At 48.8% G+C, this 288,358-nt stretch overlaps 5 protein-coding genes across 10 annotated transcripts in view; 4 read left to right on the forward strand and 1 right to left on the reverse strand.

The window, feature by feature from the left end:
- RBM48 (RNA binding motif protein 48) overlaps window positions 1–52,316 on the reverse strand; it is a 115,167-nt gene extending 62,851 nt beyond the window's left edge. The window contains exon 1 of the mRNA XM_075315655.1: window positions 52,173–52,316. The gene's annotated coding sequence lies outside the window, so the exon portion shown is untranslated. The remainder of the gene's footprint in view (window positions 1–52,172) is intronic.
- Window positions 1–62,981, forward strand: part of PEX1 (peroxisomal biogenesis factor 1) — a 95,044-nt gene extending 32,063 nt beyond the window's left edge. Inside the window, exons 6-24 of one of the 2 annotated variants that reach the window (XM_075315653.1) lie at window positions 5,413–5,532; window positions 7,018–7,141; window positions 8,985–9,088; window positions 9,390–9,478; window positions 12,933–13,065; window positions 13,500–13,596; window positions 14,255–14,425; window positions 16,049–16,203; window positions 25,161–25,350; window positions 25,512–25,678; window positions 28,676–28,810; window positions 28,922–28,986; window positions 32,800–32,942; window positions 34,811–34,914; window positions 36,615–36,791; window positions 37,021–37,248; window positions 41,685–41,861; window positions 52,195–52,322; window positions 62,815–62,981. In XM_075315653.1, the coding sequence (XP_075171768.1) occupies window positions 5,413–5,532; window positions 7,018–7,141; window positions 8,985–9,088; window positions 9,390–9,478; window positions 12,933–13,065; window positions 13,500–13,596; window positions 14,255–14,425; window positions 16,049–16,203; window positions 25,161–25,350; window positions 25,512–25,678; window positions 28,676–28,810; window positions 28,922–28,986; window positions 32,800–32,942; window positions 34,811–34,914; window positions 36,615–36,791; window positions 37,021–37,248; window positions 41,685–41,861; window positions 52,195–52,322; window positions 62,815–62,890 (2,583 nt within the window). In that variant the 3' untranslated portion in view covers window positions 62,891–62,981. The remainder of the gene's footprint in view (window positions 1–5,412; window positions 5,533–7,017; window positions 7,142–8,984; window positions 9,089–9,389; window positions 9,479–12,932; window positions 13,066–13,499; window positions 13,597–14,254; window positions 14,426–16,048; window positions 16,204–25,160; window positions 25,351–25,511; window positions 25,679–28,675; window positions 28,811–28,921; window positions 28,987–32,799; window positions 32,943–34,810; window positions 34,915–36,614; window positions 36,792–37,020; window positions 37,249–41,684; window positions 41,862–52,194; window positions 52,323–62,814) is intronic. The other variant, XM_075315654.1, reaches the window with a different exon arrangement.
- Window positions 62,982–78,134: 15,153 nt separating this feature from the next.
- Window positions 78,135–82,276, forward strand: LOC142243589 (E3 ubiquitin-protein ligase UHRF1-like). Its single transcript, XM_075315657.1, has one exon. The coding sequence runs from the start codon at window positions 78,204–78,206 to the stop codon at window positions 80,439–80,441; it is 2,238 nt and encodes a 745-aa protein (XP_075171772.1). The 5' UTR covers window positions 78,135–78,203; the 3' UTR covers window positions 80,442–82,276.
- A 27,527-nt stretch (window positions 82,277–109,803) lies between these two features.
- Window positions 109,804–220,993, forward strand: LOC142244593 (1-aminocyclopropane-1-carboxylate synthase-like protein 1). Of its 5 annotated transcripts, XM_075316845.1 has the most exons (16): window positions 119,763–119,824; window positions 156,225–156,396; window positions 157,324–157,438; window positions 160,255–160,314; window positions 173,147–173,217; window positions 178,936–179,005; window positions 181,256–181,322; window positions 185,953–186,050; window positions 194,223–194,300; window positions 194,645–194,745; window positions 196,230–196,313; window positions 202,459–202,504; window positions 202,860–203,001; window positions 205,731–205,873; window positions 207,314–207,467; window positions 220,877–220,993. In XM_075316845.1, exons 3-16 carry the CDS (start codon window positions 157,328–157,330, stop codon window positions 220,933–220,935), a joined length of 1,284 nt encoding a protein of 427 aa, XP_075172960.1. In that variant the 5' UTR covers window positions 119,763–119,824; window positions 156,225–156,396; window positions 157,324–157,327; the 3' UTR covers window positions 220,936–220,993. The 5 variants fall into 5 exon arrangements, with proteins under 5 accessions (XP_075172963.1, XP_075172959.1, XP_075172964.1 ...); XM_075316848.1 differs by lacking the exons at window positions 119,763–119,824; window positions 156,225–156,396 and adding an exon at window positions 109,804–109,989; XM_075316844.1 differs by lacking the exon at window positions 156,225–156,396 and having other exon boundaries at window positions 119,725–119,824.
- A 14,270-nt stretch (window positions 220,994–235,263) lies between these two features.
- Window positions 235,264–250,434, forward strand: LOC142244594 (protein lifeguard 2-like). Its single transcript, XM_075316850.1, has 10 exons — window positions 235,264–235,328; window positions 237,366–237,744; window positions 239,956–240,034; window positions 240,536–240,589; window positions 245,840–245,930; window positions 246,163–246,200; window positions 247,721–247,808; window positions 249,646–249,735; window positions 249,870–249,917; window positions 250,007–250,434. Exons 2-10 carry the CDS (start codon window positions 237,378–237,380, stop codon window positions 250,154–250,156), a joined length of 1,005 nt encoding a protein of 334 aa, XP_075172965.1. The 5' UTR covers window positions 235,264–235,328; window positions 237,366–237,377; the 3' UTR covers window positions 250,157–250,434.
- Window positions 250,435–288,358: the final 37,924 nt, after the last annotated feature.

Here is a 288,358-nt window from a genome sequence, read left to right on the forward strand (position 1 = left end):
ATTTCACACTGCAGCGCGACTGGGAATGTTACTACGCCGGGGACTACCGCGCCGACCGCGCTCATACGCCGGCCGCGCTTATAACTTTAGTCCCCGGCTTTTGCGGCCTAGTCTCACTTTTTTCCCGCCCCCAGGCCTGCCAGTCAGGGGAAGGGCGGGACGCTGTACAGGACGTCAGCACTGGGGCTGGAACATGCTTTTGCATACTCCACCCCCCTCACTGTGCACAGTGGGGCACCAGATTCCCGCACTTTCTAGGGCACGCCCACGGCCCCCTCCTCTCCTCAGGACGCCGGCAGCCATTCTTGTCAGCTCTTCTGACGCTGGAGAGGGGAGACAAGCTCAGGGAGACCCAGGCAGGGATTCTGGTGACCACACAACCGCTTTGAGCGGGCGGTAAGCAGCACCTGAGGTGCTGGCCCCACTAGTGCAGAAGTGTACTTATAGATTATATGATTATAGGCTATACTTTACACTGTATGGTGCACGGTTGATTTTTGGCTATATACCCTCCTGGATTGCTCAGAGGAGACAACAGCATGTCGTCCACAAGAAGCAAGGGTGCCAAAGCACAGGCTTACTATGCTGCCTGCGCCGCATGTACGGCTATACTGCCGGCAGGTTCCACTGACCCTCATTGTGTGCAATGCTCGGCCCCTGTGGCACTTACTCAGCCGGAGCCTCTGCTAAGGGTGGCCCAGGAGGAACCACCTGCTAACACTGTCCAGGTGACAGGGACAGAGTTTGCAGTTTTTCTGAGACTATGGCTAAGATATTAGAAGCTTTGCAGTCCAGACCAGTACCTCAGGCCATGGGCACTGGGGAATCATTGCTCCCTTGTCCCCCTCATTCGGAACAACAATGTTCTTCCGGGGTGTCTCATAGATCCCAGGGTGAGGTCTCTGACACGGACCGCAGCCCCAGACCGCCTAAGCGAGCTCGCTGGGAATTTCCCTCGACATCATCACATTGTTCAGGGTCTCAGCGAGAGGACTCTCTGTATGATGAAGCGGAGGTAGCTGATCAGGATTCTGATCCTGAGGCCGCTCTCAACCTTGATACTCCTGATGGGGACGCCATAGTGAATGATCTTATCGCGTCCATCAATCAAATGTTGGATATTTCTCCCTCAGCTCCTCCAGTAGAGGAGTCAGCTTCTCAGCAGGAGAAATTCCGTTTCAGGTTTCCCAAGCGTACAACGAGTATGTTTCTGGACCACTCTGACTTCAGAGAGGCAGTCCAGAAACACCGAGCTTGTCCAGATAAGCGTTTTTCCAAGCGCCTTAAGGATACACGTTACCCTTTCCCCCCTGACGTGGTCAAGGGCTGGACTCAGTGTCCCAAGGTGGATCCTCCAATCTCCAGACTGGCGGCTAGATCCATAGTTGCAGTTGAAGATGGGGCTTCACTCAAGGATGCCACTGACAGACAGATGGAGCTCTGGTTGAAATCCATCTATGAAGCTATCGGCGCGTCTTTTGCTCCAGCATTCGCAGCCGTATGGGCACTCCAAGCTATCTCTGCGGGTCAAGCGCAAATTGACGCACTCACACGTACGTCTACGCCGCAGGTGGCATCCATAACCTCTCAAACATCGGCATTTGCGTCCTACGCGATTAATGCTGTCCTGGACTCTGCGAGCCGTACGGCGGTAGCATCCGCCAATTCGGTGGCAATACGCAGGGCCTTGTGGCTACGGGAATGGAAGGCAGATTCTGCTTCCAAAAAGTGCTTAACCGGTTTGCCATTGTCTGGCGACCGTTTGTTTGGTGAGAGATTGGATGAAATCATCAAACAATCCAAGGGAAAGGAAACATCCTTACCCCAGGCCAAACCAAACACATCCCAACAGAGGAGGGGACAGTCGAGGTTTCGGTCCTTTCGGGGTGCGGGCAGGTCCCAATTCTCCTCGTCCAAAAGGCCCCAGAAGGATCAAAGGAACTCCGATTCATGGCGGTCTAAGTCACGCCCTAAAAAGACCGCCGGAGGTGCCGCTACCAAGGCGGCTTCCTCATGACTTACGGCCTCCTCACACCGCATCCTCGGTCGGTGGCAGGCTCTCCCGCTTTTGCGACACCTGGCTGCCACAGGTAAAAGACCGTTGGGTGAGAGACATTTTGTCTCACGGTTACAGGATAGAGTTCAGCTCTCGTCCTCCGACTCGATTCTTCAGAACATCTCCGCCTCCCGAGCGAGCCGATGCTCTTCTGCAGGCGGTGGGCACTCTGAAGGCAGAAGGAGTGGTGGTCCCGGTTCCTCATCAGCAACAGGGTCACGGTTTTTACTCCAACCTGTTTGTGGTTCCAAAGAAGGACGGATCTTTCCGTCCTGTTCTGGACCTAAAACTGCTCAACAAACACGTAAAGACCAGGCGGTTCCGGATGGAATCCCTCCGCTCCGTCATCGCCTCAATGTCCCAAGGAGATTTCCTTGCATCGATCGATATCAAAGATGCTTATCTCCACGTACCGATTGCTCCAGAGCATCAGCGCTTCCTGCGCTTCGCCATGGGAGACGAACACCTTCAGTTCACGGCACTGCCGTTCGGCCTGGCGACAGCCCCAAGGGTTTTCACCAAGGTCATGGCTACAGTAGTTGCGGTCCTCCACTCTCAGGATCACTCGGTGATACCTTACTTAGACGATCTGCTGGTCAAGGCACCCTCTCAAGAGGCATGCCAACACAGCCTCAACGTTACTCTGGAGACTCTCCAGAGTTTCGGGTGGATCATCAATTTTCCAAAGTCAAATCTGACACCGGTCCAATCGCTGACATATCTTGGCATGGAGTTTCATACTCTCTCAGTGATAGTGAAGCTTCCGCTGAACAAACAGCGGTCACTGCAGACAGGGGTGCAATCTCTCCTTCAAGGTCAGTCACACCCCTTGAGGCGCCTCATGCACTTCCTGGGGAAGATGGTGGCAGCAATGGAGGCAGTCCCTTTCGCGCAGTTTCACCTGCGTCCTCTTCAATGGGACATCCTACGTAAATGGGACAGGAAGCCGACGTCCCTAGACAGGAACGTCTCCCTCTCTCAGGCAACCAAAGCTTCCCTTCGGTGGTGGCTTCTTCCCACTTCATTATGGAAGGGGAAATCCTTCCTACCCCCATCCTGGGCGGTGGTCACGACGGACGCGAGTCTGTCAGGGTGGGGAGCAGTCTTCCTCCACCACAGGGCTCAGGGTACGTGGACTCAGCAAGAGTCCTCACTTCAGATCAATGTTCTGGAGATCAGGGCAGTGTATCTTGCCCTAAAAGCGTTCCAGCAGTGGCTGGAAGGCAAGCAGATCCGAATTCAGTCGGACAACTCCACAGCGGTGGCTTACATCAACCACCAAGGTGGAACACGCAGTCGGCAAGCCTTCCAGGAAGCCACGGCTTCCACCATCTCCGCAGTTCACATCCCGGGCGTGGAAAACTGGGAAGCAGACTTTCTCAGTCGCCAGGGCATGGACGCAGGGGAATGGTCCCTTCACCCGGATGTGTTTCAGGAGATCTGTTGCCGCTGGGGGATGCCGGACGTCGACCTAATGGCGTCCCGGCACAACAACAAGGTCACGGCATTCATGGCACGATCTCACGATCACAGAGCTCTGGCGGCAGACGCCTTAGTTCAGGATTGGTCGCAGTTTCAACTCCCTTATGTGTTTCCTCCTCTGGCACTGTTGCCCAGAGTGTTACGCAAGATCAGGGCCGACTGCCGCCGCGCCATCCTCGTCGCTCCAGACTGGCCGAGGAGGTCGTGGTACCCGGATCTGTGGCATCTCACGGTCGGCCAACCGTGGGCACTACCAGACCGACCAGACTTGCTGTCTCAAGGGCCGTTTTTCCATCTGAATTCTGCGGCCCTCAACCTGACTGTGTGGCCATTGAGTCCTGGATCTTAGCGTCTTCAGGATTATCTCAAGAGGTCATTGCCACTATGAGACAGGCTAGGAAACCAACATCCGCCAAGATCTACCACAGGACGTGGAAAATATTCCTGTCGTGGTGCTCTGCTCAGGGTTTTTCTCCCTGGCCATTTGCCTTGCCCACTTTTCTGTCCTTTCTTCAATCCGGATTGGAAAAGGGTTTGTCGCTCGGCTCCCTTAAGGGACAAGTTTCTGCGCTCTCTGTGTTTTTTCAGAAGCGCCTGGCCAGACTTCCACAGGTACGCACATTCCTGCAAGGGGTTTGTCACATCGTCCCTCCTTACAAGCGTCCGTTAGAACCCTGGGATCTGAACAGGGTGCTGATGGTTCTTCAGAAACCACCGTTCGAGCCAATGAGGGATATTTCTCTCGCACGCCTTTCGCAGAAAGTGGTTTTCCTAGTAGCAGTCACTTCACTTCGGAGAGTGTCTGAGCTAGCAGCGTTGTCTTGCAAAGCTCCTTTCCTGGTGTTTCACCAGGACAAGGTGGTTCTGCGTCCGGTTCCGGAATTCCTCCCTAAGGTGGTATCCCCTTTTCATCTCAATCAGGATATCTCCTTACCTTCTTTTTGCCCTCATCCAGTTCACCAGTGTGAAAAGGATTTGCACTTGTTAGATCTGGTGAGAGCACTCAGAGTCTACATTTCTCGTACGGCGCCCCTGCGCCGCTCGGATGCACTCTTTGTCCTTGTCGCTGGCCAGCGTAAAGGGACACAAGCTTCCAAATCAACCCTGGCTCGGTGGATCAAGGAACCAATTCTCGAAGCTTATCGTTCCTCGGGGCTTCCGGTTCCCTCAGGGCTGAAGGCCCATTCTACCAGGGCCGTGGGAGCGTCCTGGGCCTTGCGACACCAGGCTACGGCTCAGCAGGTGTGTCAGGCAGCTACCTGGTCAAGCCTGCACACTTTCACGAAACACTATCAGGTGCATACCTATGCTTCGGCAGATGCCAGCCTAGGTAGGCAAGTCCTTCAGGCGGCGGTTGCACATGGAATTAATGGTGCTCTATAAATAAATAATAATAATAATAATAATAATTATGAGGTATTATTTACCCACCCAGGGACTGCTTTTGGACGTCCCAATTGTCTGGGTCTCCCAATGGAGCGACAAAGAAGAAGGGAATTTTGTTTACTTACCGTAAATTCCTTTTCTTCTAGCTCCAATTGGGAGACCCAGCTCCCGCCCCTGTTTTTTTGTGTACACATGTTGTTCATGTTGAATGGTTTCAGTTCTCCGATATTCCTTCGGATTGAATTTACTTTAAACCAGTTTATAATTTTTTCCTCCTTCTTGCTTTTGCACCAAAACTGAGGAGCCCGTGGGAGCACGGGGGGTGTATAGGCAGAAGGGGAGGGGCTTTACACTTTTAGTGTAATACTTTGTGTGGCCTCCGGAGGCATAGCTATACACCCAATTGTCTGGGTCTCCCAATTGGAGCTAGAAGAAAAGGAATTTACGGTAAGTAAACAAAATTCCCTTCATTTGTCGTCTTCATACAGATTCCTGAGAGATTAAGAAAGAACTTGAACGTTAATATATCCTCCGCTGTCAGGATACAGTCAATGGAAACCCAGCCCAAAATCCCAGCATCGATCACACTGCAGCCGAGGCAGTGCCTAGTGAGTGACTGGAGCACAGATTTAGTTGTTATTCCCCTGTTTGTCTCACCTCCCCCCGTGTTGTATTAGTACAGTGGTGGGTGTACCTTACCTTCCCACTCACTAGCAAGGACTATTGTAGGGTCTTTTCAGGGCTTCAGGTTCCTGCTCGACGACCGGTGCGGAACCTGTATAGGGTCTGGCTAGGTGTGAATGGAACAGCAGCAGGTAAGGGCAGGAGGTGTCCCATCTACCCTCTCCCTAGTGCCAGGGCTCACCGTTGTTGTTGTTTTCCTGGTGTCCTCCTTGTTTGTGGTGTGTTTTTGTTGTGTATAAGACATCAGTTAGTCTGAACGCGGATGCCACGTCTAAATGCGTAACAGATGAGTCCTTATCACTTCCTGGCCTCTGTGGGGGCCGACCCTCATGTTTAGGCCTCTGTGGGGGCGGATCATCATTTCTAGGGCTCTGTGGGGGTCGGATCATCATTTCCAGGGATCTGTGGGGGCCATAACATCATCTCCAGGGCTCTGCGTTGGCCGGATCGCCACCTCCAGGGCTCTGCGTTGGCCGGATCGCCACCTCCAGGGCTCTGCGTTGGCCGGATCGTCATCTCCAGGGCTCTGCGTTGGCCGGATCGTCACCTCCAGGGCTCTGCGTTGGCCGGATCGCCACCTCCAGGGCTCTGCGTTGGCCGGATCGTCACCTCCAGGGCTCTGCGTTGGCCGGATCGTCACCTCCAGGGCTCTGCGTTGGCCGGATCGCCACCTCCAGGGCTCTGCGTTGGCCGGATCGCCACCTCCAGGGCTCTGCGTTGGCCGGATCGCCACCTCCAGGGCTCTGCGTTGGCCGGATCGCCACCTCCAGGGCTCTGCGTTGGCCGGATCGTCACCTCCAGGGCTCTGCGTTGGCCGGATCGTCACCTCCAGGGCTCTGCGTTGGCCGGATCGCCACCTCCAGGGCTCTGCGTTGGCCGGATTGCCACCTCCAGGGCTCTGCGTTGGCCGGATTGCCACCTCCAGGGCTCTGCGTTTTCCGGACTGCCACCTCCAGGGCTCTGCGTTTTCCGGATTGCCACCTCCAGGGCTCTGCGTTTTCCGGATTGCCACCTCCAGGGCTCTGCGTTTTCCGGATTGCCACCTCCAGGGCTCTGCGTTGGCCGGATTGCCACCTCCAGGGCTCTGCGTTGGCCGGATTGCCACCTCCAGGGCTCTGCGTTGGCCGGATTGCCACCTCCAGGGCTCTGCGTTGGCCGGATCGCCACCTCCAGGGCTCTGCGGGAGCGGGATTGCCACCTCCAGGGCTCTGCGGGAGCGGGATTGCCACCTCCAGGGCTTTGCGGGGGCGGGATTGCCACTTCACCACACTGAAGATAATTCTTAATGACAAGATAAGTGGCTGGATGTTTGTGGTTGTTGTCCTTCTGCAGAATAAATATGGAGTAAATCAGATTGTATATAAAAAAAATGGTATAACCTAAAATCAGTTTAATTGTTGTGTTTGAAGGATAAAGACATTAGAGCGGAAGATATAAAAGCTGCGTTCAGCTCGTGGCTGCAGTCACACAGTACCTCATCCTCTCCTTGGATTTCAGGGAAAATAGATACTGCACAGCTCTCTCTCGGTGAAGGCAAGTCATAAAATAATGTTTTTAATTTACTGACATAAATATCTGTAACTTAACTTGTTTCACTGGACAACCCCTTTAACACCTCCTGGCAGGACAGGTGATAGCTTGCAGATTGCGGTGGAGGTGTCCAGTTTCAGGGACTCGCACAGTTTGGCAGAATATTGAATTCATATCCCCGATTAGGCACTTACATAATTTTGGATAGGTCGTAGCTTGTTTTTATATTGGACAACCCCCTTAATTAGACAAAGGGTTATGTATTATTAAACTTTCTGGATGACCTGATTTATAAGGAAATTACACTTCTCTATTTCATATATGGAGGATATGCTTATATAAAGGATTTGAGTCAGGACCACATTAAGGTCTGTAAAGGCTCCTTAGCAAGCCATTGTGTACAATCTACCTCTCCCAGAACATACAGTGCAAACTGAATAAATGCTTCCACACAGGTCCCACATAATAATGTAAAGTAGTGTCCAAATATTACAGATTTACAATGTTCCCATATTGCTACCATACAGTGCCCAAATAATGCCTCCGTACAGTGCTCAAATACATTTTCAAATAATTCCTCCATACAGTGTTTAAATAATGCTCCATACAGTGATCAAATAATGTTCCATATAGTGCTAAAATAATGCTCCATACAGTGCCAAATAATACTTCCATATAGTGTTCAAATAATACCTTTATGCAGTACCAGATATCTTCATTCGGTGTTCAAATAATACCTTTATACAGTGCCAAATAATACCTCCATACAGTGTTCAAATATTACCTCAAAATAATGCCAAATAATACTTCTATACAGTGCCAAATAATAATATTTCTATACTGTGTTCAAATAATACCTCCATATAGTGCCAAATAAAAATACCTCCGTACAGTGTTTAAATAATACCTCCATAGGTGTTCCAATAATACCTCCATACAGTGCCAAATAATACCTCCATACAGTACGAAATAATACCTGCAGACAATGCCAAATAATACCTGCAGACAATGCCAAATAATACCTGCAGACAATGCCAAATAAAAATACCTCCATAAAGTGGTCAAATAATACCTCCGTGCCAAATAAAAATACTTCTGTACAGTGTTTAAATAGTACCCCCATACAGTGTTCCAATAACACCTCTGTACAGTGTTTAAATAATACCTCTACACAGTGTTCCAATAATACCGCCATACAGTGCCAAATAATACATCCATACAGTGCCAAATAATACCTGCAGACAATGCCAAATAAAAATACCTCCATACAGTGTTCAAATAATACCTCCATACCGTGCCAAATAAAAATACCTCTGTACAGTGTTTAAATAGTACCTCCATACAGTATCCCAATAATACCTCCATACAGTGCCAAATAATACATCCAGACAATGCCAAATAATATCTCCAGACAATGCAAAAAAAAAACAACCCCTCCATACAGTGTTCAAATAATACCTCCATACCGTGCGAAATAATACCTCCATACAGTGTTCCAATAATACCTCCGTACAGTGCCAAATATCTCCATGCGATGTTCAAATAATACCTCCATACAGTGTTCAAATAATGCTCCATATAGTGCTCAAATAATTCCTAAAGACAAGGATGGGGTACACAGGATCGGTTGTTACACTACAGGGAGTTGGAAATTAAAAAAGTGATAACTCCTTTAGGTGTTCCCTTTCCATGCAGTGCCACCCCAGGGTAACTGGAGCACCACACATTGCCCATTCACATTAATACTCTACCCAATAGGGCAGGTACATACAGTATATGTATATATAATATTCATTGAAGCATAGATGCAATCTATATGTAATCTATCTATATCATGTTTTAACAGAAATTGCAGAATTCTCATTTAGTCCCCACGATTCTTCAGAATCAGCGAGCCCGGATGAAATATTCATGCTATGTCAAGATTTCCTCCAGAAGACTAAAATTCATGTAAATATCAAGTAAGATCATTTATTAGAGAAGTTGTGCCCTGTACTGGTAATGAGGGGCTCAGTACAACGGGGGGACGGGGAAGACATCTCTCATCAGTGTCGTGAATTACCATGTTGTTCTAGGATCGTTTTTTTAGTAAAGGGCGGCCGTGATGAGATTTTTTCGGCAGTCGTTCAGTGTGTTAATTGCTCAGGGCTCAGTGATCTATTTAGATTTTTTAGTTTCTAGTGGTCGTTTTATGTATAGGTCCTTGTCTACTATTACCGGTCATACTAAAGTGTCTTTTATCTCCATGTAGGTGGATTTAGAATTCACTCCTGCAGATAGTCCTCCCGTTCTCCAGCAGCCTGATCAAAGCCTCCCTCACCTGCAGATGGACAGATTGGGGTATGAAGAAGAAACTAAGAGCTTCCTACATACAGATTTATATATCTAGCAAAATTAAGCACTTTCTATCATCCGCCGTGCATCTATTTTTTTGGGAGGAGATGTATGGATTGGGTGTCATGCTGGGGTGAGGGAACGTCAAGCGCAACACTGAGGGAAAACCAGAGGTTATGTTTATGGAAGACTCTGGCGACACCTTTGACTGATCCTTGCACACCGTAACGTCCCTAGACGCATCCCCCCCCCACCCCCACCATGCGCCGTCACATGCCTAGGCCCTTGCTGACCCTGAATTTACCATGACTAGTGAGTAGGACAGTGATACACTAGTCCCATTACTACAATAAGACAACATGAGGAAGGTACAACAAACGGGTGGGGAAAGACACAACAATAGCACTTCTTGGTTTCTCAGTCAGGAAATTTCTCAGCTGCAACAGAAATGACACCACAGCTTTTCCAGACACCATCTCCTTCAAAATGGACAGTATAGAATTCATTCTATCACCGGCGTGGAGTAAAGATAGGAGTGGGTAAATATAGCGGAAGGGCATGATGACAAGATGCTGCAGCTATAATAAGGCTATGAGTAATCTAAGCCACAAGGGAAAAAGTCCTTAACCCTTTCAGCATCAACAGAACCTAAATCCAGTCCAATATAAGATGTAACTTGCAGACGCGACACACTTGTGACTCTGGGCTAATAAATCAAGACTGCTCTATATATTGCTGACTCCGATCTGCAATTACCATGATCAGAGATGACTATGATCACAATTTTGTGATGTCTTGGATGCAGCAGTCATTGTGATCACAGCATCTAAACGGTTAGAATGATGAATGGGGCCCCTACTGTCACACCATGCTCCACTCCGCACTGCAGTCTGGATTGTCACGACAGCAATGAGTGTAATGAAGGTCCCTGCTGGGTTGTCCACTTTTGAGGATATTTATTTAATCAAATTTATACACGTATTTGGGGTTTGTAATCATTTTTGCAATTAGGTTTCATTAATCATTTTGCACAGTTTGGCTTTTACCGGCCCTTTGATTCCTTCTATGGTCATTAATCAACTGTGGGGAGCTCGGGAAAAAACAGATAAAAGAGTTACAAACTCCTTGTCTGACCATCATACCGGGCTGACTGACGGATTCTCAGTTAACTCATCTGCAGACTGCAATAGACAGTTCAGCACAGAGGATATAGAAGGCAAACTGTGCAAAATTTTTAATGGAACCCAATTGTCAAAATAATTATTAGCCCAAAATACATGCATTTAAGTGGCTTCAAGCACCAGTATTTACAGGTAGGTGTGTGGTGAGCTCCCCCTAGTGGTGGCTTCAAGCACCAGTCTTTACAGGTAGGTGTGTGGTGAGCTCCCCCTAGTGGTGGCTTCAAGCACCAGTCTTTACAGGTAGGTGTGTGGTGAGCTCCCCCTAGTGGTGGCTTCAAGCACCAGTCTTTACAGGTAGGTGTGTGGTGAGCTCCCCCTAGTGGTGGCTTCAAGCACCAGTCTGTACAGGTAGGTGTGTGGTGAGCTCCCCCTAGTGGTGGCGTCAAGCACCAGTCTTTACAGGTAGATGTGTGGTGAGCTCCCCCTAGTGGTGGCGTCAAGCACCAGTCTTTACAGGTAGGTGTGTGGTGAGCTCCCCCTAGTGGTGGCTTCAAGCACCAGCCTTTACAGGTAGCTGTGTGGTGAGCTCCCCCTAGTGGTGACTTCAAGCACCAGTCTGCACAGGTAGGTGTGTGGTGAGCTCCCCCTAGTGGTGGCGTCAAGCACCAGCCTTTACAGGTAGCTGTGTGGTGAGCTCCCCCTAGTGGTGGCGTCAAGCACCAGTCTTTACAGGTAGAAGTGTGGTGAGCTCCCCCTAGTGGTGGCTTCAAGCACCAGTCTTTACAGGTAGATGTGGGGTGAGCTCCCCCTACTGGTGGCTTCAAGCACCAGTCTTTACAGGTAGATGTGTGGTGAGCTCCCCCTAGTGGTGGCTTCAAGCACCAGTCTTTACAGGTAGATGTGTGGTGAGCTCCCCCTAGTGGTGGCGTCAAGCACCAGTCTTTACAGGTAGGTGTGTGGTGAGCTTCTCCTAGTGGTGGCTTCAAGCACCAGTCTTTACAGGTAGGTGTGTGGTGAGCTCCCCCTAGTGGTGGCTTCAAGCACCAGTCTGTACAGGTAGGTGTGTGGTGAGCTCCCCCTAGTGGTGGCTTCAAGCACCAGTCTGTACAGGTAGGTGTGTGGTGAGCTCCCCCTAGTGGTGGCGTCAAGCACCAGCCTTTACAGGTAGATGTGTGGTGAGCTCCCCCTAGTGGTGGTGTCAAGCACCAGTCTTTACAGGTAGATGTGTGGTGAGCTCCCCCTAGTGGTGGCGTCAAGCACCAGTCTTTACAGGTAGGTGTGTGGTGAGCTCCCCCTAGTGGTGGCGTCAAGCACCAGTCTTTACAGGTAGATGTGTGGTGAGCTTCTCCTAGTGGTGGCTTCAAGCACCAGTCTTTACAGGTAGGTGTGTGGTGAGCTCCCCCTAGTGGTGGCGTCAAGCACCAGTCTTTACAGGTAGATGTGTGGTGAGCTCCCCCTAGTGGTGGCGTCAAGCACCAGTCTTTACAGGTAGATGTGTGGTGAGCTTCTCCTAGTGGTGGCTTCAAGCACCAGTCTTTACAGGTAGGTGTGTGGTGAGCTCCCCCTAGTGGTGGCTTCAAGCACCAGCCTTTACAGGTAGCTGTGTGGTGAGCTCCCCCTAGTGGTGACTTCAAGCACCAGTCTGTACAGGTAGGTGTGTGGTGAGCTCCCCCTAGTGGTGGCGTCAAGCACCAGCCTTTACAGGTAGCTGTGTGGTGAGCTCCCCCTAGTGGTGGCGTCAAGCACCAGCCTTTACAGGTAGCTGTGTGGTGAGCTCCCCCTAGTGGTGGCGTCAAGCACCAGTCTTTACAGGTAGATGTGTGGTGAGCTCCCCCTAGTGGTGGCATCAAGCACCAGTCTTTACAGGTAGATGTGGGGTGAGCTCCCCCTAGTGGTGGCGTCAAGCACCAGTCTTTACAGGTAGGTGTGTGGTGAGCTCCCCCTACTGGTGGCTTCAAGCACCAGTCTTTACAGGTAGATGTGTGGTGAGCTCCCCCTAGTGGTGGCGTCAAGCACCAGTCTTTACAGGTAGGTGTGTGGTGAGCTTCTCCTAGTGGTGGCTTCAAGCACCAGTCTTTACAGGTAGCTGTGCGGTAAGCTCCCCCTAGTGGTGGCGTCAAGCACTAGTCTTTACAGGTAGCTGTGCAGTGAGCTCCCCCTAGTGGTGACTTCAAGCACAACACTTGTTATCATATAGGCACATACATCTGTGTGGCAGCTTCACCCGGACTCTGGTCGTCCTACATGCATGCAACTTTTCAATTTCTAGACTTGTAGCTGCTTTTATACAAAAGGAGGAATCAATTGTGCATTTATATACAGGTACTTTTCTATTACAGCGGTGTTGATGGCTTACTGACAACCTGCTACGACCACATTGTTCACTGTCTAATGGGACGTCCATTATGCAGACAGTTTGTCTCCACGGCATCTGGACTTCGCAGCGGAGCCATCCTCCTGTCCGGACCCAAGGTATCAACATCCGAGTGCTGTCGGCTCGTATCCATGTGAAACAACAGGCAATTAAAGGGATGTTACCTCTTAAAGGGTCATTTCCATCGATTGGGCATCACTTTAATTGACAACCAAAATTAGGAGGAAATTAGCAAATGAAGTCTTCATGGTCCTCCGGGTGCCACAGTGGCCATGCGATGGCGAGACGGGAGAGAAGGGGAAGCGCAGTACATTTAAAGAAGAACATTTTAAGGGACACTATACAGATATTTTGACTATTAAAATGTCGTTTTTGAAAAAATGACTCCAGGACGATTGATGCCATACAGTGTATATACAGAGTAACACAAATGTTTATTTTTAATAATGGGATCCTATGATTACAGGTGCCACTGTATGGTATATATCGGAGGAATGTTCCCGGTGTTTATGTATGTTTTTGTTTATTTCAGGGCTGTGGAAAGTCCACCGTGGCCAGAGCATTGTGTAAAGAAGCGTTTAACAACCTCGAAGCTTATGTGGAAGAAATCGACTGTAAATTATTAAAAGGTACATGCATAGCTCTGTGCCAGGAAGAACTACTGAGGAAATGTTCAGCTGATACTCCCATAGACATAAGCATCATCTGCCACACTCCTCCAGTAGCAGCTTATTTCCTGCTTGAACAAAAGGATCAGACATGTTAGAATCCAACATGCCTGATCCTTCATTACTACTACATCTGCCATAGGGAAAAGATTGGATGCTCCCCAATACAGTATTTTAGACAGTCCCCCTGAAATTGGTAGGTTCAAGCAATGCGTGGCGGCCTTAAAGGGGTTGTCCAGTGCCAATCACATCCGCATCGGCAGTGGCAGGACCCGTGCATGATCACCACACGGTTTCGCACCATCTGTAGTGTAGTACCAGGTATTATAGCTCAGTCCCATTCACTTGAATGAGACTGAGCTACAGCCACTCCCAAAAGGTGACCCCCTCCATAGTCAGGTAATAGTCAGGGTGCTGTTAATAGTGTTATGACAGACAATTCTTAGCAGTATCGGTAAATATCACTCATCAGACATTTGCAACTTTCGCCTTGTAAGGAAGGACTTATTGTCCTGCTCATCCTGAGCCTCCTGGTTCATAACACTGATTCTATGGACAGATATTGGTGCTGTAATAGCCAGCATTTGTGGTAATCCTTTCCTATGTGCTGACATTTCAGGGAAGACTCTAGAAAGCTTATGCCAGACTCTAGAAGAAGGATTTGCGGAGGTGGCGTGGAGGCAACCTGCTGTGCTTTTACTGGATGACCTGGATCAGATCGCTGGTGTGCCGGCAACACCGGAACAGGAGCATAGCCCCGAGGCCGTGCGCAGCAAGCAAGTGTCCTATGGTAAGTCTATATTTATATGCTCTCTGGTCTGCTCTGTAGTTAGCACTGCGGTCCAACATTCAGCACCCCTGTACCACGACGTCAGTACGGTTCTGGTCGAGGTACATGACTTGGACTCAAGTCCTCAATTAAATAATTCCATCACTGGTTTGCTCTGTAGTGAGCACTGGGGTCCAGCATTCAGCACCCTCCTCTGTTACAATTTTGGTTCGGTTCTGGTTGAGGTACATGGACTTCAATGGGAGATATGGTTGCATAGGATAACAGCCGTAGACCTCCAGAAATGAAATGTAATGAACCTACACAGTTAGGCTATGTGCCCACGGGACATTGTATCCACGGATATATCCGCAGGTATGTCCGCAGGTTTCCCGCAGCTGATCCCCGAGATCTGCAGCTATCCATTGCTGCGGGATTCCAGCGAAATAGCTGCGGTAAACCTGCGGACATTCGTGCGACTTACCTGCGGAAGTCCCGCCCTGTATCTCCATAGTGGAGGAGCGGGATTTCCGCAGGAATAATTGACATGCAGTTATGTGTGACTGCGGGGCATCCGCAGCGTATTCTGCAGCCGCACATTATCCTATGGGACATGGGGAGTGCTGTGTCCATGCACTCCCCATGTCCCATAGGATAACATGGGGAGTGTCTGTACTTGCTTAAACCTGTGGATTTAACTAGAAAATCCCAGGTTTTCCACGGCAAAATCCGCGGGTACAGAGTCTCGTGGGCACATAGCCTAAGGGATCATGAGCAGAGTTGGTCGTGCAGTGCAGACGCGGTGTCAGGAGAGTAGTCGGGCTATACAAGGTTAATTAGTGGCAATGTAGAAGAGTTGGGCATGCGGTACAGAGCCCGGTCCGAAAAGAAGTATTCAGAGAACAATCTGGGTACAACAGTTTTGTTTCAGATTAAGTACAAACCCATAAAGCAAACCAAGAGAAAACAAAAGCAAGGAGATCAATGTGTTTCCTCTGCAATCCCATACCACATAGTGTCACAGTCATGGTGAAGTTTAATAAACTTGAATTTGCAATAAAGTTTATCTGTCAGCAGGTTTTTGCTACCTCATCTGAAGTAGGCAAAGAGACCCTGAATCCAATGACGTATCACTTAGATTACTGGGTGAAATGGTTCTGAGACAAACAGAGTTCTAGATTTAGCAATGCAGCAGAGCTGAGAAAGCTGCCCCCGCCCACTCTAGGCTCTCTATGTGCAATGTCTATAGACAGTGAGATGCCAATCCCAGTAGGGGGCATGCCAGACTACCAAGCACAAGCCAATGTAGTCCAGCAATGATAATCTCCTGGTGCTAAAACAAACATAGCAGAAACCTTGATAACAGAAGCATCACTGAAATCTGAGTTTTAACGCCTACAGCATGCTGTCTTCAGATTACATAGCAAGATTCGCTGTAACTAAATAAATGATGAAAGAAAAAGTTAAAAAGAAAGCAAAAAAAACAAAAAGCAAAACAGAAACCTTTTATGCATAATAAAGTAATCCTGTACCATAAATAACAAAAAAATGGCAATATTATAGGTGTTTCCATCCCCCAATAAAAAAAACATACAAACTATGTGTACCCCATAAAGAGTACCATTTATGGTTTGTGTATTTCAGTTCTGAAGGATCTAATGAAGGAAATAATCCGGATGGAGACACAGATCACCGTCATCGCAACGAGCCAGTCTGAGCACTCACTAAATCCCATCCTGATTTCATCGCAGGGAGTTCATCTTTTCCAGTGCCTTAAATCCATCCAGCCACCAGGACAGGTAACCATAGTGGTCACTGAGCTCCGCGCCTGGTGGGAGTAACTCTGTTTCGTGCAGTCAGCCTGTATACATTATGTATATATTATTCTGCTATATCAGGCAGAAGAATATATCTTTAGGATATGACTGGGCACTGTGTTAGGTAACGAGCAGCAGTGACACGCACACGTCTGCCCTGCTGAAACCCCAAATGATCCGCTGGAATCTAATATATAAAGCTGAGTGTATGTGTGTGGTGTCCGCTAAAGGAATCCGCACCGTCTCATTTACAATCATGAAATTTTGCACAGACGCCTCATGTGACTCAGGGAACGTCGTAGACTATGTTTTGACAGGAAAATTTAACCCCGCGCTTTACAGTTACGTTCCAAAAAACCAGCCTCCACTAAAGTGAATGGAGCCTGGAACTACAGGTTATTATTAGCAGCTGTGATTGTTTGCTATAGGAACAAAATAAACTGTTAGTATAAGAAGCTTTATATGTGAGGTAATAAGATGTCGGTGGAAGACTGATAAACAGAGCCAGAAAGAGACAGACAGAGAGAAAGACAGACAGAGAGACAGACAGGGAAAGAGACAAATAGACAGACGGTGAAAGAGACAGACGGTGAAAGAGACAGACGGTGAAAGAGACAGACGGTGAAAGAGACAGACGGTGAAAGAGACAGACGGTGAAAGAGACAGATTGGGGAAAGAGACAGACGGTGAAAGAGACAGATTGGGGAAAGAGACAGATTGGGGAAAGAGACAGATTGGGGAAAGAGACAGATTGGGGAAAGAGACAGATTGGGGAAAGAGACAGATTGGGGAAAGAGACAGATTGGGGAAAGAGACAGATTGGGGAAAGAGACAGACGGTGAAAGAGACAGATTGGGGAAAGAGACAGACGGTGAAAGAGACAGATTGGGGAAAGAGACAGACGGTGAAAGAGACAGACGGTGAAAGAGACAGACGGTGAAAGAGACAGACGGTGAAAGAGACAGACGGTGAAAGAGACAGACGGTGAAAGAGATAGACGGTGAAAGAGACAGATTGGGGAAAGAGACAGACGGTGAAAGAGACAGATTGGGGAAAGAGACAGGCAGACAGGGAGAGAGAGACAGACAAAGACAGATGGGAAAAGAGACAGACCTTGATACAGACAAACGGGGAAAGAGATAGAGAAATAGACACCAACAAGGAAAGAGACATACAGAGACAGGCAGACAGGGACAGAGAGACAGACGAAGGCGGATGGGAAAAGAGACAGAGAAATAGACACCGACAAGGAAAGAGACATACAGAGACAGGCAGACAGGGAAAGAGACAGATCGGAAAAGACACAGTAAAGAAATGGAAAGAGACCGACGGGGAAAGAGACCGACGGGGAAAGAGACCGACGGGGAAAGAGACCGACGGGGAAAGAGACCGACGGGGAAAGAGACCGACGGGGAAAGAGACCGACGGGGAAAGAGACAGACACACAGAGATAGAGAGACAGACTGATACAAAGACAGACAGAAAGATAGAAACAGACAGAGACATAGACACAGACAGACAAGGAAAGAGACAGACAGACAGCGACTGGGAGAGAGACAGTTACTATCCCGGGCAACGCCCAGGTACTACAGCTAGTCTGTTATAAAACCTGGTAGTAAGTCTTACATTTCCCTACAGCACCCCCACAGGAGAAATGAAGTATTACATTGTGCTCATTCATATCAATGGGATTTCAGTATAATTCTGGATAGAACAGATCATCCAGCGTGAGAGGCGCTCGCTATAGCCTCTCGGGATTGTCCAGGGAATATAAATTACTCTGTAAATGCCCAAGACTCATTATAAAATTGCTGAGCGAGCATTTTTGGTGTGTCAAGGATGGTAAAAGGAAACACAAACCATCACAGAACGGGAGCCGCGGAGATCAGTGCAGGCGAATATCACACATTTCTATTCTCTTGAACACCTTTCATAATTCTTTGTTACGGTATAAGACAATGGGGTTGTAAAAAATGATATACAGTGCATGCTAGTTGCCACAGGACAAATTGGGACTTAAAAGATATGCACACCTTTGAGACTTTTTTTTTAACTTAAATCACTGTATTTTGGGCTAAAATTAATTTTTGTAATTGTATTCCATCCAAAATTTTGCACTGTTTGGCTTATACAAGCTCTTTGTTTTCTTTGTCGCTCCATTGGGAGACCCAGACAATTGGGTGTATAGCTTCTGCCTCCGGAGGCCACACAAAGTATTACACTTTAAAAAGTGTAACCCCTCCCCTCTGCTATACACCCTCCCATGCATCACGGGCCCATCAGTTTTTATGCTTTGTGTTGAAGGAGGCACACATGCACGCAAGCTCCACAAGTTAGTCGGCAGCAGCTGCTGACTATATCGGATGGAAGAAAAGAGGGCCCATTACAGGGCCCCCAGCATGCTCCCTTCTCACCCCACTCTGAGTCGGCGGTGCTGTTAAGGTTGAGGTACCCATTGCGGGTACACAGGCAGGAGCCACATGCCGTTTTCCTTCCCCATCCCTTACAGGGCTCTGGGTGAAGTGGGATCCTAAACGGTCTCCAGGCACTGGGACCGCGCTCCCTCCGCAGCCCCTGGGGGAATCTGCTGGACAGGAGCCCGGGTATCGTCAGGGACATGGACCTGCTACTCTGAGGTACTCTGTGTCCCCTTGGGGACGGCGCATAGAGCGCCTGTTTGATACACGCTGCAGCAGCTGCTGGGTGTGTTGGTGCGCCGGGACTACCGCGCTGGCCGCGCTTGTTTGCCGGCCGCGCTTATAACTCGAGTCCCCGGCTTTTGCGGCCTAGTGCCGCATATTCCCGCCCCCGGGCCTGCCAGTCAGGAGTAAGGGCAGGACGCTGCACGGAACGTCAGCGCTGAGGGCAGGAGCATACTTTGTATCCTCCTCCCCCCTCACTGTGCACAGTGGGGCACCAGATTCCCGCACTTTTTAGTGCACGCCCACGGCTCCCTCTTCCTCACAGAACGCTAGCAGCCATTACTAGCAGCAGGCTGACGCTGGGGATCTTCAGAGACGAGCTCCAACAGCGCTGGGAGCCCAGGCAGGGAATCTGGTGGTCACACAAACGCTGAGGGCGGTCGGTAAGCAGCACCTGTTACGAGGTGCTTGCTCCCCTGGGTGCAGAAGTGTATATTTATATCCATATTTTGTATACATTTACTCTGTACGGCCGCACGGTTGCCTTGGCTATATACCCTCTCTGATTGCTCTAAAAGGAGACAACAGCATGTCGTCCGAAAAAAGCAAGGGTGCCAGGGCACAGGTTTACTTTGCAACCTGTACCTCATGTGCGGCTATGCTACCTGCAGGTTCCATCTATCCTCATTGTGTGCAATGCTCGGCCCCTGTGACACTCACTCAGCCGGAGCCTTTGCCACTAGTGGGACCCTCGGCCCAGGTGGAACAATCGGCTGCCACCGTCCAGGTGACAGGGACAGAGTTTGCAGTATTTGCTGACAAACTTTCTGAGTCTATGGATAGATGGTCTGCTAAGATTCTAGAGGCTTTGCAGTCCAGACTAGTAATACAGATCCCGGGCACTGTTGAATCATTGTCCCTCAGGCCCCCCTAGGTTGGAGCAGCAAAGTGCTCCTGGGGCGACTCATAGCTCCCACGGTGAGGACTATGACACGGACCGCAGTCCCAGGCCAGCTAAGCGGGCTCGCCGGGAGCGTCCCTCGACTTCATCACAGTGTTCAGGGGCTCAGCATGAGGAATCTCTGGAAGATGAAGCGGAGGTGGCAGATCAGGGCTCTGATTCTGACGCCGCTCTCAACCTTGATACACCTGAAGGGGACGCCATAGTGAACGACCTTATAGCGTCCATCAATCAGGTGTTAGATCTTTCTCCTCCAACTCCTCAGATTGAGGAGTCAGCTTCTCAGCAGGAGAAATTCCATTTTAGGTTTCCTAAACGAGCACGGAGTGCATTTCTTGATCACTCCGACTTCAGAGATACAGTCCAGAAACACCGAGCTTTTCCAGATAAGCGCTTTACTAAGCGCCTTAATGACACACGTTATCCCTTTCCCCCTGACGTAGTCAAGGGTTGGGCTCAGTGTCCCAAGGTGGATCCTCCAGTCTCCAGACTGGCGGCTAGATCCATAGTTCCAGTGGCAGATGGTGCATCACTCAAGGATGCCACTGACAGGCAGATAGAGCTCCTGATGAAATCCATCTATGAGGCTATAGGCGCGTCTTTTGCTCCGGCATTTGCAGCCGTATGGGCACTCCAAGCTATCTCAGCTTGTCAGTCTGAGATTAATGCAGTTACGCGTGCCTCTACTCCACAGGTTGTGTCCTTAACCTCTCAGGCGTCGGCATTTGCGTCCTACGCCATGAATGCTGTCCTGGACTCTGCGAGCCGTACGGCGGTAGCATCTGCCAATTCGGTGGCAGTCCGCAGGGCTATGTGGCTACGTGAATGGAAGGCAGACTCTGCTTCCAAGAAGTTCTTAACCGGTTTGCCATTTTCTTGCGACCGCCTGTTTGGCGAGCAATTGGATGAAATCATTAAACAATCCAAGGGAAAGGAATCGTCCTTGCCCCAGTCCAAACCCAACAGACCTCCACAAAGGAAGGTACAATCGAGATTTCGGTCCTTTCGGACCTCAGCCAAGTCTCAATTCTCCTCGTCCAACAGGCCACAGAAGGGTCAGAGGAACTCTGACTCATGGCGGTCTAAGTCACGGCCTAAAAAGACCGCCGGAGGAACCGCTCCCAAAGCGGCCTCCTCATGACTTTCGGCCTCCCCAAACCGCATCCTCGGTCGGTGGCAGGCTCTCCCGCTTTTGCGACGCCTGGTTGCCACATGTCCAAGACCGATGGGTGAGAGACATTCTGTCTCACGGTTACAGGATAGAATTCCGCTCTCGTCCTCCGACTCGTTTCTTCAGAACATCTCCGCCCCCCGAGCGAGCCGATGCTCTTCTTCAGGCAGTGAGCACTCTGAAAACAGAAGGAGTGGTGATCCCGGTTCCCCTTCAGCAATGGGGTCAAGGTTTCTACTCCAACTTGTTTGTAGTGCCAAAAAAGGACGGATCTTTCCGTCCCGTCCTGGACCTCAAGCTGCTCAACAAACATGTGAACGCCAGGCGGTTCCGGATGGAATCCCTCCGCTCCGTCATCGCCTCGATGTCCCAAGGAGACTTCCTAGCATCAATCGACATCAGAGATGCTTATCTCCACGTGCCGATTGCACCAGAGCATCAGCGCTTCCTGCGTTTCGCCATCGGGGACGAACACTTTCAGTTCGTGGCGCTGCCCTTTGGCCTGGCGACAGCCCCTCGGGTCTTCACCAAGGTCATGGCAACAGTGGTAGCGGTCCTGCACTCGCAGGGACACTCGGTGATCCCTTACTTAGACGATCTCCTGGTCAAGGCCCCCTCTCAGGTGGCATGCCAACACAGCCTGAACATTGCTCTGGAGACTCTCCAGAGATTCGGGTGGATCATCAATTTCCCAAAGTCAAAATTGACTCCGACCCAATCGCTGACATATCTCGGGATGGAGTTTCACACTCTCGCAGCAATAGTGAAACTTCCGCTGGACAAACAACATTCACTACGGACAGGGGTGCAATCTCTCCTTCGAGCCCAGTCGCACCCCTTGAGACGCCTCATGCACTTCCTAGGGAAGATGGTGGCGGCAATGGAGGCAGTCCCATTTGCGCAGTTTCATCTGCGTCCACTTCAATGGGACATTCTCCGAAAATGGGACAGGAAGTCGACGTCTCTCGACAGGAACGTCTCCCTGTCTCGGACAGCCAAGGCCTCTCTTCAGTGGTGGCTTCTTCCCACGTCTTTGTCGAAGGGGAAATCATTTCTGCCCCCATCCTGGGCGGTGGTCACGACGGATGCGAGTCTGTCAGGGTGGGGAGCGGTCTTCCTCCACCACAGGGCTCAGGGTACCTGGACTCAGCCAGAGTCCTCCCTGCAGATCAATGTTCTGGAGATAAGGGCAGTGTATCTAGCCCTAAAGGCCTTCCAGCCATGGTTGGAGGGCAGTCAGATCCGAATTCAGTCGGACAACGCCACGGCAGTGGCATACATCAACCACCAAGGCGGCACACGCAGTCGGCAAGCCTTCCAGGAAGTTCGGCGGATTCTGCTGTGGGTGGAAGCCACAGCCTCCACCATCTCCGCAGTTCACATCCCGGGCGTAGAAAACTGGGAAGCAGACTTTCTCAGTCGCCAGGGCATGGATGCAGGGGAATGGTCTCTTCACCCAGAAGTGTTTCAAGAGATCTGTTGCCGCTGGGGAAAGCCGGACGTCGACCTAATGGCGTCACGGCACAACAACAAGGTCCCGGCATTCATGGCACGGTCTCAAGATCACAAAGCTCTGGCAGCAGACGCCTTAGTTCAGGATTGGTCGCAGTTTCGACTGCCTTATGTATTTCCTCCTCTGGCCCTACTGCCCAGAGTATTACGCAAGATCAGGTCCGACTGCAGCCGCGCCATCCTCATCGCCCCAGACTGGCCGAGGAGGTCGTGGTACCCAGATCTGTGGCATCTCACGGTGGGTCAACCGTGGGCACTGCCAGACCGTCCAGACTTACTGTCTCAAGGGCCATTTTTCCATCTGAATTCTGCGGCCCTCAACCTGACTGTGTGGCCATTGAGTCCTGGATCCTAGCGTCTTCAGGGTTATCTCAAGAGGTCATTGCCACTATGAGACAGGCCAGGAAACCAACGTCCGCCAAGATCTACCACAGGACGTGGAGAATCTTCTTATCCTGGTGCTCTGATCAGGGTTTTTCTCCCTGGCCATTTGCCTTGCCCACTTTTCTGTCCTTCCTTCAATCCGGATTGGAAAAGGTTTGTCGCTCGGCTCCCTTAAGGGACAAGTATCGGCGCTATCTGTGTTTTTTCAAAAGCGTCTAGCCAGGCTTCCGCAGGTCCGCACGTTCCTGCAGGGAGTTTGTCACATAGTCCCTCCTTACAAGCGTCCGCTAGAACCTTGGGATCTGAACAGGGTGCTAACGGCTCTTCAGAAACCACCTTTCGAGCCAATGAGAGAGATTTCTCTTTCACGCCTTTCGCAAAAGGTGGTCTTCCTAGTGGCAGTCACATCACTTCGGAGAGTGTCGGAACTGGCTGCACTGTCATGCAAAGCCCCCTTCCTGGTGTTCCACCAGGACAAGGTGGTTCTGCGTCCGGTTCCGGAATTTCTCCCTAAGGTGGTATCCCCTTTTCATCTTAATCAGGATATCTCCTTACCTTCTTTTTGCCCTCATCCAGTTCACCAATGTGAAAAGGATTTGCACTTGTTAGATCTCGTGACAGCACTCAGGCTCTACATTTCAAGCACGGCGCCCCTGCGCCGTTCTGATGCGCTCTTTGTCCTTGTTGCTGGCCAGCGTAAAGGGTCGCAGGCTTCCAAGTCAACCTTGGCTAGATGGATCAAGGAACCGATTCTTGAAGCCTACCGTTCCTCTGGGCTTCCGATTCCTTCAGGGCTGAAAGCCCATTCTACCAGAGCCGTAGGTGCGTCCTGGGCATTGCGGCACCAGGCTACGGCTCAGCAGGTGTGTCAGGCGGCTACCTGGTCGAGTCTGCACACTTTTACAAAACACTATCAGGTGCATGCATATGCTTCGGCAGACGCCAGCCTAGGTAGGCGAGTCCTTCAGGCGGCAGTTGCACACCTGTAAGAAGAGGCCGTTTTTTCGGCTCTTTTTATCGAGGTATTCTTTTACCCACCCAGGGATTGCTTTTGGACATCCCAATTGTCTGGGTCTCCCAATGGAGCGACAAAGAAGAAGGGAATTTTGTTTACTTACCGTAAATTCCTTTTCTTCTAGCTCCTATTGGGAGACCCAGCACCCGCCCCTGTTCCCTTCGGGCTGGTTGTTCTTTTGTGTACACATGTTGTTCATGTTCATTGTTCTTTGGTTCATGGTTCAGTTCTCCGAACATCCTTCGGATTTAATTTACCTTAGACCAATTTATAAGTTTCCTCCTTCCTGCTTTGGCACCAAAACTGAGGGGCCCGTGATGCACGGGAGGGTGTATAGCAGAGGGGAGGGGTTACACTTTTTAAAGTGTAATACTTTGTGTGGCCTCCGGAGGCAGAAGCTATACACCCAATTGTCTGGGTCTCCCAATAGGAGCTAGAAGAAAAGGAATTTACGGTAAGTAAACAAAATTCCCTTCTTCTTGCAAATTGCTGGATGCAGAATGAGTTAACTGAGGATCCATCAGTGAGCTCATTCTGACAAGGAGTTTTGTAATAATATAATAGTTTTTATTCACTTATATAGCGCTATTAATTCCATAGCACTTTACGTACATCAGCAGCAATCTTTATATTTATATAGCGCCAACATATTCTGCAGCGCTTTACATACATTGGCATCACTGTCCCCATTGGAGCTCACAATCTAAATTCCCCATTTGTATGTCTTTGCAGTGTGGGAGGAAATCCATAGAAACAGTGCGAGAAAATACAAACTCCATGCAGATGTTGTCCTTGGTGGGATTTGAATCCAGGACCCCAGCGCTGCAAGACTGCAGTGCTAACCACTGAGCCACCGTGCTGCCCACTGCACTTTTAACTTCTTTTTTAACTGTTCTGTGCTGATGTGTGACCACAGACCGCATCAAAATTGAGCTGAGCATTGATGTGGTCATAAACCATCACAGAGGAGGTCAGAAATGACAGATTATATAGTTACAAGTACCCGCCAGAACAAGCTCACTGATTGATCCTCAGTTTACTCATTCTGCAGCTAGCAATTTGCAGCCTATAAAAGCTAAACGATGCCAAATTTGTAACAGAACTCATATGTAAAAATTTAATTTTAGCCCAAAATGCATGCATTTAAATAAAAAAAATAGGTGTCCATATATTTTTAGTTGGGTAAATGTAAATTGCAGATGATCTCCTAGATTTATTGTTTCTAATTCTGTACATGACATGTTTGTTCTCCAGAAGGAGAGATCAGACGTCTTGCGCTGCATTGTGGAGAACAGACTTTCATGCGAAATCTCTCGGTTTAAAGACCTCGATCTCCAGCACCTCGGAAAGGAAACGGAAAGTTTTGTGGCCAAAGACTTTGTCATGCTCGTGGAACGAGCCATAGAATCCAGCGTGGCTACAAGAAAGATCTACACTAAGCGAGGTGACGTGGCCCTTCTCTTCTGCTTCATCCCCGCCATCTTCGTTCGGATTCTTACACATTTATTGAATATATAACCTAATATAAACCTACCCCTAATGTACCGTACTTCTCACATTTTATATCTTTTCCTTATTAATTGCTTTTTTTATTGGATATTTTAGATTTAATTTTGGCAACGTCAGATTTCCAAAAAGCTCTTAAAGGCTTCACCCCCATATCCCTGAAGAACGCCAGATTGCACAAGCCAAAGGACCACGGCTGGAACATGGTGGGAGGGTTGCACGACGTACGACAGGTTCTCAAGGACAACATCGAGTTACCAGCCAAGGTGCAGTCACAGAATTGTAACATATCACGCATGTCTTTCTTTATGTAACAGTGGGCTTTTTCACATGTATGCAAAAAATATATTTAATCGGTCACTACCTGTCACGGTTGACAGACAACCTTATGGTGTCCGGCTGCAAAAGGTCGCTGCGTTAATGGACTTTTGTGTGTCTTCTCTGTTAGGGGTTACTCTTTCCCCTTTAGGACCCTGCCTATATCTTTTCCTTTCAGCTTCTAATCATTATCCCTCTGTGTCTTTACATACCTGCATTTCCCCTTGGTATGTTGCTGGTGATAGCGTTAGTTTCTATATGGTCCTGATGGCAAGCAGTCAGCTTGTAATCATATGGAAAAACGTTGTATGAGGCTGTTCCTCTCCCCAACTCATCTTGGAGATGAGTTATTAGTTTGCTTTCAACAGTTTGTTTTCCCTTTGTCTTCTTTGGGACTCAGTGGTGTTGACTAGTGCTCATTCCGCCCGTTCATTACCTAGGGCCCAGCTCAGGGTCAGCCAGGACCAGGTATCGCACAGGTGCGTAACTTATCTAGGGACGCTCACAGAGCCAGGGTCAAGTGGAAGGTTTTGTTAGGAATCACTATCTCCCCCTCCCCTAGGCATTGGCTTTCCCTCTTCCTATCCCTCCCTTTTCGCTGGTCTCTCTGTATTTCCTCATACCTAGCCTGACACTGCGCTTTAACCAACTTTGCATAAAACAACACTATAAGTGAAGATAAGAAATTTAGGAATTAGAAAAATCTGCTTCTTTTTCGACTTATGAGCCTCTTCTTCTCTCCCCACCTCCTAAACTCATTATTGACTCTGAAATACAGCTAAAACAAGTCAGACTGTCATCTTACTGAGGGATCAGATTACAGCTTATGGAGAGGGAGGGATGGGAGAGGAGGGAGGAGTAAAGTGAGAAAAGTAAGGGTAACACAGAGGTACAATAACACACAAATTATGTGACTGCGTTCCAGTAAGTGTTTTATCTCACATTATTACTGGATTCACTGCTAGACTGCTTAGTGTTGCTGTATGTATGTCCATTATGCTTCTGCTGAATGTTGCTAAATAGAGACAATAGAGAATGGGCAGATACTTGGCAAATGAGATTTAATGTTGATAAATGTAAAGTAATGCACCTAGGACGGAGTAATCCTATAGCTGCGTATACATTAAATGGAAGTAAACTCGGGACTACAGAACAGGAGAAGGACTTGGGTATTCTCATTACAAATAAGCTGAGCAGCAGCACTCAATGTCAGGCAGCAGCTGCTAAAGCAAACAAGATTCTAGGGTGTATAACAAGAGAGATCAGATCCCGTGATCCCAACGTATTGTTACCCCTCTATAAATCACTTGTAAGGCCACATCTGGAATATGGGATCCAGTTTTGGGCTCCACATTTTAAAAAGGACATTCAGAAGTTAGAGTCAGTTCAAAGGCGGGTAACTAGACTACTACAAGGAATGGAGGCCGCCGGTATGATGAGTAATGGAGGCCGCCGGTATGATGAGTAATGGAGGCCGCCCGTATGATGAGTAATGGAGGCCGCCCGTATGATGAGAGGAGGAAAAAGTTAGATATGTTTAGCTTAGAAAAAAGACGTCTCAGAGGAGATCTCATTTATATGTATAAATACATGTGTGGTCAATATAAAGGACTGGCACATGACTTATTCCTCCCAAAGACAATACTAAGGACCAGGGGGCACTCACTGTAAGTGGAAGAAAAGCGATTCCGGCAGCTAAATAGGAAAGGGTTCTTTACAGTTAGAGCAGTCAGACTGTGGAATGTCGACCACAAGAGGTAGTAATGGCAGATACTATAACAGCTTTTATATCAGGGCTGGAGGATTTCCTCAGTACACAACATTGTTGGTTATAAATGACTTTGTGACCAAATTTAGAACTGGTGGAGGAAGGGTGAACTAGATGGACCTAGGTCTTTTTTCAACCTTAGTAACTATGTAATTATGTAACAAGAAAGCAGGAATTCCTCATGTCAGTGTGTGCTGTGTATGTGAGACATCATGGCAGGTAGCCTCATTCCAGAACTGGATTCACAGCTACACAACTCAATACTGCTGTATATTGTGCTGCTGCGTCTTAATATGAGGTACATAGATAGAAGAGAACAGGAATCCCTCATGTCTGCATGTGCTGTGTATAGGAGACATCATAGCAGCTAGTCTGACTCCAGAGCTGGAGGCACAGCTACACAGCTCAGTACTGCTGTATATTGTGCTGCTGCTTCTGAACATAAGCTACATAGAGAGAAGAGAGCAGGAATCCCCCATGTCAGTGTGTGTGCTGTGTATAGGAGACATCATGGCAGCTAGTCTCACTCCAGAGCTGGAGGCACAGCTACACAGCTCAATACTGCTCTATATTGTGCTGCTGCTTCTGATCATAAGCTACATAGAGAGAAGAGAGCAGGAATCCCCCATGTCAGTGTGTGTGCTGTGTATAGGAGACATCATGGCAGCTAGTCTCACTCCAGAGCTGGAGGCACAGCTACACAGCTCAATACTGCTCTATATTGTGCTGCTACTTCTGATCATAAGCTACATAGAGAGAAGAGAGCAGGAATCCCCCATGTCAGTGTGTGTGCTGTGTATAGGAGACATCATGGCAGCTAGTCTCACTCCAGAGCTGGAGGTACAGCTACACAGCTCAATACTGCTCTATATTGTGCTGCTGCTTCTGATCATGAGTTACTTAGAGTCATGAGAGCAGGAATCCCCCATGTCTGTATGTGTGCAGAGTATGGGAGACATCATAGCAGATAATCTGCACACACCAGCTCAGAGACAACTGAAAATTACAGAGAGAGGCTGCAGAGGAGAAAAGTCCAGGATACAAGTGATCTAATGGACAGGAATTCTGTTATTTTTCATGTACACACGAGAGATAATTGTGTATGTACAGTTGAATTTATAGGTATGCTTTAAAAAAAATATTCTCAGAAATGTAAATTACTTTTTTTTTTTTATAGTATCCAGAATTATTTGCAAACCTTCCAATCCGACACCGATCGGGGGTGTTGCTGTATGGGGCACCGGGCACTGGGAAGACACTGCTGGCTGGTGTTATCGCTCATGAAAGTGGGATGAATTTCATCAGCATTAAGGTAATCACTGTGTTTTGTGGCATAAACCCCGAGCATTGCACGCCACTGTAATGTCACATATCGGCTCTGTCTATGGGAGCAAGTCAAGACATTTCATTCTGTGTCCTCTAGGGTCCTGAACTTCTCAGTAAATATATTGGAGCCAGTGAGCAGGCGGTGCGGGATGTCTTTACAAGGTAATATTATCTATATGATGATTTTTTTACAATGCAGTGTAATGGGAAATTACTATTCTGTATGAAGGGCTATGTGGGGCCCATTATTCTGTATGGAGGGCTATGTGGGGCTCATTATTCTGTATGGAGGGCTATGTGGGGCCCATTATTCTGTATGGAGGGCTATGTGGGGTCCATTATTCTGTATGGAGGGCTATGTGGGGCTCATTATTCTGTATGGAGGGCTATGTGGGGCCCATTATTCTGTATGGAGGGCTATGTGGTGCCCATTATTCTGTATGGAGGGCTATGTGGGGCCCATTATTCTGTATGGAGGGCTATGTGGGGCTCATTATTCTGTATGGAGGGCTATGTGGGGCCTATTATTCTGTATGGAGGGCTATGTGGGGTCCATTATTCTGTATGGAGGGCTATGTGGGGCTCATTATTCTGTATGGAGGGCTATGTGGGGCCCATTATTCTGTATGGAGGGCTATGTGGTGCCCATTATTCTGTATGGAGGGCTATGTGGGGCCCATTATTCTGTATGGAGGGCTATGTGGGGTCCATTATTCTGTATGGAGGGCTATGTGGGGCTCATTATTCTGTATGGAGGGCTATGTGGGGCCCATTCTTCTGTATGGAGGGCTATGTGGGGCTCATTATTCTGTATGGAGGGCTATGTGGGGCCCATTATTCTGTATGGAGGGCTATGTGGGGTCCATTATTCTGTATGGAGGGCTATGTGGGGCTCATTATTCTGTATGGAGGGCTATGTGGGGCCCATTATTCTGTATGGAGGGCTATGTGGGGCTCATTATTCTGTATGGAGGGCTATGGGGCCCATTATTCTGTATGGAGGGCTATGTGGGGCCCATTATTCTGTATGGAGGGCTATGTGGGGCCCATTATTCTGTATGGAGGACTATGTGAGGCAAATTATTCTGTATGGAGGGCTATGTGGGGCCCATTATTCTGTATGGAGGGCTATGTGGGGCCCATTATTCTGTATGGAGGACTATGTGGTGCCCATTATTCTGTATGGAGGGCTATGTGGGGCCCATTATTCTGTATGGAGGGCTATGTGGGGTCCATTATTCTGTATGGAGGGATATGTGGGACCCATTATTCTGTATGGAGGGCTATGTGGGGCCCATTATTCTGTATGGAGGGCTATGTGGGGCCCATTATTCTGTATGGAGGACTATGTGGGGCCATTATTCTTTATGGAGGACTATGTGGGGCTCATTATTCTGTATGGAGAACTATGTGGAGCCATTATTCTGTATGGAGGGCTATGTGGGGCTCATTATTCTGTATGGAGGGCTATGTGGGGCCATTATTCTGTATGGAGGGCTATGTGGGCCCATTATTCTGTCTGGAGGGCTATGTGGAGCCCATTATTCTGTATGGAGGACTATGTGGGGCACATTATTCTGTATGGAGGACTATGTGGGGCCATTATTCTGTATGGAGGGTTATGTGGGGTCCATTATTCTGTATGGAGGGCTATGTGGGGCCCATTATTCTGTATGGAGGACTATGTGGAGCACATTATTCTGTATGGAGGGCTATGTGGTGCCCATTATTCTGTATGGAGGGCTATGTGGGGCCCATTATTCTGTATGGAGGGCTATGTGGGGTCCATTATTCTGTATGGAGGGCTATGTGGGGCTCATTATTCTGTATGGAGGGCTATGTGGGGCCCATTCTTCTGTATGGAGGGCTATGTGGGGCTCATTATTCTGTATGGAGGGCTATGTGGGGCCCATTATTCTGTATGGAGGGCTATGTGGGGTCCATTATTCTGTACGGAGGGCTATGTGGGGCTCATTATTCTGTACGGAGGGCTATGTGGGGCCCATTATTCTGTATGGAGGGCTATGTTGGGCTCATTATTCTGTATGGAGGGCTATGTGGGGCCCATTATTCTGTATGGAGGGCTATGTGGGGCCCATTATTCTGTATGGAGGGATATGTGGGACCCATTATTCTGTATGGAGGGTTATGTGGGGCCCATTATTCTGTATGGAGGGCTATGTGGGGCCCATTATTCTGTATGGAGGACTATGTGAGGCAAATTATTCTGTATGGAGGGCTATGTGGGGCCCATTATTCTGTATGGAGGGCTATGTGGGGCCCATTATTCTGTATGGAGGGCTATGTGGGGCCCATTATTCTGTATGGAGGGCTATGTGGGGCCCATTATTCTGTATGGAGGGCTATGTGGGGTCCATTATTCTGTACGGAGGGCTATGTGGGGCTCATTATTCTGTACGGAGGGCTATGTGGGGCCCATTATTCTGTATGGAGGGCTATGTTGGGCTCATTATTCTGTATGGAGGGCTATGTGGGGCCCATTATTCTGTATGGAGGGCTATGTGGGGCCCATTATTCTGTATGGAGGGATATGTGGGACCCATTATTCTGTATGGAGGGTTATGTGGGGCCCATTATTCTGTATGGAGGGCTATGTGGGGCCCATTATTCTGTATGGAGGACTATGTGAGGCAAATTATTCTGTATGGAGGGCTATGTGGGGCCCATTATTCTGTATGGAGGGCTATGTGGGGCCCATTATTCTGTATGGAGGGCTATGTGGGGCCCATTATTCTGTATGGAGGGCTATGTGGGGCCCATTATTCTGTATGGAGGGCTATGTGGGACACATTATTCTGTATGGAGGACTATGTGGACCCCATTATTCTGTATGGAGGGCTATGTGGACCCCATTATTCTGTATGGAGGACTATGTGGGACCCATTATTCTGTATGGAGGACTATGTGGGGCCCATTATTCTGTATGGAGGACTATGTGGGGCACATTATTCTGTATGGAGGACTATGTGGACCCCATTATTCTGTATGGAGGGCTATGTGGACCCCATTATTCTGTATGGAGGACTATGTGGGGCACATTATTCTGTATGGAGGGCTATGTGGGGCCCATTATTCTGTATGGAGGACTATGTGGGGCCCATTATTCTGTATGGAGGGTTATGTGGAGCCCATTATTCTGTATGGAGGGTTATGTGGGGCCCATTATTCTGTATGGAGGACTATGTGGGGCCCATTATTCTGTATGGAGGGCTATGTGGGGCCCATTATTCTGTTTGGAGGGCTATGTGGGGCCCATTATTCTGTTTGGAGGGCTATGTGGGACCATTATTCTGTATGGAGGACTATGTGTGTGGGGCCCATTATTCTGTATGGAGGGCTATGTGGGGCCCATTATTCTGTATGGAGGGCTATGTGGGGCCCATTATTCTGTTTGGAGGGCTATGTGGGGCCCATTATTCTGTTTGGAGGGCTATGTGGGACCATTATTCTGTATGGAGGACTATGTGTGTGGGGCCCATTATTCTGTATGGAGGGCTACGTGGCGCCATTATTCTGTATGGAGGGCTATGTGGAGCCCATTATTCTGTATGGAGGGCTATGTGGGGCACATTATTCTGTATGGAGGGCTATGTGGGGCCCCTCATTCTGTATGGAGGGCTACGTGGCAAAATTATTCTGTATGGAGGGCTATGTGGGGTCCATTATTTGGTCCTTTGTGTATCTGAGTTTGACATGCCTGTCTTAAAGTGATGATATATTGCAAGTTCTACAATGTAAGAATGTCTGTGGGTCTGGCGGATTTCAGCCACTCTTATTGTAGCCCACCGTGTAATATTATATTTTCCCTGCATCATCCTCAGTAATTTCTGCTGTGTGCCAGGAGCGCAGGGAGCCGGCACAACTGATCACTATGGCAGCTGCATTTACACAGGATTTGTCACCGATGGGGCCAAAGTGCTATTGAAGTTTCCTTCTTATGCCCTATACTTGCAGAGCGCAGGCTGCCAAGCCTTGCATCCTGTTCTTTGACGAGTTTGATTCCATCGCGCCACGAAGGGGACACGATAATACGGGGGTCACCGACAGGGTGGTCAATCAGATGCTGACACAGCTGGATGGTGTGGAGGGGTTACAAGGTAAAAGCCTCATTGCATGGGGTCCTGTTCATAACATATACATATACAGTTAGGTCCAGAAATATTTGGACAGTGACACAAGTTTTGTTATTTTAGCTGTTTACAAAAACATGTTCAGAAATACAATTATATATATAATATGGGCTGAAAGTGCACACTCCCAGCTGCAATATGAGAGTTTTCACATCCAAATCGGAGAAAGGGTTTAGGAATCATAGCTCTGTAATGCATAGCCTCGTCTTTTTCAAGGGACCAAAAGTAATTGGACAAGGGACTCTAAGGGCTGCAATTAACTCTGAAGTCGTCTCCCTCGTTAACCTGTAATCAATGAAGTAGTTAAAAGGTCTGGGGTTGATTACAGGTGTGTGGTTTTGCATTTGGAAGCTGTTGCTGTGACCAGACAACATGCGGTCTAAGGAACTCTCAATTGAGGTGAAGCAGAACATCCTGAGGCTGAAAAAAAAGAAAAAATCCATCAGAGAGATAGCAGACATGCTTGGAGTAGCAAAATCAACAGTCGGGTACAGTCTGAGAAAAAAGGAATTGACTGGTGAGCTTGGGAACTCAAAAAGGCCTGGGCGTCCACGGATGACAACAGTGGTGGATGATCGCCGCATACATTCTTTGGTGAAGAAGAACCCGTTCACAACATCAACTGAAGTCCAGAACACTCTCAGTGAAGTAGGTGTATCTGTCTCTAAGTCAACAGTAAAGAGAAGACTCCATGAAAGTAAATACAAAGGGTTCACATCTAGATGCAAACCATTCATCAATTCCAAAAATAGACAGGCCAGAGTTAAATTTGCTGAAAAACACCTCATGAAGCCAGCTCAGTTCTGGAAAAGTATTCTATGGACAGATGAGACAAAGATCAACCTGTACCAGAATGATGGGAAGAAAAAAGTTTGGAGAAGAAAGGGAACGGCACATGATCCAAGGCACACCACATCCTCTGTAAAACATGGTGGAGGCAACGTGATGGCATGGGCATGCATGGCTTTCAATGGCACTGGGTCACTTGTGTTTATTGATGACATAACAGCAGACAAGAGTAGCCGGATGAATTCTGAAGTGTACCGGGATATACTTTCAGCCCAGATTCAGCCAAATGCCGCAAAGTTGATCGGACGGCGCTTCATAGTACAGATGGACAATGACCCCAAGCATACAGCCAAAGCTACCCAGGAGTTCATGAGTGCAAAAAAGTGGAACATTCTGCAATGGCCAAGTCAATCACCAGATCTTAACCCAATTGAGCATGCATTTCACTTGCTCAAATCCAGACTTAAGACGGAAAGACCCACAAACAAGCAAGACCTGAAGGCTGCGGCTGTAAAGGCCTGGCAAAGCATTAAGAAGGAGGAAACCCAGCGTTTGGTGATGTCCATGGGTTCCAGACTTAAGGCAGTGATTGCCTCCAAAGGATTCGCAACAAAATATTGAAAATAAAATTTTTTTTTTGGGTTTGGTTTATTTGTCCAATTACTTTTGACCTCCTAAAATGTGGAGTGTTTGTAAAGAAATGTGACAATTCCTACAATTTCTATCAGATATTTTTGTTCAAACCTTCAAATTAAACGTTACAATCTGCACTTGAATTCTGTTGTAGAGGTTTCATTTCAAATCCAATGTGGTGGCATGCAGAGCCCAACTCGCCAAAATTGTGTCACTGTCCAAATATTTCTGGACCTAACTGTGTGTGTGTGTGTGTGTGTGTGTGTGTGTGTGTGTGTGTGTGTGTGTGTGTGTGTGTGTGTGTGTGTGTGTATATGTATATATATATATATATATATATATATATATATATATATAATGTGAGAAAGAGAGATATAGAGAGATATAACTAATTGTTTCATGCATTTTATTAGGAGTTTATGTTGTGGCAGCTACAAGTCGCCCGGATTTGATTGATCCTGCCCTGCTTCGACCTGGTCGCTTGGATGAATGTTTGTATTGTCCACCCCCAGACCAGGTCAGGAATGGTAAAAAAAAAGCATGTCTGGCTATACTTATATCACATTTTATGCCTTTTTTTCCTGTAAATGACTCTGGATACATACACCAAACACATCCATACCCCATGTATGTCAAAACTGATATATTTTTTTTGTCATACATTTAGGAGGTATGTGACAGCGTGTCCATAAGGTAGTAGTATATATAGAAGGCGTAAGAAGTCTTAAAGGGGTTGTCAGGAACTTTAACATTAATGGATCATCTTTAGGATAAGTCATCAATGGGGGGGTGACACACACCACCTCCACTGATCAGTTATTCCCGGGGTGTCGGTGGCCGGAACTGCTCAGTATTGGAGTTGCAGCGGCAACTATACAGCTCTGTCAACTGTATAGTTGCCACTGCTGAATATCGCATATCTGCCTCCTATTCAAATCAATACGGGGTGGATGTGTAGTACCTTGTTTCGGCCACTATTCCATCGATAGAGCTGCGCAGCTCTAATACTGAGTCGTTTCGGTTGGTGGCATAGGCATCAGCTGATTGGCAGGGGTCCTGGGTGTCGTACCCCACTGATCAGATCCTAAGGATATGCCATTAATGTTAAAGTCCCGGACAACCCCTTTTAGGCCCTCAGACACATTAGATGAAAGACAGCCGGAACCACCTATGTCGCCAGGAGCAGCCGACCATCTGATGTGTACGGCGTCCTCTTCACTCTCCCCTGAATCCGGCTACTGGAATTTCAATCTGGAAGGAATTTTCCAGGGACAAAAGCCTCTGCCAGAAGTGTCTGGATGCGGCTATTTCTTCTCCCCCCATTGAAAACTTGAGAGTCTGCCGACAAGTATCTCGTGTGTATGTCCAGCTTTGGACTGCTGCTTTATACTGCAGCTCTGCTCATTCAGATTGGCTGCTGTGTATTTGTACAAGCCCACCATAAATTCACATAAGAGCCGGTCTCTTAGTGAAGATGGCGAGGCTACATAGTACAGGCAGTTCAAGAGCTTTACATTTATAGCATGAATGCAATTGTCGCAAATCCTAGCCCAGCGATCAGGGCCGAGTATTGGAAGATTTTCAGGTAATGGCCCCAAATATTAAAGGTTGCTTTACACGGTACGACCGATTGTGCAATTTCACAATCGATCGTACCCGCCCCCGTCCTTTTTGCGTCACTGGCAAATCGCTGCCCGTGTCGCACAAAGTCAGTAACCCGCGTCACACATACTTACCTCTCGTGCGACCTCGCTGTGGGCGGCGAACGTCCACTTCCTGGAGTGGGAGGGACGTTCGGCGTCACAGCGACGTCACACGGCCGCCGGCCAATGGAAGCGGAGGGGCGGAGATGAGCGGGACGTAAACATCCCGCCCACCTCCTTCCTTCACATAGCCGGCGGCGGCCGCGTGACGCAGGTGAGCTGCTGTTCATCGTTCCCGGGGTGTTACACGGAGCGACGTGTGCTACCCTGGAAACGATGAACAACTAAATTAAACGATATTATGGAACCTAGCGAGCAGTACACGACTCACGATTTGTGAGCGATACTGCGTCGCTAGGAGGTGTCACACAGGCCGGCATCGCCAGCAATGCCGAATGTGCGTCACAAAAACCGTGACCCCGACGATCTATCGCACTATAGATTGTCTGGTGTAAAGCAGCCTTTAGACTCAGTTAGACCCCCTTAAATAGTTGTTTTGGTTTAATTTTTCCAGGCGTCTCGATATGAAATCCTTAAAGGTCTCAGCCGCCTTTTGACGTTGGACGGTGATGTGGATTTTCAGTACATTTCCAGTCGCACTGAGAACTTCACCGGAGCAGATCTGAGGGCCTTGTTATACAATGCACAGCTAGAGGCGATCCATTCCCGCCTCGCACCCAGCGCACCCCAGGTAGGACCAATACGAAGTCAAACATGAACATAACAAATGAAGCCCTTCCGGTCCGGACCCCCATCTGAGCCAGAATAGAGCGCCCCCTTCTGCGGTGGTCTTGGCCCATCCATGCATTATATTGCCATATTCCTCTTTATAAAGGGTTTTCTTTATGACACATCCCATTTCGCTTCTTCTTTGTGAACATTTGTACAGACATTCTGACTATTCACCTTCCGTGTTTCAGGACAGCGGATCTGGATCCGACAGCGACGCCAGTTTATCATCAATGATTTTCTTGAACCAAAGCAGTATATCTGACGAATCTTCAGGAGAACCAGACAGCGCCCTAGAACAGTCTTTTACTTCTCTAGATATGATCAAAATTCCTCCAGATGATACAAAATCCAATATTTGGCGCCTTTATTTCGGGAGCTCCAATGACTCTGACTTGGGGAATGGCAGCTCAGATCAGGTACTGATCCATGCATCATGCTTCATCATCTCAAATCAAAGAAAAGTATAGATCTATATAAAAAAATGAAGAAAAATGCCGGCACATCCATAACATATAAAAACATTCTTCTTTATTTAAGAAATGTGGAACCACTTAGTTCTTGACGCATGTGACACGTTATTTTTTGTTTTTCATTTTTTGTATTTAATACTTTATTATCCAATTTTGTGGATATTTTTTTTTTCTTTATTTGTTTTTTATTTATTTCTTGATTTAAAGTGAACCTGTGAGTTCCAATATGCACCCAGAACCATTAGCAGTTCTGGGTGCATATTAGTGATTCCTGCCTAACCGTCCCTGTATACACTAGCATAAATAAGCAGATCTTTAGAAAAAGCATTTCTAAAGATATTTCTTTTATCGTATGCTAATGAGCGCAGGGAATAGTCACAAGGGCGTTACTTCCCTTGGCTAGTTGGCCCGCATACCATGCTAGAAGGCTCCTGTGGGCGATCTAACATGCTTATGAATGGGCAGCGACACCGCACATACCTCACTCTTAATGGCAGCCGGAGGAGGATGGATGTGCACTGCGCATGATCCGGAGTACCTGAGGCTTCCGATTATGCACACTAACTGATGCCAGGTGTAAGCGTCCTGGCTTCAGTGAGGTATAGTGTACATAACCGGAAGTGCTGAGGACTCCAGATCATGCGCAGTGCACATCCATCCTCCTCCAGCTGCCTTTAAGAGTGAGGCATGTGCGGCGTCGCTGTGCAGTCATTAGCATATTAGTATGCCCACAGTGGCGTGCTTACATGCTAAGGGGGCCGACTAGCCAAGGGAACTAACACCCTTGAGACTAGTCGCTGGCCTCATTAGCATATGATAAAGGATCTTTAGAAATACGTTTTCTAATGATCCCTTTATCTAAGCTACTAGATACATGGACGCAGAACTGCTCGTGGTTCTGGGTGCATATTGCACCTGACAGGTTCCCTTTAATTGTGGCATTCACATGATATGTTTTTCTTTCTTAAATGTGATATTTTTTATTGGTTCCATAGTTCCCTGTACCATCCTATGACTAGAGATGTTTCTCACGTCAGCAACGCCGGGCACTATGTGGTTCCACATTTTTTAACCCATCTAATATATAAAGCTGAATGTGTGTGTGTGTGTGTGTGTGTGTGTGTGTGTATGTGTGTATGTATGTATGTATGTATGTATGTATGTATGTGTGTGTGTATGTCCGGGATTGGCATCTGCACCGTCGCAGCTACAGCCACAAAATTTTGCACACTCACACGTCTGGACCCCGAGAGCGTCATAGGCTATGTTTTGAGGGGAAATTTTAACCTCACGCTTTACAGTTATTCGCCAAAAAACCTGCCTCCATTAAAGCGAATAGATCTGGGAGCCACAGTGCAGCCAGAACTTCAGAAGAATGCGCAGCCATGCCCTTATATGGAATGTTGGCGTGTCACAATGCAGCCAGGGAAAGAGGCAGACACAGACAGGGTAAGAAACAGACATAGACAGGGTAAGAGACAGACACAAAGAGACAGACACAGACAAAGAGACAGACTGACGAAAGACACAGACAAAGAGACAGACACAGACAAACAGACAGGGAAAAAAAGGGAAAGAGACAGACAGGGTAAGAGACAGACAAAGACAGGTAAAGAGACAGACAGAGAGGGAAAGAGACAGACAGGTAAAGAGACAGAGATATATAGACAGACAGGGAAAGAGATTGAGACAGACGGAGAAAGAGACAGTCAGAGACAGACAGGGAAAGAGACAGAAAGACAGACAAAGAGAGAGAGACAGAGAGATATATACAGAAGGGGAGACAGAGAATGGGAGAGAAACAGAGAGACAGTTACTATCCCGGGAGTTAATACATTATATTTTGTTAACAACCGTTATTAACCCGGGCGAAGCCGGGTAGTACAGCTAGTGTCTTAATAAAGAAGTATGTTTTTATATTTTATGGATGTGTCGGCATTTTTTTTTTTTTTTTTATCCAAATCCGCCAGTAATTTGTTTACCAGAGCACTCCTGGATTCTATGCAGTGCGCTTCCATTACAGAACGTGACCAGCTCTTATTTCTTTCTCCTATATTTCTATATATACACCCATCAGCTATGACTTCAAAACCACTCAGCAAGACCCTTGAAGGAATCCTGTGGTTTTTTGCATAAAATCATTAGCAGCAAATACACCTTCATTCAATGATGGTGGACAGCAATTTTCCCGGCCTCCCCACACTCAATCACATTCGGTCCTGGCGAGTGTGCAAGTGGTCCAATTTTGGATTTGAATCCGCCAATTTGCAGTCAATTTGTTTTCTAAAAATTGAATGTCCTTTTATTCTGCTCTTTGATCTGGAGAGACCTCAGAGAATAATAAAGATTACATACTAGGTGTACTTCCCGGCTTTGCCCGGGTTAATAACTGTTGTTAACAAAATAGAATGTATTAACAAAAATTTATTCTGCATACAATATCCGCTGCCCGGGATAGTAACTGTCTCTCTGTTTCTCTCCCATTCTCCGTCTGTCTCCCCCTCTGTATATATCTCTCTGTCTCTCTCTCTATCTCTTTGTCTGCCTGTCTCTTTCCCTGTCTGTCTCTGACTGTCTCTGTCTCTTTCTCGATCTGTCTCAATCTCTTTCCCTGTCTGTCTATCTCTGTCACTTTCCTTGCCTGTCTCTTTCCCTGTCTGTCTCTTTCCCTGTCTGTCTCTTTCCCTCTCTTTCCCTGTGTCTGTCTCTTTGTCTGTCTCTTTACCTGTCTTTGTCTGTCTCTTACCGTCTGTCTCTTTCCCTTTCTTTCCCTGTCTGTCTGTTTCCCTCTGTCTGTCTCTGTCTCTTTGTCTGTGTCTGTCTCTTTGTGTCTGTCTCTTACCCTGTCTATGTCTGTTTCTTTCCCTGCCTGTGTCTGCCTCTTTCCCTGTCTGTGTCTGTCTCTTTCCCTGGCTGCATTGGGACACGCCAACATTCCATATAAGGGCGTGGCTGCGCATTCTTCTGAAGTTCTGGCTGCACTGTGGCTCCCAGCTCCATTCACTTTAATAGAGGCAGGTTTTTTGGCGAATAACTGTAAAGCGCGGGGTTCAAATTTCCCTTCGAAACATAGCCTATGACGCTCTCGGGGTCCAGAAGTGTGAGTGTGCAAAATTTTGTGGCTGTAGCTGCGACGGTGCAGATGCCAATCCCGGACACATACACACACACACACACACACACACACACACACACACACACACACACACACACACACACATACACACACACATATACACACACACACACACACATTCAGCTTTATATATTAGATAGAAAAATAAAAAGCAACCAATACTCACCTCTCCGCTCCCCTCCGCTGCTCACTCTCCCCCATACTGTCGTTGGCGCCTTTCTTATCGCTTCCTCTACTGTTGGTTTTAATGCTATGGCTGATTAGTGTATGGAGAAAGGCAAGAAACTAAATATTAATTGTACTTGTAGTTCCTGGGCAGCGCCATCAATGGGCCGGAGACTCGGAATTGATCAGTGACCTTCTAGTGACATCCTTTTATTATCACTATTGTCCTATCGTCATCTATTCACATCATTAACCACTAACTGATTTATCAATTAATTACTTAAAGAATACGAACACTTTTAAAGGCATTTTTTTTACTTCTATTCATATATTTCAAGCTGAAAATAAATTTTAAACAAAAAGAAAACTTATGGCACATTTTAATGTAATGTGGGTACAACCGTGCAAACAAGTGAAAGCTTTGGGCCCACAACCCACTCCATCTACATTATACCTCACAAAAAAAGCGGAGTTTTTAAAGGTACAAATATAAAATCAATTTTATTTATATAGAAAAGATTAAAAGCGAAAAACAGTGCAACAGATATCGTGTGCTGAAATGTATCTGCAATACATAAATATATATAGACAGTAAATACACATGTTACATAGTTATACAGCAACACCTGAGATGAGAAAAGTCATATAGAGACACCTCTAGAAAGTACAGTGGGTGAGCTTTACATAACGCTGTAAATACTCCACCTCATACCCATTCACAATCTAAGTTCCCTGAAGTAAAAAAGCAGCCATGGCTATAATATGTATCTCAACGAAAAGGGAGAAAAATGGTGCGGCGTATTACCGGTATAGGTGCCAGCACTAGGAAAAGTAAGCCAGTAGGAGAGACTTCCGTGGAGAACCCAACGTACGTTTCGCAGTATTTACGGTAGCTTACTCATGGGTGTCATTACCGTATGTTTAGAGCTAAGGGAGTATGCTGTACACAGGGCAGCCTCCTAAGTGCTCACAGGTGATGTCAAGTGCTCAGCCGTTAACCCTAGAGCTTCGCTTCTGCTGCAGCCGTCACCATTCTTCTGGCCATCACAGGTAACATGTCTTCCTTCAATTGTCTTTACAGACCTGCCACAGCTTATCTGGAAGCAATTCCATTACCTGTGATTTCACTGGCTTGTCTGTAGGAGAATTGGTGACTTCCCAACCTCTAGTGTTCATAACCTCCTCCTCACAAGAAGACCTCCAGGAGCGCTGCCAGAATGCCCCCGCTGAGACCGGTCTTACCACCGACAACAACTTGGTATAACAACCTTATCAATAGCTATCTCGCCTCTTCCTCTACACATGACTTATGATACCTCTATATACAGTAGATAACACAAGATCCACTATCCACAATAGGTGATATCACAGCTCACATCCTCCTCCTCCTCCTGTACAATGACTGATAACACCTCTATATATAGTAGATAACACAAGATCCACTATTCACAATAGGAACTGTTACAGCTCACCTCCTCCTTCTGTACAATGACTAATAACACCTTTATATACAGTAGATAACACAGGATTCACCATTCACAATAGGTGATATCACAGATCACCTCCTCCCCCTCCTGTACAATGACTGATAACACCTCTATATACAGTAGATAACACATGATTCACCATTCACAATAGGTGATAGCACAGCTCACCTCCTCCCCCTCCTGTACAATGACTGAAAACACCTCTATATACAGTAGATAACACAGAATTCACCATTCACAATAGGTGATATCACAGCTCACCTCCTCCCCCTCCTGTACAATGACTAATAGCACCTCTATATACAGTAGATAATAAAGGATCCACTATTGACAATAGGTGATAGCACAGCTCACCTCCTCCCCCTCCTGTACAAGGACTGAAAACACCTCTATATACAGTAGATAACACAGAATTCACCATTCACAATAGGTGATATCACAGCTCACCTCCTCCCCCTCCTGTACAATGACTAATAGCACCTCTATATACAGTAGATAATAAAGGATCCACTATTCACAATAGGTGATAGCACAGCTCACCTCCTCCCCCTCCTGTACAATGACTGAAAACACCTCTATATACAGTAGATAACACATGATACACCATTCTCAATATGTGATGTCACAGCTCACCTCCTCCTGTACAATTACTGATAACACTTCCATATACAGTAGAAAACACATAGTCCGCCATTCACAATAGGTGATATCACAGCTCACCTCCTCCTCCATTCATAGGGGACTTGTCGCTTACCATAAATTTGTATTTTGTTTCCCCTGGTGTAAATGCCGCTGTTCTCCTGAATCCAGGGGTGTTTCTCTTTTGTTCCTGCTCTTCTCCATTCCTGAGACATGGCCCCTTCTTTCCTGTAGGAGAATCTAATCTTTTTAACCAAGTGGGAGTGGTACTCCTCTTCCTATTCTTTTTGAAGACCACGCCCAATTGGCTAACAAGATTTATATACAAGGAATTGGTGCCATATCTCCAGAATGGAGAGGAGTAGGAACAAATCACATCAGAAGGAAGAGAACAGTGGCATTTACCAGGTGAAAAATATTTCTGGCAATGTACGGGTCCTCTGTAACACATAGATGGAAACTGAAACTTTCTATTTACTGCGGAAAAACAACATTTTTAGCTGTCAGAGCAGCATTAAAACTTCTCCCCACAGAAAACCTACTTCACAATGTGTAATTCATATTGATCAGACGATCGTTCCTGGTTCCACGCCCGACGTTCCCAACAAACAGCGCCCACTGCAGGGGAAATATGGTATTACATGGCAGCTATGCAGATGAACACAGGCACGGCTCTAGTCCTCCAGTCCTGCGAATTAGCTTTTCAGTTGGGCTCCTAAAGGAGGACCCCTCGTCTGTGACATCCATATAAGCTAATAGATCTCATGTGGATGGTCTTTTATTCAGGGGACAACCCCTTTAAAACTTACAGGGCTATTCCCATTTTCATAGATGGATATTATTGGATAGTGTTTGTAAAAAAATAAATAAAAAAAACATTTTTGCAGTTTACTACTTATTAATCTGTAGCCGTTCTTCAAATAATAACACTCTTGTTTACAGCTTGTTGCCTAGGAGACCGACCGCCGCTGCTATCAAGCTTGTAAGCTCTGCATTGCAGCTGACCGGGATTAGGAGACAACAGCGAGCTCCAGTGATCCCGGCCAGATTCAGAACCGAACATACAAGCTCTTGTAAGCACTGCGCACGGTCCGCTGTCTCGCTGCGGTGGTCGGTCTCCAAGGCAACGTGCTGTAAACAAAAGAAAAAAAGTGTTTATCTCAAGAACGGTTGAAAATTTTAATAAGTAGTAAATTGCAAAAGTACTTGTTTATACGAGGTCTATCCAACAATATCCATCTATGAAGATGGGAATAACACTTTCCATGTAGAAACTCCCTAAAATAATAGTCTGATCCCAGATTATTATTATTATTTATTATTATAGCGCCATCTATTCCATGGCGCTTTACATAATAGGGACAAGTACAATAATCATAAACAATACAAGGCACAGACTGGTACAGGATAAAGGACCCTGCCCGCGAGGGCTCAGTCTACAAGGGATAGGTGAGGATACAGTAGGTTAGGGTAGAACTGGTTGTGCGGCGCTAGATCACTCTCTACAGCGCCAGATCATTCTCTACAGCGCCTCCACAGGAGAAATGAATTTTCTTTGTCGCTCCATTGGGAGACCCAGACAATTGGGTGTATAGCTACTGCCTCCGGAGGCCACACAAAGTATTACACTCAAAAGTGTAAGGCCCCTCCCCTTCTGGCTATACACCCCCAGTGGGATCACTGGCTCACCAGTTTTGTGCTTTGTGCGAAGGAGGTCAGACATCCACGCATAGCTCCACTGTTTAGTCAGCAGCAGCTGCTGACTATGTCGGATGGAAGAAAAGAGGACCCATACTAGGGTCCCCAGCATGCTCCCTTCTCACCCCACTTTTTGTCGGCGGTGTTTGTAAGGTTGAGGTACCCATTGCGGGTACGGAGGCTGGAGCCCACATGCTGCTTTCCTTCCCCATCCCCTCAGGGCTCTGGGTGAAGTGGGATCATATCGGTCTCCAGGCACTGAGACCGTGCTCCATCCACAGCTCCTGGGAATCTGCTGGAATGGAGCGGAGTATCCTCAGGGACATGGCCCTGCTACGTTGAGGTACTCTGTGTCCCTGTGGGGACCGCGCACGGACACACGGCAGCATTGCTGGGTGTGTTAGTGCGCCAGGGACGGCGGCGCTGCCCGCACTAGTGCCATCGCACACTACAGCTTGCTGGGTGTGTTAGTGTATTAGGGGACTACCGCGCTAACCGCCGTTGCCATTTTTATTTCGGGCGCGGCTGGGACTTGTGGTGCGCCGGGGACTTCCGCGCCGACCAAGGCTTATATGCCGGCCGCGCTTATCACTCGAGTCCCCGGCTTGCGCGGCCTAGTCTCACTTCGTTTCCGCCCACAGACCTGCCAGTCAGGGTAGGGGCGTGACGCTGCACAGCACGGCAGCGCTGAGAGCTGGAGTATGCTTTGCATACTCCACCCCTCTCACTGGATGCACGGTGAATCCGGCAGCGCTGAGAGCTGGAGTATGCTTTGCATACTCCACCCCTCTCACTGTGTACACTGTGAAGCCGGATTCCCGCATTTTCTCAGGCACGCCCACGGCTTCCTCCTCTACACAGGACGCCGGCAGCCATTCTTGTCAGTGTTTTCTGTAGCGACAGAAGAGACAAGTTTGGGAATCCCTGGCAGGGATTCGGATAGTCACACAACCGCTGTGACCAGGCGTTAAGCAGCATCTGTGGGGCTGACTCCACTAGTGCCGAAGTGCACATATACATATATGCTTATTCACTATGCATTGCACTGTTTAGCTGCATTTTTGTATATACCCTCCTTGATTGTGCGGAGGACATAACAGCATATTGTCTGTGTAAAACAGAGGTGCAGAAGCACATGTTTTCTATGCAGCCGGTACAGCATGTACGGCTATATGGCCGGCAGTGTACATAGACCCCCATTGTATACTACGGAGTCTCTGCTAATCGTCAGGACATGGGGACGGAGCCTGCAGTATTTACTGACAGATCTTCTGAGACTATGGCTATGATACTAGAAGCCTTGCAGTCCAGACAAGTCTCTCAAATCCATGGCCACTGTTCATTCATTATCCATGGTCCCCCTCAGTGGGAACAGCTTTGAGCTCCGAGGGTGTCATGTGCTTCCCAGAGTGACGGCTCTGACACGGACGACAGTCCCAGACAGCCTGAGAGGCTCACTATGAGCGGCCCTCGACTTCATCACACTAGTCAGGGTCCCAGCAAGCGGACTCTGTGTGATGTGGCGGAGGTAGCTGCTCAAGATCTAATCCTGAGACCGCTCTCAATCTGGATACACCTGATAGTGACGCCATAGTCAATAATCTCATAGCGTCCATCAATAGAATGTTAGTTATTTCTCCCCCAGCTCCTCCAGTGGAAGAGTCAGCTTCATAGCAGGAGAAATTCCATTCACGTATCCCAAGCGTAAATTAAATACTTTCCTTGGCCACCCTGACTTTACACAGGCAGTCCAGGAACACCACGCTTATCCAGTTAAGCGCTTCTCCAAACGGCTGAGGATACACGTTATCCCTACCCCCTGACGTGGGCAATGGCTGGACCCAGTGTCCCAAGGGGCATCCTCCAATCTCCAGCTTGCAGCTAGATCCATAGTTGCAGTGGAAGATGGGGCTGCACTTAAAGATGCCACTGACAGACAGAGGGATCTCTGGTCGAAATCCATCTATGAGGCTATCGGCGCGCTGTTAGCTCCAGCATTCGCAGCCGTAGAGGCACTCCAAGCTACTTCAGCTTGTCTTACACAGATGGACACGGTCACACGTACATCTGTTCCGCAAGTGTCATCCTTAACCGCTCAAATGTCTGCATTTGCGTCTTATGCGATTAATGCTGTCCTAGACTCTACGACCCGTACGGCAGTGGCGTCCGCTCACTCCGTGGTTTTACGCACGGCCTGGGTGTTAACTGAATGGAAGGCAGATTCTGCTTCCAAAAAAGGGCTTAACCAGTTTGCCTTGTTCTGCTGACCGACTGTTTAGTGTGCGTGAGATGTAATCATTAAACAGTTCAAGAGTAAGGATTCTTCCTTGCCTCAGCCCAGACAAAACAAATCCCAACATACCAAGGGACAGTCGGGGTTTTCGGTCTTTTCAAGGCTCGGGCAGGTCCCATTTCTCCTCGTCCAAAGAGGACTCAAAAGGATCAGAGGAGCTCAGTTTCTTGGCGGGCTCAGTCACGCCCAAAAAAGACAGCCTGAAAACCCGCTTCCAAGAGGCTTCCTCATGACTTGCGGCCTCCTCTCTCCGCATCCTCGGTCGGTAGCAGGCTCTCCCGCCTTGGCGACATTTAGCTGTCACAGGTCAAAGACCGTTGGGTGAGAGACATTCTGTCTCACGGGTACAGGATAGAGTTCAGTTCTCGTCCTCCAACTCAATTCTTCAGAACTTCTCCACCTCCCGACCGAGCCGATGCTCTTCTGCAGGCGGTGGGCACTCTAAAGGCACAACGAGTGGTGACCCCCGTTCCTCTTCAGGAACAAGGTCACGGTTTTTACTCCGAATTATTTGCGGTGCCAAGAAAGGACGAGTATTTTCGTCCCGTTCTGGATCTAACACGGCTCAACCAGCTCGTGAACACCAGGCGGTTCCGGATGTAATCCCCCCGCTCCGTCATCGCCTCAATGTTTCAAGGAAATTTCCTAACATCGATACACGTCAAGGATGCTTATCCCCACGTGCCGATTGATCCAGAGCTCCAGCGTTTCTACGCTTTGTTATAGGACGCGAACACCTTCAGTTCGTAACTCTGCCTTCCGGCTGGCGATAGCCCCACGGGTCTTCGCTAAGGTCATGGCAGCAGTAGTACCAGTCCTGCAATCTCAAGGTCACTCTGTGATCCCGTATTTGGGAGATCTACTTGTCAAGGCACCCTCTTAAGGAACATGCCAACACAGCCGAACGTTGCGCTGGAGACTCTCCAGAGTTCGGGTGGATCATCAACTTTTCAAAGTCAGATCCGACCCCGGGCCAATCACTAACATATCTAGGCATGGAGTTTCATACTCTCTCAGCGATAGTGAAGCTTCCGCTAGACAAACAGCGTTCACTACAGACAAGGCTGCAATCTCTCCTTAGGATCAGTCGCACACATTGAGACGCCGCATGCACTTCTCACGTAAGATGGTAGCAATGGCGGCAGTCCCTTTCGAGCAGTTTCATCTGCGTCCACTACAATGGGACATTCTCCGCCAATGAGACGGGAGGTCGACGCCCATCGACAGAGACGTCTCCCTTTATCAGGCGGCCAAAGAATCTCTACGGTGGTGGCTTCTTCCCACCTCAGGGTCAGAAAAAAGGTCCTTACTACCCCCATCCTGGGCGGTAGTTACGACAGGCACGAGTCTATCAGAGTGGAGAGCAGTTTTCTCTACCACAGGGCTCAAGGTACGTGGATTCAGCAAGAGTCCACCCTTCAGATCAATGTTCTGGAAATCAGAGCAGTGTATCTTGTCCTACAAGCCTTCCAGCAGTGGCTGAAAAGCAAGCACATCCGAATTCAGTCGGATATCTCCACAGCGGTGGCATACATCAACCACCACGGAAGAACACGCAGCCGGCAAGCCTTCCAGGAAGCCGGCGGATTCTGACGTGGGTGGAAGACACGGCATCCACCATATCCGCAGTTCACATCCCAGGCGTGGTAAACTAGGAAGCAGACTTCCTCAGTCGCCAGGGTATGGACGCAGGGGAATGATTTCTTCACCCGGACGGGTTTCAGGAGATCTGTCGCCGCTGCGGGATGCCGGACGTCGACATAATGGCGTCACGGCACAACAACATTGTCCCGGCTTCATAGCACAGTCTCACGATCATCGAGCTCTGGCGGCGGACGCCTCAGTTCAACATTGGTCGCAGTCCCGGCTACCTTATGTGTCCCACCTCTGGCATTGTTGCCCAGAGTGCTGCGCAAGATCAAGTCCGACTGTCGCCGCGCCATCCTCGTCGCTCCAGATTGGCCGAGGAGGTCGGGGTTCCCGGATCTGTGGTACCTCACGGTAGGCCAACCGTGGGCACTACCAGACCGACCAGACTTGCTGTTTCAAGGGCCCTTTTTTCCATCTGAACTTTGCGGCCCTGAACATGACGGTGTAGCCATTGAGTCCTGGATCCTAGCGTCTTCAGGATTATCTCAGGAGTGGTTGTCACCATGACGCAGGCCAAGAAGCCAACGTCCGCCAAGATCTACCACAGCTCGTGGAAGATATTCTTATCTTGGTGCTCTGCTCAAGGAGTTTCTCCCTGGCCATTTGCATCGCCTATTTTTCCTTCCTTCCTACAATCTCGGTTGGAAAATGGTTGGTCGCTCAGCTCCCTTAAAGGACAAGTGTCAGCGCTATCTGTATTTTTTCAGAAACGCCTAGCCGACTTCCGCAGGTACGCACGTTCCTGCAGGGAGTTTGTCTTCTCATCACTCCGTACAAGCGGCCGTTAGAGCTCTGGAGTCTGAACAAGGTTCTAATGACTCTCTTGAAGCCGCCTTTCGAGCCTTTGAAAGTTGTTTCCCTTTTCCGTCTTTCACAGAAAGGGGCCTTTCTAGTAGCGGTCACGTCTCTTCAGAGAGTGTCCGAGCTAGCAGCGCTGTCATGCAAATCTCCATTCCTGGTCTTCACCAGGACAAGGGGGTTCGGCGTCCGATTCCGGACTTTCTCCCTAAGGTGGTATCCCACTTTCATCTCAATCAAGATATCACCTTACCTTCTTTGTGTCCTCATCCAGTCCATCAATTTGAAAAGGATTTGCATCTGTTGGATCTGGTGAGAGCACTCAGGATCTACATTCCCGCACGGCGCTGCTGTGCCGCCCGGATGGACCCTTTGTCCTTGTCGCTGGTCAGCGTAAAGGGTCGCAAGCTTCCAAATCCACCCTGACTCGGTGGATCAAGGAACCAATTCTTGAAACCTACCGTTCTGCTAGGCTCCCGGTTCCCTCAGGGCTGAATGCCCATTCTACCAGAGCCGTGGGTGCGTCCTGGGCATTACGGCACCAGGCTACGGCTCAGCAGGTGTGCCAGGCACCTACCTGGTCGAGTCTGCACACTTTTACCAAGCATTATCAGGTGCATACCTACGCTTCGGCAGACGCCAGCCTAGGTAGACAAGTCCTTCAGGCGGCGGTTGCCCACCTGTACGAAAGGGCTGTTTGACGGCCCTACCACGAGGTATTCTTTTACCCACCCAGGGACTGCTTTTGGACGTCCCAATTGTCTGGGTCTCCCAATGGAGCGACAAAGAAGAAGGGAATTTTGTTTACTTACCGTAAATTCCTTTTCTTCTAGCTCCAATTGGGAGACCCAGCACCCGCCCTGTTTTCTTAGGGTTTTTTTCGGTACACATGTTGTTCATGTGAATGGTTGCAGTTCTCCGATGTTTCTTCGGATTGAATTGGTCTTTAAACCAGTTATTGGCTTTCCTCCTTCTTGCTTTTGCACTAAACTGGTGAGCCAGTGATCCCACTGGGGGTGTATAGCCAGAAGGGGAGGGGCCTTACACTTTTGAGTGTAATACTTTGTGTGGCCTCCGGAGGCAGTAGCTATACACCCAATTGTCTGGGTCTCCCAATTGGAGCTAGAAGAAAAGGAATTTACGGTAAGTAAACAAAATTCCCTTCATTGCATGGTGCCTATTTGACCCCTTCACGACCCATGACGGATATATCCGTCATGGATTGTGTGAGGTTAATCCCCACCCCCTGCCGTGGAGATCCGTGCACATATCAGCTGTTTTTAACAGCTGAAATGTGTGCCTGCATGTTACAAGTGGACACGCTTCCACCTGCAACTTTTAACCCCTTACATCTCGCTGCCAAAGTCTGGCAGCGAGAAGTATATGCGCGCGGCCATTACTTTCACTTACCGCCGCCCCCACCGGAAGTCACGTGCATGATCACGTGACTTTCGGTGGTTGCCATGGTAGCACAGGGTCATGTGATGAATCCTGTAGCTGACCTGAATTACTTTCGGTTTCACTCAGCCCGGAGGCGAGTGAAGCAGAAAGTGAGCATATCTGCTGTTTACAGCTGTGTAGCTGTGATTAGCAGATAGGGCAGAGAGCGATCGAATTGTTGATCCATATAGCCCCCTAGGGAGACTAGTAAAATAAAAAAAAAAGTTTAAAAAAATTAAAAAAAAAAAACCTAAAAGTTCAAATCACCCTCACCCCATTAAAAATTAAAGGGTTAAAAAAAATATACACATATTTGGTATCGCCACATTCAGAAATGCCTGATCTATCAAAATATAAAACCAATTAATCTGATTGGTAAATGGCGTAGCGGCAAAAAAAAATTCCAAACGCCAAAATTACATTTTTTTGGTCGCCGCAAGTTTTGCGCAAAATGCAATAACAGGCGATCAAAACGTAGCATCTGCGCAAAAATGGTGCCATTAAAAACGTCAGCTGAAGACACAAGAAATAAGCCGTCACTGAGCCATAGATCCCGAAAAATGAGAACGCTACGGGTTTCGGAAAATGGCGCAAAACGTACGCCACTTTTATTGGACAAGCTTGTGAAGTTTTTAACCCCTTAGATACAAGTAAACCTACACATGTTTGGTGTCTACAAACTCGCACCGACCTCAGGCATCACATAGATACATCAGTTTTACTATATAGTGAACATGGTGAATAAAATATCCCAAAAACTATTGTGCGATCACACTTTTTTTGCAGTTTTTCCACACTTGGAATTTTTTTTGCTGTTTTCCAGTACACTATATGGTAAAACCTGTGGTTTCATTTAAAAGTACAGCTCGTCCTGCAAAAAACAAGCCCTTATATGGCAAAATTGACAGAAAAAAAGGGGAGCAAAAAAACCCCACAAAACGGAAAACTCCCGGGGGCTGAAGGGGTTCGCCCCATGCTGTAGTTTATATACCAGTCTTATAATTGGAAGACCCCACCTGTGCCTTTTAAGTGATGATTAAAGGCATCTTATGTGTGAGGACGACTATAGGCACACTAATATCCATTGAGGCATCCATTCTCGTAGAAATCCTGAGTCATCGGGTCAAATTTTCCTGGCCCTCTTCCCGAAAACTGCAGCTTTACAAACCATTACTTTGCAAGTGTGCGTGTCCTGAGGGTTATGGGCCACACAGAAGGGCATCGGGTCTCAGCTAGGCACCCCTGTCCTGTATCATAAGTCCGTGCACCCCATTATGATCATCACTATTAACACTTAAAGTACTAACCCCTTCTCAGCTGTCCATAGAATTATATCTGTGACCAAATTCTATATATTAATGGCTTTGAAAATGTATCTTGGCAATATACACATTTTATTCTTTTCTTTTTTTTTACGTTTTTATTTGAAAATTGATCTTTGTGCTTCTTTTGCTTCTCTATTGAAGCCTGTACGGTCACAGGAAAGGAAAATAGCATAAGTCTGTATAAAATCTGTCTCATTTCTATGCATTTTAGTTTTTTTAGATTATTTTCTTTTTAATACCTGTTTATGTTTTATGCATCAGGAGGCGTCCGCTCACTGCCAGGTGGAATCAAAGAAGAAAATGTGCATCGGCCAAAAGCACCTTCTGGCGGCACTCGCCAGTACCAGACCCTCGATAAGTGCGGAAGACTGGAGGTTTTTCAATCGCCTGTAAGACATGAGTAATACATTAAACTTAAAGGGGAATTCCTAGAATCAAAAGTTATCCTCTGTTCGTAGGATAGATAACTGGGCATCTGACTGCTCGGACCTCCTGCCCCGGGAGATACTGAGACCTGAGCTGACTGCTCAAACCTCCCGCCCCGGGAGATACTGAGACCTGAGCTGACTGCTCGGACCTCCTGCCCCGGGAGATACTGAGACCTGAGCTGACTGCTCGGACCTCCCGCCCTGGGAGATACTGAGACCTGAGCTGACTGCTCGGACTTCCCGCCCTGGGAGATACTGAGACCTGAGCTGACTGCTCAAACCTCCCGCCCTGGGAGATACTGAGACCTGAGCTGACTGCTCGGACCTCCCGCCCTGGGAGATACTGAGACCTGAGCTGACTGCTCGGACCTCCCGCCCCGGGAGATACTGAGACCTGAGCTGACTGCTCGGACCTCCCGCCCCGGGAGATACTGAGCTGACTGCTCGGACCTCCCGCCCCGGGAGATACTGAGACCTGAGCTGACTGCTCGGACCTCCCGCCCCGGGAGATACTGAGACCTGAGCTGACTTCTCGGACCTCCCGCCCCGGGAGATACTGAGACCTGAGCTGACTACTCGGACCTTCCGCCCTGGGAGATACTGAGACCTGAGCTGACTGCTCAAACCTCCCGCCCTGGGAGATACTGAGACCCGACCTGACTGCTCTGACCTCCCGCCCCGGGAGATACTGAAACCTGAGCTGACTGCTCGGACCTCCCGCCCTGGGAGATACTGAGACCTGAGCTGACTGCTCTGACCTCCCGCCCCGGGAGATACTGAAACCTGAGCTGACTGCTCGGACTTCCCGCCCTTGGAGATACTGAGACCTGAGCTGACCGCTCAAACCTCCCGCCCTGGGAGATACTGAGACCTGAGCTGACTGCTCTGACCTCCCGCCCCGGGAGATACTGAGACCTGAGCTGACTACTCGGACCTCCCGCCCCGGGAGATACTGAGACCCGAGCTCTGTAAAGCCCCATCTTGTCCTCCAGTCATTGTCTATGGCACTGCATGACATAGTGGTGCTTTATTCTGTCTTTTTGGCATGCTCATATTCAATGGTTGGGGCAGAGAACGATCATACGCACCTCCGCTCTTTTCAAGAAGGGGCTCTGCAGAGTCCAGTTCTCGGGATCCACTGCCTTGTTCTTGGGGCATCACAGCAACTGGTAAGTTATCTAGTATAGATAGGGTTTAAAGGGTTATTCCTATCTCCAAGATCCTATCCCAATTTATAGTAGGTGTAATAATAATATTAGCAAATACATCCAATTAGAAATGTAGTATAGTTCTCCTGATATAGCCATGTCTCTTACCTCATGTGCAGGGCATTGCAGCTTAGGTATCCATGGTTACGGCTACAAGCAACTGTCACTATATGTGCAGATGTAACCATGGATGCTTAAGCTGCAATGCTCTGCAGATGAGAACGGCCCCGTAGAGTAACATTGGCCTGAGTGGAATGCAATTTTTTATCGCATTCCACTCTGACCGTTTTTCTCGCCGTGTGTCCTAGCCTCTCACACCAGCTTCTGCTTCCGTAAAAAACACAATCCTAACTCGGGAACAGGTGCCTGGTGGTTTTTAAATAATCAGTGCTAGAAAATAGCGCCAAAATTGACGCAGCATCAAATGTATGGGTTCAAAAATTCATGCAGAAATATCTATGAAGCGCAGCACAAAAAAAAGGTCCATATACCTCTCATTTTCTCCTGTGACATATTGCAGTGTTCACATACACAGCAGTCAATAATACTGGTCACTGTGAAGTAGCAAATGGGGATCACAGGACCCTGGGTCTTTGGATAGTTGGTCGTCCTCAGAGGTGGGACCCCGGCTCGTCAGTCATTTATGATCTATCCTGTGAATCTGCCAAAAAATATGTAACATAGGAAAACCAGTTGCGAGGGTAGGCCTGGGCTATAGGCCGTTTGTCCAGATGTAATAAGATTATCTGTGTGTGTAAATAATCAAAGTATAGATGTCGTTGCATAATTATCTGAGATTCTATATGACAATCGCATAGAAGCTTCATAATATGATTCCAAGATGTGTATTCCACAGTGTGTTAACAAAGATAATGAAGCCAAAAGGAACAATGAACAAAGAGGTATTCATAATATACTGAGAGAATTCGTAATCAGTTGGTTCACACCATGTGGGATGTTGACTCCTTGTTCTTGCTCAGCAACGAGTTAACAAAGAAGTATTCAGTACCTGGTTCAAACTGGTATTTGGAAGCCAGTAACAGGCTGATGACGTACTATATGGACTTTGGTCAGAGAGCAATCAGGGACAATGTTGAACTGAATAACTGTGTGTATTTTATAATATACGGTTCAGAAGACCATTGATCATCTCCCAGATAGAGGAGACATGTCTCTGTGTGGTCATTTTTCCTCATACATACATCTGCTCAAATTTCATTTGGACTCCGACTCTGTGACCCTGAAGACCCCTTAGCGGTCTCCCCCGACACAGTTACAATAGAAAAACCAGTCAAGTACTCATTTTTTGCATTCTTAGCAAGCAGCTGAGTCAATCCTCTTGGATTTCTCCATCAGGAACCTTCTGCTGCCATTGTTTAGTTTTCGCTCCATTGTGCTTCTTTCTGAATGAATGAGGTACCGCAGAGTCCGAGGGCAGGAAGGAAGTGTCACCAGCGCACACATCAACTATATGGACTTTGCTGTTTATCTCTGACCAATCAGGGACAATGTTGAACTGAATAACTGTGTGTATTTTATAATATACGGTTCAGAAGACCATTGAGCATCTCCCAGATAGAGACATGTCTCTGTGTGGTCATTTTTCCTCATACATACATCTGCGCAGATTTGATTTGGACTCCGACTCTGTGACCCTGAAGACCCCTTAGCGGTCTCCCCCGACACAGTTACAATAGGAAAACCAGTCAAGTACTAATTTTTTGCATTCTTAGCAAGCAGCTGTGTCATTCCTTTTGGATTTCTCCATCAGGAACCTTCTGCTGCCATTGTTTAGTTTTCGCTCCATTGTAATTCTTTCTGAATGAATGAATGAGGCGCCGCAGAGTCCGAGGGCAGGAAGGAAGCGTCACCGCTGCACACATCAACTACACGGGCAGATTCACCTTATATCGCCACATAGGTTATGTACAAGATTCCGTATGTAATAACATGATTGTATTGGATTGTATCATTGAACCCATCAGAGGATGGCGCAGTCCGGTCCCTTAGTGAGGCTGATAAGAATAAAATAATTCTATAAAGATTGTTGAAAGAAAAAAAAAAAAAAGTAAAACGTTTTTAACGTTATAAAATATAACTTTACAATCCATTTTCCCCTTGAAAAATCACATGAAATGCAAAATGAATGGGATTAAAAAAATATATACATGTTTGGTATTGATTTGTTTATGAAAGTGCGAATAATGTAATTAACATGCTATTTATGATGCACAGTGAATGCATCCTGCAAAATACATCCTTTCTTCGGCGCTCCATTGGGAGACCCAGACGATTGGGTGTATAGCACTGCCTCCGGAGGCCACACAAAGCAATTACACTAAAAAGTGTAAGGCCCCTCCCCTTCTGGCTATACACCCCCAGTGGGATCACTGGCTCACCAGTTTTCTGCTTTGTGCGAAGGAGGTCAGACATCCACGCATAGCTCCACTGTTTAGTCAGCAGTAGCTGCTGACTATATCGGATGGAAGAAAAGAGGGCCCATATGGGGCCCCCAGCATGCTCCCTTCTTACCCCACTTGTGGTTTGTAAGGTTGAGGTACCCATTGCGGGTACGGAGGCTGGAGCCCACATGCTGTTTTCCTTCCCCATCCCCCTGAGGGGCTCTGAGGAAGTGGGATCTTACCGGCCACCAAGCCCTGAGGCCGGGCTCCATCCACAGACCCATAGAACCTGCTGGATGTGGAGCGGGAGTGCCGTTCAGGGACAAGGCCCTGCAACTTTCAGGTACTCTGTGTCCCCGTATGGCAGGCCACGCACACCCCAGGCTTGCTGGGTGTGCTAGTGCGCCGGGGACTGTAGCGCTGTGCGCTGGGCTTATAGTCCCCGCAGATTACTGGGGGACTTTGTGTGTGGATCGCCGCGCCGACCGCCCCTGGAGCGGCGGCGCAGCTGCGACTTGTAGTGCGCCGGGGACGCGCCGACCGCGCTTTTACGGCGGCGGCGCTTCTAACTTTAGTCCCCGGTTTTCTGCGGCCTAGCTCCGCTTCGTTAACGCCCCCCACCCTGTCAATCAGGGTAGGGGAGAGACGTTGTTCAATCGGCAGCGCCGAGGGCTGGAGCACGATTTACATGCTCCAGCCCTCTCACTGAGCACAGTAGGACACAGGCTTCGCGCTTTTTCTCTGTGCACGCCCTAGGCCCGCCCCCAGGCTTGCAGCTCCCCAGGACGCCGGCAGCCATTATACACATGCAGTCTGGCTGGAGAACGGACGCAGGCTCTGGGGGACCCAGGCTAGGGGTTTCTGGCGACCACACACCCGCGCTAAGCGGGCGGTAAGCAGCACATACGTGCGGCCCCACTAGTGCCACAGTGTTATATTTTTCGCTGTACCAGATATATTTATATACTGCACTGTAAGGTCGCTTCTTGGCTGTACACCCTATATTGCTTTGAGGAGACAACAGCATGTCATCCGCAAAACGCAAGGGTGCCAAGGCACGGGCTGTATACACGGCTTGTACAGCATGTGGGGCTAATCTACCAGCAGGCTCCAACGACTCTCATTGTGTGCAATGTTCAGTCCCAGTGGCACTTCGTCAGCCAGAGCCTATTGTGGTGGTAGCCCAGGCAGAGACGCCTGTGAACCCTGCCCCGGTGACGGGGACAGAATTTGCAGTCTTTGCTGATAAAATGTCTGTGACTATGACAAAAATCCTGGAGACCTTGCAGTCCAGGCCAGTTGCTCAGACCATAGACACTGCTGTGTCTATGTTCCCCGGTCCCCCTCAGTTGGAACTAATCCGTACTTCAAGGGGGTCCCAGGCATCACAGGCTGAGGGCTCTGACTCCGATGACAGTCCCAGTCCGCCTAAGCGAGCTCGCTGGGAGAGACCCTCCACGTCATCACGCGGATCAGGGTCTCAGCGAGAAGGGTCCCTATATGATGGTTCAGAGGTGGGTGATCAGGAGTCTTGTCCTGACGCCGCACTCAATTTGGATACGCCAGATGGTGACGCCATGGTAAATGACCTTATAGCGGCCATCAATAGGCTGTTGGATATTTCTCCCCCAGCCCCTTCTGCAGAGGAGGCAGCTGCACAGCAGGAGAAATTCCATTTCCTGTATCCCAAGCGTAAATTGAGTACTTTTCTGGACCACTCTGACTTCAGAGAATCCATCCAGAAACACAATACTTATCCGGACAAGCGTTTTTCTAAACGCCTTAAGGATACACGTTATCCTTTTCCCCCTGACGTGGTCAAACGCTGGACCCAGTGTCCAAAAGTGGATCCTCCAATATCCAGGCTTGCAGCTAGATCCATAGTTGCAGTGGAGGATGGGGCTTCACTTAAAGATGCCAATGACAGACAGATGGACCTTTGGTTGAAATCTGTCTATGAAGCTATCGGCGCGTCGTTTGCTCCAGCATTCGCGGCCGTGTGGGCGCTCCAAGCTATTTCAGCTGGTCTGGCACAGGTGGACTCTCTCATACGTCCAGCAGTGCCGCAAGTGGCGTCCCTAACTACGCAAATGTCTGCGTTTGCGACCTACGCTATCAATGCGGTACTGGACTCTACGAGCCGTACCTCAATGGCATCCGCCAACTCTGTAGTTTTGCGCAGGGCCTTGTGGTTAAAGGAATGGAAAGCAGATTCTGCTTCTAAAAAATGTTTAACCAGCTTGCCATTATCTGGAGACAGACTGTTTGGTGAGCAATTGGCGGAAATCATTAAACAGTCCAAAGGTAAGGACTCCTCCTTACCCCAGCCCAGATCAAGCAAACCTCCACAGAGGAAGTGGCAGTCAAAGTTTCGGTCCTTTCGAGGCTCGGGCAAGCCCCAATTCTCCTCGTCCAAAGGGACTCAGAAAGAGCAAAGGAGCTCTGATTCCTGGCGGGCTCACTCACGCCCCAAGAAAGCAACCGGAGGTACCGCTTCCAAGGCGGCTGCCTCATGACTTTCGGCCGCCTCCCTCCGCATCCTCGGTCGGTGGCAGGCTCTCCCGCTTTTGCGACATTTGGCTGCCACAGGTCAAAGACCGGTGGGTAACAGACATTTTGTCTCACGGGTACAGGATAGAGTTCAGTTCTCGGCCTCCGCCTCGGTTCTTCAGAACTTCCCCACATCCCGACCGAGCAGATGCCCTTCTGCAGGCGGTGACTTCTCTAAGAGCAGATGGAGTGGTGGTCCCTGTTCCTCTTCAGGAACAAGGTCAAGGTTTTTACTCCAATCTCTTTGTGGTGCCAAAAAAGGACGGCTCATTCCGTCCTGTTCTGGACCTAAAACTGCTCAACAAGCATGTGAACGCCAGGCGGTTCCGGATGGAATCCCTCCGCTCAGTCATTGCCTCAATGTCTCAAGGAGATTTCCTAGCATCAATAGACATCAAGGATGCTTATCTCCACGTGCCGATTGCTACAGAGCACCAACGCTTTCTACGCTTCGTGATAGGAGACGACCATCTTCAGTTCGTAGCTCTGCCATTTGGTCTCGCGACAGCCCCACGGGTGTTCACCAAGATCATGGCGGCAGTGGTAGCAGTCTTGCACTCTCAGGGACACTCTGTGATCCCTTACTTGGACGATCTACTGGTCAAGGCACCCTCTCAAGAGGCATGCCAACTCAGCTTGACTGTTGCACTGGAGACTCTCCAGACGTTCGGGTGGATCATCAACTTCTCAAAGTCAAATCTGTCACCGACCCAGTTACTAACGTATCTTGGCATGGAGTTTCATACTCTCTCAGCGATAGTGAAGCTTCCGCTGGACAAGCAGCGGTCTCTACAGACTGGGGTGCAGGCTCTCCTTCAAGATCAGTCGCACTCCTTAAGACGCCTCATGCACTTCCTCGGGAAGATGGTGGCGGCAATGGAGGCGGTTCCGTTTGCGCAGTTTCATCTGCGCCCACTTCAATTGGACATTCTCCGCCAATGGGACGGGAAGTCAAAATCCCTGGACAGGAAAGTCTCCCTTTCCCAGACGGCCAAGGACTCTCTGCAGTGGTGGCTTCTTCCCACCTCATTATCACAGGGAAGATCCTTCCTACCACCGTCTTGGGCGGTGGTCACGACAGACGCGAGTCTGTCAGGGTGGGGAGCAGTTTTTCTCCACCACAGGGCTCAGGGTACGTGGACTCAGCAGGAGTCCACCCTTCAGATCAATGTTCTGGAAATCAAAGCACTGTATCTTGCCCTACTAGCCTTCCAGCAGTGGCTGGAAGGAAGGCAGATCCGAATTCAGTCGGACAACTCCACAGCGGTGGCATACATCAACCACCAAGGGGGGACACGCAGTCGGCAAGCCTTCCAGGAAGTCCGGCGGATTCTGATGTGGGTGGAAGCCACGGCCTCCACCATATCCGCAGTTCACATCCCCGGCGTAGAAAACTGGGAAGCAGACTTCCTCAGTCGCCAGGGCATGGACGCAGGGGAATGGTCCCTTCACCCAGACGTGTTTCAGGAAATCTGTCGCCGATGGGGAAGGCCGGACGTCGACCTCATGGCGTCCCGGCACAACAACAAGGTCCCAACCTTCATGGCACGGTCTCGCGATCAAAGAGCGCTGGCGGCAGACGCCCTAGTGCAAGATTGGTCGCAGTTCCGGCTCCCTTATGTGTTTCCACCTCTGGCACTCTTGCCCAGAGTGCTACGCAAGATCAGATCCGATTGCAGCCGCGTCATACTCGTCGCTCCAGACTGGCCGAGGAGGGCGTGGTATCCGGATCTGTGGCAGCTCACGGTCGGCCAACCGTGGGCACTACCAGACCGACCAGACTTACTGTCCCAAGGGCCGTTTTTCCATCGGAATTCTGCGGCCCTGAACCTGACTGTGTGGCCATTGAGTCCTGGATCCTAGCGTCTTCAGGATTATCCCAAGGGGTCGTTTCCACCATGAGACAGGCTAGGAAGCCCACGTCCGCTAAGATCTACCACAGAACGTGGAGGATATTCTTATCCTGGTGCTCTGCTCAGGGAGTGTCTCCCTGGCCATTTGCATTGTCTACCTTTCTTTCTTTCCTGCAATCTGGGTTAGAAAAAGGTTTGTCGCTCGGCTCCCTTAAAGGTCAGGTCTCGGCGCTATCCGTCTTTTTTCAGAGGCGTTTGGCACGCCTTCCTAAGGTGCGCACGTTCCTACAGGGGGTTTGCCATATCGTACCCCCGTACAAGCGGCCGTTAGATCCATGGGATCTGAACAGGGTACTAGTTGCCCTCCAGAAGCCGCCCTTCGAGCCTCTGAGGGAGGTTTCACTTTCTAGACTATCACAGAAAGTGGTTTTTCTGGTAGCGATCACATCTCTTCGGAGAGTGTCTGAGCTGGCAGCGCTATCATGCAAGGCTCCCTTCCTGGTCTTCCACCAGGACAAGGTAGTGCTGCGCCCCATTCAGGAGTTTCTCCCGAAGGTGGTATCCTCTTTTCATCTTAATCAGGATATCTCTTTGCCTTCGTTTTGTCCTCATGCAGTTCATCGGTATGAGAAGGATTTACATTTGTTAGATCTGGTGAGAGCACTCAGAATCTACATTTCCCGCACGGCGCCCCTGCGCCGCTCGGATGCACTCTTTGTCCTTGTCGCTGGCAAGCGCAAAGGGTCGCAGGCTTCCAAAGCCACCCTGGCTCGATGGATCAAAGAACCAATTCTTGAAGCCTACCGTTCTGCTGGGCTTCCGGTTCCATCAGGGCTGAAGGCCCATTCTACCAGAGCCGTGGGTGCGTCCTGGGCATTGCGACACCAGGCTACGGCTCAACAGGTGTGCCAGGCAGCTACCTGGTCGAGTCTGCACACTTTCACCAAACATTATCAGGTGCATACCTACGCTTCGGCGGACGCCAGCCTAGGTAGAAGAGTCCTGCAGGCGGCAGTTGCCTCCCCGTAGGGGAGGGCTGTCTTGCAGCTCTAACATGAGGTATTCTTTACCCACCCAGGGACAGCTTTTGGACGTCCCAATCGTCTGGGTCTCCCAATGGAGCGCCGAAGAAGAAGGGAATTTTGTTACTTACCGTAAATTCCTTTTCTTCTAGCTCCTATTGGGAGACCCAGCACCCGCCCTGTTGTCCTTCGGGATTTTTGGTTGTTTTTCGGGTACACATGTTGTTCATGTTGAACGGTTTTCAGTTCTCCGAGGTTACTTCGGAGTGAATTTGTTTAAACCAGTTATTGGCTTTCCTCCTTCTTGCTTTTGCACTAAAACTGGTGAGCCAGTGATCCCACTGGGGGTGTATAGCCAGAAGGGGAGGGGCCTTACACTTTTTAGTGTAATTGCTTTGTGTGGCCTCCGGAGGCAGTGCTATACACCCAATCGTCTGGGTCTCCCAATAGGAGCTAGAAGAAAAGGAATTTACGGTAAGTAACAAAATTCCCTTCTTATTACACTCCAGAGCAGTACTCACTATTCTGCTGGTGCAGTCACTGTGTACATACATTACATTACTTATCCTGTACTGATCCTGAGTTACATCCTGTATTATCCTCCAGAGCTGCACTCACTATTCTGCTGGTGCAGTCACTGTGTATATACATTGCATTACTTATCCTGTACTGATCCTGAGTTACCTCCTGTATTATACTCCAGAGCTGCACTCACTATTCTGCTGGTGCAGTCACTGTGTACATACATTACATTACTTATCCTGTACTGATCCTGAGTTACATCCTGTATTATACTCCAGAGCTGCACTCAATATTCTGCTGCTGGAGGCACGGTGTACATACATTACATTACTTATCCTGTACTGATCTTGAGTTACATCCTGTATTATGCTCCAGAGCTGCACTCAATATTCTGCTGCTGGAGGCACTGTGTACATATATTACATTACTTATCCTGTACTGATCCTGAGTTACCTCCTGTATTATACTCCAGAGCTGCACTCACTATTCTGCTGGTGCAGTCACGGTGTACATACATTACATTACTTATCCTGTACTGGTCCTGAGTTACCTCCTGTATTATACTCCAGAGCTGCACTCACTTATCTGCTGGTGCAGTCACGGTGTACATGCATTACATTACTTATCCTGTACTGATCCTGAGTTACATCCTGTATTATACTCCAGAGCTGCGCTCACTATTCTGCTGGTGCAGTCACGGTGTACATACATTACATTACTGATCCTGTACTGATCCTGAGTTACATTCTGTATTATGCTCCAGAGCTGCACTCACTATTCTGCTAGTGCAGTAACTGTGCAATTATATTACTTAACTTGTACTGATCTTGAGTTACCTCCTGTGTTCAGAGCTGAATTCACAATTGTCTAATATTATAATAACTGTTTTTTTCCAGCTATGAAAATTTCCAAAATCCGAAGAGCTCCAGTGGACAGACACACGGAAGAGGACAGAAAGTGACTTTAGCCTAATGAATGCAATAGTAACAATCTATCCTGGAGACCTGCTGTAAGAAGGCATGTCGTGTATAATTGGGAACTAATAAATGTCTTTTATTTTTCACTTGCTCCTGATCCTTCTTTCACACAAATGTCATCATTAGGGTCAAATGCAGATAAAGGTGGGGAGTGCACTGGGGGCGTGTCAGTGCACTCGGACAAAGTACACAGACACAGTAACAGTCAGCTTCCTACCTTGCCTATATCTTCTACACTAGATTTCTCTTGACCTTGCAGGGAGTAATGTGGCAGCCCTTATAAATTGCAGGGAGTACTATGGGGCACTTATATATTGTGGAATGCTTTTATACAGTGTGAGAGATAATTTGAGGGTCATTATACAGTGTGGGAGCTAATGCAGGGGCCATTATAAAGTTTGGGGGCTATCATATGATGCGGAGGACATTATACAGTTTGAGGGCTACTATGGGAGGCTGTCATAAACTTTGGGGGCCATTATACGGTGTTGTAACTACTGTGGGGTGGCCGTCATATACTGTGGGGACTACATTGGGGACCATTATATAGTGTGGGAGCTGATGTGTGGGCCAGTATACAGTTTGGGGTCTACTGTGGGGAATATTATACAGTGTGGAGGCTATTATACAGTAAGTGGACCATTGTGCTGTGTTTTTGGTGAACCCTGGTCCCATCATACTATGTATGTGTATAGGGGAACTGTGCACCTATCATACTGTGTATAGGGGAACTGTGCACCTATCATACTGTGTATAGGGGAGCTGTGCACCTATCATACTGTGTATAGGGGAGCTGTGTGCCCATCATACTATGTATAGGGGAGCTCTGGTCCCATCATACTGTGTATAGGGGAGCTGTGGGCCCATCATACTGTGTATAGGGGAGGTGTTGGCCCATCATACTGTGTATAGGGAAGCTGTGGGCCCATCATACTGTGTATAGGGGAGCTGTGGGCCCATCATACTGTGTATATGGAAGCTGTGGGCCCATCATACTGTGTATAGGGGAGCTGTGGGCCCATCATACCGTGTATAGGGGAGCTGTGGGCCCATCTTACCGTGTATAGGGGAGCTGTGGGCCAATCATACTGTGTATAGGGGAGCTGTGGGCCCATCATAGTGTGTGTATAGGGGAGCTGTGCGCCCATCGTACCGTGTATAGGGGAGCTGTGGGCCAATCATACTGTATATAGGGGAGCTGTGGGCCAATCATACTGTATATAGGGGAGCTGTATGCCCATCATACTGTGTATAGGTGCACAGTTCCCCTAATCATACTGTGTATAGGGGAGGTGTGGGCCCATCATACTGTCTATAGGGGAGCTGTGCACCCATCATACTGTGTATAGGGGAGCTGTGGGCCCGTCATACCGTGTATAGGGGAGCTGTGGGCACATCATACCGTGTATAAGGGAGCTGTGGGCCCATCATACCGTGTATAGGGGAGCTGTGGGCCCATCATACCGTGTATAGGGGAGCTGTATGCCCATCATACCGTGTATAGGGGAGCTGTATGCCCATCATACCGTGTATAGGGGAGCTGTATGCCCATCATACCGTGTATAGGGGAGCTGTGGGCCCATCATACCGTGTATAGGGGAGCTGTGGGCACATCATACTGTGTATAGGGGAGCTGTATGCCCATCATACCGTGTATAGGGGAGCTGTATGCCCATCATACTGTGTATAGGGGAGCTGTATGCCCATCATACCGTGTATAGGGGAGCTGTGGGCCCATCATACCGTGTATAGGGGAGCTGTGGGCACATCATACTGTGTATAGGGGAGCTGTGGGCCCATCATACTGTGTATAGGGGAGCTGTGGGCCCATCGTACTGTGTATAGGGGAGCTGTATGCCCATCATACCGTGTATAGGGGAGCTGTATGACCATCATACCATGTATAGGGGAGCTGTGGGCCCATCATACCGTGTATAGGGGAGCTGTGGACCCATCATACCGTGTATAGGGGAGCTGTGGGCCCATCATACTGTGTATAGGGGAGCTGTGGGCCCATCATACTGTGTATAGGGGAGCTGTGGACCCATCATTCTGTGTATAGGGGAGCTGTATCGTGTATCGTGGAGCTCTATCGATCGAATATCGTGCATGCTGAGCACATGTTTGCTCATCACTAATCCTGTTGTATCTGTTTTATCTCCATTACATTTTTGGTGCTGTAGATTATTGGATATTTTAGGAATACTTGGGGTGAGATCACGTTGAGTGGGGGTGCAGCATCTTTGACTTTAGAGTGCCAACCTCCAAGGCAAGGTAGGGATAATTGTGAGGTCTCAGATTTGTCTAGTGGATCCACTACCGTTTCACTTTAGATCCCCTATTTTTCTCTCTTCAATAATGTCACGCTAGGTACGGGGAAGTACCAGGCGACTGGCGAGAGGGAAACCCTGTGTTTAGGGAAAGGGGAGATGGTGACCCTTGACCAAACCTACCGCTGGTCCCTGCGGTCCCTCACCACCCTAGATATGTTCCGCACCTATGCGCCGAGCCGGACACCTGACCCTACGTAAGCACACTAATATGAACCTCCCACTCCCGGATCCAAGACTTCTCCTGTGCTGCACCAATCCTCTGGAATGCTCTACCCCAAGAAACTAGGACAAATCACAACTTACTCCGCTTGAGACGCTCCCTAAAAAAAACATCTTTTTTGGGTGGCCTATCACACTCCCTAATCAAATTCAATTCATATAGCTTCCCTCCATGACTTCTCAGAACATAACTCCCCGCCAAACTCCACCGCACCCGAAAGCATCTCAAAGACTGGCTTACTGCTTCAGGCAATATTTATCTGTCCCCCATTTCTCTGAGATGGCTGGATTGTCATTTTAAATAAGCACTTGTACCTTGTGCCCCACCCCCCACCTCATTGTAGATTGTAAGCTGTCACGAGCAGGGTCGTCTGTTTTGCTCTAATTATTGTATTTTTTTATAACTGTTACTTGTTTGTATATAAACCTCCTAAATTCTAAAGCGCTGCGGAATATGTTGGCGCTATAGAAATAAATATTAATTATTATTATCCTTAATGCTGGACCTTAAATCGGAAATGGGTGGGATGAGCTTTTAGTCAACCTCACTAGACACTGGAGAAGACACAATGAGGACACACGGGGGAAAAAGCATGAACTACTTATCCACAGATGACTCAGGTAGGTTCACCAAAGTTTCAGCAACGATACCACAGAGGAGTACAAGCCACCTGCTTGCAACCAGAGCTAGAATGAGCTGAATAATATCACCAGCACCAGTCCAGGGAAGATGGGAGTATTTAAGCACAAGGGGAATACTGATAATCAGCAGCTAGATGGAAGAACTCCGCTGGGTCCTAAAGGGGAAGAGATGAAAACCCACCAGGAAAGCGACCTAATGCAATGAATACTGACAACAGCAACAATAGAAAGTCAGGGAGCAGTTTGCGCAGCCAAACACTGTGACCTTCTATTGCCAGAAACCACATGACTATCTGTCACGAATGACACACCCGTGACAAATAAAGATTGTATGTATATACAAGAGCATCCCAATAAATTAAAATATTTGCAAAAAGTAATTTATTTCAGTAATTCAATACAAAAAGGGAAACATATATTATATAGAGTCATTACACACAGAGGGATCTATTCCTATATATTATATAGAGTCATTACACACAGAGGGATCTATTCCTATATATTATATAGAGTCATTACACACAGAGGGATCTATTCCTATATATTATATAGAGTCATTACACACAGAGGAATCTATTCCTATATATTATATAGAGTCATTACACACAGAAGGATCTATTTCAAGTGTTTATTTAATGTTGATTATGGCTTACAGCCAATGAAAACCCAAAAGTCATTAGCTCAGAAAAGTAGAATAATTAACAGAAAACACCTGCAAAGCTTCCTTAGGCTATGTGCCCATGGGCTCTCGTACCTGCGGATGTATCCACAGGTACGAGCGCATGTTTCCCGCAGCTGCCCGCCGCCGTCCGCAGCTATTTTTAGCTGCGAGATTCCAGCGGAATAGCAGCGGGAAACTCGCGGACATTCATGCGGCTTACCTGCGGACGTCCCGGCCTCTATCTCCATAGCAGAGGGCCAGGATTTCCGCAGGTATTTCCGCATGAATAATTGACATGCAATTACGTGCGGCTGCGGGACATCCGCAACATGTTCCGCAGCCGCACTTTCCGCAGCGTGGACACAGCACTCCCCATGTCCCATAGGATAACATGGGGAGTGTCTGTACATGCTAAAACCTGCGGATTTATCTGGAAAATACAGAAAAATCTGCAGGTTTTCCGCGGCAAAATCCGCAGAAACAAGCTCATAGCCTAAGTGTTTAAAATGGCCCTAAAGGTGGCTTTACACGCTACGAGATCGCTAAAGCGATGTCATTGGGGTCACTGAATTTGTGACGCACATCCGGTCGCGTTAGCAATGTTGCATGTGACACCTATTAGCGATTTTGAATCGTTGCAAAAACGTTCAAAATCGCTAATCGGTGACATGCCCCCCTGATCTCAATTATCGTTGCTGCTGCAGTAACGATGTTGTTCCTCATTTCTGCGGCAGCACACATCGCTATGTGTGACACAGCAGGAACAAGGAACCTCTCCTTACCTGCGTCACGCCTGCAATGAGGAAGGAAGGAGGTGGGCGGGATGTTCGTCCCGCTCATCTCCGCCCCTCCGCTTTGATTGGGCGGCCGCTTAGTGACGTCGCGGTGACGCCGAACGCACCTCCCCCTTGAAGGAGGGATTGTTCGCCGGTCACAGCGACGTCGCCGACCAGGTATGTGCATGTGACGCAGCCGTAACGATAATGTTCGCTACGGCAGCATCACCACATATAGTTACAACGACGGGGACGGGTACTATCGCGCTCGACATCGCCAGCAAATGCTAGCGATGTCGTAGCGTGTAAAGCGGCTTAGTCTGGTTCAGTAGACTACACAATCATGGGGAAGACTGCTGACTTGACAGATGCCCAGAAGGCAGTCATTCACACACCCCACAAGGAGGGTATGCCACAAAAGGTCATTGCTAAAGAAGCTTCCTGTTCACAGAGTGCTGTATCTAAGCATATTAATAGAAAGTTGAGTTGAAGGAAAAAGTGTGGTAGAAAAAGGTGCACAAGCGACCGGGATAACCGCAGCCTTGATAGGATTGTTAAGAAAAGGCCATTCAAAAATTTGGGGGAGATTCACAAGGAGTGGACGCTGCTGGAGTGAGTGCTTCAAGAGCCACCACACACAGACGTGTCCAGGACATGGACTACAAGTGTCACATTCCTTGTGTCACCACTCATGACCAATAGACAACGCCAGAAGCGTCTTACCTGGACCGAGGAGACAAAGAACTGGACTGTTCTCAGTGTCCAAGGTGTTGTTTTCAGATGAAAGTAAATTTTTTATTTCATTTGGAAATCGCGGTCCCAGAGTCTGGAGGAAGAGTGGAGGCCACAATCCAAGCTGCTGAGGTCTAGTGTGAAGCCTCCACAATCAGTGATGGTTTGGGGAGCCATGTCATCTGCTGGTGAAGCTCCACTGTGTGTTATCAAGACCAAAGTCAGCGCAGCCGTCTACCAGGAAATGTTACAGCACTTCATGCTTCCTTCTGCCAACAAGCTTTTTGGAGATGGAAATGTCATTTAGCAGCAGGACTTGGCCCCTGTCCACACTGCCAAACGTACCAATACCTGGTTTACTAACCACAGTATCACTGTGCTTGATTGGCCAGCAAACTCGCCTGACCTAAACCCCATAGAGAATTTATGAGATACACCAGAGCCAACAATGCAGACGAGCTGAAGGCGGCTATCAAAGCAACCTGACTTCCATAACACCTCAGCAGTGCCACAAGCTGATCGCCTCCATGCCACATTGCCGCATTGATGCAGGAATTCATGCAAAAGGACACGACCAAGTATTGAGCCATTTACTGCACAGACTTTTCAGGAGGCACCAACATTTCTGAGTTTAACATCATTTTTTCAGTTGGTCTTATATAATATTCTAATTTTCTGAGATAGTGACTTTTGGATGTTTGACTGGCTGTAACCCATAATCATCAACATTAACAGAAATAAACACGTGAAATAGATCACTCTGTGTGTAATGACTATATAATATATAGGACCAGATCCCTCTGTGTGTAATGACTCTATATAATATATAGGACTAGATCCCTCTGTGTGTAATGACTCTATATAATATATAGGACTAGATCCCTCTGTGTGTAATGACTATATAATATATAGGACCAGATCCCTCTGTGTGTAATGACTCTATATAATATATAGGACTAGATCCCTCTGTGTGTAATGACTCTATATAATATATAGGACTAGATCCCTCTGTGTGTAATGAATCTATATAATATATAGGAATAGATCCCTCTGTGTGTAATGACTCTATATAATATATAGGAATAGATCCCTCTGTGTGTAATGAATCTATATAATATATAGGAATAGATCCCTCTATGTGTAATGACTCTATATAATATATAGGAATAGATCCCTCTGTGTGTAATGACTCTATATAATAGGAATAGATCCCTCTGTGTGTAATGACTCTATATAATATATAGGAATAGATCCCTCTGTGTGTAATTACTCTATATAATATATAGGAATAGATCCCTCTGTGTGTAATTACTCTATATAATATATAGGAATAGATCCCTATGTGTGTAATGACTCTATATAATAAGAATAAATCCCTCTGTGTGTAATGACTCTATATAATATATAGGAATAGATCCCTCTGTGTGTAATTACTCTATATAATATATAGGAATAGATCCCTCTGTGTGTAATGACTCTATATAATAGGAATAGATCCCTCTGTGTGTAATGACTCTATATAATATATAGGAATAGATCCCTCTGTGTGTAATTACTCTATATAATATATAGGAATAGATCCCTCTGTGTGTAATTACTCTATATAATATATAGGAATAGATCCCTATGTGTGTAATGACTCTATATAATAAGAATAGATCCCTCTGTGTGTAATGACTCTATATAATATATAGGAATAGATCCCTCTGTGTGTAATTACTCTATATAATATATAGGAATAGATCCCTCTGTGTGTAATGACTCTATATAATATATAGGAATAGATCCCTCTGTGTGTAATGACTATATAATATATAGGAATAGATCCCTCTGTGTGTAATGACTATATAATATATAGGAATAGATCCCTCTGTGTGTAATGACTCTATATAATATATAGGAATAGATCCCTCTGTGTGTAATGAATCTATATAATATATAGGAATAGATCCCTCTATGTGTAATGACTCTATATAATATATAGGAATAGATCCCTCTGTGTGTAATGACTCTATATAATATATAGGAATAGATCCCTCTGTGTGTAATGACTATATAATATATAGGAATAGATCCCTCTGTGTGTAATGACTATATAATATATAGGAATAGATGCCTCTGTGTGTAATGACTCTATATAATAGGAATAGATCCCTCTGTGTGTAATGACTCTATATAATATATAGGAATAGATCCCTCTATGTGTAATGACTCTATATAATATATAGGAATAGATCCCTCTGTATGTAATGACTCTATATAATATATAGGAATAGATCCCTCTGTGTGTAATGACTATATAATATATAGGAATAGATCCCTCTGTGTGTAATGACTCTATATAATATATAGGAATAGATCCCTCTGTGTGTAATGACTCTATATAATATATAGGAATAGATCCCTCTGTGTGTAATGACTCTATATAATATATAGGAATAGATCCCTCTATGTGTAATGACTCTATATAATATATAGGAATAGATCCCTCTGTGTGTAATGACTCTATATAATATATAGGAATAGATCCCTCTGTGTGTAATGACTCTATATAATATATAGGAATAGATCCCTCTGTGTGTAATGACTCTCTATAATATATTTGATCCTCTAGCTACACCTCTGGTTCCAAAGAAGTCTTTTTGTGACATTTTTAGAGCAGGAGCGCAAAAATTTGGGGAGGACTTTGGAGAGTTTTTGCTCAAAAAAATGCTGAGTGTGAACACGCTCTTAAGGAAAATCTGCCTGAGAAATCCAAAATGGATTTTGGTGGGGTTGTTTTGCTGGTCTTGTCTATGGATCTTTTTTTTTTTTTTTGCCTCTAATTTATTAAGTGACCAAATATGGCTCTTCTTTTGAAAGGTAAAAACGCATCAAAAGGGACGTTGCCTTTTTTTTAATAGCGTATAATTTCCCATTGAAATCTAAAGATAGCATTTTAATACTGAAAATATGGATGAAAAAAATCTTCTATTAGGTTTTGCATATAGAGCATTGAAAAAAAAAACCCAAAAAAACAGTGACCTAAAAAGAAAACCCAGTGCCGGACGAAATTAAGGTTTTCTTTTATCCAAATAAAGGAACGCATAAATGAAATTGGGGGAAAATGGAGGCCGGGCTTCTCCTTGCTGCTGGATGGAGGTGCAGACTTGCAGAACAGCTTTCTTTATCTCGGGACAAAGATTACATTGGCTGGACGCCCTATGTCCACATATCGCAGCCTCAGGCTGTCACCGCCACTCCAGCTCCTCCTCTGGATTTGCCGCACCAACATAGGCTTTACGGCAAGGTCACTGGTCAGGGGTGTGGAAGGCGCCGGCTGCGTGGCAGGTTCTTGTACTCGGGCAGCCATGAAGGTTACCACAGTGATGTAGTCTGGAGTAATCAGAGGGGGGCAGTATCCCTGGATGCAATATATTTAGGGTCACAAACCTTCACTGGATCAGGGCGAGCGCCACATTGGATGTTACCCATGTCCACATGATGCCGACACAATTGAGTGGAGTGGTAGCGCAGAGCCATAGGCTACCCCTCTGCCCTGTAGGCCGCGGCCCACCGCCTACAAGGCATCGACCTCCTGCCACTCTGTGTGTAAGGAGGAAATCTGCATTAGGAAGATATAAACTTTATATGTGTGGGGTGTCAATTAGTGTTGAGCGGACCCGAACTGTAAAAATCCGGATCCGCGCGGTTTCAGCGTAGGATCCGGGTCTGACCTGGACCCGGGAATCCAGCTGCACCATCCAGATTCGGGTTTTTTTTTTTTTGTTTGTTTGTTTTTTCTCTCTCTCGCTCGCTCGCTCTCTCTCTCTCTCTCTCTCTCTCTGTCTCTCTTTTTTTTCCCGGATTCCACTCCCCTTTGACATATATGGGGCCGAACTCCGGATCGGATCCGGACTTCTTTTTCAACCCGCCGGGTAGCCGCCGGTCCCGGATTTTTCACTATCCGCTCAACTCTAGTGTCAATATTACTTTGGGAGCACCTAAGGGATAATATTATGTATTAAGCGGACCTTTGAGGGGCATCATTATTTCTAAAGATGGCACTAATACTTTGAAAGGGGACATTAGGGGCATTATTACTTTCTAAAGGAGGGGTGCTAAAACTTTTTAAGGGGGTTGTTCGGATATTAATACTTTTTAATGTGCCAGACGGGGTATTAATTCTTTGTAGGGGCATTAATAGTTTCTGAAGGGACCATTATGACTTTTTAGGCTATGTGCGCACGTTGCTTAATTACATGCAGTTACGCTGCGCTTTGTAGCGCAGCGTAACTGCATGCGTCCTGCGTCCCCTGCACAGTCTATGGAGATTGTGCAGGGGCCGTGCGCACGTGGCGTCTTAGAGCACAGCGCTTTGGCTGCTGCCCGAAGCGCTGCGTTCTAAGAAGTGACATGTCACTTCTTCTGTGCGCTTTGCCGGCAGCCCCTGCTCAGTCTATCAGGAGAAAACTGTGGAAGAAACAAGCGCAGAAATAGGGTCTTATCTGATAGATAAGGGGATACACTAGTAGAGACAGGTACTCACCTGTTTTAGTTGTGACAGGCACAACTCCTATGCAAGCATATAGGTAGATCATGCAGCAGTGGTCAGCAGCAGCCCCGAAGCAGGAATAGCAGATAACAGGATGGCTGGGAGAAAACCGGGTTAAATGCTGCGCTAGAAAACCACGATTCCGATGGATAAAATAAATCCTTTCCTTTATTGGCACAAGTCAACGCGTTTCGAAGGCATATCCGCCTTCTTCATCAGGACAAGACAGTACAAGAAAAGAACAGCATCAACGCTGCGTTCTAAGAAGTGACAAGTCACTTCTACTGTGCGCTTTGCCGGCAGCCCCTGCTCAGTCTATGGCAGGGGCTGCAGTCAGAGCGCATGGAATCGGCTTTTTTTTTTTCTCCCTACGGACATTTTCTGCAGCGATTTGAAGCGCACGTGTGCTCTTCAGATCGCTGCTGAAATTTCTGCAGTGACTTACGCAACGTGCGCACATAGCCTTAAACCTACAGTCGAGATATAAATACTTTGTACTTGAACACTGGGGATATTAATACTTTTTACGGGGACAGTCGGGGTTTTAATACTTTGTAAGGGGACAGTAGAGACATTGATACTTTCTAAAGGGGGCACTAATACTTTTTAAAGGGACAGTTGAAGACCTAATGCTTTGTAAGGGGACAGTAGAAGCATTGATACTTTGTAAAGGGGGCACTAATACTTTTCAATGGAACAGTCATGATATTAATACTTTGGTAGGGCTGTTAATACTTTCTGAAAGAAGCACTAATGCTTTTTTTTTTTTATTTAAAGGGACAGTCGTCGGGGTAGGAATACAGTATAAGGGGACTGTAAGGGCATTATTTCTTTATAAAGGGGGCACAAATACTTTTGAAGTAGGTAGTTGGAGTATTAAAACTATTTAAAGGGACAGTCAGAGTATTAATATTTTTCAAGGGGGCAGTAGGGGCATTAATACTTTCAGAAGGGAGCACTAAAACGTTTTAAAGTGACAACTGGGGTATTAATACTTTCTATGGGGCAGTCATGGTATTAATACATTGAAAGGGGACAGTAGGGACATTAATACTTTTTAATGTGACAAGTGTATTAATACTTTGTTAGTACACAGTAGGGATGTGAATACTTTCTGAAAGAAGCGCTAATACTTATTAAAGGGACAGTTGGGGTTTTAGTACTTTATAAAGAGTCAGTAGGGACATTAATACATGTTAAATAAGGCATTAATACTTTCTAAGGGGGCAGTTGGAGTATTTAAAGGGACAGTCAGGGTATTAATACTTTCTCAGGGGGCAGTAGAGACATTAATACTTTCTGGAGGGAGCACTAATACTTTCTAATGTGACAAATGGGGCATTAATACTTTCTATGGGGGTAATCATGATATTAACACATTGTAAGGGGACAGTATGGACATTAATACTTTCTTAAGGAGGGCACTTCTACTTTTAAAGGGAACAGTAGGGGCCTTTAAACTTTCTAAATGGGGCGCTAAAACTTTTTTAAGGGGTTAATTGGGGTACTAATACTTTTTAAAGCGACAACTGGGGCATTAGTACTTTCTATGGGAGCAGCCACGATATTAATACATTGTAAGGCGGACATTAATACTTAATAAAGGGGGGCACTAATACTTTTAAAGAGGACAGTTGATGAATTAATGCTTTTTAAGGGGACAGACAGGCATTGATACTTTCTGAATGGGGCGCTAAAACTTTTTAAGGGAGTAATTGAGGTACTAATACTTTTTTAAAGCGACAGCTGGGGCATTAGCACTTTCTATGGGAGCAGCCACAGTATTAATACATTGTAAGGCGGACATTAATACTTAATAAAGGGGGGCACTAATACTTTTAAAGAGGACAGTTGATGAATTAATGCTTTTTAAGGGGACAGACAGGCATTGATACTTTCTGAATGGGGCGCTAAAACTTTTTAAGGGAGTAATTGAGGTACTAATACTTTTTTAAAGCGACAGCTGGGGCATTAGCACTTTCTATGGGAGCAGCCACAGTATTAATACATTGTAAGGGGACAGTAATACTTTATAAAGGGGGCACTAATACTTTTAAAGGGGACAGTTGGTGAATTAATGCTTTTTAAGGGGACTGAAGGGGCATTAATACTTTCTAAATGGGGCACTAAAACTTTTTCAGGGGGTAATTGGGGTACTAATACTTTTTAAAGTGACATTAGGGGGATTAATACTTTGGAAAGGGGGCACTATTCCCATTTAAAGGGCCAGTTGAGGATTTAATACTTTGTAAGGGGACACCCAGGGTATTAATAATTTGCAATGGCGATTGTAAGTGGATGTTAATACTTTATAAAGGGGACACTGTACTCCCTCCAGCGAGCTTTTTTCGAACCCTCAGGTCCGCACTGATTCAATTTGTCTGGGGACACTCCAGAGCTAGAGTATAATATCAAACGCTTACTCGTTGCACTTCTACGGGGGGTGCTGGACTTCCAGACCTCCGTGGATATCATCGGGCGGCCCTGCTGGTTCGATTATTTGACTGGCATTTCAATGCAAATTCTAAAAAATGGATCACATTGGAACAGGAGAGCTCATCAGTCCCCTTAAAATATTTACCATGGATAGAGTCCCGGGAGGGGGTGGGATTAACTTCTGCAGATTTTTTGATTCGTGCTACATTGAAGGTATGGGATCAAATAAAACAGAAAGGCGGGTTGGTGGGGTGTCCTTTCCTCCTTGCACCAATTTTGTCCAATCCAGAATTCCCTCCGGGAATTGGCTGTTCCAATTTGATGTCCTTTGCAGACATGCAGAATATGGATCCCCCCCAGACCCTATCGTGGATTGAGTATAGGCAATTACTCTCATTTGTTAGTGCTCGATCAAAGGGAGGACGACATTTGGCAATTGCTTCAGCTTTACCCTTTGAGAAATTGTTCATGCAGGAATCGTTGCCCCCCCATCTGATATCAATTGTTTATAAGTTGTTGGGGCGGGCTGTTCCCTCTGCGGACTCAGATCCTAATTTTATGACCAACTGGGAGGAGGAGATGGGGACGACCTTCACAGACGAGCAAAAACAGAAAGTATATATATTTACTCACAAAATGTCTACTGCTGGACACGCAAAAGAGAAAAACTATAAGATTTTGACAAGGTGGTATCAATACCCGGTGAGGCTCCACAGGATTTTTCCATCGGTTTCTGAGATGTGTTGGTGCTGTGAAACTGAACGTGGTACAATGTTACATGTGTGGTGGGACTGTTCTAAAATCAAACCGTTTTGGGAGGCAGTTTTTCAGACATACACGAAAATAACTGGAGCGGTGGTGCCACAGTCCCCTCAAATAGCATTATTATCCATGCTTCCTGGGTCCTTCAAAGCCCAAAAGGGGGGCCTATTACGGTTTTGTCTAACGGCAGCAAGGGCAGTGATACCCAGACATTGGCGATCAATAGAGGTTCCGTCCTTGGGGGAGTGGCAGCAGGAATTTGCATATATCCATCATATGGAGGATCTGTCAGCAGAAGCGGAGGGCAATACGGAAAGGTTCCTGAAAATATGGACGCCATGGATATTATATAAGGATACTAATGATTATCGAACCCTTTTTGACACCCGTCACTCCTAGCTCTCCTTCCCTTCCCCTTGGCCCTTCTTGTGCACCCTTGTAATACTACCCTTCTTTTCTTCAGTTCTTACTTTTTTCTTTTGATCAAAAAATTCAAGTTTGGAAGTGCATATAACCTCAGTGGGGTATTAGGGGTGCTTCACACACAGCGAGCTCGCTGCCGAGATCGCTGCTGAGTCACGCTTTTTGTGACGCAGCAGTGACCTCATTAGCGATCTTGCTGTGTGTGACACTGAGCAGCGATCTGGCCCCTGCTGCGAGATCGCTGCTCGTTACACACAGCCCTGGTTCGTTTTCTTCAAAGCCGCTCTCCCGCTGTGACACACACATCGCTGTGTGTGACAGCGAGAGAGCGACAAATGAAGCGAGCAGGGAGCAGGAGCCGGCGTCTGACAGCTGAGGTAAGCTTGTAACCAAGATAAACATCGGGTAAGCAAGGTGGTTACCCGATATTTACCTTAGTTACCAGCCTCCGCAGCTCTCACGCTGCCTGTGCTGCCGGCTCCGGCTCTCTGCACATGTAGCTGCTGTACACATCGGGTTAATTAACCCGATGTGTATAGCAGCTAGGAGAGCAAGGAGCCAGCGCTAAGCAGTGTGCGCGGCTCCTTGCTCTCTGCACATGTAGCTGCATTACACATCGGGTTAATTAACCCGATGTGTACAGCAGCTAGGAGAGCAAGGAGCCAGCGCTCAGTGTGCGCGGCTCCCTGCTCCCTGCACACAGCGCTGGTAACTAATGTAAACATCGGGTAACCATACCCGATGTTTACCTTAGTTACCAGTCTCCGCAGCTTCCAGTCGGCGGCTCCGTACAAGCGCAGCGTCGCTTGCACGTCGCTGCTGGCTGGGGGCTGTTCAGTGGTCGCTGGTGAGATCTGCCTGTTTGACAGCTCACCAGCGACCATGTAGCGATGCAGCAGCGATCCTGACCAGGTCAGATCGCTGGTCGGATCGCTGCTGCATCGCTAAGTGTGAAGGTACCCTTAGAATTTTTTCAATGTAAAGGTGTGGACACAGAAGAGATTCCCCACATGATGTGAAAAACTGATTTACAACAACTGATATATAAGTATTCCTTCTGTTTCAAATGTAAGAATATATAGTAGTTTTAGCTACAATAAGTTGTTAGTTAATATAGGGCATAATTGTGGCAATAATATGAGGAATACAGGATGAAAATCAATCTAAGTCTGTAACAAGATGTATACGTCATGTTGATGTTACTGATGATCTTTTTCTCTTTCTGTTCTTTGTCTTTTTGTTGTGAATTATTCAATAAAGAAAGATTATACATAAAGAGGACACTGTTCTGAGGGACACTAAGGGGTCTTTAGCACTGGGATAGGGGGGCACAGTGTTTATGACAATGCTCACTAGGCCTGCTGGGCCACAGATAAGGTGGTTTGGTGAGCACGTGCAGACCTGTGCCTGATCCTCACCACGTGCAGTATCCAGCAGAAGGTAAATGCGTCACACTCTTTTGTTTTGGGGGTAAATATTTACGTAAGCGCCGAAAGAATGCTACAGACTCCAACCCCCCCTCACAAATACCGCAAGGGGCTGAAGGGGTTAATGGCGTCCGAATCCCCCGGACAGGAAGAAACACAGATCGGAAATGAACTGATGACGTAAACGTAAGAGGCGGTGATATCTGCCATAACCCCGCCCACAGCGTCGCTTCAGCAGCCAATCAGAGGCGCACGAGTCAGTTTCCCGCCAAACTATAAACCGCGCCAAAGCGAGTCGCGCGGGAGTTTCTCGCACTCTTCTCCGGAGTCTGCAGCGCTCGCACCGCAGCAGCAGCCGCCATCATGTGGATCCAGGTGCGCACCATGGACGGGCGGGAGACTCACCGCATTGACTCCCTGTCTAAGCTGACCAAGGTGGAGGAGCTGCGGGAGCGGATCCAGGAGGCGTTCGGGGCGGAGCAGGACCGGCAGCGGCTCTTCTACCGGGGGAAGCAGATGGAGGACGGACACACGCTCTTTGATTACAGCGTCGGCCTGAATTGCATCGTGCAGCTGCTGCTCCGCCAGCTCCCGCCTCCTCCCGCTCCGGTGCCGGTAACGGCGGAAGAAGCAGAACCGGAGGACGCCCCGATGGCAGAGATTGAGCCTGAGCCGGAAGAAGAGCAGCCCCGCGCCCCCGGCCTGTACCGCATCACGGAGCGGGTGGACGTCCGGGACCTGCACATGGGCGCCTGGTTCGAGGCGGAAGTGGAGAACGTGACCCGGGGCTTCCCCGGAGACCCCGCTGATGACGTCATCTACCATATAAAGTATGAGGACTATCCTGAGAATGGGGTGGTGCAGGTGAGAGGCAAAGACGTGCGCCCCCGGGCCCGGAGCACGCTGTCCTGGGGGGAGCTGAAGGCCGGGCTGGTGGTCATGCTCAACTACAACCCGGACGATCCCAAGGAGAGGGGCTACTGGTACGACGCCGAGATCCTCCGCAAGAGAGAGACCCGGACCGTCAAGGAACTGTACGCCAAAGTCCTACTGGGGGAGGCGGGCGATACCCTCGATGACTGCAGGATCAAATTTGTAGATGAGATATATAAGATTGAGGAGCCCGGTAGCGCTGACCAGTCCGCCGAGCCGCCCCCGAGACGCCAAAACGGTCCAGAATGTAAACAATGCAAGGACAACCCCCGCATAAAGTGCCGCATGTGCGCCTGCCACGTCTGCGGGGGCAAACAAGACCCCGGGGAGCAGCTGCTGTGTGATGAGTGCAACATGGCCTTCCATATCTACTGCCTGGACCCTCCTCTTACCTCCCTGCCCCAAGATGACGAAGACTGGTACTGCCCGGAGTGTCGGAATGATACCAGTGAGGTGGTGTCGGCCGGCGAAAAGCTAAAAAAGAGCAAAAAGAAAGAAAAAATGGCGTCTGCCAGCTCATCGTGCCGGAGAGACTGGGGGAAAGGCATGGCGTGTGTCGGGCGCTCCAGAGAGTGCACCATTGTCCCGTCCAATCACTACGGACCCATACCCGGTGTACCCGTTGGCACCATGTGGAAGTTCAGGCTGCAGGTTAGTGAAGCTGGCGTCCACCGGCCTCATGTGGCGGGCATCCACGGGAGAAGCCACGATGGCTCCTATTCTCTGGTCCTGGCTGGTGGCTATGAGGACGATGTTGATAACGGGACTGAGTTTACCTACACCGGGAGCGGAGGTCGTGACCTCTCGGGCAACAAGCGGACAGCGGAGCAGTCATGTGACCAGAAACTGACCAACACAAACCGGGCCCTGGCGATGAACTGTAACGCCCCCATCAATGAAAAGCAAGGGGCCGTCGCCAAGGACTGGAAAGCGGGTAAACCCGTGCGTGTCGTGCGCAATGCTAAGGGGAGTAAACACAGCAAATTCGCCCCAGAGGAAGGAAACCGATACGATGGCATCTACAAAGTGGTGAAATACTGGCCTGAAAAGGGCAAATCCGGCTTCCTCGTCTGGCGCTACCTGCTAAAAAGAGATGACGAGGAGCCGGCGCCATGGTCCAAGGAGGGCAAAGACCGGATTAAAAAACTGGGTCTCACCATTCAGTACCCAGAGGGATATCTAGAATCTGTGGCCAACAAGGAGAGAGAGAAGGAAAATGCCGGCGTGGAGGAGACACCAAGCAAGGGCAAGAGAAAGAGGACCTCCGAGAACGCCAAAGCTCTGACACCCTCTACTGTAACTCCGAAGAAGACTAAAGTGGAACGCTACAAGCTGACCCCAGAGCAAAAAGATCTGATCAAGAGGGATGAGCTCAACGCCAAGTTGTGGACTGAGGCTATGGCCTATCTAAAGGAGGGGCCCAAATTCATCAACAAGGTGGAGGAGACCTTCCTGTGCATCTGCTGCCAAGAGGTGGTCTACGAGCCCATCACCACTGAGTGTCTGCACAACATCTGCAAGAGCTGCCTGGACCGCTCCTTCAAGGCCTCGGTGTACAGCTGTCCAGCCTGCCGACACGACCTGGGCAAGAACTACGACATGAGGGTCAACAAGTCCCTACAGAGCCTCCTCGGCCAGCTCTTCCCGGGCTACGAGAGTGGCCGGTAGATGGCACCAGTGATTGCGCAGTCCAGGATATGGCCATAAAGTTTCTTGCCCACGTTGGGGCGTAATTCTTCACACTTCCTCCTTCGTCTTTGTCCAGACTTGCTGCTACTCCATTTTTCATAGCTCTTATATATGTTCTTCTGTAGTGCTCATGTCATAATCTATGCATATTCTGGTGATATTTTTCCATAGTTGACTGTTTTTGATTCTGTGCAAGACGTTTTTGCCATCAATTGCACTGATGCCTTTTGTTTTTAGAGGGTTAATCCTGCCGTTAGAGGGGTTAGGCGTGTTGTCCATTATACTGGTCTGCAAAGCTTCAGCTCCGAGGGCTTACCAGGAACTGTAGTTTTGCAACACCTTTTTCTGGAAACTTTCTAGAATGCTGGGTGTTGTAGTTCTGCAACATTTGGAGATCATGTACAGCATTGGTCTACTGCTGAACTACAACACCCAGCATGCTTCTGTAGGAGTTGTAGTGTCACCAAAGTTAGAGAGTTGCAGGTTTTTGTTTAGTTTTTAACATTGCTGCTCTTGTCCCCTGGTTTTGCGGCTGCAATACCAGACTCGCCACGTTGTCAATGGTGGCGCTCTTTCTAGTAAGAAACTTAGAACCCCTTTAGGTTATTCTTAGGGCCGTTTCACACATCCGGCGTTTTGCCAGATCTGGCATGCATGCTGTACAGTACATTCATTTACAGTGGAAGCGCGACACCATGTGGTTGTGTGCTTCATGCACAACCGCATTTGTCCACATGGTGTCGCACTTCCACTGTAAGTGAATGTACTGCATGCGTGCCTGATCCGGTGACATGCCTGGTGTGCAACGGGCCTTACACTCCTGCATCAACTTTTAAAGGGAAATGCATGATTTGTTTTAGGTTCTTAATGGAGAGTTATCATTTGAAAGTGTTGATATATTATGAGCTGCAGCTAGTTGCTGGTCACTGGTGGCGGTCGGCTTAGGAGACATCCATCGATCTCTTAATATTGCTCTTTGGGTCCACACTATGGTCTCACAGCGTGGAGTACGGACCCATAGACTCGGTATTGAGTGATCGGTGGCAGCCTCAGGATCCAAATCGCTATACACTGTAATCAAATGAGTCGCCCTTTTAAGGGGAGGTCCGTACAGCCCAAGCTCTGGCCGCACCCGGAAGGAGGGGGAGGGGAAGCTGTGACCGCGTGATTGTGAAATATATATCCGTGCGGGAAATTAGTCGTATGATTGATTTGAGCAGTGTCCTCTCTAAGCCGTTTGCTCTGGCAAGGAAAGGGTTAAAGAAACATTCTGAAGGAATCCGATGATCTTGGAAAACTTTCGTTTCCAGAGTGCACGGTTTCGAGGGAACAATGGACACGAGAAAGTTCTTCACTTCAGAGGGGGGGACATCAACTTGTACTATGGCCACGCGATTACGAATAGCTGCAGATGACTTAGAAAACTTACAAAAATAGACCTTTTTTTTTTTTTACTGTATTAGTTGAATCCCCCCCACCCAATCCATAATAACTCCGTTTTATGGTCTTTCATGTATTTAAGTCCATTTGTTTCACATCGGCAGAGATGTGATCTACCTCGACCAGACAAGGGCTGTCCAACAAGGCACTGTGATATCTGTTCTTTCTTCAGTCTCAGACCTGATTGGGGGGAGGGGGGATGTGATTTTATCCAAGGAGGGGAGAGAAATTGATCAGCTACGATGGCACATCAGTTTTCGGGTCTGTGCTTTAGAGTGCTATGACTGTTTTATATTTGTACTTTCAGTTATTAGTTGTCGTTATCGGGAAACGATGGATTCCATGTGTTCCAATAAACTTCCAGTTTTATTGTACATGTTGGCGTTATATATTTTATTGCTATAGATTCTTCCCCTGTAAGTTTCCAGTGGTATAGCTCATATATATAAAAATATATATTTATGAAATACACTAAAAATTAAAAAATATTTTATATATATATATATATATATATATATATATATATATATATTATATTTATTAAATAAAATATATATATTTAATAATATATATATATATATATATATATATATATATATATATATATATATATATATATATAATTATTAAATATATATATTTTATTTAAATATATTATATATATATATATTATATACATATAAATTATTTAATAAATATATATCTTTATTTTATATATATATATATATATATATATATATATTTATTAAATAAAATTCTATAAAAAAATATAATTTTTATTTAATAGATATATAATATATATTTTATATAAAAATATATATTTCTCTATATATAGAATTTTTTTATGTAATATATTATTTTTATATATTTTTATTTAATAAATATATATTTTTATTATATATGTCACGTGCAGTTTATTTTTTACTAAAGTAAATACAATTCTCCCAATGTAATATGCATTTTTCTAACTTTTCATGTTGGACAAAAAACAAAAATTATTATAAATGTCTTTTTTTTTTTTTTCGTTTTTTTTTTGTCCGACATAAGTTAAAAAACTGCATATCACATTGGGATAATTGTATTTATTTCGGTAAAAAAATGAACTGCATGTTAAGTGACTTCCAAGCCCCAGCTTTCACAGTCTATGGGTAGGCGCACTTGTTAAAGGGAATTTGTCACCAGGTTTTTGCCACATAATCTGAGAGCAGCATAGCCTAGGGGTAGAGATGCTGATTCCAGCGATGTCACTGGGCTGCTTAGTGTACTTTTGATATAATCACTGATTAATCAGCAGCAGATTATCATTAGAGGACTACTTGGCATGCTGCCGATAGTCCAGCATGTTCAATGAGTGTGGCTATGTTCACACACTGCATCTTTAGGCTATGTTCACACGTGGCATTTTTTTTTTTTTTTTTTTACCACAAAGATGCATTTTTTGTCCCCAAAAAAGCACCAATGCGTTTTTGACACTTTTTTTTTTTACTGCATTTTGCCCAATGTGTTTTTTAAGTAAAATCTATTGACTGGAAGGGCTCAAAAATGCAAAAAAATTGACATGGCTGCATCTTCAAGAATGCAGCCAACAAAAGATGCCCAGTGTGGACATCAAAATCTCACTTTGCTGGGGAAGGAAATGCATGAATTTTGGTGCATCTTTGTGACCTCAAAAACGCAGTAAAAGATGTCCTGTGTGAACATAGCTTTACTGTGTTTTTGGTGCATTTTTAAGGTCACAAAGATGCACCTAAATGCATGCATTTTCTTCTCCCAGCAAAGTATTTCTATTTTGCTGTCTACACTGGGCATCTTTTTTGGGCTGCTTTTTTGAACATGCAGCATGTCAATTCTTTTTGTGTTTTTGCCAGCATTTTTGAGCTTTTCCAGTCAATAGATTTGACTTAAGACGCTTTGGGCAAAAATGCATGTGTTTTTGCCCCGAGTACGTTTTTTGGGGGACCAAAAACGTTGCATCTTTGTGGTTAAGTAAAGATGGTGTGTGAACATAGCCTATGACTGCTAGCTCTGCAGCAGAGAAAACATTGATTTTATCAAAATGACAGCAAACAGCTCAGTAAGTGACAAATCGCTGGAATCAGGATCTCTGTCTCTACATTACGCTGCTCTCAGATGGGGGGAGCAATAATCTGGCAGATTCCCTTTAGTATTTGGTGCGCTATTTCTGCATCTCTTGGCAGAGAAAACGCAGTGTAAAATCTGGCTTTTTGGTGCAGAATATTTTCCATTCATTAGGGGGTGAAATCTGCAGCAAAATCGCTGAAAGAATTGACATACTGCAGATTTAAATCTGCAAGTAAAAAACTAAGCAATTTGCCATGAGACTAAAGGAATATCATTCACTTTTTTGTCATCAGGAAACCTTTCAGATTTTGTAACTGTGCAGAAAAAAAACACAACGTAGCTGCCTTGAAATCAGGGTGTACTCATTTGGAGTACAGATGATGGTAGTGAAAAAGGTCAGCACTTGTCTCCTCCTGAGGGGGGTGTTTATTCCCAGAGGGTCAGCTGACCCTTTCACTGCCATCATCTGTACCCCAAATGAGTATATTCTGCAGGTAAATAAACGGTGAGGGGGAGGTCAGGGCTCTCAGCTACTAACGTTCCATATGTTACCTGCCTGTTGCAAAGAATTGCAGGTCTGTATGTGGCATGAGCGGCTGACTGATGGATTGATCATCACTTTTTGTATTTTGGGGGGGGGGGGGGTGGAATTGGGCTGCAATACCAGACACAAGCCATGGTCTGGGCCCTCCTTAGAGAAAGCAGCCAAGTTTTTCCAATCTGAGGTAATCGTAAAGGATTGTTGGTAAGTGTCTGATCACTGGGGGCTCTCGCTCACCAAAAGTGTACCCCCGTTTTGATGAAAATAGATATTTACAAATCACGCCGCTGCTCCATTTAAGGTCTATACTAATTAATTACAACACTCTCTTTCAATCCTTAGAATGAATGGAGCAGTAGTGGGGTCATGAAACCCCTTGTTAGGCCGGGGCGACACGGGGCACTAGTGCAATGCTCGCATGACACTCGGCTCGCGCTGGCAGCACAGCAGTGTCGGTCCGATTTAGGGCTGAGAAAATAATCGCTCATGTGCGCTGACACACAGGCTAATATTGGTCCGAGGGGAATGCGATGTTTTATCGCACTCCACTCGCACCGATTTTCTCGCCGTATGGCTTAGGCCTTACAAATGATGTCTTTGTTGCCCATGGCAACCAATCATAACGCAGCTTTCATTTTTCAAAGGCGAGATATGAAATGAAAGTTGAGCTGTGATTGGGGCAGATTTGCCGTATATATAAACGGTGTAAGAAAGGACAAAGCTTTGCCCATAGCAACCAATCAGAGCACAGGTTTCATTTTCTGCTCTTGGAGCGAAAATGAAAACTGCTGTGATTGGCTACTGTGGGCAACATACATGTTTCTTACACCTTTCACCTATCATGGAGTTCTAACTGGGTTGCCATGGCAGCCAGGTCCCCTAATCTTTTTATCTGTGGGCTTCATAAGTAATCAATAAAATACATAACTGATGTATTGCTGTATATGGCACAAGCAATCGCAGGATCAAGTCCCCTGACAGGATTACTAAGTTAACTCATTCACGCCATGACAATTTTCCCTTTTTTCCTTTTCGTTTTTCCTCCCTTTTTTCCTAGAGCCATTGCTTTTTATTTCTCCATCAATACAGCCTTATCAGGGCTTGTTTTGCAGGATCAGTTTTACTTTGGAATGACGCCATTAATTTTACCATATTACACACAGTGCAATTCTACTATTTTTTTTTTTTTACATTAACCATGTTCACTATATGGTAAAACTGACCGGTCAATATGATTCTCCAGGTCAGTACGAGTTCATAGATACCAAACATGTATAGGTTTGCGGGGGCTTTTTTTTTTGTAAGTGGTGAATAAAATTCAGAAAAGAGAAAAAAATTTCACCATCTTCAAAGAACCGTAACTTGTTTTTTTTTTTTTTTACTTTTCAGAATCTGAGGCTACGTGCTTTTTTTTATTTATTTTTTTTTTTTATTCCCTGAACTTTTTTTTACTGATATCATTTTTAGGTAGATATGTTTTGATTGCATCTTATTGTATTTTGTTGCAATGCCCCCCCCCCAAAAAAAAACAGAATTGTGGCGTTTTTATTTATTCTTAATTTTTGTTAATTATTTTCATGTTTTGATCAAACATTCATGAACACAGCGATGCCAGATGTGTAAGTTTTAATTGTTTTATTTTAATAGGGTAAAAGTGGGGGGAGTTGAACTTTTTTTAATTATTATTTTTTAACTTTTTACTGGATTTACTAGTCGTCTTGGACTTGAAGCTGTAATCGTCTGATGCATTAGCCCTGCTCTGTACAGTAGAAGTTTCGATCCACTATGAATGTCACTTTCAGCCGGCGTTCACAGGAGGATTGTGATAAGACGCGGGAAATCAATTGACCCTCGGCTGTCATGACCACCGATTGGCGCACTGTGCTCCGCAAATAGAGGCGGAGAATGATATGCTCCCTGTCGGCGCGTGTTAAATCCCACTTTCAGAGATTGACAGTGGGATTTAATTGGTTAAGTGTTCCCCAACTCCAGTCCTCAAGAGCCACCAGCAGTGCATGTTTTCTGGATTTCCTTAGTATTGCACAGGTGTGTTGGAATAATCACCTGTGCAATACTAAGGAAACATGCAGTGCTGGTGACTCTCCAGGACTGGAGCTGGGGAACACTGGACAGGCAGATCTCCAGTCCATCTGCGGCTATCAGATCAGCTGTCATGTGCAGGGAAAGATGCAGGCTCAGTGTGCAAGCCCGCATCAAAGGCATATATCATATGTTGTGAAAGGGTTAAATTATTCAGAAAAAAAGTTTGAATCTTTTTCCAAATAAAAATAATAAAAGAAAATATTTGCAAGTGTAATTGAAATATTAAAATTAAAGAATGTGGTAAGTGCCATAAAGATAAAAAAAAGAAAATGTCGTTTCTTCGGCGCTCCATTGGGAGACCCAGACGATTGGGTGTATAGCACTGCCTCCGGAGGCCACACAAAGCATTACACTAAAAAGTGTAAGGCCCCTCCCCTTCTGGCTATACACCCCCAGTGGGATCACTGGCTCACCAGTTTTCTGCTTTGTGCGAAGGAGGTCAGACATCCACGCATAGCTCCACTGTTTAGTCAGCAGCAGCTGCTGACTATGTCGGATGGAAGAAAAGAGGGCCCATACTAGGGCCCCCAGCATGCTCCCTTCTCACCCCACTTGCGGTTTGTAAGGTTGAGGTACCCATTGCGGGTACGGAGGCGGGAGCCCACATGCTGTTTTCCTTCCCCATCCCCCTGAGGGGCTCTGAGGAAGTGGGATCTTACCGGCCTCCAAGCCCTGAGGCCGGGCTCCGTCCACAGACCCATTGAACCTGCTGGATAAGGAGCCGGGGGTACCGTTCAGGGACAAGGCCCTGCAACATTCAGGTACTCTGTGTCCCCCCATGGACTGGCCGCGCACACTCCAGACTTGCTGGGTGTGCTAGTGCGCCGGGGACAGTAGCGCTGCGCGCTGGGGTTTGAGTCACTGCAGCTTGGCTGAGTGACTTTATGTGTTGGGAACTACCGCGCCGGCCGCTCCGGGAGCGGCGGCGCGGCTGGGACTTGTAGTGCGTCGGGGACTTAGCGCCGACCGTGCTTTTACGACGGCGGCGCTTATAAATCTAGTCCCCGGCTTTTGCGGCCTAGCTCCGCTTCGTTCCCGCCCCCTCCCTGTCAATCAGGGAAGGGGACAGGCGTTGTGCAATCGTCAGCGCCGAGGGCTGGAGCCTTATTTACATGCTCCAGCCCTCTCACTGGGCACAGTGGGATGCAGGTTTCCCGCTTTTTGTCTGAGCACACCCAGGGCCCGCCCCCCCTCCACAGAGACGCCGGCAGCCATTCCTGCATGCAGTCTGGCTGGGGAACGGACACAGGCTCTGGGAGACCCAGACAAGGGATTTCTGGCGACCACACACCCGCGTTAAGCGGGCGGTAAGCAGCACATTCGTGCTGGCCCCACTAGTGCCACAGTGTTATTTGGTGTACTTTTTCCTGTACCAGATATATCTATATATATTGCACTGTAAGGTCGCTTCTTGGCTGTATACCCCTATTGCTCTGAGGAGACGACAACATGTCATCTGCAAAACGCAAGGGTGCCAAGACACAGGCTGTGAACGCTGCTTGTGCCGCTTGTGGGGCTAATCTACCGGCAGGTTACAATGACCCCCATTGTGTGCAATGTTCGGTCCCTGTGCCACTTCGTCAGCCGGAGCCTATGGTGGTAGTGGCCCAGGCAGAGTCGCCGGTGAACCCTGTCCCGGTGACGGGGACAGAGTTTGCTGTTTTTGCTGACAGGATGTCTGTCACTATGACAAAAATCCTAGAGACCTTGCAGGCCAGGCCAGTTACTCAGTCCATGGACACTGCTGCGGCAATGTTCCCCGGTCCCCCTCAGTTGGAGTTAATCAGTGCTTCAAGGGGGTCCCAGGTATCTCAGCCTGACGGCTCTGATTCAGATGACAGTCCCAGGCAGCCTAAGCGTGCTCGCTGGGAGAGACCCCCCCACGTCATCACGCGGATCAGGGTCTCAGCGAGAAGAGTCTCTACATGATGAGACAGAGGAGGGTGATCAGGAGTCTAATCCTGAAACCGCTCTCAATCTGGATACTCCTGATGGTGACGCCATGGTAAATGACCTTATAGCGGCCATCAATAGACTGTTGGATATTTCTCCCCCAGCCCCTTCTGCAGAGGAGGCAGCTGCACAGCAGGAGAAGTTCCATTTCAGGTATCCCAAGCCTAAACTGAGTACTTTTCTGGACCACGCTGACTTCAGAGAATCAGTCCAGAAACACCATGCCTACCCAGATAAGCGTTTCTCCAAACGTCTTAAGGATACACGTTATCCCTTTCCCCCTGACGTGGTCAAACGCTGGACCCAGTGTCCAAAGGTGGATCCCCCAATCTCCAGGCTTGCAGCTAGATCCATAGTTGCAGTGGAAGATGGGGCTTCACTTAAAGATGCCAATGACAGACAGATGGACCTTTGGTTAAAGTCTGTCTATGAAGCTATTGGCGCGTCGTTTGCTCCAGCATTCGCGGCCGTGTGGGCACTCCAAGCTATTTCAGCTGGCCTGGCACAGGTGGACTCTATCATATGTCCAGCAGTGCCGCGAGTAGCGTCCCTAACCTCGCAAATGTCTGCGTTTGCGACTTACGCTATCAACGCTGTCCTGGACTCTACAAGCCGTACCTCAATTGCGTCTGCCAACTCTGTTGTCTTGCGCAGAGCCTTGTGGTTAAAGGAATGGAAAGCGGATTCTGCTTCCAAAAAATGTTTAACCAGCTTGCCGCTATCTGTAGATAGACTGTTTGGTGAACAATTGGCTGAAATCATTAAGCAATCCAAGGGTAAGGACTCCTCCTTACCCCAGCCCAGATCAAGCAAACCTCAACAGAGGAAGTGGCAGTCGAGGTTTCGGTCCTTTCGAGGCTCCAGCAAGACCCATTTCTCCTTGTCCAAAGGGACTCAGAAGGAGCAAAGGAGCTCAGATTCCTGGCGGGCTCAGTCACGCCCCAAGAAAGCAACCGGAGGAACCGCTTCCAAGGCGGCTGCCTCATGACTTTCGGCCTCAGCCCTCCGCATCCTCGGTCGGTGGCAGGCTCTCCCGCTTTTGCGACATTTGGCTGCCACAGGTCAAAGACCGGTGGGTAGCAGACATTTTGTCTCACGGGTACAGGATAGAATTCAGTTCTCGTCCTCCGCCTCGGTTCTTCAGAACCTCCCCACATCCCGACCGAGCAGATGCCCTTCTGCAGGCGGTGTGCTCACTAAAAGCAGAAGGAGTGGTGATCCCTGTTCCTCTGCAGGAACAAGGGCAAGGTTTTTACTCCAATCTCTTCGTGGTTCCAAAAAAGGACGGCTCGTTCCGTCCTGTTCTGGACCTAAAGCTGCTCAACAAGCATGTGAACGCCAGGCGGTTCCGGATGGAATCCCTCCGCTCTGTCATTGCCTCAATGTCTCAAGGAGATTTCCTTGCATCAATAGACATCAAAGATGCTTATCTCCACGTGCCGATTGCTACAGAGCACCAACGTTTCCTACGTTTCGTGATAGGAGACGACCATCTCCAGTTCGTAGCTCTGCCATTTGGTCTGGCGACAGCCCCACGGGTTTTCACCAAGGTCATGGCGGCAGTGGTAGCAGTCTTGCATTCTCAGGGTCATTCGGTGATCCCTTACTTAGACGATCTACTTGTCAAAGCACCCTCTCAAGAGGCATGCCAACAGAGCCTGAATGTTGCGCTGGAGACTCTCCAGACTTTCGGGTGGATCATCAACTTTTCAAAGTCAAACCTGGCACCGACTCAATCACTAACGTATCTTGGCATGGAGTTTCATACTCTCTCAGCGATAGTGAAGCTTCCGCTGGACAAGCAGCGGTCTCTACGGACAGGGGTGCAGTCTCTCCTTCAGGGTCAGTCGCACCCCTTAAGGCGCCTCATGCACTTCCTAGGGAAGATGGTGGCAGCAATGGAGGCAGTCCCGTTCGCGCAGTTTCATCTGCGTCCACTTCAATGGGACATTCTCCGCCAGTGGGACGGGAAGACAACTTCCCTAGACAGGAAAGTCTCCCTTTCTCAGACGGCCAAGGATTCTCTGCTATGGTGGCTCCTTCCCACCTCATTAACGCAGGGAAGATCATTCCTGCCCCCATCCTGGGCAGTGGTCACGACAGACGCGAGTCTGTCAGGGTGGGGAGCAGTTTTTCTCCACCACAGGGCTCAAGGGACGTGGACTCAGCAGGAGTCCACCCTTCAGATCAATGTTCTGGAAATCAGGGCAGTGTATCTTGCCCTATTAGCCTTCCAGCAGTGGCTGGAAGGAAAGCAGATCCGAATTCAGTCGGACAACTCCACAGCGGTGGCATACATCAACCACCAAGGAGGGACACGCAGTCGGCAAGCCTTCCAGGAAGTCAGGCGAATTCTCATGTGGGTAGAGGAAAGAGCTTCCGCCATATCAGCAGTTCACATCCCGGGCGTAGAAAACTGGGAAGCAGACTTCCTCAGTCGCCAGGGCATGGACGCAGGGGAATGGTCCCTTCACCCGGACGTGTTTCAGGAAATCTGCCGCCGCTGGGGGGTGCCGGACGTCGACCTAATGGCGTCTCGGCACAACAACAAGGTCCCGACCTTCATAGCGCGGTCTCGCGATCAAAGAGCTCTGGCGGCAGACGCCTTAGTGCAAGATTGGTCGTAGTTCCGGCTCCCTTATGTGTTTCCACCTCTGGCACTCTTGCCCAGAGTGTTACGCAAGATCAGATCCGATTGCGGCCGCGTCATACTAGTCGCCCCAGACTGGCCGAGGAGGTCGTGGTACCCGGATCTGTGGCATCTCACGGTCGGCCAACCGTGGGCACTACCAGACCGTCCAGACTTACTGTCCCAAGGGCCGTTTTTCCATCGGAATTCTGCGGCCCTGAACCTGACTGTGTGGCCATTGAGTCCTGGATCCTAGCGTCTTCAGGATTATCCCAAGGGGTCGTTGCCACCATGAGACAGGCTAGGAAGTCCACTTCTGCTAAGATCTACCACAGAACGTGGAAGATTTTCTTATCCTGGTGCTCTGCACAAGGAGTATCTCCCTGGCCATTCGCGTTACCTGTCTTTCTTTCCTTCCTGCAATCTGGGTTGGAAAAGGGCTTGTCGCTCGGCTCCCTTAAAGGGCAAGTCTCGGCACTATCCGTGTTTTTTCAGAAGCATCTAGCACGACTTTCTCAGGTGCGCACGTTCCTGCAGGGGGTTTGTCATATCGTACCTCCGTACAGGCGGCCGTTAGATCCGTGGGATCTAAACAAGGTCCTTGTTACTCTCCAGAAGCCGCCCTTCGAGCCTCTGAGGGATGTGTCACTTTCTCGACTCTCACAGAAAGTGGCCTTTCTGGTAGCGGTCACGTCTCTTCGGAGAGTGTCTGAACTAGCAGCGCTGTCATCCAAAGCTCCTTTCCTGGTGTTCCACCAGGACAAGGTAGTGCTGCGCCCCATTCAGGAGTTTCTCCCTAAGGTGGTATCCTCTTTTCATCTTAATCAGGATATCTCCTTGCCTTCCTTTTATCCGCATGCAGTTCATCGGTATGAAAAGGATTTACATTTGTTGGATCTGGTGAGAGCACTCAGAATCTACATTTCCCGCACGGCGCCCCTGCGCCGCTCGGATGCACTCTTTGTCCTTGTCGCTGGTAAGCGCAAAGGGTCGCAGGCTTCCAAAGCCACCCTGGCTCGATGGATCAAAGAACCAATTCTTGAAGCCTACCGTTCTGCTGGGCTTCCGGTTCCATCAGGGCTGAAGGCCCATTCTACCAGAGCCGTGGGTGCGTCCTGGGCATTACGACACCAGGCTACGGCTCAACAGGTGTGCCAGGCAGCTACCTGGTCGAGTCTGCACACTTTCACCAAACATTATCAGGTGCATACCTATGCTTCGGCGGACGCCAGCCTAGGTAGAAGAGTCCTGCAGGCGGCAGTTGCCTCCCCGTAGGGGAGGGCTGTCTTTGCAGCTCTAACATGAGGTATTCTTACCCACCCAGGGACAGCTTTTGGATGTCCCAATCGTCTGGGTCTCCCAATGGAGCGCCGAAGAAGAAGGGAATTTTGTTACTTACCGTAAATTCCTTTTCTTCTAGCTCCTATTGGGAGACCCAGCACCCGCCCTGTTGTCCTTCGGGATTTTTGGTTGTTTTTCGGGTACACATGTTGTTCATGTTGAACGGTTTTCAGTTCTCCGACGTTACTTCGGAGTGAATTTGTTTAAACCAGTTCTTGGCTTTCCTCCTTCTTGCTTTTGCACTAAAACTGGTGAGCCAGTGATCCCACTGGGGGTGTATAGCCAGAAGGGGAGGGGCCTTACACTTTTTAGTGTAATGCTTTGTGTGGCCTCCGGAGGCAGTGCTATACACCCAATCGTCTGGGTCTCCCAATAGGAGCTAGAAGAAAAGGAATTTACGGTAAGTAACAAAATTCCCTTCTTTTCACTCACTGCAGTGTTTCAAAAAAACAGGAAAATATGATCAAACACCGTATGTTCTAACTTTAATTAAATCCCCCCCCCCCCCAAAAAAAATACAAGTTTCAAATCGTCATGATTTTATTGCGAAGGAAAGTCCTGTAATTTCCACCAAGCATGGTAGTGTCCGCTCATCACTAGTTACGAGCACCTGAGCATGGTAGTGTCCGCTCATCACTAGTTATGAACACCTGAGCATGGTAGTGCCCGCTCATCACTAGTTACCAGTACAGAGCACCCGAGCATGGTAGTGCCCGCTCATCACTAGTTACCAGTACAGAGCACCCGAGCATGGTAGTGCCCGCTCATCACTAGTTACAAATACCGAGCACCTGAGCATGGTAGTGCCCGCTCATCACTAGTTACAAATACCGAGCACCTGAGCATGGTAGTGCCCGCTCATCACTAGTTACAAGTACCGAGCAGAGGATTATGGTAGTGACCGCTAATTATTAGATACGAGAACTGAGTACCTGAGTGGGCATGACCATGCTCAAGTGCTCAGTACTTGTAACTAGTGATGAGTGGGCACTACCATGCTTACTAGTTATGAGTACTGAGCACCCAAGCATGGTAGTGCTCACTCATCACTAGATACAAGTACCGAGCACCTGAATATTGTAGTGCTCGCTCATTATTAGTATAGAGTGCTCGAGCATGAATAGTGCCCACTCATCAGTATTAGCGATCTGTTGAAGACCTACGTGCCTGAGGCCAGGCTTCAAATAAGGCTGGATTCACATGATTGTATGGCATTGAATGTGAGATGCTAATGACCCTCAGCTCCCGCTCTGCTGCCAGTGTGAGCTGAGTGTCATGCAACTGAGATCTGGTCACAGCTGCGGAATAGAGGAAAGGATTTATCTCCCCATCTTTTCCATTGTCAGCTGATGCAATAATTGCACTGCACTTAGATATTATCTGAGTGCAGTCCAATGTTTCACTCGCACCCATAGACTTATATGGGTGCGAGTGACATGGCTCTGGCTGACAATTGCAGCATGCTGTGACTTTTCTCTCATCCAGAAACTGGATGAGGAAAAAACTGATCATCTGCCCTCCCTCATTGAATAACATTGGTTCTAGTGCAATGTGAGATTTTCTCGCAGGGCACCCTTCCGATTCATATGCTCTTGTGAGCATACGCTAACTTTTTTTTTCTTGTTTTTTTTATTCTCCTGTTTTCAGCAAAGGTTCAAGTCCCCTAAGGGGACTGAAAAAACAGTCAAAAGTGAAAAAAGTAGCACAACATTTTGAAAAGCTTTTCTTTTATTTGAAAAAAAAAAAAACAACCCTAAACTAATAGGACAAATTGGGGGTTCCCATAGTCATGTTGATGAGGACAATCATGATGCTACATCATTTTTACTACACATTATATGCCATAGAAACAATTCCACCCTCCACCCCCAAATGTGAGAGTGGCAATTTCACCACGCCTGGAACCCCCTCCCCCCATTTTCCCAGTACAATGTGATCAAATGGATTGTGTTATTCAAAAAGTTGATCTCGAACTTGCAGAAAGAGAAGCCCCCTTCACATGTCGGTATAAGACAAGTACGTGAAAAACCAGTACCGGTGTTTTCAGTTTTCCATCCGTGTGTTTCCAGTATGGCTAAAGAAATAATGTTACAAAGCTTCTCTTTCAATCTTGAACACACCAAGCGATCCTTATGCGGTAACACCATAGATTAAAATGGGTACGTGTGGTTGACCAGGTGGGAGGGGCAGACGGTGGAGAGTAGTCAGTGACAGAACAGAGTTGACAGCAGGAGAGCAACGTCCTGACTTGGGTTGACGGTGACCTGGTACCCAGGAGAGGTAGTTGCCGGTGGAATACCCCTGGAACTATGCACTGACTGGGTACAGGACCCTAGGACAGGAAAAAGCTCCAAGCCGACCTGTTAACACCTGCACAACCAAAGGGGACCATCAAGGACCTTGCGGACCCTAAAGAATCCGAAGACTTAGTAGCAACGGGAGAGCCGGGGACAGGACCAGAGACTCCATCCCCACAGGGTTCACGCTACCGTCAAGCAGACAGAAGTGGACAAACCACAGACTGGGGACCCCCAGTGTTCCATACCACGGGGACCCACTTACCAGAGACTGGTGTAGGGGAGGAAGGTACCAGAGAACCAGAATGGTACTGGGACGAAGGGGACCAGGAGGCAAAACCAGCCGGCCTCGAGCAACCAGTTGACACCACAGTGAGTAAACCAGTTGCACGGAATACCTGTCTGGACTCCTTCCGATGTCCACCGCACCATACACCTACTGGGGGTAATACTCTATTGTGGAGGGCCCAAGTCATCAAAGCTGCACATCCAATCAGCCCCAGTAAAATCTGTAGCGGCGGCTCCCTACACTTAGCCGCAACACCGCAAGTGGCGTCACAAATAATTTTTATTCATAAACCCCCTGTAAATATCCCCCATTACAAAAAGGGCCCAGGGCATGGAGCAGGGTAACTGCCATCATCGTGACATTCCCTGCAGAGTACCCCATATCCCTGGGTGCTACAATTATATCCGCAGAGGGGCAGACTCCATATTAACGTCTAATTTAGAATGGGACGTCAGAAAAGCTCCTGTAGGGGGATGTGGAGGGGGGCACATACTTTTGTCCTTTTTAATGTTAATTATGGAATTAATCCTAATGATATAAGGGGATTTACTTGAAGGTTTAATCTAGTTTTGCACATGACACACATCATACATTAACATTTGATTAAACAATTGATTGCGCTCTGATAAGTGTAACGAGGGAGGGAAGGAATCATCCATCAGCAAAAATCAGCTGCTTATACTGACACTAATGGCTTTTTTTTTTCTACATGGGCCGATGATCAGGTGTATGAGTGTTCTTCACTCCCAACCGGTATTTCATGTAAATTTGATCACACTTTCATGCGCAGCCTCAGGGAAACATTGAAGTTCTGCTGATAATAAAACAGACGCTCACCCTCGTGATCGGTCACTTACAATGCAGACGGATGCTCCATGTTAATGGAGGCAAAAAAAGGTGCTCACCTCAGCCAGAAAATCTCCCTGTATAAAAAGACCCTTTCATTGTAACCGCAAGAATGGTCATTGTCATCCCACCTTCTAACCAAGTGCCCACCATGATTAGTGGGATTCCAAGGGCCGAGACCCCATTGATTGCTCAACAAAGAGGCAGCTGTCATGTGAATCCACACATAGCACGAGCCAAGTACAGCCCCGTGAGCGCTTCTGACTTTTATTTTTTTTTCCAGTTGGTGGAGAGTCTCCGTAACTGGATCCCGATTGATCAAAACTTCTAATATTTCAGGTTTCCAAAACGATAGAGGCACCAATCCGAGACCAGTAAAGTCTCCAACCCCTTAATGGAGGAAGCGGAATCCTCTGTCGGGGCTTGTAATGGCGAGGGGGACAGTGTTTTCTATGGTACCTGAGAAAGAACCCCGGGGACATCCATATGTATCTTCATAGAGGCCACATGTTTGTAAATCATGTGCAGGGTGGGCTCCCCAGTATACACCAACACCATGCACCAGGAAAGCGACTCCAGGAAGTTGGATTGATAAATGATTGCTTTACTTTACAAAAACAGAACAATACAAGGCCTCAGGCCGACACCCCTGTGCTGCGCCACCCGTAATGGAGATTTATGTCGCCTTCTCGCCAACTTTTGCCTAACCAAGGTACTGTCTAAACAGTCGCCTAATACCTGGTAATCCCTCTGGGAAGCAGTAGGAAGTGTGTGTGTGTGTGAACACGCTCTACCAGTGCTGCAGCACAAGAGCTTACAACTTATCCACCTAAACATAAACAGATCCCATAAACCCCGTGAATATCCTTAATTGCTGAAACCTCACAGAGAAGGCAGATGGTAAAAGTGGAAAGGCAAACCACACAGCTCAGCAACACAATGGGGAGATAAGGTATGCACACCAGTGACATGCAATACATGAAATAGCAGAAACTGCTGTGTGAATACTGACTTGAAAAATCCAATAGCTATATGTAAAGTGAAAATGTGAAAAATGGAATCTGCATTACTGCCATGAACATATGAATCAAGAGAAATTTAGCTACTGAATTGATCAATGCAATAGAGCCCCAACACTACGCCAAAGTATTTCTCTACGTTGGGGTCCCTAGCTTGTGTGTGTCCTCTCATGCAGTTAACACACAAGCTAGGGACCCCAACGTAGAGAAATACTTTGGCGTAGTGTTGGGGCTCTATTGCATTGATCAATTCAGTAGCTAAATTTCTCTTGATTCATATGTTCATGGCAGTAATGCAGATTCCATTTTTCACATTTTCACTCTTACATATGGCTATTGGATTTTTCAAGTCAGTATTCACACAGCAGTTTCTGCTATTGCATGTATTCCCCTTCCATAGTCACTGGTGTGCATACCTTATCCCCCCATAGTGATGTTTTTTTAGGTTTTTGCACCCAGTTCAGACTTAGAATGGTGTTCCAAACATTATTCCTTATTGATAGCTCAGCAACACAGTCCTGGAAATCTTACAGAGCAACAATCAATGCAACCGTGAGGTGCTGTCCCTTTAAGATTTCTAAATGTAACTGTGAACTGACACAGCAGAGCCGGCAAGTCTTACTGTGTGTGTCTATAGCAGGCCTAACCAGAACAGATGTGGTGTTTTGGTACCAAACATAAAGTGTAGCGTGCACATCGTCCTGGACCCAGCCTATCGTACCCGGGTACTACGGTGTCCAGGTGCTATAACCAGAGACTTGAAGATCCTCTCACAATGAGCCGTATAGCTGGCAACTGCAGAATGGTGACTCCGGCACAGGAAGCCGCTCACACGCGTTGCGGTCCTCCTAGCTAAACTCCAAAAAACAAATTCCTCAATTTACATAAATTTTTCTTCAGCAGCTCCTTCCCGTTACACACACCTCTCGCTTTCCCTGCAGCTCACTCACACCGCCTCCTCAGCCCTCCAAGTCCAGTGGAGAAGTCCGTTGAGATGTTGCTATAGTAACCAGTCGAATGCAGATGCAAAACAGTGGCCTATTGTGGCTGGTCAGTAACCATACATACAATGAACAGTAAATAGGTGTTTTGTAGCATTTCACAGTGGATAAAGGTCACTAATACATTCTCACCCGCTCACATGTTCATGCTGGATGAGGCCCATTTCACATGTCCGTGTTTCCGGTCTCGCAGATACCACACGTACCCATTATAACCTATGGCGCTGCTCACATGCTAATTATTTTCCAGCAGCCCAGATGACAAAGGCTAATACAAGTCTATGGATTCGTCAAAAACACATACAGCACACGGATTGCTTAACACTGACAGTATCGGAGCTTTGTAATATCTATTTGTTAAGCCATACCAGAAAAATACGGATGGAAAATACTGAAGATACCAGTACCGATTTATCACATACGTGTTGTATACACACATGTGCAGAGGGCTTGTCTTTTTGTGTTTTTGCAACTCGAGATCTACTTTTTGACTTACACACCTCTTTATTAAGCCCTACACCCTAGGCAATTTTCTGTTTTTCATTTTTATTTTTACCTTCCCCTTCTTCCAAGAGCCATACTTTTTTTTTTTTTTTCCATCAATATAACTATACAGCGGCTTGTTTTTTTTTGTGGGACGAGTTGTACTCTTGAATGACACCATTCATTCTGCCCCATATTGTACTGGAAAATGGAAAATAATTCCAAGCGTGGCGAAATTGTAAAACCGTGCAATTCCACAACAGTTTTTTTTTGTTTTTATTTATTTACCATGTTCACTATATGGTAAATTTAAATGTTCCACTCGTTTCATTGCAGCCATTTGGTAAATTCAAAAAAGTTCATTTTTTTTCTCATTAATGTACACTCTGCACCCCATCTTGACAGAAAAAAAACAGAAATGTAGATTTTTGCAAATTTATTAAACAAGAAAAACTGAAATATCACATAAGTATTCAGCCCCTTTGCTCAGACACTCATATTTACGTCACATGCTGTCCATTTCCTTGTGATCCTCCTTGAGATGGTTCTATTCCTTCATTGGAGTCCAGATGTGTGTAATTAAACTGATAGGACATGATTTGGAAAGGCGCACACCTCTCTATATAAGACCTCACAGCTCACACTGCATGTCAGACCAAAAGATAATCATGAGGTAAAGGAACTGCTCAAGGAGCTCAGAGACAGAATTGTGGCCAGGCACAGATCTGGCCATGGTTACAAAAGAATGACTGCAGTACTCAACGTTCCTAAGAGCACAATGGCCTCCATAATCCTTAAATGGAAGAAGTTTGGGATCACCAGAACTCTTCCTAGACCTGACCGTCCAGCCAAACTGAGCAATCGTGGGAGAAGAGCCTTGGTGAGAGAGGTAAAGAAGAACCCCAAGATCACTGTGGCTGAGCTCCAGAGATGCAGTAGGGAGATGGCAGAACGTTCCACAAAGTCAGCTATCACTGCAGTGACTCGCCCATCCCAGGGCTATGGGACACCCGGTGCCGGGCCGGACTAGTCCGGGGGGTCGTCAGTGGTGGCGGGGCCCGACTCCGTGACCCTGGCGGGAGTCAAGTAATATGGCTTCAGTGTTGGGGGTGATTAAAGTTTATATTCGTGACGCCACCTGTGGTTTGCGGCTATTAAGCCGCCGCTGCTGTATGGGGCCTCCGGGGCTGATGGAATGGCAGCTTGGATGGTCCTGCTCCCCACAGGTGGAGCGGTACCCCGGGACAACAGTTGGTGCTTGTAAGTGTCGATGTAGTTCCGGCGGAATAACTGAGGCAACTCCAGAGGGTGCAATTTCAAGGTGTTTACTCACAGTTCCTGGTAGGTGCACACTGGTGCCTCTGGACTGCTGAGACCCACTGTCAGGGACCTCCGCCGATCCTGGGTAGATCTGGGGGCAAAAGCCGATACAGCCCTCTATTGTGTCACTTTCTCGGTCGTCTTCTAAGCCTCGCCTTTTATGGATGGACCTGGCTTGGCCTCCACTACAGCCTGCAGGCCAGGGCTTGCCTGTCGGTAGTTTACCCCCTTTCTAGAGGTTCTGCTGTGGGCTGTAGCCCTGGGCGCGTGCAGCTACCCGGGCCGCGGTTTTTGCCTTTGGATCTGACTTTATGTCCTCCAGCTTCTAGGGACCGTCCCCTGTATGCGGCCTGATCCCTCCACCGATGTTTCTGTGGAACAGGCCACTAGCCTGAAAGCTGTCTGTGGCCCTGGAATCCCTTCTGTTCTCTACTTGGTGTCACCTGGACCTACCGAGTCCCAGGGTCTTCACCAGGAAGTGTCGCTTTCTTCTTCTTGCTCCTGACTGACTAGAGCTCTTTCCTACTGTCTCTCCTTCTCCTCTGCCTCCCGCAGACCTCCTCACACTCCTTCCTTCTGACCGACTGCCTAAACTCTGACCTTCCTTGTCGACTCTACACTCGGCTGGCTCCTCCCACCCACCCAGTTGCTAAGCTCTCACCCTATGGGAGCAGGGATGGGTCTTACGGCCCCTCCCAGCATGCAGCATGGGAGGGTTGCTGCCACTGTCCCTGGTCCCTGTGTGTACTCAACAATGGGTGTAGTGCAGATTTTCCTGTGGACCGGCGTTCACTCCTTTCCTTACCCAGGATGGGACATCACACCGCTGGATGGGGTGCAATGTTCCTGTGGCGACGGAAGCCTCAGGGGCACCACAGCAGCCTCCACCAGTCGGGCCTCTATGACAGAGTGTCCTGACGGAAGCCTCTTTTCAGTGCAAGACATATGAAAGCCCAAATAGAGTTTGCAAAAAAACACGTGGACTCCCAGACTATGAGAAATAAGATTCTCTGGTCTGATGAGATGAAGGTAGAACTTTTTGGTGATAATTCTAAGCGGTTTGTGTGGAGAAAACCAGGCACTGCTCATCACGTGCCCAATACAATCCCAACAGTGAAACATGGTGGTGGCAGCATCATGCTATGGGGGTGTGTTTCAGCTGCAGGGACAAGACGACTGGTTACAATTGAAGAATGAATGCGGCCAAATACAGAGAGTGGAGCCAATTATACTGTATGGAACGCTATGTTGGGGCTATTCTAATATTTGGAAGGTTATGTGTGGGCCATTATAATATTTGTATGGCTATAAGGGAGCCTTTATACTTTATGGAGGTCTATTTAAGGACCATATACTGTATGCAAGCAACTGTACAGTGTGAAGGTTTGTGTGAGGTCCATCATACTGTGTGAAGAGTTGTGGGAATCATGGTCGGGGATTATACTGTGTTGGGGCCACCATACTTTGCTGGGGTAGTGGAGTTGGTAGAGAAGGGTCATCATATTGTGCGTCTGCAGGCTACTGTGGAGGACCATACAGTGTTTGTGGGGCACTTTTATTGGCATCCTACTTTATGGGGGCAATGAAAGGAAAATCTAGGGGCTCAGTAGGAGAAAAATTACTTTCTAAGGCTTGTAAAGTTGTGACGTGTTTTCATGTGACCAAGACAGACAAATATAAATGTATAATTTTTCAGGGGGGGGCACTTAGAACTTCTGCTATGAGGCCCCATGTTTTTTATGTACGCCCCTATATCTGACCATTGGGGATTATTAATACAAAGTCTACTGGAACAGCACAGCTCCATTGACTGTAGCGTCCATATCTTGACATTTCAGCTCAATTCATAATTTGTTTATTTTGTTTTCATAATTGGTAAGTGCCGAGATTTGACAACCACCATTACAACAATGCATGGACATTCACACTATAGGTGATATAAAATATATGTAAGAGAACAGAACACTTTGTACAGAGAGACAATTGCTAAACCGGTCATTCGACATTGTACATTTAATGGGAAACACAATGATAGTTGGCATCTATGCCTGTCTAGAAAATGTTATGCTTAATACATTGCAGCATTATCTATAATTAGTCTGGAGGTTTGAGCAATAAGCCCAGGGCCGCACATTGGAATTAATTGGTCTGGAGTCTTGATATCTGTGTAGTACGGTAGTCATGGGCCATTGATTGACTCCGGATGCCACGACATGCTACATAGAATGGCTGGTCCTGGCTGGGTGTGTGGTCTTCGGCCGTGCTGCTACCCATGTAGGCCACATCTTGTTGATGATGTCGTCTGGCCAGGACTGGATGATGAATCGTACTCACAAGGAGACCACGAGTTAATTTGAAACAACGCTTTACCGTACAGTTCATTATCTGGTACAACTTCACGCTCCAGATAGCGGGAACATATCTTCCAGCATGTTACAGCTTTACAAGGCATGTTTAGACACAGTATTAGTTCCCACTGGGTTACTTCAGATCTTACTGGTCCTATGAGTTCCAGCGCAACCCACACCAGCATTACCGTACAGTTTGTGAGGGTCATCGTCCCTTCCTGCAGTCCCACGTCCAGTCTCTTTAAGGGTTCTATCATGATCGGAGTAAAGCATTGCACTCCCTGACGCTTACAGGGAAACCGCTAGGGTAGTCGACTCTATTCACCCGCCATTTAAGATTGACACGTTACCTTGACGGGTAAGGGTCCTGGCCACCGGAGTCCTGTCCTCCGGCTCCTATTGTCTGAGGACACACTGTTCGACGACCAGTCTTTCGTTTCAAAGCTGTTCGCAATCTGTACAAAACAGGAGGTAAAGGAAAGCTTGACACGCCTAATGGAATGAGTCACATCCACGAAGTGCAATGATTCAAAGTCCGCCAGGTGGACTATAATATGAAGAAGAAGGAAAATCGGCACATCCAAAATAAAATATTTCTTCTTTTATTTCCACATAGAATTAAAAAAAGTTCATCTAGAAAATGAAGACTCTTACGCGTTTCCGACGCAAAGACGCGTCCTTAATCATATGCAATCTGTGTCTCTATCAACACTCAAAGTTCACGCTATCTGGTCTCCGGTCTCCTCTTCTTTGTTGTCACAAACCACCCGCTGTATGCGACCTTCACAACTGACCAACTGCATGTCTGAAACTTTCCCTCACTTTGTCTTCACGGAGTCCTGTTGAATAAACCATCACTTTCCCTTTCACTTAACCCCTCCCAATGTGGGCTAGTCCCAACGCTTAACTGTTACTGACCCTATGGCCCTATAGTCTGGCAACGTCCTTTCTAATTTTACAGTCTGGTTTTGCCAAGCCTTGTTTTATTTTGCCACTTATCTTGGTATGAGAGAACAGTATGAGAGGACATTTTTTTCTAATTTCTCAAAATTCGGTCAAGGAAATTCAAAAGTTCCTGGAGATTTGGATCTCTCCTTAACGATAAGAAAGGAGACCCCTCTCTGATTGCTTTCTTTCCACTTGTAACATGTTGCGTTCTAAGCTATCATTGTTTGTTGTGAAGTATCTTGAAGGAGGGCAGTCAGAGAATGGAACAGGTGACCACAGGAGGCAGTGAGGGCAATCAGAGAGTGGAACAGGCAGCCATGATAGGCAGTAAGGGCAGTCAGAGAGTGAAAAAGGTGGCAATGGGAGGCAGTGAGGGCAGTCAGGGAGTGAAACAGGCGGCAATGGGAGGCAGTGAGGGCAGTCAGAGAGTGGAACAGGTGACCACGGGAGGCAGTGAGCCCTTCAACAACGGAAATCTTCAAGCGGAAGCTGGCTAAACATATAACTGGGATGATTTAGGAAAACCTGCACTTGCAGGGGGTTGGACCTGATAGCCCTTGAGGTCCCTTCCAACTCTCCCATTCTATGATTCTATGATATTTCTTAGGGGAAGATTCTCCAGGAAGTTGTGAGCTCCTTTTAATAGATTGGTAGGAACCATCCTCAATGAACATACCAATTATTATTTTTTTGTGGATTACCATTTTCCTAATCTTTCTCTAATATTACGAAGCTGTGACCAGCTTGATAAATGGTTATGCCTATTATGAGTCATTAATAATACATTTATTTAAGCCCCTTGGTATTCAGGGACACACATCATAGTGCTACAATCATCGACTGACTGTCCATTGTTCTAGTACATACTCTCCTTGCGTGTTACATAATTTGACTTTACTAATTCATTTACACATCACCATGAAGCTAATGCTGGCCATATCCATTAGATGGATGTTGGCAAAATTATGCTTCTGCTGATTGTTCGGCCTACGGCCATCACAGCCTACACTGCCATTTACAGAAACACTGTGTTCTCTATGGGAAAGTCACATATTTACCAACCATCAGTTGTCTGGTACACACCAATACTCATTAAACCGTTGGCTGAACCCGTCGATAATGGCAGGTTCAGCTGACGTTAGTCTCATGTGTATGCTTTTAGACACAACAATAACAATATTGTTGAAAAAAGGGGAATTTTTTGGATGGCTAAGGGCCACTTCTAATAATTCTGTAAAGCCATACCAACAACCCATATCTAATTTAGGATGGGGGAGTTTGTGTTGAGAAAGTGAAGCGAATCCAGTAAAAAGTGAGAAACCTTAGATGTCTGTGTGGCAAATTGTACAGATATAAGTCGTGGCTGGAAGAAGTCATCATCATGGTCTGGGCTGGAAGGAGAATAGGAGTAAAGTGAACTGCTGTGAGTCACTGGATGTTATGGTTGTGTATTTTACCTGTGACTACGTCTGGACATGGCTGCATTAAAAATAAATAAAATAAATTAAAAGGTAATATCCATCCAGGGACAGTACTCAGCCATTGTATGTAGGAATTACATGTACATCTTGTCTTTTGGGCCCCTGATCTTCAAATTACTACACCAGTGTTTTCATTATTTCACTAATCATTAGATATCAGTGTGACGCCCTGGACTAGTCAGGTCGTCACAGGGTTCTGCACAATCTCTCCCCATGCAGGGCTCAACCCCTCATGGTTCTGGGTCCCCATCTGGCAGTACTGCCTCCACCAGCATCCACAAATCCTAGTCACACCTCGCACCACACCTGTCAGGCACACCAGTGGGCTGCTTAAAATGGAATAGGGCAGTCTACCTAGGGGTCAGACAGGTTGGTGGGAGGGGGGAAGTCAGCGAGGGAGGAAGTGGAGCACAGAGCAGAGCTGACAGGCAGAACAGTAGTGATGGGCAGTCCGGCTCTTTTTGATGAGCCGGCTCATTCGGCTCGGCTCACCAAAAAGAATCGGCTCTTTCGGCTCAAAAAACGGCTCTTTTTTTTAAAAAAAACCTCTGCTGCACCTTGTGATGATACAGAACCTCCCCTGTACATTGGGAACCTCATTCTACACCCTTGTATGTATCTAGTGAAGCAGTAAAAACAGTTTTTAGCATTATTGTTTCCGTTTCCTCAGATTGTCAGCTCTTCTGGACAGGGCCCTCGCTCCTCTTTTATGTGGTGTTTTTTGTACATGTCCTTTCTACATTAGTCAGTGCTCTGATATGTGTCGCTCCTACAAAAGATTATAATTCCTGAAAATAAAGGCGAGCTGCAATTACTGTGCTGCCTGTCACTATATGTGCAACACACACACTGTACATACTGAACACAAAGGACATACATACATACATACACACATTGTACACACACACTGTACATACTGAACACAAAGGACACACATACATACACACATTGTACACACACACTGTACATACTGAACACAAAGGACACACATACATACACACATTGTACACACACACTGTACATACTGAACACAAAGGACACACATACACACATTGTACACACACACTGTACATACTGGACACACATACATACACACATTGTACACACACTGTACATACTGAACACAAAGGACACACATACATACACACATTGTACACACACTGGACATACTGAACACAAAGGACACACATACATACACACATTGTACACACACACTGTACATACTGAACACAAAGGACACATACATACACACATTGTACACACATACTGTACATACTGAACACAAAGGACACACATACATACACACATTGTACACACACACTGTACATACTGAACACAAAGGACACACATACATACACACATTGTACACACACACTGTACATACTGAACACAAAGGACACACATACATACACACATTGTACACACACACTGTACATACTGGACACACATACATACACACATACACACATTGTACACATACTGTACATACTGAACACAAAGGACACACATACATACACACATTGTACACACACTGTACATACTGGACACACATACATACACACATTGTACACACACTGTACATACTGAACACAAAGGACACACATACATACACACATTGTACACACACTGGACATACTGAACACAAAGGACACACATACATACACACATTGTACACACACTGTACATACTGAACACAAAGGACACACATTGTACACACACACTGTACATACTGGACACACATACATACACACATTGTACACACACTGTACATACTGAACACAAAGGACACACATACACACATTGTACACACACACTGTACATACTGGACACACATACATACACACATTGTACACACACTGTACATACTGAACACAAAGGACACACATGCATACACACATTGTACACACATTGTACACACATACTGTACATACTGAACACAAAGGACACACATACATACACACATTGTACACACACTGGACATACTGAACACAAAGGACACACATACATACACACATTGTACACACACACTGTACATACTGAACACAAAGGACACATACATACACACATTGTACACACATACTGTACATACTGAACACAAAGGACACACATACATACACACATTGTACACACACACTGTACATACTGAACACAAAGGACACACATACATACACACATTGTACACACACACTGTACATACTGAACACAAAGGACACACATACATACACACATTGTACACACACACTGTACATACTGGACACACATACATACACACATACACACATTGTACACATACTGTACATACTGAACACAAAGGACACACATACATACACACATTGTACACACACTGTACATACTGGACACACATACATACACACATTGTACACACACTGTACATACTGAACACAAAGGACACACATACATACACACATTGTACACACACTGGACATACTGAACACAAAGGACACACATACATACAGACATTGTACACACACTGTACATACTGAACACAAAGGACACACATTGTACACACACACTGTACATACTGGACACACATACATACACACATTGTACACACACTGTACATACTGAACACAAAGGACACACATACACACATTGTACACACACACTGTACATACTGGACACACATACATACACACATTGTACACACACTGTACATACTGAACACAAAGGACACACATACATACACACATTGTACACACATTGTACACACATACTGTACATACTGAACACAAAGGACACACATACATACACACATTGTACACACACTGTACATACTGAACACAAAGGACACACATACATACACACATTGTACACACATACTGTACATACTGAACACAAAGGACACACATACATACACACATTGTACACACACTGTACATACTGAACACAAAGGACACACATACATACACACATTGTACACACATACTGTACATACTGAACACAAAGGACACACATACATACACACATTGTACACACACACTGTACATACTGAACACAAAGGACACACATACATACACACATTGTACACAAACACTGTACATACTGAACACAAAGGACACACATACACACATTGTACACACACACTGTACATACTGAACACAAAGGACATACATACATACTGTACATACTGAACACAAAGGACACACATACATACACACATTGTACACAAACACTGTACATACTGAACACAAAGGACACACATACACACATTGTACACACACACTGTACATACTGAACACAAAGGACACACATACATACACACATTGTACACACATACTGTACATACTGAACACAAAGGACACACATACATACACACATTGTACACACATACTGTACATACTGAACACAAAGGACACACATACATACACACATTGTACACAAACACTGTACATACTGAACACAAAGGACACACATACATACACACATTGTACACACATACTGTACATACTGAACACAAAGGACACACATACATACACACATTGTACACAAACACTGTACATACTGAACACAAAGGACACACATACATACACACATTGTACACAAACACTGTACATACTGAACACAAAGGACACACATACATACACACATTGTACACACACACTGTACATACTGAACACAAAGGACACACATACATACACACATTGTACACATACTGTACATACTGAACACAAAGGACACACATACATACACACATTGTACACACATACTGTACGCACACCAAAATATGGAAGCATAGGATACTGAATAGCAAAATCAGTTTATTTCAACACAACCTGGAACAGAAATGTTTAAATGCTAACATAGCATGGGTCCAACTTCTGCTGGAGGTGCACAGCACTACAAATCCCAGCAAGTGGAACACAATATGGCAATGCAACACTAGTTACATACCGACTTTTTTAACAGTTAAGTGACAATAAATGTCATTGAGGTAGTATTGCACATAAAACAAATGTATAGAGGTTGTGTGCAGATGTCAGATCTATTTACATCTAAAAATACCAGGATTTGTTAACAGAAATAGAAAAAAGGGACTGAACACAGTATACAGCCCCGGCTCACAGTATACAGCCCCGGCTCACAGTATACAGCCCCGGCTCATAGTATACAGCCCCGGCTCACAGTATACAGCCCCGGCTCACAGTATATACAGTACCAAACAGCACCAGCTCACAGTATACAGCACCAGCTCACAGTATACAGCACCAGCTCACAGTAAGTATACAGTACCAAACAGCACCAGCTCACAGTATACAGCACCAGCTCACAGTATACAGCACCAGCTCACAGTAAGTATACAGTACCAAACAGCACCAGCTCACAGTATACAGCACCAGCTCACAGTATACAGCACCAGCTCACAGTAAGTATACAGTACCAAACAGCACCAGCTCACAGTATACAGCACCAGCTCACAGTATACAGCACCAGCTCACAGTATACAGCCCCGCTGTGGAGGGGCAGCCCGGCCGCCGTACCCCAGGTCATTACCTCCTGCCTCCGGCACTGAAAGGAAGAACCACTATGTGTGTATAGCTTTAAGTGTCAGCTCCTGCCCAGAGCTTGTGTTTACTTTACTCTTCTCCTTATCTCCTGCTTCCCCCTGAAGCAGTGAAAAAAAAAAAAAAAAAGCGGCTCTTTATGGCTCGTTCACTTTGATGATTCGGCTCATATCGTTCACTTCAAAGAGCCGGCTCAAAGAATCGGCTCGTTCGCGAACGACACATCACTACAGAACAGAAGTAGCTCCCAGAGAGTGAGGAGCTGGGAGTAGCAGCTCCCTGGAGAAGGAGAGTAGCCCTCGAGCTGTGAGGAGCTAGAGGAAGCTGGGAGTTGGAGTTCCCAGGGGAGAAGCAGACTAGGTCGCAGACGGTGGTCTGGACCCGGAGGAGTCGGAGACCCGGTCACGGGAGATTTTGACTGGGTGCTGGGCTAGTCTTGAGGGATAGCCAGCAGCCGCAGTTCAATAGCCGGGCTGGGGCCGAAGGCACATCGGGGTACATGGACCCTAGGTCGGGGAGAAGCTTCAAGAAACCCGGCAATTAACCTGTGGAGGACAGGGCCTATATGGACTGTTCCCACGAAGCTCAGAGATCGGGGCACTAGCGCAATGAGGGGGATAGGGCTCTCCAACCAAAGCAGCCCACTGAAATCCCAAGCGTGAGCTCCTGAGAGCAAGCTGTTCTACTTAGCCACAGTGGGGAGCGGGGCCCAGTAAGCTCCAAGCTTATAGGCCACTTTAGACACTAAATTACTGTGCCAGGAGGCAGGCCACGGACCACCAGGCAGTGCTGCAGGAGACGGGACTTGGACGAGCTCCCCCAAGAGCGCAGCGGCACCCAGAGACTTGGTTTACCACGTTGTCAGCGTCTGCTTTCTTGCTGAGTGAGTACCTGAATAACCCCTGTAACCAGCGAGCCTGCGCTTTCCCCTACACTCCACCCCATCATCCAGAGTCCCGGGGCCTACCCCTACCCGTGGAGGGTAACGTCATCTAGCTCCCAATCACCGCACACCACGGGCGACATTACAAACAATCTATCTCCCCTTTAAATACCCCCTTTTTCATTTGGGTGTGACCCTTTAGCCCCGGGCCCGGAGACCCTCTAGCCTCGAGTAGCGACGTCCGGATCCGAGCGGTTCGACCGCTGCTGGGGCTTTACATAAGCAATGTACAAGATGGCCATAAAATAACCTAAGGTGTTTGGAGCCGTGTGCAGACTGACCCAGTGGACAGAACTGGCTGAAAATTGGTATGTATGCTATTCAAGGCATGGGGAAACGGAAGGCATCTTAAAAAAAATTTAGACCAAAACTTCACTGTGACAGATGATGACACGTTTTGAGACAGTAGGCTTACTGAGCGTTCAGCCAGAGCGCGAGCGACAACCAGAAAGCAGAGAGGTTGTGGAGGACATTGTGTACCACCCTGCGGCCTCGGCTGCGACCGCCGAGCCGCTCGGATCCGTGCTCGTACTGCGGGCGGTGGCTCGAGCCTCTCACGGACCCGGGGGTCACGTCGCTCTGCAAGGGGGGTTGGCGCTACGCGCAGGGGAATGCGGGTGTTTGGTTTTGTGATGATTGTTCATGACGCCACCCACGGGTTGTGGTGATGGTGGACACCACCGCTGCGGTAAAGGTACGGGGACTCCCGGGAGCGATGTAGTTGCGCAGCTAGGTGTTGACCCCTCCGTGGGTAGGGGATGTTGGTCCCGGGGCCCGGTTGGGCGAGGGCCGGGGTGCAGGGCGCAGTGTTGCGGTGCGGTGCCTAAGAGCACAGGTGTACTCACGATTGAACCACACAGAGTCACTGGTAAACCAAACGAGGTGATGAACAGGGCCCGCAGCCGGCTGCAGCTTCCTAGTCAGGTTGGCAATGTCCGCCTTACTCCTGCACCTATGTTTGTAGTGTGACCACTGTGCCTGGGCACTGGTAGTCCGCTCCCCGGCGTGTATGTGTCGTAGGAGCCCCTTTTGCCCGCAGACGCTGGCCCTTGGATCTCTGGCCTCTGGCGGTGGCTCTTATCCGGACGGGTTGGGCTGTTGCCTTCAATCGGGACTTTGGTGGGAATGAACCCCTGAGGTCCAGACCGCAATCAGTTAATTTGACTATGGTGGTGGCGTATAGCCTAGTTCGGGGTCTGAGTACCCTGCCTGGTGCTCCGGTATCCAGTTAGCTCCTCGATTCGGTTCAGGCGGGCCACTACCCTGTCCCAGTTCTTACGGTTCCGCAGTTCGTATTCCCGGTCTCCTGCAGGCGGCCACTGCCGTCTGCCTGCCTGACTGTTTGGGGGGTCCTAGCTCCAACCCAGGCCCCGCGCAGAACTGTACTCCACTACTCTCCACTCCACTGTACTGAACTGTTACTGTTTTCCTGCCTCAGGCAGCAGACTCCTCGGGGGGCGTGTCTTTCCACCTGACTCCGCCCACCTGGTGTGCCTGTCTGACTCTGAGGGAGGCAATCAGGTCTTTGTGGTTGACTGGTGGTACCTTTCTAGTGTGGGGGGTGTGTGGGTGAGTGTAGTGACCTGTGACCCCTGGGTCCAGGGCGTCACAATTGCCACTGCCGTCGTGGAACAGGGCACGGAACAACCCTCCCGGGAACAGCAGTGCACGCCGTGTTTCCAGGCAATTTGGGATCCTGTACAGCACAGTGTAGAAAGTTCTCCGCACCCTGGCTGAACACTCAGTAACCCTTTTGTCTCAAAACGTGTCATCATGAAATTTTTTTAAGATGCCTTCCATTTTCCTATGCCTTGAATAGCATACATACCAATTTTCAGCCCAATTCTGTCCACTGGGTCAGTCTGCACACAGCTCCAAACACCTTAGGTTATTTATGGCCATCTTGTATCTACAGTGCAGGTGTGGCGCCCTGGCCTAGCCAGGTCGTCACAGACAACACACAAACACCCCCACCCCCATTAGACAGGGACACCAGCCAAACAAAAATCCTTGTTGCCTCCCTCCAGTGTCTGATGTCCACACCAAGTGGGGCGGGGCTAAGCGGTTGCTCCACCCACCGAGGAGTTCACAGGCCTGGAGGCGGGAAAAGTGACAGTAGAGAGTTGAGCAGTGAAGTGAGAGGAGTAAGCACTTGGGTGTCTGGGTTTGTGTCCCAGGCACCGACAGCAAGGTGGCAGACGGTGGTGGTCGTCTGCAGGAGTGGTGGAGCAACGCGGAACCGTAGGCCCGGGGACGGGCGACAGCCCGCCGGTACCGACCGGGGAGCGAAGTGAAGCCAGCACACACAGGCAGGGCCATCGGACTCCGACCAGGCTTGGAGCCGCCGACATAGTCAGATCCGAATGTGACTGAAACCCCAGGGGTTTCACAACAGCAAAAGTCCCAATTGAAGGCAACGCCCACACCGCCCACACCGCCTAAGGCTAGAGACCCAAGGGCCAGCACCTGCGGGCAAACGGGCTCCTCCGGTACCTATACACGGGGAGCGAACTACCGTTGGGAATCCATAGTAGTCAGAAGAAGAACATCAAGGTGCAGGGAAAGATAGCCGCCATCACCTGTCCGGGGAGAGACACTGCAGCCGGCTTCGGGACCCGTCTATCCAGCCGTTTGGTTTACCGAGGACTTTGTACCTTTCTTGCTGAGTGAGTACACCCGTGCCATCCAGCACTGCGCCGCGCTGTCCCTGCAACCCTGCACCTCACCGACCCTGCCTCCCCGTCACATCACCGGGCCCCGGGACCACCGACCCTACCACGGAGGGGGAAAACAACATCCTAGCTGCTCCCTACCATCGCTCCGGGATCCCCGTCACCAGCAGCGGTGGTGCCCATCTCACCACGTCCCGTGGGTGTTGTCACGGACTAAATCCCCCAAACCAACCACCCCTTTCACTCACGGGCGAGGAGCGCCGCTCGAGTCCCCGAATCCGGCCTACGCTCGAGCCACCGAGCAGCCATCGCAGCAGCGCCGGATCTGGCTGTTATATATGGCCGGATATTTGCTGCATCATGCAACTGGTTGTACATTTTGCCTGTTAGTAGTAATAAATATTAAAATAGATTTCAGAATGTATGTACAGTGCAGGCATTAACAAGTGAAAAGGGCGGATATGTACAGGGGGTTTAGAAGTTCGTGACGCCAGCCACGGTGCATGGTAAGATGGAGTACCACCGATGCTGTGGGGCGAGCCCGGTGCGGTGGTATGGCAGCAAGGTGTTTAACCCCTCCGTGGGTAGGGGGTTTTGCCCCGGGGCCCGGTGGTGGTGGTAGTGAAGGGGTGCCGGTGGGAGGAAAGGGTTTTCTGCGTACTCCACTCAGTCCAAGAATACTGACACCGACAGCTTGTAAACTAGAATTCTGAGCACCGCTGCAACAGGGAGGGAGCACACGTGGATCCGTGCCCCTTGGCTTGGTGTTGCTTGTTAGCCTGTGACCTTTTCCATGGCACACTCTTCATTATTTGAACCCTGTAGTGTAGAACTAGTCGGGTCCCGCTCACCCCTATGGCTAACAGAGTGAGCTTGCTCTCAGGTTCACGCTTGGGATTTTCTGGACTATGTGTTGGGAAAGTCCTATCCCCTCGTTGCGCTAGTACCCCCGATTTTGGAGCAGGTGGAGGATGAATCTTGAAGACTTTACCCTCGTCAGGTAAATTACCGGGCTGCGTAAAGCTACTTCCCGGCCTAGGGTCCACGTACCCCATCGTGCCGTGGCCCCTGCCCGGAGATGGCACAAGGCCGCCGGCTGCCCTCTTCGGCAGATCTGTACCCCTTGACATGATCCCCTGCGACTGGGGTTCCAGTTCCTACCAAGCCCAGACCAACGTCTGCCACCTAGTAACTGAGGAACCCAGCTCCTAACCTCCTCCGACTAACGTGTGACTTCTCCTCTCGAGAGTCACCACTCAACTGACTACTCCTGACCCTCTTGACCCTCCCTAACCAAACCCCCCAAGTGGGCGGCACTATTCCCCTCAGGCTACCCATTGGTGTGTCTGGTGGGTGTGGTGCAGAGTGTTTCTAGGGTTTTGATTAGCTTGTTCTTAGCAACACCGAAGGACAGGGATCCATAGCCAAGGAGGATGCACATACTGTGCAGAAGGGCAGATTGCACAATACCCTGTGACGACCTGATAGGTCAGGGCATCACACATGCTTCATGACTGCCGTCCTCTGGCGTTTCCTGCAGTGTTCCAGTCGTCTGCTGCATAATGTGACCGCAACTGGGACTAAAGGGGGCTTTACACGCTACGATATTGTTAATGCTTTAGAAAGGAGGCAGATCGCCGGCCATAGCGACGTCGCATGGCAAGTAAGCCATGTGACGGGGGGGCGGGTACGCATGATAGCGATATCGTTACCGATATCGCTACTGTGTAAAGCCCCCTGTACTGCCCACTACATTGGCTTCTGTGTACCTGGAAGTCGCTTTCTCAATTTGAGTCTATGAAACTAAGAACAAGGATCTCGTAGGAAAGAGCTGCTGTCACGTGATGCAGGAGAGGCACCTGAACAGTGCTGGAAACGGCAGACGACGACCGGGTTGAATTTTAATGCACACACTGAACATACAGTGGAACCTTGGATTACGAGCATAATCGGTTTCGGGAGTGCGCTCTTAAACCAAGATACTCTTATATCAAAGCAAATTTCCCATAGGAAATAATTCAAATGCAGACAATTCGTTCCACAACCCAAAAATATTTACAGTATTTATACAAACTTATTACAGTAATACAAAATAATGCACTGTATTCATATAAAATTATTACAGTACAATAATACAAAATACTGTACAGTACAGTAAAAGCATGTAAAACAAATTAAACTGCACGTTAGCTTACAATACATTGTTGGTGTGCGAGGGGTACAGGACAAGTGTGACGCCCTGGACCCCAGGGGTCACAGAGTAACATCACACACACACACCCCCTCCCCTGGTAGGGAACACCCCGTCAACCCAAAAACCCTTGCCTCCCTCCAGGGTCTGATGTCCACACCAGGTGGGGCGGAGCCAGGCGGTTGACCCCACCCACCGAGGAGTTCACAGGCCTGGAGGCGGGAAAAGAGAGAGATCGAAGTAGATCGTGGTAGATGGTAGTAGAGTGTGGAAGAGAGAGGAGGAAAGTCTGTGTGTGTCTGGGTCGGAGCCCAGGCACAATCAGCAAGGTCGGCAGACGTTGGTGGCCGTCTGCAGGAGTTAGTGGACGTCTGCGTAACCGTAGGACCGGGGTCGGGCGGTGGCCCGCCGGTACCGAGCCGGGAAGCGGAGTGAAGCTAAGCACCAAGGCAGGGTACTCAGACCCCGACTAGGCTCGGTAGCCGCCGTAACGGTCAAATTCTCTGATTGCGGTCTGGACCTCAGGGGTTCATTCCCACCCAAGTCCGTCAGAAGGCAACAGCCCAACCCGTCCGGATAAGAGCCACCGCCAAGGGCCAGAGATCCAAGTGCCAGCGCCTGCGGGCAAAACGGGCTCTCCCGACACGTACAAGCCAGGGAGCGGACCGCCCGTGGGAATCCATAGGGGTCAAACACTTACACACAGGTGCAGGGAAAGACAGCCGCCACCAACCCGTCCGGGGAGAGTGAAGAAGCCGCAGCCGACTGTGGGCCCCGTCCATCCAGCCGTTTGGTTTACCAGAGACTCTGTCATTGACTATCTGAGTGAGTACACCAGTGCCATCCGGCACAGCACTGCACCGCTGCCTCGCATCCGCACTGCCTCCCCTCGTCGGTTCCCGCACCTAGCCCCTACCCACCAACATCCAAGCCCCAACCGGGGCCCCGGGACCAACAACCCCTACCCATGGAGGGGCCAACACCTCAGCTGCTCCCCGCCATCGCTCCCGGGAACCCCCGTCACCAGCAGCGGTGGTGCCCACCATCACCACAACCACGTGGGTGGCGTCACAACCGACATCCCATCACCACCAAACCTCCCCCTTTTCACTCGTGGGCGAGGAGGCGCTGCTCGAGCCCCCGTGTCCGGCCCCCGTGCTCGAGCCACCGAGGAGCAGAAGCATCGGACCAGAGCGCCAGAGATCCCCCAGGCGAGCGGCATTCCCCCCCAAAAACCCCTCTCCGCCCGCGACACAAGCAATGTGCTGCACTGGTTATGTAGCGCCCCTGAAGCTATCAGGGTGCTAGAAGGTTCTGCATCCCCACTAGGATGCAGGACCTACCCCATTAGGGACCCAGAAGCCCAGTGCCATTAACACCAAAAACCCAGGTAATCCCAGTTTTCCCCAACAATCCCCCATACAATGATACTTAGCTAGGGTGGGACCAATGGATGGCCGCCTAGAGGTGGAGCCACTCTGGTCCACTAGTTAACCAGGTGGGAGGGGCAGACTGTGGAGAGTAGTCAGTGGAGTTGACAGCAGGAGTGCGAAGGTGTGACTGAGCAACGTCCTGACTCGGGTTGACAGTGACCTGGTACCCAGGAGAGGTGGTTGTGTTGCGGACGGGGGCCAGACCACTGCAAGGGGGTTCTCGGATCCGGGTTCGTTACTGTGGCTCGAGTGGTAGCCAGACCCGGGCTCATGCGGCTGTCCATCCTCACAACCGTAGAAAGGGTGTATTTACAAGGGAAAATTTTGTCAGTGACGCCACCCCGTGGGTTGCGGTGAGAGTTGGTAGCACTGCCGCTGCCTGGATATGGGATGCCCGGGGCTGATGAGTTGGGCAGTAGGATGGTATCCCCTCCTTGGGTAGGGGAGGTGTTGTCCCGGGGCCCAGGTGTACGGGGAAATATGCTGCGGAGAGTGTCATGCAGGGCTGGACCGGGCAAGAAAGGTGTACTCACAGTTCCAAGGAAATTCACACAGAGTCCAGTAGTAAACCAAATTGCCAGTGACCGGTAACCTCCAGCGGTTGTATTCAGGTCCCACACCCTGGTACAGCAAACAGGGGTCCCTTCCTCCTGCACTCAGTGTTTTTGTCTTCAACAGGACAACTCCGCTTGAAACGGTGGAAGTCCACTCCCGGTAACTTTGTATGTTGGGAGCTGTGGCCCGCGCAATCTGACCCGTGGGATCTCTGTGGGTTCTGGCGGACACCCTATCCCCCGCGTTGGGATTCCGTTTCGCTTTCTGGGCTTGCTGGTGGGACAAGACGTGGAATCTTGTCCCCAGCTAGCTAATTGACAAGGGGCTTGAAATCTTCCTCGCCCTAGGGTCCAGGCACCCCGACTGTGCACGGCCTCTGGACCGGATTCCCGCTGTTGGCACCGGCGGGCTACAACCCTGCCTCGGTCCACTTAAGGTCTCCCGCGACCCGATCTCCATCGCCTGTGGTCCTGCCTGCCTTCTGCCACCTAGTCAGTAGTCCGGTAGTCCAGGGGCCCCAACCCTGACTCCGCTGTCACTCCACACTCCTCTCACTTCCACACTCTAAGCTAAACTCGTTGTGTTCCCTCCCAGAACACCTCAGGACCCCTAGGTGGGCGCTCCCATCCGCCTGGTCCCACCCACTGGTGTGTCCCTATTGTCATGGGGGGTGACTAGGCTTTACTGGCTGGTGTTATGTACCTGGGTGTGGGTTTGTGTTGGTATGCCAAGGAGGATGGAGTCCTGCACCTGAAAGACCTGTGCAGTCTCTGTGACAATTTGGTTTTGCCAGGGCATCACAGTTGCCGGTGGAGTACGGTGGAGTTCTCCCAGAACTACGCACCGATGGGGTACAGGACCCTAGGACAGGAAAGAGTTTCAAGCCAACCTGTTAACACCTGCACAGCAAAAGGGATCATCAAGGACCTTGCTGACCCTAAAGAATCTGAAGACTCAGTAGCAAAGGGAGAACCGGGGACAGGACCAGAGGCTCCAACCCCACAGGGTTCACACTACCGTCAGGCGGATAGAAGTGGACAAACCACGGAACGTGGACCCCCAGTGTTCTATACCACGGGGACCCACTTACCAGAGACAGGTGCAGGGGAAGACGGTACCAGAGAACCAGACTGGCACTGGGACGACGGGGACCTGGAGGCAAAACCAGCCGGCCTCGGGCAACCAGTTAACATCTCAAGTGAGTAAACCAGTTGCACTGAATACCTGTCTGGACTCCTCCTTCCAATGCCCACTGCACCATACACCCGCTGGGGCAAAACCCTACTTGCGGAGGGACTACTATACCAGCTGCTCATACCATCAGCCCCAGTAGAGACATTCTGCAGAGGCGGCTCCCTATACTTAACCGCAACACCGCAAGTGGCATCACAAATAAACTTTATTCAACAATACCCTGTAAATATCCCCATTACAAAAAGGGCCCAGGGCTTGGAAACAGGTAACGGCCACCATCGTGACATTCCCAGAACGTACACTGCCCAGAACAGAGTACCCCATATTCCTGGGTGCTACAGTTAGCCAAAAGAGAGCACAATACTGTATCCACATATGCAAATTGATAGACATGTTATACAGTCTATACTGTACCGTGCAATGGTATACTGTATACAGTAAACAGTACATATGGACATAAAGTTACCTCCAGAGCAGGTCAGAATGCAGTGAAAGGACGGAACAGAAAGTGTTCACGGTGGGAATTTGCTCTTATTGCAAATCATTGCTCTTAAACCAAGTTACAGATTTGTAAAAAGCTTTGGCTTGTCTTGCAAAACGCTCTCAAACCAAGTTACTCTTAATCCAAGGTTCCACTGTACATTACTGAAAGATAATGGAATGGGTGGTGAATAAAAAAAAATGCTGAAATGGGAAAAATGGAGCGAAAAAATATAAGATTCAACTTGGTCAAAAAGGCTGCGTGTGACGCTTACACAGTCTGAGGATAAAGTGGGGTTTTGGCATTTTCCTGTGGTTCTGTGATGGAGGCTTAAGGCCGCTTTACACGGTACGAAATATCTAACAATATGTCGCTGGGGTCACATCGTTAGTGACGCACATCCGGCATCGTTTGACATATCGTAGCGTGTAACACAAATGAGCAACTGTGAATGAGCAAAAATACTCACCTTATCGTTGCTCGTTGACACATCGCTCATTTGTAAAAAATCGAACGTCCGGTTGTTCATTGTTCCCGAGGCAGCACACATTGCTCCATGCGACACCCCGGGAATGATGAACACAGCTTACCTGCGTCCCGCCGGCAATGCGGAAGGAAGGAGGTGGGCGGGATGTCATCTCCGCCCCTCTGCTTCTATTGGGCGACCGCTGTGTGATGTCGCTGTGACGCCGAACGTCCCTCCCCCTTCAGGAAGTGGATGTTCGCTGCCCACAGCGAGGTCGTTCTGGAGGTAAGTACGTGTGACGGGGGTTACTCACTTTGTGCGACACGGGCAACAATTTGCCCGTATCGCACAAATGAATGGGGGTGGGTGCGATCGAAATCGACGTGTGTAAAGCAGCCTTTACTTGAGATAATTTGATAATTTGGTTTCTCCGATTCCTCTATATTTATTTTTTTATTCTTGATTAATTTAAACAGTAAATGCTTCAGTATAATAACCATCAATCATTAGTATTGGGGCAGGGAGGCGTTGTCAGATGTATTTTTTTGCCTAATAGGGAGTGGAGAGTTCTGAGAAGCCAAACTCCTGTGAAGATGAAGAATTAATTTTATTTGTAATATATTTTCTGACTAAACAGGCTGCAGCTGGTAATTTTTGGCAAGGTGTGGATTTTTTATTTGCCACATAGCACATGTATATAAGGAAGGTACAAGCTCTAGGAGTATTTGTCAAGAAGAGAGCAACGGGATAAAAGCACAACCAAGACAGAAGAGGCTTACATTGGTGAGTGTCGCGCCTAGGGATATGGGGTACTCGGTCCCGGGCAGTATGTATCTTGGGAATGTCACTGTGGTGGCCGTTGCCCGGTTCCGTGCCCTGGGCCCTTTTTGTAAAGGGGATATTTACAGGGGATTAGTTTAATGTTCATACGTGATGCCACTTGCGGTGTTGCGGCTATATATATGGAGCCGCCACTGCAGAATGTCACTACTGGGGCTGGTGTTAATTGCAGCCTGGATGGTAGACAGGCCTGCGCAAGCATGGTCGGGCCCCAGAGGATGGTGATGTGACGAGCGTCAGAAGAAGGTAGTCCACACAGAGGTTTAGTGAAACTGGTTTTTACTCACTGCTGGTTGGTTTCACCTCCAGGTCCCCTTCGTTCCAGTGCCAGTTTAGTACTCTGGTACCTTCTTCCCCTGCACCTGTCTCTGGTAAATGGGGTCCCCGTGGTGTAGAGCAACTGGGGGTCCCCATCCGGTGGTTTGTCCACTTCTGTCCGCCTGACGGTAGCGTGAGTCCTGTGGGGTTGGAGTCTCTGGTCCTGTCCCCAGTTCTCCCTTTGCTACTGAGTCTTCGGATTTTTAGGGTCAGTAAGATCCTTGATGGTCCCCTCGCTGTGTAGGTGTTAACAGGTTGGCTTGGAGCGCTTTCCTGTCCTAGGGTCCTGTACCCCGTCGGTGCGTAGTTCCGGGAGTACTCCACCGTACTGCACCGGCAACTACTCTCCTGGGTACCAGGTTACTGTTAACCCGAGTCAGAACGTCTCCTCACTTCCACCTTCACTGTCTCCTGCAACTGCGACTGACTACTCTCCACAGTCTGCCCCTCCCACCTGGTCAACTAGTGGACTGGACTAGCTCCACCTCTAGGTGGCCATCCATTGGTCTGACCCTAGCTTTGCACCATTTTATGGGGGATTGTTGGGGAAAACTAGGATTACCTGGCTTCTGGTGTGTTACCGGCACTGGTCTCCTGGGGCCATAGGGGGTAGGCCCTGCATCCTGGTGAGGATGCAAAACCTTGTAGCACCATGTTGGTTTCAGGGGCGCTAAATTCCCCCTTGGTTAATTCCAGCACGTCCTCGTGCTGCAAGTGAAACTGGTTACACTTTTATTTTCAACATGTAAAAACATAACAGGTTTTTCCATGCAGGGAAGATTCATCACTTTAACGTTTCAACTGGAGTACCCCTTGCTGCACCCACCACCCAAAGATCCTGGTCCCAGAACCCTCTAAGGAGGCAGGTCACCGGTTCAGTTAGTGACCAGGTCCAGACCATCTCTGTCCCGAACCTTTCCTGCAACCAGCCTCTCCTTGGTGGCGGTGCTTAAACAGGGTCCACTGGTGGTGTAGGTAGCTGGCTTAGTGATAGAACACAAAGAATGGTTATTAATGGTGCATACTCAGATTGGGCCAGGGTTACTAGTGGGGTACCACAGGGTTCTGTATTGGGCCCCCTACTATTTAATATATTTATTAATGATCTGGTGGATGGCTTACAGAGTAAAATATCAGTATTTTCAGATGATACAAAACTATGTAAGGTAGTTAACACAAAGGAGGACAGTTTGCAACTACAGATGGATTTGAATAAATTGGAGAATTGGGCTGAAAAATGGCAAATGAGGTTTAACACAGATAAGTGTAAGGTTCTGCACATGGGAAGGAGAAACAGATGCTACGATTACTTACTAAACGGGAAACTGCTGGGGAAATCAGACATGGAAAAAGACTTAGGCATCTTAGTCAATAAGAAGCTAAATTGGAGTGGCCAGTGTCAGGCACTCTCATAATGCATTCCATCACCCTATTTGCTGCACCAAAGCAAATAGGGTGATGGAATGCATTAGAAGAGGTCTGGGGGCACGAGATGAAAACATCATTCTCCCTCTGTACAAATCACTCGTCAGACCACACTTGGAGTATTGTGTGCAATTTTGGGCGCCGGTGCTCAAGAAAGACATTACTTAACTTGAAAGGGTTCAGCGGCAGGCAACTAAAATAATAAATGGAGTGGGTGCATTACAATACCCAGAAAGGTTATCAAAATTAGGTCTATTTACTCTAGAAAAGAGAAGACTTAGGGGAGACCTAATAAATATGTCCAAGTATATCAGAGGGTCATACAGAGATCTCTCCCATCATCTGTTTGTACCAAGGACTATGACAAGAACAAGGGGGCATTCTCTTCGTTTGGAGGAAAGAAAATTTCTGCACCAGCATAGAAGAGGGTTCTTCACGGTAAGAGCAGTGAGGCTCTGGAACTCTCTTCCTGAGGAAGTGGTGTTGCACTGTCCGGCGCCTATGATTGGTTGCAGCCAGAGCCGCCCCCACGCTGACTGACGGCTGTCTCACTGCAACCAATCACAGCCGCCGGTGGGCGTGTCTATATCGTGCAGTACAATAAATAAATAATTAAAAAAAACGGCGTGCGGTCCCCCCCCAATTTTAATACCAGCCAGATAAAGCCATACGGCTGAAGGCTGGTATTCTCAGGATGGGGAGCCCCACATTATGGGGAGCCCCCTAGCCTAACAATATCAGCCAGCAGCCGCCCAGAATAGTCGCATCCATTAGATGCGACAGTTCTGGGACTGTACCCGGCTCTTCCCGATTTGCCCTGGTGTGTTGGCAAATCGGGGTAATAAGGAGTTAATGGCAGCCCATAGCTGCCACTAAATCCTAGATTAATCATGTCAGGCGTCTCCCCGAGATACCCTCCATGATTAACCTGTAAGTTAAAGAAAATAAACACACACACCCGAAAAAATCCTTTATTTGGAATAAAAGACAAAAAAAACACCCTCTTTTACCACTTTATTAAAATCCCCAAATACCCCTCCAGGTCCGACGTAATCCAGAGGTCCCGCAACACATCCTGCTCTGCTACATGAAGCTGACAGGAGTGGCAGTAGAACACCGCCGCTCCTGTGAGCTCCACGCAGCAACTGAAGTGAATGGCGCTGTCAGCGGGGACGTCACTGAGGTAATGCCGGTGTGTGTGTGCGGTGATGATGGGTGCGGTAGTGTCGGGATGTGTGCAGGAATGATGAGGGCTGTAGTGTCGGGATGTGTGCGGGGATGTCGGGCTGTGTGCGGGGATGTCGGGCTGTGTGCGGGGATGTCGAGCTGTGTGCGGGGATGTCGGGTTGTGTGCGGGGATGTCGGGCTGTGTGCGGGGATGTCGGGCTGTGTGCGGGGATGTCGGGCTCTGTGCGGGGATGTCGGGCTGTGTGCGGTGATGTCGGGATGTGTGCGGGGATGTTGGGATGTGTGCGGGGATGTCGGGATGTGTGCGGTGATGTCGGGATGTGTGCGGTGATGTCATGGTGTGTGCCGTGAAGATGGGGGTGGTAATGTTGGGATGTGTGCGGTGATGTCGGGGTGTGTGCGGGGATGTCGGGCTGTGTGCGGGGATGTCGGGCTGTGTGCGGGGATGTCGGGCTGTGTGCGGGGATGTCGGGCTGTGTGCGGGGATGTCGGGTTATGTGCGGGGATGTCGGGCTGTGTGCGGTGATGTCGGGATGTGTGCGGGGATGTCGGGCTGTGTGCGGGGATGTCGGGCTGTGTGCGGGGATGTCGGGCTGTGTGCGAGGATGTCTGGCTGTGTGCGGGGATGTCGGGCTGTGTGCGGGGATGTCGGGCTGTGTGCGGGGATGTCGGGGTGTGTGCGGGGATATCGGGGTGTGTGCGGGGATGTCGGGCTGTGTGCGGGGATGTCGGGCTGTGTGCGGGGATGTCGGGCTGTGTGCTGGGGATGTCGGGGTGTGTGCAGGGGATGTCGGGCTCTGTGCGGGGATGTCGGGCTGTGTGCGGGGATGTCGGGCTGTGTGCGGGGATGTCGGGCTGTGTGCGGGGATGTCGGGCTGTGTGCGGGGATGTCGGGGTGTGTGCGGGGGATGTCGGGGGTGTGTGCGGGGATGTCGGGGTGTGTGCGGGGATGTTGGGCTGTGTGCGGGGGATGTCGGGGGTGTGTGCGGGGATGTCGGGGTGTGTGCGGGGATGTCGGGCTGTGTGCGGGGATGTCGGGCTGTGTGCGGGGTTGTCGGGCTGTGTGCGGGGGATGTCGGGCTGTGTGCGGGGATGTCGGGGTGTGTGCGGGGATGTCGGGGGTGTGTGCGGGGATGTCGGGGGTGTGTGCGGGGATGTCGGGCTGTGTGCGGGGATGTCGGGCTGTGTGCGGGGATGTCGGGGTGTGTGCGGGGATGTCGGGGTGTGTGCGGGATGTCGGGGGTGTGTGCGGGGATGTCGGGGTGTGTGCGGGGATGTCGGGGTGTGTGCAGGGATGTCGGGCTGTGTGGCGGGGATGTCGGGCTGTGTGCGGGGATGTCGGGGTGTGTGCAGGGATGTCGGGCTGTGTGCGGGGATGTCGGGCTGTGTGCGGGGATGATGGGTGCTCTCTCTCTCGGCCAAAGAAAACTTAACGCAATGCGTTATTTCACTGGAATCCGTGGCCTTTATTATCACACTTTTTGCAAGGCATCCGTCACATGCGTTACACAACGCAATGTGACGGATGCCGTTCAACGCAAATGTGAAACTAGCCTTAGAAACTATGTTACTATGTTATGTTACTCTGGTGATGCACAACTGGTGCAACTTTTTATAGGTTAAGAGTTTTGGGCTGCTGCCAGACCTGCAGCCTGGGGTCCATTTTATCAAAACATTGACTGGTAACTTTTTCAGGAACAGTTCAACGGTAAACAAAACAAACTAGTATAGCATAACAGGTAACAGTTAACAGGGTCTGGGAAAGGGGCCATCTGCGTCACTTGGCCTCCTGGGATCAGCACTTAGAGTCTGCCTGCACTGGTCCCGTGCACCTGCACTTCCTCCTGGTGGCAGCTGGGAGACTGGTGCTGAAGTGGGAGCGGAGGCTGGCTTTTCAGCGAGGACCTCCACATCAAGGGCATACCACCCCCACTCTCCATAGTGCCGGCTCTAGGCCATTTTGTCACCCACACGCAAATCCCGGTCAGGGTGTCCTCTGGGGAGATGGGGTCTCACCTCCCGGCGGGAGATGAAGACTCCCTCCTTTAAGCCGGGCTCTGCGATGAAACCCCATCCCCTTTTTAAGCTGAAACGCTCCACAACACCCTGGTACTTCAGGCCCTGGGCGCGGTAGGTGGCTAGCCGCAGGCGTTGCTTCTCCTAGAGGTCTCTGGCCTCCGCCTGCGCCCCCCCTGGCCTCTCGTTGCTCCCGCTCCCGGGCCAGCTGGGTGATAATAGCTTGGCAGCCCCCACGGTGTCCTCCTCAACCCGTGCCCGCTCCCAGGTGACAAATGCTGGCTTCCCGCTACCTGGTTCAGGGTAGCTCACTGCTGGGTCCCTGACAGCGACTGGGTTCAGCATCTGGGGACAGTCGTCAGCACTGGTGGTGGCCTCCTCCGTGGCTCCCGATGACGTTATCGCCTGGGCTGCCATCACTGGATCAGGTGCTTGCTCCTTCTCCAACGGAGAAGGTGATGTGACCGCTTCTGGTCTGGCAGGGGAAGCTGGTGCCACTTTGCCCTTCTCCAGCAGAGAAGGTGATGCAATCGCTTCTGGTCTCCCTGGCTCTGGCGGTGACATGGCTTGGTCGAGGATGGATCCCGGTGTCTGGGTCTGTGCAGCCTGGTCAAGCGACACTCCACTCTCTTGAGCCCGCGTGGCTGCCACCATCTCCATCATCTCCGCCTTCCACTCCTCGACTCGCTGCAGGTGTTCCGCTCGCAGAGTCCAGCACAGCCGCTAGACCTACTCCTCTAGCTTTTCCACGGTCCAGGTCACTGGTTGACCTGGTACGCTGGCACGATCCCCTGGAACAGACATGTTGCTGGATACAGTCCTGGAGGCATTCTGGTGCAGGGCATCTGGACTCCCTGCTTCCGGTTTCGTTTCACATTCCGGATACTCCCAGGGGGCAGGGCTTTCTTTTCGCATCTTTTGGTCTGCTGTGGCGCAGTTATTTTTCACAGAAAAATGGTGGCAGTTTTTCAAGTAATAAAGTACAGTCCATAAAGCACAGTCTTTAAGGCACACGTCACCCGCTTTGACCGGGTCCAGTTCAATCCTGACCCAACGTAATGGATTTACATGAGCGATCTCACCGTTACCGCCTAGAAATCCCACATGTGCACACTTCTCATTTGCGCAGCCTTCTTAACCGGGTGCACCTTACAAATATGTCCTTTCCATTTGGTCTTTGGTTCTGCAGTGCACTTGAGCCAGGTTAGAGGTTCCGGTTATGCGCAGAGCGCATCTAAATCCGGCAAACAAACACTCGACACAGTGCATGACCTGGCTCAAGTACACTACGGAACCAAGACCAAACGGAGAGGATATATTTCTAAGGTGCACCCGGCTAAGAAGGCTGTGCGAATGAGAAGCGCGCACGCTCGGGATTTCTAGGCGGTAACAGTGACTTCGCTTATGTAAATCCATAGTATCACACCTACAGGGCGAAGCGACGTCCAGGGGACTAGTCCCTCTGCTCATTTACATAGGGAACATGTAAGTTCTAAAACTTTTTTTATACATTCATTTTAAACAATATGACAACACAGGGATGGGTAGGAAGTGGTTTCTAGGCCACACATCACCCTGCTTGTAGGTTAGAACGCATATGGGACCTGACAGGTTCCCTTTAAATGGTTTTCAAACCGGTAGACCCACCGGTGTCTTGATTAATCAGTTCGGTCCGTAACCTCACACAATATATCCCAATTTAATTCCAGTTGGTAGAGGAGGAGAAAAACAAGCGCAATAGGATCTGATCTGTGGTGGGAAAAGGTGAAGGCTGTAAGATTTTGCTCACCTGGGGAGGTTGTGTCAGATACAACCACTGGAGAAAGCCTTAAATTAGACAGCCCCCCGTATCAAAGATACTTTAATCAGCCAAAGGAATGGAAAGGGTTAAGGCCGCGTTGTTGTGTATGAAGAATGAATGCTGGATTTTTTTATATGTAACTGACGTGCCCACCGGGTCTTGGGGGTTACTCGTCACCGGGCCGGTGTAGGGTTGGGGATGTCACAGTGGCCAGGCCCGGTTCCGTGACCCCGGCGGTGTCAATAAGAGGGTGCAGGGGTTATTTACGGGGGAGAGCGTTTCTATTCGTGACGCCACCTGTGGTATGTGATTAATATAGGAGCCGCCGCTGCGGGAGGGTATCGCCTGGGGCAGATGGTAGCGCAGTTAGGATGGTACAGCTCTCCACAGGCAGAGCTCAGGCCCAGGCATGATGAGAGTCTTAGTCTCTGTGATTTAATGTTGGGGTGCAGGACTGAGGCAGCCGGTAATAACTGGACAACACAGGGGCTGTAGTTTCCTTTACTTTTACTTGCCAGTTATTACAGGCCCGGGAGTCTGGTCCAGAAGATAATGAGGGCCCGGTCAGCCTGGAAGCGATGAGGGGATTCACCTTGCCAGGTGGGTTGGAGGTCTTCCTTGTGGTGCTATGTGTGTGAATCTCTGTGGCTTGGAGCTGCACAGTGACCCTCTTCCTAGTTGTTGTTGTTTGCCCTTTCCCTTATGGCGGGCAGCGCGATCTGGACACGGGTACCACCTGTATAGCTGCATCCCCGGGCTCTATTTTGTTGCTTCACCTTTGGGTGTTCTGGTGGGCCAGGGGACTTAAAATCTCCTGCCCTCCGGGCTTCACTTATGGGGCTTAGCACCCAACAGTCTAGGACCCCGGTGTCCTGCTTGCTGCGCCTGGTCCTGAGAGAGCTAGGTGAGACAGCTCTCTTTCAGCAACCATCCGTACTGCTCGCCTCTGATCGTCTGAGGTGTTTTACTTTCTGTTCCTGTGTGTGTGTGTGTGTGTGTGTGTGTGTGTGTGTAAGGAACCCCTCCTCCAGGCCAGCATGCTTAGAGAAGCTTCCCTCAAAATGGGTCCTTGAGCTCCCCCTACTGGCCTAGAGTTAGGAAATGTGGAATGTTGGTATACCTAACATAGGAGATCCCCCCCCCCTTGCTTCCAGGCATAGCATCACCCCCGGTGAAGAGAGTAACACTACTGTGGCTCCTGGACACTGGGGTGCCACACAACTCTATACTACGAGTTTACCTAAATGTGATGATCCTGATGAAGGTGTTTCACTCCAAAACGCGTAGATTAAAGTCCCATATCAAAGAATCGAGCATTCATTCTTAATGCACAGCAGCTTTAACCTTTTTCATTCCTTTGACTAATTTAATTCCAGTTCACCTCATTTGCTCTTTGTTGTGTTGTCTTATAATCATATATTTGAATGTTGTAGAACAGGTTTTGGGTTGATCACGGATATACATAGGTAAGACAGCAAATTATTTAAATTAATTGTTTCCAAGGTTGGAAGTTTTTCGCGGCGCGGCTTCAGTGTGCTGGTTTATTCCAGAGGAGGCTTCCAAACAGATCTCCTGTTATTTGTGGCTACTTACAAATTTATCATTATAACTAGCTGTAGTACCCGGCATAGCCCGGGATAGGAACTAAGTCTCTCTCTTTCTCTTTCCTTCTCTCTCCCTCTCTCTCTCGCTCTCTCCCTCCCTCTCTCCTTGTCTCTCCCTCCCTCTCTCCCACTCTCCCTCTCTCCTTGTCTCTCCCTCTATCTCCCTCTTTCTCTCGCTCTCTACCACTCTCTCCCTCCCACTCTTCCTTCCTCCCACTCTCTCTCTCCCACTCTCCCTCTTTCCTTGTCTCTCCCTCTCTCCCTTTCTCTCGCTCTCTACCACTCTTCCTTCCTCCCACTCTCTCTCTCTCCCACTCTCCATCTCTCCAACTCTCCTACTCTTCCACTCCACTCTTCTCTCACTCTCCCTCCTTTTTTCTCCTTTTCACCCACTCTCTCCCGCTCTCCGTCTCTCTCTGTTTCTCCCCCTCTCTGAATCTCTCTCTCACTCTTCCTCTCTCCCACTCTCTCCCACTCTCCACCTCTCTCTCCCCCACTTTCTCTCTCTCCCACTCTCTCTCTCCCCCACTCTCTCTCTCCCCCACTCTCTCTCTCCCACTCTCCATCTCTCCCATTCTCTCTCCCCCACTCTCTCTCCTACTCTCCATTTCTCCCATCTGATTATAATCAATGGGTCTGCGCACACAAGCGTATTTTCACATGTACTGTGTGTCCATTTGGACCATACGTGTGTCCATGTGCGCCACACGTAGACATGTCGGTTTTTCTGCGGCAACACGGCTGTTACACAGACTGTTTGGATGTGCTCCTTGTGACATCAGTGTGACACGTACCAGAAAAAAACACGTTTCTGTGAAATAAAATTAATTTCTACACCTGCCTGTCTCCAGCGCTGCTGTCTCTGCCGCTGCTGTCACTTGCATCTGTCACGGGCAGAGGGGCCGCGCTCGCTATGCTCAGGTCCGGGGCTGCTGCTGCTCAGTGGCTCAAGCGGTGGGCCGGACCCGGGGACTCGAGCAGCGCTCCTCGCCCACGAGTGAAAAGGGGTGGTTTGTTTGGGGGGTAGTCCGTGACGCCACCCACGGGTCGTGGTGATAATGGGCATCACCACTGCTGGTGATGGGGATCCCGGGAGCGATGGCAGGGAGCAGCTAGGATGTTGGTTCCCTCTCCGTGGGTAGGGGTTGGTGATCCCGGGGCCCAGTGGTGGTACGGGGAGGCAGGGTAGCCGGGGTGCAGGATTGCAGAGGCAGCGCGGCGCGGTGCCGGATGGCACTGTTGTACTCACTCAGGCACAGATTCACAGAGTCTCTGGTAAACAAAACGGCTGGATGGACGGGTCCTGCAGCCAGCTGCAGTGTCTTTGCTCTCCCCGGACAGGTTGATGGTGGCTGTCTTTCCCTGCCCCACTGTAAGATGTATTGACTCCGATGGTTTCCCAACTGTAGTCTGCTCCCCGGCGTGTATGTACCGAAGGAGCCCGTTTTGCCCGCAGGCGCTGGCCCTTGGATTTCTAGCCTATGGCGGTGGCTCTTTATCCTCACTGTGTGGACGGTTGCCTTCTGTCGGGTCTTGGGTGTTAGGGAACCCCTGGGGTTCCGGTCACTATCGGATTTGACTGTTGTCGGCGGCTCCTAGCCTGGTCGGGGTCTGATGGCCCTGCCTTTGTGCTTGGTGCAGATCTGCTCCCCAGCTCGGTACTGGCGGGCCACCGCCCGTCCCCGGTCCTACGGTTCCGCTGACTTGCACCACCTCCTGCAGACGGCCACCACCATCTGCCGACCTTGCTGACAGTGCCTGGGCTCCTACCCAGACACTAACAGTTTCTCTACTCCACTTCTCCACTGCACTTGAACTCCAAATTCAACTCCTCTCCACTCCAAACTGAACTAACTGCTTTTTCCCGCCTCCAGGCCTGTGAATTCCTCGGTGGGTGGGGCCAACCGCCTGGCTCCGCCCCTCCTGGTGGGGACATCAGACCCTGGAGGAGGCAACAAGGATTTTGTTTAACTGATGTTAACTATCCAGGGAAGGGGGTGTGTGTGTGATGTTATGTCTGTGACTACCTGGCTAGTCCAGGGCGTCACACTTCCGACCCCCGCTCATTATGCTCATGAATATTCACTGCACCGAAGACCGGAAGCAGCAGCAGCGGGGAGTCAGCAGGGTCGGAGACCGCAGAGCGGATGACTTCAGCACCACGGACAGCAGCGCCAGGAACAGGTGAGCATAAAGTTCCCGTTCTCCATGTATTATCTTGGATAGCACACAGAGAACACTCATGTTCCAAAATTACAGCACACGGAGGGCAGTCCCTTCCGCCTGTTTGTCTCATGTTCTTATGCTGGTTTTTCTATAAATTTTTTAAGCTAATTAATAAAGACGTGATTTAGGAAACCGTGTGCAATGTTCCCAATGCATGGAAATAATAACTATTATCAAGATTTTGGGCTTAACTCATGTTTTTGTACACATTGCAATTATTAACTGTAATTAGTGCTAACTTCTGCTTTGTGCTTTTGTGACGTCCTGGACTAGCCAGGTAGTTACAAACATACCAACACACACACCCCCACCCTAGGCAGATACACCAGCCAAACACAAAACCCTTGTTGCCTCCCTCCAGATTCTGATGTCCACACCAGGTGGTGCGGAGCCAGGCGGTTGGCCCCACCCACCGAGGAGTTCACAGGCCTGGAGGCGGGAAAAGTGACAGTCTAGTCTTGGAGGAGAAAGTGAGAGGAGTGAACACTTAGGTGTCTGGGTTGGAGCTCATACACTAAGGCGGGCTTTGCACACTACAACATCGCAGGTGCGATGTCGGTGGGGTCAAATTGAAAATGACGTACTTCCGGCATCGCATGCGACATCGTAGTGTGTAAAGGCTCGATGATACGATTATCGAGCACAAAAGCGTCGTAATCGTATCATCGGTGCAGCGTCGGCGTAATCCATGATTACGCTGACGCGACAGTCCGATGTTGTTCCTCGCTCCTGCGGCAGCACACATCGCTGTGTGTGAAGCCGCAGGAGCGAGGAACATCTCCTACTGTGTCGCCAGGGGTTAAGGGGATACCCAGAACCGGGCCAAAGGGTCGCTTCTGGAAAGGGGATCACGGTGTCGTGACCCGGTCTGTGCTCCCTGGTTCCACAATAAAAAGGGGGGTTATGTTCGTGACGCCACCCGTGGAATGTGATCAGAGATGACCACCGCTGCTGCAGAACCTCCGGGGTGATGGAAGGCAGCTTGAGATGGGACGGCTCCCCACGGGTAGAGCCTTTTCCCCGGGGCAGTGTGATAGTAGTCTATGGGGGGAGTGCAGAACACGAGCACAATAAACAGGCAGACTCACGGTTTTGCAGTTTCGTTGTCTTTTACTGATGATGGTATTCAGCAGAGTACTGTCCACGGAGTCTGTGAGGGGTTCAGGGTTTCTCCCACCCAGCCGGGTCGTTTTGGCTTCCTTGCCTGCACTGTGTGTCTGTGGCCCCGCTGCTAAGTGAACTATGCAGCCGGCTCTGCTCTGCTCTGCTCCTAGGTACCGACCTGACAGGCAACTCGAGTCCTTACTTGTATGTTCCTGAACTCTGCGCTTGTTGCTTGTGTCTGTGGTACAGGTGAAAGATCTGGAATCTTCACTTCTCTGGTGGTAACTATGCAGTATGTAACCTGCAGTCTCGGATCCAGCATCCGTCTGTGTGCTCCACTGGGATGAGCTCAGCAATGCTCTGTCTCCCAGGAATGTTCCTTTGTGTAATCTGTCTCCTTTCCTCAGACCCTCAGCTAGGCCTGGAATTGGTCAGTGGATCCTGAGGTGAGCTAAAGCCAGCTTCCAACCTTCAGATCCTTTCTCCTCAGTGCTCTGCACTGAACTTCCAAACTGAAACTACTCCTGACCATTTCCTCCCCCCAGCAGAATGTACAGGGAAGCAGCTTGGTCTCCCCCTTCTGGCCAGGAGGTCTTGGTGTTGTGTGTGGGGAGTTAACCCTTTGTGTTGTTACTGTGGCAACCCTGGGGTGCCACATTCCCCCTTAGTGAAGAACAGTACTCCGGGACTGTGAAACAAACAAGTTATCACAACAATTATATATATACAGAGTCTCAAAAGGAAAAAGTACAAAAACCTTAAAGCTCAAAAAGAGTCCAAAATGTTCAAAAATATATAAGTGTTCATACAGTATAGTCTCTGTAGGTACTGGGCTTTTGGTCTTAACGTTGCAATTATATAAACATTTCAATCAACAAACACTTCTTAAAGGTGTCTCTACTCTGGTCGTAAGTGCAGTAGACCTCACGGCCCTCGGGCCACCAACATTGTGATCAAGTTGTAACTCTCCATGCTGCCACCTTACACCACTCTTCTCTCACCTTTTCTGTACACTAAACTGTTACGGTTTTTCATATAAACATTATAACATATGTACATTTTATATGCAATTCCACATTAGTCTTTATATCTTGCTGGTATCTGACCCTGAGTACTACGCTGTGACCTGCGTACTGCTGGTGTACTGGGTGTACTTAGCATAATGGTGTGGGTGGAAGTGTACCTATTTGGTGTTTCTGGTACTTGTGAGGATAGTGGACTGACTGTAGGACTGGCAAGCTCACTGGGACCAGGAATCTGTTCTTCCTCTAAGGTTTCGACTTCCAGTTCTTCTTGTCTTGAGACTTCTTGCGGTATGGGTTCTGATGGTGGTTCTGCCACTTGAGGGAAGGCGATCATTGGGACTACTACTGCTCCATAGTAATTTGGCCATGTTTTTGGGAAATCTCCAAAGACTGTAAGGAATACATCTTCTTCCTTCTTGACAGGTTGTACCTGTAAGGGTAAGGTGACATCTGGTGTCTTCAGGGTTTCAGGACACGGTTTGAGTTGATCTCTTGACACGACAGCTGATGTCCTTCCTTCATCCTTACTGATGAGACACACTTTGGGATTATCCATACTGGATGGTAAGACTGTATATGGGGTGGTTTCCCACTGATTATCCAATTTGTTTGTGCGCCGTTTCCTCTTGAGAACTTGGTCACCAGGTTGCAATGGGGTTGCTAGAGCATGCTGGTTGAAGTTTCTCTCCTGTCTTCCCCTAGCTTGTTGGAGACTTTTCTTTACGCACTCTTGTACTTGGCGATACTGCTGCTGACGTAGGGTATCCCAATTGGATTCTTGAACTTCTGCATCTGGCTTCAGAATTCCCATATCTAAATCAATTGGCAGTTTACCGGGCCTTGCACGCATAAGGTAAGCGGGGGTGCAGTTTGTAGAACTCACCGGGACATGATTGTACAAGTCCACCAAGTCTGGCAATTTCTCTGGCCATTGATTTCTTTCTGACTCTGGTAAGGTCTTCAACAGGTCAATCACAATATGGTTCATCTTCTCGCATAAGCCATTTGTTTGGGGATGGTATGCTGTTGTGCGGATCTTTTTACAGCCATACATGTTGCAGAATTCTTGGAAGATCTGTGATTCGAAAGCTGGACCTTGATCTGCAAGGACTTGTTCTGGGTAACCATGGGGTCTGCAAAAGTACGTCTGGAATGCTTTAGCTGCTGTTCTAGCTGTAAGGTCTTTCACGGGTACCACCACTAAGAAGCGTGAGTAATGGTCCACGATGGTTAAGGCATAGACATAGCCGGACCGGCTTGGTGACAACTTGACGTGGTCTAATGCGACTAGCTCGAGTGGTTGCTTGGTTACTATGGACTGGAGTGGAGCTCTCTGGTTCTGTTGATCCTTTCTTCTGAGGTTGCACGGTCCGCATTTTCTACACCAATCTTCAATTGATTTTCTCATGCCAACCCAGTAGAATCTTTCTCTTAAGAGCACTTCCAACTTTTTCCAACCAAAATGACCAGCACCGTCGTGGTAAGCTTCCAGAACCATCTTGACGTCTCTCTTGGGCACGATGATCTGCCAGACCAACTCATGTGTTTTTGGATTGGTGTGCCTTCTACAGAGCTTCCCTTGGTACAGGAACAATTTACCTCTCTCTTTCCAGAGATGTTGTGTCTCAGCTGGGGCATTCTGATTAGGGTATGCACCTTGTTGTGTAAGCAGTTCTTTCACTAGCTTCACAGCTGGATCACTGTCTTGTGTTTCAGCCCATCCGTGGTGTGCCAATGGGTTGAGAGTTGCCTGCTGTTGTTTTTGGTAGACACTCGGTTGATACTGTCCCACCTTAGGACGGTGAAAGGCCGGCAGCTCAATTTCTTCCAGTCCCTCCGGTTCCTCTTCTACGTTCCCCGAGTGTGGCATCCGGGATAAGGCATCTGCATTCCCATTCTTGTGGCCTGCCCTGTACTTGATGACAAAGTTGTAGTTTGACAGTCGGGCTATCCATCGCTGTTCCAGCGCACCTAATTTTGCAGAGTCCAGGTGGGTCAACGGATTGTTGTCAGTGAAGATGGTAAATTCTGCAGCTGCTAGGTAGTGTTTGAAACGCTCTGTTACAGCCCAAACTACTGCCAGTAGTTCTAACTTGAAGGAGCTGTAATTCTCTGGGTTTCTTTCTGTAGGCCGGAGCTTCCTGCTTGCAAAGGCAATAACTTTCTCTTTGCCTTCCTGCTTTTGAGACAATACTGCTCCCAGTCCTACGTTGCTGGCATCCGTGTACAAAATGAAGGGTTGATGGTAATCTGGATATGCCAGGATCTCTTCTCCTGTCAGTGCCCACTTCAACTTCTTAAAGGACTCTTCTCTCTCATCACTCCACTGGAAAGGAGGATTTCGGGCTGCAGACTTCTTTGACTGTCCTACCAGGATGTCTTGTAGGGGAGCTGCTAGCTTCGTGAACCCTTTTATAAATCTTCTATAGTAGCCCACCAGTCCCAGGAATTGCCTCACCTCTTTCACGCTGGTGGGTCTCGGCCAATCTCTTATCACGGTAACTTTTTCAGGATCTGGTGCTACCCCTTCTGAGCTCACGACATGTCCCAGGTACTGTACCCTTGGCTTTAGAAGGTGACACTTGGATGGCTTGATTTTCATGCCGTATCCGGATAAGGCTTCAAACACTTCTGCCAGGTCTTGTAGATGCTGTTCATAGGTCTTGGAGTAGACTATGACGTCATCCAGGTACAGGAGGACAGTTTCAAAGTTCTTATGTCCTAGGCAGCACTCCATCAGTCGCTGGAAGGTTCCAGGTGCGTTGCAGAGTCCAAACGGCATACAATTGAACTCACAGAGGCCCATCGGCGTGGTGAATGCTGTCTTCTCCTTATCAGCCTCTGCCACAGGAACTTGCCAATACCCACTAGTCAGATCTAGGGTGGAAAAGTAAGTAGCGTATTTTAATGCAGCCAATGACTCTTCTATCCTAGGTAATGGGTATGCATCCTTGTGTGTAATGCGGTTGATCCGTCTGTAGTCTACGCACATCCTCATGGTCCCATCTTTTTTCTTAACTAGCACTAGTGGGGCTGCCCAGGGGCTACAACTGTCTCTTATTACCCCTGCTTCTTTCATTTCTTTGAGCATGTCTTTGGCGCATTGGTAGTGAGCTGGTGGTACTGGTCTATACCTCTCCTTTATGGGTGGATGGTTACCTGTGGGTATAGTGTGCTCTACCCCTTTGATCTGCCCAAAGTCTAATGGGTGTTTGCTGAATATTTGTTCATATTCTTTCACTACTCGGTATACTCCATGCTTTTGATGGGAGGGTGTAGAATCGGCACCTACATGTAGCTTTTGGCACCAATCCTCCAGCTTTCCCTCTGAGCCATTGTCCTCCGCCTGATTTGACGGCTTCAAGGGCTCAACGGTGGTGATGGCGTTGTTATCAACCGTATATAGCTTAGCCATGGTAGCATACTTTGGTAGGGTGACCTCATCTTCCCCACAATTTAGAAGGCGTATTGGCACTCTCCCCCTGTGTACCTCAACTATTCCTCTGGCCGTCAATACAGTGGGCCTACTGTCTGAGTACACGGGTTCTACCAGGGCCTGATAGTCTCGCCCTCTGATGCCTATTGCGGCTCTACACCAGACCAGCATTTCTGTTTTGGGAGGAATTACAATAGGTATTGGGTCACTTACCCTTGCACTGCCAATTTCACCTCCTGACATTTCTACCTGCTGCTTCAGCATCAAGGCTTTAATTTCCTTCTGCAGGAGTCTCTGTTGCCCAGGTTTGGCAGTCTCGACGATCTGCTGCAAGACAGTAATTACCTCTGCAAAACAATTTTCAATTACATTCATTCCTAGCAGCATAGTTGGTTCACGTTCTTGTCGGTCAACATCAACAATGATAATACCCTGATTCTGCAATTCTACTCTCCCAATCTTAATGGTCATTTCTCTGAAACCAACCTGTGGTACTAATTCACCATTGCTAGCCCATATATTCAATGCAACATTAGATGGACCACTGCTAACGTCTGAATCAGCCCAGTACCTCTTATAAAGGACATGCGGAATTGATGATATTTGGGAACCAGTGTCCAGCAAGGCGTTGAGCGGAATGCCATCCAGCACGATGGGGATGACTGGACGTCCCCCCACATACTTGTCGTGCCAGGGTGAAGGGCCTTGAGAGTTCATTCCTGAGGAGCGGCCCGCCTCCCCAGGGGATCCCCATTTAAAGCACATTCACGGGCAAAGTGACCTGGCTCATTGCAACGGCGGCAAATGGGCTGTCCATCCGGCTGGTAGCGGTCGCTGGGTCGTCCTCTCGTCGCTTGGTATCTCCTAGGCCTCATCCATGGGACATCCTCCTTGCTGGTCGCCAGCTCAATCTTGGGTGCAGACTTGGATCCACGCAGCTCCTGGACGATTCTAGCCATGGAAGCAACAGTGTCTGTAAGGGCTTCAAGCTTTTGATGGAGAGCCTCATTAGTGATCGGCTCCAGGTGGTTAGCAGCAGCCGCTGACATGGCCGATGTCACCGGCACTACTGGCTGCTGGGGTGCCACTGTAAGGTGTTGAACAGAGTCTATATCCTGCGGCTCCTCCACCTGCTGGAGGCGGATGGCTCTATCCTTTAGCTGGGCAAATGTTAGTCCTGGATCCTGGATCACCATCATGCTCAGTTGTCCCCGGTGGGAAGGGGATGAGAGTCCATCCAGGAATTGGTCTATCAGCAGCTTATCTGCTCCAGGGGCTAAGGCAGGTTCTGCTAATTTAAGTGCTCTGAGCGCCTCCTGCAAGTTTAAGGCAAAGTCTCTTGCGCTCTCTCTAGGTTTTTGCTTGCATCCAAAGAACCTCATTTTAGCCCGGCTGCCAGCAGTGGATTCAAAAGCTGCTTTTAGTCCAGCTATTATATGCTCTACAGTGTCCTTTGCATCGTCCGGCCAGGATGTAGCCTCCCGCTGGGCATTGCCAGTTAACTGTCCCATAAGCATACCAACACGCTGGGCTTCTGTCAGGGGGTACATGCTGTAGTAGATTTTTAGCTTTCCGATAAAGTCATTAAGTGTGTTGGGCTCACCTGAGTACTGCGGCAGCCACACTGCACCCGGGGTGTACGGCATCAGGAACGGCATGATAGGTGCCGCTGCACCGCCGGGTACAACAGCGTCTCCCTGCTGCGACATCTTTGCGCCCCCTTAGTTAATTTCACCAGTCTTCTTGACAGCAAGCCTGGGACACTTTTCTGCGTTTCCGTTCGGGTCGCAGCACCTCCTCTGCAAGCGGTAGGCGGAGTCTTAGTTTAGGCGCGATGTTTTCCCGCGCATAGCAGGTAATGGCGTGATTAAAGATGGCGCCTGGAAAATTTTACCAATGATGTTTTTGGATTTTTCCAGGTATCTTTGCAAAGTTTAAAGTCCGTTCTTTGTTGCAACAATTCACAGTGCAAGTCTTTTATGCGATGCAATAAATAAGTCTTTACAGGCACACGTCACCCGGGTTGCAGCCGGGTCCAGTCCGCATCCTGTTCGTGACGCCAAAGTTGTGTCGCCAGGGGTTAAGGGGATACCCAGAACCGGGCCAAAGGGTCGCTTCTGGAAAGGGGATCACGGTGTCGTGACCCGGTCTGTGCTCCCTGGTTCCACAATAAAAAGGGGGGTTATGTTCGTGACGCCACCCGTGGAATGTGATCAGAGATGACCACCGCTGCTGCAGAACCTCCGGGGTGATGGAAGGCAGCTTGAGATGGGACGGCTCCCCACGGGTAGAGCCTTTTCCCCGGGGCAGTGTGATAGTAGTCTATGGGGGGAGTGCAGAACACGAGCACAATAAACAGGCAGACTCACGGTTTTGCAGTTTCGTTGTCTTTTACTGATGATGGTATTCAGCAGAGTACTGTCCACGGAGTCTGTGAGGGGTTCAGGGTTTCTCCCACCCAGCCGGGTCGTTTTGGCTTCCTTGCCTGCACTGTGTGTCTGTGGCCCCGCTGCTAAGTGAACTATGCAGCCGGCTCTGCTCTGCTCTGCTCCTAGGTACCGACCTGACAGGCAACTCGAGTCCTTACTTGTATGTTCCTGAACTCTGCGCTTGTTGCTTGTGTCTGTGGTACAGGTGAAAGATCTGGAATCTTCACTTCTCTGGTGGTAACTATGCAGTATGTAACCTGCAGTCTCGGATCCAGCATCCGTCTGTGTGCTCCACTGGGATGAGCTCAGCAATGCTCTGCCTCCCAGGAATGTTCCTCTGTGTACTCTTTCTCCTTTCCTCAGACCCTCAGCTAGGCCTGGAATTGGTCAGTGGATCCTGAGGTGAGCTAAAGCCAGCTTCCAACCTTCAGATCCTTTCTCCTCAGTGCTCTGCACTGAACTTCCAAACTGAAACTACTCCTGACCATTTCCTCCCCCCAGCAGAATGTACAGGGAAGCAGCTTGGTCTCCCCCTTCTGGCCAGGAGGTCTTGGTGTTGTGTGTGGGGAGTTAACCCTTTGTGTTGTTACTGTGGCAACCCTGGGGTGCCACACTACCGGCGTCACTGCGGCTTCCGTAGGATATGCGGAAGGAAGGAGGTGGGCGGGATGTTTACATCACGCTCATCTCCGCCCCTCCGCTCCTATTGGCCGCCTGGCGTGTGACGTCGCTATGATGCCGCACGACCCGCCCCCTTAACAAGGAGGCGGGTCGCCGGCCAGAGCGACGGTCGCAGGACAGGTGAGTCCATGTGAAGCTGCTGTAGCGATAATGTTCGCTACGGCAGCTATCACAAGGAAATCGCTGCTGCGACGGGGGCGGGTACTATCGCGCTCGGCATCGCAGCATCGGCCTGCGATGTCGCAGCGTGCAAAGTACCCCTAACAGCAAGGTTGGCAGACGGTGGTGGCCGTCTGCAGGAGTTAGTGGAACTCCGCTGAGCCGTAAGTACCGGGGTCGGGCGACGGCCCGCCGGTACCGGACCGGGGAACGGAGTGAAGCTAAGCACACAGGCAGGGCCATCGGACCCCGACCAGGCTTGGAGCCGCCGTCAATAGTCAAATCCGAATGTGACAGGAACCCCAGGGGTATTCCAACTACCAAGCCCCGATTGAAGGCAACCGTCCACCCAGAGAGGATATACAGCCACCGCCACAGGCTAGAGATCCAAGGGCCAGCGCCTGCGGGCAACATGGGCTCCTACGGCACCTATACGCCGGGGAGAGGACTACCGGTGGGCAACCACAGGAGTCAAGAACTTACTAAAAGGTGCAGGGAAAGACAGCCACCATCAGCCGTCTGGGGAGAGCACAACAACAACACTGCAGCCGGCTGCGGGACCCGTCCATCCAGCCGTTTGGTTTACCAGAGACTCTGTCATTGTCTATCGGAGTGAGTACACCAGAGCCATCCTGCACCGCGCTGCCCCTGCACCCTGCACCCCAGCCATCCGGCCTCCCCGTTACTACCACCGGGCCCCCGGGATCACCAACCCCCCTACCCACGGAGGGGACAACATCTCAGCTGCACCCTACCATCTCTCCCGGGATCCCCGTTATCAGCAGCGGTGGTGCCATCATCACCAATCTCCCTAAACAAACGACCCCTTTTCACTCATGGGTGAGGAGCGCTGCTCGAGTCCCCGGGTCCAGTCCACCGCTCGAGCCACCGAGCAGCAGCAGAAGCCCCGGACCCGAGCGTGGCGAGCGCGTCCCCTCCGCCCGCGACAACTTGGCATCACGAACAGGATAGAACCAATCTACTTACCAGTAGAGGTGTGTCTTGCAGTCTCCGCTGGCGGCGTCCGGCCGAAAAATTGAAAGCGCTGCCATCTTTGGCGTGAAAATCTCCCGCTCGAGCGTCTTTCTCGAGCAGGGAAGGCGCAAAAGTGAAGCCCCGCCCCCAACAAGCGGAAGTGCTAGAAAGAACCAAGGGGGGCGGGTGAAAGCCTGCCTAATGTAGCTGAGGGCATAGGATGCGGGGACGCCAGGACTCTGCAACATACCCGGTTCCTGGAAGCGGCTTGCAACATGTCCGCACCCCCCCCCTCCCCTTGGGTCTCCACCCGCCAGACCTACCATAAGGGCATTGGGCCCAGAAGGTCCACACGCCCCAACCTAGGTCGACCCCCACTTAGGTACAGGGAAACCACCTGAGAGGCCTGAGTTTCCGGAGCCTGCCCCCGGGACGGCGGCGTGGCTGAAAACCCAAGTGATGCTGCTGTGCTGTCGTAACCAAACCCAAGTGATGCTGCTGTGCTGTCGTAACCGGGCCCAAGTACGGGACCTGCTGGATCGCTGGACCGCTGAGATGGAGGAGCTGGCTGCGGTCGTGCGAGCGCATGAAATAGAGGCCATGCTAGAGGAGCTGGTGAGTGACCCACGCCCTTGTGTCCCTGAAGGACCGGCCGCTGCGGCTGAAGGACTCGGTCTACCACTGGCCCCAGCAGGGCCCGCCCCATCGCCTGTGCTGGCCGCCCGCACAGCCCCGCTCAGGACGCCGTCCCCGATGGAGGTGGCAGAGTCCGTGCTGCCCCGCCAGGGCCCGGAGGCCAGAGAGGACGCCAGCCAATCAATAGCTGGAGCGGTTGACTTAGAAGAACCGATGGCGGGCCTCCATACGCAGACCGATGACGGATCGCTTGCCACTGAGGAACCACAAGTGTGGGCTCAGTTAGAAACCATTGCTGTCCTGCCCGGTCCCGTCGTTAGCCCCCTGGAGTCAGATGACAGCGGCTCGGGGGCTGACACAGAGCCTGTCTCGGAGGAGGAGGGAATCTTTGGTCTGTATGACATGGAGGCCACTTACATCCCTCGGAGCGGAAATAATGGACGCCGGGCAGCCCTTCCTCGTCGCACCTGCCATGCGCTGGAGGGGCTGGAACCCGTGTTTCTTCACCTGGAGCCGGGTGGGGAGTACGAAAGCGAGCAATAGTGGCAGCGGTCCTCCGTTGCAACCAAGTTGTCCCCGTTGGGACCCTCAGCATCTTGTTTTTGAATGAGTGAATCAAAATCAACCGAAGTTTCACCTGATTATCTACGTGATTATCCCAGCTGTTGCCGGCAAGTTGTCCCCAGAGGGACTCTATGTGTTCACCACCCACATGAGGAACTGCTCATGGACATGGCCGAGAACTGGCAGGCCACCCACAAACTTGTGAGCCTGTAAATAGTGTTGTGGGCTGGTTTCCGTCCGTGCCGCCTCCGGAGAGGCAGATTGGATGAAGGGCCCGCAGCAGAGCAGGCTGGGGCCCGGCAACCACCAGGACCGGTGGCCATCCTCCGGGGGTCAGGGGTCCCCCCTGGACGTGGGGTTCCCTGAAGTGACAGTCGGGTGCGAGACACCGTACCCGTTCCCGCTCGGGTATCCTGGATCAGGACTGGGGTAAAGGGGTGCTGCCCGTTTCTTAGGGGCAGCATCAAGGATCAGGTTATTTGGGTGAGGGAGCGGATGACCATGAACCCGTCCGTTTCAATAAAGTTGTTCAATATTTGAAACGTTAAAGCAATGCACCTCCCATAAGGGAAGACCTGAATATACATATGTTGAATGTTTTAAATGTTATTTATCTTTTTCAGTTGAGAAAAATAAAACCGGTGATGGACGGGCAGCCCGCGGACGGTCTGCATTTTACCAAGGGGGAATGTGACGCCCTGGACTAGCCAGGTGGTCACAAACATACCAACACACACACACACACCCTAGGCAGATACACCAGCCAAACACAAAACCCTTGTTGCCTCCCTCCAGGGTCTGATGTCCACACCAGGTGGGGCGGAGCCAGGCGGTTGGCCCCACCCACCAAGGAGTTCACAGGCTTGGAGGCGGGAAAAGTGACTGTCTAGTCTTGGAGGAGAAAGTGAGAGGAGTGAACACTTGGGTGTCTGGGTTGGAGCCCAGACACTAACAGCAAGGTTGGCAGACGGTGGTGGCCGTCTGCAGGAGTTAGTGGAACTCCGCTGAGGCGTAAGTTCCGGGGTCGGGCGACGGCCCGCTGGTACCTGACCGGGGAATGGAGTGAAGCTAAGCACACAGGCAGGGCCATCGGACTCCGACCAGGCTTGGAGCCGCCGTCAATAGTCAAATCCGAATGTGACAGGAACCCCAGGGGTTTCCCAACTACCAAGCCCCGATTGAAGGCAACCGTCCACCCAGAGAGGATATACAGCCACCGCCACAGGCTAGAGATCCAAGGGCCAGCGCCTGCGGGCAACACAGGCTCCTACGGCACCTATACGCCGGGGAGCGGACTACCGGTGGGCAACCACAGGAGTCAAGAACTTACTAAAAGGTGCAGGGAAAGACAGCCACCATCAGCCGTCTGGGGAGAGCACAACAACAACACTGCAGCCGGCTGCGGGACCCGTCCATCCAGCCGTTTGGTTTACCAGAGACTCTGTCATTGTCTATCTGAGTGAGTACACCAGAGCCATCCGGCACCGCGCTGCCCCTGCACCCTGCACCCCAGTCATCCGGCCTCCCCGTTACTACCACCGGCCCCCAGGATTACCAACCCTCCTACCCACGGAGGGGACAACATCTCAGCTGCACCCTACCATCTCTCCCGTGATCCCCGTTATCAGCAGCGGTGGTGCCATCATCACCACGTCCCGTGGGTGGCGTCACGAACAATCTCCCTAAACAAACTACCCCTTTTCACTCACGGGTGAGGAGCGCTGCTCGAGTCCCCGGGTCCGGTCCACCGCTCGAGCCACCGAGCAGCAGCAGCAGAAGCCCCGGACCCGAGCGTGGCGAGCGCATCCCCTCCGCCCGTGACACTTTCCATCTTGCACATGACCGGTGGTGGATTATTATAACCAGAGTTTTTTAGAACTTCTTCACATCTATGTTGCATGGAGTCACCACCTTCTGGCTCCTGTCTCCTCCTATTCCAGCCCCACAATTTATTTGCATTTGGTGGCTTTGCCTCAGAAACGGCATTTTTGATGTCACCTCACAAGTGTTCTATTGGATTAAAATCCGGGTATTGGACTGGCCACTCCATAACCCCAATTGTGTTGGACTGGAACCAAGATTTTGCTCGTTTACTGGTGTGTTTAGGGTCGTTGTCTTGTTGAAACACCCATTCTTCATCTTCACCGTAAGGCAACATGGTCTCCTCAAGTATTTTGATATATACAAACTGGTCCATGATCCCTGGTATGCTGTAAATAGGCCCGGCACCATAGTAAGAGAAACATGCCCATACCATGATGCTTGCACCACCAGGCTTCACTGTCTTCAGAGTGTACTGTGGCTTGAATTCAGAGTTTGGGGGTCGTCTGATGAACTGTCTGTGGCCCTTGGACCCAAAAAGAACAATTTTGCTTTCATCTGTCCACAAAATGTTTCTCCATTGCTCTTTAGGCAAGTTCATGTGTTCTTTGTACTGCTTCACTACATGTCTTTTTAACAGTGGGACTTTGCGGGGACTTCTTGCTAATAGATTGGCTTCACACCGTCGTCTTCTAACTGTCATAGTCCTCAAAGGAAATGTCGCGGGCGGAGGAGGGGACGCTGCGCTCTCCCACTGCTCGGGTCCGGCTGCCGCTGCGGATGCGGCCTCTGCTGCTCGGTGGCTCGAGCGATGGGCCGGATCCCGGGTACTCGAGCGGCGCTCCTCGCCCGTGAGTGAAAAGGGGATTGGTTTTGGGGATTTATTGTTGTCTGTGACGCCACCCACGGTTGTGGTGATTGTGTGGACACCACCGCTGCTCTGTATGGGGATCCCGGGAGCGGTGACAGGGAGCAGCAGAGTTGTTAGTTCTCCCCTCCGTGGGTAGGGGTTGGTTGTCCCGGGGCCCAGTGATGGGGTGGAGGATGAGGGATGACAGGCCAGGTGCGGGGCCTGGTGAGGTGCAGGGTCGCGGGGGCAGCGCTGTGCCGCACGGCACGGTGGTACTCACTCAGCCTGAGACGTTGACACAGTTCTCGGTAAAACACACGGCTGGAAAGACGGTTCCCACGGACGGCTGTTGTTGCTTTTCCCCGGTAGTTGGCGGTGACGGTCTCTGTCCCTGCACCTAGTGTACTGTTGGTAGCGATGGATTCCCACCGGTTACCCGCTCCTCGGCTTGGATATGGGCCGGAGGAGCCCCTCTTTGCCCGCAGGCGCTGGCCCTGAGAAACTGGTGCATTGGCGGTGGCGGTGTCTCTCTCTAACGGTTGGACTGTTGCCTTCAATCGGGACTTGGTTGTTGGGAGACCCAGAGGTCCCCTTCACTGTCGGATTTGGCAAATTCATGGCGACTCCTAGCCTTGCCGGGATCCGAAAGGCCCCTGCCAATGGTGCTGGCTTCTCTTCGTATACAGTTCCGGTACCGCCGGGCCACCACCCGTCCACGGTCCTTTCGGCAACCTCCGAGCAGCCTCTCCTGCAGACGGTCACCGCCGTCTGCTGACCTTGCTGTCTCAGTCCGGGGCACACACCCGGACAAACTTCAGGCTTCCTCAACTGTCACTTTCTCTTCCACTTTTACTCCTCTCTCTTGCTCCTTTACCACTTCACTCTCCCTTCAACTCCAAACCTAATCTGCCTGGTTTTCCCGCCTCCAGGGCTGTGAACTCCTCGGTGGGCGGAGCCAACCGCCTGGCCCACCCCCTGGTGTGGACATCAGCCCCTGGAGGAAGGCAACAAGGATTTCTGGTGTAGCTTTGGTGTACCTATCCGGGGTGTAGGGTGTGGTGATGTCATGACCTGTGACCCCTGGCTTGCCCAGGGCGTCACATTCCCCCTTAGCAAAATGCAGACCGTCCGCGGGCTGCTGAAAAGATAAAAAAACACAAGACAAGTATAATAACATCATCCCACAGCGGGAGGCACTTTTCTTAAACGTTACGGTAACATTTTAAACGGTTGCTACTGCCGCTCTCTCCCACCCAAGTAACCTGGCCCTGATGCTGCCTCTAAGAAACAGGCAGCACCCCTTGACCCCAGTCCTGAACCAGTTACCCGAGCGGGATCTGTCCTTCCCCTCCACTGCGGGCCCTCACTCCAACCTGCCTCTCCGGAGGCGGTAACGGTTAGCTGCAACAAACATATTTTTATTTACAAGCCACTAACGTTTGTGGTTGCCCTGCAAGTTCTCGGGCCTGTTCATAGGAGTTCCTATGCAACTAGATGGTCCCTTCGGGGACAACAGTGCCGGCAACGGCCGGTTCCAATCACGGTTGCAGACAATCAGGTTACTGTTCGGTAATCATTTACTTTCATTCTTTAAGAACTTTCAGAACTTTTAAACACACACTGGTGGTCCCAACGGGGACGGTGCAACAGTGCTCCGCTGCCATCATTCTGAGTCCTCGACATCACCTAAGGGAGGGGGCTCGGCGCTCACTAGGGACTCCTGGCTGCCCCTTAACTTGGCATCCAGCGCGAACCACCCCCTCTCCCCACAGTGCCGGGTGTACTGAACTATGTCGCCCGGCATCAGGTTACGACCAGGGTGCTCCTCTGGCAGGTGAGCATTCACATCCCGCCGGGCTATAAACACTTTGGCCTCCAGGCCCGGTTCATAAATAAATCCATAGCCCCGGCGGACATCAAACCGCCTCACCTGCCCTTCATACAGCGGGCCCTGGACCCGGAAGGTAGCTTGTCTCAGGCTCTCCTTCTCCCGGATCGTACGGGCCACCAACTCCGCCTTCTTTCGTTCTCTCTCACCGATTTCCAGGCCTAACGGTACCGGCTCCCTGTCCCAGTACGGCGCTGCTGCGAGCTCCAGTGCATGGGTCGGGTCGGGCCCCGCGGGACCTGCTGGACACTGCCCACCGCTGGTGATCTGGGCGGCAGGTCCCGCGGCGTCTTGGCCTTGGGCGCCGCCTTGCAGCGGCAACCCGGCGCAACCTCAGCCGAGGTGTGGGGGATGGGCACAGGGGCTTTCCTCTGCTGGGCCTTCGGCACAGAGCGGGCTGTCGGCTCCGGCTCGGGGGACTTCTCAGGGGACGCCTCCGGTTCAGACCTCGGGGCTTTCCGCGGCAGCACCTGCGGTCGACTACGGGCTCCGGCTACAGGTCGGCCCGCCGGGGCGGGCATGCTGGGTATCGCTACCGGTTGCGGTGGTAGCGGGCCTAGTGGCGGGGTCACGGCTTCCGAGACGGGTGGCGAGGGAGGCAGCAGGGCGAGAGGGTTTAGACCGGGTCCCGCAGCCACGATGACCGGCCCTTCAAGGGCATCGGGGCGTGAGTCACTCACCCTCCCTTCCTCAGCTTCCTCCTCGCGTCTCCGCACGGCCGCTATAACCTCCGCCATGTCGGTCTCCCACTCCTCCATGAGGAGCTGCATTTTGACCTGCAGCCTCTGGTAGAGCTGCGCGGTCCGGATTTCCACCCACGCCGCGGTTCCAGGCGCGGGGGCCACGGTGCTTCGGGACGGCATCCACATGTTGCTGGCGGCTTCTCCCAGGAACAAGATGGCTGCAGAGTCCTGGCATCTCTGCCTTTATAGCCGCGGCTACATGCGACCAGTCGCCATTTCGTACCCCTTAGCCTCTTTCCGGCCCCTCCTCTATCGGGGCGGGGTTTTGGCCTTCGCGCCTCCGCTACTTGAGAAGACACTCGAGCGGGAACTTTTCGCGCCAAAGATGGCGACTTCCGAAATTTTTCGGCCGGACACCTCCGGCGGTAACAAGGCGCACCTCTACCCAACGGCAGAGCGGTAAGATCCTGTTCGTGACGCCAAGTTGTCGCGGGCGGAGGAGGGGACGCTGCTCTCTCCCACTGCTCGGGTCCGGCTGCCGCTGCTGCTGCGGCCTGCTGCTGCTCGGTGGCTCGAGCGATGGGCCGGATCCCGGGGACTCGAGCGGCGCTCCTCGCCCGTGAGTGAAAGGGGATTGGTTTTTGGGATTGTTTATTGTCCGTGACGCCACCCACGGTTGTGGTGATTGTATGGACACCACCGCTGCTCTGTATGGGGATCCCGAGAGCGGTGACAGGGAGCAGCAAAGTTGTTGGTTCTCCCCTCCGTGGGTAGGGGTGGTCGTCCTGGGGCCTAGTGATGAGTTGGGGGATGATGGATGGCGGGGCCGGTGCAGGGCTTGGTGGGGTGCAGGGACGCGGGGGCAGCGCTGTGCCTCACGACACTGTGGTACTCACTCAGCCTGAGACGGGGACACAGTTCTCGGTAAAACACACGGCTGGAAAGACGGTTCCCACGGACGGCTGCTGTTGCTTTTCCCCAGTAGTTGACGGTGACGGTCCCTTTTCCTGCACCTAAGTCTATGTTGGTAGCGATGGGTTCTCACTGGTAACCCGCTCCCCGGCTTGGATATGGGCCGGAGGAGCCCCTCTTTGCCCGCGGCGCTGGCCCTGAGAAACTGGTGCCTTGGCGGTGGCGGTGTCTCTCTCTAACGGTTGGACTGTTGCCTTCAATCGGGACTTGGTTGTTGGGAGACCCAGAGGTCCCCTTCACTGACGGATTTGGCAAATTCACGGCGACTCCTAGCCTTGCCGGGATCCGAATGGCCCCTGCCAATGGTGCTGGCTTCTCTTCGTATACCGTTCCGGTACCGCCGGGCCACCACCCGTCCACGGTCCTTTCGGCAACCTCCGAGCAGCCTCTCCTGCAGACGGTCACCGCCGTCTGATGACCTTGCTGTCTCAGTCCGGGGCACACACCCGGACCAACTTCAGGTTTCCTCAACTGTCACTTTCTCTTCCACTTTTACTCCTCTCTCTTGCTCCTTTACCACTTCACTCTCCCTTCAACTCCAAACCTAATCTGCCTGGTTTTTCCCGCCTCCAGGGCTGTGAACTCCTCGGTGGGCGGAGCCAACCGCCTGGCCCACCCCCTTGTGTGGACATCAGCCCCTGGAGGAAGGCAACAAGGATTTCTGGTGTAGCTTTGGTGTACCTATCCGGGGTGTAGGGTGTGGTGATGTCATGACCTGTGACCCCTGGCTTGCCCAGGGCGTCACAGAAACTTCAGACATCTTTGATCATCCTGGAGCTGATCATTGGCTGAGACTTTGCCATTCTAGCTATTATTCTATCCATTCGAATGGTCATCTTCCGTCTTCTTCAACGTCTTTCCATTTTAAAGCATTGGAGATCATTTTAGGTGAACAGCCGATCATTGTCTACACTTCTTTATAAGTTTTACCCTCTCCAATCCACCAATCAACATGTTAATCAAAGTCTGCTGTTCTTCTCAACAACGTCTCGAACAACCCATATTTCTCAGGCTTTTAAGGAGAAATGCATGTGTCACAGCCTTGACTTGTGGTGTGGCTCTGCACCAGGACCTTCTGTTAGGTTCTCCTGTGTCCGGTCACATGTTATTCTCTGCCCTGTTAATTGGCTGTTCCCTGCACCGGGTTGTTTGCCAGCTGTGGGAGGGTCTTACTCACACGCGCCGCTTCCAGGCTGTTCTTTATCTGGGGGACTTCATGCCCGAGGTGGCGCCAATCATATTCTCTGGCACAGTTGCGGTAAGCGCCTCTCTGTTGGTTATAGTGACTGATCTTGGTACTTGACCCCAGACTGACCCCTGATTTGCCTCTGTCTACTCCCCTCTGTCTTCTCGTTCCCGTCTGGCTCCTGACCCAGGCCTTCTCCCCTGACTACTCTTTTGTCTTCCCCTTGTGTTTATACTTACTCTCCTGGTACCCGACCTCCGGCTTGTCTGACGACCTCTCTCCTGTCTTCTCCCTGTGTCTCTTCGAGCCCTCTAAATTCTGACCCCAGCCTGCCTGACTTCCCTCAGTCTCTAGGTATCCCCAGTGCCACCTAGTGTCCTGCCTGATTACTGCATCTCTCACTCATCTGTGATAGGAACGTTATAGCATGTATGTGGCGCCCTGGACAAGCCAGGTCGTCACAGGTACTGCAACAACACACCCCACACCCCGAGATAGGCACATCAGTCACACACAAATCCTTGTTGCCTCCCTCCAGGGGCTGATGTCCCCACCAGGTGGGGTGGAGCCAGGCGGTTGGCCCCACCCACTAAGGAGTTCACAGTCCTGGAGGCGGGAAAGGAAGTCAGTGTAGTTAGGGACAGTGAAGGAGCAGGAGTGAAGTGGCAAGTGAGGAGAAAACTGACCGTGTCCGGGTACGTGGCCCGGGCACCGAGAGCAAGGTTGGCAGACGGTGGTGGCCGTCTGCAGGAGAGGCCGATCGACGCGGAACCGTAGGACCGGGGACGGGCGGTGGCCCGCTGGTACCGAACCGGGGAGCGAAGAGAAGCCAGCACATACCGGCATGGCCTACGGACCCCAACCAGGCTGGGAGTCGCCATTAAACAGGTCAAATCCGTTAGCGACCGGAACCGCAACAAAGACCCGACTGAAGGCAACCGTCCAAACCGAGAAAGGGAAATACAACTACCGCCACAGTTAGAATTCCCAGGGCCAGAGCCTGCAGGCAAAAGGGGCTCCTCCGGCCCATATCCAAGCTGGGGAGCGGGTTACCAGTGGGAAGCCATCGGGACCGAAGATACACAACAGGTGCAGGGAAAGGCAGCCACCACCAACCTACCGGGAGTAACCACAGCAGCCGGCTGCGGGACCCGTCCATCCAGCCGTTTGTTTTACCGGAGACTTTTCACTCACGGGCGAGGAGCGCCGCTTGAGTCCCTGGATCCGGACCACCGGACGAGCCACCGAGCAGCCAGGCAGCAGCAGCGCCGGACCCGAGCGCCAGCGAGAGCGCAGCGGAGGCGGCCTCCTCCCCGCCCGCGACATAACTTGGCGTCACAAACAGGATCTTACCGTTCTGCCGGCTGACAGAAGTGCGCCTTGTGTCCCGCCGGTGGTATCCGGCCGAAAAATTTCAAAAGCCGCCATCTTGGGCGCGAAGATTTTCCCGCTCGAGCGTCTTCTTGAGCAGTGGAGGCGCGAAAGCCGAAGCTCCGCCCCTGAAGAGGAGGTGCTGAGAAAAGACCAGGGGGGGCGGATGGCGTCCGGCCGCATGTAAACCGCGGCTGTAAAAACAGGGACGCCAGGACTCTGTCGACAATCCGGTTCCTGGAACTCTGAAGCTGCGATACCATGTCAACCCCGCCTGCACCGCCCGCGGCCCAGCAGCCCACGCCTGGGACCGTGGCGTGGATGAGGGCCCGAGTAACTCAGTCCAACCAACGTCATCGGAATCAGATATGTCTCTTGGCGGAACAGTGGACCACCGAGGTGGAAGCGCTGGTTGCGATTGCCCAGATGCACGAAATGGGAGCCGACGTGACGGAGCTGGTGAGTGACCCAGGTCTCCCTGTCCCACAAGGACCGGCCGCTGCGGCTGGGAGAGCCGGACCGATCCTGGCCCTTGTACCATCCCTGCCACTACCCATGTGGCACCCCAGTGCTAACCTACCTGACCTGCTGCCCCGTGCTACAGCGGTGGGGCCCGAAGTGCTGAGTGCCGGGGGTCCGGATGCTGCCGCGACTGGAGGCAACTCACATGGCGCGGAGGAGAAGAAGGCCCAGGCAGTCCGCCTGGCCCTAGAGGGAGCGCCTGACTGTGAGGGGGTTAGGAGTGATGATTCCGGACCTGATACAGAGCCAGTTTCAGAGTCCGAGGAAGCGGGTGAGAGCCTCCGGGGTTTCCTAGCAACAAAGACCTGACTGAAGGCAACCGTCCAAACCGAGAAGGGGAAATACAACTACCGCCACATTTAGAATTCCCAGGGCCAGAGCCTGCGGGCAAAAGGGGCTCCTCCGGCCCATATCCAAGCTGGGGAGCGGGTTACCGGTGGGAAGCCATCGGGACCGAAGATACACAACAGGTGCAGGGAAAGGCAGCCACCACCAACCTACCGGGAGTAACCACAGCAGCCGGCTGCGGGACCCGTCCATCCAGCCGTTTGTTTTACCGGAGACTCTGTATCCATCATTGGCTGAGTGAGTACCACCGTGCCGTCCGGCACCGCGCTGCCCCCGCGATCCTGCACCTCGCCAACCCTGCCTCCCCCGTCCCACCTCACCGGGCCCCGCGACCACCAAATCCCCTTTCCCACGGAGGGGAAAGAAACATCTCGGCTGCTCCCTGTCATCGCTCCCGGGATCCCCGACCAGAGCAGCGGTGGTGTCCCAACCTCACCACAAACCGTGGGTGGCGTCACGGACCAACTCCCAAACCCAAACCACCCCTTTTCACTCACGGGCAAGGAGCGCCGCTCGAGTCCCCGGATCCGGCCCACCGCTCGAGCCACCGAGCAGCCAGGCAGCAGCAGCGCCGGACCCGAGCGTCAGCGAGAGCGCAGCGGCGGCGGCCTCCTCCCCGCCCGCGACATGTACATGTGCTGGATTCACCCTTAAATAAGGGCCACCTCATTCTGTTTCTTCACAGAATGATTGACCTTACTAATGTAACTCTTCACTGCGATTATTGTGGACACCCTCCTTTAATTAATTATTCAAATACACAAACTAAAAACCTGCGGATCATGAGCCGAATCTGGGGGTTTTCTAAGAATCTACTGCACCCACCGGTAAATTGTCTGACGTGTGGTGATGAGGGGCACTGCAGCCAGAAACTTGAGATGCTGCCCCCTGACTGCTGGCCCCTATGCATGTTTAAATAGAGGTCTCCCCCCTGGAAAGACACTGACCTGCCGCCCCCGCCTTCTGTGGTGTGACTGGCCTAAGCCCCGCCTCCTGGTTACATATCACTGTGTTGCCCAGCTTCCGGCCTCTCTGCTGCAGAACCCGGACCTGTTTGGGCAGCCGGACACAGGGACCCGCTCCTGGAGGCGGTAAGAGAGCTATCAGCAGGGAGGTAAGCGTTTCAGCTCACAGCGCTGTTAGCTGTGAGCGGCTGCCTCTCTGCTGAGGCACAAGCGATATGTGCCGGTGAGCGCGGCGTTCTAAGGGAACTACCCGCCCGCTGGTCCGCTTGTGCTCGCCATTATTTAACACCCTTCCCCCCCTTTCCCCCCCCCCTCCCTCCATCCTCCCCTAAAATCAGCATGGAGGAAAGCGTCCTGCTCACGGCGCTTTTAGCTGTGAGCGGCTCCCTCCATGCTGAGGCACAAGTGACATGTACCGGCGAGCGGCGTTCTGAGGGAACTACCCGCCCGCCGGTCAGCTTGTGCTCGCCGTCAATCTGCCCAAACCACCCTCCCCCCCCCCCCCTTTTCAGCAGGGAGGGAAGCGTGCTGCTCATGGCATTGTTAGCTGTGAGCGGCTCCCTCCCTGCTGAGGCTTAAGTTATGTGTGCCGGCGAGCGGCGTTCTGAGGGAACTGCCCGCCCGCCGGTTAGTTTGAGTTGCTGTTAAATTTAAAAAGGAGCGCTTCGCGCGCTTTTTCTACGGCGCCGCCCGCCCGCCGCCCTATCACTGCCGGCACGGGGGGGGGGGAGTACGGGGGCGATCTGTGGGTTGGTGCGGTCCCTGTTGCAGGGGCAAGTTGGAAGCGCTGCAGCGGTGAGTGCGCTGGCCTGCTGGAGTAATGAGCTCCGCTCCCCTGTACCGGCCCCCCACCACCCCACATCTTCTCATATACCCCATCGTGACACTGTACGCACTGGGGCTGTAGGCAGAACAAACCGCCCCCCCCACCCACACCCCCCCTCCCCCGGGGTTCCGGCGTGGGATGGCGGCGGTTGGGATGACGTTGAACAACGTGCTATGCGGTCATTTGCAGGTACCCCGGCCATTGTGGTAGTCAAAACATGGTGCGGGTAGCTGCGGCGACCGTAGTCAGTCAGCCTCACGATAGCATCGGCGTGGGCATCGGGGCTCTGAGCATCGTCATGGAGGAAGAAGAAAAAAAAAAAGTCACATCGGTAGAGATAGATCCCACCACTGCAGCGGATGGTCGAGGTTGCCGCGTGGCAAACGCATTCTCGTCCTCAGACTAAGTCTGGTGAGGTCCCGCTGCGGGACGAACAGCATCTGGGTACATTGGTCCGGACAGCGGAGTTGCCGTTGGAACCGGGCGTGCAATTTCCAGAAGTAGGGTCTGCTTTTTCCTGCATCTTCTGGTAAGTACCACTATGTGGAATTTGGGTGGGATAAGTGCCCCGGGGGAGGGGTAACGTGATGTCACCAGGCAACAGGATTCCCACCTAATTCTACCGTACATTCTTCTTACTGAGTTATGTATGACCAACACTGTGGATGGACGGTGGAAATCTCACACCCTGATATTAAAGGCAGTTGTAGTATCTGCTGTTACTGAATACTGTGGTCGGCATTCCACAACCTGACTGCTCTAACTGTAAAAAACCCTTTCCTATTTAATTTAAAAAAAAAAGTCTTGTGCCAGTCCTTTATACAAACAGGTATTTATGCATGAAAATGGGATCTCCATTATAACTTAGTACTGTAGCTGAAAAGTTGCAGGTTTGGTACCTTTTCGCTGCTGGTTTGTGCTTCATCTTGACAGACATAAGTGAGCAAGTGATGTGCAAAATTTGCATCTTTATATTTTATTTAATTGCATAATTATGTCCACATGAATATCCCCTCAAAAAAAAAAAAAATAAAAATACTCAATTTTATTTTTTGATCTCAGGTATATAACTGACAAATGGCTATGCAATATTTTACCAGACGGAGATTATTCTAATATTATACGATAGAGGGTGCTGACTAACTATATTATTTGAAGCAATTGTATTATATATATATATATATATATATATATATATATATATATATATATATATATATATATATATATATATATATATATATATAAAAAAACCACACACCTCTTATAGGATTTGCCTCTATTCGGAATGCTTGGCCACATGGAGACAGGTTTATTCACTATTACCCGTTACCTGGACGCTCTACACTCCATCTCTGGGAACCCACAGGGAATACTTTAACTTTGTAAGGTCGTGTCTACAGCATTAGTTTTTCCCATGTGCCTTTACCATGGCTACCAAGGGTATTACTAAGTGGCAGTGTTGGGTGGCCCGGGTTTTTGGTACATGTGTCCAACTTCAGGAGCGGTAAGTTTTAACTTGTGTTCCGTAACATGGAACCAGGATATGGGCGCCCCTAAATGGGGACCTGATGGTGTAGTGTAATTTCTCGTCAAGTGCCAATTGCCAATTTTTAAAAAAAAAAAAACAAAAAAAAAACCGAAACCTTTATTTTATATAGCGCTCACATATTCTGCTGTGCTTTGCATGCGTTGTGGACGCTGTCCCCATTTGGGCTTACGGTCTGGATTCCCTACCTGTGTGTTTTTGGGGGTGTGGGAGGAGGCCGGAGTGCCCGGAGGAGACCCACGCAGACACGGGTAGAACGTGCAGGCTCCTTGCGGATGGTGTCCTGGGTGGGATTTGGGCCCAGGACCCCAGGGCTGCATCTGGCCACTGAGCCATTGTGCCGTGCCATAATAATTTCAAGAGCAGGAACAGACAGATTTGTAGGTGGATTATTTCCGGCGTTGCAGGGCCAGCTGTTTGGGATTATTTGCAATACAATGTGTTTATATAGTTATATATATATAAAAAAAAAAAAAAAAAAAGAGTTCCCTATGCTGGGCCCGGCGGGCATGGTCCGGTAACCTAACTTTGATTGCGCCTTTCCCCCTATTTAGGTTCAGCTAAACAAAAGGGGGGGTAGACTGGGAAATAGGAGGATGACCAGTGGTTCGACGATGCCGGTGGGTAAAAGTCTTAACCAACTACAGCCCCCTCCTCAAATAAGTAATCAGGCTGTTTAGGTTTTTTGTGGCTTGGAATGCTTATGGGTCAACGCAGGGTTGAAGTCAATACAGGCATTTGGTTTCCGGGTTAGTATCGCTCACCCTATTGCAATCCCAATCCCAGGTATTTTGGTAACTCCACCCACCAGCAGGATCAAGGCTGGGAGTGCGCAGCTAGATGGTGGGGTGTTCGGTGAAGTTAGGCTTATGATCGGGGCCCCCATTTTGCATTGACCTGACGGTTCTATGGTACGTTATGCAGCGGGTGTGTTTGGTGGCTGATGTGCGTGACGATTTCCCAAGCCACCCTTTAGTAATACACATCCTGCAGTATTCAGCGAACGTGCACCATTTTCGGTTGCAAGCAACCTGTTACGAGGTCGGTCTTCCCGTTTTTAAATTGTGGAACTTTACTGAAGCGATGTGGGTCTTGTGGGGTGTAAGTTATTTAAGGGTTGGATGATTAGCGGCAAGCGAGTGGATCACAGTAGGTCTATTCTTTTCTAGCCATGGATTATTCCAAAAAAAAAAAAAAAAAAAAGGGTGGGGTTTGGATCGTTCGCCCCATTGCGAATCTATACCTTGATGTTTTGGATCTTTTTCCCTCACTCGGCGGGTGTCCCGACGTTGTCGGTTATGTCTCTTAGGCGAGCGGGCGTGATGGGACTAGTTTTTACCCACGACGACGGCCCTTCATTTTAGCGTCACGGAGTTAGCCTACATTTTGTGGCCTATTTTTGGTTGGTAATGTGACGGTTCCCCGTTATTTTGGTGTTTGCCAGCCGTGGTACCCGGTACGTACTCTACCAGAGTTGGGGCGTTCCAAGGCTTCGGGGGCCAGCATACATGAGCACAGTTTCAGTGGATTTGGTGACTGCAATTGAAATGCATTAAGAGGGACGTCAGGACTGAGTTGGTTTTTGAAATCTGGTTTTATTAGTCATGTAAGAAGATTCAGAACAGCGTACAGGGCTAATGTAAAATGACATGATTGTGATTTGTTTTTTAAAAAAAAAAAAAAAAAAGTTTGTGGGTTTTGCCAGTACCTCCTTGGAGAGAAGAGGTGTTTGATGGTTACGAGAATTCTCTGTTCTGACATTGTTTTCATTTCAGATCCAAGTCGGCCTAGTGACTGGGTCCGAGGTTACGTCCATATATATTGGCTGTGAGGAGAGCGGATCTTCGCCTTGGTGGTCGGTCCTTGGTTCCCTTTACAGTGGATGTAATTGGAGAGGTTGCCGGAGCTTGGCTCAGCTGTGGGTCTATCAGAGGCGATCAAGATTGCGTGAGCTCTCTTTTTCCAACCGACTTGGTGATACACATAGGCTTCAAGTATCTGGTCCAAGGCCGTCTAGCTAGGCCTCTTACCCTTATCCGGACAGAGAAGTACAAGTTTCCCTGTTTTAGTTCGGAGTGTTACAACGATCCGGTCGAAGGTAACCCTCTGGCCCAGGGGGCATGAGCTAAGGAAGAATGTGATAAGGATCTCTCCTGGCGCATGGTCGATCAGGGCCTACCCAAGTTGTGCTGTTAATAAAGTGTTTAAAAAAAAAAAAAAAAAAGAAAGAAAAGTTGTTGGTCTGGCACCGCCAGCTGGACAATATTTGGCTGTCCTTAAGCTTGGATGGGTATATCCCAAATGATGATGTTATGGATATGGTGGTTGCGGAAATGCCTGGGACGGCTCAGGTATTTTTTAGTTTTTGGGGGGGGTTGCAGCTTGCTGGTGCTGTGCTGCTCCTTGGCGGAAGGGGTAGGAAAAGTGGTGGTGAATTACCCGCGCCGGACGGCCGGAAGGCGGTACATTTACCTGAACCCCGTGATGTTGGCAAGTTAATGCCTGGTAAAAAGCTGCGACCAAATTTTATGCCAAAAGATGAGAGTGGTTTTTCCCCATGCCTCTCTCCAAAAAATGGAAAATTCAAATAAAAGTATTTTTAATTTATAAGAGAACGGTGTCGTGTCTTTCTAGGGGGGGAAAATGGTGGTAGTTGGGTCCTGGCAGTCTATAATTTATACCAAAAACAGTGAATAATCTGGTTAGTCATATTGGACTGCTATTATTTGGAACAATACTGTGTGTGTTTTCTATTGACTTCTGTTGATCTTGCTCTGAGCAATCTTTAATGAGCATTATAATTCCTGTGTAAATACTAATATGCACATTTTTAAGGCTTTGAAGCACACATTTTGATCTTCAAAACTCTTTCAGGAACATGGAAAGTCTTTCTGCAAGAGGAAGAGAACTTGTCTCAGAAAGTGACTTTTTGGTACAGGGATTCATGATGGCTTTACAGGATCCATATGAGAAGCAAAGTAACCCTCACGTAAGTGATTCCATCCTTGGCTGCCCATATTGTAGGAAGTGGTTTCCCTTCATAGACTAAGGTCGGTTTCAGGCATCCGTGTTTAATCAGGTACAAGCCACACACATGGGTATGGTCATACGTGTGTCACGCGTGTGACATTAGTGTGACATGTACCGGAAAAAACACGTGTCTTTGAAATAAAAAGATTTTCTATGTTCACCTGTATGCAGTGCTCCTGTCATCGGCTCTGCTGTCTCCCACTTCTGACCCACGCTAATTATGCTTATTGAATATTCACTGCACCTTGGACTAGCCAGGTAGTCACAGTTAGAGCCCCGCACAACACCTGTCCCCTAATAAGGTGTCACCAGCCAACCATTAAAACCCTAGTCACCCCCCTCAGGGCTTGATGGACACACCAGGGGGCGGAGCCAGGCGGTTGGCCACGTCCACCAAGGAGTTCAGAGAGCCTGAGGCGGGAAAACGTCAGTCAGTCAGTGAGTGGAGTGGAGTAGAGGAGTGGAAGCAGGCCTGTGCCCAGGTCTGCAGCAGTCTAACAGGTGCCAGGGTAGGAGCCCGGGCACCTTTGGCTAGGAGGCATACAGAGGCCTCTGCCTTCAGGAGCCGGGAAGACGGCTTGGTGGAACCGTGGTGGACCGGGACAGGGTAGTGGCCCGCCGGTACCGACCCGGGGAACCGACTCGGAAACCGGAGCACAAAGGGGGGTACTCAGACCCTGAAACGAGGTCCAGAAGCCACTGGACTGAGTTAATTAACTGATTGCGGCCAGGACTATAGGTCCTTTCCCACCCAAAGTCCCGACCGAAGACAACAGCCCAACGAGGGGGATAGAAAGCCACCGCCACGACAGAGAGATCCCACGGGCCAGCGTCTGCGGGCAAAGGGCTCCTCCGACATACACAAGCCGGGGAGCGGACTCCTGTATTGCAAGTTCAGGTAGTCCACCATCACAGACAGGTGCAGGAGAAAGGCAGAGACCACCAACCGGGTGGGGAACCAGACTGCAGCCGGCTGCGGGCACCGACCACCATCATATTGGTTTACCAGAGACTTGTGTGTGTTACTAATCGTGAGTACATCAGTGCCCTCTGGCTGTGCACCTCCCTGCACCGCCCAACTACTCCCCCAACGGGTCCCGGGGCCACCATCCCTACCCACGGAGGTGTTAACATCTTGCTGCGCAACATCTCCCCCGGGTGCCCCGTAACCCCAGCGGGTGGCGTCACGAACTTAACCACGGCTCTGGCCATAAACCTACATTCCCCCCAAAATGCCAGCCCCTTTCAGATCGGAGTAACCACAGGGCCCCCGGGTTCGGAGATGCACGAGCCACCCACCAGCGAGCCCGGATCTGAGCGGCTCGGTTGCAGCCGAGCCCGGGGCGGTACAGAAGCAGGGGCATCACCGGGGACAGTATCGCCGGGGACAGTGCCGGGGGGACAGGTGAGTATCCAGCAAGCAGTGTGTGTGTGCAATGACATCCAGGAGGTCATCAGCGTTCCCAATGAACTCTGATGACCTCCTTATGACATCCCCATGACACCCGCACTACAGCGAATGTCACAACGGTGACTTCATGGGTTCATCAGAGTTCATTGGGAACTCGGATGGACTCCTGCACGTCACTGCACACACACTGTTTGCTGGATACTCACCTGTCACCGGCGATGTCACCGGCGATGCTGTCCCAGGCAATGCTGTCCCCTGCGATGCTCTGGCTTCCAGGTCTGAGGTGCAGTGAATATTCAATGAACATAATTAGCAGGGGGTCAGAAGCAGGAGGCAGCAGAGCCGAAGAAAACAGCACTGTATACAGGTGACTATAGAAAATCTTTTTATTTCATAGACACGTGTTTTCTCCGGTGCGTTTCACACTGATGTCACATGGGTCACATCAGTGTGCGATCCTTGTGACAACCATGATGCCGGAGAAAAAACAAACATGTCTCCGCGTGTACGTGCGGGGCCACGCGGGGGTCACACAGTCCATGTGAAAACACTGATGTGTGTGTAACTCCAGAGAATAACATGGGTACGTGTGGAATCCGTTTTAAAAATGGATGTCACATGTACCTGAAACACTGACGTCTAAAATCGGTCTAAAGGCCGCTTTACACGCTGCAATATAGTTACCGATATCGCTAGCGTGCGTACCCGCCCCCATCAGTTGTGCATCATGGGCAAATCGCTGCTCGTGGCGCACAAAATCGCTTGGACCCGTCACACTACTTACCTGCCTAGCGACGTCGCTGTGACTGGCGAACCGCCTCCTTTCTAAGGGGGCGGTTCGTTCGGCGTCACAGCGGCGTCACTAAGCGACCGCCCAATAGAAGCGGAGGGGCGGAGATGAGCGGACCTAACATCCCGCCCACCTCCTTTCTTCCGCATTGCCGGTGGAGGCAGGTAAGGAGATGTTTGTCGATCCTGCGGTGTCACACGTAGCGATGTGTGCTGCCGCAGGAACGACGAACAACATCGTACAAGCAGCAGCAACGATAATTGGGAATAGGGGGGCATGTCACCGATGAGCGATTTTGCACGTTTTTGTGACGATTTAAAATCGCTCATAGGTGTCACACGCAACATCGCTAAAGCAGGCGGATGTGCGTCACAAATTCCGTGACCACAACGAGATCGCTTGAGCGATGTCGTAGCGTGTAAAGCGGCCTCAAGACTGGCAAAAATCAGCACAAAGTCTCTCTAAATTTCCTCTTGACCACCATAGGGATGGCCCAACTTGCCATTGTCTCTCATGGGCTTGGGCGTTCTGTCCTCCCGTCTGATACCAGTACATACGTATGTTTTCTTTTCAGGGCTTTGTCAATTTTGGAACTGCTGAGAACAAGGTCTGCTTCGATTTGCTAAAAGAAAGGGTGAGTAATCCAGATGGAACACAAGTTTCCCATGTAATTAGGAGTAAAACAATGGAATTTTTTTATATGAAAGTGTCTTGTATTTAATTTTAGTTCTGGTCATTGGATTTAGTTATGTAGACAATGATTATTGTGTTTTATATACAGTAAGATGGTTACCGGGAGAGTCCAGGAAGGGAGATATGTATCACCGAGGTGGATAACCTCAGTAAAGTGAGCCCAGAAGCAGGCTCCAGCATGTCAAATGATGAAAGCCTTAATAAGGCATGACAGGGCCGGGTTTACGACCAGTCAGAGAGATGGGTGGGCATGACTGCTCATGTGGCGCCCTGGAATAGCCAGGTCGTCACAGGTACTACAACACGACACCCCCACCCCGAGACACCCCGAGACAGGCACATCAGTCAGACACAAAATCTTTGTTGCCTCCCTCCAGGGGCTGATGTCCACACCAGGTGGTGGGGAGCCAGGCGGTTGGCCCCACCCACTGAGGAGTACACAGTCCTGGAGGCGGGAAAGGAAGTCAGTTCAGTACAGTTAGGGAAGTGAAAGTGAGAAGGAGTGAAGGAGTAGTGGAGGAGCAAACTGACATTGTCCGGGTACGTGGCCCGGGCACTTAGAGCAAGGTTGGCAGACGGTGGTGGCCGTCTGCTGGAGAGGCAGATCAACGCGGAACCGTAGGACCGGGGACGGGCGGTGGCCCGCCGGTACCGAACCGGGGAGCGAAGTGAAGCCAGCACAAACCGGCAGGGCCTGCGGACCCCGACCAAACTTGGTCGCCGTTAATAAGGTCAAATCCGTCAGTGACCGGAACCCCAGGGGTTTCCTAACAGCCAAGACCCGATTAAAGGCAACCGTCCAACCAACAAAAGGAAATACAGCTACCGCCACAGCTAGAGTTCCAAGGGCCAGAGCCTGCGGGCAAAAGGGCTCCTCCGGCATATATACACGCTGGGGAGCGGGTTACCGGTGGGAAGCCATCGGGACTGAACATCCACAAAAGGTGCAGGGAAAGGCAGCCACCACTAACCGTCCAGGAGAAGCCACAGCAGCCGGCTGCGGGACCCGTCCATCCAGCCGTTTGGTTTACCAGAGACTTTGCGTACATTTGTGGCTGAATGAGTACAACTGTGCCGTCTGGCACCGCACTGCGCAGTCCCCGCGACCCTGCACCTTGCCAGCCCTGCCTCCCCGTCACCTCACCGGGCCCCGGGACCACCAACCCCTACCCACGGAGGGGGGAAACAACATCCCAGCTGCTCCCTACCATCGCTCCCAGGATCCCCGTCAATAGCAGCGGTGGTGCCCAACCTCACCACAACCCATGGGTGGCGTCAAATCCCCAAACCAAACTACCCCCTTTCACTCACGGGCGAGGAGCGCCGCTCGAGTCCCCGGATCCGGCCCACCGCTCGAGCCACCGAGCAGCAGCAGCAGCAGTGCCGGACCCGAGCGTGGTGAGCGCGGCGCCCCGCCGCCCGTGACACTCACATAACCCCTTCCTGGTGTATGGTATTTCAAGTAAAATGGTGACCTGTCGTCTCAGTCTGTGTCTGTGTGTGGAGGTGTGCAAATCTCCAGTGGTGTGATTCCTTTTAAAGGAAAACTGTCTCCAGGTTTTTGCTACCTAATCTGAGAGCAGCCTAATGTAGAGATGGAGATTCTGATTCCAGCGATGTGTCACTTACTTGGCTGCTTCATCTTATTTTGATAAAATCACTGATAAACCAGCAGTAGATTATCATTAGAGGACTTCTTGGCAGGCAGGTTATACAGAGCTGATGAATATGCTTGACTACCTAGTCAAGCATATTCATCAGCTCTGTATAACCCTGCCCCCAACACTGATTTACAGCTTTCTGTGTACTCGGTATATGGGCAGAAAGCTGCCAACCAGTGACATGGGAGGGAAATACAACTCTACATTCAAATAACTGCTTGATCTGCAGCAAAGGAAACTGTGATTTTATCAAAATGACAGTAAGCAGCCCAATAAGTGATACATCAGTGGAATCAGGTACTCTGTCTCTGCATTATTCTGCTCTCACATGGGATAGCAAAATCCTACTGACATATTTCCTTTAACCCCATCACGACCCTAGATGTAACTGTACGTCATGGAAATCGGTGCATTCCCAACCTATGACGTACAGTTATGTCCACGATCACCGCCATGTCACCAGCCGATCTTACAGCTCGAACCCGGTTCTCAATGCCAGGAGTGGTCCCCGCGCCGCTCCAGGCAGTTTAACCAATTAAATGCTGGGATCAATGTGATTGCAGCATTCAGGAGGCAGGGAGAGGAATCGCTTACCTCTCCCTGGCGATCGGGTTCCTGTAATGCGATCACAAGGACTCGATCGCTGCCATAGTAACTCAGGGTCATCACCATGACGACCCTGGGTTACTGAGCTACGGATCGCCTCATAGACCATGCCAGCCACAGAGTAGTGCTTCATTAGTGAATGGATCCATTGCGGATTTCACCTGAATCACGTATTTCAGAGATATATATGGAAACCCTGATGTAAGTGCTCAGCATAGAGCACAATATAAATGTGAACTGATCCAAAATGTTCTGTACCAAAATCATCACAAATAGCATTCATCTAAACCCACAAAAAAAAAAGTTCTGGAAAAATGCTATGGCTCCCCCCCTCAAAAAAGAAATCCAGTAATATCGGCGCTCCCAAATTACCCTGACTGCCACCGCACCAGGGCAGGGAAAGACCTGGATAAAGCGGGTAAATCCATTAGATGTGACAAGCTCGGGCAGCTGCAGGCTGCTATTTTTAGGCTGGGAGTGGCCTAAAAACCATAGGCCTCCCCAGTCTGAGATTACCAGTCCCCAGCTGTAGGGCTTTATCATGGCTGGGTATCAAAATTGGGGGGACAGCATAATAGTTTTTTTAAATTATTTATTTAAATAATTTTAGAAAAATAGCCGCATTCAGTTCCTCTTATTATGATACATAGCCAAGATAAGCACAAGGCTAGGGACTGCAGCCTGTAGCCGTGAGCTTTATCTGTCCTGGATATTATAATATGGGGGGACCCTACACCAATTGTTTTCTTTATTTTTATACCACGATACTGACCCACAGAAAGCGCCTGTGATTGGTTGCAGGCAGACGCTGTCACACAGGCTGGGGGTGCATCTGACTGCAACCAATCATAGATGCCAGGACTGACGGTGGGCGGGGAAAGCAGTGCATATGGATGAGCAATGATGAGTGACGCAGGAAGTGAAGGAGCGACCATGGGAGCCTTGGTAAGTATGAAATGCTTGCTTCATTCTTATTTTGTTTATTTTTCCTTTATTTCTTTTTTTAATTTCTTGAGTGCCAGATCCAGATCAAACACCCGGAATCCCGGGCCCGGCATCCAGGCACCTTTGAAACCTCGAGGATCCGGACTTTTACAGTCTGGGTCCGCCCATTAATAATCCTGAATGCAGCAGTCAGTCTTATATTTCTCTCCAACCGTGACACCGATGCCTCTTCCCTGTACCAGTCATTGCACTAGTTACCCATCCTCTGCAGAGTTTAATTTAAACATCACTCTCACCCACTAAGCCCTCCACAGATCTACACCACCCTACATCTCCTCCCTCATCTCTTTCACCCTACCCATGCCCTCTGTCCTACTAATGACCTAAGACTGACATCCTCTACCATCCGAACTTCCCATTCCCGTCTCCAAGACTTCTCGAGAGCTGCGACAATTCTCTGGAATGCACTACTCAGGACAATTTGATTCATTCCCAATACCCAAAGTTTTAAGTATGCCCTCAAACCGCTTTTCTTTAGGCTGGCCTATCACCTCACTTCACTAATATAACCATTCCCTACATGTTTCCCAACATATTGCTGGTTGAGGAATGAGTTAACTGATAATATATCAGTGAGTTGACACAGAGTTTGTGACTGTTTTATGAGTCTTTTACAGATCTTTTCACACCTGATGCTGAGGAATGAGTTAACTGAGAATCTATCAGTGAGCTGACACAGAGTTTGTAACTGTTTTGTCAGTTTTTTACAAAGCTCCTCACGCCTGATATATGACCATGAACCACATCAAAGTTGAGCTAAATTTGATGTGTTCATAAATCAGCGAGAGAAGCCTACAGGACAAAGGAAACAGTTACAAACTCTACTTTAGAATGAGCTCACTGACATTCTCAGTTAACTCATTCTGCAGCCTTCAACGTGCAAGGAAAAAAAGGACCTGTAAAGTCCAAAAGTTGCAACATTAAAGTGCTTCCAATTGTTAGTAAAGCTGTATTTTTCAACAAAATGTACATTAACAGGCCGATCCTATGGCTTAGGAGGGGCCCTGAGAGAGTGGGGGAACCAGCCCTTGTTGGGTTTTGTGTCAGACTTTTATTTTTAGAGAAATTGTTATCTGGCAACTGAGCAAAGATTTTGGCTTGGGTCATAAAAGAGGTTTGTAGGCGAAAAAGTCATGTCCTTTTGTCATTTGTGGCAAATCTATGGTACCAAAGTTGTTTTTGACCACCTTTCCTTTATGGACTCTACTGCACTAAATGTGCATCAAATAATAGAGCATACAGATAGGTACATATGGACATTGATATAATGTTTTAGCACTATTTTGCAAATACCCATAAAGTGCCCTCTCCTGCTGGAATGTCGCCATCCTGGATGCGTGTTTCGGCAGATTGCCTTCATCAGGGGTAACTTGTATACTTTATTTGATGAACATATATATACACTTTTATCATCTACTAGCTGTAGTACCTGGTGTTGCCCAGGATAGTAACTGTCTGTTACGGTTGCTGCGAGCACTGGAGACTAAGTCCAGATTTCTTGCTACTGCACATGTGCGAGCACTGGAGACTAAGTCCAGATTTCTTGCTACTGCACATGTGCGAGCGCTGGAGACTAAGTCCAGATTTCTTGCTACTGCACATGTGCGAGCGCCGGAGACTAAGTCCAATCTTGGAGCCATTGCACATGTGCGGGTGACATCATCGCTGACACGAGGTCACATGTCTCTGACACCTTCTATGCCGATTGGTCGCTGGTCATGTGCTTGTGACGTCTTGCTCGGTGATAGGCCAGCATGACGTCACTCCTGTCGTTCTGGCAGCAGATTGGCTCTGGTGTCCTCCATCTTGGATGAGGCACAGAGTCTATATAAGACCCTGACACACGCCGCATGGTGCTCAGTCCTCTTGGTTCATGCATATGAGTAGACGCTCTGTGCGTGTTCCTCTAGGCATTCCTCTGTCTATGCTAGGTGAGCGCTACCGGCAGGGTAGCGTTCTTATACCTTACAGCTTCGGCTGCTGTCCGTATCCTTACCTCTTAGGGGAGCGGACATAGGCAGGTGCCTGAGGCACATGGTCTGGCTGGGCCTTGTGATTCTACTCGTAGGTGGACGTTGCCGCTAGGGTAACGTTCCTTATACTGCGTCTGGCAGTTGTTCGTATCCTCGCACACTAGGGGAGCGAACAGAGGTAGGAGCTTTGTGCGGCTTACGCTGCTGTTCGTCTCTTTTGCACCACTAGAAGAGCGGACCTAGGCAGGTGCCATATCTAGTGGTTCGTGTCCTCGCACACTAGTGGAGCGAACGCAGGTAGGAGCTTTGTGCGGCTTACGCTGCTGTTCGTCTCTTTTGCACCACTAGAAGAGCGGACCTAGGTAGGTGCCATTTCGCACACATTGCCTTTGTCTCTGTGATTATTAACAGAGATCATTCCACACACCCTCCAAGTAAGGGAGGAATTGCTTTACTTACTTATTATATCCTTCTGTGAGTTAACAGAGGTATTGCACTCTGCCATAGTCTGCAGCAAAGTCTTTGCACGGTGGACCCTGACTGTCTGATACTCCTTTCAGTTATTATCAGACAGCCCCCCGTAACATTAGGACTGAGCCAAGGGTCTGGCAGTTATGGCAGAATATCAGCAGTTACACCGTTACATACAAGTACTTGAGTCACGGCTCAAGAGTATAGAGGATAAACCTCAGACCATGGTGACATCTGCACATGATCCTCGACTTGCTCTGCCAAACAGATATTCTGGCGATGCCAGATCATGTCGTGGTTTCATTAGTCAGTGTCAGATACACCTAGAGGTCAACTCTTCTCGCTTCTCTACGGAGAGGTCCAGAGTAGGCTTTATCATCTCCTTACTTCAGGACAAAGCCTTAGAATGGGCGACTCCCCTATGGGAGCGCTCTGATGTGGTTACTCTGAGACATCAAGACTTTCTTGATGCTCTTAAGGCGGTATTCATGGGTCCGCAGGTTACCCATGATGCGGCCCTGAGACTGTTAGATCTATCTCAGGGTTCGTTATCCACTAGTTCTTATGCCATTGCTTTTAGAACTCTGGTGGCAGAACTAGATTGGCCAGAGAAGGTGTTGATTCCTATCTTCTGGAGAGGGTTGGCAGGCTATGTCAAGGATGCCCTTGCTACTCGTGAGGTCCCTGCTTCTCTGGAGGACTTGATCACAGTAGCAACGAGGATCGATGTACGCCATAAGGAACGTAGACTCGAGGTCTCTTCCTCACGCCCTAAGCATCGGGCTATTCCAGTTGTTGAGGGTCCACTACCATCTTCCTCAGCATCTGAAACATCTCCCACTCCTATGGAGTTAGGTCATACGTCCTCCAGACTACGCAAGTCTGGTCCTCCTATATGTTACGTATGTCGTCAGGCTGGGCACTATGCCAACAAGTGTCCTAGTCGTCAGGGAAACTCCCTGGCCTAGTAACCATTAGAGGGGGGTTACTAGAGACGTCTTCTGCACCCTCTAAGTGTTGTATCCCAGGTCAGCTCTCGTTATCTGAGAATACATGGCCTATTATGGCTTTTGTGGATTCCGGAGCTGACGGGATTTTTGTGTCCTCAGGATTTGTAAAGGGACACAATATTCCCTCTATCATGTTAGAGGCGCCTATTCCTGTCCGTGTTGTTAATGGAACTATGTTGTCTGACTCCATTACATTGAGGACAGTTCCCTTGCGCCTTTCCCTGTCTCAGGGTCACATAGAGGAGATTTCTTTTCTTGTTTTGCCTGAGGGTATAGACGACGTCCTTCTGGGTCTTCCATGGCTTCGGACTCATGCTCCTCACATTGACTGGGAGTCTGACAGAATTATTAGTTGGGGTTCGAAATGTCAGTCCCGATGTCTTCCCTTACCACCTAAGGTCGTTGCGGTTGCATCAACTGATCTCTCTCCCATACCTACACCCTATTTGGATTTCGCTGACGTGTTCTCCAAACAGGGTGCTGAGGTTCTTCCACCCCATAGGCCGTATGACTGTGCCATAGACCTTATCCCAGGTTCGGTTCCACCTAAAGGCAGGGTTTACCCCCTGTCGATACCTGAGTCGGAGGCCATGTCGACCTATATAAGAGAGAGTTTAGAGAAGGGGTTCATTCGTAAGTCTGTCTCTCCCGCGGGAGCTGGGTTTTTCTTTGTTCGGAAGAAAGAGGGTGATTTGCGTCCCTGCATAGATTACAGGGGTCTCAACGCAATCACAATAAAGAACAAATACCCATTACCTTTAATTTCGGAGCTCTTTGACAGACTGAGAGGAGCTCAAGTTTTTACGAAGTTGGATCTGCGGGGTGCGTATAACTTGGTACGAATTCGAAAGGGTGACGAATGGAAGACCGCTTTTAACACCCGAGACGGTCACTATGAATACCTCGTCATGCCTTTTGGGTTATGTAATGCACCCGCAGTATTTCAGGACTTCGTAAACGATGTGTTCAGGGATTTACTGTTATCCTCAGTAGTGGTGTATCTGGACGACATCCTGATTTTTTCTCCTGATCTGGAGACTCATCGTCAGGATGTCGTTCGTGTCCTTTCCCGTTTAAGGGAGCACTCATTGTTTGCTAAACTCGAGAAATGTGTATTCGAGCAGTCCTCATTGCCTTTTTTGGGTTACATTATCTCACAAGAGGGTCTGGCTATGGATCCTGCGAAGCTCTCTGCTGTCCTGCAATGGTCCGAACCTCATTCCTTGAAGGCGGTGCAACGCTTCTTAGGATTCATAAATTATTACAGGCAGTTCATACCCCATTTTTCTACTTTGGTGGCCCCTTTGGTGGCCTTGACTAAGAAAGGTGCTAATCCCAAAGCCTGGTCTACTGAGACATCTCAGGCTTTTGAGGCAGTAAAAAGACACTTTTCAACTGCTCCCGTTCTTCAAAGACCCGATGAGAATAAGCCCTTCCTCTTAGAGGTTGATGCCTCTTCAGTGGGTGCTGGTGCGGTCTTGTATCAAAAGAACGGTGCAGGTAGAAAAAGGCCGTGTTTCTTCTTTGCTAAAACCTTTTCACCGGCAGAGAGAAACTATACCATTGGGGATAGGGAACTGCTCGCCTTGAGATTAGCCTTGGAGGAGTGGCGTCACTTGCTGGAAGGAGCGAAACATCCTTTCCAGGTCTATACAGACCATAAGAATCTGACGTACTTACAAACCGCTCAGCGTCTGAATCCTCGCCAAGCCCGCTGGTCCTTGTTTTTCTCCCGCTTTCACTTCTCCATCAACTATCTGTCTGGGAGTAAGAATAACAAGGCAGACGCCCTGTCTCGCTCTATGCTTTCTACCCAGGAAGAGATTGACGAACCTCGTCTTATCCTTCCCTCCAGGGTTTTTCATACGCTCTCCCCTGTGACGTTAGACCAAATCCCACCGGGCAAGACCTTTGTTCCGCCTGATCGACAGAATGATATACTGTCATGGGCCCACACCTCAAAGGTGGGTGGGCATTTTGGTATTAGGCGGACACGAGAGTTACTGGAGAGGTGGTATTGGTGGCCACACTTAGCCAGCCACGTCAAGAGATATGTCGGTTCCTGCTACTCGTGTGCTCGCAACTGTCCATTACGGCAGAGACCGGCTGGGCTCTTGCATCCTTTACCAGTGCCAGATAGACCATGGGAGGTGGTAGGCATGGACTTTGTGGGTGATCTTCCATGTTCACAGGGACATAGATTTGTGTGGGTCATTACGGACCATTTCTCCCGGATGGTTCATCTCGTACCGTTATCGAGAATCCCATCTTCCAGGGTACTAGCCAAACTATTCCTCAAGCATGTCTTTAGGCTTCACGGGATGCCAGATCGTATCATTTGTGATAGAGGCCCGCAATTTACTTCCCGTTTCTGGCGAGATCTTTGTAGCCTTCTGCAAATTGAGTTGAATCTCTCTTCGGCATACCATCCGGAGACTAATGGTTTGGTTGAACGTACCAATCAATCTATGATTATATACCTTCGACACTTTGTTGCTGAGAACCACGATAACTGGTCCTCCCTCCTACCCTGGGCAGAATTTGCCCTTAACAATTCGCTGGCTGAGGCCACTGGGCAGACACCGTTCGTACTCAATAATGGGCAACACCCTAGGGTACCAGTACCGTTTCCCGCTGCTGCACCTCCTCCTCTTGTGGCCGACTGGGCAACTAATGCCAGAGAGGTTTGGGATCGGACTCAAGAGTCGATCCAAGCAGCTAAGGACCGTATGAAGACGGTGTCCGATCGGTTTCGTCGCCCGGCTCCTGTCTTTTCTCCAGGGGACTTTGTGTGGCTCTCTGCAAAACACGTGAGACTTAGAGTGAGCTCTGTCAAATTTGCTCCTCGCTTCCTGGGTCCTTATGAGGTTCTTCGACAGGTAAATCCTGTAGTCTATCAATTGAAGTTACCTGTCCATCTTAGGATTCATGACAAATTCCATGTCTCACTGCTAAAGCCGGCTATTTTACCTCACGCTCGTGAAGTGCACTCTCCTGCCTCTGATTCCTCTCGCTCTAGCTATGAGGTACGAGCCATAGTTGGTTCTAAGATGGTTAGAGGGCGCAGGTTCTTCTTGATAGATTGGGAGGGCTATGGTCCGGAACATCGCTCTTGGGAGCCTGAGGAGGCTGTCCATGCTCCCGACTTAGTTGCCGATTACCTGCGTCGCCGGGAGGGGGGCCCTTGAGGGGGAGGTACTGTTACGGTTGCTGCGAGCACTGGAGACTAAGTCCAGATTTCTTGCTACTGCACATGTGCGAGCACTGGAGACTAAGTCCAGATTTCTTGCTACTGCACATGTGCGAGCGCTGGAGACTAAGTCCAGATTTCTTGCTACTGCACATGTGCGAGCGCCGGAGACTAAGTCCAATCTTGGAGCCATTGCACATGTGCGGGTGACATCATCGCTGACACGAGGTCACATGTCTCTGACACCTTCTATGCCGATTGGTCGCTGGTCATGTGCTTGTGACGTCTTGCTCGGTGATAGGCCAGCATGACGTCACTCCTGTCGTTCTGGCAGCAGATTGGCTCTGGTGTCCTCCATCTTGGATGAGGCACAGAGTCTATATAAGACCCTGACACACGCCGCATGGTGCTCAGTCCTCTTGGTTCATGCATATGAGTAGACGCTCTGTGCGTGTTCCTCTAGGCATTCCTCTGTCTATGCTAGGTGAGCGCTACCGGCAGGGTAGCGTTCTTATACCTTACAGCTTCGGCTGCTGTCCGTATCCTTACCTCTTAGGGGAGCGGACATAGGCAGGTGCCTGAGGCACATGGTCTGGCTGGGCCTTGTGATTCTACTCGTAGGTGGACGTTGCCGCTAGGGTAACGTTCCTTATACTGCGTCTGGCAGTTGTTCGTATCCTCGCACACTAGGGGAGCGAACAGAGGTAGGAGCTTTGTGCGGCTTACGCTGCTGTTCGTCTCTTTTGCACCACTAGAAGAGCGGACCTAGGCAGGTGCCATATCTAGTGGTTCGTGTCCTCGCACACTAGTGGAGCGAACGCAGGTAGGAGCTTTGTGCGGCTTACGCTGCTGTTCGTCTCTTTTGCACCACTAGAAGAGCGGACCTAGGTAGGTGCCATTTCGCACACATTGCCTTTGTCTCTGTGATTATTAACAGAGATCATTCCACACACCCTCCAAGTAAGGGAGGAATTGCTTTACTTACTTATTATATCCTTCTGTGAGTTAACAGAGGTATTGCACTCTGCCATAGTCTGCAGCAAAGTCTTTGCACGGTGGACCCTGACTGTCTGATACTCCTTTCAGTTATTATCAGACAGCCCCCCGTAACACTGTCTCTCTGTCTTTCTCCCTCTCCCTCTCTCCCACCCTCCCTCTCTGTCTGTCTCCCTCTCTGTTTCTGTCTGCCTCTCTCTCTCTCTGTGTTTCCCTCTTTGTGTGTCTCTGTGTCTCTCTCTGTCTTTGTGTGTCTGTGTCTCTCTGTGTCTCTGTCTCTCTGTGTGTCTCTGTCTGGGTCTCTGTCTTTGTATGTCTCTGTATCTGTGTGTGTCTGTTTGTCTCTGTCTGTCTCTGTCTGTGTCTGTCTGTCTCTGTGTGTCTGTCTATCTCTGCGTCTCTCTGTCTGTCTGTCTATGTCTGTTTGTGTGGGTCTGTGTGTGTGTGGTGTGTGTGTGTGTGTGTCTGTCTCTCTGTGTGTGTGTCAGTCTCTCTGTGTATGTGTGTCTTTCTCTGTGTGTGTATGTCTGTCTCTGTGTGTGTTGGTCTCTCTTTGTAAATGTCTCTGTGTGTCTGTCTGTCTCTGTGTGTCTGTCTCTCTGTGTCTGTCTGTCTCTGATTGTATCTGTCTTTCTCTGTGTGTGTGTGTGTGTCTGTCTCTGTGTGTGCCTGTCTCTCTGCGTGTGTGTGTGTCTGTCTCTCTGTGTGTGTTTGTCTCTGTGTGTTTGTCTCTGTGTGTGTCTGTCTCTGTGTGTGTGTCTCTCTGTGTGTCTCTGTGTGTGTCTCTATCTCTATCAAAATCATATTACCTCACACATAAGCTTCTTATACTGAAAATGTCCTTCGTAGCAACCAATCACAGCCTCCATTAATGACCTGTGGCTCCCAGATCCATAACTTTAATGTAAGCAGTTTTTTGGAGAGTAACTAAAGCGCGGGGTTAAATTTTCCCCTCAAAACATAGTCTATGACGTTCCCTGAGTCAAATGCTGTGCCTGTGCAAAATTTCATGTTTGAATGAGACGGTGCAGACACAGACACACACATACACATACATACACTCAGCTTTATATATTAGATGTAAAATCCCCACTGATAAATATATAAAATGTTCATTATATTTACTTCTTTATAGCCTCTCCTGATGTCTATGTTGCCTTTTTTATTGCTGTGGCCCCTTTGTTGATTTGTTTTGTTATTTGGTTTTATCAATAAAGACTTTTTGATATTAGTATATTCTTTGAAGCTTATTCACATTTCTTTTCTGTTTGATATGTACATTTTTAAATACCCTTGTAGTTAATTCTGCATTAACAGACTGGGCAAATTCAGGATTCTATTAACCATATTGAAGAGTGGCACTTAATGTGTCACTTTTTCTTAATTGTACACCCTAAGGAAGCTTTGGTGCGAAACGTACGTCGGGTGTGTTTTCTTTGATAGGTAAAGTGTACTTCATGCTACTGAGCATTATTATCATTATGTGAATCTTCATGTAATATTATTCTCTCTCTTTTGCACTTGTATGTAGGGCTTTAACTTCCACATTACTTGCTATTTTGCCTTGTACATTTTGAGTATCCGTCTTCAATACTGTGAATGGACTCACTACTGTATAACCCTGCATTGATTTGTATTCAGACAAGGAAGTTTTGTTATTGTCACTTACCTACTTTTAGTATTTATATTTATTGCTCAAAGTTGACAACCTCGTTGACCAACACCATTCATGTGGGAGGAGGAAATCTCAGTACTAAGCAATGTAATCAATAAGATCCAGTGGTATTATGGTATTATCAGATATGACACCTTACATTAGACTGAGCAAGTGACTACGTCTTGTCTTATTTTTATGTCTCAGCTGACGAGACCTGATATGAACTATCTGGAGCCAAAACTGTTGGAATATAATAACCCAGCGGGCATCAAAAGGTAAGATGAGCTGCATCAACCACACTGTATATATAAAATCCAAAAACACAAAACTATCTGTACCATAGAATTCAGTCTAAACATATTTTATTAAGTACATTTTCATAAAATGCATTAAAATTGGGTGAATATACAGAAACAGAATACTTTTCTAGGACACATGAAAAACAAGTGACTGGCCCACAGGTGGACCGGGAAATCCCTTGGTGGGCCTCTCATTAATGATCCTATATAATCTAAGTGAGGTATATGGGCCACATAAAGAAAAAAAAATTTGGGCTGCTGCATTCTTTGAAAACTAAGTGACATTTGTTTTCCCTAAACCTTTTTCATAATATTTTTAGAGCATTTTTTATTTTATTTTTTTTAAATGGCATTCATTCATTATATAGCTTGGTTTGTTACGGATGTGGCGATAATAAATGTGCACTTTTTTGTTTATTTTATACATAAAGCAACATTATTAGTGGCAAAATATTTTTTAATTCTTTATTTTTACATTTGGAGACATTTTTCCCCCCAATTGGCCCCATACTGTAATATTCTCTTAAAATAATCACCATATAGTAATTCTGGTCAATATCTTGTAGTTATGTCCCACTTCCTTGTCCTCCTCTTGTAGTGATGTCCCTATCCTGGTCCCTATCTTGTAGTTATGTCCCCCATAATGTCCTCATCCTGGTCCACATCTTGTAGTAATATCCCCATCCTGGTCCTCATTTAGTGGTAATATCCCCATCCTGGTCCTCATTTTGTAGTAATGTCTTCATCGTGGTCCCTATCTTGTAATAATTTGCCTCATTCTGATACCATTATTGTAGTAATGTCCTGATCCTGGTTTCCTTTTTGTACTAATGTGGGAACATCCTGGGCGCCTTCTTGATGTAATGTCCCGATCCTGGTCCCTCTCTTTTAGTAATGTGCCTATCCTGGTCCCTAACTTGTAGTAATGTCCCCCATCCTTGTCCCTCTCTTGTAGTAATGTCCCCCATCCTTGTCCCCCTCTTGTAGTAATGTCCCCGATCCTGGTCCCTATTTTGAAATAATGAGCCCCTTCCTTTTCCCCCTCTTGTAGTAATGTCCTCATCCTGGTCCTTATCTTGAAATAATGTCCCCCATATTGGTCCCTCTCTTGTACTAATGTGCCCCATCCTGGTCCTTATCTTGTTGTAATGTTTCCCATCCAAGTCCCCCTCTTGTAGTAATGTGCCCCATCCTGCTCCCTATCTTGAAGTAATGTCTCCCATCCTGGTCCACCTCTTGTACTAATGTGCCCCATCCTGGTCCTCATCTTGTTGTAATGTTCCCCATCCTTTTCCCCCTCTTGTAGTTGAAGAGGGGAGCCAGGTGATGGTCGGCAGTTCGTATGGTACTCCCATTGGGGCATGAAGCATTTATGATTACGTCTGGTGGTACCTCCATCTTAACTTGCTGGGTCGTCGTCGTAGACAAGGAGGGTGACATAAAGCACAAACCAGTCTCTTGTAAACAAACAGGAACCATTTTATTGTAGATCACACTTACTTCAGGCCCTTAGGACCACTCGTGCTGTTGTTATTCTCTTGGTGAGGGGGATTTCTATCTCGCTGGCACATGCCCTGGGCACTTCCTCTCCCCGAAACCTTTCCTTGCTGCTGCCGTATCTCACTTGGGCCCTCGGACATCTTTGCAGCTCCCAACCAGTTCAGAGATCCACTGGCAGTTTTGCTATACCCCGACGTCTCACTGTTCTCAGGACACTCAACAGCATGTCCGCAGGGTGAGATCTTGACACATGAGAGGATTCCTCCTTTCCTAGACAGGCCCTAGGTCTGGGCCCTGCCTGTACACGTCAGCTCCTGACGCTTAACTGAACTCTCTTCCCAATGTGTCTATACCTTCTCTGTTCACTTCTCCCTCATTGTGTCCATCTCCTTGGTAACTATTTTGCTGCTCTCCCTGTGTCCCTGTCCTATCCTATTAACTAACTACCACTGACTCCCCACTCCTGCTACTTGTTTCCTTAGTTGCACTAAACTAAGACATCCTATCTATATAAAGTACTTAACTGTCCAGTATTATTATCCTATCTTATTATCCTATATTATTAATACTATAGCAATCCTTAACCCTCTAACTACCGTGTTCCTGGCACCTCACACTACGTCTCTCGCCTAAAACAGCTCGAGGGGCCAGTACTCTACATTACACATTACACAGTATTTACAATAGTCTACAACATACATTATAATCAAATACCTTTCTTACCATAAAACAGAATATACCTGCAGCCTCTAGGAGTCTAGGTGGAACCGAACGACAATGACTTCATACACCGCCACACCAGTTCCGACGTCAGCTACTGGCTGGAATTGGCATTGCAGTGCTGAAAACTGGTCACTGCGCCAAGATACCTTTCAATTAAATGTGTGTTCAAGGATGCATATTCAATTGAAATGCAGCACTGATGTCGATCCCTGGAGTGGGCTGTGATTATCAAGGGGTCTACGGTGCTTGGGAGCCGCATGAAGCAGCTTCAAGGGCTACATGCGGCCCACGGTCTTCGTGTTTGAGCCCCTTAAGTGGGCTTTACACGCTGCGACATCGCTAGCATCGGCTAGCGATGTCGAGCGCGATAGCACCTGCCCCCGCCGTACGTGCGATATTGTGTGATCGCTGCCGTAGCGAACATTATCGCTACAGCAGCGTCACACGCACATACCTGGTCAGTGACGTCGCTCTGGCCGCCGATCCGCCTCCTTTCTAAGGGGGCGGTTCATGCGGCGTCATAGCGACACCACACGGCAGCCGTCCAATAGCAGAGGAGGGGCGGAGATGAGCGGGACATAACATGCAGCCCACCTCCTTCCTTCCGCATTGCCGGTGGACGGAGGTAAGGAGATGTTCGTTGCTCCTGCGGTGTCACACATAGCGATGTGTAATGCTGCAGGAACGAGGAACAACATCGCTAATAAACAGGCAAGAATATTTGGTTTTAGGACGACCTCTCCAAAACCAACGATTTTTGCCTGTTTTGCGATCGTTTAACATCGCTCGTACGTGTCACACGCTGCGATGTCGCTAAGGACGCTGGATATGCGTCACTAACGATGTGACCCCGACGATAAATCATTAGCGATATCGCAGCGTGTAAAGCCCCCTTTAGTCTAATATGTATGTGGGACTGAAAGCAAATATGTCACCAGATTTTGCAATATGATCTTGCTATGTGAGTAAATAGTTCTCTTGTATCTGATGACAGAAAGATCCTTATATTAAAACAAGCATTTTAGGTGTCCCTACAGGGTAGGAAACACTTTCAAAAAAGGATCACCTTTTATTATACTCACAGAGGGCACGGTATGGTCTGATTGGCGTCTCTAGTCTTGATACAACACATCTTCCCTTTTGCGATCGCCATCCTCTGTCCCTGATTCGTGTGGATGACACATCCTACATCATCCACACAGGGTCCTCCATCAGCCTTTTGAGCATGCGTACCTCTCAGTGCTTTTGTGCTGGCTTTTCATACAGGGCATCGGCGTTTTTTGGCCTTTCCCAGTGCATGCGCATTACAGTACAGCGCATGTGCATTACAGTACTTTGCTCTGCCCTCGGCAAGGCAGAAAGAAGTGCGCCTGCGCAAGAGCATGATGGAGGACACTGTGTGGGTGACACATGAAGCAGGGAAGGAGGACGGCGACCGCAAGAAGGGAGGGGGCGCCGATTCAAAATCAGAGACGCCCATCGGACCACACCGCCCTATAAGTGTTTATAGTAAAAGGTCTTTTTTGTGCCTTGCATATGGAATTGGGGACATACAGTTAGGTCCAGAAATCTTTGGCCAGTGACACAATTTTCGCGAGTTGGGATCTGCATGCCACCACATTGGATTTGAAATGAAACCTCTACAACAGAATTCAAGTGCAGATTGTAACGTTTAATTTGAAGGTTTGAACAAAAATATCTGATAGAAATTGTAGGAATTGTCACATTTCTTTACAAACACTCCACATTTTAGGAGGTCAAAAGTAATTGGACAAATAAACCAAACCCAAACAAAATATTTTTATTTTCAATATTTTGTTGCGAATCCTTTGGAGGCAATCACTGCCTTAAGTCTGGAACCCATGGACATCACCAAACGCTGGGTTTCCTCCTTCTTAATGCTTTGCCAGGCCTTTACAGCCACAGCCTTCAGGTCTTGCTTGTTTGTGGGTCTTTCCGTCTTAAGTCTGGATTTGAGCAAGTGAAATGCATGCTCAATTGGGTTAAGATCTAGTGATTGACTTGGCCATTGCAGAATGTTCCACTTTTTTGCACTCATGAACTCCTGGGTAGCTTTGGCTGTATACTTGGGGTCATTGTCCATCTGTACTATGAAGCGCCGTCCGATCAACTTTGCGGCATTTGGCTGAATCTGGGCTGAAAGTATATCCCGGTACACTTCAGAATTCATCCGGCTACTCTTGTCTGCTGTTATGTCATCAATAAACACAAGTGACCCAGTGCCATTGAAAGCCATGCATGCACATGCCATCACGTTGCCTCCACCATGTTTTACAGAGGATGTGGTGTGCCTTGGATCATGTGCCGTTCCCTTTCTTCTCCAAACATTTTTCTTCCCATCATTCTGGTACAGGTTGATCTTTGTCTCATCTGTCCATAGAATACTTTACCAGAACTGAGCTGGCTTCATGAGGTGTTTTTCAGCAAATTTAACTCTGGCCTGTCTATGTTTGGAATTGATGAATGGTTTGCATCTAGATGTGAACCCTTTGTATTTACTTTCATGGAGTCTTCTCTTTACTGTTGACATAGAGACAGATACACCTACTTCACTGAGAGTGTTCTGGACTTCAGTTGATGTTGTGAACGGGTTCTTCTTCACCACAGAAAGTATGTGGCGATCATCCACCACTGTTGTCATCCGTGGACGCCCAGGACTTTTTGAGTTCCCAAGCTCACCAGTCAATTCCTTTTTTCTCAGAATGTACCCGACTGTTGATTTTGCTACTCCAAGCATGTCTGCTATCTCTCTGATGGATTTTTTCTTTTTTTTCAGCCTCAGGATGTTCTGCTTCACCTCAATTGAGAGTTCCTTAGACCGCATGTTGTCTGGTCACAGCAACAGCTTCCAAATGCAAAACCAGACACCTGTAATCAACCCCAGACCTTTTAACTACTTCATTGATTACAGGTTAATGAGGGAGACGCCTTCAGAGTTAATTGCAGCCCTTAGAGTCACTTGTCTAATTACTTTTGGTCCCTTGAAAAAGAGGAGGCTATGCATTACAGAGCTATGATTCCTAAACCCTTTCTCCGATTTGGATGTGAAAACTCTCATATTGCAGCTGGGAGTGTGCACTTTCAGCCCATATTATATATATAATTGTATTTCTGAACATGTTTTTGTAAACAGCTAAAATAACAAAACTTGTGTCACTGTCCAAATATTTCTGGCCCTGACTGTACATACAGTATACTAGAATATTGTATAAAAGGGCTTAAAGTAAAGGTGCTGGTCGTATTTTATATTGGGAAATCCTGGCCACAGGTTCCCTTTAAAAACTAAGTACACCGTTAGATTTAAGAGATTTTCTTAAAAACATGCGCAGTGTGTAATAAAGCTCTGTAATGATGGGATATCATTTTTTACCTATTGTAAATATTTTTTTATTATATCTTGCTGTGTGTTTATAGTGACGTTTACAATAATTCTTCTCCTGTGTGTTACAGCCTCCGGGAAGAAGCAGCGCGGTTTCTTACAGATTATTGTCATTCTCCCGTCCCACTGAATCCAAATAATGTAAGAAATTCCCACCTTTATTCTATGTAACTGTTTAAAAATGGAATCACAGGGCACGGCCATGAATTTATTGTGGCCCTACTGGTCGTGGCTAATAGTGGACTCCAGCCTGTCAGGACATTGTAGGCTAAAGGCCCCGTCCCCCGCAGCGAGATCTCTAGCGTGCATACCCGCCCCCATCGTTTATGCGTCACGGGCAAATCGCTGCACGTGGTGCACAATATCGTTCGGAGCCGTCACATGCACTTACCTGCCTAGCAACGTCGCTGTGGCCGGCGAACCGTCTTCTTTCTAAGGGGGCGGTTCGTTCGGCATCACAGCGGCGTCACTAAGCGACCGCCCAATTGAAGCGGAGGGGCGGAGATGAGCGGCCGTAACATCCCGCCCAGCTCCTTCCTTCCTCGTTGCCGGCGGCTGCAGGTAAGCTGTTGTTCGTCGTTTCCGAGGTGTCACACATAGCGATGTGTGCTGCGTCGGGAACGACGAACAACCTGCGTCCTCAACAATCAACGATTTTTTGAAAATGAACGATGTGTCAACGATGGACAACTTGGTGAGTATTTTCCATCGTTAACGGTCGCTCGTTGGTGTCACACGCAACGACGTCACTAACGATGCCGGATGTGCGTCACGGAATCCGTGACCCCGGTGATATATCGTTAGCTACGTTGTTGCGTGTGACGGGGCCTTAATACCAACAGGTGGACATAGGCAGAACAGTGCCCTGCGCAAGAACAATATCTGGGCCCTTTGCAGCCCAAGAGCTCATCATAATACACAATTCCACACTACTACAGTACCTCTTTTAAGGCCTCCATACACATTAATAGATTCAAAAAGATCTCATGTATCAGCGGCAAACTGAAAGCCATACATGAGAATCACAAACACCATACAATAATTTTTATTTTTTTTAAATTATATATTTTATTGAAAGGAAATTTTTAAAAGATTTTTTTAAAATAATTTTTTTAAATACAATTCATAATTACCAGGGATAAAATGATTATAGGGACAGGGTCACTCAAATTAGGGCAGAGGTGAAAAAATAATGAATTTAATAGGAGACCACTGAAGGTAGTAAAAAGCATAAATATCCCTAAAATTGTGAACAAATAAGAGTACATAGATATTAAGATAATGCTAAATAGAATATATATATTTCAGTGAAAAGCCTGTACTCTGATAAATAAATATTTGAGTGATGGTTATATAGATAAATATAGGTTCAGAAAAGTGCCATTCACAAGAAACAGTATTAAAGTTGACAGAGTGGAAATAACATGTGAGAAGAATAAATACCTAATAAAGGGTCTGTATAATTTGTCTGCCACCTTCCGACGCGCGTTTCGTCGTCTGACTTCCTAGAGATAGTGTAGGAATGAGTCCATACACATTAGTGTAATGTTGGCCAAACCTGGTCTTGGTTTACAGTCTAATGTTTATGGAGGCCTCCCGTCTCTCCCTGGATAGATAATGTTGGGGGTGAGAGGAACCCGACACATTGAATTTTCCCATGGACAATCCTTTTATTTTTAGGTGGAGTAGGGTAGTGGCTCCCTCATAGAGAGCACTGGACTGTTCTGTACAGGATGTGTTTAGATTAGAATTAAGTACAGCCTTACATACATACCCTTTGTTGGTGCTCTACCTGTGTAATATATCTGCGTACACTATGGTGCCATACAGTATGGTGCCCAAATAATAGTGCCCTACATTGGTCACATAAGACTTCCATAGAGTTGCCTAACTAATGATACTATACATTGCCGCCACTGTACAATACAAGACAAGAACTAATATATAAAGTACAGTTTCTAAATAAATACCGCCACCTAGTGCTCAAATAATAGCAACAGAGACCAAAAACACCTCCATACATGAAGCAATGTAATAAATGTGCTACCAAATGACTAAATTATAGTTTGAGGAGAGTTTTTGACATCAAGCAATCTACAGCTCCCTCGTCCGTAATGACAACTGATACGCTATGTGCAAATCCAGCCCCCACCTAGACGTAGCCTTTCGTTTCTCCTCTGGTGGTGGTTCTCCAAGATGGGAAACATTGTGGAATTCGAGGGCATCGCTTTAGTATGATCGGTGCCGATCCATCCTCTGAGACCCCAACCAAACACAGGGTGGAAGAGGTCATAGTGTTGGTTTAGCGCCACGTCCCCCTGTGACCCATTTATTAGTAAAAGGACGTTTATTTGGGTTTACTCTTTAGTGACTTTTTGCTCCTATATGTAGATTGTCATCATGAACGGATGCAACTCAATCCTGTGTGCCCTCTCTGCCGTCATTTGTGATCCAGGAGGTAAGGAAATAACTCCAGCCATAACATCTTCATTATCACAGATATTTTAGGGTATTGGGGGGCTCATAAATTACTTACCGGTAGTAATAATTAGCAATAATACGACCAGAAAAGAACAGTTCTCCCTTTGCCATTTGTTAAGTAAAAAAAAATTCTGTATACACAAGGAGATGTGTCTGTTCTGCTCGGTTTCCTGGACAATCATCCATCCAACTATCTATCTGCTATGATATACGGTATATACAAGCAGTAGTATAACAGTTATATTCTTGTACATAGGGAGCAGTATTACAGTAGTTATATTCTTGTACATAGGGGCCAGTATTATAGTAGTTATATTCTTGTACATAGGGAGCAGTATTATAGTAGTTATATTCTTGTACATAGGGGCAGTATTATAGTAGTTATTTTCTTGTACATAGGGTGAGTATTATCATAGTTATATTCTTGTACATAGGAGCAGTATTATAGTAGTTATATTCTTGTACATAGGGAGCAGTATTATAGTAGTTATATTCTTGTACATAGGGGCAGTATTATAGTAGTTATATTCTTGTACATAGGGAGCAGTATTATAGTAGTTATATTCATGTAGATAAGGAGCAGTATTATAGTAGTTATATTCTTGTATATAGGGAGCAGTATTTTTAGTAGTTATATTCATGTAGATAAGGAGCAGTATTATAGTAGTTATATTCTTGTACATAGGGAGCAGTATTATAGTAGTTATATTCTTGTACATAGGGAGCAGTATTTTTAGTAGTTATATTCTTGTACATAAGGAGCAGTATTATAGTAGTTATATTCTTGTACATAGGGAGCAGTATTATAGTAGTTATATTCTTGTACATAGGGGCAGTATTATAGTAGTTATATTCTTGTACATAGGGGCAGTATTATAGTAGTTATATTCTTGTACATAGGGGGCAGTATTATAGTAGTTATATTCTTGTACATAAGGAGCAGTATTATAGTAGTTATATTCTTGTACATATTAGCAGTATTATAGTAGTTATATTCTTGTACATAGGAGCAGTATTATAGTAGTTATATTCTTATACATAGGGAGCAGTATTATAGTAGTTATATTCTCGTACATAGGGGCAGTATTATAGTAGTTATATTCTTGTACATAGGAGCAGTATTATAGTAGTTATATTCTTGTACATAGGGGCAGTATTATAGTAGTTATAGTCTTGTACATAGGGAGCAGTATTATAGTAGTTATATTCTTGTACATAGGAGCAGTATTATAGTAGTTATATTCTTGTACATAGGGGCAGTATTATAGTAGTTATATTCTTGTACATAGGGAGCAGTATTATAGTAGTTATATTCATGTAGATAAGGAGCAGTATTATAGTAGTTATATTCTTGTATATAGGGAGCAGTATTTTTAGTAGTTATATTCATGTAGATAAGGAGCAGTATTATAGTAGTTATATTCTTGTACATAGGGAGCAGTATTATAGTAGTTATATTCTTGTACATAGGGAGCAGTATTTTTAGTAGTTATATTCTTGTACATAAGGAGCAGTATTATAGTAGTTATATTCTTGTACATAGGGAGCAGTATTATAGTAGTTATATTCTTGTACATAGGGGCAGTATTATAGTAGTTATATTCTTGTACATAGGGGCAGTATTATAGTAGTTATATTCTTGTACATAGGGGGCAGTATTATAGTAGTTATATTCTTGTACATAAGGAGCAGTATTATAGTAGTTATATTCTTGTACATATTAGCAGTATTATAGTAGTTATATTCTTGTACATAGGAGCAGTATTATAGTAGTTATATTCTTATACATAGGGAGCAGTATTATAGTAGTTATATTCTTGTACATAGGGGCAGTATTATAGTAGTTATATTCTTGTACATAGGAGCAGTATTATAGTAGTTATATTCTTGTACATAGGGGCAGTATTATAGTAGTTATATTCTTGTACATAGGGAGCAGTATTATAGTAGTTATATTCATGTAGATAAGGAGCAGTATTATAGTAGTTATATTCTTGTATATAGGGAGCAGTATTTTTAGTAGTTATATTCATGTAGATAAGGAGCAGTATTATAGTAGTTATATTCTTGTACATAGGGAGCAGTATTATAGTAGTTATATTCTTGTACATAGGGAGCAGTATTATAGTAGTTATATTCTTGTACATAGGGGCAGTATTATAGTAGTTATATTCTTGTACATAGGGGCAGTATTATAGTAGTTATATTCTTGTACATAGGGGGCAGTATTATAGTAGTTATATTCTTGTACATAAGGAGCAGTATTATAGTAGTTATATTCTTGTACATATTAGCAGTATTATAGTAGTTATATTCTTGTACATAGGAGCAGTATTATAGTAGTTATATTCTTATACATAGGGAGCAGTATTATAGTAGTTATATTCTTGTACATAGGAGCAGTATTATAGTAGTTATATTCTTGTACATAGGAGCAGTATTATAGTAGTTATATTCTTGTACATAGGAGCAGTATTATAGTAGTTATATTCTTGTACATAGGGGCAGTATTATAGTAGTTATAGTCTTGTACATAGGGAGCAGTATTATAGTAGTTATATTCTTGTACATAGGAGCAGTATTATAGTAGTTATATTCTTGTACATAGGGAGCAGTATTATAGTAGTTATATTCTTATACATAGGGAGCAGTATTATAGTAGTTATATTCTTGTACATAGGGTTGTATTATAGTAGTTATGTTTTTTCAGATATCTATCCATCATAATATTTATCTATCTTTCTGTCCATCTACCTGTTTATGTATACAAGTACATCTCAATAAATTAGATTATCATCAAAAAGTTAATTTATTACAGTAATTCAATACAAAAAGGGAAACATATATTATATAGAGTCATTATACACAGAGGGATCTATTCCTATATATTATATAGAGTAATTACACACAGAGGGATCTATTCCTATATATTATATAGAGTCATTACACACAGAGGGATCTATTCCTATATATTATATAGAGTCATTACACACAGAGGGATCTATTCCTATGTATTATATAGAGTCATTAAACACAGAGGGATCTACTTCTATATATTATATAGAGTCATTACACACAGAGGGATCTATTTCTCATGTTTATTTCTGTTTATGTTGATGATTATGGCTTACAGCCATTGAAAACCCAAAAGTCATTATCTCAGAAAATTAGAATATTATATAAGACTAATTAAAAAAAATATTTTCCACTCAGAAATGTTGGCGCTTCCTGAAAAGTCTGTGCAGTAAATGCCTCAATACTTGGTCGTGTCCTTTTGCATGAATTCCTGCATCAATGCGGCAATGTGGCAGGAGGCGATCAGCCTGTGGCACTGCTGAGGTGTTATGGAAGCCCAGGTTGCTTTGATAGCCGCCTTCAGCTCATCTGCATTGTTGGCTCTGGTGTATCTCATAGATTCTCTATGGGGTTTAGGTCAGGTGAGTTTGCTGGTCAATCAAGCGCAGTGATACTGTGGTTGGTAAACAAGGTATTGGTACTTTTGGCAGTGTGGACAGGGGCCAAGTCCTGCTGGAAATGAAATTTCCATCTTCAAAAAGCTTGTGGGCAGAGGGAAGCATGAAGTGCTGTAAAATGTCCTGGTAGACGGCTGCGCTGATCTTGGTCTTGATAAAACACAGTGGAGCTACACCAGCAGATGACATGGCTCCCCAAACCATCCCTGATTGTGGAGACTTCACACTAGACCTCAGCAGCTTGGATTGTGGCCTCTCCACTCTTCCTCCAGACCCTGGGACCGCGATTTCCAAATGAAATGCAAAATTTACTTTCATCTGAAAACAACACCTTGGACCACTGAGAACAGTCCAGTTCTTTTCCTTCTTGGGCCAGATAAGACGCTTCTGGCGTTGTCTATTGGTCATGAGAGGCTTGACACAAGGAATGCGACAGTTGTAGCCCATGTCCTGGATACGTCTGTGTGTGGTGGCTCTTGAAGCACTGACTCCAGCAGCGTCTACTCCTTGTGAATCTCCCCCAAATTTTTTAATGGCTTTTTCTTAACAATCCTATCAAGGCTGCGGTTATCCCGGTTGCTTGTGCACCTTTTTCTACCACACTTTTTCCTTCCACTCAACTCCTCATTAATATGCTTGAATACAGCACTCTGTTAAGAGCCAACTTCTTTAGCAATGACCTTTTCTGGCTTACCCTCCTTGTGGGGTGTGTGAATGATTTCCTTCTGAACATCTGTCAAGTCATCAGTCTTCCTCATGATTGTATAGCCTACTGAACCAGACTAAGGGACCATTTTAAAGCTTAGGAAGCATTTGCAGGTGTTTTGTGGTAATAATTCTAATATTCTGAGATAATTACTTTTGGGTTTTCATTGGCTGTAAGCCATAATCATCAACATTAACAGAAATAAACATGTGAAATAGATCCCTCTGTGTGTAATGACTCTATATAATAAACACATGAAATAGATCCCTCTGTGTGTAATGACTCTATATAATATTTGCGTTTTTTACTTTTTGTATTGAATTACTGAAATAAATTTTCTTTTTGATGATATTCTAATTTATTGAGATGCATTTGTATGTGCTATAACATAAAAAGATGGAATTTCATGACACATTACTCTTTTCCAGATGGATTACTGACTCCTACACCCTACTATTCCAGGATAGCCCTGTACACTGGAGTATATTCTGGCTTACAGCCTGTATACGTCCCGCTGAACAGCCAGGTCTGATATTCTATTGCATACACCTGATCATTTGGACATCTACCCCCGCGATTGTGTAGGGGCTGGATAACGACATAACCTATAGAGTCAATGCCTACTCTTAACTTTTTCTTTTACAATACATTCTTCGAAATTCTTAGAACAGACATTCTGACCATTTGCAGCCTTGCATTAGAGGGAGCTCAGTGTCTAATTGCACATTGATTATTCATTAAAGTTCCCCCTAGTGGTGACTAAAGACTGCAAGAATTATATTACTGAATTCTTTACCAATATCTGTGTTGGCCATTTGGAGACACTTACATCCTACCCAAAACTATCTCATCCCGGATGGAAATGCCCATTTGTGTAGAATTTGTCTACACACTGTTCCTTGATGTTGCAAATTGATCCCAAGACATAGCATTCATCATGTTCAAATTGGACCTTGTCAAAGTCACTCAGATCCATAGGCTTCTCCATTTTTATTGCTTCCGTAGTGCCCCACGGAGCAGGTGGTTAACCTACTCGTCGCCAGGCTGTTTCGGGTCGGGTCAAGCGTCACAGGGTGGCCTTGCCCGATTCTGTTGTACCGAGGCGTACAGTAAATGGTGGGGGAAGCGGGGTGTTTGGGAGAGTTTGTTGTGACGCCACCTGTGGTATGCGGCCAGGAGTAGCCGCCGCTGCAGGATTCCTCGCCGGGGCAGGTGTTAAGACAGCCGGGATGGTATCGCTCCCCACAGGCGGAGTGGGCTCTGGGTGGATGATGAGGGTTTTAATGGCCATTGGCGCCTAAGCGCTGTGCAACGGCGCCGGTAAGGACGAGCCAACACAATCTCTGCGGATTCAGGGTGTAGTTTACTCACAACTTCAGCTGCCAGCCCGGTCACACTGGACACTGCCGTGATGGACTCAGGTCAATCCCGAATACACGAGAGGTCAGAACCAGTCCAGTAGTCTGTGGACCCTTCCTCACTGTGCTTTTTAGTGTGGGTCCCTGTGGCTTGAGGCACTTAGAGTCCCTTCTGTACTAGGTAGAGTACTGTTCTCTATGTCAGTAGCGGGGATCCCCTTGAGTCTGACCGTGATCTAGGCCCCGGGAGTCCTATATGCCGCTTGGCTCTGGAAACTTGGGTGGTCGAAGAAGCATGGAACTCTTCCATCCGGCAGAATCTGTTGATGCAACATGGAATTCCACCCTAGAGTGCTGCACCCTGAACAGCGCTGGTCCTGGGGGAACTGACATGGTATCCTCCTCAGTGACCGTTAAACTCCTATGTCCCACAGGAGCTACCGGGAAAGACGTCTGCTCGCTGTCACTCCTGCTGGAGAACTCCCTGAAATTTTGTAAACTGTGTGTGTGACTCCTAACTCCCCCTGGTGGCTGCTCCTCCCCATACCTAGGTCCTAAGCTAGTGGATTAAGGTCCCTGTTTTGATGGCATCCTGTAAATGCCACACTGTTGGAAACCCCTTTTATACCCGACCCTAGCCCAGTCCCCAGTGGGGGAGGGGCAATCTATGTGTGTATGTGGTTTTGGATACCGAAACCGGTACCAACCTACTTTAGAACCATGATCAGCACCACACCACAAGTGGGATGCAGTACCCCGTGGCGACCTGAGCCTCAGGGGCGCCACACTTCCACAACCAAGGAGCACATTGGTGCCTGTATAACAGATAGGTTCACCCTTATGTGCCGTTCCTAGAGGGCCTCTGATGTCACGATGGAGGGTTACGTCATTCGATTGGTGATGTGGCCGTACCGGGCTCGTGCAACAGGTTTTGTGATGGGAGTTAAAAACAATATATGAAAAGGGAGAGAAAAATAAATAAATAAACAGTTTGTGATGTCAATTGGGATGTTCGGCTTTGGTATGGCCGGGCACAGCTGGAGGTCCCATGAGTTAGGTGGTGATACACACTGCCAGAGGGTTGTCCTCTCGCCCCCCATCTAGGGCTGGTTCCTGGGGATGTTTAGGTAGGGATGGCACAGCAGAGAATAATAAAGCCAGAGACAGGACAGGGAGCTTTTACCTTTTACTGAAGCTCTGCAGAAAACAGTCCGGAACTTTGCATACAGCATATACTAGGATAGTGGTCTGACCTGCCCCAATGAGAATTCAGTTTCTCTGCTGTGTGGTAGTGTATTCCTCCTGCTGCTATCTCCCTGCCTGGGAAAAGGTATATTGAAATCCTGGTATTTTCAAGACAGAAAAACTCTTGATCCTTGATCCCTTCCAACGAGCAGGTGACTCGAATCTTATAGGAAAGCTTATTGTTGCTTGTAGAAGTTTCAACCATGCCGGTGAACTCCTGGGCAAATTTACTGCTCCTTATGAAAGAGGCTCTAAGCAGTCTCTCAGTTTGCCACTGACTTTGAAAGTCTAGGTGACCTAGGGACTGATACCCTACCCTAGTAATTTGCAGCAGGTCCCTCAGGGGTTTCAACAGTTACCTCAAGCCAGGACTGTCTCCATATTACACTCCTCTCACACGCCGACACGCTAACACCTAAGCTCCTCCCTTTCTCCTTCTAGGTGCACACCTAAGCTCCCCTCTTTCTCCTTCTGGGGCGCACACACAAGCCTTATTATCAGCTTAGGTAAAGGAGTAAAGGAGTGTGGGCAAATGTTTGTGAGTCGCCCACTACAGCGCTGCAGCGGTTGCCTGCGGGACACTGCGGGGACGTCTCTGTAGGGACCCTTCTGGCCACAGGTATGTCAAGTTAACTTTAATAGGAGTCGTGACGCCACTCTCGGTTTTGCGGTCAGGATGAGGGGTGACCGCCACTGCAGTTTAATGAGCGTCTGGGGCTGATGGTGTATGCAGTCCTATGGTGTAGCCTCCCGAGAGTGAGGCTGGCCCCAGGGGCTCTGGTGTAAGTGTGTCGCGGGCGGAGGAGGGGATGCTGCACTCTCCCACTGCTCGGGTCCGGCCGCTGCTGCTGCGGCTGCTGCTGCTCGGTGGTGGCTCGAGCGGTGGGCCGGATCCTGGGGACTCGAGCGGCGCTCCTCGCCCGTGAGTGAAAAGGGTGGGGATTGGATTGTGGGGATTTGGTTATTGTCCGTGACGCCACCCACGGTTGTGGTGATATTGGTGACACCACCGCTGCTCTGGACGGGGATCCCGGGAGCGATGACAGGGAGCAGCCTGGATGTTAGTTCTCCCCTCCGTGGGTAGGGGGTTGGTTGTCCCGGGGCCCGGTGATGGGGTAGGGATGGATGGCAGGCGGGTTATGGGGCCTGGCGAGGTGCAGGGTCGCGGGGGCAGCGCTGTGCCGCACGGCACGGTGGTACTCACTCAGCCAATGATGAGGACACAGTTCTTGGTAAAACACACGGCTGGATGGACAGGTCCCACAGACGGCTGCGGTGTTTCTCCTCCCGGCAGGTTGATGGTGACTGCCTTTCCCTGCACCTATGTAGTGTAACGGTTCCAATGGGTTCCCACCGGTAACCCGCTCCCCAGCTTGGATGGCTGCTGAAGGAGCCCCCTTTTGCCCGCAGGCTCTGGCCCTGGGAACTTTAGCCTTGGCGGTGACTGTGTTTCCCTCTCTCGGTTGGACGGTTGCCTTCTGACGGGACTTGGCTGCTGGGAAATACAGGAGGTTCCCTTCGCTAACGGATTTGGCAAATTCACGGCGACTCCTAACCTTGCCGGGGTCCGTAAGCCCCTGCCGGATGGTGCTGGCTTCTCTTTGCGTACCGGTCCGGTACCGCCGGGCCACCGCCCATCCACGGTCCTTACGGTTAGCTCCAATAGGCCACTCCTCCAGACGGTCACCACCGTCCGCCAACCTTGCTGATCCGTCCGGGCCACACACCCGGACCAACTTCAGGCTGCTTAACTGCCACTTTCCTCCTTCCACTTTTACCTCCAAACTCTATCTGCCTTACTTTTCCCGCCTCCAGGACTGTGAAGTCCTCGATGGGCGGGGCCAAACGCCTGGCCCACCCCCTGGTGTGGACATCAGCCCCTGGAGGAAGGCAACAAGGGTTTTTGTCTGACTTTGGTGTGCCTGACCAAGAGTGTGGGGTGTGTAGGTGTTGTTCTGTGACACCCTGGCTTGTCCAGGGCACCACATTCCCCCTTAGTAAAATGCAGACCGTCCGCGGGCTGCCCGTCCATCACCGGTTTTATTTTCACAAACTGGAAAAGATAAAACGGTAAACATATTACAAATATAATAACATCTTCCCACATCGGGAGGTACTCTTACTTAAACGTTGCTAACGGTGTTGGCTTCCGCTCTCTCCCACCCAAGTAACCTGGCCCTGATGCTGCCCCTAAGCAAACAGGCAGCACCCCTTGACCCCAGTCCAGCACAAGTTACCCGAGCGGGTTCTGTCCTTTTCAGGGGACCCACGTCCACGGGGAACCCCTGAAACCCCCAGAGGATCGCCACCGGTTCTGGTAGTGGCTGGGCCCCAGCCTGCTCCACTGCGGGCCCTTCCTCCAATCTGCCTCTCCGGAGGCGGCAACGGTGAAAGCCACAAACATAATTATTTACAAGCCACAAGTTCGTGGTTGCCCTGCCAGTTCTCAGGCTTGTCCATAAGGAGTCCCTTACGCAAAACTTGAATGAAAACAGTCCCCACGGGGACAACGGTGCCGGCAACGACCGGTTTGAATCACGGATGGTCAATCAGGTAAAGCTCGGTTAATCACTCTTATCATTCATTTTCAACTTTTAAACAGTACTTTTAACACACACATAGCTGGTGGTCCCAACGGGGACACTGCAACGGGACTCCGCTGCGCTTACTCCGATTCTTCTGCGTCGGCTTCATGCTCCGCCACCAGCGTATCGAAAATGCAGTGACAGGCCTGCTGTGAAAGGGGTGCCCGGTATCCATTTCCACCATTGCGCGGGGTGTAATAAACCACCGGTTCTCCCACGTAGCGGAGACGCTCACTTGCCTCCTCACTTTCAGGGGTGGGCTCAGCACCAGAGCTGGAGTCACTATCACTTGTCTCTGCGTCAGGCGGGTTGCCACCAGCTGCCGCAGCCTCCTGGCTCCCAGTATCCAGCACATCAGATTCTTCCGCGGTAGCGTGGGGCAGTAGGTCAGGTTGGCTAACGCTGAGGCGCCCCAAGAATAGTGGTAGGGATGATACGAGGGCCGAGATAGGGCCGGGCCCCCCAGCCGCAGTGGCCGGTCCTGGTCGGACATGGGGACGTGGGCTACCCATCGGCTCTGTCATATCTACTCCCCTCCCATACATTGGGGCAGTTGCAACCAGCGTTTCCACTTTATTGGTCCACTGCTCCATCATGAGGTATATCTGACTTTGCTGGCGTTGGTGGAACTCCATCACTCGGGCCTTCATCCATGCCACAGTCCCGGGCTCGGGGGCTGGCGCAATCACTGCCGGGACTTCTGGCACATTTTCGTTAAGGGGCTGCGGTCCCAGCGGCTCCCACAGGAGCGGTTCAGGGGAGTCCTGAGTGTCTGCAGCCGGCGGGTCCGCCGGGGCGGGTTGGCAGGGTATCGCTACCGGTTGGACAGGTAGCGGGCCTAGTGGCGGGGCGGCAGCAGCTAACACGGGTAGCGGGGAGTGAGGCAGGGTGAGCGGGTGCAGGCCGGGCTCCTCAGCCGCAGTGGCCGATCCCTCGGGAATACAGGGGCGTGGGTCTCTTACCCGCTCCTCCAAATCCTCTTCCACCTTGCATCTCCGCATAGCAGCCACCACGTCCGCCATGTCGGTCTCCCACTCCTCCAGGAGGAGCTGCATGTGGGCTTGCAGACGGTTACTCAGCGGGGCGGTCTGGTCCCTCAGCCACGTCGCCGTGCCGGGTGCGGGAGCGTCATCGTTGGTAGTCGGACTGTGCATCTTGGAAATGAGGTCTTCCAGGAACCCAGTAGCGTTGCAGAGTCCTGGCGTCCCTGCTTTTATAGCCGCGCGCTACATGCGGCCAGACGCCATCAGTCCCCCTTAGTTTCTTTCCGGCTCTTCCTCTACAGGGGCGGGGTTTTGGGCCTTCGCGCCTCCACTACTCGAGGAGACGCTCGAGCGGGAATTTTTCGCGCCCAAGATGGCGGCTTCTCCAAATTTTCGGCCGGACACAAGGCGGCGGTAACAAGGCGCACCTCTACCAGACGGCAGAGCGGTAAGATCCTGTTCGTGACGCCAAGTTGTCGCGGGCGGAGGAGGGGACGCTGCGCTTTCCCACTGCTCGGGTCCGGCCGCTGCTGCTCGGCTGCTGCTGCTCGGTGGTGGCTCGAGCGGTGGGCCGGATCCCGGGGACTCGAGCGGCGCTCCTCGCCCGTGAGTGAAAAGGGTGGGGATTGGATTGTGGGGATTTGGTTATTATCCGTGATGCCACCCACGGTTGTGGTGATATTGGTGACACCACCGCTGCTCTGGACGGGGATCCCGGGAGCGATGACAGGGAGCAGCCTGGATGTTAGTTCTCCCCTCCGTGGGTAGGGGGTTGGTTGTCCCGGGGCCCGGTGATGGGGTAGGGATGGATGGCAGGCGGGTTATGGGGCCTGGTGAGGTGCAGGGTGGCGGGGGCAGCGCTGTGCTACACGGCACGGTGGTACTCACTCAGCCAATGATGAGGATACAGTTCTCGGTAAAACACACGGCTGGATGGACGGGTCCCACAGATGGCTGCGGTGTTTCTCCTCCCGGCAGGCTGATGGTGACTGCCTTTCCCTGCACCTATGTAGTGTAACGGTTCCAATGGGTTCCCACCGGTAACCCGCTCCCCAGCTTGGATGGGTGCTGAAGGAGCCCCCTTTTGCCCGCAGGCTCTGGCCCTGGGAACTTTAGCATTGGCGGTGACTGTGTTTCCCTCTCTCGGTTGGACGGTTGCCTTCTGACGGGACTTGGCTGCTGGGAAACCCAGGAGGTTCCCTTCGCTAACGGATTTGGCAAATTCACGGCGACTCCTACACACACCCGGACCAACTTCAGGCTGCTTAACTGCCACTTTCCTCCTTCCACTTTTACCTCCAAACTCTATCTGCCTTACTTTTCCCGCCTCCAGGACTGTGAACTCCTCGATGGGCAGGGCAAACCGCCTGGCCCACCCCCTGGTGTGGACATCAGCCCCTGGAGGAAGGCAACAAGGGTTTTTGTCTGACTTTGGTGTGCCTGACCAAGAGTGTGGGGTGTGTAGGTGTTGTTCTGTGACATCCTGGCTTGTCCAGGACGCCACAAGTGCGTAGTACAACAGGTCACAGAGTAATTCAGACAGAGTCCAGAAATGTCTTTCAACTTGTTTACTCACTTTTAGTTGGTTGGTGAGATGCCCGGGCGATGTTGAGATTATACCAGGTGGAACCAGGAATTCCTGCAGGGCGTTCTGAGGGTAGCTATTAACTCGCCTTCCTTGCACTTCTTTTGTTTGGGATGACCGCTCACTTGCAGTATCGTGGGATTCATCCAGGGAAAGTTACTACTGCCTCTCCTTCCCTTTCTGGCCCATTTGCCAGCAGCATGGACCAGGTGAGATGGCTTCTGGCCCTATCTCCTTATGGGTCCCCCTGTTGCTGATGAGGCTCGAGCTCTTTGTCTTTGGTGAGGAACCTCTAGTCCCCTCAACGGCAGGTTTAGCAGATCAGTAAATTGATGTCTCGCTCTAGGGACATGTTCCCTGTGCGTGCGTAGTTACCAGCAATCCCCGTACTCGACTGCCTCTCTTCAGGTGTCTTTCAGGCTGACTTTCTGGTCACTGTACTCCCCCGCTAACAGCTAGCACACCTGCAGGGTCTGACTAGCGTGGCTGTACGTCTGCTCCTCTCAGCAACTTCTGTACACTCCTCCAGACTGGCTTGCTCCTCCTTCTTTTCCTGTCTGCCACTGCATCTAGCTTCCAGCCCCTCCCCTGCACCCCTTGCTGAGAATTGAAAGTTAACCCCTTCCAGAGCCTACCCAAGGGTCCCCTCTAATGGTGTGAGAGACCTGGTCACTATGTGTCTGTGTGTACACACCTCATTCTGGCCTTTTGGAGTTACCTGGAAGCACTGTCCCAGCATGGGTGCAGTACTCTGTGGTACCTGACCAGGTCAGGGGTGCCACATTTGTATGTAGGGAACAGCAGAGAAAACCAAATCTCATTAAAATACATGTCATACATATTGAAATACACATGCAGCCATTCTTTGTGGTGACACTTATGCCCTTGTGCTCTGCTGCCTCCCCCCATAAAAACTAAATACTATTCTATTTTCTCTTAAAGGTAACAGAAGATCACAGTCTTTCCTTCTCATTAACGATAGAGAAGTTAGAAGAGGGGATGGAGAAAGCAAAACAGCAGGTGAAATGTTAAGTTAAAAGGTTATTCCCAAAATCTTAGGGCAGAACTTATTGATCACTTGGGTTCTGACCTCTGGGACCCCGAAAAAGAGCTTTAAATACTAAGAAAAGGGTTCTTAAATGGAGCGGAGGTGCCCATGCTCGACCTCCGCTCAATTAATTGTCTATTGAACTGACAGAAAACCCAAAGTTTTCTCCAGCGATCCCATAAAATTGGAATGATCAAGTTTGTGGTACGTAATATTGTAGAGGTGTAACTTGGTGGTTTTGGGTCCACATGTGAAATCTGTGACAACTGTGTCCCTTCACTATAAATTAATTTGTGCTTTATATTATTTTTTTTAGGGCATCAAAGTCAAAGCATTAGTTCTAATAAATCCTCAAAATCCCTTAGGAGAAGTCTACTCTCCCCATTTACTCAAAGAATGTCTCGAGTTTGCCAGCAGGTATGAGCCATATGGTTGGCCTGGGACATGCGCGCAGCAGCACGGGGCGCAGCCTGGAGCCTCTCCTGTGCCTTCAGTTATGCAGTGGGAAGAAACCCAGTATGCAGAATCTCAGACTGTATCATCTGAGTGGGATTTTTTTGGGCCCATGATACTGCCAGTGCTTTTCATTGCCTGAAAAATAAATCCAAGATGAATGAAGGGTGCCATGGGGCTTAATAATGGAGGTGGCATGGAGGATGCCAGGGGCTTAATAATGGAGGTGGCATGGAGGATGCCAGGGGCTTAATAATGGAGGTGGCATCGAGGATGCCAGGGGCTTAAAAATGGAGGTGGCATGGAGGATGCCAGGGGCTTAAAAATGGAGGTGGCATGGAGGATGCCAGGGGCTTAATAAGGGAGGTGGCATGGAAGGTGCCATGGAGCTTAATAATGGAGGTGTTATGGAGGGTGCCACGGGGCTTAAAAATGGAGGTAGCATGGAGGGTGCCAGGAGGCTTAATAATTGAGACAGTATGGAGGGTGCCAGGGGGCTTAATAATAGAGATGAGATGGATGGTGCCAGGGGGCTTAATAATGGAGGTGGCATGGAGGGTGCCAGGAGGCTTAATAATTGAGACAGTATGGAGGGTGCCAGGGGGCTTAATAATAGAGATGAGATGGATGGTGCCAGGGGGCTTAATAATGGAGGTGGCATGGAGGATGCTAGGGAATTAATAATGGAGGTGTTATGGAGGGTGCCAGGGGGCTTAATAGAGGTGTCATGGAGGATGCCAGGGGCTTAATAATGGAGGTGGCATGGAAGGTGTCATGGGGCTTAATAATGGAGGTAGCATGTAGGGTGCCAGAGGGCTTAATAATGGAGGTGTTATGGAGGGTGCCAGGGGGTTTAACAATGGAGGTGGCATGAAGGGTGCCAGGAGATTTAACAATGGAGTTTGGCATGGAGGGTGCCAAGGGGTTAATAATAGAGATGTTATGGAGGGTGCCAGGGGGTTTAACAATGGAGGTGGCATGGAGGGTGCCAGGGGGTTTAACAATGGAGGTGGCATGGAGGGTGCCAGGGGGTTTAACAATGGAGGTGGCATGGAGGGTGCCAGAGGGTTTAACAATGGAGGTGGCATGGAGGGTGCCAGAGGGTTTAATAATTGTGACAGTATGGAGGCTGCCAGGGGGTTAATAATATAGATGTTATGGAGGGTGCCAGGGGGGGTTAATAATAGAGATGTTATTGAGGGTGCCAGGAGGCCAAACTATAAAGGAGTAGGAGCGCCACCTAAACTACCAAAGTGGTACGTCTCTTTTCAGTTTTACTGCAAAAAAAACCCTAACAAAACAGTGCCACCTTCTACCAGCTATTTTCAAGATGTCTTTTCGTTATCAAAACTTAACCCGATAATACAAATGCATAAAACTGGTGCATAGCTGGAGAATTTAGAGGATGTTTTATCCAGTTACACGCTCTCATTCCTATTTGTCTACAGGTACAGCTTGCATGTGATTGTGGATGAAATTTACATGCTGTCAGTCATGGACGTCGACTTTACCAGTGTCCTTTCCTTCCAGGAGTAAGTACCAGGCTGCAGTTTCTTACTTTATCTCTGTTGGTAATTGTTAATTAATTAGTTGGTAATTATCTGTCCAAAAATAATCTAATATATAAAGCTGAATGTACGTATGTACCTTGTTTCCGCGAAAATAAGACACTGTCTTATATTTTTCTTTGCCCTGATAAAAGTGCTACGTCTTATTTTCGGGGGAGGGCTTTTTCTCGGGAAAACATGGTTGGGGGAAAGCTTACCCCCCCAAAAAACGCAGACCCCCTTACCAGGATCGTCATACTTAAAAGACCCCGGACATCTGCGTGGCTCCCAAGTCCTCCTGCGATCCTAGGCGGGCGCTCCCAGCAGGTATGTGGCATGCCGTCCTCCCAACCTTCTGTCCAACACTCACACATCAGATCGCACACACTCATATACACATACACACACTCATGAGATTGCACATACAATCGCGCACGGGTACACACTCACAACATCCGATGATACCACTCGCTTCCAGCCAGCAGGGAACTCTCTTCTCTCTTGTCTCTATGATGCATTTCATCACTGAGTCCTCCATGCGTTCCACCGCAGGTCCTGGCACTCCATTGCACAGCGTCCCACGTACTTATGCCGTCAGAAGCAATCAATGTTGCTGGATGTGGTGAATGTGAGTGTGATCTCATATGTGTGTGTGTGTGTGAATGCGCGATCTCAAGTATGTGTGTGTGTGTGTGTGTATGAATCTGTGTACAGTATGTGTGTGTGATCTGATGTATGCGGGTGTGTGTTCCGCTGAAGAGACACACAGACATAGAGACGCACAGACAAAAAGAGACGCACACACAGAAAGAGACATACACTAAGAAACACACACAAAAAGAGACATAGAAAGGGACACATACACAGAAAGAGACGCATACATAGAAAGAGACACACACAGAAAGGGACACACACACAGAAAGAGACACACACAGAAAGAGACACACACAGAAAGAGACACACACACAGAAAGAGACACACACACAGAAAGAGACACACACAGAAAGAGACACACAGAAACTGTTTGGTTGTTTGAGGTAATATATTGGTGGTCTATAGCAACCAATCACAGCTCTGCTTCTATTTTGTTAGAGGTCACAGAGCTTTGATTGGTTGCTATAAGCAACGAAAGACCTTGTTAGTATAGGACAACTTATGTGTGAGGTAATACGATTTCGGTGGTGACGTTTATGTAGCGCCCTGGACAAGCCAGGACGTCACAGGTACTGCAACAACACACCCCACACCCCGGTTAGGCACATCAGTCACACACGCAAATCCTTGTTGCCTCCCTCCAGGGGCTGATGTCCACACCAGGTGGGGTGGAGCCAGGCGGTTGGTCCCACCCACCGAGGAGTTCACAGTCCTGGAGGCGGGAAAGGAGTAGAGTTCAGTTAGAGAGTGGAAAGGGAGTGGAGTGAAGTGGTAGTGGAGGAGCAAGAGCGAATGACCGTGTCCGGGTACGTGGCCCGGGCACCCAAGAGCAAGGTTGGCAGACGGTGGTGACCGTCTGCAGGAGAGGCCGATTGACGCATAACCGTAAGGACCAGGGACGGGCGGTTGCCCGCCGGTACCGAATCAGGGAGCGAAGAGAAGCCAGCACCATTCGTCAGGGCCTACGGACCCCGACCAGGCTTGGAGTCGCCGTTAAAACGGTCAAATCCATCAGCGACGGGTTTCCCAGCAGCAAAGACCCGACTGAAGGCAACCGCTCAACCGTGAAGGGAAATACAGCTGCCGCCACAGCTAGAGTTCCCAGGGCCAGAGCCTGCGGGTAAAAATGGGCTCCTCTGGCAAATACACCGCTGGGGAGCGGGCTACCGGTGGGAAGCCATCGAGGCCGAAAACACATCACAGGTGCAGGGAGAGACAGTCACCGCCAACCTACCGGGAGTGACCACCGCAGCCGCCTGCGGGACCCGTCCATCCAGCCGTTTGTTTTACCAGGGACTCCGTCTACGTTATTGGCTGAGTGAGTACCACTGTGCCGTCTGGCACCGCGCTGCCCCCGCGACCCTGCACCTCACCAAACCCCGCCATTCACCTTTCAGTCACCATCACCGGGCCCCGGGACCACCAAAACCCCCTACCCACGGAGGGGAGAGAAACATCTCGGCTGCTCCCTGTCATCGCTCCCGGGATCCCCGTCCAGAGCAGCGGTGGTGTCCCCAACCTCACCACAAACCGTTGGTGGCGTCACGGACCGACTTCCCAAACCCCAAAAACTATTCCCTTTTCACTCACGGGTGAGGAGCACCGCTCGAGTCCCCGGATCCGGCCCACCGCTCGAGCCACCGAGCAGCAGTAGCAGCAGCGCCGGACCCGAGCGTGGTGAGCGCAGCGTCCCCTCCCCGCCCGCGACACTTAGCCAACGCAGTTGTAGAGGCAGACTTAAGTCACATGACCTCACCTGTATACTAATTGTATGGGGTTTTATGAGGCAATATGTTGTCTGTTTTGACAGTTTGCCTGGATATTTATCAGGTGGCCTATAGCAACCAATCACAGCGCTGCTTCTATTTTGCTACAGGTCATTAGGAGCTGTGATTGGTTGCTATAGGCAACGAAGGGCATTCTTAGTATAAGAAGCTTTTGTGTCAGTTAATATGATTTCGAGAGTGAAGGTGGCAGAGTGGGTGACTTAGTTCCTATCCTGGGCAACGCCGGTTACTACAGCTTACAGTTAGGTCCAGAAATCTTTGGACAGTGACACAATTTTCGCGAGTTGGGCTCTGCATGCCACCACATTGGATTTGAAATGAAACCTCTACAACAGAATTCAAGTGCAGATTGTAACGTTTAATTTGAAGGTTTGAACAAAAATATCTGATAGAAATTGGAGGAATTGTCACATTTCTTTACAAACACTCCACATTTTAGGAGGTCAAAAGTAATTGGACAAATAAACCAAACCCAAACAAAATATTTTTATTTTCAATATTTTGTTGCGAATCCTTTGGAGGCAATCACTGCCTTAAGTCTGGAACCCATGAACATCACCAAACGCTGGGTTTCCTCCTTCTTAATGCTTTGCCAGGCCTTTACAGCCGCAGCCTTCAGGTCTTGCTTGTTTGTGGGTCTTTCTGTCTTAAGTCTGGATTTGAGCAAGTGAAATGCATGCTCAATTGGGTTAAGATCTGGTGATTGACTTGGCCATTGCAGAATGTTCCACTTTTTTGCACTCATGAACTCCTGGGTAGCTTTGGCTGTATGCTTGGGGTCATTGTCCATCTGTACTATGAAGAGCCGTCCGATCAACTTTGCGGCATTTGGCTGAATCTGGGCTGAAAGTATATCCCGGTACACTTCAGAATTCATCCGGCTACTCTTGTCTGCTGTTATGTCATCAATAAACACAAGTGACCCAGTGCCATTGAAAGCCATGCATGCCCATGCCATCACGTTGCCTCCACCATGTTTTACAGAGGATGTGGTGTGCCTTGGATCATGTGCCGTTCCCTTTCTTCTCCAAACTTTTTTCTTCCCATCATTCTGGTACAGGTTGATCTTTGTCTCATCTGTCCATAGAATACTTTTCCAGAACTGAGCTGGCTTCATGAGGTGTTTTTCAGCAAATTTAACTCTGGCCTGTCTATTTTTGGAATTGATGAATGGTTTGCATCTAGATGTGAACCCTTTGTATTTACTTTCATGGAGTCTTCCCTTTACTGTTGACTTAGAGACAGATACACCTACTTCACTGAGAGTGTTCTGGACTTCAGTTGATGTTGTGAACGGGTTCTTCTTCACCAAAGAAAGTATGCGGCGATCATCCACCACTGTTGTCATCCGTGGACGCCCAGGCCTTTTTGAGTTCCCAAGCTCACCAGTCAATTCCTTTTTTCTCAGAATGTACCCGACTGTTGATTTTGCTACTCCAAGCATGTCTGCTATCTCTCTGATGGATTTTTTCTTTTTTTTCAGCCTCATGATGTTCTGCTTCACCTCAATTGAGAGTTCCTTAGACCGCATGTTGTCTGGTCACAGCAACAGCTTCCAAATGCAAAACCACACACCTGTAATCAACCCCAGACCTTTTAACTACTTCATTGATTACAGGTTAACGAGGGAGACGCCTTCAGAGTTAATTGCAGCCCTTAGAGTTCCTTGTCCAATTACTTTTGGTCCCTTGAAAAAGAGGAGGCTATGCATTACAGAGCTATGATTCGATTTGGATGTGAAAACTCTCATATTGCAGCTGGGAGTGTGCACTTTCAGCCCATATTATATATATAATTGTATTTCTGAACATGTTTTTGTAAACAGCTAAAATAACAAAACTTGTGTCACTGTCCAAATATTTCTGGCCCTGACTGTATATAATGCACCCCAGGGCTTTGGGGTACTCGGTCCCGGGCTGTATATTACTAGGATAGTTCACTGGGTGGCCGTTGCCCGCTTCCGTGACCCTGGGAGTCGCTTAAAAGGATGGTTTGTACAAGGGAATAATAAAAATAAAATGTTTTTCGTGACCACTTGCGGTATGCGGCTATATGGGGAAAGCCGCCGCTGCAAAGTCTCTCACTGCTGCTGGGGGCTGGTGGTATTGGCAGCCCAGGTGTGACAGCTCTCCGCAAGCAGAGCCAGACCCCAGGGGAGGACAAAGGCGGCTGCAGTCTATAGGCGCAAAGGTGCAGGAAGAACTCAGACAACACAGACAACTTGTGTTTCACTCACGGGTTTGGAGTTGCTGCCACTCGGTTCGTGCTGGTCTTTACCAATCCGGTATTCCCTTTGCTCCAGTGCCGGTGCAGTGAACTGGCGAGCTTTACCTCCATGCAACCTGTAGTAGCTAGTAGGCCCCCGGTGGGCTCCCTGTTGGGCCCACGTGGCTTGGAGCGTTTCGAGGTCCCCTCCGGTGGTCTCTGTCCTGGCCCGTATACCAGGCAGCTTGAACCTCTCTTGGGTCGGACATCTGTCCCCCCTCCCAGGCTTCCTCTCTGCTGCTGTGCCCCGGACAGTAATGTCGGCAACAAGATCCTTGACTGATGGTCCCCTCACTGGGCAGATTATTATCAGGCGTCTTCCTTAACTAGGGCTCTGTACCCCGTCGTTGCTCGGTCCAGTGAGCACTTGCTCCGTACTCTCCCTGGCAACCGCACTCCCTCTCACTCAGTAGTCACCCCTCACTTTCCTGTCAGCACGTTAACTTCTGACTGAACGTCTTACTAACTTCACATCTACAGACTTCTGTCTGGCAAGATGTCCATCTCCCATCACACCACTGACCAGCCCCTCCTCCTCTCAGGTTTTTGACTAGTGGATTGGATGCGTCCCAGCCTATAGGTGACCACCCGTCAAGTCCATCTCTAGCCTGTTACCTAGACTGGAAAAGGGCATAGTTTTTGTGTGTGTTGTGGTGTTTACCAGCACTGGTCTTCCTGGAATCCGGGGTTACATGTAATACCCTGTGGCACCTGACACTCAGGGGTTCCACATATATCTTGGTACCAGATATCACAGGACACTTTCGGAGGTCTAGTGGAGTCCATACCTGTATGGCTTACAGCTGTTTGGGCTGAATAATGGACACCTTGACAGTATAATTCTAAAGTTATAAGTAATGAGTATATGTTTCATGCTCTTTTAGAAGCGGCTTTCAACTGCTGCCTGGTAATATCCTTACAGTATATTCATCAGAGTATGAGACGCTCCCTGTCTGAACCTATCTGTATCCTAAACCACTGTGCTCAGCCAGAGAGAATCCTGTACTCTGTGTGAATATAGTGTATTAGTTCTGCCGGGCAGCAGTTGAAAGCAGCTTCTAAAGGAACATAAAGCGGACTTTGAAGCAGCATAATGTTTTGGAGAGAAGGAAGCAATAAATGATAATAAGGGATATTACATATATTCTGGGGGATAATTATACCTAACCCCTCCCCCAAAAAAACATTATTTACAACATCTTGAATTGTTCTTCAGGACAGATATTATAGGATCAACCTAACAGCCAACCAGCCCCAACCCACTGCTCATACTTTAAGACAGGACTATCTTAAAATTTTGTAAACATACATGGACTGGAAACTGTCCCTTTTTTTTTTACTCCAAAACTGAGAGACAAATTCAGAGTCTTTTTACTTTTTAATATTACTACTATTATTGTTTAATATTTTTTTTTTGCATTCAGTCTTCCAGACCCTAAGAGAACGCACTTTATATGGGGGCTCAGTAAGGTAAGAACTGAACCATCCACAAGGTAAAAGATATTGCAACCATTGGCTTTTTTGCTTTATTGCACGTTACTAGTTGCAGAATGAATGAACTGAGAATCAGTCAGTGAGCTCTTTCTGACAGTGGAGTTTGTAACTGTTTTTATCTGTCTTTTTGAGCTCCTCTCAGCTGACTGACAACCACATTAAAGTTCAGTACAATTATCATGTGGCCTGTGGTCATAACTCAGCACAAAGGATCTCATACAAATACAGAAAAAACTGTTAAAACACTGCATCACATTGCAATCATGTTTTGCCGCCAAATTTCCGACAAAACCATAACTGAGTGGGTTTTATGTTTCTAATCCATTTATAGGATTTTGGCATGAGCGGCCTCCGAGTGGGGATGCTGTATACAGAGAATGAGCATGTTGTCAATTCCGTAACGCGGCTTGGAACTTTCCACCAATGTTCGGGAATCACCCAATATATGGTCTATCAGTTACTCCGGGACAGAGGTTAGTCATTTGATTTCACAATCTGAACTCCATCACAATACATGTATTCCCTAAAAAAAATAATTCTGGAGCATTTGTTTTTTTACTAGTCCCTCTGTTGTTCCTCATGGCAATATTTCTGACAACTGAATTGTCACAATTCCTCTGTGCAGAGCATCTTGCACTAGGAGATGCTCTGCTGTGTTTTCCTGAGCTCACCTGGCAGGTTAATTGATAGCGCTGGCTTCCATTCTTGTTCTTGGAGGTGCTGATTGCTCAGGTTCCATCTCCTTGGTAATTGCTCTGCTTCTTTACTGGTCATGCTCTCTCAGAACCTTGCCAGTCATACATTCTGGTATCGTCAGAAGTGCTGTTAGCCTGTATTCCTGTGTTTTGATCCGTGTTGCCTGACCCTGGACTGTAGTTTAGCTCCCCTCTGCCTGCTTCCTGTTCTTAAAGTGACCTCCTGGTATTTTGACCTCAGACCATTACCTTACCACGTCTTAGTTTACTCCCTGTATTCATACGTGCCTTCCTGGATTTCTGACCCAGGTTCGTGACCTGACTACTCCTCTGTTTACTCCTGGAATCCATTATGGCCATTACGTGTCCTCCTGGTACCTGACCCCGGCTTGTCTGACTACTCTCACGTTCATACATACTCTTTCTCCTGTTCTGTACTCCCGAGTTTACTTCCTGTAAATATAAATATAATGACCAGGGCCGGCGTCAGCACCCGGCGATCCCGGGCAAGTGCTGGGGTCCTGGACCGCCGGGGGAGCTCACTCACAGTCGGCAGGGAGCTAGTGGTGTACCGCCAATGGCAGCAGGCCACGCAACTGCAATGGGGCCGTGTTGGCACTGACCCCCCTCCCACTGGCACCCCGCTGAGGATTGCACTTTCAATCGCAGATGCCGATACAATTGAAAGCAATGATGAGAGAGGGAGCGGCGCGTTGCCTCTCTCATCATTCTCCCACTGTGTCCACAGTGCTATGACAGCTCAGCACAGCAGAGCACAAAGACGTCACTACTGCGCGCCTGCTGTGCTGAGCTGTCAGAGCGGCAGAGCAGTGGACACGCTGAGTAGACTGGAGCAGTGGGGGAATGAGAAGTAAATATTTAGTCATGGTGGCCAGATAATTATTATAGGGTGCATTAATTGATAAGGGGGCTACATAAGACCATATGGTGGCTGCATAGTACTATATGGGGGCTGCATAGTACTATATGGGGGCTACATAATACTATTTGGAAGAATATAAGGGCTGCAAAACACCTATATGGAGGCATATGGGGGCTTCATAACACTATATGGAGTAATATGAGGCTGCATTATATTATGTGGAGCAATATGGTGTGCATTATATTATATGGAGGAATATTAGGTGCATTATACTATATGGAGGACTTTGGGGGCTGCATAACACGATATGGAGGAATATGGGGGCTGCATACTCCTTTAAAATACTGTCTCGGGTCCGGCGCTGCTGCTGCTGCTCGGTGGCAAGAGCGGTGGGCCGGATCCGGGGACTCGAGCGGCGCTCTTCGCCCGCGAGTGAAAGGGGGATGGTTTGGTTTGGGGATTTAGTCCGTGACGCCACCCACGGGTTGTGGTGAAGGTGGTCACCACCGCTGCTGGTGACGGGGATCTCAGGAGCGATGGCAGGGAGCAGCTGGGATGTTGTTTTCCCCCTCCATGGGTAGGGGTTGGTGGTCCCGGGGCCCGGTGAGGTGTGACGGGGAGGCAGGTTCGGCAGGGTGCAGGGTCGCTTGGACTGCGCAGCGCGGTGCCGGTCGGCATGGTAGTACTCACTCAGCCACAAATGGATGCAAAGTCTCTGGTAAAACAAACGGCTGGATGGACGGGTCCCGCAGCCGGCTACTGTGGCTTCTCCCGGACGGTTGGTGGTGGCTGCCTTTCCCTGCACCTTTTGTGTGTGTTCGGTCCTGATGGCTTCCCACCGGTAACCTGCTCCCCAGCGTGGATATGTGCCGGAGGAGCCCTTTTGCCCGCAGGCTTTGGCCCTGGGAACTCTAGCTGTGGCGGTAGCTGTATTTCCCTTTTTGCTGTTTGGACGGTTGCCTTCAATCGGGTCTTGGCTGCTAGGAAACCCCTGGGGTTCCGGTCACTAACAGATTTGACCTGTTTAACGGCGACTCCAAGCCTGGTCGGGGTCCGCAGGCCCTGCCGTTTGTGCTGGCTTCACTTCGCTCCCCGGTTCGTTACCGGCGAGCCACCGCCCGACCCCGGTCCTACGGTTTCGCGTCGATCTGCCTCTTCTGCAGACGGCCACCACCGTCTGTCAACCTTGCTCTCGGTGTCCGGGCCACGTACCCAGAGACGGTCAGTTTTTGGTCCTCTCCTACCACTTCCCTAACTGATCTCCCACCTCAACTAACTTCCTTTTCCCGCCTCCAGGACTGTGAACTCCTCAGTGGGTGCGGCCAACCGCCTGGCTCCACCCCACCTGGTGTGGACATCAGCCCCTGGAGGGAGGCAACAAGGATTTGTGTCTGGCTGATGTGCCTATCTCGGGGTGGGAGGTGTTGTGTTGTAATACCTGTGACGACCTGGCTAGTCCAGGGCGCCACATATGTACATAAGCCTGTATGTGTACGTATCTATGTATTTGAGTGCCTACGTGTGGATGGGGCCCACTGAGAGTCTTTCGCCCGGGGCCCACAAAAACCTGGAGCCGGCCATGAAAGTGACAACCCCTTTAATCATCATTTATTGTACTTTACAGACTGGTTGGACAATGTGTTTTTTCCTACCAATAAAGAACGTCTTAGAGAATCTCAGGCAACGGTGGTTACTGCACTAGAGGAACTTAGAATACCAGTTCTCCACCGCTCCACGGGGATGTATGTCTGGGCCGATTTCAGAAAGGTTTGTCTATCATAATATATCGATAGTAACGTACTGCAAAAGGGTTGCTATATCCTGCAAATCTTTGGTAGCCATAAGTTTTACTATTAAAAAAGAGACCACCGATGCTTCCTACTAAATCACCATCTGTGTAGTACATGGAGAAGAGGGTCTAATAATGCAGTGGGCCAAGTAACCTGGGTAATACATGGGCAATATTATTAACATTTGCTCAGAAATGTAATTTTTTGTGATTTAGTCTGGAACAATTCATAAAACTGTGCAGATCCCTTCCTCATGAACTCCCTCTCTGTATTCAGCTCTTTTCACTGCTCGCACTCCACTTCTTTACTTTTCTTCATTCATTTATTTTTTACTATTTTCTTCCTTAATTGAATTTTCTTTCTTTCTTTTCTTTTCTTTCTTCCCCTTGTGAAATCTTCGTTTTTCTTCCAGACCTCCTTACTTTGACCTTTTGTACTTCTCCCCATCCTTTCTTTTCTGTTCACTTCCTTCTTTTTTTCTTTCCTTTCCTTTCTTTACCTTCCCTTCTATAGTTAATTCTTTCCCTCTCTCCCCTCCCTTACTGCCTTCTTTTCTTTCCATCCCTCATTTTCCCTTTCCTTTCATTAATCTCTTTACTTTCCTTCTTTCAGCTGTTTTTCTTTCCCTTCCTTCCTCACCATTCCTTCCTTGCTTCCTTCCCCATTCTGCCCTTTCCTTCTGTATTTTCATTAATCTCTTCCCTTCTTTCATCCCATTCTATCTTTCCTTTGAATTCTTCTCTCCTTCTCAAACTGACTTTCACCTATTCTCTTACCTGCCTTCTCTCCTCCCTTCCTTCCTTCTTTCCCTTTTGTACTCCTCCCCATTCTCCTCTTTTTTTTTCCTTCCTTCCTTCTATCCTTCCTTCTTTCCCCTTTTGTATTTCTCACCATTCTTCTCTTTTCTGTTATCATCCTTTCTTTTCTTTCCCATCCTTTCTTCTTTCCCTTCTGTTGCTTCTTTCCTCCCTCACCATCCTTTCTTCCTTACTTTTATCTTTCCCCATTCTTTCCTTTCCTTCTGTACTCTCATTAATCTCTTCCCTTCTTTCACCCCATCCTATCCTTCCAGTGAATTCTTCTCTCTTTCTCCAGCTGACTTTCACCTTTTCTTTTGTCTTCCTTCTCTCCTTTCTCCCTTCTTTTCTAACCCTATTGTACTGCTTGCCATTCTTCTCTTTCCTTCCTTTTTTCTTTTCTTTCCTTTTTCCTCCCATTCTGTTGCTCCATCCCTCCCCATCCCTTTCTCCCTCCCATCCCTTCTTCCATCCCCCCATTCTTCCTTTTCTTTCTGTTCTTTCATTAATCTCTTCCTTTCCTTCACCCCATTCCATCCTTTCGGTGGATTCTTTACTCCACCTGATTTCACCTTTTCTCATGCGCCTCCTACATTTTTACCATTTTTTTCTAAATGTAGTTCTTGACATCGCAGACCTTTGAAGCAGAGATGGATTTATGGAAACGGTTCATTGCTGAGAAACTTGTCATATCTCCTGGTAAAGCCTTTGAATGTGGGGAACCTGGATGGTTTCGTCTGACCACCTCCATCCCAGAGGATCTGTTACAAGTCGGTAAGTGAATCTCCTTGTGTATAGGAGACAATTCACATCTGCACTTTGGGGTATTCCTTACAGTTGTACTCGCCTCCATAGTGTTGCCTTCTCCCCGTGTAGATGATTGCACAAATATCACATAGAATGGAGCTGCTGTCAGATGACATCAGCTCGATTTCTTTTACTTGGGGTATTTATTACAGTTGTACTCGCCTCCATAGTGTTACCTTCTCCCCGTGTAGATGATTGTGTCGCGGGCAGAGGGGACGCGCTCGCCACGCTCGGGTCCAGGGCTTCTGCTGCTGCTGCTCGGTGGCTCGAGCGGTGGACCGGACCCAGGGACTCGAGCAGCGCTCCTCACCCGTGAGTGAAGGGGGGGGTGGGGGTATGTTTAGGGAGATTGTTCGTGACGCCACCCACGGGACGTGGCGATGATGGCACCACCGCTGCTGGTAACGGGGATCCCGGGAGAGATGGTAGGGTGTAGCTAGGATGTTGTCCCCTCCGTGGGTAGGGGGTTGGTGATCCCGGGGCCCGGTGGTGTAACGGGGATGCTGGATGGCTGGGGTGCAGGGTTGCAGGGACAGCGCGGCGCGGTGCCAGGCGGCACTGGTGTACTCACTCAGACAATCACTGACAGAGTCTCTGGTAAACCAAAACGGCCGGATGGACAGGTCCCGCAGCCAGCTGCAGTGTTGTTGTTGTGCTCTCCCCGGACGGCTGATGGTGGCTGTCTTTCCCTGCACCTGTGAAGATGTTCTTTACTCCTGTGGTTGCCCACCGGTAGTCCACTCCCCGGCGTATAGGTGCCGTAGGAGCCCGTTCTGCCCACAGGCGCTGGCCCTTGGATCTCTAGCCTGTGGCGGTGGCTGTATATCCTCTCTGGGTGGACTGTTGCCTTCAATCGGGACTTGGTTGTTAGTGAACCCATGGGGTTCCTGTCACATTTGGATTTGACTGTTGACGGCGGCTCCAAGCCTGGTCGGGGTCCGATGGCCCTGTCTGTGTGCTTAGCTTCACTCCGTTCCCCGGTCCTGTATCAGCGGGCCGACGCCCGACCCCGGTCCTTACGGCTCTGCGGAGTTCCACCAACTCCTGCAGACGGCCACCACCGTCTGCCAACCTTGCTGTCAGTGCCTGGGCTCCTACCCAGACACCTGAAGTGTTTACTCTCACTTTCACCTCCAAAACTGAACTACCCCTTTTCCCGCCTCCAGGCCCGTGAACTCCTCGGTGGGTGGGGCCAACCGCCTGGCTCCACCCCACCTGGTGTGGACATCAGACCCTGGAGGGAGGCAACAAGGGTTTTTGTCTGACAGTTGTAACTGCCTAGGGTGGGGATGGTATGTTGGTATGTATGTGACTACCTGGCTAGTCCAGGGCGTCACACTCCCCCTTGGTAAAATGCAGACCATCCACGGGCTGCCCATCCATCACCGGTTTTATTTTTCTGTAAAAGATAAGTTAACATGTGAAAACATTCAACATACGTATATTTTCAAGTCTTCCCTTACGGGAGGTGCAGTGCTTTAACGTTTCAAATATTGAACATTTTTATTAAACGGACGGGTTCATGGTCATCCGCTCTCCCACCCAAATAAACTGATCATTGATGCTGCCCCTAAGAAACGGGCAGCACCCCTTTACCCCAGTCCTGGTCCAGGTTACCCGAGCGGGAACGGGTACGGTGTCTCGCACCCGGCTGTCACTTCAGGGGACCCCACGTCCAGGGGGACCTCTGACCCCCGGAGGATGGCCACCGTTCCCGGTGGTGGCCGGGCCCCAGCCTGCTCTGCTGCGGGCCCTTCCTCCAATCTGCCTCTCCGGAGGCGGCACGGACGGAAAACCAGACCACAAATCTATTTACAAGCCCACAAGTTCGTGGGTGGCCTGCCAGTTCTCGGCCATGTCCATGAGCAGTTCCTCATGCGGACGGTAAAAACATAAGGTCCCTCCGGGGACAACTTGCCGGCAACGGCCAGGGTAATCACGGTCGACAATCAGATGAAAACTCGGTTGATTTGTATTCATTCATTCAAAGTGCTGAGGGTCCCAACGGGGACAACTTGGTTGCAACGGAGGACCGCTGCCACTACTTGAGGTCGCAATCATCAAGGTCCTCCTCCAGCTCGATATCCGGACGGCACTGTGGAGGAGGGGGCTGGGGCCGCATCTGCACACCGTGGCTTTCCCTCTGTTTAACGTCCAGAGTGAACCAGCCCCTCTCCCCGCAGTGTCGGGTGTAGGTCACCAGGTCGCCCGGCAACAGATCGCGACCTGGGTGGCCCGTTGGGAGGTACGAAATCACGTCACAGCGAGTTACAAACACTTCGGCCTCCAGGCCCGGTTCATAAATAAAGCCGAACCCCCTTCGCGGGTCAAATTGCCGGACTTGGCCTTCATACACCGGGCCCCGCACCCAAAAGGTGGCATTGCGGAGAGCGTCTTTCTCCTTGATAACTCGCGCCATCACTTCGGCCCTTTACTGCTCCCTGGCGGCAATTTTTCGGCCCAACTGGCTTGGCTCCCTGTCCCAGTAAGGGGCGTTGGCATACCCTTGCGCTCGGGTCAGGCCCCGCTGGACCGCGCACCCTACACCGGCAACAACCGGTACTCTCTTGTGGGGGTCCTGCGGTGACGTTGCCTGGACTGCTGCTTTGCAGTGGCGGCCCGGCGCAGCCTCAGCCGAGGCGTGGGATTCAGGGACAGCTGGCCTCACCGGTTGGGCCTTCGGGCCCGCAACGGCCGGTTCTTCCACGGCCGGACGGACTGCCGGGGCCGGGACGGTCTCGGGTGCGGCTGTCTCCGGGGCCAACGGCTTCGCTCCACGGATGGGCACCTCCATAGGGACCTTCCACGGTAGTGGAATTGGTACGGGCCGTCTCCGGTCAACTTCCCACAGGCCGTTCCTCTAAGGCGGGCGGGTTACATTCCGCTACCGATGTTGGGGGTAGCGGACCGAGTGGAGGGGCAACAGCAACCGGTACGGATGGCGGGGGAGACAGGAGGGTGAGCGGACGCAGACCGGGCCCCTCAGCCGCAGCGACCGGTCCTTCTCGGACACAGGGGCGTGGGTCGCTTACCCGCTCCTCCAACGCTTTTTCCACCCCACGTCTCCGCACGGCCGCCGCCACTTCCTCCATCTCGGCCACCCAGCACTCCATCAAGAACCGGACCTGATTTTGCAGGCGGCAGCACATTTGTGCGGTCCGAGCTTCCACCCACGCCGCCGTTCCTGGCGTGGGCTTGGGAATTTCGGCATCACCGGATGGACATGCTTGCTGGCAGACTTCCAGGAACCGGATATGTTGCAGAGTCCTGACATCCCCGCTGTTTATGCCCTCGGCTACATTAGGCAGGCTTTCACTCGCCCCACCTTGGTTCGTTCTAGCACTTCCTCTTTTGGGGGCGGGGCTTCGCTTTCGCACCTTCCCTTCTCGGGGAAGACGCTTGAGTGGGAAATCTTCGCGCCAAAGATGGCGGCGCTTCAAATTTTTTGGCCGGACGCTGCCGGCGGGGACTGCAAGGCGCACTACTACCAGTAGGTAGACTGGTTCTATCCTGTTCGTGACGCCAAGTTGTCGTGTGACGCCCTGGGCAAGCCAGGGGTCACAGGTCACAACACCACACGCACCCCACATTCCCTGCAGGTACACCAAGCTAACCCAAAATCCTTGTTGCCTTCCTCCAGGGGCTGATGTCCACACCAGGGGGTGGGCCAGGCGGTTGGCTCCGCCCACCGAGGAGTACACAGCCCTGGAGGCGGGAGGAACCAGGCAGATAGAGTTTGGACAGGAAGGAGAACAGTTAAGGAAGTGAAAGTAGAAGGAAGTGAAGTAGTAGTGGAGCTAAGGAAAAAAAGCCTGAAGTTGGTCCGGGTGTGTGCCCCGGACTGTGACAGCAAGGTCAGCAAACGGCGGTGATAGTCTGCAGGGGGACTGCTCGGAGGTTGCTGGAAGGACCGCGGACGGGTGGTGACCCGGCGGTACCGGAGCAGTATATGAAGAACAGTCAGCACCAGGGCAGGGGCCTTTCGGATCCCGGCAAGGCTAGGAGTCGCCATAATTTGCCAAATCCGTCAGTGAAGGGGACGTCTGTCTCCTAACAACCAAGTCCCGATTGAAGGCAACCGTCTGACCAATAAGGGGAGACACCGCCACCGCCAAGGCACCAGTTTCCCAGGGCCAGCGCCTGCGGGCAAGAGTAGAGCTCCTTCGGCCCAGCTTGAAGCCGAGGAGTGGGTAACCGGTGGGAACCCATCGCTACCAAAGAGACTTTCATAGGTGCAGGGAAGAGACCGTCACCGCTAACTGCAGGGAACATCAGCACCGTGAACCGTCCAAGGGACCCGTCCAACCAGCCGTTTGTTTACCAAGAACTGTGTCGTGTTTATTGGCTGAGTGAGTACCTCCGTGCCGTGCGGCACAGCGCTGCCCCTGCGCCCCTGCACCTCCACAGGCCCCATAGCCCGCCTGTCCACCATCCAACACCCCATCACTGGGCCCCGGGATCACCAACCCCTACCCACGGAGGGGCAACACAACAACTGGCTGCTCCATACCATCACTCCCGGGCTCCCCATACAGAGCAGCGGTGGTGTTAACAAATCACCACAACCGTGGGTGGCGTCACGGACAATAAACTATCCCAAAACACCAATTCCCCTTTTCACTCACGGGCGAGGAGCGCCGCTCGAGTCCCCGGGATCCGGCCCATCGCTCGAGCCACCGAGCAGCGGCAGGCCGCAGCAGCCGTGGCAGCCGGACCCGAGCAGCAGAGGGAGAGCGCGGCGTCCCCTCCTCCGCCCGCGACAACTTGGCGTCACGAACAGGATCTTACCGATCTGCCGTTGGGTAGAGGTGCGCCTTGTGACCGCCAGAGGTATCCGGCTGAAAAATTTCAGAAGTCGCCATCTTTGGCGCGAAAAGTTACCGCTCGAGCGTCTTCTCGAGTAGCAGAGGCGCGAAGGCCAAAACCCCGCCCCGATAGAGGAGGGGCCGGAAAGAGGCTAAGGGGGACGGAAACAAGATGTCTGCGCCCGACGGAGCCGCTGGAGGAGCGGTGGTCGCAGCCGCAGTGGCACCCGCGGATGGGAATGGGCCTGCCCAGGTCCCGGCCGCGCTGGCAGGAGGTGCCGCGGCCCCCGCGCTCGCTCAGGTGATGCCGTTCTCCTTGCCCTATGCGCCCGGAGCTACCTGGCTACCGCAGTATGACGGGAAACCTGATGCTTTACAGGTCTTCCGGAAAAAGCTTAACCCGTTGCTAGAACTGTACCCCCTGACCGATAAGCAACGTGCGGCGGTAGTGCTGGGCCAGTTAACCGGTGCGGCTGAGCAGGAGGTGGAGGCCTGGGCCGAGGGGGACCGGCTCTCTGTAGCCACCATCTTTGAGAAGCTACAGATTGCCTTTGAGACCTGGACTGAAGCTGAGCTGAGGATGCAGTTTCACCAGTGCCGGCAACGGGCTGTGGATAGCATTCGGGACTATGTTTTACGTCTGCAAACCGCCCTCCGCACGCTAAAGCGGGTGAATCCTATCAATGAGGCGGACAGCAACAAGATGTTAGTAGAGCAATTTGTGCAGGGGATGAGATCCCCTGAGGATCACAAACAACTCCGGCTGTGGGCCCTAGAACACCCTGATGTGGACTTTGCTGTGTTAAAGGAACGGGCCATTAAAGCACTACAGCCCCCAGCTTCAGAAGTCTTGGAGCCAGCCCCGTGGCCCATTGAGACGGCCCCCGTTGTGGTGGCCCCTGCCCTACCAACCTCTCCAACACCTACAGCCCCAAGCAGCACGATGGAGGAACTGGCAGCCCAGGTCCGTCGCATGGACGGAGACCTCGCCAAGATTCTTGCTGCACTCCAACCTTTGACCAGATCTCAGCCTTCAGCACAGATACAGCTTGCCGACAGCCCTGAGGATGTCCCCTGGATGCAGCGGAGAAGTGCTAACAACCCGCGGAGCAGACCTCCAACCTGCTACAAGTGCCGTAAGCCTGGGCATTACTTTCGACAGTGCCCGTTAAACGAGCAACCCCTGGGGCCCCGGGCCAATCCTCAGGAGTAGAACCCCGTGGCCCCCCAGACTGGCGGGACCGGTATATCGGAGCCCGGCCCATCATCCCCGTGGCTGTGGACGGCATACCGGTGATGGCTCTCTTGGACACTGGATCACAGGTAACCACCATACCATACACGTTGTACCAGCGGTATTGGGGGATAGACGAGCTGGCACCCCCAGATACTAGTATAACGTTAATTGCTGCTAATGGACTCCCATTGACCCAAGTGGGGTATAAACAGGTGGCTATGACAGTGGGGCAAGCTGAACTGCAACACCAGGGTATGATTGTGATCATGAATGAACCCAGTGATCATAACCCGAAGATAGTGCTAGGAACCAATGTGATGGAGCACTGTATGGGTGATGTGTTGGCCCTACTGCAACAGCTGGCCGCCACGGCAGCGGGGAGCCGACAGAGAGCTGTGCAGCGTGAGATCCGAGCCTTGATGTACCGCCAGCATGTAAACTCAACAGGAGGAGAGATTGGTGGAGTGAGAGTGATGGATGTTGCTCCGTTGATTGTGCCCCCTAGGAGTGAGATGATGATTTGGTGTAGGGCAGCAGTAGGGCCTCAGGGGCGTGACTACCCTGCCATGATGGAGCCCATACCCTCCGAGCACTGGCCCACTGTAATGGCCGCCCGAGGGGTGGTAGACGTGATGAAGGGGAGAGTGCCCGTGAGGGTGCTGAACTGTGGGGAGGAAGAAGTCAGGCTTCCCCGGTATGCCACCATTGCCAAGCTGCTTACCCTGGATCCCCACACCATCCACGAAGCCAGTCCCTCAGTCTCCCCACCTACTACCAGCACTTCCCCGCTTCAAGGGGAGGTAAATGAGTGGCACCAACAGCTACACGTGGGCACTGACGATACCCCTACACATCACAAAGCAGGGGTATACAGGGTGGTGCGGGAGTATGAACAGGTTTTCAGCAAACATCCACTAGACTTTGGGCAGATCAAAGGGGTCCAACACCACAACCCCACCGGTGAACACCCCCCTATCAAAGAGAGGTACAGGCCTATTCCTCCTGCACATTACCAGTGTGCCAAAGATATGTTGAGGAACATGAAGGAGGCAGGGGTTATTCGGGACAGCTGTAGTCCCTGGGCCGCTCCGTTGGTACTGGTCAAGAAGAAGGATGGTACCATGCGGATGTGTGTGGACTACCGGAAGATTAATCAGATAACACATAAAGATGCCTACCCGCTGCCCCGTATTGAAGAGTCTTTGGCCGCACTGAGAACCTCAAATTACTTCTCTACCCTTGACCTCACCAGTGGCTACTGGCAAGTGACAGTGGCCCCGGAAGACCGGGAGAAAACCGCCTTCACCACCCCAATGGGGCTCTGTGAATTCAATAGTATGCCGTTTGGGCTGTGCAATGCCCCTGGAACCTTCCAACGGCTGATGGAGTGCTGTCTGGGACATCTGAACTTCGAGACCGTCCTGTTATACCTGGATGATGTGATTGTGTACTCTCAGACGTATGAAGCCCATCTGGAGCACCTAGCCGAGGTGTTCGCGTCCCTTGCCAAATACGGGATGAAGTTGAAGCCCTCCAAGTGCCACCTGCTGAAACCCAGAGTGCAGTACCTGGGGCATGTGGTGAGTGCGGACGGTGTTGCCCCGACCCTGAGAAGATCACTGCCATCCGGGACTGGCCAAGACCAACCACCATGAGGGAAGTAAGGCAGTTTTTGGGTCTGGTGGGATACTAGCGGCGCTTCATCAAGGGGTACACGAAGATGGCTGCTCCCATGCAAGACCTCCTCGTGGGACAGACCAAAAGTGGTAGACCCATTGGAGCCCCACTGGTGTGGGAGGACAGGCATGAGGAATCCTTCCGTCAGCTGAAAGCGGCCTTGACTGGAGAAGAGGTCCTAGCATACCCTGACTACGGCTGCCCATTCATCCTCTACACAGACGCCAGCAATGTGGGTTTGGGGGCAGTCCTGTCCCAGGTCCAGGAAAGAAAGGAGAAGGTGATTGCCTATGCTAGTCGAAAGCTCCGGCCGACTGAAAGGAACCCTGAGAACTACAGCTCCTTCAAGCTCGAGCTCCTGGGACTGGTGTGGGCTATCACCGAGCGGTTCCGCCACTACTTGGCCGCGGCAAAGTTCACCGCTTTCACGGATAACAATCCGTTGACTCACCTGGACACGGCCAAGCTGGGCGCGTTGGAGCAGCGGTGGGTGGCCAGACTAGCCAACTATGACTTCACCATCAAATACAGAGCCGGTCGTGTCAACATTAATGCTGATGCCCTCTCTCGGATGCACCACTTGTCAGAAGGTGGGTGCGAGGATGATGACCTCGAGGAGATCGAGTTGCCTGCCTTCCACCGGCCACCAACTGAGAAGGTACATGTCCACCAACAACGGGTGAACCTAGATCCGCTGCCCAGTCAGGAGTGGCAGGAAGCTCAAGATCAGGCGCCCGCTGTCCGCCTAGTCAAGACCCTGGTGGAGCAAGGCGCTGCTGGGATGGATCCTGCCGCCCCAGCTGAAGCCCAACGCTTGTGGAAGGAACGGACCCGGCTGTGTCTACATCAGGGGAGGTTGTACCGTGAGCTGATCAACCCGAAGACCCATGAGAAAATCCGCCAGTTGGTTATTCCCCAAGCTGATGTACCCACTGTTCTGCAGGCGTACCATGATGGTGCCGGCCACTTCGGGTGGAAGAAGCTGGAGATGCTGTTGAGGGAGCGGTTCTATTGGAGTGGGATGCGGGAGTCTGTGGAGGCCTGGTGTCGAGAGTGCGATCCTTGTACGTTGAGGAGGAAGGATGAAGCCAGCCAGAAGGCTCCCCTACGCCCGATCGTTACACACCAACCACTGGAGCTGGTCGCCTTGGACCATGTGAAGCTCACCCCCAGCCGAAGTGGGTACACTTACGCTCTGACCATAGTAGATCATTACTCCCGGTTCATGGTGGTTGTCCCGGTCAAGGACTTAACTGGCCGTACCGCCGCTAGAGCGTTCCAAGCTTACTTCTGTCGACCCCATGGATACCCTGAGAAGGTGCTTACCGACCAGGGTCCAGCCTTTGAGGCGGAGGTGTTCCAGGAGTTCTGTCAGCTGTACGGCTGCAAGAAGATCCGGACCACACCTTACCATGCCCAGACCAACGGAATGTGTGAGAAGATGAACCATCTGGTCCTTGGCCTCCTCAAAACGTTGCCGTTGGAGGAGCGGAACCTGTGGCCGGAGAAGCTGCCTCACTTGGTCGATATGTACAACAATATCCCGTCTAGCTCAACGAAGTGCACCCCAGCGTATCTGATGAGGGCTCGGCCTGGCCGACTGCCGGTGGACCTGGAAATGGGACTGGAAGCCCCAGAGACACTCCCCTCAACGGCTGAATGGGACACCCGGCGGAGGGTGCAGTACCGACAGATTCAGGAGTATGTGGAGAAGAACCTAAGTCGGAGTCGAGAACAACAGGAGCAGCGCTTCAATCAGAAAGCGTCTGTGGGCCCTTTCCAGCCTGGAGATGTCGTGTTAAAGCGGAAGAGGAAAACCCACAAGCTGGATGATCAATGGGAACAAACCCCATACGTCATCCAACCCACAGGATGGGAAGATGGAAAGGCCTACCAGATCAGTCGTGACCAAGGGGGCACCTGGGCCACGGTTTCCCGGGACCATCTGAAAAGGTGCCCACCAGCATTGAGGGTGATGGCTGAAGTACCAGCTCCTCCACCAGCAGAGAAGGCAAAAGAGGTGATCCACACTGTGATGGGTGACTTCCCAGCAGACTGGCCTACACAGAACGGCGCGGTGATTCTTCCAGTGATACTGTTCCCACAACCTGTGGATGAAGAAGTGGTGGAAGCGGTCAACCGTGAGCCAGAACCAGTGCCAGTGCCCAGGGATGAACCTGTGCCCAGCTCCCCTATGCCTCCGCCTGCCCCACACGATAGCCGGGAGGAGGAACCGATTGTTCCCTCTGCCCCACTGCCTAGCCCCACTGACACCGGACCCCGGAGGTCCACCCGTCCCAACCTAGGTAGGCCCCCACTTAGGTACAGGGAAACCGTTCTTTAAAAGGGGGAGGGGAAAGAAAACAGGTGTGTTTAAGTGTGTTTGTGTTTGAAAATGAAAGATGATAAGTAAAATGAAACCGTGAAGTTCACCTGATTGTCAACCGTGATTTGGAAACCGGCCGTTGCCGGCACCGTTGTCCCCGTGGGGACCGTTTAAAAAGTTGCATGAGGAACTGCTCATGGACAAGCCCGTGAACTTGCAGGGCAACCACAAACGTTAAGTGGCATGTAAATAAGTTGTGTTACCGTTACCGTTTCCGCAATTACCGCCTCCGGAGAGGCAGGTTGGAGGGAGGGCCCACAGCAGAGCAGGCTGGGGCCCAGCCACCACAGGAACCGGTGGCTACCCTCTGGAGGGGAAGGACAGATCCCGCTTGGGTGACTTGTGCTGGACTGGGGTCAAGGGGTGCTGCCTGGGTTTTAGGGGCAGCATCAGGGCCTGGTTGCTTGGGTGGGAGAGAGCGGAAACCGTACACCGTTTGCAACGTTTAAAGAATGTGCCTCCCGATGTGGGATGATGTCATAATTTGTAAATATGTTACCGTTTTTTCATATTTATTTCAGAAAAACAAAAAGGAAAATAAAACCGGTGTTGGACGGGCAGCCCGAGGACGGTCTGCGTTTTGCTAAGGGGGAATGTGACGCCCTGGGCAAGCCAGGGATCACAGGTCACAACACCACACGCACCCCACATTCCCTGCAGGTACACCAAGCTAACCCAAAATCCTTGTTGCCTTCCTCCAGGGGCTGATGTCCACACCAGGGGGTGGGCCAGGCGGTTGGCTCCGCCCACCGAGGAGTACACAGCCCTGGAGGCGGGAGGAACCAGGCAGATAGGGTTTGGACAGGAAGGAGAACAGTTAAGGAAGTGAAAGTAGAAGGAAGTGAAGTAGTAGTGGAGCTAAGGAAAAAAAGCCTGAAGTTGGTCCGGGTGTGTGCCCCGGACTGTGACAGCAAGGTCAGCAGATGGCGGTGATAGACTGCAGGGGGACTGCTCGGAGGTTGCTGGAAGACCGCGGACGGGTGGTGACCCGGCGGTACCGGAGCAGTATATGAAGAACAGTCAGCACCAGGGCAGGGGCCTTTCGGATCCCGGCAAGGCTAGGAGTCGCCATAATTTGCCAAATCCGTCAGTGAAGGGGACGTCTGTCTCCTAACAACCAAGTCCCGATTGAAGGCAACAGTCCGACCGATAAGGGGAGACACCGCCACCGCCAAGGCACCAGTTTCCCAGGGCCAGCGCCTGCGGGCAAGAGTAGAGCTCCTTCGGCCCAGCTTGAAGCCGAGGAGTGGGTAACCGGTGGGAACCCATCGCTACCAAAGAGACTTTCATAGGTGCAGGGAAGAGACCGTCACCGCTAACTGCAGGGAACATCAGCACCGTGAACCGTCCGAGGGACCCATCCAACCAGCCGTTTGTTTACCGAGAACTGTGTCGTGTTTACTGGCTGAGTGAGGACCTCCGTGCCGTGCGGCACAGCGCTGCCCCTGCGCCCCTGCGCCTCCACAGGCCCCATAGCCCGCCTGTCCACCATCCAACACCCCATCACTGGGCCCCGGGATCACCAACCCCTACCCACGGAGGGGCAACACAACAACTGGCTGCTCCATACCATCACTCCCGGGCTCCCCATACAGAGCAGCGGTGGTGTTAACAAATCACCACAACCGTGGGTGGCGTCACGGACAATAAACTATCCCAAAACACCAATTCCCCTTTTCACTCACGGGCGAGGAGCGCCGCTCGAGTCCCCGGGATCCGGCCCATCGCTCGAGCCACCGAGCAGCGGCAGGCCGCAGCAGCCGCGGCAGCCGGACCCGAGCAGCAGAGGGAGAGCGCGGCGTCCCCTCCTCCGCCCGCGACAGTCGCGGGCGGAGGGGACGCGCTCGCCACGCTCGGGTCCGGGGCTTCTGCTGCTGCTGCTCGGTGGCTCGAGCGGTGGACCGGACCCGGGGACTCGAGCAGCGCTCCTCACCCGTGAATGAAAAGGGGCGGGTGGTATGTTTAGGGAGATTGTTCGTGACGCCACCCATGGGACGTGGTGATGATGGCACCACCGCTGCTGGTAACGGGGATCCCGGGAGAGATGGTAGGGTGCAGCTAGGATGTTGTCCCCTCCGTGGGTAGGGGGTTCGTGATCCCGGGGAAGCTGGGTGGTGTAACGGGGAAGCTGGATGGCTGGGGTACAGGGTTGCAGGGACAGCGCGGCGTGGTGCCAGGCGGCACTGGTGTACTCACTCAGACAATCACTGACAGAGTCTCTGGTAAACCAAAACGGCCGGATGGACGGGTCCCGCAGCCGGCTGCAGTGTTGTTGTTGTGCTCTCACTGGACGGCTGATGGTGGCTGTCTTTCCCTGCACCTGTGAAGATGTTCTTGATTCTTGTGGTTGCCCACCGGTAGTCCGCTCCCCGGCCCTTGGATCTCTAGCCTGTGGCGGTGGCTGTATATCCTCTCTGGGTGGACTGTTGCCTTCAATCGGGACTTGGTTGTTAGGGAACCCATGGGGTTCCTGTCACATTTGGATTTGACTATTGACGGCGGCTCCAAGCCTGGTCGGGGTCCGATGGCCCTGCCTGTGTGCTTAGCTTCACTCCGTTCCCCGGTCCGGTGCCGGCGGGCCGACGCCCGACCCCGGTCCTTACGGCTCTGTGGAGTTCCACCAACTCCTTCAGACGGCCACCACCGTCTGCCAACCTTGCTGTCAGTGCCTGGGCTCCTACCCAGACACCTGAAGTGTTTACTCTCACTTTCACCTCCAAAACTGAACTACCCCTTTTCCCGCCTCCAGGCCTGTGAACTCCTCGGTGGGTGGGGCCAACCGCCTGGCTCCGCCCCACCTGGTGTGAACATCAGACCCTGGAGGGAGGCAACAAGGGTTTTGTGTTTGGCTGCTGTAACTGCCTAGGGTGGGGGTGGTATTTGGGTATGTATGTGACTACCTGGCTAGTCCAGGGCGTCACACTTGCACACATTTCCCACCTATCACATAGAATGGAGCTGTCAGATGACAACAGCTCGATTTCTTTTGTATTCAGTTTGATACTGGAAAACACTAGAAACAGAAGCGGGAGAGTTAGTAAGTGACCATTAGATCTGCTAGGGCAGCTCGGAAAATTGGACACCGGGCAGGTTGTTCACTTTGTCTTTACAATCTTGGGTGCAGAAAGATTCGCTCTTCTACGTAGAGCACCTAGAAAGACCCCACATATAAAAAAAAATTTGAGATAAAAACTCTGTCTTTGCATCATATTTTATTGGGATGAAAGAAGAGTGTGAGAATGATTATTAATTCTATTTTACTGTTTTCTAGTTTTAGAAAGATTACGAAAAGCTTTACAAAGTGGACCCACAATCAAGTCACTCAAGTAATTCCCAAAAACACGAATTCAAGTGACATTTGTTAATTGGTACACAATTTTCACTTTAATAAAGAAATTAACTTTTTGTTGCAGTGTATTTTTTTATATATTATATTACATGGATCTATGGTTACTACGTACCAGGACAGGAGAATTGAGGCATGGTGCCCATAGAGGCATCGCTGACATCTGTTCTTACTATGTGGCCCCTCTTTTTAAGGCAAGGGTGTCACTGGATGGGGTCTGGCAGGATAATGTCATGGGGTGTGATGGGATCACTAGGAACAGGGCAGCCTAAACTGGCTCTCAGACTTGGAGAACCCTAGCAGACTCTGAGACAAAAGGTACGCCTGAAGGTGATGATGTTTGGGCCACCTTCCTTACCCTAGCTCCTGGATAACCATGGTCTAGTGCCCCCCCCCTCCCTCCACCCAGGAGAGGGCTGGGAGTGGTTAATCCCACACAAATAAACAGACGGGGGGGGGGGGACCAAAACTCAAACTCACAAAGGTATAGACAATACGTGATCAGGAGGAAACTAAAGGAAGGGAGGAAATAGTCAGACCACAAGAGAATTTCCACAAAACACCAAACACCACACAGAAGTTCACCAGCAACAGGATACTAATGCACAAGGACCAGAATTACATAAAGCTATTATCGACATGGGAAAACAGGATCCACCATCTTAAAAAAGGCAGAGGTGACTGTGATAGGTCTCCTGCATCATGTGACTCAAGCAGTAATCCACACGCTAGCAGAAATTAACTCCTGCAAGCCCAATTACTAACAAGAGCACAGCTGGTCGATGCCCGAGCCTGTCAGTGCAACTCAAAAGCAGCATCGTGTGGAGTATCCGACTCTGCTGTGCGAACAGCGTTAGATGTAGTCCTGACATTCAATGAGTTCGAGGGCGACCGTGGGTGTTCAAAGAGCTTTTCACCATCAAAAGATCCCCCATTACAGTATTGAGAAGAATGTAAATTATGTAGAAATATTAAAGGTAAATTTCAACTGTTCTTTCAATAATCAAAAGTTATACAAAAAATCGTTAAGGTTCTAATTAAACGACAGCAGAGATCTTGAAAATCATGAGAAACTGATGCAGAAAATATATTGGAACATGACGTACCTATAGTTAGAGATAACCCTCGTCTTCCATGGTGACTTTATTTATCCCAGCATTTTCACTGCAGGAGGCTGCTGGCATTAGCTTGTTTGTGTAGTTGGGTGTATATATTCACGCCCTGTGTATCCACGGACTTCAGACCGATGCCCAGCTTCTTGTCTGATGCCAACGTGCCAGAGAACTGATTAGTATTTTTCCAAAAAGTTTTTTTTTGTTGTTGTTGTTTTTTTTTAATGTAATTAAAAAGTTTAGTAATTTTCCATATCTGTTTTGTCTTGGTTTTAAGATCTCAGCTTGCTGTAACTTTAAAATATTATGGGGTTTAACCCAAAAAAAATTTGTTGCCCAAAAAAATGGAATGAAAAGTGATGAAAAAGTCCTCTACCACCTGCAGCTGGATAAGAGCTTTCCAGCAATACTTCTGAAGGAATGTGCGGACGCCGGGCCATTAGGGCTCCGCACCCCTTTGCGAGATTTGCGAGAGAGAACCGATGCTTGTAGACCACTTCGGGTGAGGTGTGTGACACTTACTGTAGTCTTCAGGGCTGTGTCCATCGCCCCGCAGCTGGTCACCATCTTGGATGGTTCAGTTAAACACAGAACACTGGAGAGCTCAGAGCAGAACAACTTTAAACTTTTATTTAACCATTTCACCTTCACGACAGACATGGCCAATATCCGGTTCTGCTTCCGCTGTTTCCTTAGGTACTTCGTCTTGGATAGCCCACTGCCTGGGACCTAGTTTTCCAGCTGCCGAGCCTAAGCCTCCGCTTCTCCAGTTCTTCTCTCCACAGCTATTGTGTTCAATAACTTCCTCAGACAGCTTCTAGCCACTTGACTTCCATAGGCCCATCCCAAGGAATTCTCTCTCTCTCGTTTGTCTAGTAACTGGAATCTTCTAAACCCCTCCCGAGGTGAGCTGTAGGCTCCGGACACTTGGAGGGTACCTCCGAGTTCCCCAATGTGCCCAAGTTATAAAGCACCGTCTACACATCAGGAACCCTACTGCAGAACTGTCTCTACAGCCAACCCCCCGATGCACCTATCACTCCTTACACCTTTGCTCTCAGTACACACCTGGAACAACTATATTTGCAAGGGCAGAGTGATTAAGGTCACAGAGGTTGCGGTTGCGACCGGGCCCAGGGGTTCAGGGGGCCTCAGAACCTCAGCCAGTGACATACTGCCAATGGCTGCAGGCTACACGACCGCTATGGGGCCCGTGAGGGGGGGCTTGGTGCCCCTCCAGCAAGCCCCAAGCCGAGGATCGCACTTTCAATTGTATCGGCATCTCAATTGAAAGCAGGGAGAGGGAGCGGAGCACTCCCTCTCTCATGATTCTCCTGCTGTGTCTGCGCTCTGATGTCTTTGCACAGCGGACTGCGTTGATGTTACTACTGCGCGCTGTGCTGAGATATGTGCAGAGTGGCAAAACAGTGTACACACGCTGAGGAGACCAGAGCAGCCGGGAATGAGAAGTGAGTATGTATTTAATCATGGTGGCCAGAGGACTAAGGGGATGTATTAAATAATATGGGGGCTGTATGTCACTAAATGGGGGTTGTATGCTACTATACGGGGGCTGTATGCCACTATATGAGTGCTTCATAACACCATATGGGGGGCTCCATAATACTATATGGAGGAATATGTTGGTGTATTATATTATATGGAGGAATATGGGGATTGTATTATAATATATGGAGAACTATGGGGTGTGCATTATAAGATGTGGAGGACTATGGGGAGAGTATTATAATATATGGTGGACTATGGGGCGTGTGTTATAATATATGGAGGACTATGGGTAGTGTATTATAATATATGGAGTACTATGGGGAGTGTATTATACGTTATGGGGGGCTATGGGGAGAGTATTATAAGATATGGGGGACTATGGGGAGAGTACTATAATATATGGATGAATATGAGGTGCATTATATGGTATGGAGGACTTTGGGGGATGCATTATAATATATGGAGGACTATGGGGGGGTACATTATAATATATGAAGGACTATGGGGGCTGCATTATACTATATGGAGGAGTGTGGAGTCTGCCTTATAATATATGCATTATAAGATTTGGGCGACTATGGGGAGAGTATTATAATATATGGAGGACTCTGGTGGGCTTTTGTATTACTGCACTTTAGAGTTCAATCTCCACTGAGTGCCTTTGCCTCCTAGTGGAAGCTTGACCCTTGAAATCCCACCAGTCACCAGTATGGGGAATTTTTGTCCCCCATCTGAATGGAGGTGCACATTTTCAATCACCGCTATGTTCATTGTCTTTGGGACTGCTGAGTTAGTGGAGCACAGCGCTTGCCCTTCTTCACAGCTCTATAGAGAATGAATGGAGCAGCGATCTACTATGTCCAACTCCACTTCATTCATAAGGAGGACAAAAATGCCAAGTTCTGGCAAACAGGGGGATCCCAATAGTTGGACTCCCACCAAAATCTAGATATTATCACCTGTCTTAAAAAAAAGTAATAGCACCTTGTATTTGGAGTACCCATTAAATAATAAAAAAGGAGTAAGTAGCTATAACAAGAAGCAAAATAAAACCTTACATCTCAGAGGGGGTAGAAATCAGGACAAAGTACAATTCACGTGTATTCATGCTGTGAAATGCACATGTAATAATTAACCAGGTCCATTTTACGTATACTGCGCTGACTCAGGTCACCCATTATTACTGACATAAGAGAGCGGTATTGTTGTCTCACTGCATCCGGTTTTATTTATCTGCATTACACAACCACCAGTAATGGGTCACGTGTGATGATGATGGCTATGCTAGGGACTTCTCAATCTTATGAAAGAGTCAACAGTAAGGGGATTGTCCAGTGTAGGAAATGTAAAGTTTTTGACTCACTTGGGTGCTGGTTGAGGTATCACAGGGACCATTTAATTTCAAAAGTCCAGCTGGTTTATTCAGTCCACATAAACTGAGCCACAGGAAAACATATAAAAGCCTTTCTCCAGCATAAAGGTTCAAACAGTCCATTTAGGAGGAGACATATTTCCTTACACAGGTGTCCCACTGGAGATTTAGCAACCTCCACACACAGACTTCTCAGACTAATGGTCTCCATTTTACAGTGGGTACAGAAGACCCCTTTAAATTTTTCACTCGTTTCATTGTAGCTATTTGGTAAATTCATTTTTTTCTCATTAATGTACACTCTGCACCCCATCTTGACAGAAAAAGAACCCAGAAATGTAAATTTTTTGCAAATTTATTAAACAAGAAAAACTGAAATATCACATGGTTATAAGTATTCACACCCTCGATACATCGTTGGATTCAGGATCTCTTTGCCTACAACATATGCTGCTCTCAGATGAGATAACACAAACCTGCTGACAGATTCCCTTTAAGGCTTTGTGCACACTGAATCTTTTTCCTGAGTTTTCAGTGCAAAAACTGAGCAGAAACAACAGATTTTTAAGATTTGTGTGTTTTTGAGGTGGATTTTTGCTTCAAAAACTGTTTGAAAAACTCAGTGTGCACATAGCCTTATGATTCTGGAAACCACGGTGAGGTTTTCCTAGGCAAAGCCACTTTTAGAAAATGCTGGTGGTGTTTTTCCTAAAGTGGCTTCGTTGGTTATTTTGCCGTCATTTATGTGGCGGCTCCTCTGCCGGTGTCGTTCTTCTTTACTTCCTTGTGGAAGCCACCTGTGGAGTGGACATGATGTTTCCAAACCCTGAAGCAGTTAAAAGGAGTAGCTAAAGACGGAACACGTGGACATAAAACATCGGATAGCCTTGGTCTAATGTATACGCCAATGTGAGTGAAAACTTAGAATGCAAGTACATAGATGTAATACTGTAAGTCATAAGTCTGAGGGCTCTTGGAGAGGACCATACTTTCCATCCGAATGCGATCCAACAAAACATCGGATTACGTTTAGACCAACAGTATTCAAAGAGGCAGCGCTCATGTCCAATATTTTCTTTGGACTGTAGGATCCGAGGAAAAAAATTGTCGTGTTCACCATTTGGGTCCATGAAAAACATCGGACGGCACTTGGATGACATCCAGGTGTGATCCAATATTCACGGACTGACAAAATGGAGAAGATGGAATTTTATTTTTTTTATTCTTAACACATCCATGAAAAACAGATCCCACTCTGATCAAACTGTGATGAAACTCAGATCAAAGTCTGATTACCATAATCGGATCGGTTTTCTCAGATTGAAAAAATACGGTGGCGTGACCCTAGCTTGAGGGTGTTTGATACATACGTGTGCTGTAAAAATCACACTGACCAATGGAACCTTGTTTTCTGTGGAGATTGAGTGTCCGTGTGAAAATAATCAAAGCACGTACTATTCTCTTCTGTCCATTTAAAGGGAACCTGTCACCAGATTTGGAGCCTATAAGCTGCGGCCACCTCCAGTGGGCTCTTATGTACAGCATTCTAACATGCTGTATATAAGAGCCCAGGCCGCTGCGTAGAACATAAAAATCACTTTATAATACTCACCTAAGGGGCGGTGCGCACTACAATACTTTGTTCTGCCCTGATCAGGACCAGCTAGTGTGTCGGGTAGTGTGGATGACGAAGGACGCGTCATGCATGCCGGCTTTAGAAGAAGGAGGACAAAAATGGCCGAAAGAGGAGGCGCCGGACCCAGTGAACGGATGTGGCGATGTGTCCCTCCCCAACCCCCAGCCTGTATTAATGTACTCTATGCCATATAGGGTCATGTAGATTGCTTGGCTGTCTTTGTTCTTCTCAGCTGAGGTTGACTCCAATAGACAGGCCTGTGGGAAACAATGGAGCTTCTGGAGACTTTTCCATATCTAGCCACTACTCAAAAGTGGGTGTGAACCCTTCCCCCTCCAGGGGTGGATCTACAGGCACTGGAGAACAGATTGATGGTGGATCAGTCAGTTGGGTGTGGGCTGAGGTTCGAGCAGCTGGGATCTTCGCTGAGGTAAGACCCCGGCACCCATGTGTGGATTTATGGAAGCTGTCACGTGGGATTGGGTTGTGTCCCTCATCTGTTGGATCCATTGACTTCTTCCAAGGATTACTTCTCCGTGTTCTCTGGCGTCGGATTGCCGGGTGGCGCCCATGGAACTTTGAGGACTTATCGGCCTGGTGTCCCTGCCTGCTCTGTCCCATACCCCGTCACAACGGAGACACCCATTCGAACGGTCTGCACCGCCCCGCCCCTTAGGTGAGTATTATAAAGTGATTTTTAAGTTCTACACAGCAGCCTGGGCTCTTATGTACAGTGTTCTAGAATGCTGTTGTCGCGGGCGGGGAGGAGGGTGTCAGCACACCGCGCTCACCCCTTCTGCTCGGGTCCGGCAGTTGCTCCTGGTGGCTCGAGCTGCGGGCCGGATCCCGGGGTGTCTCGAGCGGCACTCCTCGCCCGTGAGTGAAAGGGGGGTGTTTGTTGGGATTATAGTTCGTGACGCCACCCACGGTTGTGGTGATGGCACCACCGCTGCTCAGAGTGTGGGGGTCCCGGGGATGGTGATGGGAGCAGCCAGGTGTTGTGTTGCCCCTCCGTGGGTAGGGGTTGGTGATCCCGGGGCCCGGTGAAGAGATGTAAAGTGTAGGGCCTGGAGGGCGCAGGGACGCGGGGGCAGCGCTGTGCCTTGCGGCACTGTGGTACTCACTCAGCCTGAGACTTGGACACAGTTTGTTCGGTAAACCAACGGCTGGTAGGACGGTCCCACAGACGGTTGCACCTGCACTCCCGGTAGTTAACGGTGTTGTCACTCTTCCCTGCACCTTGTGTTCTGATGGTGGTAGCGGTGGATTCCCTCCGGTTACCCGCTCCCCGGCTGCAATCTGGGCCGGAGGAGCTCTACACTTTGCCCGCAGGCGCTGGCCCTGGGGAAACTGGTGCCTTGGCGGTGGCGGTGTCTCCCCGGTAATGGTCGGGCTGTTGCCGTCAATCGGGACTTTGTTGCTGGGAGATCTACGTCCCCTTCACTAACGGATTTAGCAGATCTGACGACTCCTAGCCCTGCTGGGGTCCGAAAGGCCCCTGTCCTGGTGCTGACTGTCCTTCGGAACACTGCTCCAGACCACCGGGCACACAGCCAACGGGGTCCTTCCAGGAACCTCCGAACCGTCCCACTCCGGACAGCCACCGTCGTTGTCAACCTTGCTGGTTCCGTCCGGACACACAGTCACAGACCTTCAGGCTTTGCACACTCTCTGCGCTGTCTCCACTTCTTGCTTTCCTCACTTTCACTTCTGGTTGTTTACTCTAGCCCTCAGCTAGACTGCACTCTTCCCCTGCCCGGGGCTATCTCCTCCTCACTCGTTCATGTCCCTGAGCTTTCTGCCTGTTTTCCTCCCTCCTCCAGCACTGTGACCTCCTCGGTGGGCGGAGCCAACCGCCTGGCCCACCCCCTGGTGTGCATCAACAGTCTCTGGAAGAGGGCAACAAGGATTTGTGTTTTGACTGTGGTGTTCCTACCTGGGATGTGGGGTGTGGTGGTTGTGTTCTGTGTCCCCTGGCTTGCCCAGGGCGACACACTGTATATAGGAGCCCACTGGTGGTGTCCACAGCTTATAGTCACCAAATCTGGTTACAGGTTCCCTTTAAGTCTATCGGTACACAAAAAAAAAATATTGTATCCCATACAGAACATTTCACAACGACGTAGAAAATAGAAAATATGGATGACAATTGGATGAGAAGATTTTGCATGCGCTTGTGTGAAGCCAGCCTCAGCCAGCTGTACTATATGTAATGCAAATAACAGAAGATTAAATTAATTTGCTTGTTACAGTTGTAAACTCCAGGATAGAACAAAGTCCATAGGCCGCAATAAGTGCCACCATTAATGCTTCGGTTTTGAGGTTTTCTGAATAATTTTGTGATTCTGAAGCGATGGCCGAGCCCCAACCGCTATGCAGAGCAAGTCACGGGATCAGATGGATTGACGGATAAACCAAGGTGGGTGTTTATTTACAGGGGATTACAAACACAAGCTGCCGGGCAGCTGGAGTAAAAGGAGTAAGGCGGTAAAATCACTTCCTTTATTGTAAATAAGTAAAATAGAGAAACTACCCTCACACAAGGGTCAAAGTGCAAAAGGCCATATATTAAATTACAAAACAAGGACCAAAAATGAGCGAGCTGACTTGATAGGAGATTAATCTTCAGTCAGGGTGTAGAATGGTTCTATAGGGAAATGGAAATCTCAAGGTAATACCGTCACCAACCACTATTAGAAATCCAATTATCTGTTGAGTATACCGTGTTGACTACCAAGAACCAGTCGTTGTCCTACGAACAGTCAGTGTCAAAATATCCTGTATGCCACCCTAGGGAAATAGACCATTGCAAAAGATGAATTAGCAAAAGAAAGCAACATTCTCCATCTTGAATTAATCCCATAAATATAATGGGGAGGGAATGTCAACCTGACGCGTTTCTCCTCTATAAATATGAGGTTCATCAGGCGTTTACCTTATCAGAGTCAAAGTTGGTTTAAATTCCTAGATAACTTCAAAAAATACTCATTGAATTTCTATATATCATACAGTATCATTCATATGTATCCACTAAGTGTATAGCATCAAGGTATATCCACTGAGTATATGGAGTAACCCACAGGGTCTGGGGAATACTCGTCACCGGGCCGGTGGAGGGTCAGGGGGTTGTCATGGGTGGCCCTTGCCCGGTTTCATCACCCCAAGGTGTCCACAAATAGGGGAATGGATGATGAAGAAGGATGGTGGGATGATGAGGCTATTGGGAGTAGTAGTTGTCTTGTGACGCCACCTGCGGTACGCGGTCAAGGTGAAGCTAGGTCCCAGGGAGGAGGATGGAGGTAGTAGTGGCCGTTGGCGCCGGAGCGCGGGGCGATGGCAATGATGGGCTGACACAGTGGTTGCGATTCCAGGTCTTTACTCAATGTCCGTAAGGTGCCCAGACGTGCCAGTCTTTGCCGTGATGGCCCCAGCCGATCCCGGATCCCGGAGGTCAGCAGTGGTGCGGTAGTCTGTAGGCCCTTCCCCCTTTGTGATTTTAGTGTTAGATCCCCGTGGCCTGACGCTACTTGGGGACCCCGGTTCTTTTAATTCAGCTCCCGTCCCATGTGCAGATCCGCTGTGGGGCCTACCTGTAATCAGGACTCTGGACCCTATGTGCCACTGTGCTCTGGGATCTTGTGGTGGCTAGAAGGACGTGGAATCACCCTGTCCGGCAGATTCTGGTGGTCCAACGTAGAGTTCGTTCCACCCCAGGACTCTGCACCCTGCACTGCACCGATTCCGAGGGAGCAATGAAGCTCCCCCCCCAGCAACCGTGTTTTGTCAAAGTCCCACAGGAGCTACTGGTGAATGAGCTCCTTTCCTGTCGGCTTCTGCTTGCCAACTCTCTGCATCTATGTGTGTTACCCCCTCTCCCCCTTGGTGGTTGCTCCTCCCCCAACCCAGGTCCCTGTCACTAGTGGATGGATGCCCCAGTGTTTGGTTAGCCCGATCCCCAGTAAGCACAACCTAATGTATGTATTGAATGAGATGGATGTGATACCTGCACTGACCTCCTCCGGACCCGGGATGAGTACCACACCTTAAGTGAGGTGCAGTACCCTGTGGCAACTGAAGCCTCAGGGGCGCCACATATAACATCACAGATATAATGTGTATCACAGAGGAATTATACAGTAGAAGAAACTAGCATTATATTTCAGCAAAAAATTCTGGAATCAGATAGTGGAGCTCTTTTCTTAGCTTAAGTTGATGCATTACATTCTGTCCATGTTGCGTCCTTCTTCCCTACTATTGATATATGGGGGAATATGGCCTGATTACTAGACCTATCAAGAAGTAAATAGATGATCTTAAAATAAAAAAAATATATATATGGTACCAAATTAACCCGTATTGATATACGGTGACCTACTAATATGGTTTCCTAACTGCGGCACCTGGGTGTACACTCATGGCACTGTTCGTAGGACCAGTCCGCTCTGAGGCTTGACGTGCACTTCACTATGGGAGGACGATGACAGACTTTTCTTCCTTCAATTCACCGGACAGCTCGGCTCACCCAGGCGACGTCTTCTAACAGGCCAGATACCGACTCTCAGACGTGTCTTCCTCTGGGCCTCTAGGAACTCTCTCTCTGTCTCTCACTTCTTTCTTCTTCCTGCACTTTTCCTTGGGTGAGACTAAACAAACACAAAACAGCAGGGGAGAGCAGACCAATCGATTGTGCGCTGCAGGGGAGTCTCTTAAAGCCACAGTACAACAAAGTCTTAAAGTCACAGTAAAGCAACATCATTAGTAGGGGTGCACTCCTCTACACTTCTCCTTCTGGCAGCCGTTAACAGCAGTCTCCATGCTCTGCTGATGTTAAACTTGGTCTTGGAAACTGAAATACAAGGAGATATTGGTTCCAACACTGCTTGTGGATAAAGAATTTCTTGTATCATTATGCCTGAATTACATTTTTGGCACAATTTAGGACCATTGAAGTTCTCTTATCCATTTGCTTATTTGCCACGGCTCTGCACAGAGATCATTGTACACCGTAGTCCCTGCCCTCCATGAGGACCACAATCGAATTCCTTCATCCTCTGCATGGTAGATACCATTCCATTGGAATCCCATTAGTACTGACAAGGGAGGAGACCAAAGCAAACTGGTGAAGAACAATACATACTGTATATATCCATAATGATCGTCTTTAAAGGTGTTGCCTGCTACTAAAAAACAAACCAAAGATTTCAATAGGCCTTCAAATATTGTGCTTTTCAAATACTCTAGATTTGCTCAAAAAGTTTTTAACATAGTGGCCCAAAACCTTTTTTCCGCAGTCTTACCATTATCATCACATGCGGGGTTTATAATGACAGATTAGATGTGTATATACAGTAGGTGACACAGGATCCACCATTCACAATAGGTGATATCACAGCTCACCTCCTCCTCCTTTACAATGACTGATAACACTTCTATATACAATAGATAACACAGGATCCACCATTCACAATAGGAGATGTCAAAGCTCACCTCCTCCTCTGGTACAATGACTGATAACACATCTATATACCGTAGATAACACAGGATCCACCTTTCACAATAGATGATGCCACAGCTCACCTCCTCCCCTTCCTGTTCAATAACTGTCAAAATCTCTATATACAGTAGATAGCACAGCATTCACCATCCACAATAGGTGATATCACAGTTCACCTCCTCTGCCTCCTGTACAATAACAGATAACACCTCTATATACAGTAGATAACACAAGATCCACCATTCATAGTAGGTGATGTCACAGCTCACCTCCTCCTCCTGTACAAATGACAGATAACACCTCTATATACAGTAGATAACACAGGATCCACCATTCACAATAGGTGATGTCACAGCTCACCTCCTCCCACTCTTGTTCGATGACTAATAACACCTAAATATACAGTAGATGACACAGGAATCCTCTACTCACAATAGGTGATGTCACAACTTTCCTCCTCCTGTACAATGACTGAGAACAGCTCTATATACAATAATTAACACTGGATTGGGTCTACCATTCACAATAGATGATGTCACAACTCACCTCCTACCCCCCCCCCCCCCCCCCCATTCAATGACTGATAACATCTCTATATACAGTAAATTTCTCAGGATTCACCAATCACAATAAGTGGTGTCACAGCTCAACAGCTCACCTCCTCCACCTCCTGTACAACGACTGATAGCACCTTTATATACAGTAGATAACACAGGATCCATCATTCACAATTGATGATGTCATCACAGCTCACCTTCCACTCCTCTCTGTGTACTTGGGCATAGCCCACTACAACACTTCCCCATACATTTCAAGAAACTTCTCTGGACCACTGTTTCTTACGGTTGTAAATTACATCGTTGAATGCTATTAAAAGAAACTGAGACAAAATGAGCGCCCCAAAATCATGTACAGTAAAAAATTTAAAAAATACGCCCAGAAATCTGAAAAAATAAAATCAATAATATGAAATTGAAATATGTAAATAAGATGAATTAATCATGTGTGATTTTTTTCCTGGAGTTCCCCCTCATTTTATCAGAACTATACAAGGAAATTCTTAGTCATGGTTTAGATAGCATTGTACAATGGTCACTTCACACTATTGAGCATTAGGAGTCATTTTTCATGTGGTAATTACATCAGAGCCAGAAATGATAACAAGTGAATAAAAAAATCAGACTGTGTTCCAAACGGTAACGTAATTCAATGACCCCATAGAGCTCTCGCCACCTCCGGCCATCTCCAACTCAAAAATATTTCTAGACTCCATTCTTTCCTTAACCCTCAATCTACTAAAATGCTAATACTGTCCTTAGCATTTCCCACCTTCATTACTGTAACATTCTCCTCTGTGGCCTCCCTGCTAACACTGTTGCACCTCTCCAGTGCATCCTTCACCCTGCTGTCTGACTTATCCACCTCTTTCCTCGTTACTCCTTCGCTTCTCTCTTTAACAAATCCCTTCTTTGGCTCCCGATTCCTCAACACATCCAGTTCAAGCTACTAACATTGACCTACAAAGCCATCCATAGTCTGTTTACTCGGTATAACTCCAAACTAATTTCCCGATATCTTCCCTCATGTAATCTCCGGTCCTCTTCAGACCTCTTTCTCTACTCCACACCCATATGTTTCTCACCCATTCACCTCCAAGATTTCTCCAAAGTATCCCCACCCTCTGGAATTCTGTACCCTAAACGGTCTGATTATTTACCACATTCAAAACTTTTAGACAGATCTTGAAAATCCATCTCTGCAAGAAAGCCTACTATGATTCCACTGCGACCTTACCACCACCGGAGCTTCCGCCTCACCAACACAGGAGCTGCCGCCTCACCATTACCGGAGTTGCCGCCTCACCACCACTGGAGGTGCGGCCTCACCACCACCAAAGCTGTTGATTCACCACTTCCGGAGCTGCCTCCTCACCACTACCGGAGGTGCCACCTTACTACCACTGGAGCTGTCTCCTCACCACAACCAGAGCTGCCTCCTCACCACTACTGTAGCTGACGCCTCACCACCACCAGAGCTGCCATTTCACCACCACCGGACCTGTCTCCTCACAACTACCAGAGCTGTCAACTCACTACCACCGAAGCTGCTGCCTCACCATAACCAGAGCTGCTTCCTCACCACCATCATAGCTGCCGCATCACCACCACTAAAGCTGCCACTTCATCACCACTGAAACTACCAGCTCACCACCACCAGAGCTGCCACCTCACAACCACCAGAGCTGCCTCCTCACCACAACCGGAGCTGCCTCCTCACCACCGGAGCTGCCTCCTCACCACCACCGGAGCTGCCGCCTCACCACAACTGGAGTTGCCTCCTCACCACCACTGGAGCTGCTGCAATACCCCAACATTCCCATTTTCCTGTAGACTACAAGCCCTCAAGGACAGGGCCGTCTCTCCCCTGTACTAGTCTGGCACTATCAGTTTGTTCATTGTAACTTATATCTGTATTTTGTATGCAACCTCTTCTCATGAACAGCACCAGGGAATCAAAGGTGCTCTAAAAATTAATAATAAAATCAGTATATATTTGGAGTGTCGGAGGAAACTGGAGGAAACCTACGCAAAGATAGGGAAAACATACAAACTCCTTGCAGATGTCATCTTTGGTGGGATTTAAACCCAGGACCCCAGTGCTGAAAAACAATGGAGTAAACCAATGAGTGCTCCCCACTGAGCCACCCTACAGTTCTAACCACTGAGCCACCACACAGTGATCACCGCGGAGCCACCGAACAGTGCTCAGCACTGAGCCACCCTACAGTGCTCACCACTGAGCCATTGTACAGTGCTCACCACTGAGCCATTGTAAAGCGCACAGCACTTAGCTACCATACAGTGCTCACTACTGAGCCACCGTGTTGCCATTGCCACATAAAGATCTAGGTGTTAGGCAGTTGTTAGCTAAGCGATTGCCTAATTATTATGAACGACTTCCATAAATTAATTTTCCTCAGATTTAGTAGCTGTAGTAGATAAATTTGCAGCCATAAAAAAAAAATCTGTTGCATTTTTTTGGCTACTGAAGGGGAAATTCATGCAGCAGCAGAAACTGAGAGTGTCCTCATGACACTGTTATCAAGGCTTTGTGCAAACATCGCTCTGCGCCAATGAAATTGCCGCCGTTCAATAAAAGCTCCTGAACTTTGTCACCAGCCCAGACTGTACGAACAATGACGACTGACACCGCCGGGCACTGAGGACACAGGAGCACCTGCCGGGCAAATCTCAGTAAGTGCAAAATCCTACTTATTATTATTATTATTATTATTATTATTCCCAATACTGATATTATTACTATAATGTTTTTACTATATACTTTTTATTGATTTTAAATTTTTTATATATTGATAACTTATAAAGGGGTTTTTCAATTTAGAATATTCATTATATACACCCTATTACATAATTCTGTTTAGGATCCTCATCTGTAGGCCGGAGTTGGAGAGCGGTTACCACTCTAACCAGCAATGTCCGCAGCGGAGAACTCCTTAACCCCTTTCCCATCGAAGTCAAGTTTCACTTTTGCACTTTCATTTCTTCTTACATAACTTTTATTATTGTGCCATCCCCACGGTATGTGTATATATATATATATATATATATATATATATATATATATATATATATATAAAAAAAGAAGAAGGATTCAAACTTTTAGGATTTAAGGAGTACAAAGATGGCAGTGACTGCCATGCTAATTCCCTAAGAGGCCAATGAGTAACAGAACAGACCACCCTGGATCTAATCACTTAAATGGCACTGTCAGTTATTCATAGTTTCGATGCCTTTAATGTGAATCTACAATTTTCAGAGTCATGAAAATAAAGAAAACTCTTTGAATGAGAAGGTGTGTCCAAACTTTTGGTCACTATACTGTATATATACTATTTTTTAAGAAACTTGAAGCTGCAATCATCTGATTGCTTGTTATGCACATAATGCGTCCGCACTGCTATGTATAACAAAAATGACTGTCTCCTATGAACGGTAAACGTTAGCTTTCACAGGAGAACAATCATGACAAGAGCGGGGGTCTTCAGATCACGTCACAGGTGTGGCAGGACAGCGGCATTTAATATGTTCATTCACCCATTATCTGCCAATAAAGATGCAGGCTAGGTACGTGCGCCTACATCAAAGTCAGGGACACAATATAGGACATAAATATACATGATATGTCGTGAAGGTGTTAATAAACAGTTGACATCAGAATGTTAGATGAATTAGTACTACAATCCTCCATGATCGGAAGCTCTGGCTTTGGTGTCAAAGACTTTTCTCGTGCTGCACCAATTCTCTGGAATGCGCTACCCCAGAAAATCAGGTTTTTTATTTCCCAATACTCACAGAATTGCCAATTATTTTATGACACTGTAATGTCTGATTTTGTTCATACAGCTTCTCTCATATCTGTAAAGTGCTATGGGATATGTTGATGCTTAATAATAACGCAAAGGACTAGTTAGATGCTAGCTTTGTAGCATTTTTGCTGCACTTTTTCTTTGTTTCATGCGTTTTAAAGTAGTAAAATAAATGAGATTTCTAAAATCTCAATCACAAGATGCATTTTTCTTCTTGCATTTTGTTTAGCTGTGATGTGTTTCTTTTTTAAACTTATTCTTCTAGAATTTTGCTGCTTTTTTTTTACCCAGTCAATCAAATGCATAAAATAACATGAAAAATGCTTAAACATGTGCATAATTACGTACCGTTTTTCCTGCCAAAACTTTGCATTTTTTCATGTGACATTGAAAAAAGTTGCAAAAAAGTCCTGTGTAAACAAGGGGTAGACCAAGCCAAATAAAACCATGATATTAATTCAGTGTGCACACCTCCTCAAATGTGCCATTTGTAGGATTAGAGAAATTACTAAATGGACTTTTTCCCAACACAGGATGTAATCGGGGATATTAAATGGGCCTCATGTTTGTATGGAGCGGGCTCAGGAGCTGAGTGCGCACCATGCAGTTGACAGTAGTGACCGGAGCAAGCTCAGATCGCTGCTGTTTAAGCATTTAAATGCTGCTGTCAATCTCTTACAGAAGAACATGTAAATTTTAGCCCATGGCGGATCTGGGGTGGGACATAAATACATCATGCGAATGACAATTTCAGTTCTGGAGAGGCGCGATTGTGTTCGGCTATTATAATATATATATATATATATATATATATATATATATATATATAAAAAATGTATTATATTAAGTATATACTTATATATCCAGTGTCTAACAACTGATAACTGGTTTTCTTTCATTCCAGACATAAAAAAAAATGGAGAAGAGTGATCACCACAATGACAACCCACAGAAGAGTTATGTATATGCTGTTCAAAACCCTGCCTATCCTCCACAAAACCCTGCCTACCCTCCACAAAACCCTGCCTACCCTCCACAAAACCCTGCCTACCCTCCACAGGCACCACCCTACAGCCAGACCTACATGCCAAACGCACCGCCATATAGTGAGCAAAGCCCCCCACTGGAGAATGCACCGGGGTATAGCGCCTACCCTCCACCTGATCAGCCTCATTATGCCTTCCTCGGTGAAAATGGTCCCAGACCAGATGTGGAGATTCCTCCCGAGTACACGGCCGGGATGCAGGACACAAACCCATTCTCCGAACGTGCAATCAGGAGAGGTAAGAAAATCCCAAAGAAAAAGTAACCCCAACTAACTGAAGTCTGTCCATGTGCTTCTGCCTGTAATACTAGTTTTGCTCTTTTTTGGTGAAAATCAGTGTTTTCCATATGGGGGCAACTATTTTAATGTAATTTTTTTTCCATCTTAGACTTGAAATTTATTGTTTAGTCCAAATCATTAGGGTTTTTCTCTAGAAAGTTATTGAAATAGTAAGAGAGCTTTGTGAATGGGATTGGCCTTTTTACATTTTTGATCAATGGATGCCAAGATCCTCTGGTGCTGCTTATTTTTTGGATTTTTGGAACAGATGCCCCAAATAAAAGAAGCCTCAAATCCAACTTCTCCCACTTTACAAGCCTAACTAGTAATGTGCACTGTCTCGGTCCCTTCCACCTTGACATTGAGTGTTCTGCTACTACTAACTTAATGGGACCCTCAAGGTCTTCTACGTTGGAGCTCCATTCTCTTCCCACTAACCTCAGCTGCTGATAAATAAGGTTTGAGTCTTATTTATCAGCAGCTGAAATTAGTGGGAAGAGGATGGAGCTCCAATGCAGATGACCTTGAAAATCCCATTAAAGGGAAGGTGTCGTCAGAATTTTTTTTTCAATAACTGTAAAAATATAAAGTATTAATGTTTTAATGTTATGTGTACATATTATTATTTGTTTTTAATTGAGAAAAATATTTAAATTCTTTTTTAAAAGTTTGATATTTTTCACGCTTAAACACTAGGGGGAGCAGCTGCTGAAATCCTACAGAAATCCTACTGTAGAAATAGCTCACATTACAGCTGCAGTAAAGTGGGTGGAGTCTGCTCTCCTGTGTGTGATGTCACACCCCCCTAGCAATCTGGGTGTTTCCAAAAGAAAAAGTGGAAACATTCATCACCTGTGCTTGCTGTCAGTAAGTGGAAACCACACATACATAAGGATATATAGCTTGCAGAGCGTCGCTCCTCCTATATCATGTGTCAGCAGCTACGCTCTGCAGGCTATTTCTGTGTATGTGTCAAGAGGAGCAATGCTCTGCAGACTGACACAAGCAGGGAGATACACAGTATACCACGCTGCCCCACTGAGCTGCTAGGAGGAGAGGCCAGGGGTGAGCACACGCAAGTGGGGGAGCGGCGGCAGCAGTGGGGGGGGTTGGTGGTGGACAGGCAAAACGGTGGGGGCTGCGGAGCAGCGATGATGGCGGGGGGAGTAGCGTACCGGTAGCTTCGGACTGGCTACGGAGCTCTCACCTGCAGCCTGGACTGATCTCAAAGGTTGCAGACTGTACTGCGAGCGCCAAGTGATTGATTCCCCGGCGATTGCGGTGCAGTTCATAACAGCTGCAGACAGGCCGGGCTGATCTCCGGAGTTCAGGTGAGAGCACCGGAGATCAGCCCGGGATGTCTGCAGCTGTCATGAATTGCACCGCAATCGCTGGGGAATCAATCACTCGGCACTCGCTGTACAGTTCAGGCTGCACGCCGGAGCTCAGGTGAGAGCTCCGGAGTGCACTGCAGGTAATTGCAGCCAGGACTGGCATTACTGGAGATTCCTCCGGTAGTCAGTCCGACGCTGCGTACCGGTACTCACCCACCCCGGCGGGTGACAGGGGGGAAGCACCAGACGGCGCTGATCTCCTCCCTCTGCTGTGATCTGGACAGCCCAGGGGGCTCGTCTAGGTCCCAGCAGACGCCTACTCTATGTTAGTCGTTGGGGTCGGATCCCGACCACTGTTCTCTATGCACAGGGGGCTGCCATAAAGGAGGTGACTAGCTGTCGTTACACACATGGCAGCCCCCAGTGCCTTCAGTAAAACTAGAATTACCGTAAATAAAAACTAAATAAGCAGTGATTTTATTTTTGTATTTTAAATACTTGATTTCATAATCACTATTATTAATAAGAAAATAAAAAAAACGCGATACCTTACCTTTAAGGTAGTAGTAGTAGAGCACTCAATGTCAATATGGAAGGGACAGAGACAGCGCACATTACTAGTTGCGCTTGTAAAATAGGGATCCTGTGCAAATAATTTACAGTAAGAATGAAAACCATTAGTCCGTTCTATGCAGTAGATACTTTCTATGAATTGAAATGGAGTCTTGCCTTTTAATGGAGCCAAATATTTGCATATTTGCAAGCCCGTTAGTATTGTGTTCATCACAATTTCATTGGTACATAAAATATTAACCTGCATTTTGCTGTCATTCCAGCCTTCATCCGAAAGGTCTACATCACATTGACCATACAGCTCGTTATAACATTCGGGCTTGTGTTCATGTTCACATTTTGGTAAGTTGATATTTATTAAAGGGGTTGTCTACTTTTTGGGGACAATTTTATTTTTAACTTAAAATGTATGTAATTAGGGCTTAAAATTATTTTGCTATGTGAGGCGAGCTCATGAGGCGGCAGTGGATCCTCTAAACCCGCTGCTCCGGGTGGACACGCTGGCGCTGCTACAGCAGCGAGGTGGAGCATGCGGAACATGGATGTGAAGAATGCAAAAACAACAATTCAATAAAGTCCATAGATTAACAGATAACAAACAACGGGCAGTTATCGACCTTACCGGACCAACATAACCTGAATTGCATGGTCAAATGGCTAACAATGGCCCCCAAGTTTCTCATTGGAAATCACTTATTGGGCCCTGTGTAAGGTGGTGCCTAAAAAATGTTTAAAAGTATTTTTAAAAATCTATGAAAAAAATAAAATTAAATTAAAATTGACACAAATAATTATGAAAAAAATAAAAAAAGTCATATTTACCTGCATTTTTTTTCCCATTAGGCAAACACTGAGGCAGTGGACATGGCAAAACCCATATCTTCTATATGCACTTCTGTAAGTATTATTTTTTTAATGTGTTTTTACATTTTCCTTCAATTAGGAAAACTAATTATTACTTTCCCATCCAAAAAAAACACTCTGGGGGGGGGGTGATTAGGGGATGTAGTCTCTTTTGCATTCATAAACCCTAATAATATGGGTCTGTTCTACAGTATATCTCATATATATTTAAGCTCCTGACCTCCAACTAGAATTTGGGACTTGGCCCATAAGGGCGTCAGTGAGGTTGGGCACTAATTTTGGGTGCTAATGTGGCGCCCTGGACTAGCCAGGTCGTCACAGTTACTGCAACATACACCCCCCACCCCGAGACAGGCACATCAGCCAGACACAAAATCCTTGTTGCCTCCCTCCAGGGGCTGATGTCCACACCAGGTGGGGTGGAGCCAGGCAGTTGGCCCCACCCACTGAGGAGCTCACAGTCCTAGAGGCGGGAAAAGGAAAGAGTTCCGTTAGGGAAGTGAAGGAGTGAGGAGCAAACTGACCGTGTCCGGGTGTGTGGCCCGGGCACTAAGAGCAAGGTTGGCAGACGGTGGTGGCCATCTGCAGGAGAAGCAGATCAACGCGGAACCGTAGGACCGGGGACGGGCGGTGGCCCGCCTGTACCGAACCGGGGAGCGAAGTGAAGCCAGCACACATAGGCAGGGCCTACGGACCCCGACCAGGCTTGGAGTCGCCATTAGAGGTCAAATCCGTCAGTGACCGGAACCCCAGGGGTTTCCTAACAGCCAAGACCCGATTGAAGGCAACCGTCCAACCAACAGAAGGAAATACAGCTACCGCCACAGCTAGAGTTCCAAGGGCCAGAGTCTGCGGGCAAAAGGGCTCCTCCGGCACCTATATACGTCGGGGAGCGGGTTACCGGTGGGAACCCATCGGGACTGCACATACACAAAGGTGCAGAGAAAGGCAGCCACCACCAACCGTCCGGGAGAAGCTACAGCAGCCGGCTGCGAGACCCGTCCATCCAGCCGTTTTGTTTACCAGAGATTTTGCGTACATTTGTGGCTGAGTGAGTACAATCGTGCCATCCGGCACCGCGCTGCGCAGTCCCGGCGACCCTGCACCTCGCCAACCCTGCCTCCCCGTCACCTCACCGGGCCCCGGGACAACCAACCCCTACCCACGGAGGGGAAAACAACATCCCAGCTGCTCCCTGACATCGCTCCCGGGATCCCCATCACCAGCAGCGGTGGTGCCCCAACCTCACCACAACCCGTGGGTGGCGTCACGGACTAAATCCCCAAACCAAACCACCCCTTTCACTCACGGGCGAGGAGCACCGCTCGAGTCCCCGGATCCGGCCCACCGCTCGAGCCACCGAGCAGCCATCGCAGCAGCGCCGGACCCCAGTGTTAGCGAGCGCAGCGGCGTCCCTCCCCGCCCGCGACACTCAGGCTTAGCTCACACTCAACACCCCAATTTTTTTTATAATGGTGTTTGTCATACATTCCAATTTGTGAAGGCGATGGTTGAGGAGATAAAAGTTCGTCATGCCCCCATTTGGAAACCATGTCTCCTCATACTTCTCCTTCCCATTCAATCCTCATTTCCCACAACCAGCATGTGCAATTGGCAGACAAGAAGCCAAGTTTTGAGTTTTTGAGGAGGGTTTAGAGAGTTTCTGCTCCGAAAGCACAGTTTGCGCATCACCAAAAGTAGGTTTTAATGGTTCCTGGGTGATTTGTCAACTCCTGCGGGAATCCATAAGTTCTCCCTTTCTCCAGAAGAGTTGGCAAGAATGTTGTTTGGTATTGTCGGGGCTCTGTGCAGTTAAGTTCTTGAAATCTAGTACCACACTTCCTAATTTCATGTCTGTTCCACTCATTTTATGGAGTTTTTACTAATTGATATGGCTTAACGCCATACTTGTCAACTCTTCTGGAACAACTGGAAATGTGAAACCCTCCAGGACTAACAGAAGAGATGGCAAAACTCCGTGGGGCTGCAGAAATCATCCACCTCCACCAGCAAGCAACACTTCCAGAAGATTTCATACATGTAGCTATGAGATTTTCTTTTCTCCTAGCTACAAGCTTGTATCTGTGACCAAACTATTTGGCCTATATGTTTACCACTCATCTATCAGCTGAAGGGCATCACTCAGTTGGCTTATTAGTCCAATTAGAAGGGACAGTTTGGAGGTGTATATGGGCCATTGTCTACCCTACCTTCAGTTTATGTAGAACATGGGGTTTATGCAGGCTACGAAGGGTCTATCAAGGTTTGTGCTCAGTTCCTTAGGCCTGAAACACACATCTGCAAAAAACACGTGTGTGTCTCGCGGTCCGTTTTTCGGGTCCGTGTTCCATTTTAGATGTCCGTTTCTCCGGTACGTGTGACATCAGTGTGATGGCGTATGCTTGCCGTGCGTGCGTGTTGAATGTCCGTGTATGCGTGAGATACGTATGTGTCATGTCCGTGTGCAGTCCGTGTGTCTTGAGCTGTTTCACCATTAAAAAAAAACAAAAAACGCACAGGGACCGTACGGAAAGGACATGGCCCGTGTCACATACGTGCAGACACAGACCCACTGACTTTAGCGGGTCCGTGTCTGCGTGATGCCGGAGAAACGCGGACATGTCAGCCATGTTTAAAAACGCCCACACGTACAAACCACACGGACACATGCTCCGTGTGGCTTTACGTGTGTGTGCCTGTTACCATAGGGTAACATAGGTGCACGTGTGCTCGTGCCGCCGGTACGTATAAAAACGTACCAAACACGTACCGGCGGCACGGATGTGTGTTGCAGGCCTTAGGCCGGCTTCTCACTTGCGAGTTTCTCGCAGTAGAGCAATGCGAGAAAATCTCGCATTGGAATCGGACACATGTTAGTGAATGATTCAGCTCTCATCTGCGATTTTTTTTCTCAGTCCACATCGGACTGAGAAAAAAATCGCAGCATGCTGCTTTTTTGCGAGTTTCTACTGCGAGTTTCTCCAATGCAAGTCTATGGGAGCGTGTAAATAATTGGATGTCACGGGACGGCACTCACACCATCCTAGTGACATGCGATTTTCTAAATACATTTCTCGCATGTTTCCTAAAACACTGGAAACAAGTGATGTCTCACAATGTCTGTCAATCACTATTCTCTGTCAGTCGGTCTCTCCCTCTCGGTCTCTATTCTCTCTCTGTCGGTCCGTCACTATCTCTGTCCCTCTCTCACAGTCTGTCGGTCATTTTCCCCTCCTCTCTCATACTCACCGTTCCCCGATCCCCAGCGCGGCGCTGCACGGCTTTCTCACTGCTGCGGCGGCTTTTACTATTCTGAAAAAGCCGGCCGCTCATTAAACAATCTCGTATTCCCTGCTTTCCCCGCCCACAGGCGCCTATGATTGGTTGCAGTGAGACACGCCTCCACGCTGAGTGACAGGTGTCTCACTGCACCCAATCACAGCAGCTGGTGGGCGGGTCTATACTGTGCAGTGAAATAAATAAATAAATAATTTAAAAAAATGGCGAGCGGTCCCCCCCAATTTTAATACCAGACAGATAAAGCCATACGGCTGAAGGCTGGTATTCTCAGGATGGGGAGCTCCACGTTATGGGGAGCCCCCCAGCCTAACAATATCAGTCAGCAGCCGCCCAGAATTGCCGCATACATTAGATGCGACAGTTCTGGGACTGTACCCGGCTCTTCCCGATTTACCCTGGTGCGTTGGCAAATCGGGGTAATAAGGAGTTAATGACAGCCCATAGCTGCCACTAAATCCTAGATTAATCATGTCAGGCGTCTATGAGACACCCTCCATGATTAATCTGTAAATTACAGTAAATAAACACACACACACATGAAAAAATCATTTATTAGAAATAAAAAACACAAACAAATTCCCTCATTACCAATTTAATAAGCCCCAAAAAGCCCTCCATGTCCGGCGTAATCCACGGACCTCCAGCGTCGCTTCCAGCATGAAGGTGACCGGAGCTGCAGCAGACACCGCCGCTCCTGTCACCTCCTCGCAGCAACTGAGGTGAGTAGCGCGATCAGCTGAGCTGTCACTGAGGTTACCCGGTGGCCGCCACTGGATCCAGCGGTGGCCGCGGGTAACCTCAGTGACAGCTTAGCTGATCGCGCTACTCACCTCAGTTGCTGCGTGGAGGTGACAGGAGCGGCGGTGTCTGCTGCAGCTCCGGTCACCTTCATGCTGGAAGCGACGCTGGAGGTCCGTGGATTACGCCGGACATGGAGGGCTTTTTGGGGCTTATTAAATTGGTAATGAGGGAATTTGTTTGTGTTTTTTATGTCTAATAAATGATTTTTTCATGTGCGTGTGTGTTTATTTACTGTAACTTACAGATTAATCATGGAGGGTGTCTCATAGACGCCTGACATGATTAATCTAGGATTTAGTGGCAGCTATGGGCTGCCATTAACTCCTTATTACCCCGATTTGCCAACGCACCAGGGTAAACCGGGAAGAGCCGGGTATAGTCCCAGAACTGTCGCATCTAATGTATGCGGCAATTCTGGGCGGCTGCTGACTGATATTGTTAGGCTGGGGGGCTCCCCATAACGTGGAGCTCCCCATCCTGAGAATACCAGCCTTCAGCCGTATGGCTTTATCTGGCTGGTATTAAAATTGGGGGGGCCGCACGCCATTTTTTTTAATTATTTATTTATTTATTTCACTGCCCACCGGCTGCAACCAATCATAGGCGCCTGTGGGCGGGGAAAGCAGGGAATACGAGATTGTTTAATGAGTGGCCGGCATATTCAAAAGAGTAAAAGCCGCCGCAGCAGTGTGAATGCCGTGCAGCGCCGCGCCGGGAATCGGTGAGTATGAGAGAGGGCTGCTAACTTCAGTCACTCAGGGGATTAGCGGTCACCGGTGAGTCCTTCACTGGTGACCGCTAATCAGGACGCGGCACAGACAGAACCGCAGCATGACAATGAAGTCGGGTGAAGTTCACCCGAGTTCATTCTGATCGTGCGGCTCTGTCTGTGTCTGCTGTCATCTGCCATTAAGCTCTGCTGCATGGCTGTATGTGTCTGCTGTCAGCGGCCATGTAGCAGCGCTGAATGGCAGATGACATAGTAAAAAATACGCATTACACACGCATTACACACGCTAGTAAAATCATTAATTTATTCAGAAAAAGCATCGCACTTGCGTTGCACTCGGACCTAACGTGAACTAAAATCAGCCGAGTTTTTTTCAGCCCAGTCGGACCGATTTTACTCGCATAGATGTGTTTCCAGCCTTAGAGATGACACCAGTGTGTTTTTGCTTACAGACCCACCACCTTTATTCTGGTCATGGTTCTTGCCTGCTGCGACCAAGCCCGTCGGAGAGTTCCATTAAACTTCATACTACTTGGAATTTTTGTAAGTTTTTTTTTTTTCGGAAATTCAGAAATACTCTACATTATGTTTTCTCCCCAAATATATTTTTATTGTTTCACCATTGTGTTATCCTTCATTACTCTATTTCTATGTATTAGTAAGAAGTATCAAAGCTCAGCAGTTTAGTTATATGCCCTCAATGACAGACTTTTTGCTTTTATGTCCCCAGTAAGTTTTGTTTGTTAGTAACTGTGTGTATCTTCTTGTTTTGTAGACTGTACTTGAAGGCTGTTTACTAGGATCATTTGCAGCGTAAGTTGTTCATATCTTTTATTTGCGCAAAAAAGATTCACTGGACCTCGATCCAGCGGCCACTTAAATAATCTGTAGCTGCCAGACGAGAACATTGTGAACCTACAACTACCTGCATCATCCCCGAAACCGCTTCTGATTAGTAGGCCCCGCAAAGTCTTGCGTATGTCGCGCCGTAAAATTGCAAGGCCCACAAATCATAAAATTTGCAGTGCTCTGGTCCAGTGGTAATGGACTACCAACCTGGCTGCTGGTCCAGGGTTCTGTAAATCTTTTTGCCCAACTCTTTCAGATACTTATAGGAAACCTGAGAGGTCCCCGATGTCCCCAGAGCCACCAGCACTTGTGTCTAACTACCTAAATTCCCTGCCTAACAGTCCATTTATTACATTGGACACAAACAGATCTTCAGAAAGTATTTCTAAAGTCCATTGATATGCAAATTAACACTTTCATTAGTCGAAAGGGCATTAGTTTCCCCAAACTAGTCAGCCCACTTAGTATGTTATCATGCCCCTGTGGTCGTCATAGCATGATTTTCAAGAGTCGGCATCTTCAATTGATTGAATGAGGACATCACTGGAAGTAGGTGGGGGAATATAAATACTCAGAAACGTTTCCATTGATTGAATGATGACATCACTGGAAGTAGGTGGGGATATAATACTCTGGGAGCTTTCCATTGATTAAATGATGACATCAATGGACGTAGGTGGGGATATAATACTCTGGGAGCTTTCCATTGATTGAATGATGACATCACTAGAAGTCTAGAAGTAGATGGGGATATAATAGTCTGGGGCCTTTCCATTGATTGAATGATGACATCACTGGAACAAGGTGGGAATATAAAACTCTGGGGCCTTTCCATCAATTGAATTACATCACTGGAAGTAGGTGGGGATATAATACTCTGGAACCTTTCCATTGATTGAATGAGGACATCACTGGAAGTAGGTGGGGATATAATACTCTGGGGCCTTTCCATTGATTGAATGATGACATCACTGGAACAAGGTGGGGATATAATACTCTGGGGCTTTTCAATTGATTGAATGATGACATCACTGGAAGTAGGTGAGGATATAATACTCTGGGGCCTTTCCGTTGATTGAAGATGACATCACCGGGCTGTGGGTGGGGAAAGAATAATCTGGGGCCTTTCCATTGAGTACTCTGTTGTCAATCCGGTGATTGATTCATGACATCACTCGAAATGGGAGGGGATAGAATGCTATACAACATGTCCGATGATTAAATTATGATTTGTTTGGGGGATATTTTGCACCTTGGCCCACTGTTACCACATTATTTCTAGTATCTTCTTTTCTGATAGCACCAGTCTAATTGGTACATGAACATAGTTGACCTTTTGACGATTTGATCAACATGTTAAGCAGATTCTTATACTAAACTAATGTATCCACTAGAAAAGCTGGTTTTGAATGTTGATTCACTCTCGAAGCATTGAAGATTGCTGTATGGGCAGTTGCTTACAGGATTTTCTACTTTGTCACCAGGTTCTTTGATGCTGATGCTGTGATGTGGGCCACTGGAGCCACCATACTTGTCTCTCTGGGTCTCACCCTTTTTGCTTTGCAGACAAAGGTAAGACATAATTTATATTGAGGGGGGTGTCCCACTATTATTGGTGATCACTATCCTATCGCTATGTTCACTAATGGGGAACAGCAATACATAGTCTTTTTGTAATAGATACTTATTTTTTTTAGAGAGATGGCTATGCAACATTCTCCATTGAAGTTTATAGGAGTCAGGGATGAAATGATTTTCTAGATGAAACTTTTTTTATAAGTTGGTGTGAACCTAGCCTGACTTAAACAGCCAGCAATGTGCACCTCTAAAATAGTATAAAATACCATAGATAAATTAGGCTATATAAAATTTAAAAAATAATAATTTTTGTCCACTGAAAAAATATCTTACCATTGTGTGAAATAGAAAAAAAATACATTTGGGGGGTTGTGTTCTTTGCAGGACAAAGTGACATCATATATACTGTACCATATATTTTTTTATAACTTTTTTTAACATTTTTTGCTTGTTTATTTTATTTTTTTTAAATTGCATTCATTGTATGGGTTATGGTATTGTTTTATAGCATAGGTCATTTCGGATGTGGCAATAACAAACGTGGAGTTTTTTTTGTGTTTTTTTATTTATATATAAAACAGCATTTTTAGTGGTAAAAAAATGATCATGCTTTTTTTATTTACTTGGTTTTGTTTACATTTTATCCAATTCTTGTAAGTAATATTGTCTTTCAATTAGCACCATATAGTAATTTTTGCTAAAATGTTGTAGTAATGTGCCCCATCCTGGTCCCCATCTTGCTCTCTAACTTGTAGTGATGTGCCCATCCTACTCATCTTGTAGTAATCTCCCAATCCTGGTCCCCTTCTTGTAGTAATTCCCCATCCTAGTCCTCGTCTTGTAGTAATCTCTCCCTCCTGGTTCCCTTTTGTAATACTGTAACCATCCTGGCTTTCATCTTGTAGTAATCTCCCAATCCTGGTCCCCATCTTGGTCCCTATCTTTTAGTGATGTGCCCATCCTAGTCCTCATCTTGTAGTAATCGCCCCATCCTGGTTCCCTTTTTGTAGTAATGTCCACCATCCTGGTCCCCTTCTTGTAGAAAGGTGCCTCATCCTGGCCCTCATCTTGTAGTAATGTGCCCCATCATGGTCCCCTTCATGTAGAAAGGTGCCCCATCCTGACCCTTGTCTTGTAGTAATCTCGCCATCCTGGTTCCCTACTTGTAGTAATGTCAACCATTCTGGTCCCCTTCTTGTAGTAATGCCCAATCCTTACCCTCTTGTAGTAATCTCCCCATCCTGATCCCTTTCTTGTAGTAAGGTGCCCCATGCTGGCCCTCATCTTGCATTAATAGCCAATCTTTATCCTCTTGTAGTAATGTCCTCATCCTGGTCCCCTTCTCACCTGTCCTCCATTCCCTCGGTACCCTCTTTTCTGCCCATGCGGCCTACAGGCACCATGAACGCCTTGACGATCATCATCCGGTCCAGGGCGCTGCGGACATCAGCACTTTATTTCAGTTGAATGTGTGTACATGGATGCAAATTCAATTGATATGTATTGTTGGTGCAGCATCAGCTGCTGGCCTCTGATTAGCTGGCGGCTGGCATTTGTGTAGCTGGGCAGAGAGCTTATCTCTTTGCGGTGGCGGCAATACATTTTAATTGAATGATAGTCCAAGGATTCAACTGAAATAAAGCGTGGATACAGGCAGAGGTGGCAATCGTCAAGGGGTCTACGGTGCATGCAGCCCACATAAAGCAGCATCACTAGCCGCATGCAACCCATGTGTTTGAGACCCTTCCACTAGAGAGTAACATTGAAATTATGCAGCACAAATATTTACTTTGGTATGTTGTCATAAATACTTTATTTTTTTAACCTCTAGTGGGATTTCACCATTCTATCCGGGGGTCTCATGGTTGCCCTTTTGGTGTTTCTTTCTTTTGGCATACTTGCTGCCATTTTCAGGTCAATGGTAAGTATGGTAATAATGGTTCTCGTCATATTTATCAAGGATTCATATGGCACTTGATTGGCTAATCAGCTTTCTGTTATGGCTGACTAGTTATGAAAGAGTTGTGACTTGTGCATTTCTTTTTTTTTTTTCAGTGGCTGAATATTGTTTATGCTTGTATTGGGACATTGGTTTTTGGAATGGTAAGTTAACTCTCATTTCCAAAAACATGCATTTAAAAACAAAAAACTTGATGTATGTTATTCATTTTCATATTTTGACTTTTTTTTAGTACTTGGTCGTGGACACGCAGTTAATCACAGGTGGAAAGCACCGTTACTCAATCAGCCCTGAGGAATATATATTTGCAGCACTGAACATCTATGTGGACATCATCAATCTCTTCATGCTCCTCCTGCAGATCTTTGGGTTATGTCGTTAATGTAATGCCTTTTAAAGGCTATCATTTAAAAACAAAAAAAGGGGTGTGTATGGTGCCCATTACTGTACCCTCCAAACTCCAACCATCACTAACCAAAGTACAGATATAATAGTGAAGACAATTTATACCATTTATTCCTTTCATAATATGTTGACCTTTGTTTTCTAGTTAAGTTGTAGATTATTTATTAAGATTTGATTTGTAACATTTTTTTTTAAATGGCCATTGTAAACATAAAACTGTATATTTGCTGCATAGGTCAATTAAAGATTTGTAGAACTGCATTTTGCGGTTGCTTTTATCACAATACAAAAAAAAAAATTGGAATTCTGTTTCAGAACAATATTTTTTTTTTTTTTTTTTTAACTTCGTTTTATTAACAATTTCAAACATGGTACAACTGACATTTGCCATATAAAGATAGCTCAGTATATAGATAGTAATATTTAAATATAACAATAAACAGTCATATAAAGTCCATAATATCTTTAGCAGTTAAGATAGAACAATGTTATTATCCATACTTCTTATCGTTTGCATATATATCTAATTTTATATTGAGCATAAGAACAGCTCTAACTATCAGCATGACCATATTTTGAAAACAAGATAGAAAGAGGAATAGAAAAAGGAAGAAAGATAGAACAACAACAGCCACATTGCATTATTATATCTCAATATACCATTGGACAGTGTTTCATATCCCAACATCTAACGGGAACCACCATTATCCGCATAATCTCCCTCAAACCTCCGCAAGTGTGTCTGGAGAAGAATTCCACAAACCCCAGATTTTGTTAAATTTTCCCGGGCACCCCCTATTATAATATACCACCCGCTCATAGACTATGGTTGCATTGACTAGTTTAACCCAGGACCGCACAGTTGGATTCGAATCTCCCATCCACCTCAGAGCTATTAATTTCCTGGCCAGAAACAATGCCTCTCTGAGGAATATTGTCATGTAATGATCCCAGGACTCTTCCTCCACCACCCCAAACAGGCATATCAAAGGGTCACACAAAACAGGAATCGACACAATCGATGTCAGCAGAGATGTCACTCCCCGCCAGTACGAAGATATATTGGGACAGCTCCAGATCATATGTATGAAATTTGCCCCTGAGAGATGACACCTCGGGCATTCCGATGTACGAGAACGGCCCATGCTAAATAATCGAGTTGGAGTAAGGTATGCCTGGTGGACAATGTAGCATTGAATCAACTTATTATTAACTGAAGGGGATACCGCAGTCGGAGATTCCAATATCTCTTCCCATTCCTCTCCCTGTAGAGAGGGAATTAGATATTTCCATCTATCCTGGGCTGGCAAGGGGTCCGACTCCACCCCCACTGACAACAGGTAAGTATATATAGCTGAGATGAGGCCTCGAGGTCCTTGTGATTTTAGAATACCTATCATAGGAAGTGATGATATCAATTTCCTCACTCCAATTTTCTGTATGTGGGATTGAATCGCTGTGCGAATCTGCAGGTATCTAAAAAACTGTGATCTTGGAACATTATATTCAATCTGGACTTGTTCAAAGGACTTGAAGGTTGTGGTTCCCGGGACAAAAAGATCACCTAATGCACTGACGCTGTGAGTGGCCCAGAATTGCGCCGAGGGGTGATCTCTCAGAGTATGGAAGTAGCTATTCCCCCATAATGGGAGTTCCGACACCACCCCTTCGAAGTGTACCACCGTCTTGGCTTGTCGCCAGACTAATCTTGCCAACCTGAGTAGGGGAAATTGCCGTGGTGTTCTCAGTCCTTCTGATTCCAGAAAACCACAAAACAATCAGTCCCAGCCGCGTGTGCCAAGTGACTCTCAGAGTTTGGCAGCTGACATCCAGGCATCCAAGTCTCTAGTGCCCTAAGCTGTCCCGCGAGGTAGTAGAGGAAGAACTCCGGCAGAGCCATCCCTCCCAGTCTTTTAGATCTCTGTAAAATGGATAACCGAAGTTTGGGTCTGGATTTCCCCCATATGAAAGAAGTAGTAAGCGAGTTCAACATTGAGAAGAAGGATTTGGGTACTGATTCTGCACTATGTTGTAGTGTATAACTAAGCTTTGGAAGTAATATCATTTTGATTAAATTTATTCTGCCAACCACTGACAGGGGTAGCTTGCTCCACAAGTTATATTTAAGTTTAACGTGCTCCAGAAGTGGTGTTATACTCGTCTGCAGGTCTAGTGTATGGTCTTTCTGTATGTGTATTCCCAGGTATTTAAAGCTAGTTACCACTTGCAGAGGTGACCTACCCTCCATTGAAATTCCAGACCCATGCATTAAATGGCATCAAAGCCGACTTATCCCAGTTGATGCGTAGTCCCGAAAACTCCCCAAATTTGTCTATAGTGTCTATAACTACTGGTAGAGTCTCTTTCACTCGATCTAAGAAGACAACCATGTCATCCGCATACAATCCTATTTGATCTGTTCGGTCGGCTATAGTGATTCCAGTGATCTGTGGATGAGAGCGGATTCTAATTGCCAAAGCTTCAATAACTAGTGCAAACAATGCTGGAGACAGAGGGCATCCCTGTCTTGTGCCCCGGTTCAATGCGAAGGGTGTAGACATAGCACCATTGACTAGTATCCTGGCTGTCGGGACCTATACAACATATGAATCCAGTTACTGAATTTAGGCCCAAAAGCGAATCTCTGGAGGAAGGCAAATAAAAATGGCCATTCTACCGAGTCAAATGCCTTGGCCGCGTCCAGCGAGGCCAAGGCCCACTCGTTCTCTTGGACCAGTGTGCTATATTGCACTATGGACTGGACTCGTCTTATATTTATAGAGGTGTTTTTCCCAGGCATAAATCCGGTTTGATCTGGGTGAACTATACTCAATATGACTGAATTAAGCCTGGACGCCAGTATTTTGGTAAAGATCTTGTAATCCACGTTAACTAGGGATATAGGACGGTATGAACCGCAGTCTAGCGGGTCTTTACCCTCCTTCCTCAGCACAACTATATGTGCTTCGTACAAGGAAGCAGGTAGAGAGTCGCCGGCTGAAAAATATGAGAAAACCTCTAAAAGAATCGGGGCCAATACATCACAATATTTACTATACAATTCTATGGGAAGGCCATCTGGACCCAGGGATTTCCCCCTAGCCATATCCGAGATGGCAGTAATCACTTCATCCAGTGTGATGTCCGCCTCCAGAGACTCCCGTTGTGATTCACTCAAAGTGGGAAACTCCAAATCCGACAAATATGTCACGCAACTTTGAACTCCATGAGGATTTCTAGATGTGTATAGGGTTTTATAGTATTCACAAAAGCACTCTAAAATATCCTCAGGGGATGTAGCTATTGAGCCATCCATCCATCCTCCGTATACCCAATATTGTATTTAAAGTGTTGTGTTGCCTAACCATATATGCCAATAATTTACTGGATTGATTTCCAAGCTCAAAATATGATTGTCGGGTAAAGAACAATTTGCGTTTGGACTTGGTCTCAGAGTGCTGCATATATAACCTATATGATTGCATCCAGGCCGCTCTATTTCCATCGGTTGGGGCCGATATATATATTGCCTCTAAGTCCCTAAGTCTCCCCTCTACTATATCATCCTCAGTTTTAATCACTCTTTTAAGATATGTTATGGTTGAAGACAAACACCCTCTAAGGTAGGCTTTAAGAGTGTCCCACACCAAGTTAATATTCCAGGGTTTAGGGTGTGCTTCCAGGAAATCCTCTATTTGGGACACAGTTCTATCACTTTGATCTATAAGTTTCAGCCAAAAGGGGTTTAACCTCCAAAAGGGTTTACCAACACCTTGGTTAGTCTTCATAGTAAGAATCACTGGGCTGTGATCTGATATGCCCCTGACCCCGTGTACCACGTCATCCACCCAGGTTGCGATATTGCTCGACCCAAAAATATAATCTAGTCGGGACAGCATGAGTCTAGTAGAAGAATGACATGTATATTCTCGGGTGTTAGGATGCCGGAGTCGCCAAAAGGTCAATCCACCCACCTCCCTCCGCGCATTGCTGCAAATCAGTCAAGTGTGTGGGCAAATATTTTTATCACTTTTGCTATCCCTATTTCCTCCTAAATTGTAAGCAGGACCCTCACTTGTTTGAATTGTTAAATAATGTCTATTCCGTAACGTCCGATATTGCTTGTATATAAATGTTATGCTTTTTCCAATCAAATATGCATAATGTAATTGTGCAATACTTTAAAAAAAAAACAAACCCTCGATATAAACATTTAACACAGAACCCACACTAAACGCCCCGTCACACGCAACAACGTATCTAACGATATATCGCCGGGGTCACGGATTCCGTGACGCACATCCGGCACAGTTAGCGACGTTGTTGTGTGTGACACCAACGAGCGACCATTAACGATGGAAAATACCAAATCATCCATCGTTGATACGTCGTTCGTTTTAAAAAAAAAAAAAATCGTTGATTGTTGAGGTTGCAGGTTGCAATCCTTGAGCTTGATGACGGGGGAATGAGAAATTTCTCATCTCAACTCTGTAAATCCAAACCCGCAGCAATAAATATATCACAAACAACCATCACACTGATTGTACAAAATTCTTACCAGAAGAGTCAATTCACAGTCTCACTAGAAGTACTATGGGTATTGGGCCCTTCTCAGCCTAAAATTGCAGCCTGTAACTGTGGGACCCTGTGCCTAGTCACCACAAATAATAGCTACATGTATATTTTAATCTGCATAACATGTATTGTCATCTTTAATGAGATACGGTTTTCTCTGCAGTTACCTACAAACACACATTTGCCTACATTCCCTTACTGGGGCTGATCGCTTGAGAAAATGACAGCTTGTGTGTGCGTCCTAGTAGGAGATAGGGGAGGTGCTTAGGTGTGAGGTAAATTTTGTGAGTGGGAGTTGAAGTCTGTGGGAGGTGAAGTGAGGAGTGTAATACGGAGACGGTCCTTTCTGAGGTAACTTAAAACCTCTGGAGGGGCCATGTACACATTGGCAGGGTATCAGTCCCTAGGCCATCAGAACCTCAAAAGGTCAATGGCAAACAGAGAATGCTATTAGCTTTTTTTTTTTTTTAAATAAAAAAGGAGCGGTGAATTGCCTGGGAGCTCAGTAACACATTTGAGTCTGGAAACTTCTAGAAGAAATAATGAATTGTCCTTGATGATTCAAGTCGCCTGCTGCACAGAAGGGATTAAAGATCCAGCATTTCCTTGTCTTCAAAATCTCAGGATACCAAGATACTTCGGTAGGAAAGTAGTAGCAGGAACAATACACGACCACCACAGCAGAGAAACCAAACTCATTAGGGCAGGCAGAACCACCATCATTGTGAATGCTGTAAGAAATGTTCTGGAAAGTTCTGTAGAGGTTCAGTAAATGTTAAAAGCTCCCTGTTCTGTCTCTGGCTAATTAATTAGTCTCTGCTGCGCCATCCCTACCTCAACATCCCCAGGAACCAGCCCTAGATTGGGTCAGGGGACAATTCTCTAGCACTATGCATCACCACCTAACTCCTGGGAACCTCCTGTAGTGTCTGGGCATACCAAAGCAAAATATCCCAAGTGGCAACACAAACTACTATATTTTTTTTCTCTCCCTCTAATATTTCTAAACTCCCCCCCCATTACAAAAGCCTGTCACTTGCACCCAATACGGCCACATTGCCACTCAGACCCACTGTGACAGAGGTCTACCAAGGGGTGGCACACAACCACTCGAGAATTAGTATATCACATTAGACGCCCAAGTTCTGGTACTTCGCCTAGGCCAGTCATGGCGAACCTTTTACAGGCCGAGTGCCCAAACTGTAGCCCTAAACCCAATTTTTTTTTTCCGAAGTGCCAACCAATCCTATTATGTAAATAATTAATTGTAACCTTACCTTTGCAGTCTTCTCTTCTCTTCAGCAGGGACATCACGCTCATGCTTACCACACATTGAAGCTGAGCCCCTACCCTTTCCAGATACAGCAGTTGGATTGATCTTTCTGGGGAAAAAATTGCAGCATATTAGACAGAGATTTTAGCCTGGAATGCAATCAGATGTCACCCTGTAATCCACATCTACATTTCAAAGTCTGAACATCTTGAAATCCCATAAAGACGTACGAGTGGCTCCCCTCCCCATCATTGTGTAGTTCTGTCCCCCTTCCTCGGCCACTTCCTGGTAAACATATCCCCCATCCTGATATATATTTCCTACATTCTGGTATATGTGTCCCCATCCTGGTAAATGTTACCCATTCTGGCATGTTCCCCCATGCTGGTAAATGTACCCCATCCTGACATATTGCCCATCCTTGTAAATAATCCCCCATCCCGGCATGTACCCCATCCAGGTAAATGTACCCTATCGTGGCATGTTTCCTCCATCCTGGCATACATGTTTCCTCCATCCTGCCACGCATGTATGTTTCCTCCATCCTGGCATGCATGTTTCCCCCCCCCCCCCCCCCTTTCCAAGCTGCCGTGTGCGTTCCCCCACCCCATGCTGGCGCTGCCGCACACGAGTTTGTTATATATATATATAATAAAAAAAACAAAAACACACAGCTTGCCTTCCTGCACCCGCTCCCCCGCTGCTCAGTTCCCACGCGGCCAGCAGACGGCGCTGGCGCCGCTCTGATGCTCCTCCGTCTCCTAGGCAACACACCTGCAGCCTGGGGGAGGAGGAGTGTCAGAGCGGAGGAGAAATCTCTCCTCCGCTCCAACACAGATTTGATCTGCCAGCGCGACTGCACTAGCAGACCAAAACTGCAGGATCGGGCGGCAGCACGCGTGCCAACAGAATGGGCTCAGCGTGCCCCTGGTGGCACGCGTGCCATAGGTTCGCCACCACTGGCCTAGGCTATTACTGCTTGCCCTGGTGCAGTGGCAATCAGTAATATTTTTTGAAATGTCAGCTAATATCAAACCTACGGAATGGAAACGGAGAGGGGTCTATAAGACAAGCCCATTACTAACACACCAAGTTAAAAACACTTTTCTTTTTTTGGGCAGGGTTAAACACACCAGAAAATAAAATAAAAATATGGGTGAATGAGGAATAGTCTGGTGTGTTTAGCCCCTCCAAACCAAAAAAAAAAAAACCCCACTGTCTGTTAACTTTGTGGGTTAGTAATGGGCTTATCTTATAGACCCTTCACCATTTCCAACCCATAGGCTCCATAGATCAGAGGCTGACCCAGAATTTCTCACATGCAGTGACATCACTGGGTTACTGACATAACCTAGCATGAGAAACTCCAGGTCCGATGCTGACCTAGAGTGACCTATCGAGCCTTGTTCTGAGAGCAAGGCGCCATAGATTGGCATATGGATTCAGAGGATGTGATGGGGCTACTACCCAAGGTATTTTGATTTTTAATTTGTTTTTTCTTTACACTTACTGGGTTAGTAATTAGATGTCTAATGCTTGATGCCAGCTTACAACCCCCCCAAAAATACTACCAATTGCCACTGCCTCAGGGCAATTATGAGCTGGGGAAACATGGCACTTCTAATGTAATGCACCACTTCTGGAGCAGCTGTGTACCATCAATTTTTTTTTAGGCTGGGATTCTCCAAGTAACCATAGGCCTTCCCAAGCTGATAACCAGCTAAGGATAAAGCAGACAGCTGCAGGCTGGCATTATAAAAAAAAAAAAAAAAATAAAAAAAATTCTTCTTTACATAAGCCATCCTTAAAACACCTTTTAATGCCACATGAAAGGCAATAAAGGGTGTAAGTGCCTGACTGCCTGTCTGCTCTAATCTAAGCTGTCCCTTCTACATCAATTCTTCCTGAACTGCACGCTGCCAACCATCACACCCCCAGGTCTCAAGACCTGATTGGATGTGGCTGGCCAATCACTGTAATCACATGTTTATTGGCTGGAAAAAAAAAAAACAAAAAACCCATGACGTAAGACATGCAAAGCAAGGACTCCAGCCTGGCACTCAAGCACTGCTGATACTTAGCTGAGTATTGAGCGTGTGGAGCACCATGATGCGCAATCAAGTAACGCGCACACTTAATTAGTTGTCACATGACCTGCTGCCATTTTCAATACACCAGTGAATAATCCTCTAAACCAAATCCCATCTACACGCTACCATGAAAACCAAAAACACCCAAATCACCAACATTAATATAGGAAATTGCCAAATTAGAGTCAGGAGGAGACCTGTACATTGCGATCTGCAGTAAGACCCCAATACATGGTTGTGTGATTGTAGCCCAATGTGGAGGTTGGTCTTAAGTCACGTGTGAAACTCGCCCAAGTATGGACCACGATATTTGGACCTGCCCTGGTTCTAAAGTTCTGAACTGAAAACTGCCTCTGGCTAGTCCAGTCATCGCAGTCAGCGAGTTGGGTGCAACTTCCCCCTCCATCTGTTCAGTATTGTCTTAGCACCTTGTACCAGAGAAGGAGAAGTGGTGGGGGAAGGGAAGAGGCACCTGAAGTGTATGGGCAGCAGGAGCTGATACCAGACAGCCACTGTACCCCAGCATGGCAAATATACCCTATACACAATACTGCACCTTATAAATTACATATTATATTAAACCACAAGCATGACATATTACAAACTATAGATATTATGGGGCATAATTATATAACGTGCAAAAATGTATTATATATAATACATATGGCTGTAAACTTCGATACGCCCATGGCTGTAACTCAAGGGTAGTGCAGGGAGTAAATCTACTCTTTCGTTTCTCATTGTTCCTTCAATTGAGAAAAGCAGAAGACGAATGTCATGACCCCAAGTCTGTACATTGCATGAGAGGGATCATGTGTTGACCGTTCGCAACGGTAAGCAGAAGCAGATTACATCTTTAGGATGCAGTATGTCAATGTCAACTTGGAGATGCCTCAAACGCAAGAAATTTATTAATTTTTGTGAAAACATTAAAATTAATACATCTAGTTATCAAACACTTAATAACAGGACATATTATATATGTCCACAGTTCTGTCTATATTGGAGGGCATAGCTTATTGATAACAGTATTTATAAGAAATTAATATTTTGAGTCCGTATTGAATAGATAATTGCTGTCAGTCTTGTATATATGTGTGTATAATATTACACACACACACACACACACACACACACACACACACACTTTGCAAGCTGCTAGTGAGTGACTTCATGCGCTCAGCAGAATAACCCTATTTGGATTGGGACATCTGTATATAGTATGACACGGTGGGGGGGGGGGGGGTCTCACGTGTTGAGTCTGCAGAAGCAGATCCATCTTTCCATTCACCCAAGATGAACACATGCTGTCAGGCCTACAGCATATCATCCTTGCATCCATTCAGGAACTAAGGAAAGATGGAGAAGATTTTTATTGATTAGAATGGACTATTAACTCTTTACGTAAGCTACTGAAGATTATTTGTCCTTTATGTAACTGAATTTGGCAACCAATTTATTAGATATAAAATACATCTATTTTTTAAAGTTTTGTCTTTCATGCGCTTATCACGTATTTGAAGAAAAATATATTTAAGGGTATATTTAACAATTTTCCAGATTTCTGCAAGATTTGTAGTATTGTCAACTTTTGTGATACCAGATGAACAACAAACATTATCCCCCATCTTCATGTGCATCTGGTACTGCACCTCAGCCCTGTTCAGGTAAATGGAGCCAAGATGCAATGCCCCCCCCCCCCACCCCATTATAAATAATTAACACTCACTTTACTTTACCAGAACTCAGTTTGACAAATTGAAGGACACCAAATATCGTTAAATGTTTTATTAAAAACCAGTCAAATTTAGTAAGCAGACTATATGTAGTAATTTAAAAAAAAAAAAAAAAAAAAAAAAAAAAAACACCACACACACACACACCACGCATGACTCGAGTTATGTTGTGCCAGGTTTCATTTTGCAACTTTGTCAAGCATTAGATCTGTCACCAGGTCAGAAGTGGTGAGGTTTTGCCATTTTAGTCCCCCTGCTCCCTTCAACTTTTTGTCTTTAATAAAATCTTCCAAAAGTTTGAGCTTTTTAATTCTGCACTTTGTTTTAATAATCTTTACTGTGTGGCTTAAATACAAAGACAAAAGACACACCCCAGAGGATCCTGTGAGCTACCCTCTTTTGGTTAAGACTAAAAATTAGCACCAAGTAAAAAAAAAAAAAAAAAAAAAAAAAAAAGCCCCTTTTTGGAATCCTATGATTGAGTTTAAAAGAAAAAAATCGCATTATGCTTAATGGAGAAGTAGGATTAAGACAAAAAACTGGATGCCTTTGGCCTTGGGACAAATAGGGTACCCCAAAACCAAGCAATATTTACTTGGTTAGTGAAGAACCCCTGAACTTTATGTCAGAAGTGTAGTGTCAGAAGAAGTGTAGAGAACTATATAAACTGTCTGGTTGTTACATCCATATTATAGCCTTTAGCCACTTTCAAGCAACTATACAGCAACATTCAGGAGTCTTCATTTTAGATCACCCAATGGAAAATTTAAAGTTGGCCATACACATTAGGAAGTAATCAGCCAAATTATCAGTCGGCTGAATGTCATCGCTCGCCACTTCATACACTGGAATGTTCAGCCGAACGTTCCGGTGATCCTTCTATTAGGCTGGCAGTGGTGTATCACTCTGCCGGACAGAGGACTTGTCAGAAGGCTCTCATACATTACGTTAAATCTGTTGGAACCCATAGATTTCTAAAATAGGGGTGTTAGGTGGGGTGGGTCCATAATTATAAAAATTGATTTGTGATGGGCAAGTAGAGTTTTGGCCATAATACAGATGCTACCAAAGCCTCATTTAGGTGGTGGTCACATTTTAGTATTCACAGTACAGCCACAAATTCTGGCCCAACCGTGAGTGATGACCCAAACTAAAAAGCATTATTGGCAGACGATGCTGTCCATTCAGATAATTGAAGCCAAGGCCAGAATGGGACTCAAGAGTTTGTCACCATCTGTTGGGGGCCATTAAATTTTTTGTTTAAGATTAATTTGCCAAAATTTAAAAAAAGGAAGACACAATGGGGCAGACTCAAGACATGGTACAAACCAATTACCGTAATTGAACCCAAGCCAACGGGGTTGTTAGTGATCAGTTTCCACCAGATGGGGTTATTAGCCTCTTACCTGCAGCTCTTGATTAATTGACCTGCTGTAATGTCATAATTACAGACTACATCACATGTGGTGTTGATTAAAAGGGCAGCTAATCAAAAGCCTTGGCTGTTGGTAGGAAGAGGCGGTTTGTGGGGCACCCAGCCGGTGACTACAGATTACCAACGTGCCAGTAGGAAAAAGTCCTGCAAATTGATATGCACCATCTCTAGTCAAGATTGGCGTTTTGATGGTGTCTGGTGGCGTAAAATGTAACAAATAAGTAAATTTATAAGTTTGGCACAACTGCAACCATAAGCAATGGTAACGTCATGGACTAGAGTATATTTCTGTTGTAATTTACACCAAGTTTGTGACAAGTTGTGATGAGTTTCTCCAGACGCAGTTGCCCAGTGACCCTTCCTTTTCAGTTGGCGGAGCTGGGTTTATCATCATCATCCTCCTCAGAATCATCATCTTCCTCCTCGTCATCCGAAAAGGAGTCGTTTTTGCCCAGCTCAAGTTTTTCTATGTGCATCAATTTACGGTGTTTACATAGACTAGCTTTAGCTGTAAAACTTTTTCCACACTCAGGGCAAATGAATTCTGTCTGCCCTTTGTGGCTTCTTTGATGGTAATGGAGACATTTGCTGTAAGTGAAGCTTTTCTCACATACATTACATGGATACGTCTGACCAGCAGTCACAATTGTTTGGTGATGGCTTAGATGTTTGGTCGAGTCAAAAACTTTTCCACATTCAAGACATTGAAAGTCTGTTTCTGTCACTTCATGGATTCTCAGATGATTTTGAAGGGTCTCTTCATTGGTAAAACCAAAGTCACATACAGGACAGGGTAAGAGGTGAACAATTGTTTTGTGGGCAGGAAGGGGTTCGTCAGGCAGATATGTGTCTGCCAATATGGGATTTCTACCAAATCCAGGTACATGGATTTTTTTGTGTATTTTAAGTCTACTCTTCTGTGGAAACGACGCTCCACAGTCCGGACAAACAAAAGTCTCGCTAGCTTTTTTGGGGGAAAGGAGTGGAAAATGTAAGTCTTCTTCACATATAACTTTGGCTCTAGAAGTGTCCCCACTTGTACTTTGCTCTGTGATTAGGTTAGCCGAGGACTGAGCGCTTGTAGAAGGAGCAGAATTTACGGCACCGCTACTCGCTGCTGCACCTGAAGTTCTCGAAAGAAATGTTTGTAGAAGCTTCCTTTTTGCAGTACTTGAGTGATCCATCCAGGTTTCTTTGTTCACCCGATTCAAGAAGGGGGGTGGTGGAAGGAAAAAAAAAAAATAAAAAATAAATAAATATATATAAAAATATTACAAAATATTTACAACCCAACCTGAACTGGAGCGCAACTCCAGGCAAGTACCGAAATTTTACTTAACTTGTGTGTGTAAATTTATAGACATTCAGCTAATCTGAATAATGCGTTTCCTTCTGGTGGTAATGGAATTGTTTAACAGGTATAAGACACCGAGGTCCTAACTACAGGAATAAATGTATAAAGTAACACAGAAGAGATTACTTCCAGGTTGCCGAGGAACTAAGAAAGGATGGGAGGAGTGTCAGAGAGCCAGAGGGTTGGATAATCACAGGCCAGGAAGAGAAGTTAGTTCTACATAGAAGTTCCTGAGGTCCGTCAGGGAAGCGGCAGGTCTCCTTAGTTGTGTCCTGAGCCTAAAGCGGACTTTACACACAGCGACATAGTTAGCGATGTCGCTGGTGAAAGCACCCCGCCCCCGTCGGTTGTGCGTCACGGGCAAATCGCTGCCCGTGGCCCGAAACATCACTAGGACCCGTCACACATACTTACCTGCCTAGCAACGTCGCTGTGGCCGGCAAACCGCCTCCTTTCTAAGGGGGTGGTTCGTTCGGTGTCATTAAGCAGCCGCCCAGTAGATGCGGAGATGAGCGGGCCGAACATCCTGCCCACCTCCTTCCTTATTGCGGGCGGACGCAGGTACGGTGATGTTCCTCGTTCCTGCGGTGTCACCATAGCGATGTGTGCTGCCGCATGAACGTCAAACAACTTTCGTCCTACAACAGCAACGATAATCGGGAAAGGAACGACCGGTCAATGATCAGGTAAGTAATTTTGATAGTTAACGGTCGTTCCTGCGTTTCACATGCAAAGACGTCGCTAACGAGGCCAGATGTGCGTCACGAATTCCGTGACACCAACGACATCTAGTTAGCGATGTCGTTGCGTGTAAAGCCCAATTAGGGCTTCCCTCGTGTTGGGCAACTTAAACACCATCTGAGGTGGTAAAAGGACACAGGAAGCCACAAAGATCAGAAACAGGGAAAAGTAGAGGATTGGACTCGGTCGCTGGATAGCTAGAAAGGAAAAGTACCCAAGTAGCAGAGTAGTATTGTATGGCCATTTCTGTCTAGAATATAAGCTAGTCAAAAAAAGGTGTTTGTTGTGTTGTAAAGAATCCCTCAGTGTGATGAGAGCTCCTGCTACGTCTCCGATGGTGACCGGTAGTGGAGTGGCGGACATGCCCCAGAAAACTCAAGTGTCGCACTCCTCAGCTGAGGCAGAACACATGCAAAAGTTCAAACTAATGTAGGAGAGTGGAGCCGTCGGCCATCTCCTAGCACCACTGCTCAGGCTAGAACATGGAGTGGTTTGGTGAGGTCATCATACTGGGACACTAATTCTCCAGTGCGATGACATCGCCCACATTGGTCCTGTCTGCCAGCAGATACCTCAGGATCCATGGTTATGCAAGTTTAAGATTATTTTGCTCATGGAGAAATATTGATGCCATATTACTGTTTGGGGGCCCACACACGAGCGGCATGCTGTGCGAGGACTCAGGAGACCCTAATAAAATGTTAAGTGGGCACTTACGCAGCATTGTTATAGGGACAGTGTCTTGTGAAATGGGCACACTTCAATAGGAGGCAAGATTTGAGCACAGTTTTCTAGTGGTCACAAAGGAGTCCTTTTAATTTAAGAATCAGTGGTGGACATTATGTGGTGTAGCAAGAAGGACATGATGGCAGTGGTTCAGTATTAATTTTATCAGTGGGAGGAGGCAATTTTGCAAGTTGCGAATAGATGAGAGCAGTGCTGGAAGTGTGAAGTCAAATTGTTGCAATCTCTACAGATAGTTGTGACTGGGAGAAGCGGTGACTGGGAGAAGCTGTCGGTCTGGACCAGATTGAGAACAAAGGAAATCAATCCACTCCTTTATTTCAGCTCATGGAGCACCGGTTAAGTCCTCACCAGTTCCGCAGCAGTGCGATTAGGTTGCAAAGTGATGACCTCATCACACTGCTGCACGTTGGGCTGCGTGAAGACATGCCAACACCCTACTCCACTGACCTTGCCTTCAGCACATGGCCAATTTGAATGCGAGGCCCTTTTGCATACAAAATTAGCCATGTGTAGTGGCTGACGCGACAGGCCGGGTCCTGCTGCTGTGACTGGGGCCTGGTGAAGAGCCCCCTGGTGAAGAGTAGGGCTTGGGCATAATAAAGCCACGTAACTACTCCGGACCTGGCTAGGTCCCCCCCGCCTCACTGGGCCCCATAACACTAGTCATGGTTGTTATGCCCCAATTGTAAATAAACTATTGTGGAATTGCACAAAACTTGAATCCCCTCCACCCCAAGATCCATAAGTCCCTCTTATGGCTCTTGGAAGAAGAGAGAAAGGACAGCCTCGCCCTCAATCCACTGTCAGATCTCCTACATACTAGATAGTGAATGGGTCCCAAAAAGTTGTCTGGTTCTGCCAACATTAGTTGTTTAGGCGAAGCTTAAAATTTAACTAAATTACGGTGTGGCCATCACATGCATTACCTGATGAGAACTGTGGATCTTTTTTCTTCAGAAGGTCAGTGTAATAATCTGTGTAAGCTTCCATGTATTCCCATTCTTCCGGTGAGAAATGAATAACTGGTTCCTTACAACGCACAGGAACCTGTGAAACATGATACATTCATCATTATTATTAATCATTCGCTAACATATTGGAGAGCTATGGCCTAGCTGAGGGAATAGAATAATTTGTTCAGTAAAGTTTGTGCACCCCTTATCTGAATTTATCGTCACAAAGGCATGTGCAGTAGAATAGTTTGTAAACAGACTGCTCAAAAAAAAAAAAAAAAAAAAAAAAAAAAAAAAAAAAAAAAAAACACTCACACCACACACCCACCCACAACCCAGCCAAAAGGTTTGCCAAGATTGGAATACCCCTTGCCCATCGGAGATGAGGACATCTCAAAAGCTAGAGCTCTATTTTTGGAATTGCCATTGGAGTGTAATTTTTTTTTTTTTGCAATACGCTGTCTGGTGTAACAGGGGAACTGCCATCCTCTATTTGAAGGTTTGTCTTCATCTATTTAGCATGTCTGTTGTGATTGTTCCATGCAGTACAGAGCGCCATGTGGACATTTAGTTTCTTGCAGCTCTGTTGACCACAAAAGGAGAGTTTAGGTAAATTTCTATTAAAAAAAAGCAGCAATTTTTGGAGCTTGTCCTGTGCAGGGCTGAGGATGTATTCCAATATGGAATTTGATTTTTCGTGTCCAATCCCCATAGTCACCTCTCCAGAAAGAAGTTGAGTTATTTGATTGTTGACTTCTCGAATTTTATCGGTGTTATCCTGAATAGGTGGATAAAGCAGAGGCAATGCATTGGGGTTCTGGGCCCATATACCTCCACCAGAGGCTTTAATGCTTTTCAGAAATAATTCCTCTTTGGACAGCTTTCTCACCAACGTGTACTCCTGTATATTAAAAAACACAACATTAATATTCAGAGGCTTAAGAGTATCTGTTGATGGGTGTGGGTCAGGGGGAAGTCCGCAACTACAGATCCTCCCCATTACAGAAATAGGAGATTATGACAATTAGTGCTTTTAAAGTTCTATGGAGAACTAACTGGTTTCAAGGCAGCAGAATATAACATCTGCCTCCTTCCCCCTCCATAGAATTTTTAAAGCACCAACCAAATTTACAATAATATGGAAAGGGCCTCAGAGATTTGACTTGCAGAAAAATTAAAAATAAAGTCAAAAGGAGGAAAAAAGAAGCACATAATGAAAGGCACATAGTACGGGGATTTTCGTACCTCTCCAGTCAGCAGGTAGATTATGTAGAGCGATCGGTTTAATATCTTTTTAGCAATGTCCCCTTTGGCACTGGCCATCTTGAAGATTTACTGAGCCTATCTGCAGCTGCAGGTCACTTCTCCAAGCAAAGATCTAGAATGGGGAAAAAAAAAAAAAAAAAAAAAAAAAAAAAAAAAAAAAAAACACACAAAAACTTATTTTATCTAATCAATCATGCATGCTGAGGTGGGCTCTTTGAGACATGGAGGGGTACAATTGTGAAGCCCCACAAGTGCAGTGTCGGTGCATTACCTTCAGGGACTCCACTCGGCTGGATCTTGTCACAGGTAGGAGATCTTCTTTTAGGATTGTCGTGACGCCACTCTCAGAATTGCGGTCAGTGGGGACCGCCACTGCAGATTAAGGGATGCCTGGGGCTGATGGTGGGTGCAGCCAGTTGTAATAGCCTCCTGAGAGTGAGGCAAGCCCCAGGGCCCTGTGTAGGTGTGTAGAACCACAAGGCGCAGAATAACTCCACACAAGCAGAATGTCTTTCAGGGGTTTTACTCACAGTTGATGGCAGGGTGAGTAACCCGGGCGTAGCTGGGATGAACCAGGCTGGAACCAGGTATCCTTCAGGCTGACGGATGAGGGTGGCTACCGACTCGCCTTCCTGAGCCCTTCTGTGGTTTGTGGTAACCCCGACTTTTAGTCCCTATGGGGGTCACCCAGGGAAGTAGCTGCTCCCCTCGTTTGTTTGCCGTTTGCTTGTCGCCTGGACCAGATCACTCCAGCTGCTTGCCTCCTGTGAACTATGGGCCCTAACTGTGGCTACGTGGCTGCGGCTTTTGTGGTGTTGTGGCGTGGGCTTTAAGGGCCCCACACCGGCAGGTTTAGCAAGGAAAGGTAGATCTATCCCCGCTCCGGGATCTGCCGCCCGTTTGGGCCTGGTACTCCCTAGCAGTCTCCTTACTTCCCACTCCGTGCTCTCTCTTTAGCTGAAGATGGATTTCGGGTAGCACTCCTAGGTGACCGTTCTCCCCCGTCGGTAGCCACTGCGCGGGCGCTGTTAGACTGCAACAGCCCCAGGGGTCTGCTCTCCTCGGAGCTCCCTGGACTCTGCACTAAACCGGCTCACTGCTCCTCCTCTCCTGTTCTTGCCTACGCCACCTAGCAACCAGGCTCTCCACCACACCCCTTGAGTGGAGATGGAGGCGTTTTACCCCCTCCACTATTCCAGTGGAGGTGAAGGCTTTGCCCCCTCCTGGGATCCCCAGGGGTCCTCTCAAAGGTACATGTGTGAGACCTGATCACTATGCGCCTGTGTAGTCACACCTCGGTCAGCCTTCTGGATTACCTGTATTGTACTGTCCCCAGCATGGGTGCAGTACTCAGTGGTGCCTGTCCAGGTCAGGGGCGCCACATTCCCCCTTAGTTATCACCAGCACGTCCTCGGGCTGCAAGACAACATTTTAAAATGCATAAAACAGTAAAACATGGTAAAACATTTAAAACCACCAGGTACCATACATCACCACCCTCCACCCACAAGTCCGTTAACCCACCCTAAACCCTCTCACGTTGGCCGCGCCTTCAGCCACTTCTGGCAGGATGTAGAGGCGGCTTTCATGGTCTGGTGGTTTCAGGGTATACCTGGCCTGGTGGAGCCGCGCCTTCAGCCTCTTCTGGCAGGATGTAGAGGCGGCCTCCACAGTTGGTGCTGACCAGGTACCCTCTTTGTGGTGGAGAGCCAGGCCCCATAAACAGGCATGCTCTCTGGTTGCAGGTAAGCCAAGGCCCCATAACGGACGTGCTCCCTGGTTGCAGACGAGCCAAGCCCCTAAACAGGCTGGCTCTGGTGGTGGTACCCTCTGGTGTAACTATTTACACCGCGAGAGTTTGTGGCTATAGCCAGTTCATAGCCTTAAGGTTCATTTCTCACATTAGTTTATGTGGGCACATCTTAAACAGTAACGTTGCAAAACTTCAAACTGGTCAAACAGTAACTTCTCTTCTTACTTTACTTTCCTCTACTCCTCCATACCAGGGCTTGGGCCTGTAGGGCGGCGGCACCTGTTGGTTTCTCGATCTCTTTCATCGTCCGTAGTGGTCTCATCAGTGGGTTCTTTGTCTGTTCTCTCTTTATCTCTGTCTTTTCTTTCTTCTGTTGAGACAGCAGGTTCACTGTAGGGATTTCTGGAACATGGTGTAACATCCAATGCATACCATCCTCTTTCTCCTTGGTGCATGGTGAATTCCACTGTATCTCCCATCCGTAGGTTCCTTCCTGGATGTCCTCTGGGCAAATGGGCTCTAACGTCTCTTCTATTAACAAAGATGCCTTCCTTCATACCAGGAGCTACTATGAAGCCATATCCACTCTTCAAACTGAAATCCTCTACTACACCACGACAAAGTGGACCTCTGACCTGGGATTTGGCCCTTCTCAGGAACCGTTTCTCTTCCAAGTCTCTTGCCATGACTTCGTTTTTCTGCTCTGGAGACTGCGGTGCAGGGGAAAGCTTGGTTCTGCTACGGCGCCGTGTCCTACGGGCTGGATTCTGCTGGGTTGCGGCTTCACTGTTTGCAGGCTCCCAGGTGAGGTTTCTGGACAAATCTTCTTCAGCGGAAGGTATCGGGTCTTCTTCGTCCCAGCGGGAGTATGGCAACATCTCTGGCTCGGGGTATGAATCCACTGCTGATGGCTCCGGGGTCAGCTCCTCAGCTTCCTGGCCTCCCCTCCCCCTTAGTTCTTCCGAACACTCCTGTTGTGGCAGCGCCGGGGATGGGTGGTCATCAGCAGGCCCGGGCGGGGGACTCTTTGGCGTGGTTGCTGCAGAAGTCGCCTTGGGGGTATGCGGAGGGAGCAGATACCGGTCCACCATCTCCTGTGGGAACTTGGCCTCCATGTCAGCCTTCAGTCTCCAGTATTCGGGGTCCGCACCTATCAGGGACTTCCTAGCAGGGACTTCTTTAGACTGGGGAGCGGTGTCTGCTCTGGCCTTGCAGGCCGGGGTAAACAATGGTACGTCTGTCTTGTCTTGGCGGGCCGCGCCCTGTATGGCGGCGGCCTGGTCTTGGCGGGCCGCGCCCTGCATGGCGGCGGCCTGAATTGGCGTCGCAGCTGCGATGAGATCTGTGCAGGCTGGGCTGGGCGTTGCTGCCGTGGTCTGGGCTTGGCGGGCCGGGCCTAGCATGGCGGCGGCCTGGGTCAGCGTCACACCTGCGGCGTGGATGAGGGTCGCGGTGGCAGCCGGATCTTTGCGGGCCGGACTGGGCGTTGCTGCAGGGACCGGGTCTCGGTGGGCCGAGCAGGGCATCGCTGCGGCGGCCTGGCGGGCTGCACCTGGCGTGGCTGCGGCCTGCTTCAGCGTCGCCGCGCCGGACGCCTCTTCAGGGACCGCGGGCATGGCAGCAGGGATCGGGGCACTCGCGCTGGCAGGGGCAACACTGGACTCACCCATCGTTGGCAGCATCGGGGTCTGAGTCGTCACCGCCCGGTCTGGCACTCGGCGCGCGGCTCTCCCCTCATAGGCCTGAACCGCCGCGGTCATTTCCAGAAACTCCGCACGTCCCTCTCTGATCTGCCTTCCGACCCTGGCCTCCAGTTGATCGCAGAACTCGGCAAGCTCCCGACACCACCAGGCAGTGGAGCCTGGCTCTGGGTCTCTGTGCTCAGACGCCATCTCCTCTAACAGCAGGCTTCTGGCTCCCTTTCTGTCCCGACGTCTCTGAACGCTTCCGCTCTCTTCACTTGCGAGGTCAGAACTCTGCAGGGGATCTCTGGGTAGCCACACCTCTTCGTGGGCGGTAACTTCTCCCAGCGCGGGCTGCTGTTTTTCAGCGCGCTTTTCATGGTGGCAATATGGCGGCGCTTCCAATTTTTCAAGCGGACCGCTCAGGCACATGGTCACCTGTCTGAACAGGTCTAGTCCTTATCCTGTTCGTGACGCCAGATGTGAAGCCCCACAAGTGCAGTGTCGGTGCATTACCTTCAGGGACTCCACTCGGCTGGATCTTGTCACAGGTAGGAGATCTTCTTTTAGGATTGTCGTGACGCCACTCTCAGAATTGCGGTCAGTGGGGACCGCCACTGCAGATTAAGGGATGCCTGGGGCTGATGGTGGGTGCAGCCAGTTGTAATAGCCTCCTGAGAGTGAGGCAAGCCCCAGGGCCCTGTGTAGGTGTGTAGAACCACAAGGCGCAGAATAACTCCACACAAGCAGAATGTCTTTCAGGGGTTTTACTCACAGTTGATGGCAGGGTGAGTAACCCGGGCGTAGCTGGGATGAACCAGGCTGGAACCAGGTATCCTTCAGGCTGACTGATGAGGGTGGCTACCGACTCGCCTTCCTGAGCCCTTCTGTGGTTTGTGGTAACCCCGACTTTTAGTCCCTATGGGGGTCACCCAGGGAAGTAGCTGCTCCCCTCGTTTGTTTGCCGTTTGCTTGTCGCCTGGACCAGATCACTCCAGCTGCTTGCCTCCTGTGAACTATGGGCCCTAACTGTGGCTACGTGGCTGCGGCTTTTGTGGTGTTGTGGCGTGGGCTTTAAGGGCCCCACACCGGCAGGTTTAGCAAGGAAAGGTAGATCTATCCCCGCTCCGGGATCTGCCGCCCGTTTGGGCCTGGTACTCCCTAGCAGTCTCCTTACTTCCCACTCCGTGCTCTCTCTTTAGCTGAAGATGGATTTCGGGTAGCACTCCTAGGTGACCGTTCTCCCCCGTCGGTAGCCACTGCGCGGGCGCTGTTAGACTGCAACAGCCCCAGGGGTCTGCTCTCCTCGGAGCTCCCTGGACTCTGCACTAAACCGGCTCACTGCTCCTCCTCTCCTGTTCTTGCCTACGCCACCTAGCAACCAGGCTCTCCACCACACCCCTTGAGTGGAGATTGAGGCGTTTTACCCCCTCCACTATTCCAGTGGAGGTGAAGGCTTTGCCCCCTCTTGGGATCCCCAGGGGTCCTCTCAAAGGTACATGTGTGAGACCTGATCACTATGCGCCTGTGTAGTCACACCTCGGTCAGCCTTCTGGATTACCTGTATTGTACTGTCCCCAGCATGGGTGCAGTACTCAGTGGTGCCTGACCAGGTCAGGGGCGCCACACAATTACATCATTTCATTTACGAGACGGAGGGGGGGGGGGGGGGTTGTTATCTCCTCGACAGACCCTGACCTTGAGGAGTGATGGCTGATGTTCGAGTGGGCTATTGTACACCATTGTGGCTGGTGGTGGAGGCCAACTCTGCACTTGGGCAAATTCTCAGAGATTTAGCAAAGTGTGCAATTTTGGCAGTTCCATAATTGAGCCACAGTTGGTTGCCAAAGACCAAAAACTACCCAGCATTCAAAAAAAAAAAAACAAAAAAAAAAAAAAAAACAAACCTCAAACATTTAACAACACTTCCTACCCTTTCCCCCCCACACACCCTCATTTACTATGCCCAAAGTATTGCCACTATAGTTGTATTGGTTTTGTAGCTATTGGTTTATGGAAGTGTTCCTCGGTTCCGATCTTCGAGGGCTGGCAGCGCTGTGTTTTTTCAGGGCTTCCTTGGTGTTGGAGTCACCTGTGCGATGCTGAGGGGTTCCACGTGCTGTATGTGGCTCTGGTTTATAAGATCCAGCAGCACGTCCAGATAAATAATTAAAATTCCACTGGTTTTTATTTTTTTTCTGAAATAAAAGTGGAATTTTATTTATCTGGACGTGCTGCTGGATCGTCTTCCTTCCACCCTGTTGCTACTCACTCCTGAACACTGAGCCCACCTCCTTGCACTGTCCCGAGCTGAGGAACCAAGGACATTCATTCGGGTGAGCTTGAAAAAAAAAATCTTTTGTTTCGCGAGCTCTGGTATATAGTATTTGGTTATTTCAATATTTTTTTTCTCAAATTACACTAAACAGGTGATGTCACTATGGCCAGTTTGGTTTTGCAGTTTGTGGCAATTGTGGAACGGTCAACAGAAAGGCTTATGCCTGACAAAACCTGTCTACAGTCTTGTTAATCTGATTATATACAGTCTTCCTACCAGCGAAACCCACATGCTAATAAATCACGGTCCATCCCGTATTCAGAAGACCTGGACAGTGGCAAGAGTTGAACAGCTGGAACCATAGCACTCCGGGATCGGCCGTTGCACCAGGATATTGGGGCATACAGATATTATAAAGGAGCCCCGACTCTGGGCCTCTTAGCTGGAACAGAAAAATCACTACTCAGGGTAGCGTTTCCTCTAGAGGGGCATCTGAAGATCCCCAAACAGGTTATACGCCATTTAGCAGAAATGTCAAACTCAAAAAGGGACAAAGTTAAAAACTTAGTCGTGGACCAACTTAGTCATGGGCCTCACATAGTCCTCCATGCAGATTAACGGGTGCCTGTGTCGCGGGCGGAGGAGGGGACGCCGCGCTCTCCCTTCTGCTCGGGTCCGGCTGGCACTGCGGCCTGCTGCCGCTGCTCGGTGGCTCGAGCGATGGGCCGGATCCCGGGGACTCGAGCGGCGCTCCTCGCCCGTGAGTGAAAAGGGGAATTGCTGTTTTGGGATGGTTTATTGTCCGTGACGCCACCCACTGTTGTGGTGATTTGTTAACACCACCGCTGCTTTGTATGGGGAGCCCGAGAGTGATGGTACGGAGCAGCCAGTTGTTGATGCGCCCCTCCGTGGGTAGGGGTTGTGGGGCTCCCGGGGCCCGGTGATGGGATTGGTATGGTGGACAGGCGGGTATGGGGCCTGTGGAGGTGCAGGGGCGCAGGGACAGCGCTGTGCCGCACGGCACGGAGGTACTCACTCAGCCAGTGAACACGACACAGTTCTCGGTAAACAAACGGCTGGTTGGACGGGTCCCTCGGACGGTTCACGGTGCTGCGGTTCCCTGCAGTTAGCGGTGACGGTCCCTTCCGTGCACCTATGAAAGTCTCTTTGGTAGCGATGGGTCCCCACCGGTTACCCACTCCTCGGCTTCAAGCTGGGCCGAAGGAGCTCTACTCTTGCCCGCAGGCGCTGGCCCTGGGAAACTGGTGCCCTGGCGGTGGCGGTGTCTCCCCTTCACGGTCGGGCTGTTGCCTTCAATCGGGACTTGGTTGTTAGGAGACAGACGTCCCCTTCACTGACGGATTTGGCAAATTATGGCGACTACTAGCCTTGCCGGGATCCGAAAGGCCCCTGCCCTGGTGCGGACTGTTCTTCGTATACTGCTCCAGTACCGCCGGGTCACCACCCGTCCGCGGACCTTCCAGCAACCTCCAAACAGTCCCACTGCAGACTATCACCGCCGTCTGCTGACCTTGCTGTCACAGTCCGGGGCACACACCTGGACCGCTTCAGGCTTTACAACTGTCACTTTCCTGTCACTTCAGCTTCTCTCCTTTGCTCCTCTACCACTTTACTGTTTACTCCTTCACTTCCCTAACTTAACTCAAGCTCTGCCTGAGCTCAACTCCTCCACTCAACTGCCTGGTTCTTCCCGCCTCCAGGGCTGTGAACTCCTCGCCTGGCCCACCCCCTGGTGTGGACATCAGCCCCTGGAGGAAGGCAACAAGGATTTAGGTTAGCTTGAATGTACCTGCAGGGAATGTGGGGGTGCGTGTGGTGTTGTGACCTGTGACCCCTGGCTTGCCCAGGGCGTCACACCTGCCAATGAGGGCCAATTAAAAAAAAAACAAAAAAAAAAAACAAAAAAAACCTGTAGGCTGGAGTGTAACATATCTGTGCCATAGAGCGATCACTAAAGCCATACCAATAATGACAATTTTGGGCTGTAATGGAGAACCAGTTTACTTTAAATTAAGAAGCGAGGACTTGCCTGCCATTTCCCCAGCAACAAAGCTGCCAGATAATCAGGGAGGGCCAGTTTTTCACCATGTTGCTTATAGCAACCATAGTGCAGTATGAAGACAGACTATTGTCAACAACCCCAGTAGAGGTACATGGAGTCTTATTGTACCCATCTGTGCCATATTACACAATTGTAAAAATTAAAAAAAAAAAAATTCTCAACATGGCAGTAGAGAGGAGCAAAAATATTCTGACCACCCTGTTCACCTAGCACTGCCCTGGTGTGACTTCTATGGAGACCTAAACTTCCTCAGCCAGCAATCTAATCAGGGCTGTCTGAGCTCTTGATATTACTAGGCCTCAAAAAGATATTATGGGGGCCAGGTAATCACAAGAGGCGCTCAGGACACCAACAATGATTCGAACGCTGACTAAAAAAGTCTGCCCATGACTGGTAGCAGCAGAAGAGGACCCGGCCTAATCTTTTTTGCCAATTTCTATATGGAACAAAGAAAACCCAAGTCTAGTGTATAATTTGCATAGGACTGCATCATGCCCCATTGAACAGCTTGTTTAGGCAAGGTGCACATTAATCTCCAAGCACTATAATGGTACAGGACCACTACTCTGACAGGAACCTGAGCCATTCACTTGGCTGAAGCCAGCAGTCACTGTGGATAGTGTCTGGCCTCCATCTTGGCAGTGCCACAGGTGTGCATGGAGGCCAGGCATGTTTGTCAACTCCCCTCCCTTTCTTGAGGGACTGCCTCCATCAGGCTACAGTTTAATGGGATTTCAACAGACGTGCCTGACACAAAGCACTGTATAGATTAAAACCTAGTCCCACAAACAACAACATATAACTTTGAACATCCCTTAATCACTGCAGTATTCTAAAATTGCATACAAAAAAAATAAATAAAAAAAAATTGAGTTTTCACAAGTGCGTCTACCATATGCTAGGAGTACAATTGGTGATTTACAATGAACACTAGATATCCAATACTTTGTGCACACACTGTTTTTTCGGTGCAGTTTGTGGTCCAAAACTGCATGAAAGACCTTCCCCCAACAAAACTAGGAGAAATCCAAAAGGCTGTACGCACGTTGCTTTTTTTGCCTGCAGTTTTAGGTGCAGAAAAAAAAAAAAAAAAAAAAAAAGTAGCAGGTCACTTTTCTGCATTTTCCCCTTGAATACAATGTAAAAAATAAAAAAAATAATATTTTTCTGCCAGAGGGTGAGATTTTCACTGTAGAAACAAAACTGCAGTGTGCGCACATAGCCTAACATTTAATTTTTGCACAACACAATGTACACATTTCTGCAATGTACAATGCATGCTCCCAGACATGTAGACACGCACGCACACAATCCCCTTCCCCTCTCCCTGGCCTTACATAGACAGTCTCAGTATGTATCCCCTCATTATTGAGCTTTGCTAAACTTGCATTCTCTTTCCAGAATAATTTTTTTAAACATATTAGGTCAGCCATTCCTCTTGCAGCTCCAAAAGCATTGCCTTACCTTACTGCAATGGTGCACTGCTGGGAGGCCTGCATGCCGGGCGTGCCTACTTTTTATGGATGGCCCTTAATTGATGCAAATAGGTGTAAAGTTGTGAAGTGCACTGTTCAGGCTGAATTCAGACCTGTGCAAAATTGTCCGATTTTCATCCATAAATAACAATGTTTCATCCGCATTGTCATCTGTGTGTCCATTTTTTATTGCCATATGACATTCGTTTTATACATCCACAATTTAAAATTACTAAAAGAGCAAATACGATTTCCTATTTTAATAATTGTAATGTATCTGTAAAAAAACTGAAGCCGTATGGATGATAACCGGAATGTGATCCTCGTTTTTGCACACCTATTGACGTATAATGGGCAGGACTGATCCGAAATACAGATGTAGGCCTCTTTCACACGTCCTTGGCTCCGGCACTTGTTTGGTCCGTTTCCTCACGTACCGGAGACACGGGCACACGTAGACCCATTTAAATCAATGGGTCTGCGCTCACGTGCGTATTCTGCCATGAACCATGTGTATGTGTGGAGCATACGTGTGCCCGTGTGCTCCACACGTAGACATGTCAGTTTTTCTCCGGCATCACGGGTGTCACACGGAACGCAAACGGACCACACGGAGGTGTTCCGTATGACACGCACCAGAGAAAACACACGTGTCTGAGAAAATAATAAAAAAACTTTACTCATCTTCTCCAGCCCTCCTGTCTCTGCAGCTGCTGTCACTTGCTTCCAACCCCCGCTCTTTATGCTCATTGCATATTCACTTCACTGCGGCCGGAAGCAGCAGCAGCGGGGAGTCGACAGGACCGGAGACCGAAGATCAGAACCACGGATAGCGAAGCCAGGGACAGGTGAGTAGAAAGTTCCCGTTCTCCATGTGTTATCACGGATAACACATGGAGAACACACGTGTGCCATAAACACGGCTCATGGAGGGCAAAACGCACCTTTGACACGTCCGTGAAAAATGTGCATAGTTTTTCACAAACGTGTGAAAGAGGCCGTAAGTAGTGCAGACTATCTTCATGTCATCTACCACACTGACTTTCATTGTTCCTGCATTCTCCGTATACTATTTGTTTTGACCAATTATGTGTCGCGGGCGGGGAGGAGGGTGTCAGCACACCGCGCTCACCCCTTCTGCTCGGGTCCGGCGGCTGCTCAGTGGTGGCTCGAGCCGTGGGCCGGATCCCGGGGGTTTCTTGAGCGGCCCTCCTCGCCCGTGAGTGAAAGGGGTGTTTGGGGTGTTGGGATAATGTCCGTGACGCCACCCACGGTTGTGGTGATTGAGTGTACACCACCGCTGCTCTATGTGGGGGTCCCGGGGATGGTGAGGCGGAGCAGCCAGTTGTTGTGTTGCCCCTCCGTGGGTAGGGGTTGGTGATCCCGGGGCACAGTGGGGTGCAGGGGGCGCAGGGGCAGCGCTGTGCCTTGCGGCACGAAGGTACTCACTCAGCCAGTCAGCCAGTAAACACGACACAGTTCTCGGTAAACAAACGGCTGGTTGGACGGGTCCCTCGGACGGTTCACGGTGCTGCGGTTCCCTGCAGTTAGCGGTGACGGTCTCTTCCCTGCACCTTGGAAATGTTTGTTTGGTAGCGATGGATTCCCACCGGTTACCCGCTCCCCGACTACAATCTGGGCCGGAGGAGCTCCACACTTTGCCCGCAGGCGCCGGCCCTGGGAAACTGGTGCCTTGGCGGTGGCGGTGTTTCCCCGTTGTGGTTGGACCTTTGCCGTCAATCAGGACTTGCTTGTTGGGAGATCTACGTCCCCTTCACTAACGGATTTAGCAATTTACAGCGACTCCAAGCCTTGCTGGGATCCGAAAAGCCCCTGCTCTGGTGCTGACTGCCCTTTGTATCCGCTCCAGACCACCGGGCACACAGCCAACGGGGTCCTTTCAGTAACCTCCAGACAGTCCCACTGCAGACCTTCACCGCCGTCTGCTGACCTTGCTGGCTCCGTCTGGGCACACAGCCACAGACCAACTTCAGGCTTTCTGTCACTTCACTGCTGTTTCACTTCACTCTAGCTTCTTCCTGAGCTACACTCTGTTGTTTCCTCACTCGACTTCACTCTTGCCCTCCCCGGGCTAATCTGCCTGGTACTTCCTGCCTCCAGAGCTGTGGCCTCCTAGGTGGGCGGACACCAACCGCCTGGCTCCACCCCCTGGTGTGGACACCAGCCTCTGGAGGAAGGCAACAAGGATTTGTAGGTTAGCTGGTGTACCTGCAGGGAATGTGGGGGTGTGTGTGTTGTTGTGACCTGTGACCCCTGGCTTGCCCAGGGCGTCACATTCCCCCTTAGCAAAACGCAGACCGTCCTCAGGCTGCCCGTCCAACACCGGTTTTATTTTCCTTTTTTTTTTCTGTAAAGTAAAAGGTATAACATAATACGGCAGAATACATTTTTAATAATAACTCTTCCCAAAACGGGAGGCACATCACTTTAACGTTGCAACGGTGTACGGTTACGGTTTCCGCTCTCTCCCACCCAAGTAACCTGGCCCTGATGCTGCCCCTACAGCCCAGGCAGCACCCCTTGACCCACAGTCCAGTACACGGTACCCGAGCGGGATCTGTCCTTGCCCTCCAGAGGGTAGCCACCGGTCCTTTTGGTGGCTGGGCCCCAGCCTGCTCTGCTTAGGGCCCTCCCTCCAACCTGCCTCTCCGGAGGCGGCCTGCGGAAAACGGTAACGGTACCCAACATATTTACAAGCCACTAACGTTTGTGGTTGCCCTGCAAGTTCACGGGCTTGTCCACGGATAGTTCCCATGCATTTTTAAACGGTCCCCACGGGGACAACGGTGCCGGCTCCAGCCGGTTGCAAATCAACAAACAAATCAGGTGACTTCTTCGGTATCATCATTTATCATCTTTTCCAAACTTTTCAAAACTTTTCAAACACAAACAAGCAGGTGGTCCCAGCGGGGACGGTGCTACGGGCATCCATTGCCCTACTCCGGTTCCTCTAGTGCTAAGGCGGACCCATCCTCTGCCACCAACATCTCAAACATGCACTGACATGCCTGCGGTGACAGAGGTACCCGGTACCCATTTCCACCGGTACGCGGAGTATGATAAACCACAGGGTCCCCCACATAGCGGGAACGCTCAATTGCTCCTTCAGCCGCAACAGCGGGCCCGGAGCTGGGGCAGGAGTCGTCATTTCTCGTTTCTGCGTCAGGCGGGTTACCGCCAGCTGCCGCAGCCTCCTGGTCTCCAGCATCCAACACTTCATCCCCATCTGCAGTAGCATGGAGCAGCAAAGTAGGCGAGCCTATGTTGAGGCGCCCCATCAGTGACGGCAAGGGCGATGCATAGGCCGAGACTAGGCCGGGCCCCTCAGCCGCAGCGGCCGGTCCAGGTAGGACATAGGGACGTGGGTCACCAGTCGGTTCTGCTACATCTATTCCCCTTTCGCCCATCGGGACAGTTGTAATCAGCTCCTCCACCTCGTTGGTCCACTGCTCCAGCATCCGAAAGATCTGATCCTGCTGACGTTGGTGGAATTGTATCACCCGGGCCTTCATCCAAGCCACAGTCCCGGGCTCAGGGTCTGGCACAGTCTCTACTGGGACTTCAGGCACCACGCTGTTAAGGGGCCGTGGTTCTAGCGGTTCCCCTTGGTGCATTTCAGGGCCGTCCTGGACGTCTGCAGCCGGCTGGTCCGCCGGAGCGGCCGGGCAGGGTATCGCTACCGGTTGGGCAGGTAGCGGGCCTAATGGCGGGGCGGCAGCAGCTATTACGGATAGCGGGGAGAGAGGCAGGGTGAGCGGAAGCCGGCCGGGCCCCTCAGCCGCAGCGGCCGATCCTTCAGGAATACAGGGGCGTGGGTCGCTTACCCGCTCCTCCAAATCCTCTTCTGCCTCGCGTCTCCACATAGCAGCCACCACGTCCGCCATGTTGGTCTCCCACTCCTCCAGGAGGAGTTGCATATGGGCCTGCAGACGGTTACTCAGCGGGACGGTCCGGTCCCTCAACCACGTCGCCGTGCCGGGCGCGGGGGCTTCCTCGTTGGGAGTAGGGTGGTACATCTCGGCAATCGTGCCTTCCAGGAACCCAATACTGCTGCAGAGTCCTGGCGTCCCTGCTTCTATAGCCGCAGCTACATGCGTCCAGCCGCCATCGCGTCCCCCTTAGCTCTTTCCGGCCCCTCCTCTTTCGGGGCGGGGTCTTGGCCTTTGCGCCTCTACTGCTCGAGAAGACGCTCGAGCGGGAACTTTTCGCGCCAAAGATGGCGGCTTCTGCAATTTTTCTGCCGGATGCCTCCGGCGGTAACAAGGCGCACCTCTACCAAATGGCAGAGCGGTAGGATCCTGTTCGTGACGCCAAGTTGTCGCGGGCGGGGAGGAGGGTGTCAGCACACCGCGCTCACCCCTTCTGCTCGGGTCCGGCGGCTGCTCAGTGATGGCTCGAGCCGTGGGCCGGATCCCGGGGGTTTCTTGAGCGGCACTCCTCGCCCGTGAGTGAAAGGGGTGTTTGGGGTGTTGGGATAATGTCCGTGACGCCACCCACGGTTGTGGTGATTGAGTGTACACCACCGCTGCTCTATGTGGGGGTCCCGGGGATGGTGAGGCGGAGCAGCCAGTTGTTGTGTTGCCCCTCCGTGGGTAGGGGTTGGTGATCCCGGGGCCCAGTGGGGTGCAGGGGGCGCAGGGGCAGCGCTGTGCCTTGCGGCACGAAGGTACTCACTCAGCCAGTCAGCCAGTAAACACGACACAGTTCTCGGTAAACAAACGGCTGGTTGGACGGGTCCCTCGGACGGTTCACGGTGCTGCGGTTCCCTGCAGTTAGCGGTGACGGTCTCTTCCCTGCACCTTGGAAATGTTTGTTTGGTAGCGATGGATTCCCACCGGTTACCCGCTCCCCGACTACAATCTGGGCCGGAGGAGCTCCACACTTTCCCCTTGGCGCCGGCCCTGGGAAACTGGTGCCTTGGCGGTGGCGGTGTTTCCCCGTTGTGGTTGGACCTTTGCCGTCAATCAGGACTTGCTTGTTGGGAGATCTACGTCCCCTTCACTAACGGATTTAGCAATTTACAGCGACTCCAAGCCTTGCTGGGATCCGAAAAGCCCCTGCTCTGGTGCTGACTGCCCTTTGTATCCGCTCCAGACCACCGGGCACACAGCCAACGGGGTCCTTTCAGTAACCTCCAGACAGTCCCACTGCAGACCTTCACCGCCGTCTGCTGACCTTGCTGGCTCCGTCTGGGCACACAGCCACAGACCAACTTCAGGCTTTCTGTCACTTCACTGCTGTTTCACTTCACTCTAGCTTCTTCCTGAGCTACACTCTGTTGTTTCCTCACTTGACTTCACTCTTGCCCTCCCCGGGCTAATCTGCCTGGTACTTCCTGCCTCCAGAGCTGTGGCCTCCTAGGTGGGCGGACACCAACCGCCTGGCTCCACCCCCTGGTGTGGACACCAGCCTCTGGAGGAAGGCAACAAGGATTTGTAGGTTAGCTGGTGTACCTGCAGGGAATGTGGGTGTGTGTGTGTTGTTGTGACCTGTGACTCCTGGCTTGCCCAGGGCGTCACATATGCACTCATCTGAACACGTCGTACGCTAGTTTCACACTTGCGTTGTTTTGACGCAAACGGAATCCGTCACTAATGTAGTACAGTTCATTTATTTACATTGGAAGCGCGTTACTATGGCGCATGTGTGTGTCATGCAGTACCCGCTTGTGTCCACATGATGTCGCACTTCCACTGTAAATAAATGAACTGTACTACATTAGTGACGGATTCCGTTTGCGTCAAAACAACGCAAGTGTGAAACTAGCCTTAATGCCAATGTCGCGGGCGGCGGGGCGCTGTGCTCACCACACTCGGGTCCGGTGCTGCTGCTGCTGCTCGGTGGCTCAAGCGGTGGGCCGGATCCGGGGACTCGAGCGGCGCTCCTCGCCCGTGAGTAAAAGGGGTGTTTTGTTGGTGTTTGGGATGTCGGTTTGTGAAGCCACCCACGGTGTGTGGTGAGGTTGGGGCACCACCGCTGCTCTGTACGGGGATCCCGGGAGCGATGACGGGGAGCAGCTGGGATGTTTCTCTCCCCTCCGTGGGTAGGGGGTTTTGGTAGTCCCGGGGCCCGGTGATGGTGACTGAAAGGTGGATGGCGGGGTTTGGCCAGGTGCAGGGTCGTGGGGCAGCGCAGTGCCAGACGGCACGGTGGTACTTACTCAGCCAGTAACGCACACGGAGTCTCTTGTAAAACAAACGGCTGGATGAACGAGTTCCACAGATGGCTGCGGCGGTCACTCCCGGTCGGTTGGCGGTAACGGTCTCTCCCTGCACCGATGTTATGTCCTTGGCCCCGATGGCTTCCCACCGGTAGCCCGCTCCCCAGTGGTGTGTTGGGTAAGGGAGCCCCTTTTGTTGCCTGCAGGCTCTGGCCCTGGGAGCTCTAGCTCTGGCGGTAGCTTTATCTCCCTCACGGTTTGGACGATTGCCTTCAGTCGGGTCTTTATTGCTGGGAAACCCCGGAGGTTCCCGTCGCTGACGGATTTGACCGGTTTAACGGCGACTCCTAGCCTGGTCGGGGTCCGTCCCCGGTCCTTACGGTTGTGCGTCAATCTGCCTCTCCTGCAGACGGTCACCACCGTCTGCCAACCTTGCTGTACGTGCCCGGGCCACGTACCCGGACATGGTCAGTCTGCTCCTCCACTACTACTTCCTTCACTCCTTGTCACTATCTGTCTGACCTTCTTTCCCGCCTCCAGGACTGTGAACTCCTCAGTGGGAGGAGCCAACCGCCTGGCTCCGCCCCACCTGGTGTGGACATCAGCCCCTGGAGGGAGGCAACAAGGATTTGTGTGTGTGTGGCTGGTGTGCCTAACCGGGGTGTGGGGTGTGTTGTTGCAGTACCTGTGACGTCCTGGCTTGTCCAGGGCGCCACAACGCCACCTGTGGTATGCTGCCGCTGCAGGAAGTCCGTCTCCTGGGGCAGATGGTAGTGCAGCTTGAGAGTGGTAGGCTCTGTGATTTAACGTTGGGGTGCAGGACTGAGGACGCCGGTAATAACTGGATAACACAGGGGGCTGTAGTTTCCTTTACCTTTACTTGGCAGTTGTTATTACAGGCTCGGGAGTCTGGTCCAGAAGATAATGAGGGTCCGATCAGCCTGGAAGCAGTGAGGTGATTCACCTTGCCAGGTTGGTTGAAGGCCTTTCTTGTTACGCTATGTGTGTGAGTCTCTGCGGCTTGGAGCCGCACAGTGACCTTCTTCCTAATTGTTGTTGTTTGTCCTTTCCCTTATGGCGGGCAGCACAAGCCGGACACGGTTACCACCTGTGTAGCTGCGGCCCCGGGCTCTATCTTGCTGCTTCACCTTTGGGTGTTCTGGTGGGCCAGTGGACTTAAAATCTACTGCCCTCTGGGCTTCACTGATGGGGCTTTAGCACCCAACAGTCTAGGATGCCGGTGGCCTGCTTGCTGCACTTGGTCCTGGAAGAGCTAAGTCAGACAGCTCTCTTTCAGCGACCATCCATACTGCTCACCTCTGATCGTCTGAAGTGTTTCACTTTCTGTTCCTGTGTGAGTGTAAGTAACCCCTCCTCCAGGCCAGTATGCTTAGGGAAGCTTCCCTCAAAACAGGTCCTTGAGCTCCCCCTACTGGCCTAGAGTTAGGAAATGTTGATTGTGGTATACCTAACATGGGAAACCCCCCCTTTGCTTCCAGGCATAGCATCACCACCGGTCAAAAGGGTAACAGTACTGTGGCTCCCGGACACTGGGTTGCCACACACATCTTGTATCTTCACAGCATAGACAATTGCTATCAGATGACCCAAAAGATAAAAGTCTAAGGGGGTCAGATCGGGAGACCTTGGTGGCCATTCAACTGGCCCACGATGACCAATCCACTTTCCAGGACACTATTCATGTAGGAATGCTCGGACCTGACACCCATAATGTGTCCTAAAGTAGTCGGAGAGATGTGCAGGAGAAAGCAGTCTGCAGGAGAATGTGAAAAGAAAAAAACCAGTAACATGCCTGTATCGTTCCAGCTATGTGCCCGCAGTAGATGTGTCACGCCCCAGGAGCGCTGATCCTGCTCGGGGACGCCACAGTGCTCCTTCAGCAGGACAACAGGTATGTTGGGTTTTACTATCTTAGTCGTGACGCCACTCTCAGTTTTGCGGTCAGGGGTGGGTGACCGCCACTGCAGTTTAATGAGTATCTGGGGCTGATGGACTTTGTAGTTAGATAGTGTGGCCTCCCGAGAGTGAGGCTGGCCCCAGGTGCTTGGGTGTGTGTGTGGGGAACAACAGGTCACAGAATGACTCAAGCACAGTCCAAGGTGTCTTTTAACTTGTTTACTCACTTTTTGCTGGTCGGTGAGATACCCGGGCGATGCTGAGATTATACCAGGTGGAACCAGGAACTCCTTCAGGCCGAATTGAGGGTAGCCGCTAGCTCGCCTTCCTAGCACTCCTTTTGTTTGGGATAACCCCTGACTTGCAGTACCGTGGGGTCTATCCAGGGAATTCGCTACTGCCTTTCCTCCCCTTTCTGGCCCGTTGGCCGGCAGCGTGAACCTTGGTGAGATGGCTTCTGGCACTGTCTCCTTATGGGTCCAAAAACCGAAAAAAACAAAACAAAACTCCTAAAACAATATTTATTAGTATATAGTATTAAAATGCTCTTAAAACCAGAGCGTAATAACTCTTAAATTGTCAAATAGTAAACTAGTCACGTGAAGTGAGTGGGAGGACAAAAGAAGGTAGAGCCAACTAGTGAAAAGAGGAGCGCTGATTATCTCAACACTCTAGATAGAACTCTAGGTAAAATAACTCTAGTCGTTGTCATTTTCACCAGGTAATTAACCTATTGTTATAGGGAATTAGGGAAGAAGATAGTCTATCCCTCCCTATTGCCTACCTACCAGCGGAGGTGCACCATAAAGTATTGGGTACCCCCCGCTCCTCGTCGGCTCTCCCTATTCTGTCCCTTCGACCCGCAAGTCGCAAGAAAACCCACCACCAAGAATGGAAAGTGCAAAGTAGTCAAGGTCATTTACCATGATCTGGTTACCAAATATTTTGGCACCCCAGATACAGCTTTTTCCTGCACAGTAAAAAAGAGGAAAAAGATGATGCTTGTTAATATTTTTTGCATCAAATCTAGAAATCCATAGAAGATGAATTAAATCTTTACTAAAGTCTGGTCATCATAAATATAATAGCCAGAATACAACTGTGTATATATATATATATATATATATATATATATATTCTTATACAGTCATCCAGGTGATAATTGGTAGTAGTAATAAATAATCCCAGCAGGGAAACTTATCTGCTAGGATCACTGATAGCAAATCCCAATCCCGACGCGTTTCCCCCCTATATTTATCTTAGGGGTTCATCAGGGGAAGAACTAAGGATTTCATATCCGATTCATCAGTTTCATCATTTTTCTTTCTTAGTTAGTTTGGCTTTCCTAGTGGTATCAGACCGACATCAGTAGCCTTTGGTAGAGGGCAGGTCGTCTGACATGCGTTACCCGTTAGTGCTACGGGTGCAATGACCCCAGGGCACCAGGCAAAAAAGCAGTATAACCTTCCATATAAAATCCTTAGCTCTTCCCCTGATGAACCCCTAAGATAAATATAGGGGTGAAACGCGTCAGGATTGGGATTTGCTATCAGTGATCCTAGCAGATAAGTTTCCCTGCTGGGATTATTTATTACTACTACCAATTATCACCTGGATGACTGTATAAGAATATATATATATATATATATATATATATATATACAGTTGTATTCTGGCTATTATATTTATGATGACCAGACTTTAGTAAATATTTAATTCATCTTCTATGGATTTCTAGATTTGATGCAAAAAATATTAACAAGCATCATCTTTTTCCTCTTTTTTACTGTGCAGGAAAAAGCTGTATCTGGGGTGCCAAAATATTTGGTAACCAGATCATGGTAAATGACGTTGACTACTTTGCACTTTCCATTCTTGGTGGTGGGTTTTCTTGCGACTTGCGGGTCGAAGGGACAGAATAGGGAGAGCCGACGAGGAGCGGGGGGTACCCAATACTTTATGGTGCACCTCCGCTGGTAGGTAGGCAATAGGGAGGGATAGACTATCTTCTTCCCTAATTCCCTATAACAATAGGTTAATTACCTGGTGAAAATGACAACGACTAGAGTTATTTTACCTAGAGTTCTATCTAGAGTGTTGAGATGATCAGCGCTCCTCTTTTCACTAGTTGGCTCTACCTTCTTTTGTCCTCCCACTCACTTCACGTGACTAGTTTACTATTTGACAATTTAAGAGTTATTACGCTCTGGTTTTAAGAGCATTTTAATACTATATACTAATAAATATTGTTTTAGGAGTTTTGTTTTGTTTTTTCGGTGTTTGCACTAATACTCCTAGTCCCTTACTTGTTTTGGTTTCAAAACTCCTTATGGGTCCCCTTGTTGCTGCTGAGGCTCGGACTCGGTGTGTTTGGTGAGGTACCTCCAGTACCCTCACCGGCAGGTTTAGCAGCTAGTTACACTTGAGGCTGCTCTAGGGACCTGTTTCCCTATGCGTGCCTGGATACCAGCAGTCCCCGTACTCGGCCACCTCTCTGCAGGTGTCTTTCAGGCTGACTCACAGGTACCCGTTCTCCCCCGCCAACAGCTACTACACTTGCAGCGTCTGCTTAGCTTCTCTGCACTTCACTAGCAGACTGGCTCGCTCCACTTCCTTTTCTTACTGCCTCTGCAACCTAGTTTCAAGCCTCTCCACTCCACCCCTTGACAAGAATTGTAAGCCAGCCCCCTTTTGGGGGACTGCCCAAGGGTCCCATCTAATGGTGTAGGAGACCTGGTTGCTATGTGTCTGTGCATACACACCCCATTCTGGCCTTTGGAATTTACCTGGAAGCACTGCCCCAGCATGGGTGCAGTACTCAGTGGTGCCTGACCAGGTCAGGGGCGCCACAGATGTACTGCTCAGAAACTATTTGAGTTCTTCAGTAAAGTGATGTTAAATGTTATCTTGGACTTCGTATCTGAATTAACCTTAGAGAAGTGGAGTTGTGGTGTCCCCTGTTGCACTGTGAAGGTGACAGGAGTGCAGCCCAGAAGAGAAGTGTTGCCGGAAGCAGGGGCTCGCCTCTACCCACGACTATGGCCCCCTGCCACCCTCACATAATGCTGCAGAGTCACCAGGTGCTCTGTCGTGCACCGTTTTCAGGGGGGGAGATATACACTTACTGGAGACGAACACACAGACATAGTCTACTACATCTGGGTGTCCACCATGCTTCAGTCCCCACCCTGCATGTTTATGGCTGTATGACAACCAATCAACATGCGAGGATAGCCTGCCATACATGCTAATGTCATAGCCATGTTGGCTACTTGCATTACTGTGTATTACTGCGTCATCGGGTCTTATATATGAGACACAGAGGCATGATGCTCGACACTCTCCTCTGCAAACAGTTCAAGGAGAGTTAATCTAGGGCCCCCTTCACATGTCCATGTTTCTAGTACATGTAGTGTCCATTTTCACATGTACTGAAGACACGTTCACACGCGTACTAATTAATAGATGATCTTTAAATGATCCGTGTGAACCACATGTGTCATTTTTTTACTGTCAGAATGCACACATGGATAAGAAAATCTCCAGCTTCCATGTGCATAAAATTATTCTTTTATTCCAAAATTAAAATCCAAATGTACAAGACATGATCCAAAAAATATCAAATTTGAAATGCATTGCGTTTCAAACGAGGTGTCCTTTGTCAAAGCATATGCTGGTTATTGGGCCCCCCCAGGCTAAAAATAGCAGTCCGCAACTGTCCCAGGCATCAAACATCACATTAGATACGCCAATTCTGATGCTTTGCCTCAGTTGTTCCCGATTGTCCTGGTTCGGTGGCAATTTGAGTAGTGGTAGTTGGGGTTGATGGAAATTGTGTAGTGTCAGCTGGCATCAATCTCTGGTGTTGGTAATGGAGAGGTGTTTGTCAAATGACCCCCATTACTAACCCAGTAAATAAAACAAAAACACACACAAAAATACCTTAAAAAATGCTTCCTGACTTTTTCCCTGATACACTAATTTATTAAAATAAAAATAACCCATGCAGGTCCGTCAGACATAAGCCAGGGATTCCAATGTAGTCCACCGAATCCGACATAGTACAGAAAGGGAAACTTGAAAGGAAAAAAAAGAGAAAAATAAAGACTAGACAATGTCCCTCGTTCACTAAACTATTTGAAAGCAAAGTTCCCAGATCCGATGTTGCCCAGTGCTTCCCATGGAGTTCCTCGATTACGTAGATCAAAGGCTATGGAGCCACAGAACAAGGCTCCATAGGCTTTGAGAAGCAGCAGCTCCAAGCTCACGTTGTGCTCAGTGACACCTGGAGACTGAGATGAGCAATGACGTCAGAATGTCATAGCTCATCACTCAGTGTATCACAACAGGGCTTGATGCCAGCTGACAGTATACAGCTGACATCAACCCTTTACCCTGTTTCCACCACACTAGGGCAATCGGGAAGAGCTGGGGTGAATCACCAGATTTGGTGCATCTAATGTGATGCGCCACTTCTAGGGTGGCTGCAGACTGATATTTTTAGGCTGTCATCGGCCCAATAACATAGACCTTTCCTACCTTTGCTGGTTATCAAAAATGGGGGGGGAGGGGGAAAATCGCTTTTTTTTTCCATTTAATTACCATATTTTTCGGATTATAAAATACACTTTTCCTCCAAA

Source organism: Anomaloglossus baeobatrachus, chromosome 6, assembly GCF_048569485.1.
Source record: "Anomaloglossus baeobatrachus isolate aAnoBae1 chromosome 6, aAnoBae1.hap1, whole genome shotgun sequence".
NCBI classification, from domain to species: domain Eukaryota; kingdom Metazoa; phylum Chordata; class Amphibia; order Anura; family Aromobatidae; genus Anomaloglossus; species Anomaloglossus baeobatrachus.

Coding starts and splice junctions, on each gene's coding strand:
- LOC142244593 (XM_075316848.1), top strand. CDS start 157,328: ATGGAAAGTCTTTCTGCAAGAGGAAGAGAACTTGTCTCAGAAAGTGAC. Junction 194,746..196,229: donor TGTCTCGAGTTTGCCAGCAG/GTATGAGCCATA, acceptor ATTTGTCTACAG/GTACAGCTTGCATGTGATTG. Junction 203,002..205,730: donor TCAGTTACTCCGGGACAGAG/GTTAGTCATTTG, acceptor TGTACTTTACAG/ACTGGTTGGACAATGTGTTT.
- LOC142243589 (XM_075315657.1), top strand. CDS start 78,204: ATGTGGATCCAGGTGCGCACCATGGACGGGCGGGAGACTCACCGCATT.
- LOC142244594 (XM_075316850.1), top strand. CDS start 237,378: ATGGAGAAGAGTGATCACCACAATGACAACCCACAGAAGAGTTATGTA. Junction 240,590..245,839: donor TATCTTCTATATGCACTTCT/GTAAGTATTATT, acceptor TTTTGCTTACAG/ACCCACCACCTTTATTCTGG. Junction 246,201..247,720: donor TTACTAGGATCATTTGCAGC/GTAAGTTGTTCA, acceptor CTTTGTCACCAG/GTTCTTTGATGCTGATGCTG.